Source organism: Syngnathus typhle, linkage group LG7 (assembly GCF_033458585.1).
Source record: "Syngnathus typhle isolate RoL2023-S1 ecotype Sweden linkage group LG7, RoL_Styp_1.0, whole genome shotgun sequence".
In the NCBI taxonomy this organism is placed as follows: domain Eukaryota; kingdom Metazoa; phylum Chordata; class Actinopteri; order Syngnathiformes; family Syngnathidae; genus Syngnathus; species Syngnathus typhle.
Window position 1 is genome coordinate 10,223,498 of NC_083744.1, and position 210,811 is coordinate 10,434,308.

Genomic DNA, 210,811 nt, shown 5'->3' on the forward strand with positions numbered 1-210,811 from the left:
TTCACATACGCAAGTCCTGGGCTACCTTGCCTCACACTTTAAGAATTGAGCAACATGGGGAAATTATGAAAACATTTAAAACAACGTCACCAACAACTCTATAGCACCATAGCAACGACGTGCACACAAACTCCTGACATCATTTTGTGGCGCAATAAGTTATTTCAAACAGTCATGTTGCAATTTGCCTTAGAAACTATTTTATGGGTGTTTTCAAATAATTATATTACATATCTACTGTAAAATCATGCTTATGTTTAGTTGAGGTTTAAAAAGATACGTTTTATAATTACAAAAGTTGGACTGTGTTATTCCCAATTTGATTTATATCATTGTTTATCACAACCACTGGTGCATGAAAAATAATTCACAGAGAAGGTCATGTGTGCTGGTAATTGTGTGATGTAAAATTTCATCATTTTCACACTTAGAAATTATTGGACCCCATGCCGCATGACATGACACAAGTGATGGCCTCACAAGAGTAACGTGTTGTCTGGATGAGGCAAGGTTAACCCCCTGTAATGACCGCAGAGGCTTTTGCACTTCCTCTCTTTTTATCACGGCCTTTGACTCAAACCGAAAATGGAACTGATTCACACTTTTCTCGGGAATTGTATTGTGCATAATGTTTTGCTGTGATGATTGATTGCAGCAACATAAAGTACAAAAAACAAAATAGCCATTGTCACCTCCAGTTGTAGTCAGCAGCATGCATGTTAATGCTCTGCTCACACTTCATGCCGAAAGGCACAATCTGCTTATGAGTGTTAGCTTTTTTGATACACCTCGTTTTAGAGCAAATGAGCTGAAATACCGGAAACTCATGTGATAAAGTAACAAATAGGATTTCAACCTCAAGTGAACTAAATGAGGCATGTTTGCAGTTCTCTGAAGAATACCACACATGTAAACAAATTACTTATTTGATTGCCTCTTCAGTGACATTTTATAGCAATTCTAAAGTTGCATTTATCATGCACATAAAGAAAAATCCTTTAATGTTTTAATGAGTCGAAGGGAAGAGATGAGTAGAAAGGAAGGCCAGCTGATTCTCCATCAAAAAGAACTTGTCTGTTCATTTCAGCTACAGGAATTGGGTTCTGTCATATAAAACTGTTAACAGAAGTTGGCTCTTTTTTTTAAAACAATCGTAATTTGTTGCAAGTTGGTAATTGAGAAAAGACACATGAAGGTCCAGCACAGAAGTATGCGCTTAATGAATGGCAACGTTTACACGGTCTGATTGGCTTCCTCTCGTTTGGCCGTCTCCTGATTGGTCAGTTACTTCCGTGTTGTCATTCTCCGGTAGCCCCGCCCCGCCTACGAACCCACGAGCAGTTGTTGGGTCTCTCTCGCAGTCGCACTCCCACACACGTCATTCTGAAAGCAGGCAGGCAAGACGATCTAAGACGATTTTTTGTCGGATTTGTCGAGGGAGATTTTTTCCCCCCTTTTCTCTTTTTTTAGGTGTGGAGTTCAAAAAGATAGGGAGCGCTTCAGCACCGCAACGCTCGTTGGAGGAAAGTTGAAAGCTCTGCGTTGCCTGCAGAAAGGTGAGTCGGGAATTGCATCTCCCCGACTTGCAAGTTGGAAATGGACAACCTTCCTCGCATTTCTTCCTAATTCGATCATTAATGCCCTCTGTCGTGTGGCGTTGTGAAATTTGTTGAGTGGCTTGTCTGACAAATGATGTGCGGTGGAACCAGTTTATCCAGCTCCGCTGGGAGTTTCAAGGTGGTTTGACTTCAGGTGAAGCCCCACGGACGAGTGCTGCTTTCTGAAAAAAAGATTAACGGAGACATCATGGCTGGAGTGAGTAGTGCGCACATCAAAACCCTGGAGGATCTGACTTTGGACTCGGGCTATGGAGCCGGGGACTCATGCAAATCCCTCAGCCTGTCCTCCTCCAAATCGAACTCCCAGGCCTTCATGACAACCCCTCATAGGGGCAACTGGTGGTACTATTCGGGCTCCATGAATAGCAGAAACAACAGCTGGGACACAGTCAACACAGTCCTTCCTGAGGACCCGGAGGACATATTCTCCAAATGTCCCCGCTTGCCTGATCTGGAGGAGTTCCCTTGGACAGAAGACGAGGTGTCTCAGATACTGCGCAAAGTGTCTGAGAGTGGCACTACGAAGGCTGGCCACGCACCTGTGTTCACTTCGGAGGCTGTACGGCGGTTGTCCGTCCTGCTCCGAAAGGCTCTCATCCGCATCTCGAGGGAGGCCCAGCGGCTGAGCGTCATGCACTGCCGCTGCACACGCTTCGAGGTGCAGAGCGCCATGAGACTGGTGCTCAGTTGGGCTCTGGCCGACTACTGCGTCTCGGCCACCGTCAAAGCCATCTCCATGTACAGCATGAGTGCCGGCGAGATGCTGAGAAAGGGAAAGTCGGCCCGCTGCGGCCTGTCCTTCTCCGTGGGTCGCTTCTTCCGCTGGATGGTGGACACTCGCATATCTGTTCGTATCCACGAGTATGCCGCGATATGCCTGACCGCCTGCATGGAAGCTCTGGTGGAAGAGATTGCTGCCCGGGTGCTCATGTCCGAACGGGGTCACCTTGGGCCAGATTCGGGGTCACCGTGTGCCGCGGTGAGCGCAGAGACCTTGGAGGGGGTGGTGAACAACGAAGCGGAGCTGTGGGGACTTCTCCAGCACTATGAGCACCTGATCTGTGGGAAGAATGCAAGCGGTAAGTTCCTTCAAGTGAATGAATGGAAGCCTTCAGTGTGTGTTGCTGTGTGATGACTTCCAACATCCACCTAATGTTTTCCTCTCACACCGTTTCCCTTCAGTTGTGCTCACCACTTTCCACTCGTTCACCTTCCAATGCGTGTGGAAACACTTAAATTAGGTCTTTGCTCTGGATACAATAGCAGCCCTTTGTGTGAGACATTTGATGGATTGTTTCTAATTTGACCCGACAGAATAGGAAAATAACAGTGCTAGAACAAAGGAAGTATTTTTCTTTCATAGGAAGTCCCGTGAGAAGAAACGGCAGGTCTTTGTGCCTTGCCTGTAGGGTCAATTTGACTGTATTGTAGTTGTTTTTGCGCTTCTCCCTTCAGTTCTGATGTCACACACCCTTGCTGCGCGGGTATGAGTTTTCTCTGTTCACACTCCCTCTCATCCCGCACAGCAAACAGTTTTTTTTTGGTTTTATTTTAGCAGGGTTGCTAATTTCACTCCCCCGAGTCAAATTATGCTTCAATTGAAATATTCAGTTTCAAAGTCACTGTCATTTTAATATATTGTTTATTAAATCTACAGGTGCTTTAAAGAAATATTCCAATGATCTTAACTCATAAAGAAGTTAGGATTCCTATAATGACTATATTAAAGTACTCCTTTGATAACAAAGAACTTTTCACGGAAATGGGGACGTGCAATGTTTCAATCAAGTTGACTTTCATTCTAAACTGTCATTCGAGTGTAAAATGAATACGTACATACCTGCTGGCATTGAATGTCTGGATTATTTAAAGACAAATATATCGTTGACAGTGAATGTGCAAAATATAATGTGTGATAGAGGGAGACAGAGTGATGACCTCAAAATGGGTCTTTTCACATTTGAGCAAACCAGCTGATTTTACAATGTACCATACCAATGTTCTCTTACTATTGATGTATGTTGTTTAACATATTGTATCAAACGACAATATAATCGGAGCAGCCAGACAGATGTATCACAACATTGTATGACATCTCGTACAATCTGCTAGGACATGACGTTACATACTCTGCTGTTCCTGTATAACTTTCTCAGGCTGGTTTTTGTTTTATTTATTTTTTATTAATCACTAGCCTATGACTTTGGTCCCATATTTGGTCCCTACTAGTTAGACCTACTATGCAATTTGACTTAGTTCTCTTTTCTTGATGCTTTGGGTAACCTGATGATGAGTCAGTTCAGTCTTTCTTTGTGGCCTACTACTAGGTCAGTGGGGCAGCATTTTTTTTTTTTTTTTCGATTTCAATACAATGGCCTTTTGTTGTGTCCTGCTTAGCCCAACGCAGTTAAACAAATGCTGGGGAAGCTAGACACGGGCTTAGTGGATGCATACAGGACACAGGGGGAGGGACATTTTCCTAGAGCAAGCTCTTTCTGTAGGCCTGCAATTAGAAGATGCTATCTGTAAAGAGCATCTTTTAGTGTAAGTATGCATGCTATCCATGTGAGAGTAGGAAGTAGCTTAACTCTCATTGCCCAATCGATTGTCTATAAACTATATTCTGCTGCCACTCAGTCATGCCCCACAAACTTCTACACATGCATATTTGTTTCATCAGTGTTTAGTGCGGTAAGTAATTATTATTTAATCACCGGCTAAGTTAAACAGTAGCCTCGTTATTCAGCATTTAGGCAGATGTATTTTGGTTGGGTTTGGATGAACCTATTTTGGTAGGTTCAGTGATGTGTGCACGTACATGTGTGTGTGTGCGTGTGTCTGTGTCCACATATGTTATAACAACAGACCATTATTCTGACCACCCCAGCTTTTTATAGGTCCACGACTGGGTTCTTCAAGCCACATTCCCTTCTACCACCTTACCACCTGACACCCCACACCCTTCCAGTCAGACGTCAGCCAGCCCCTTTCTTCTCCTGCTCTTGCTGATGTTCCCACAACAGTCATGACTTAAAAAAGCAAATACCTCCTTTTTGGCCTTCAACATGATAATTCATGAATGGGAGGGGATAGGCTGCTGATCACTGGGAAGGCCACATTCAGAAAAAAAATCCTCCTCCCTTGCTCTTGATTTCTCTTCATTTCGCCAACTGGTTCTCAGGCACAAGCTCACATCTGGAAGTCCTTAAGAAAGCAATGACTTGCAAGGGCTCCAATAACAATTCTGAAAACTTCCTTCTTGCTTCTCGTGTACTTGGTTCTGTCTTCTTCTTTTGTATTCATTGCGTTCACATCCACAAATATTTCATCTTTAACTGTTTATTTCTTCTTGTCTACAGGGAGTGCATTAGAGGAACTTGTTTGGGATGTGCCAGGATCGTATTCATTGCTCATGCATGCGCTGGTTGTACACACGTCGACCCTGAACTTGTTTAGTCTGCCTTTTATCAGCATTCAAATGGCTCCACAGCACAGTTTGAACTCATTGTGCAGCACCATTGTAGTGAAGAATCCATTTGACATTCAGTTCTCCCCAAATGCATAAACAAGCTCTTTCTGCCTTAGCATTTCCTCAGAGCACTATGGGGCATTTTGCGATGGAACTAGCTTCACCAATGGACAGTAGAAAGGGGAATCATTGATCTTTGTGATTGTACAAACATCTAGTAAACTCCTTATTGGCTGTAAACAGTCTTCCGTTTGCATATTTTGTACTGTCGCCTACAGTTGATAGTATTACCATGTCCATGTCATGAGTTTTCATCAGCAAAAAGGACAGAATATCATAAATGTTAGATCCCGCTACAGCTGGAGCAAAAATTCACTTACTCTCTTGATTTATACATGTGTTTACTCTTTGGAATGGAATTATAAATACTGTCAGTACTGTTGCAAAACACAACGAGTGCGGCTGGTTAGGTCTCCACTTTAGTTTTAGCCAGCTTACACGGAGAAGTATTTTCACCAGTGTCACGTCACTCAGAAACAAGCATGATTATGCAAAGGTTTGCATTTCAAATCTAATCAACTAGCAAATTTTATGACAATAGACAATATTGAAGGCAAAGAAGCACTCATTTTTGCAGATTTAGGCTTCTACACTTGCCTTGTTTACACTCATTTACTCTGCACACAACAGACTAGTTGTATATCAAATTAAAAGGTGATTTCAACTGGCAACTGCAACTGCACTGCCACTGCCCCCCGCCATGAGCCAGTTCTCCACCTGTGGGAGGCTCCGATGTGTGTGTGCGTTTGGTCTCACTGTTTTTGAGGCAGAACCTAACTGAAAGGGAGAACTGTATTAATAGCATGCGACATTGACCCAGATAAATAAACTTTGATTTGGTTCGGTAATGACAAAAAATATTTCTACTTCAGATTTTTAAACATAGTCAAAAGGCATGGAATTGGGAGCACAGGATAGCTTTGTGTATGTTGCGCTATTCTCCAAAGTATGTATTTAGCCCAGAAGGCGGCGTGGGAACCGTGTGGAGAAACAGGCAGGGAGAACATCCCAGCACTGTGGTTGCACAGATGGGGAAACCAGCACTCTGAAAATACACTGCCCTACTCTGCACATCTGGAATAAGGATCATATGCAGTTTTGGAAAACTTGCCATGGCTTTTATATCACGCTGACATAAATGTTGTATGATGCATGCGTATCCAACGTGTTTCAAATTTGACAGAACAACAATCTAGTTTTTGGATTGAACGCACACGTTGCGAGGCATGTAGCTTTAAGTGAATAATAAGAGGTTGATCGTCCTAAATTACAGAAGTTTATGAGTCTGTGTATGGTCAGGCTCTTGTGTTGGATATGTTTCTAAGTAACATAGCCACCAGCAGACTGATGGTGCATGTCATTGTTAGCTCTGGCCTCCAGTCTGGGCCCAGCTGTAACAACACACACTCATTGGATTGCTCTTTTGCACATATTGTGCTCATATGTGGGTCTTTGTGTGGCTTCAGACTATTCTTGGAAGACAGAGAAAGCCTTCACAGATAGAACACCACACTATAGCAGAACGGATGACAATAACGTGGATTCAGGAATGGTCACTTAGCTCATCACGAGAGTAGTTATTTTATCTCGCAAAGTCATTCTAAATCTTTACTGTGATGTTTTGCTGTGATCTCGAGGAAATGTCCGTCTTGTTTTGGATGACGTTACGCTCCTTCCAAACACATTTCAGCGAAATGAGTCATGGTTCGCAACATAGTTTACAGTAAATCACTACCAGGCCGGAAGAATAAAGCTGACACTGACAGATACAGAAAAGCGATGCACTCAAATAGAGGAACAGAAATAGTGGGATCAGTCTCAGAAGCGTCCTTAGATATACATCTTGATTAAGCCCTTCATGACAAATTCTTGGATGACAGTTAGCTGAGTTTTATTCTGTGCAGCCCACATTGGTTTTGGGCTTCCTTTTTCTTGTTTAAATTGGAAACTGCGCAGCCAGGGTGCATTACCACAGCATCCTGGCTATGGCTCGTGAGGCAATCCGTCCAGCCCTGTGGAATGAATTTTCTGCCTGGCTAGATAATAGGGAAACAGGGTTAACTTAGAAGCAGGCGGTTAGAGGGTGACCGGGAGACTGCAACGCTTCATGCACCTGTGTTGTCATCTGGATTGCTCATAATAACTGCAAACGAGACTCGGTCACAGGAAACCATTAAGTGTCAGAGGTTAGCGGTTGTGGCGTTCACAGTGGGCAAAAGGTTTTGCAGTGCTTAAAAAAAAAAATGCTGCATCCTTTCTATGATTTCACGCATTTAGCCTGTGACGACATTTCTATCCTTCATGCTTAACTTATAAAATTTCACAATGCTGGGTAGAGCAGCTGCAGCATGTCAAATATTCTATAATTACATTTTGAACATGACATTTTTAAAGTCACAGTATTACCATCTGTGTTACACCACAGTATAACAAAACATGCACTTTTCATCCACTCCTTTTTGGAGGGCATCTCTACAAAGTTCAGGCCAAATCAGTAATCACAGTAACGTAAAAACTGTCCAATGAGTACTTCTTTGGATCATAGTAACCTCAGTTGGCACATCTTGACACCTTATTTCTTAATGCATGCATCAATAAATATAGCTGGCAATGTTGAAAAAGGTCAAATGTGTAATATGCCAGGGTTACGTATTCACTTAAAAGTCTGGGCACAATGTGTAAGGAACCAATCCAGTGGGAGAAATACAGAAATTTTACCTCTCATCCAGTCATGAATGTTATCTTAGAACCTGTCAGAGTGACAGCAACACCCAGTCATTTTCCTCAGAGATGGCTTCTTCTGCTTAGAGGGGTGTGGTTCATCTGTCTACTTCCATTTAGTTTCGTTTTTTAATGGCAACAATAACCACATTCACTTTTTTAAACATCCATTTCAAATTTAAAAAACTAGCAATGCAGTATTGTCTTATACCACCAGAAAACAAAAGCCAACGTCAGTCATCGTGGTTTCATTGGCCTTAGCCTGCAAGCTTCTGTGGATCTGCAAACCGGAAGTCGGTTATAGTCAATGCAGATCCCGTTAACTATATAAACAGATCATTTGATCGGACGAAAGGGAAGTGGAGGGGTTGGGTGGGGGGTGGCACAGAGTTTATAGTTTAAGTGGAAACACATTTGTCTGACCCAGAATTGGATGTAATAACCCCTGTGCTCTCTCGTGAAATCTGTTGGAGTCATACTGGCTTTGCTATAAGAAGCTGTGGCGACAGGATACATTTCAAGGAGAGATGCAGCAGTGACTCCATATTATTCTATCCAGGTTGGATTTATGCATCTTTGTGTGTGCTGTGGTCACTCGCATGAGTTGCATCCAATACTATAAAGGGCCCACATTTCTGGACTTTCATCAGCCAAGTGGGAGAAGTGATTTCTTTACCAATTACCTTATTTTCTTTTTAAAGATGTTTGCAATAGAGAGCTTTTGTGGTGCTGTCGGTCAGAGACTTCTTTGTTCAGTGGAACCAGGGAGTCAGTGTGCTAAGGCCGAACAACTCAGATGTGTTGCACTGCTAAAGTAAACACACTCCTCTGTAGCAGCACTGTTCCACACATGGCCCACTCCTTTTCCCATTACATGAACTAACATTCATTAGCATATTCCCATATACACACAGGGGTAAGCATACGCTGAAAATGATATCATTCGATTGTATTATTTGGTTTTCAGATATGAATCTTTTTTTCCCTACTATTAAAATAGACATATTAGACAAGATATGTTAAAGGAAACCATGGAAGCGTTCAAAGTGGAGTAAACCAAATGTTTCGCTGTGGAAGGCAAATTTGGAAATGGCTGATGAAAAGTACAACATCTTTTCTTTTTTTTTTTATTCTAGGGAAGTAGAGCTGGTTAGAGATGATCCATTTGGTATACCTGCTGAGTAATGTGTGGAATGATTGCAAGTTGTAGTAATAGCTTGTTTACATGAAGATTAAAGGCCATTTTCTCCGTATCTGAAAATGCTTGCAAATTGATTTTCCACAAGATTTGGGAAAGAGATTCTGGGAAAGGAAAACACAAACAAGTAGGCAGATGAGTCCCACACTTGTTGGTAGATATGACAATAGGCAAAGTGTAGGTAAGTTAAGGTACATTTGTATGTACACAATTTCTCATGTATTTCAGTCATCACTACCTTTGGCATTTCTAGTGTGTGATTTTTTTTTCTTGCAGCTACTGTATTATTTGTCTTTATTATGAATGTGGTCTGTCTTCGTGACAAGGTCCAAATAATGGTCCAAGATAAAAGACCAAAATAAAAATGTCCATCTTGAGTTTAATGAAGTGTGGCATGATTGTTTTTGTTAAACAGCTTTTATGGTACTATATTATAGTACATGTATACAGTATAATTTACAATTTGGTATTTGCAGTGGCATACATTGTTGTTGTTCATAATCGTTATTCTAAGAAGTACTTATATTGCCTCGTGTCCCAATGCATAGATCTAGTTTTAAAACTAAACACACATTTTGACCTTAGAGCTGGATCATCCTGTACAATTTCTCATGCCAGATAAGGCTCAAGGGGACATATAAGGACATTGCAGCTCTCATTTTTCTAAGCATTTTCCCCCACAGCATTCCAACCTTGTAATGCAACCTTGTGGATCAAACAGATGCAATGTCACTTAAGGAACTCGCCGTGCCACGATGAGATCTTTACTAAAATATTTCGTTATTTACAATATTGTTGTCTCTTCTTGCTCACCGTTACTATTTCAATCACATACACAGTGAAATCTATTTGTTTTGAAAATGCAAGTATCTGTAACAGCATGCCTAAGTGGTTTGTTTTTAATTCTATTTGTTACATGAGTTCTAATCTTGACTAGCCAATTCCCGTTCTAGTTCTGAGTATTAATACTCCTCTCTGACTAGCGACTCACATGAGAATGCAGTAACCTGGTCCTACCCGTATTGCAATTGTTCTCGTGTTGTGCTTTTCCCAAATTGGTTTCCCATAATTGTGTTCATGCGCCATACTGCAAACCAGTAACACTTCTTGGAAACGTCACCTGTTGGGCCAAAGTCACAGTGTAATTAAAAGAGCCACAGCATCGCACACAACACAATTAAACCAAAACCATGTACGGTACAGTAAAACGTTCCTGAATTTCGTTGTGGTTAGTGGAGGGAAGCAGCACATTTCAAGCACCTGCATGTGGAGACCATATGTGGCCACAGAAAAACAGACGTGACAGCCTCAGCCAAAAGCCCACGTCATTTTGCTGATGTGCTCTGCTCTGCACATCCACCTCTTGTGGTCAACATTCTGAAACCAAAATAAACGCATGATTACCAAATGATGATCGTATTTTAGAGAAAGTTAGCAACACACATGTTAAGATGGGTGGTGGAACTAATAATTACAGTATAATGTGATTTTAGGGGGGAATTTCTTTAAAGTGAATTGAATTTCATTGTCTGGTCTTTGTGTGCTGCGCATAACTGTTTTTATTATTTTCCATTGAAAACATAAAAGCTTATAGTCCTCTTCTTGTCTTCTGTGTCACTGTAATGTGTGACCACAAGTTTGAAATGGTGTGTTTTAACCAGCTCTTTGTGTTGTTATTGAGTATTTTCAGATGTGGGTGGCCACATTTAATATCTCTCTGGCAAAATCTACACATTGAGATGAGATGGGTGGAAGGACATGCTTGAAATAGTGCAGTACTGGCGGTTCGGTGTGTGATGGAATTTCCCACAGTTGAAAGGATGCCTTGTTTATGGGTGTCCAAAGAAAGAGTCATTTTTCTTTTTGGCTTTCTTGTCAGACAGATACATTCATTGTGAAGATGGACCTTTTTTTCCTGGCCGTCTTCGAATTCAAATTTTTGCCTAGGAACTTTTCTATCCCGTATGACAGAAGTAATAATAATAATAATAATTCATTATATTTGTATAGCGCTTTTCAAGAACCCAAAGACGCTTACAGGGAACAATGCAAGAAGTACTTGGATTATTGGTGTTTTAAATTTAAAATTTAATGCAATCTCTAAGTTACATTTAGCAAAGCTTACATCTGACCAAGCGCCACAAAAGGAAAGGATATATTATAATCACAACTCTTTAGAGAAGCAATATTTAAAGCAACAGACCACAAACACATTTTACCGACTATGCAACCGTTGTGTTCTTTTGGGTCACACGTGCATAGTCAATGAAGACCAGCAATTTTCAAAGCAAAAGGAAAGATGCGGTTCCATACAAACACATTTAATTACCCTGCATAACTTAGAGAATGCACAATTTCATAGTCAATGAAAAACATCTTCAGTGGATTCTTCACCAAAACAGTATCTACTGGATGTATTTTTTTTTCCTATTGTGGAAACACTTTACACAGGAAGAATCTGTTCATTATTTAAAAGATTTTTCTGTTATTTTCCTTAGATAATATTTTGCATCTTGCGTCACAAATACTCTCCATTACACATTGACATCAGTTAGGAAAAGCGGGATCAAATTTATTTAGACAGTTCTGTCCTTTCCTATGTTTGATAGGAAGCACCTTTTCATCTCTTGGCCTGATGACATAATCCAATAAATGCGTAAAAGTTAAGAGATTTGACTTTGGGAAGAGGGACCAAGTCAGTGGCTGCAGTGTTGTCTACCGTTATCTCGGAGGACTTTGTGCTGATAGTGTGTCCGACAGAAAAGTGCAGAGGAAGTAAGCGAGACAGCAGTTCAAGTAAGTATAGCTAAAGCCGCCCCTCAATGCTTGTACAGCCTTTTCCACTCCCAAGATAGTGGTCAGCAGCATGTTCACGTGAGGCATCCATTAAAATCGGGTTTTTTTCCCACCTAGTTGCTTCTAGATGTATGTGTAATCTTTTTTTTATTGAGCATGTGTGATCATTATATTCCAGGTGTTGGACATGACGTGACGTGTACATTCCACATAGTGACACCTGTTCACTGTAAATGACTGACCGTGATCTGCTGTTAATGAGGTGTTGTATCAGGACTACCTTTGTATTGACTCGTTCAGAAGGTGCGAAGAACGTACAAGCTTGACAACTTTCTGCTATTACGCAACCCGAAAAACAATTCCATGCTTTGTTCACCATGAGTCGTCAGCTTTTGGGAAGTTCCCCATTGGTTTAATCACAGCTTTCAGATGTTCAGCGCAGCTAAGTTAGTGTTGGCAGGGTAAAGAGGGCAGATGTGTCAGGAGTGTACTGTGGTCAGAAGGGAGGGGAGAGGTCACTCTGGAGGCCATGAATACTAACACCCACCCAACGTATTAACAAAGACCTCAGACAAGCTGGATGTGTGCTGGCCTGTACTCTATTCACTGGTTTCATACAAACATTATCAGTTTGATCTGCTTTCAATTGAAATCTGCTACGATATAGTAGTGTGCAAACTGGATCCATTGTGCTGATGCCAACAGAGAGAGCAAGACCAGCCCATACTTGAAAACTTGAGCAGGTATCTTCCTTGTATCTCTATGTCGTTGTGATAACGTTGAAGCTGTCCTGATGTCTGAATAGACTTAGATAGCACTGCGGGTATCCCCCAAACAATACAATGAGATAGAGACACACTAGCAGGCAAAGGAATTTACCTCGTCAATATACTATCAGCATTTTAACAGGCCTTTTTCCAGGATGTAGGTGGACACGCTCTGTTCCTCAGCCTCAATACACTTTCTGTTGTTAGTGACAAAGAGAATTGGGGAAGCCACTATTCCTGATTATCACAATGCCTGAATTGAAAGTTTGCATCCCCACTCCCTTGCTAAAAGGAACTGACTATAATAGAGACTGTTTCACTTGTCTTGACCTTGTGAAAACATCCCTCAGCACCATCACTCTGCTCCCTGTCCGCCCTCCTCCTGTTATTTCCTTCTACAATGTGCTGCTGTTTTTTTCTTTGGTCAGAGCATGTCTTGAAATGTCATCATTTCCCGCTGAGGGAACACTAGGGCAAGGTTTAACCATGTGCTCTGTCTCCACAATACTAACGGATGATCCAACAATCAATTGATAACCCAGATCAAGATATAAATCATCCGTTGTCTCTTCCTGAAGGCCATAGCAGATACCAATGTTGCTCCTTTTAGAAGCAGATACTGTATTATCTACTCCAGCACTCAATTAATACCTATAAGTGGTTATCATGTGACGTAACAAACAGGCAGCCAAGAATCCTAAAAAGGCAGAGTAAAGTTGTGAACCTGCCTTGAGGTTCTTGGCTCTAGTAGATTTCTGCTCTTGAAGCCTATAATTACACCAACTGGTGATGGGAGCTAAAAGAGAGGTCAGCGATTTGCTGGCTCGTGCAACTAGGTCACGTCTATTCATGCACAGACGTGCATTCCCTCCATTTTTTTGTGTGTTTATGTTGTTTGGGAAATTGCTCTTTCAGTCTTAATATCAAATCAATTGCAGGAGTCTTTTTTCCAAGCTGTTGTTCCCATTCTTCTGTTTTCTCTCGAGTTGATCTTGCTAGACTCTGCCAGGCCTCCAGTGGCCAAGGCTCAGCCATAGACTTCCGGCACAGGGCTGCTGCTGGAAGGCTCTTACGCAGCTGGGGAAGGCATCATTATCCACAAGCACAGCCTGTTTTTAGATATACACTGTAATCTCTGGGTGCTTGTTGTAAGGACAGCTGCAGGGTCTATTGGAGCAATGACGGAGAACTTTAACAGGTAAGGCTCCTCATGATCACTCAGTGCTTTTTCTGGAAATCGCTAGACTGTAAAGGCTAAAGGGGCAAATGGGAGAGAAGGGAAGCTACAAAATGGGATAACTTGGAATGCAATTGAATGAAATTTCCAATGGAGCATCCCCTAGAGTTACATTGCTTCATCTTGGAAAGTTGACAAGAGCCAGAATAAAAAGAAGTAAATACATAAATAAATCATAAAAATAAATAATGAACAAATTCTGCCCCACTGTGTTAGGGTGTGGTGATGACTACAACACATGCTCAGCCGTCATCATCACGCCCGGACAGGGGCAAAGAGTGGAAGAATGAAAACACACTTGTCACTCGATGTGTTGTTTGTACAGGAATCATGTGACCGTGTGCAAGAATAGTCCTTCTCCCCGATCTGCTACACGTACACACACAAAAACGCAGCACTCCTTGAATGGGCATCTTCTGGGTTGCGTGCTTCCTCTGGGTAGGGTAGAGCTTTGTGTGTTCAAGTCAAGTCACTAGGCCTCTTTTACTAACAATGCATATGGTGGTTAGTGCAGTCATGTTTACAGTACTGTTCAAAGATCTGTAAACGTTTCCATGTTCCCTCATTCTGAGTTCAATTAAGTGATGTGTGGCCATGATCGATCAGCACTTCCCTCTCTAGCTTTAATTATTTCTGCACAGGGTGGGCTTGACAATACACAATGCGGCCTCTCTACGATGCATGTCCGTGTGCCAGGGCATGTATTTCTTTGTTTTTGAAAGAGCTTTACTCTCAGCAGCAATTATTTAACCACCGTGGCTTTGGCGAGCACTGTGGGAAATACTGGTCCAAGCAAATTGACTGGGTCTTTCCCCATATTCAGGAAGAAATGCATTAACACAAAAATATACAGAGTTCTCCTCTTTTGAAGGCCAAATGGTTTGGCATTCTGAGCAATTCTTGAAGAGCTAAACAATTCTGGCTTTGGAGTTAAAATAAACATGAAAAGAGAGAGAAAACACACATGGAGATAGGTTGCAGTGAAGGTGTCATCTGCCCTCCTTGACTGTTGCCAAGATACTTTCTCGCTTCTAAAACTATGACTATTGATTCATAATTGCTATAGCTACCGCATTGTAAACATGCATTTAGGCAGTCAGTACTTTCAACAAGCAGAGTACATCCGACGGAATGTTTTTGAGAGCCATCTCCTACATGCCAAGTCAGCACGGAAGGCCATCAGGGTCCTCAAGATACATTTTTGCTGGCGGGCACTTCTCTCCTTTGTGCCTTTGTTGTTTCAGCGCTGTCTTCCTTCTCTTTCATTGTGCTTCACAAGCAAGTCCAGACATTCTCATTTCCACAGGAAGCTCAATGGAGATATATGTAGTAATAATTTTACTAGTCTGGCTCCAGCTGAACACTTAAATGTTTTTGCAACCGCTAATAGCCCATTTGTGTGTTTGTATTATTCATAGTACAAATGATGGATAAACAAGTTAACCAGGAGTTTTTTTCCTTAGATGTTGAATGATGAATCAATTAAAGGACAGCTTTCCCTCTATCCGTTTAATTTGTTTTCTCTCTCATTCATTTCAGTGTCGCAGGGAAGCTGGGGCCTACTGCCTGGAAGGGGGGTTAATACATGGACAGACTCACAGTCAATAACGGGGCTGACAGACATTTTCCAACACCACTGCAACTTTGCTGTGCTGTTTTAGTACGGATGTTCTGTGAGGCAATTGGGCTTTGTTAACATTTTAGTGCGTGTGATAAGTTTAAGTAATCAACACATGCCTCCATTCTCTCAGTATAGGCTCCCATAAATGTTTTTTTGCTGTGTTCAATGTGACGCTTTTAGGGGCAACATGGGACAAATCTGCTTAGAGCACAGTCCTTTTTAGCAGGCTCCTTTTGTTGCTTGGAAACACCCCCCTTCTGGTTGTGTGTGTGTGTTGTATGGATAGGGTATGTGAGAGGGTCAGGGGGTGAGCTCTAAACCAACCCCCCTGGGTGTCAGATGGGTGTTGCAGTCTGTTGAATGAGGGGCAGTATACTTATTACATACATACTACCCCTCCTATACACAAGCATGTCACTCACTGGCTACTCTCTCCCTGACAAACACACACTGATGAGAGTTGTACATTGCTGTCAGTAGCCAGCCACACTGACACGTCCACATGATTTGTGCATTGGATGACACCTTAGTGACCAGTGCATAAGTAGGGTACCTTTTTGTGCCTGAGTATGGGTGGTCCGTTTATTTATAACCACTTTTGTGGCTTTTTACACATTTCACCAGTGGCGTTGATTTCCACATCAATTGTCCTGGGTACCCTGCCCACCCTCTCCAGCTAACTAATGACTTATGTGCTTCTTCCCCTTATATTCTGTGCTTTCTTTATTTCACAGTGCACAATGATTTTATTAACAATGGCATTAGGATGGTAAGTTTGGCCCCATTTGTTATAGCAGCCCAAAAAATAAACACCACTTTTCTACTAGGTACAATTCTGAAGTAGAAGTGATTCCAAATGTTATTTTGGGCAAACAGCAGGCAAAAAAAGAAAATAGGTATTTGAAAAAGGTGAGTCCGAATCCTTACACAGGACCCTTTGGCCCCCACTAACCCCAGTAGTAGTTTCTTTTCCTAATTTGACTCAGTGGGTTCTACGTCATGATTTCGCTTTCTACAGTGCCCAACATGGAATGTTAATCAGCAGAAAGCTGCTTTACATTTGTAACAACGATTTTGGAAGTTTGAAACATCAAAATCTAAAAGTCTCTGCATCAAAAATGGCTCATTGCTTTTTGGGAACTATTAGCTGAAGACCTGAGTTGGCTATACCTGACTGTAAGGGAGAAAGGATTGATTGTGATAGATTTTTGTGAACTGGTTTGCCCGAGTACAGAAATAAACAGCACGAACAGCACCTGCCTTACCACTGCTGAATTTCAAGGAAGCGAGAACAAGAAATAGATGAAAATAGAATCTGATTCAATGAGGGTGCCGTGTTTATGTGTTGATGATCAGGCTGAGAAAGAGTGGATCACTGACAGAATGGGAACAATTTGTTCAAACTCAATTATGCTCTTTGTGCCTACCCCACGGTCTATAAAGAGATGAATAAAGCTTGTTGTTGAAAGATAGGCATACAATGCATACAACTCTTGTGGCCAGAAATGTTTATTCTTTAAGTCGTCTTAAAAAAAAGACACACGTACGGTAATTTAATTTTCTTGTCAATTATTTTCTTTTTTAATGATATTTGTATTTGTCAAGCTCAGCTCTTGGCAGCATTGTAGATAGACGATACCATGTAACCATTGGATTATGAGAGTGGGTTTGAATTTGAACATGTATGCACTTTTGCAACTGCAGTGTGGTTGTAATAGCCACCATCCGTTGGCACAAGAGGAAACCATCCTTCATAACGATGGTGTATTTTTATCCACATTTCTCAGACAATAAACTAGCGAAACCTATAAAACTCTTTAACCCAATGATGGTGCTATGCTGTTTCTTGGTGCTCCATGTGAAGTGGCATCACACATGGAAACAGGGAGTCTTGAATAAGACCAGATAGCCACAGGCACCACAGTTGGCCTGGAATGTAAACTGTATAAAACATGATTAGAGAGAAAAAAGAAGGGGACAGAGAAGTCTGGAAGAAAGAAGTACAAAGTAGGAGCTTGAGGAAGGGATTTGGAAGTCATGTTTAGGATTAGGGTTAGGGTTGCTGAGGAGCTTATATGATATTTTTCAGGACTGTGGGAAAACCAAAGCCAGGCATGGCAAATCCAATCTCATCCTGCATGTGCGCATGTGAGCATTTTCAAAACATGCATTTCTTTCACGATAATCAAATTAAGGAACCCCTTATTTTTCAACTTGCTGTTAATTTATAGCAGTCAGTGATCCACAATGTGAGTAGGTGTCCCAACATTTGGACAAGCCTCCTTCTTCACAGCTGATAAGGTTACTTGTGTTTTGAACTCCAGCTGTGCACAGCCTCTGACCCCATGACCCATGTCACCAGAGGTGTCTGGGTGCATTGTGCAGACCCTAAATCATCATTATCATCATTGTAAGACATTTGCATGGGTGCTTGTACATGACAAGAAGGTGCTTGGCATCCCAATCCAAATTGTACGGTAATTCAATACATGACTGCTTTTCTGTATCCAGAAAGAGAGCTTTGGTTGTGTGGATGTGCTTACTTTTAAAACGGATGATTATTTTTAGCCCAAACACTAATAGACCACGTAGGCTCCCTAAATGCCCCTCTGTCCCATTTGAAGTCTGTTTAGATAAGGATCATAAGGACCCACCAGGCCAAGCAAACATTTTTTTTTTCAACCCTACATGATGAATCCTTGTATTTACAACCGATGAAGCCAAACGAACAGTCCTACTTCACAGTTCCCACATTGAACATACCTCCATTTGTTTACACTTGAAATGTGCCTCCAGTAAACGGTTTATGAGAGGACACACTGATAACACAGTGGTATGGATATAACTGGAAGTGTGTAAAACAGGTGGGTGGAGCCTTTACCGATGGGAAAACTCAAGCGTGTGTGTTTGTGTGTGTATTTTCTCATGCGAAGCACCAAGGATGTCAGGTGATGGTGGGTTCAAAGTAAATCAACTAACAGCCTTTGTAAACATTGTACCACTGAGGGATTTTCCATTCGTGAACATCATCCTCCTTTCGCACAGGAGCAAGCTTAAAGCCTCCTTGTGCTAAATAACTGCTCCATTGGCGCTAGGGGAAGTGACTTTGAAGCCTCCTTTTCCTGGCTCTCTGATCCACCCTGTAGTGAATGAAGAGGCTGTTTGGGTTTGAAAGACAGTTGTGTGTTTGTATACAAACGGACAAAAATATGCACGCGACATTCTTTGGACAAAGCTAACCTTATCTTTTTTTATGATTAATATTCACACAGTCCTTGCACTAGACAAAACAATTTAGCACACACAAGAATGTACAGTACTTTCTTCAGAGCTGAGCTGAACATACATGAAATCAAACAGCCAAGGTCTGAATGAAAGAAAATAAAATTCACTTTGAAATTTTAGCTGTTAATTTGACAGAACTCCTCAACTTGTGTTGCTTTACACCATTTGGAGTTCAAAGTTTGTCTTGGCAAAACATTTGGCTGAATCAAAACATTGTGTTTCGGTCGTAGTCTGTAAAGTTTGTTCGAGCTGTGAGTGACAGCTTGGCTGAAATACAATGTTTTTCGGAGATACGTAGTTCGATGGCTGGAGAATACCACAAACTTGTGGTCTGTTTGAGCTTTGATTTGTAGCCATGATTCATTCCCACATGGCATTTTGAGGTTGAACCTCAATAATTAAACAATAATAACCGCAGAAGGTTTCCCCTGCATCACCAGTTTCACTGTGTTGTGTGCTATCGTTTCTGTTTGTTGATACTCATAAAGAGAGTCTCTGCTTGAGTCGTAAACTCCTGTCAGGTCAAGATGACTCTGCTTTAGTGGTAAAACAAGGGTGGGACTGTGGAAACTTTTGAGAATGTGATGGTAGGCCCCCACGCTAGTACTTTATTTTAGTATCCGGGATCTATTACAATACAGTGTAAAATCTCAATCAAAAAACTTTAGAACCTTGAATATTCTTTGCATTTGCAAGATTAATTAATTAACTTGTCATTGTCTGCTCATGAACATCTTTGCATACTCATGCAGACATCCAAGATCACATTTTACTTCCACCCATTTAAATGAGAGACAATCGCCAATAATTATTTCTGTCTTAATGCTAAGTCATCTTGATCGATAAATACACAACATAAACATAAATAAAGGGAAGTAGTGTCTGTGTTGCATCAGCATTAATCTAATTGAATTAGTCTGGAACTAAAAGCACAGACAATTAAAAAAGCATTTTAGAAAGGTAGAGGCTATAGAAAGGTGTGCTTGTTGTTTAACTCCAAAAAATAAAACATTTCAGTAACAAACAAGAAGTATAAACATTCACAGTATTTGGAGTTTTGTCCACAGAAGTTTTTTTTGTATGGCCTTGACTGTAGTAAGAGCACTCTATGAGAGACAGGCTTTGCCTTTGTTTTGGAATGGGGAGTCAGCACATATACGTACGTGCTGGATTGTGCATGGAAAGTGTGAGAAAGAGGCACACATGCACACGCACACACACACACACACACACACACACACACACACAGAGCTGAAGTAACACGTCTGTGGGAGACCTCATTCCAATAGTCAGCATTACTCCCACAGGATTAAATTCAGACTTTACACCATCTGCTGTATCAGATCGGCAACATTTTGTTTTTTATCCATCCTTTGCGATTGGCTGGGAAGTCTAAATTTGCCAATCTGTTAACAAGGTCATTGATTGGCTACACAAAATGAGATATAATAGCCGCAGTGTTTGCCAGGTTTGCATTTACCTGTGGTGGGCTGACAAATGAAGTTTGGTCGCTGCTTATAGATTTTAATGCCATCTGTCAATATGTAACAGTTGTGCCTGATTAAGCAATTTTTGTACCGTTTTAAATCACTTCATAGGGAAAGCTGCCATTAGTATAATTTAATACAGATACTTTTTAGGTTGGTAGTGCATACTCCACAAAGTACGTTTTAAAACAATGCATAAGCTTACATTGCGTACAGTTCCTTTGCTGGGTAGAGGATAAGAGCATCTTAAGTGTTTGATATGAGAAGGTAATCCCCTAATAAGACAAACCCTTATTTCAGCATATCCATACAGCCTAGTATTATAATTAATTTGGTCTTGTTCCACTTCCATCAATGCTATTACGTATAAACTCTTGAGAACCAGTCCTTTCCCACCATCGGCTCACAGTATTAAATGTTCAAGGATTTGTAAGTATTACAATTTGATCTGTGTCTAAAGGTCATTGTTGTGATTAATAACATGTTTGAAACCTATATTGTCTTTTAAAAAGAAACTGCAAATCTTACACATTCCTTTGCATATATTAGTTTACTTTGTGCGGATCTTAAAGTTAACAAAACGTTTGAACGAGTGTGCTAAGATGTTGGTCGGTTTGTTTCCTTTAGTGCCTCAGTAAATACCAATAACAGTTGTTCTTTTGGGAAAATGCTAAGATTTGATTGTTTTTCTCAAAAGTATATACATACCCATCATGAATTTCTTTTCTTCTTCTTTTTTTTGCGTAGGTGTTTTGTCACTGCCGGCCCATTTCAGTCCCTACACAGAGAATCATCAAACGTCTGTTGACAGCAGGGAAGATGCCTATGCCCAACTGGAGCTCAGAACGCTGGAACAGTCACTGCTTGCTACCTGTGTGGGCAGCATCTCGGAACTCAGTAAGTCATGTCTACTTAACACACTGATTTTCTTAGAGGTTAAACGTAGGTAGACCTGTTATTGCAAAGAGGTACAAATGTGACCTGCTATTTTATGTGTCTTAAATACTGAAAATTGGGTTGATGGAATAGTGGGGACAGATTGTGCACATACTTGGGAGAATTAATGTTTTGGTCTCGGGTAAAAAAAATGGAAAGGTTGTTGTGAAAGGAAGAGAGCAATCGGGTCATAGAGATCAGCGTTGGTGCGAGTGCAGGTTAGGTTTCCCCACCCAAACAAGGTAACACTTTGCCAATTGTTCCTAAAGCACAAGGCCACGTTCATACACCATCATCGTTAACTGGACATTAAGAAAGTCTACACACGCTTTGCAACACACAGTCTTTCTCCCACTTTCTCAGTGGGCTCTTTGTGCCACACCGCTCTGAGCAGGGCTGGCATGCTTCACACCCTTTCGTGCCCACACACACAAACAGGCACACACACAGGTAATGTGTTCACTGATACTTGTGTACACAACCAACATGCACGGGGGGCTTGCCACTGTAATCGGAGCCTGAGGAGACCATCCAGACACAGGAGTATCTGTATTAGACTGCGCAGTCCTCTTGGATCTTTACAGTGGGTCCAGTCGGCCAGCCGTTAAAAAAGCACACTTAAACAAGACGGACTCTAGATGACAGGATTCCGGATTTAATCCAGACATGAACTGAACCGCTTATGTTTGAATATTATGCCTAAAAAATAAGATATTTTGAAAACACTATATAGTTCTACTAGTGAGTACTACACACACCAATTATGTTCCAAGACGTATAATGAATTTAGAAAAAATAAATCACAGAAGTCAGTTTACAGGGTCTTTAAAGTAAAAAAAAATCTCAGACCAAGTCCAGAATGCACTTTTTGTAATTATGGGGGGGGCTTGATAGATTTTCTAAATCGACTGTTGAACACTTTATATTATTTTATCCCCCAGTAACCCCACAGACGTCTAGAAAGAATCTAAAAAGTAATCTAAGAATGAAATACACCATTCTGTATGCATTTGACCTTTGACAGCTAGTTTAGGCCCCTGGGCACAAAGGAGGCTGTAAAGCTCTCCATCTTGGGTACAATTCTGAAGAAACCTCCTGGGTCAAATGCTGTTAGTGGTTAACACAAAGGAGGCCCTTCAGCTTGAAGTGTGGGCTGTTTAAGAAGGGCTAACCCTATCTAACCCAAACCCTTTAATGTGCCCATAAGAACCCCCAAAACCCCCACCCTGCTCATACTAATCCGGTTAGAAATTAGCCCCGCGGTAATCATACTAAATGAGCGCTATATTATACCAAGATCAAATTGGCCTATTTTATTCACCCTTGTTCTCTCCCCCCCAGCAGCCCCCTCCTCATCGCCTTCCTTTGATGGCTGATAGTCTAGCCACTGCTCTTTTCATCTGATATGCATGCAAAAGCTCTCCAGGATAACAGCATCTCAAGCCCCGAAATTAAGACTTTTGCAGTTGTAGTTGCTTGTATAAAGTTACACCCGAGTGGATAAGTTGCTTTTTATTGCCGAGACTGCCAACTCGATGCGCACTTCAAGTATGAGCTCATTAAAACACTGTTTACCATTTCAGTTGTTTTGAGCGATACTATTTCACGTTCATTTTGTCAGTGATCCAGAAGTAATTTACAGTAATTACAGTATAAAGGGAATGCAGTGGTTCTATACTATCATGTCGGAGTGGATAAGCACTTTGTTGGTGCTGCTTATCTGTCACAGTATTGATAAAAGATAAGCGACAATTTATCCTTGCCGCCTGGCTGTGCTTACCGCTAATGACGCCACTAAAGACAGATACCGCTAAAGGCAAAGTGTGGTGAGAGAGTAATAAGGGCAAGAATGTTAAATGTACATAAGTGGTTAAGGAAAAGGGGAATGCCCGTTAGATTGGAAACCCACAAGGTTTACTCATATATCAAGTATCTGCTCCTGCCATGTCTGTTCGTATAGATGCTGAACAATTACACTGGAGACAGTAAATGCAAATCATGTCAACATGCCGATTTTGTCTTTTCCAGGTGACTTGGTATCTCGTGCAATGCACCACATGCAGCGTCTGAGCTCAGTGCGTCCGGGGCTCAGTCCAGCTCGCCATTCACGCCCACAGCAGTGTGTGTCCTGGTCGCCTGACGCCCTCCACACCATCTACTACTTCCTGCGCTGCCCGCAAATGGAGTCCATGGAGAATCCTAATTTAGATCCCCCGCGTATGGCACTAAGCAAAGAGAGGTGAACACTTTAGTTTGTTAACAAAGTTAGCTCGCAGATAAAATGGATTTCAGACTCTTTTGTTATATTAAGGGCCTCGAATTATGATGGGTTTATTTTGGCTCACATGAATTATTTTAACACAGTTAACCTCTGCCAAAAGAAACCATATTCAAACACATGAAGTGTCATTTAGCTGAAGAATATTCGGTATCACTCCTTTATCAACCCTTGTGTGAAGTTTACATTTTAACAAGTCTTCTCAGGGTCAATAACAGGTAAGAAAGAGCATCCAGTGTTAATGTTGATGTTATAGGTCATCTTATAGGTCAAATTAGGCCAAAAATTTAGTTTGATATAGTTGCGATGATTGTTGTTTGCAGCATTATTGCGTTAATCCTGAGAGGTTATTTTTTTGTGCTATTGTTTTGTAGTTGTAATTTAAACTAGGAAAGTGTGGCTATGTAACATGTCAATCAGTTAAAGTAACTGTACTACTCATAATTGAGAGTGCATCATACAATTATTTACACATGTAGGCATCCAGTACAGCTGTGTGACACACTTCCAAAGTAACTAAAACCATCTCCCACGTGTAAACACTGCCAAACTGCGTCCTATTTTGACATTTGGGAGTGATGTATTTTACTGAGGATGTGCCAAATATGGGATCATCCATCTTAAGTTTTTGTGTTTAAATCAGCTATCACGCTGCTCAGAAAACCAGCTGGCTCCCAGACGTGCAAATACTGATGAGCAAACGCAGTTAGAGAGCTGAGGCACCTCATTTCTGCATCAAGGAAAACAGTCACAAATAAACTCTCTTGCTTCTCCTAACAAGTCTTGAAGCATTTTTAACGTTAGGCGATGTATCATTGCTATACTATTACACTCCGTCTATGATGTTCTTCTAAGAGTAATCATACACCAGATCAGTGTGTAAACTTGACCATTTACAGCCCACGATGGGCCCTGCATGGAGAACTTGGTTCAAACGTAGACTTGAGTGCACTCGGGTTATTTAAGCCAGTACCGCCTGGTGAGTCAAGCATCTGAAGTTTTCCAACATAGCTGAGGAAAATTCATTGCCGAGTGTCAATTTATAGCTTAGCAGGTTGTAGTGAAGAAGGCGCCAAGACTCAGAGCTAATATTTCTGTGTAAACAAGTGGGTGAAAGTTAGTCTATCCTGCTGTTCTCAGTATGTAGCCTGAGCACATTGGGTCAGTCAAGCTCACCTTCAGGGCTATCTGGTTTCACTCTTAACAGGCATCCAGACTTTAATGTTGCAACTACTTTGGATGAAGCTGGGTTTTGCGTTTCAGTCTGTGGGGCACAACCTAGACCTGAGGTCAGATTTGACTTGCAAAATACTAAAGGTTGAGGCAGAGATAGAGATGATTACCGGGACAGGTTTCATGGTTTGGCTTTGCATCCGTCATCAATAAGGGACAACATTAGCAAACTCGGATGCCCTGTGGCCATCAGGAAGACAGACAGTTGTGCGCAAGTGTGCAAATGGCCAACATGTGTTGAGAGGATTCCATTAAAAGTGCTTTGACGTTGATTATGGGGTGCTCTGCAACTTTTCCCCAGAAAACATGGCTTTCTTATCACTCTACACCAGCGACACTATAAGCAAAATGACCACCCACCCCTGTTTCTTAATATAGAAATACCACACCTGCCTTCGAGTCATTTCCCCAGCACTCAGACCATCCCTGCAGGCTCCCAACACCCCCTTCAACCATCCATCTCATACTTATCCTACTCCTGCCACTTGTCTGGTCGTTAACATTACAGCCTGGACGAGCTTTAAATAGCTAAATGAAAGACATTTAAGCCACTAAATGCACCATGTAGGGAAAGTGTATTATCCTCTCCTTTACTTAACAGAAATGGCCTTTAGCAACAGATTGTCACGAAAGACATGCCGTCATTGTTTTGAGAATTGTGACTGCATAAAAACACTTTACATTGCATATTATAAGTAGACAATATAAATGAGAATAAAATCACTGAAACTACCCAATGGTAGTAATGACATTACTTTGGAATAGTTCTGTGTTTGCTATGGCATCTACACAGCAGTGACGCATGATGTAATAAAGTTCCCATGCTTTTTATCTCTACCTTTATTCATTATATGCATTGGGACTCTTCGCGTCTCCCCTAAAGAATGTTGAAGTTGTTAAGAATAACATCCCAGCAGGGGTAATGTAGTTTAGGGAGTCATGATAACATTGTTCAAACAATGATTACATTCTCTGTGACTGCTTAGGTGAACAAAAGCAAATACGAATGACCCTCCTTGTGATGGCCATTGTTTAAATAGACACTAGAAGAGGAAAAGGGAATACAGAGCAGAAGGAACTGATAAAAGATAACAGGACAAGACATGGTCAGTACCTAACGCTATTAGAGCAAGAAGTGTGATGGGAAATGGGGAGAGAAACAGGGCAGCGGTGATAAAGCCAATCAAAATGGTTTGAATGGGTGCATTCCATAGCGCATGTCTAGTGTGTATTCTTCTACTTCTTTGTGATCAAAGCTATTTTCTTCAGCTTTATATCCTTTTTGTCTCTCAGATCTATTCTTATCTATTCTTTGAGTTATTTTTTTGTTGCAGTTGATTCTATTTTCTTTAACCTTGGTGTCTGGTACAGTCATGTGTTTGAATCATCTTAAAAGTTGCATGATAAATGCATGACTATGAGTGTCTGTGTGGGAGGAAACACAAGCTGTAAAAGGCGTGTCAAGGTTCAGGAAAGAGCTGCCAGACACACATACGTCATGTTTGAAGACGCTTTATGAGTTTCTTCGAAATATATCTGAATCATAATAAGTGAGCAAACCCTTCTCCAGCACTGTCTCTGATGAAAACCAGTTTGTGAGCAAAGTTGTCAGTAATAACATTGCGTCACACTTCAAAAGCACTGATGGGTCATTGTTTATCTGTTTTGCTTTACAGGCCTTTCCTATTTCTGCCGCCTCTGATGGAGTGGATCAGAGTGGCCATAGTTCATGCTGAACATCGTAGAAGTCTGCTGGTGGACTCTGATGATGTCAGACAGACTGCCAGGTTGCTTCTTCCTGGACTGGACTGTGAACCCAGACAGCTTAAGTACGTGTCAACTTGTGCCCGGTCATATTATGTCACACAACAATATTGCTACCAATGTTGTACTTCCTACTAATGCACTACTTTTTAACATTGAAACAAATAAACCCAAAATAGTATCCTTACAATAAGCATGTACCGTTTTTTTCCGTGTATAGTGCGCAAAATTTACCTAATTTATTGTCCTAAAATCTGGGGTGCGTATTATACATGGGTACAAAGAAAAAAAAAATTTTTTTTTTTTTTTTTTTTTTTTTTTTGCGCAGATGCGCAGAACGGATGCGCAAGACACGTCAGCTATATAAAGAGCGAGAGTTGAGTTCTCCACCCATTAGTTTCAATTCACAGTTTAATTAGCAGTTTCAATCAGCAAATAACAAAATGCATATTACAGGTAATATTTTATTTCACAACACTTTGCCTTGTTCCTTTCGTCTCTGCTGTTCACTTCAAACACGCTCCATACGAACGCAATGCTCTTGTATCAGACGCTCGCTCGATCACCTGCTAGTTTGCTGTCTGTCACAATGTACCCTACACAAATCCGAAACATTTGTTGCGGCTCCAAGTCACGACGAGGGGCAAGTTTTGGTTTCCAAGGGTGTTTTTATTCCTCTTCAACGTCTCTCCCATACAGAGCCGCCTCTTTCCCGTGTGCGCACGGAGCGCGGTGGTGCGTTTATGGGCAGTCGGAAAAATCAACGCCAACAAAAAAAATTACATCCAGCCTAGTTAAGACCATACCAAAGACTATAAAAATGGGACCCATTGCCTCCCTGCGTGTGTGACGATCATTGGGACTTAAAAAAAAAAAAAAAAAAAAAAAAAAAAGTTTTTTTTAAAAAAAATCATAAAAATTGGGTGCGTATTATACATGGGTACAAGCTTTTTTCCAGCATCAGCATGGCATTTTTAGGGGTGCGTACTATACATGGGGGCGCACTATACACGGAAAAAAACGGTATGTTAAAATCTTACACAATATTGCCTCAAGTCAAACAAAAAATGTCTCGCATCTCTAATTTAGTGCAGTACATCCAAGTATGTGACTAACTACGTTATATTCTGCATTACTGCCCGCCTGCTCAGCTGACTTTTTTTTTTTTTTGTCTTCTCGCCAGGCCCGAGTGCTGCTTCAGCTCCTTCAAACGTTTGGATTCAAAGGCAGCCACAGACAAGTTCCACCTCGACCTGGGCTTCCGGATGCTCAACTGCGGTCGCACGGATCTTATCGGTCAAGCCATTGAGCTGCTGGGGCCTGATGGAGTCAACAGCATGGATGACCAGGTTCTGAGCAGCCTTCTTTTCTTGTTCTTTTGAGAGAGAGCAGCAACATACGTACAGCGATGTGTCAAGAGACGTTTGTCATTATCTGTTTGGTTCTTTTCTTGTCCCCTCTCTCTACCTCTCAGGGAATGACCCCTCTGATGTATGCCTGTGCCGCCGGAGATGAGGCCCTTGTTCAGATGCTGATTGATGCTGGCGCCAACCTTGATGTGGCGGTAAACAGAGTTCTTACAGAATTCCTGAACCTTATGTAGCGTTTGGATACAGAACACAACACATTCAAACTGTTAAACTCCACACAAAACTAAGAGCTGAGTAGAGGCTAGGTCCCGGTTAATTGCAGGCCACATCAACAGCCAGTCACTTTCAAATGATCATCCTACACCATTTTCAGTCTTTGATCAACCTACTGCGAATGTTTTCGGATTGTGGGGGGAAACTGGAATACACAGTCAAGCACGGGCAGAAGGAACAAAATCTTAACAGACAGGCACAAGGCGAGATTTACGGCAGACGTGCTAACCACACGCTCTACCATGTCATAGAAAACAAATCACATCGTTATAAAATAACAGCAATGGCAACACTAACCCAGCACTTCATTCTTAACGACTTGGCATAGACAGCCAGAATGTTATGTGGTCCTCATAACTTGTCTTCTATTTTCATGATCTTAGTGTGTAACTCTTGATTTGACAGGTTCCGCCGTGCTCCCCAAAGCACCCATCTGTGCATCCCGACAGCCGTCATTGGGCAGCGCTCACCTTTGCCGTGCTGCACGGGCACATCTCGGTAGTGCAGGTAAGAAAAAAAAACACTGGCATTCTCATGGCCTGGTCATCCTGAGTTTGATCAATAGCCTTTCAAAAGTGCATTGACAAATCTGAGTTCTGCAGTCAGTCCATAAATGTCAGACATCGTTTAATAGAAAAAAAAATATGGTGTTTTGTTTGCAGCTACTGCTGGATGCTGGTGCAAGTGTGGAGGGAGCAGCAGTTCGTAATGGACAGGAGAACACGGCGGACACACCACTGCAGCTGGCTTCAGCAGCAGGTGGCCACAAACACACATACACTGCAAAAGCCAAAACTGTCATTAGACTCCTCGCTGTTTCAAATTGGTAGTCATCAACGCAACCGTGTTTATATGGGTGACCAAACGAGTGCCAATGTGCTCTCATAAACAACTCACCATTTGATCATCAAAGCAAGGACGAGCACACTATTGAGTTGTGAATGTAAAACTGGACAAAGAAAATGAAAGGCTAAATGGAGGCTTAGCGAGGCAGATGAGTGCTGCCTGCGGCTGTTTGCAAGCTTGGGGGCAACATTCCTCGTAGAAGCACACAAGGACTGCAGGAGAGGACAGGCACTCTCTGCATAACCACACTGACAGCGTGTGAAGAGGCCAATATGACTGTATTTGCTGCTATAAAAACCACAACACGGTGACTACTATGACCAGAATGAATTTGAATACAGTTCCAAAATATTGCGTTTACAAATTATGTTCAGTGGTCATGCCGTTTTGGCCTAGTTGGTGTAACAGGGTTCCCACAGATGCTTGCAATTCTTAAAATGTTGCCTTGCCATGTTTTTCAATTCGCTACCAACTGAACCTGAGTGATCATGTAACAGAATTTTCTAAATCTCATAATACAATCTCTTTAATTTTGATGAAGCATATGGTCCTGTATACAGTATATAGTCAGAGGATTCCACTACTTTACTAGTTTCAACAACAAACAATATATTTACACGTTTGTTTTGTTCACTGCGCATAGCTGCTAGGTCAGGATATTAACTTGCAACGACTTTGTGTCCAGGCAACTATGAGATGGTGACCTTGCTGCTGGCGCGAGGTGCTGACCCATTGTCAAAGGCCCATGATGGAAACGCTCTGACGTCTTCCCTCCACGAAGACATGAACTGCTTCAGTCACGCTGCAGCGCATGGCCACAGGTAATCATTCTCCCTCTGGAATGGCAACAAGGCTTGAGAATTGATTACTAACAAAAAATAATTAAATAGCTAAACACCTATAACACACCATCAAAAAATGTTCGGGTCTTGTCTTGTAAATCCTTTAATTTCGACTTCAATGGTCAGTGGAGTGGAAGGACTCGATTTAAAAAAATAATAATAACAAATTGGATGCATTGTAAGAGACTACTTTTTAATCATATTCCAAATTAGAGGTGCAACAATTAATTGATAAGTAATTGATTGTCAAATTCATTAATTATTTTTGATAGAATCCAACTTATCTCATGGCTACTTTTGATTTGTAGAATGAACAGCCTTCTGCTTTTACTATCCATTTGCCTGTGAGCACCAGCTGGTCGCATAAATCTCTGCACCTGCTCTCTCAGAGAACGTGTGAACACAATATAGACTCAACACGTCACATTCCACAATGAGCGAGACAAGTGGGAGGCCGCAGGGTCACAGACGCGGATGGATGCGCTGCGACATGAGCGCCTATAAATCTCTCCGCGCTTTGTCCCGGGCGTTCTCGCCTCTCTCCTCCTTGTAACTCTAACGCCGGCTTCCTTTCCTTTGTCACGTCAGGAACGTGCTGAGAAAGCTCTTGACTCAGCCTCAGAAGGTTCAAGAGGACGTCCTGTCTCTGGAGGAGATACTGGCTGAGGGAGTGGAGGGGGAAGAAGCGGTAATCTGCCCTTTCCTCCCTCTTTCCACCCTCCCCAACTCTTCCTCTGGCCCCGGGGCAGTACCGGAGGGAGGCTTAGCCAGACTTTGCAAGGCTCGGATGAAGGCGTTGCAGGAGGCCAGCTACTACAGCGCCGAACATGGATACCTAGATGTCACTATGGAGCTGCGAGCACTGGGTAGTTAACACATGCCCACTGTACTGTGTGTGTGTGTGTGTGTATTACCTCTGCATTTGTCACAACTATAGTTCCCTATCATAATTTCCCATAAATCCCTATAGAATAGAAAATGTCCATATTAAAAAAAATCCTGGAATTTTGCAAGCCTTAATGCCAGCCCGTCTTGTGGCTCTTACTAGGCGTTCAGTGGAAGCTTCATGTGTGGCTCGAGTCCCTGCGGTGCGCCCAGCAGCAGTCCAGGGTGGGTGTCACGTTGTCCCTCCTCAGGGAGTTCACTTCCATCAGAGAGGAAGATTACTGTGAGGAGCTGCTCACTGTGGGCCTGCCCCTCATGTTCAACATCCTGCGCATGACCAAGGTAGGTCGCAATCTTACCCCCCCCCCCCCCACACACACACACACACAAAAAACACAAGCACACCATCATCTGTTAATGTTTCTTTACAGAGTGATGCCATCACCCAGCAGTTGTCACATATTTTTAGCCACTGTTTTGGCCCAGCTCCTCTTCCAGCTATCCCCGAGATGAAGGCAACACTTTCGCCACAGTTGGGTATGAGCTTGGCTGTTCTTCTTTTATAAAGTGATTGTGAAGTGTATTTTGACTGCTCAGCTTTCTTCACTTGAAATGAAGGGCTTGACCCGAAGATGTGGTTTCACTCAGTTTGATTCATCAGATGAAAAACTAGTCGTCCGTGGGTTATTTTGCCTTTCCCTGTGCGTCGTCACTGGCAGTGTCTCTGATCTTAGTATCGCTTTAGTCCTTGGTGTGCGGACATTTTGATGAGGAATGGTCTGTCACTGATTATCTTGCAAACGGACAGCAGGGACAAGGGAGATGTGCGTGTTCCAGTTCCTACACATTTCATTTCTGTGGCTCCCCGTGAGAGTGATTGGACAGGGTTCAATATTTTATCACAATGGTTACAATTATATAATTTAGACTCCATCGAACATGAAACATGTTTTACAGTTAATGCAAACTATCTAAATGCGTCACGTGTCTATTCAACAAAACGAAGAAGCATTGCCACAACTGGAAAGGAAGCCAGGCCTTCATTTGGAAAAAAATCTAATTTAAGATTTTACAAATGCAACTATTTTGAGGCATGCAGCTTAGGCAGTCAAGAGAAAAACCCTAAAGTAACACAGAAAAGCAGGAGAACCAAATGCACACAAAAGCAGCAATACAAAAAGATGGATTTTCTCAGGCTGTGTCTGCAGTCTGTCTCGAAATATTACACACGACTCTCTGATCTGATCAAATTGATGTTGTTCTATTTCGATTTGAGTTCTTTGATGCAGGTTGTCACCACTTTGTTCAAAAAGTTGCAATGTTTCCCTCCAGATCCTCACTTCCTGAATAACCGGGAGATGTCAGATGTAACTTTCTTGGTGGAAGGCAAACCCTTCTACGGCCACAGAGTCCTGCTCATCACAGCCTCTGACAAGTAAGTGCATTTGTGTCTGCACACTCCTTAGTCAATTTTTTTTTGCCTGCAGATGTTTTAAAAAGATGATTTTCTCTCTCATCTAGATTCAAATCTCTGCTGGCGTCCTCTGGTTCCGATGCCAACAAGAAGATTGAGATCAGTGATGTCAGATATAATGTTTTCCAGGTAAGTTCAAATCTAAAAAGACCTACAAAAACATTGTCTATCAAATTAATGGAGCACGACCCATCTAACATAATGAATTTCTTCGACATGTATGCAGATGATGATGTCATACCTGTACTGTGGAGGAACAGAGTCACTTAAAACAAAGATGCCTAATTTGTTGGAGGTGAGAATTATTTTAGAATCCTAAAACTTCAGCTTAATTAACATCAGGCCTTGTCCTTTAAAGGTCTCAGTCTCTGACCTTTTTGGGTCAACTTGATTGAAAAGTTTATGTGCCTTGTTTCTTTCAGCTGTTGTCAGCCGCTTGTGCGTTCCAGCTGGGGGCGCTGCAAAGAGATTGCGAGCGCATCTGTTCTCAGCACATCAACCCGGATAACGCAGTTAACATCTACAAGACTGCCAAGGTAATGCACGCACACGCTTGCTGTATTATGTTTTATGTAAGACATAAACACATGATTGTTTCCTGATGTCTTGTCTCAGGCTCACGGCTCAGTAGAGCTGAGCTTGTTCTGCGAAGGCTACTTCCTGCAGCAGATGCCTGCGCTGATGGAGCGAGAGACTTTCAGATGTCTTCTTCTGGGATGCCGGCAAGACAGCGGATCACCCCTGGAGGAGCTCGAGGGCACTCTGGCCCGTCGGTTACGCTCGCTGCATGTCACGTCCAGGGTGTGATGACACCAGGACAACATGCAACATAGACATTGTTTACCCTTGGCAACACACGTGTGACACAGAATATCTGCAGTGACTGATTAAGTATGCTAAGCACACCACCTGGGTGTATTTGTGGTGTACAGAATGTTTGTAAAAGGGCTCAGGAAGCTTCTGGTCAAAAAGAAACTGACGGGAGAAACGCAAGTAGAATTGTTAGCCACTGCTGCCCTCTAGTGTGGAAAACAGTGAAAAAACCCAACTGCCTTGGAGCCAGTGGCTCTCCCACTGAAGCACTCGAGGCCATGCTGGATTTGTGGCCTTGCTCATTTTAACTACCCAATCATGCTAAATGTCTTAAGGTTAGTAACGTGCGCTTTTGTTTTCAGTCCCCATACTAAATCACCACATAAGCCACTTTCTGGTTTCTATTTAATGATAAAAAACGTTGAGAGTATTTAACAGGGTCTTTCCTTTTATTCATTTTTTTAAATGAAAATGATGCTTGTATATTGTTTTTACTGTTTGAGGTACACTCTTAACAGTCACTTGAGCTAATGCTGAGGCTGAATACTTTGTAGCAACAGAATCATAATACGAGATTTGAAAAATGTTGGTTGACTATATTAATAAATATACATTTCGTCTACACTATCTCAGTGTTTCTTAACCAGTGTGCCGCGGCACACAATATTTAGTATTTATTCTTATTCAATTATTCGACTCTCCATATATATATATATGTATATATATATATATATATATATACACACATACATACACACACACGCACACACACACACACACACACTACCGTTCAAAGGTTTGGGGTCACAAAATTGTTTGGGTCTTTTTTTTTTTTTTCTTTGAATAAAAGCTGAGATTTGAATAAAAAATATTATTATAATACAATATTATGAATTAAATATTATAAATTTGTAACACTGCACTATCTGTCTATTTGGAATTCTGTAAAAGTTGTACTGAATTTTAATGTTGCCACGATGAGTCGAGGAAAGATCAACAGTTAACTCACTACACACTGGATCAGGGGTCACCAACATGGAGCCTGTGGGCTCCTCAGAAAATAGTTCACCACTCATAGGGTGTCGGAGTTCGCTAGGAATTTAGGAGAAACTATTGGGAAAAAAAATTGCTAAGATTGATTGAAAAACGTTGCATATCATCTGTTTCCTGTCTTTTTAAATCATTGTTGACATGATCTTCACATTAACACGTAATTGAAGGTCATTTGAATTTGCTATTTCATAAGTGCGTATCAAATTGGCAGCCCACAGAAACCAGTATGCAAGAAGGGGATTTTCCTGTTTCAACGAGATTGGTGACCCCTGCCTAAATCTACACATGCTGGAGACTCAACACAAGCACATACAGTACTCACGGAAGAAAAAGAAAGACACTATAACGCAGTGCTTCTCAAATAGGGGGGGCGCGGTGCTATTCCTGGGGGGGCGCGTGTCACCCTGGGGAACAGGCTTTTTTTTTGGCAGTACTAGAATAAAGTGTAATTGCGCGTTTACTACAGCAGGGGGCAGTGGCGCTCAACAGAAAATAATTGCGAAGCACTGGGTTAAATAAAGGTTAACCTAAAAAAAAAAAAAAAAAAAAAAAAAAAAAAAAGTGAACCCTGAACTTTGAACCCGCGGTGACCCCGCGGTGACCCCGTGGTGACCCCGTGGTGACCCCGTGGTGACCCCTGGGTGACCTTTGAACCCTGAACTTTTAACTCTAGTTAAAAATCGAAAATGTGCACATGACCCCGTGAACTTTGACCCGACCTTTGACCCCTGGGTGAACTTTGAACCGTAAACTTTGACCTTTGACCCCTAGCTAATTACGTTGTTTTTTTTTTTTTAAACCGGCATAGCAGAACGATCCATGGTCTTCAGATGCCGCGCTGTCGCCATCTCCTGGTCAGTTAGTGAAATGCTTTTGCTGATGTTTTTTTTTCTCTCAATTAAAACAAATCAATTAGCCAGTTGGTTTTCTTTATTTAATATCTATTATCAGACAAAACCAAATTGTGAATCAGTCACCTAGGCTATAGCAGAACAAACAATCCATGGTCTTCAGATGCCACGCTGTCGCCATCTCCTGGTCAGCTAGTGAAATGCATTTGCTGTTTTTTTTCCCTCTCAATTAAAACAAATCAATCAGCCAGTTGGCTTTCTTTATTTAATATCTGATATCAGACAAAACCAAATTGTGAATCAGTCACCTAGGCTATAGCAGAACAAACAATCCATGGTCTTCAGATGCCACGCTGTCGCCATCTCCTGGTCAGCTAGTGAAATGCTTTTGCTGTTTTTTTCCCCTCTCAATTAAAACAAATCAATCAGCCAGTTGGTTTTCTATATTTAATATCTGATATCAGACAAAACCAAATTGTGAATCAGTCACCTAGGCTATAGCAGAACAAACAATCCATGGTCTTCAGATGCCACGCTGTCGCCATCTCCTGGTCAGCTAGTGAAATGCTTTTGCTGTTTTTTTTTCCTCTCAATTAAAACAAATCAATCAGCCAGTTGGTTTTCTTTATTTAATCTCTGATATCAGACAAAACCAAATTGTGAATCAGTCACCTATAACGGAATGATTTTATTATTTCCAGCACTGATGATGCTCATCGTAGTTATGTTATATGGAGATTACTCCTGCTCTGGCTCTCTGAAGCACTGACTGTCCTCTGAGCTGCTTGCTTTTCATTTGTAGAAAACAAAGGAGAGTTGACATGAGGGTATTGCTTTCTATTGGTATGTAATGATATCCTCTCCCTGTGCTTTCGGAACCCCCACATAAAACAGCTCAGACGTCCAAGTTCTCCATGGAGTGGCACAGACTGAGAGGCATTGCTCAAAAACGTTGTGCGCAAGATAAACAAAAGAGGAACATAGATCAATTGGATGGGAGGGGAGATTAAAAAAAAAAAAAAAAAAGTCGGAACTATAGGCAAAGCTAAAAAGGAAGGAAGGGTCGGCCAACGGAAACAGTAGTTTTGTGGCGACTGATTAGCGTGAAACATTTACACCAAAAGCCATGCAAAGAAAAGCTCATGTTTGACATGCACACAGCAATACAAGCAAATGTATAGAGCAGGAATCCCCAGCATGGTTAAGGAGACAATCAACCCCATTTTGGAACGATCTATTTACAAAGAGAAGACCTGTGGATCAATGTCATCCTTCTCAGGCCCAGCCTACACAAACAATAATATAGAAACTGACAAATATCAATAAAAGAGCATTCCCTCTCTCCAAAAAGAGGCTAAGTCTACATTCTTAAATCACTGGTATGTTTTTTTTTGTTTTTGTTTGTTTGCTTTCACAAGTTCTTTTTCCCCTGGTCATTGAAGAAGATTCATCATTGGACTAAAACGAAATCTTGTTTTTCGTCAAGTGATGCCCCATTTACAAACACACAAGAGGGCAATAATAAATAACATTCAACTGACCTAACAGCTTTGCTCATATAAATAGTTATAATAAATTAGGAAATGACACCGTGAGATGAATAAATAAGGGCCACAAGTACAAAAATAAGCACGTATCACATAATGTTTGTTCTTTTTTTCCTACTGCTGGTAAGTATACGTGAGAGAAAGAGAGGTCTGAATGGAGAAATAAAGACAAAGTGCTGTAGAGAACATGAAAGACAAAATGATCATGAGACCAAAATTACAGATGATTTCTATTGGCTACCAAAACATCGCGTCACAACAAAACAACTCTTTGTACATCAGAAATGACTGCAATCTGTACAACAGGATAAATCATTCATTTTCAGATAATCACCCACCCGTCCAAATTTTGATGACCCGCCGCCCCACCTACAGCTTCTCTCTGAAAAGTTCATTTGCAGCAGTATTGGTATTCGGGTCAAGTGGGAACTTTACACATAGTTCATCTCAAAGAAAGCACAAAACTAAAATACAATCCGGCGACCGTCCATGTCGGCTCTTCTTCGCCTCCTCCTCATCTTCTCCTTGGTAATACATCCCAGAGTTTAGTGTGCATACTGGAAATGTGCTGGTATGCATGTTGAGTCTCTTAGCAAAATGCTTGTTTTCTGAGGCAGGCGTGGAAGGAGCGGGGTATCAGAAACACCAAAGGAACAGTCATCTACTTCTACTGTCAGAGCACGCAGGGTTGGGAAAGATGATGGTAGTAGAAGTCTGCATGAAGGATCTGTTTCCGTGGTAACGCAAACCTCTCAAAAGCAGTCCTCCATGCGCACGTCCATCTCTCGGGGTGGGACGGTTCAGGAAGGGTTAGGGACGGGGACGGGACTTAATAGGTTTTCTGGATAAGTCCTGGGGTGAGAGACAAGTGAGGTTAGCGCACACACGTTAGCAGCATGAAGAAAGGAGGTGGAAAGGAGGGATGAGAAGATGATGATGGTGCTCCCTATCTAGTTCAGATCTAGCGACTCCTCTTGTAGCGTCAACTTGACGAGCGGACATTTGGCGGCATTGTTTTCCTGTTCTTGCCTGCGTGCTTGCGCGGGCGAGGGGCAGCGCTTTGATGGCACCTGGCCGTTCTTCTCGTCTGGAAAGAGGTGTCGGATTACGGCGGACACGTTACTCGAGGTGCAGACGAGGCACCAGGGAAGGAAAGGAAACAGGGCGGAGGAGTTCAGAGTACAGTGGGCCACAAATGCTGTACGACTGATATCGTTAAGTGTGGTTAATTGATGTGAATAAAGGTCATGGTTACAACGTCTGCCCAAATCAGGTCCACGAAAGGGGAAATAAATAACATATACGGTTGGAAAAAAAAAGAGTCACATGGATGCTGTATTCTTAGATCATTTGCACAATTCATTTATATTAACTGTATATTTGATGAACAAATTGAATGAATGGGCCACCAAAGCTCATAAAGCAACGGCAAACAAAAGAACAGTAAATTTAGCTCAGCAAAATGTTGCTTTTTACACGACCCTGCTTGTATTATGAGTCAAGTGTGTTGAGCACGATACAAATGAAACACCTGCAGGATCCTCTGACTGAGCATCAAGTGGTCTGCTGGATAAAGATCGAGGTAAGCAAAGCTGCAGTAAAAAGACGTTTTATTTGCTGACTTTTTCATACTGATTGTGTGCCATGATTTCCGCCTAGCAACAACATTTCTCTGTAAAGGTGTACAACGCCACAATGAAAACCAATCAGATTAATTGTGTGGTTTAGTTGAATTTTTGTAGTATCAAAGTTAAGATGTTATTTGAGTTGTTAAGATTTATTCTACATTGATACTACTGGTATTTTTGCCGTTTGTAAGTTTTCTATGTAAAGAAATAGTGAAATTATTAGAAGAAAGAGAAGTGTGTTGCCAGCACAAAATTGACCTAACAAAAAAAAAAACAACAACCATGATTTCAGTCTGCATGTAATGAATCTAACAGTTTGTCAACTATCCCCTTACTTAGCTGGGAAGAATTTACGATTGTTACACCTGAACCTCTACTTTTTAAAAACAGCAGTAATGGACAAAGGAAACGCACTTTAATTTAACTGTCACACTCTTCCACACGTGTCCCCACCTAGCCTTTGTCCTCGTCCACTGGCTTCCAGGTGATCTTTGGAGATTAAAGACATAATCGCAAGGATTGACAAGTCCTTCTGTTTGAAAAAATGACACGCAAAACCACTTCTTTGTGCTCTTCCTATTAACGGCCCTTATCTCATTTTAAAGGCCCTGCGGTGGGGACGCTCAAAAAGTGTTTTTCAAAAGGATGACTTTAATTCGAGTCTGAGTTGTTGCTCTGTGCATATTGACCTCATTAAGATGTGAAGTCATTTCGATAAATCTTGAACTAAACTGTAAAAGGTGCAGTCATGCCCTTTCTTTTTTGCAATAGGCACGCCATAATGCTCACATGTTTCCATTGCCCACTAATTGCGGAACATGATCTTGACTCCCATTTGTACCAAGGCCCTAGTTTATTAATTAGAGACACATTTTAAAATATCACAGCTAATCCTTACAACTCCCAGTGACTCCAGAGCCAAGCGAATGTCATATTGTGGCCGTGCGCTTGTATGTATCCCTTTTATGGCAAAATAGTAGCCATTAATTGAAGAATTCGACAACACATGGGTGATTGCTCATGCAACTTGTAATTAACATTGCTCATTTTGCGCCTTGAATAAAACCAATGAAATTCCGAAAATTCACTTCTAATGCAAAATATGTGCCTTGTCTCCATAAAGGTTTGTTGAAAATGGATAATTGGCTAGGGTGTTTCCCTAGTTTACCAACAGGCAGCGCCATTGCCACAAAGATGTCAAGTGAGACAAGCCCAAGTATTCAAAAGAGAAGATGAGAGCAGATCGTTTCCGTAGTGAGAAAACATGACGAATCATATTCAGCAAGTCAGAATCAACTATTTCACTAACGAAACAGACAAGAATGAATCCCCATGTGAAGCAGAAAGCGCTCCCCAATCATCTACTTGGGAGTCAAGCATGTTTGCCCAGGTCTGGTGTCGCTGTGGTGTTGCCATGGTGACAAAACCTCCATAAGAATGCAAATGGTATTTCCATACCTTCCCTCTAATTTTCATCACCGGACAATGTTTTGACCCTCGGAGAATGCTGTGAAGCCAAGCGTGCAAAGAAGAGCCTACGAAGCGCTTGGTGAGGCAGAGAGTGAAAGTGATGCTGATAGGGGAGGTGTAAAGGGGGGGGGGGGGGATCTTACTCACCAGACAGCTGCTGGACTCCAGGCTGGTCATGTGTGCTTAACAATTGGCTCTGAATGGTCTCCACGACCCGCTTGAAGCGCCGACTGGGTCCTATAACACAGAGACACAAACCAAAGGAAGAACAGATACTTGGCTTTGGGGAAAACACCCTTATGCTGGAGCGTATCTCAGCTGACTTTGAGCGAGACATGCTGGTCCCCAGCCAATTGCACGGCCAGTCTTTTTTCCTTGTCTGGCAGTTGGCAACCAGCCGTTTATGATTTGCATTATGGTCATCTTTAGGACAGGAGCTATGAAGGTTTGAATTTGTGATGTTGGAAACGTTGTTTTCTCATACATAATTTCATTACAGATCCGTGCTTCACAAAGTGGCTTTCTCGATATCAATAACAGTATCAGTAGATATCAATACTCAGATCGGCACTCCTTTTCACTCTTAAAAGAAAAAAAATGTGATACAGTGACACTTTCCAGCCTACACTGGTAGAGTAAGAACCATGTCAGCCATGTGGACTGGGAAATATTTGAAGGTTAACGTGGATGACAACACAAGTTGCCCTAAAGCTGACCAGCATGGAGCGGAGCTCTAGAAAGTTAGTGCTTGCTGGAGGGCCTGCATCTGCAACACCACACGACATGTACCAGCATGTCAAATAAAAAAGAAAAAACAGAAATAAAAAAAAAAAGTTCAGGCAACTTTATTTCGCAGGCTGCATTTTGATGAAATGTGTGGCAAGACCTATTACAAAAACATTCAGTAATACCATGATGTTATTCTCTTAAAGTTAAAGATGAGTGATCCCTACGCCATGTTCAAGAAAAAAATATGTTTTGGATTTCTGAACATTAGATGCGTTTATTCCTTTCCTTATGACACCCTAATTGACGGTAAAGCATGATTACAAAATGGTTGCCTGTCACACTGCTTTAATGCAAAATACAAGTTGGGCTAATCATGCCAATTTTCTTGACAGCGTCTCTTCTTGACAAACCACGCAGCCAAAGTAAAGCCTAATACTACGACCGCTCCTAGAGAAGGTGGCGTCTGTGCAAAGTCGGAAAAAGTCTATTCGGACTGGATTGAAATTGACTGAATTGTGGTGTGTGATAGAAAGAAAAATTGTCAGGTCCCAATTTTGCAACACAGAGAAAATCCACACAGTGATGGGGAGAACCCGTAAAATTCCACATATCCGTGGACAAATGCTAAACACCAAATAATTGTGCTTCCTTTAAAATTTCAATCAGGATATGTCTGCTGTTTTGTGTATCATCAATATGGTATGTCAAATACAAATTATTATTGGTAATTTTCTTTATAAATATGCTGGGGAATGTCACATAGTGGATGATTGTATTTTTGTGTTTGTGCCGTAAATTATCTCAGTAATATACTTTTGGTTATTTTATGCTATTTACTTGTTGGGATTCAGCAAATAGCAAAGGTAGTGGTTTGTATATTGGCATGCGGGCAGGTCCGTGATAGAATGATATTTCCAGAGACTGATAGGATGGATGATGACATGCAGGCGTATCCTTACCTGAGAGCAGGGTGAAGGTGACGGAGTAGATGCCATTCTCCTTTGTGGCAGCCGTACTCTCCGTGTAGGTGATGTCCACCTGGAATTTGACCTGCTTCTGAAAGACTGTGGGGCCGGCCGTGGACTTGTATTCTGCTCGGAAACTAGTCTGTGATATGACACTGTGGCTCAGGCTGGGGATCTGGAAGCAAAGATGAAAAGAAAAAAAAATAGAAGTGAGCGATGAAATTAAACATCAATGTTGAATTTTTCTTCCACATGGTAAAAAAAGATAACTGTCAATGAAACACTCTCCATAAAATATGAGCCACAGTCAGAGTCGAAGGAGATTAATACCTTGGGGCGTAACCTTGCATGCGAGGGACTTCAGCTAATGTAGTCGTCTGTCACCCAACAACATTGCACTCTCCCTTCCAAAATAAATTTGTGCGCCCTATGAACAGGTGAGTTGTAAAATTGGCACCTTCCATCCTAGTGCTGTGGATGTCTTGACATCTCATTAATGTGAGTGTGCTTCAAGGTATAATTCCACTGATTCAGGTGCCAATCTCCTGTCGGGAATACCTACCGGCTAGCAAAAAGCCTGCGAGACATAAAACCTACCTTGAGGGGATGGGGAAACATATTTGACATTGACCTCAAAAGGTAAGCCAATCTTACTTGCATTTAATGGCAACTTTGTTCGAATTTAACTGAGGTGAGCAAAGGTTCTGTTCAATCACACAGGCTGAATGCTAAACGAGATTGTGTGGCACTTACGTGCAAGACGCTACGTATTCTATTCATACACACCACAGCAACATAAATATGGAGTCAATATATAAAACTGAGAGTATGTGTTGGAGAGGTGGATCGCAAATGCCGTCTGTAGTTTTTGTATTGACCTCCGTTGAGTCTGCAGTCAGGTGGGAAATAGGGGCGATGAACAAAAGCAGTTGACTGAATTGCTACATAAATCTGAAACATGTTAGTAGACCATGGGCCCGCCACATACTCATGAGACACATACTATCTAGCCTGCTATTAAAAAGCCAGCAAATAGTCACCACTGCCACACTCACTAAGGCCCACGAGTCTGAAGAAGGCACATAAAGAAGAGAATTAAAGCTCTTTTTTCTTTTTAGTGCACAGCACTTGTTCTTTTCTTCCACAATGCCGTGAACAAAAGAGTCGGAACAAGAAAGAAAATGGAGAACATTTACTTTGAGAGAAGTGGACGTTGGTTGAGGTATGCAGACAAATTTGATCAAGAAGGAGACTAAGGGCTGCAGTAAAGTGGAACACTGCAGTGTACAAAACCAAGACTACAGAGTACAGTTTATTTTTTTCTTCATTTTATCGGAGTCATCTAAAGTGCCTCACAATGGACTTTTAAACTGTGAGCATATTTCATAAAAAATATGATGTCTATATGATTTTAAAAAAATGGCACAATAAAGAGTGGTTAGAAAACAGTGTTAAGGTTGATGATTCATATTCAGCCTTCCTGTGTGATCTTTGTATGTTTTCCCCGTACTTGCATAATCCAACTGTATTCCCAAAACAAGCATTCAGTGAAGACTATAAAGACTCCCGAGGTGTGAATGTTAGTGATGGTTTGTCTCTAACTAAGGTTTGGCCAGTGAGAAAGTGTCAGTGAGTAAAGCTGTGTTGGGGGCCTGACTCTGAATTGTGCGGACAAGCGAGCTCAATAATAAATGTGGTTGACGATACCGAGAGAAATGCTTGAACGATGTCAGCCTTGATGGAGCTGAGAGGCTTGTCCCTGATGACAATGAAGATCTGCTCCTCTTTTTCCAGGTTGATGAAGTTCCCAAACCAGGATTTTTTGGCAAGTCTATGGAGAAAAAACAACACGAGAAATGTCATAATTTCTTAAAAGGTTTAAATAATACAGCACACATTTTTTAAACGCCCATTTGAGATACAAAAGGGGGTCATACTTTCAAAGTTGACAGTGTGTGTTTAGTGTGCTTTAGGATTTTCTCAATTTTGAGTCAAGCGCCACTTTTAAAAAATTCCCACAATTAGGCTGAGAATGGTAGAGTCAGTATTCTGAGCCTTCTAAAGTTAGCTCCCCTGAGTTGTACACTGTCGTGCCTGGCGTGCATATTCATAGAGCCATTGTGGTTTTTGCACATTCAAATAATTTGACGCACAGTGACATCAGCACCGGGGTCTGACACAGAAATAATTGCTTTTGACAAAGACAATTGTGGCCAGTCTCACGTGCACATTCAGGTTGTGGCTTCTTACAAGCAGGCCAGGTAAGAGCTTTTTAAAAAGTCAGCCACAGTAAAAGGCACATAGGCCCTCGATTATTTAGGAAGTGCCACAACCAAATCTTGTTAAGTGATCAAATCAATTACTGATGCTTACATACTGCAGCAATACTAGAGACAATGGTATGAGAAATTGCAGGATGGCTATTTTAATAATAAGACCCATATAGTATGCAACTGGTGTTTGACTGCAATCTACTTAGAAGATCTTCAGCGGGAAGCTCTCCAATCAACCCTCATGTTTCTCTGCCAGGTGGAGATGAACAGCCAGCCAACCAAACGGGCACACAGCGTTTGCCAAAACTTAAGTAATCACCCTTCAGGAGGCTGAGAAGCATCACACAGGCAGCCAGGCATTACTCATAACCAGACACCTCAAGCTAAAGACAAGGTCAGTGCAAGAAGTTCAGCAGGAAAAAAATCTTAATCATAATAATTTTAAATTGCCATGTGCAGTCCTGTCTGAGAAGGTAGCTTTGAGGTATGGCCGGGTTATACATCATTATGATTGTAAAGGTGTAACATTTACTCACTCTGGGGAAGACTCTGGAGTGAGGCTGGACATCTCTTCTTGTGTGGGAACTGTGGACAAATGAGAGTGTTTAAGGTGGAATGAATACAAAAATAAAACTAAATTGTCAAAGTGGATTCAAACCCTGGAGTTTCCTGCGGTGGAAGCGTGGCGAGCCCAGTAAACTGTTCTTGATGGAATTGAGGCGCGTCCTCCATGGCATGCCACCAATGGAGGGGCTTGGTGGTGGGGTCGGGGTGGGTGTCCCGGCGGGGCTGTCCTTGGGCGTGTGCACCGGGGTGCCCTTTGGAGTGGGTAGGGGACTACCTCGAGGGGAAGGATGGGGTGTAACCTGTATGAGGGGGATACATTGAGATGAGTGGTCAGAGTATGACGAAGGCGTGGGTGTTACAGGGTGAAAGTGGTGCAGCCTGATGGGGGAGCCAGGCACCACTGGGATGAAGGGCACAGAGAGTTGGGGGTTGGCAGCGAAATGAGAGCGACGGACGTGGGGGCTGCCCTGGACTGAAGCAGTGGGGCTTGGGGGGATTGGGGAAAGCGGGGAGGTGGGTGTTGGGGGCACGGAGGCAGATGGAAGGTGTGACGGGATATGGCAGGAAGCCGAGGAATCCGACAAGGATGCCGCATCTAATGAAGCTTCGGGGAGCGGGTTGGATCGTGTCGCGTGAAGAGGCTTCGGCGCAAGTTTCGGCTTGGTCGGGAGCGTCTGAGTCTTGTTAAGGGATGCCGGCAGTGCCTCGGTGCTCGGGGCCAGCGAATTGGGTGTTGACAAACGAGGACCCGTATGATTTGGAAGTGGCTCAGGGGATGGACTGGGGCTGTTGTTTGGGGATTGAGCTAAATCTGGGGATTGATGTGGAGTCCCAAACTTTCTAACAGGCTTTTTGATTAGGACATACAGGTGAAGGAATACAAACAACAGAATCAAGTAAATACAACCACCAAGCAGTCAGATGCCATGCGCAAGAATGGAAAGGAAAAGGAGAAAAGACCATGCAGTTAGAAAACAAAGCAAAGGTATATGGGAATAAAACCATGAAAAGAGCAAGCAAAGACATGTAAAAAAACAGACACTTAAATGATTAAAGAAAAACAACTGTGCGATGTCACAAAAGAATAACCAGTAGACTCTGACAGACATGGAAAAAACATGAGCTAGGAAGACAGATCTCAATAACGGCCACGACTACACTTGATCTATTATTGAGTTTTAACCTTGAAAGTGCAGCCATATTGGGGAAAAATATTAAATTATATGGACAGAATAGCTCAGATTTATCTGGCCTTTGAAATCAATTTCCCTTTTAGATGAGCTGTGGCTTCAGCAGCTTGTTTGAGGATCTTGGATAACCCTGAGTCTTCTCAAGGTTAGTCAGCTGGATACATTTGCTCCTAGCCTATATCCCACTCAAAATAGAAAAGTAGGATTTTGAAAATAATTCCTTGAGCTGGATTTCCACATGCTAAGGCTGCCAAAAACAAAGTAAACTATTATAAGCCGAGAAGACGGGGCGAGGAGATCCTTTTGTCTGAGAGAAAACGTTGATCAACCTTTCTCCTTATGTGTTTTCGCTAGCACACAATAAATGAAAAATGAGGCATAAATTAGGCAAAATTAAGCATAAATTGACAACACAATTGTGTTTGGGAAAATAATAGATCATATTCAAGGGACAGTATAACATTTGAGCAGTTGTATTGGTTTGTTAAAGGTCAGGAGGTGCTGCTGTGGAGCCCTAATGACCATCCATTATTTTCTCCTGCTGACTTAGACATCAAGAAGAGATCAGCAGTAGTTAGATGGTCATCCCACAGGGGAACCAACTACATAGAAACCTGAACATCGGTCAAGAGGTGCAATGTCACATACCTGCGTGTAGTTGTAAGGGTATAGAAGGTCTTGACTTACCCGTGGGCTGCTGAGCGGGCTGGTGGTGAGGCCTGAAGAGGCTCCACTAATAGACCGTGACCTGTGGACCAAACACGCAAAGGAAAAAGTCACTTGTGGGCTGAACATGTGAAGCTGTTAGAAAAAGGCCTAGGTCACAAGCTTGGAGGTCAAATGTTGGATCGGCTAGCACTAGAGCATCTGGCACCATCACGCCAAGCACACAGTGAGCGACTACGAAGAGGAGGAGGAGTAGGAACACTACAGCGCACAGTGCATGACCTCATTTGTTAGCAGACAATATTTAGCAGTGACTCGCAGCAATGTCAAACGTGTTGATTTGACTGCACACTCACCTGGAAATCTCTCAGCGTGTTCCTAAATATTAGCATTTAAATTAGCCTTTTTTGTTGTTGGTGTTATTCAGTCTACGCTTTGCTAATAAATAAAACATGGTGACTTTTAAGTCTGTTTGCACCGCATCAGTAGCCGATATCTTGAGGAGGGAAATAAAGTGGGGCATTTGGTGTCATGCCATTCATTTTCCATTTCCATGCAGATGTCGTCAATAAAATTGTGAGGCGAGGCGAGCCCCAAATTGAACAATCACAGGATGATCTGTCTCCATCACGCACACCACACATACACACGAGACAACGCGCACAAAGTGCCTGTCAACGCCAGCTGCTGACTGTCACAACACTGCTTGTTTTTGTCATTGATTTTACAACCGCTCGCTCTTCTTTTCCCACTCAAGCGCTAATGAATTTGCGAACATGTGGACCACGCCTCTCAAAAACAAAAGGAAATGATAAAATGTGAGTTTTCCCCTAAGATCTAAGAAGACTGGTGTAGTAATGGAGAATGATGCTGCTCCCATATGTTGGATCAATCTTGTTGTTAAATGCTTACTTACATGGTAAGAAATAAAAACAAAAGAAAACAAAATGTGCAATAGGCAGACACTGCCATAAAAAAGTGTGAGTTGGAGTTTATGTGAACCGGGAAGGTTTTAAATCATGTGTGAAGAAATAGTATCTTCCTCCTTAGACATAAAAATAAAAAAGAGTAACGGCTACAGCGGAAAGATCGCACTCCCACTCACAAGTTATTTTTATAAATATCTCCGTGGTGATTGCCCACCATAATGGTGAGTGAGAACAAATGAGCTTGTTTGAGAGAGCAGCTGACCAGACAGTTGAATTGAAAGCCCGCGGTTCATGGAGACATGCTCACATTGCCAATTGCACCTCATGACAACACAGATACACTCGGTTTCCTCGGCCTATTACGAGCATATTGTTGGACATACTCTGCATCTGTTAGTGTTGGACCAGCAGGTCTATAGAGCTAATAATACAGATGGCAATGCTGCTGCACAGTAAGGCACCCTCTCTCCACAAAATGACAATGACTAACTGTTGTTGGCTGTTTAGTGTACACATAAGCACACAAAACTAAATTATTCTGTAATCATACATTGGAATATTTACATGGAAGCAAGTCTGCTGTTCAAGTTTCTAAGAAATTTGCTTCGAAAACACATTTAAAGCGAACTATAAATGAAAAAAGTTTGAATCAGAGTTCAAATTTAAATTTGATTACAATAGGAAATTCTTCAGGATTAAGCTTTCACTGAGTAAATCTACCTTTTCCAAGGCCATATTGATCAAATTCAAAACCTCCCATTCATTCATGGGCTCCATTTTATATTGAGAAAAAAACTTCCTGTATAGCAGTGCCAATTAACGTGGTCACTCAATACAGTAATGGACTGCTGAAGAAGGAATGGCTTAGTTTTTGAAGAAAGAAAGACTCTTCAGAAGACCCACGCCGATTTAAGTAAGCTCACTCTTTCATCAAACCCACCAATACACAGCTCTTCCTATTCCCAACTAATAGTTTGCAACAAAGGCCAATGTCCCGGAGTGTGTGACCACAGGCTTTGTCTGAGCTCCATCCAAAACACTCAGCAGGTTCCAATGAGAGATTGTGTGAGATGAAATAATACAGACAGATCTGAGAACTGAATAGACTGAAATAAAATGAAACTGATACAACTTATGGTGCCAGGAGTAACTACACCAAAGCCCAAACACAATCAGACTGCACTTCTTCCTCTTCTTTTGACTCTATTTCAGAAGTGTCTCCTCTCTGTGAAGTAGATAGCCATATCAATCAGCGCACTATTTAAAGTCGTTTCCTTTCCCGGGGCTAGCCAAACTCCCTGAAGAAGCACTAAATTAATATCCACAGCTCAGCTCCTCAAGTTTGAAGATGCAATAAGACCCCTGCAGCTTTCCCCGACAAGATCTGTCATAAAGATTCTTTCTTTGAGTACCTTAAACACTTAAGAGTCCATGATTAGCATCAAAGTTAAGACTTAAAATTGCTCCACTGACCTAACTCATTTAAACCCCATCAAGCAATGGGAGCCGGTCAGTGAAAAAAAAAAAAAGCTATGACTCATTATTGCACTTTTTCATGTTTCATTTCCATATCATTAACCAGCTTTCATTTCTTCTTTCATTGCACGCTGTGAGGATTTTAAATGAACACTCTCCCCTGTGTTTCACCCTGATGTAAATTCATCCTGCCAATACAAGTCATTCTGTCCAGTACACCTTGAATGCTCCCTCTACGTTTTATCAATCTACTGAGGTTGGCTGAGGAATAAAAAGGCTGGAACATTTCAAAATTTAGTTTGCCTGGTTAACAACACATTTTTTTTTACCACTGCTATCTGCTGGAAAGCTATGAAACAAGAGACAGGAGGGAGAGAAATATACAGAGAGACACTTGCTTTGGAGATAGAGAAGCTGCAGCGCGTAAAACCAGCAACCAAATCAGAACCGTGGACAGAGAAAATCAAGCTGCATTTGTACATTAGTGAAGCGATGCCACACCAACATGGCGAAACTGGGACTCAGGATGAGCGATGCACAAGGGAAGCAAAGAGAGTGAGTGAGTGAGTGAGTGAGTGAGTGAGTGAGTGAGTGAGTGAGTGAGTGAGTGAGTGAGTGAGTGAGTGAGTGAGTGAGTGAGTGAGTGAGTGAGTGAGTGAGTGAGTGAGTGAGTGAGTGAGTGAGTGAGTGAGTGAGACTGGGGATATAAAAATCTAGTGAGGAGCCCACTGTTGACATTTATACTAAGCAAAATACAAAGGAAAAAAAAAAATAAAGTAGATGGAGGAAAGATGCAGTTGAGCTTCTTTGGGTGAATAATATAGAGTTAACATAAACATTTCCTATGAACCCCTAAACAATTTGAATTGGACTTAAGCTCGTAGCTCATTGCAAATCTTAATTCGTCCTTTTACCAAGGCGTGTTGCACATGATGTATGATTTTAACTTTGTGGGAACAGCTTAAGGGAGGCTATTTTGTTCTGGCTTGCTTGTGTCCCAGTGCAAAAAAACAAATTCAACCAAGGGATGCTGGTATGTATTTGGGAGAACAGAGACAATTAAAAAAAAAAAAAAAAGTGGTAGAAAGTCTGCCTCCCTGTAGATGTCAATTTTGCCTCCCAATCCTTTTGACAATGACACGTAACTGTACGTGACATGACCACTAACGTAACACTTGACCTGGTATAGAATGTCGTGGATTATCAGCATAAAGGTAAACTGTTTTCCTTTACTATATCTGATGTAAAGGCAGAAGAAATACAGCAGAGGAAGACAATGGCAAAACTTGCAAAACCTTAAAATAAAGACTTGAATGGCCTGAAGGGATGATGGAGTGGATCAGAGGGGATGAGACAAGAAGATGAATCTTAACACAGAATTCAAAGATGGGCATCTTAAAAGGTGGGAGCTGCCGAAATGGCTCTAATCCTTCCAAAGTGTCTTGTGGATGGAAGTTTAAAGAGGTGTGGGATGAATTCTTGATGTGCACTTGTTGCCAAACTGCCCGAGTGAGGAGTTATTAATAGATCTGACATTGGGATGAGTTCACAAATCTCTATAGAGCGGCTCTATTATATGACTGGCTGGCTCTGCATTCAAGTCGGTTCCCCTGTAAAGCAGCACTCTGTCATTAGGCTGATCACGCTAACTCACAGTCCATCTTCTGGGCTGTCAAAAAAACGTCACTGGCATCGAGCAGAAATGTGTGGTGTGATGATATATTGCTGGCTGAAATAAGATGTACAAATATATTTTAAATCAGCCGCCTTTGCCTTGTGGGGTTATGGCTCAAACTCCGCTTTCCAAAGTAGAAGGAACCCTCAGCATCTCAAGAGAAAGTGGGGCACAGCACGGGAGGAACTGATTATTAATGCATTCAAAAGAGACTAATTAAGTTCATACCAAAAGAGGGGGAAAGGTTGGAGATGGATACGGAAGCTCTGCCTCGCACATCTTCAAAAGGAAAATGAACTTTAACTTTCAAATTCACTATTTTTTGGCCCTAAATTGTCAGAACCTTTTTAATTTAAGATTCTTTCAATAAATTAAATACAACACACCCACACACATTCAAATAAATCCACCTATTAAAGAGCCCACTTCTGCATCGTTCTCCGTCCATAGACATCTACCTTAGGTTAGGGAGCAAAAGCAAAAAGCAAGGGAGAGAGTGAATACCTTTCTTCTTTGCTGCATTTTTTCCTGGCGCCGGGAATATCCAAGCTTTTACTGTATACTGACTTACTACAGACAGACAGGAGACAGAGCGAGCAGACTGTTAAACTAATGGTGAGGTGTTTGCTAAACTTGCTCTGCCCAGAGAGCTTTAGCCCAACACAAACACAAAGACACACATCAGGATGCACCCAAATAAGATTTTTGTCAAAAACACAAAAAAGACTGCCAGGACATCATTTGGCAGGTGCAACCAGGAGAGTGTTGACAAGAAACAAGTCAAAAAAAAAAATGAACAGAGCTCTTTGAAGAAAAACAAAGAAACAATGAAGACCTCTGCGACGTTAAACATCACCTCAGATACCTTTTCAAATCCTAACACCTCGGTCCTAGTGATACAATTGCAATGGTTTGCTCGTAAGTGACACTATTTGGATACGATTCATGGCTGTGTAAAATGAAAGAAATGCATGCAATCGCACATCTTCACACCAGAATCAGTCATCTGGATGAAAGGGTATAAAAAGATCCCTGGCAACATGACTGCAGCGCGAACGTACTGATTGGATGTCCCTGGTGAATGCAATTTTGATGTCAGTCGAATACACACGCGTGACAACTACTCAGACAACAAATAAACATGTAATTGTTAATGGCAGCCCGTTGAGACGAATTAAGATGAGTGAGAAAGCCAGGTCAGGGATGTAAGCGCGCCTCCTCATGCACATGTGCTGCCAGGTGAAAGGAGTTGGAGGTGGTTTATACTCTGAGGTGACGATAAAGCGCTCAGTGTCCTTCTGGATTGTCTCTAGGGTCAGTGAGGATCACTGATTTGTTGTATTGATTATTGACTGTATTTATTTTAAGTGCTGCTAGAGAAAAATGTTTTTGAATTGAATTATATTGTATGGAATCAAATTGAATTTATCTTGTGTCACATGAAATGCATACCGTTGTCCATGCTGTGTCATGTCGATGGCCCGCCTGGCTGGCACTGGTGAGCCTCCGTCCGTGACACTGAGGACTTCCATGGACTTCCTCTCTGGTCTCCGTTTGCCGTGTCGATTCAACATGGGAGAGTCGACCCGTTTCTTTGGAGGATCTGTGTGACAAACGCGAGGCCCTTGTAGTTCTCAATGTTGAAGTGATATTTAGTGCTAATTGCATTAACCCTCACTCATGGTGACAAGTATTGCTTTCCTCCCAGACCTTGAAGTAATGACCGCTGTACCACATTCAATAAGGAGGCTGTATTCATCAAAATGTCACAATCTTACAACAAAGAGCTTCGATGTCCATAATGAGCTCAAATGTACACTTTTTCATTTTCTCCTCCGGGCTCACATTTCCATTATGTGCCATTGTGCATGCAATTTACTAATTAGAATAATATTCATATCATGTATAAATATTTATATCATATATATGAGATTAGATGAGGGCTTTAACAATGGAATATTTTTTTATCTAATATTCGGGCGATTATTCCACTGAATAATCGGATACAATTTTATTTTGCATTAAAGTGTATTACAAAACAAGTGTTCTCCCGGTTACTAATCAAATGTTGTTGTATTGGTATTGTTGAATGGATAGAAACAAAACAACTAAGCAGAGCAATATCACAGGTGAGGGACTCACCAATCCTTTTGAAACTGATTCAGATATCGGTTTGCTTATTGTTTTTTTATATTCTATGTACTGTAAGCAAATGGACAGAGCAGTGTTGCTGAACCTGCCGAGAGAGCACGTTGCAAGTGTAATAGACAGATGATCAAATTATGTGTATGTTCCTGGACATACATTTACTATACCTTATATAATGGACATCTGTTTACACTATGTGCATATGTTAGTGGTGCAACATTCACATTTCAGACTACCAGTTAAAAGAGGATTCAGATTGACACAGACATTGAAATTGTAAAGAAGATTTGACTGCAGCCCCCAAAATAACAGCGACATGTATTGACGCAGGAAACGTGATGTGTGTTGGTTTCTTTTTCTTGATGAGATCTGTGCCAGTAAGTTTTCCAAAGGGAAAAAAACCCTGCCCTATTTAAAAGTTTTTCTCTTGCACCAATGTGTATCCAGGCCATGTCTGCTGGTAAGGAATAAATAAACAAAACAATATCTATTGTTGAGCCAATTCACCACTGTTGGAAACCGATCCAATTTCTTCAGAAGGAGGATGACAAGTGTGTCAGACTGTACACCAGGAGAATTCAAAAGTTGTGGGCGAAGCAATAATCTTCTTCTAATGACAAGTAACGGATGGAAAGTAACCTAAATTTATTGTCATGGAATGAAATTGTTGAAACGATTATTTTCTCTGGCTATGCTATTATTTATTGACTGCTCAGTTGCATTACTTGTCATCACTTTTTGTCTTTTGTTCAGGTCTCACCGATTTCATTGCGAGGGGGAAGATTCTGGTCCTCTTGACTGGGGTACCTCTCTTTACGGTCGAACAACAGGAAGTAGATCATCTTTTCTTGGTTGTCACTGATAAAAGTGTCGATAAAAAAGGCAGTTTCATATTACTAGATGTTGACGGACATTAAATCCACAATACAACTGAAGCCCCTGTGGTATATGCAATATATACTTATATATGTAGAATATATATTTTTATCTCTCCTGTCAAAATGTGTTGATTTCTAAAATAAAAGTTGATTGGTAACAAATCATCATATAATGTTGTGCACATATATAACAGGACAGAGTTGGCTTGCAAGTGTATGAAAGTGTTCAAATATTGTCTAAGTATCTTTTTCAGTCATTCAGAACATCAGATACCTTTTTCGCCTCTGGCCCATGTTTTTTGAAATGTAAAGCAGTAAGAGTTTGGCCTTTTATAATAAAGGCAGACTGCAGAGCAGCAGGAGGCAAAGAGAAGAGGACATGCACTTTCAGCTCAAATGAAGCAAAGGCAAAGAATGCAGACAGCACATTTTCCCCTTGTCCTGCATTATTACTGTGTTTGCCTGGGAAGGTGGACATTAGGAAAACGTTGATTGTAATGTTCCTTTTGTATTCATTGTGTCATGGTCTGTATTTTTTGATGGGTCAAGACTTTTAAAGCAATCATTTTTGATTAATTTAATCAGAGGAGAAAAATTGCATTATGAAAAAACAATGAGCATTATATTTGTGCACTCCAGACAAAACTGAAGTTTTCTCAGCGCCCTCATTTCACTGCTGTTTGGTATACCTGTGTACCGAGAGAGAGAGGGAGGCATATCCCATAGTATGAAAGCCGTGTCATGCAGACTAATGAAGTGATGGATTGAAGCATGACACTGTGCAACAAAGACTTCAATCCGTTATCACGTGAATTCAGCAAGCACCTTCTATTATGAGCGATGCAAACTTGTTTTGCTGAAAGATGACAATAAGGCAAATAGACTGAGCTATTCTGAGGACAATGGGATTGATGTGATGACATCGTATTATGACCTCTGTTGCAGCAGTGATATTTACTCAGCATAAAGTGCTTGAGACAAAAAGCGCTATTTATGCTTGAAAATAGCAAGGAAGGAAGTGTTAAGTGTGGTAAGAGCAGTGACCCTAGCTGTTGGTGTTGATACATATATTTAAAAAAAAATCATATCCCATCACCCTATCCTTGTCAATTTCTTGCCGCCCTTTAATTCCCCTTCCGCTGTATTAACGTTTAAAAGTGCACTCACTCATCCGAGAGGAGGTCTTTCAGCAGTTTATTCTTGTCCCTGAAGCAACCCAGAGAGTGCATGCTGTCCAGGACGTCAGGGTCGATGTCATCTGCAGATGGGAGGCTGCGTATGGTCACCTTCCGCGGCACCGGCTGCTCTGGCTCGGGCTCGTTCTTGCCCCCTCTGAGAAGGCACAATGAGATGAACTGGAGCATCTCTAAAACTTGGTCAAATATTGGACATATTGGCTGGGGAGCAAATTGGGGTCTAGTGTCTTGCTCAAGGACACTTTGACATGTTTAGAGGATTAAACCCACAACCTTCAAGCTGGGAGACAAACACGCTACCACTGAGCCATAACGTCACGAGTCGCTCTGTGATTGCATGAAATTTCTCTGACAGAGACAATAACTCACAAGCCATCTATCCCTTCGGTCTTCTATAGTACTCATCCCGTCTACCATAATTCATCTTTGCTTGCCCAACAAGAGCAAGGCAATTTGATTAAAAACTCTGGCAGTGTTTCTTTTATCAACAAAAGAGATGGCACCTTACTCTGCTGCAAACACTGCAAATTTGTTTCAAGCGGGCCCAACCAGGTGTTGTAAAACTTAAAGTGAGGGAACACCTGCCCCTTCTGCACTCTAAGCAGCTGCTTCCCCTCCCCCGCTGCTTGCATTTTCTCTGTATCCTTTTTCAAGCACCACCAACTTAGCCCCACAACCCCAAGAGGGGAGTCATGGCTTGCTCCAATGTAGTCTGCTGTACATGCCTTATGTCACATAATTGCTACTCCCGGGGCAACAACCTCAGTAGTGGAGTAGTGGGGAGTAAAAATGAGAGGATACTTACATGTACCATGTATGCTTCTGGATCTTTTCTAACTGTAAAGCAGAAAAAAAGAGACAGACGGCAAATGAGAATCTAATGTGCAATGACTTTCTTTTCAAGTAACCTTCCAACTGAATTTGTTTTCTTCACATCCAAACAAAATCAAGAGGGCGACTATTGGGTAAACCATGAAAGAAAATCAAATTAAGGTCAATGCTGTATGACCTCAATAGGCTCTGCGTACTAACAGAAATGTGACTGGTTTGTATAAAGGATGATTGAAATGTGCAAGGTAAAAATGAGGCTCTCAAATATTAATAGTGCCAATGGAAGAATGAAAAACAAAAGGGGAATGAGAGAGAAGAGGACGTGCCGGCTGGCTAGCACGCTGAAGAGAAAGAGAGAGAGAAAGATGATAACTCTGAGCTATAAACAGAATATTATCTCCTTCATACACACTGCTGACCTGGACAAGCCCCGCAGGTGTCAAGGGATCGTCCAGTCCTCATTCCCTTTGCAACTCACACACATTCTTTCTCATCGCAATTTTAATATGCTTCCAAGCCAATACTATCAATGAGGTCTTTTATTCAGGCCGACGTCCAGAACCAGCGAGAAAGTGGCAGTTAGAGGGCAACAAAAGCAGATGTCTTCCCAGATGACCGTGCTGGCCACTGGATCAATGTATCTGCTGGGACTTCCATTTGCTGCTGAGGAACCACACATAGCAGCTCTAATTATTGCCATTCATTCACAGGCATTCTCTCGACCGTGTGCCTCCATCAGTTTCTTGATGATTCCACCATCCCAGAGGCGCAACCTCTGCTTTGCCTCCATGTAATATTGCTATAAAGGCGGAGCTGAGATACCGGTGGCTCGACTCTGCTTCCACAGAGGTCACCACATTGGTTAACGTACTGACAGACACCGTGACAGTCGGATACAAGCAAGAAACGTGACCTACTCTTTCCCACTTTTATTGAAAGGCTTCAGGCTAAGAAGCAATATCACATACGGGCTGAAGGAGACGTGGTTGGAAGTGCAATTTCTCATCCTTCAGTCAGTGGATGTGACAGCACCAATTTCAGACACTTTTAATGGACGAATGTTACTGTGCTACACCACTGGCCGTGCAAAGTGTGCATCCTTGTATGTTTACTTGGCATGGTGTATTGTCAGCTGCCTTTAAGAGTGTGTGCAGCTATTACACAAACTACTCTTCAATCATGATATTTTCAAAGTCACCAGGAAAACAATTTCATACTGTGAACAATGGCAATGTTAATCTGTTATTCCCAGAAAAGAAAGCCTCCATCCATTTTCCCTACCACTTATCTTGGTTGGAGTCTAAAATCTGTCCCAGCTGATTTAAGGTGAGTGGCAACACTGGACTGATCAGCAACCCATGACAGGGTGATCACTACTAGGCTATTTAACACGGGCAAGATAAACTACATGAAAGAAAGGCACCAAAAAACAACATGACCAATGACACCAGAAAACAAACCATTTTGGGAAAGCAAGAAGATTTTTCATTCACGAGACAAGGATTGTGGATTACAATATTCTGGCATGTCTTAAACATGATTCCCTAACTTTGACCCTCCAAGTCTGTGAATTGCTGGGGTTCTGCTACTTTATATATTGCGTAATTATAACTTCAAATGCCTGTGAGTAATTTGAGGAAAAAACATTATCTGCACGTACACGTAAAGGCATGAGCGACTGGATCCCACACTAAGTAGGTCAAAATGATCAGAATTAGTTTGGTGCCAATTTGCCTAATATACATCTTCTGAAATATATTAGGTATTACACTTTGAGCCTTTTTTTTTTTTTTTTTAATTTGCAACAATGTCCGAGTAAGTGGCCAATGGAGCAGGCCATGTCATATTCATGTTCCGAGGTTGTCCGCATGCCCTGGAAACTACACAATAACTAAAGGTGTCATCACAATCAGCTTGTTCCATGCCAACTTTTACCACATGCCAGATTTGCCACACAATTTAGTGTGGGCACCAGAATCACGAGGTGGTCATGGGCGGGATGAAAGAAGCATCGTGCCAAGTGTGTAGTTGTCCATTCTGTTGGTGTCTTACATTAAACATGACATTTATGCGAGCTTGTTCGCTACTCAGTGCAGTTGGTTCAAAGTCAGGTACCAGCTGCTCGGCTGCTGTTCAGAGGCAACACACGGGTGGGCGCTTTGCAGCCTTGGTAGGTGAAGCGAGCTATGCGCCAGTTGGTGGCTTGTGGTTTGCTACGTTTAATGCTTGTGTATGGAATAAATGTATTGAATTGATGATCTCAGAAGTGCATCAGTTGTAAAAGAAAGTTCCCAAGTTTAGGTGCCTTGTCATTTTTTAAATATACGTATAAACATGCCATTGGCTGACAGATAAACAGCCAAGAACAAAGGAGCTCAAGCAGCACAGCCTCTCTTCACTTGACTGACCGTTAGTCTTTTGGAGGCATCCACTTCTATCATGCCCCGCAGGAGGTTTTGACAGTCTGGAGGGATAAAGTGGGGCATGTGAAACACTCCTAACTTCACTTTCTCCAGCAGATTCCTCAGGTTGTCATCATCAAATGGCAGTGCTCCCTGAAAATAGAAAGGGAAGAGAGCAAGAGAAAGAAATTATGTGCAGAAGAATATATTATCCCTTGTTTTATTGCCATATTTAATGGGCACCAGAAAAAAAACATCACCATCCAAAGGGTTAGCTCTGAGGAATAAAAACATAATTCCAATTCTGAGCAAATTCTCTCTCTCTCTCTCTCGCTCTCTCTCTCTCTCTCTCTCTCTCTCGCTCTCTCTCTCTCTCTCAAATTCTCTATTGGGAGCAATCTGCTCTCAGCAATGATGCAAAAATAAAAAATAATCAGCAGTAACATAAAAACAAGGGCATTTCTAATAATTACCCCACTTTGGCATTTACCTTGTTCATTTAGCATTATCGGGGTCATTTATCAGAGTGGGCTGACATCTCACAGATGTGGCTGTGTGATGAATAGCAAACTCTGCAGGCTGATGAGATGGGGGTGAAAAGGTGAGGCAGATATGTAGAGCGGCAGAGTAACACAATAAGGGGGTGCTTGCCTTAGCCATCTGAGCTGGCTCTAACGACAGGAGAGTGCCACATACATCCACACAATCTTGCAACGTGCAGCCACAAGAGATGAAAGGATGAGAGCAAGTGATGGCCAAAACTTGCTTTATTCAGACAATATTTGATTCTATATACTTAATTCAATGCAGGGGGGAGACACACGTATTCACAAATGGATAGAAAGACACTAAAGTTGACGCCAGCGGCCAGAGTTACTCTGTCTGCAATGGTATTCCTTTCAAACTGTCCTCTTGCAGTTTGCCTGTATTGATCATTCATGCAAAAGGAATGTGCAGGAACTAAAGCACAGCTGTTGATGAAACAAATGTGCAGGGCTGCATGTCTGGGAAACCACATACATAATCAAGCTGGACAAAAAGGCATTATAATGGATTCTGCAGTGTGTGGTGTGGATGGCAAAATAGCTTGAGGATACACACCCTCATGACATTAACTCTGGCTCATGCAACTGCATTCAAGGCGCACGCCCTTCTTGTCCAACTGAAGTCAACTTCAAGAGTACCAGAACTGTTGGACCATAGCGACCAAAACTTTGCAACCAAACAGCATCAGCTAGCAAAGAACAAATTGACACTCACCACCAGCAGGGCAAAAAGAATCACCCCGCAGCTCCAGACGTCCGCTTTCCTCCCATCATACTTCTCCCCCTGAGGATGAGATTGTTAATGTTAGTAAAATACGACAGAGGCCTGAGGAAAAACCCTTGCAAAAGAGCACAAGATATACAGCAAAAAGCAGCAAAACAATATTGGGAGAGAGATGCTTCACATTTGAAGCTCTGCGTTTTTACTATGGCAATCCGTTGCTCTGCATGATGCACAACTCCTAAAAGTCTGCATCGACCTAAGTATTTCGCCAGCATCGGGTTGTTGATCCATTAACATCACCAAAGAGCAAGCCATTTCCAAGGCTGAATATTGGTGCCGACAGATACTTGACTGAACAAGAATCGTTCTCAATGAATTGGTGTCAAACGCTGTAGCAATGTTAGTGTTGAGTGATATTTTCTGATATAAAGTAATATCCCAAGCAAAAATAAAGTGTACATTATTAATATGGGGTACAATATTACATTATGTTCGCTATGATCCGGGCAGAGACCAACTTTTAACATTGTCGACAAATATGCACGATATACAGAAATGACATACATTACATTATTACATAAAGGTTCTGTTACCCCCGATAGGTTGTTTCTGAAAACAACTTCATCACAGTTATGTGCACACTTGTGCAACTGCATTTTTTCAATTCGTAAAGGTTAAACTTAAAGGTTTACAGGTTGGGTCACAAATGGTGGATGGAGTTTTGAAATGATTTATCTTGATTTCATTTTATAGTATCACACAAACCCGGCGTTTGATCAGGTGGTATGTAAAATTCTTATAACATATCCACTATAAGTTCAACTTAGTAAAAAGCAGAAAATGGGTAATAGGATCCCCAGTGAGGAGCTTGTTGACTCACCCTGATGACTTCTGGACATGCGTAGTGTGGAGAGCTGTTGGGATGACAGAAACACAAAGAATGAATATACAAACAGAAAGTCAGAGGAAAATATGTGACATTTTATTTTATTTGAGAGATGTTGTTTTACTTTCATGGTTAAATATGATGAGTTAATAGTGAACTGTGCACTGTTAAGTTTGTAAATGCCACATTTTGTTACAGCTCTTTATTAGATCATTCGATTGTACATGTGTGCTTGGCTGGTGAATAACTAATATTATTTTTATCAAACAGCTTACAAAGAGACAAAGCAAAAGCTAAATCAGCTTCACTTCCTCAAGTCTTATTCTACAGAAATAATGAAAGTAGTGTGTATAAACATGGCTTCCATTAGCTGGCCTGTTTGTGTGTTTACTCAGGTATAGCAGGCTTGGCCTCCCTGCTTTCCTCTGGCTGTCAGAATATTGGCTCATTACGACACCGCCATTGTCACGTCAATGGGGTGGTTTACATGTGAGCCTATGTAAATAGAGCCTTCCTGATGGCAACTGCATTATGCAGACAAGTACCACTTCTACCACAAGTTCCACATGCCATAATTTTACATTTGAGGCTTTTCCCACAAATAAATTCTCTCACATTATTTATATCTATATATATATTTGTATTTAAGAAGATGACAAACTTGACATTATTAGTGTCAATGTAATTTATTTTAAATCATCAGGCAATATTGCTTTGCAATGTGTAAAAGTGCACAGTATAATACTGTTCTGTTTTCATTTTTTGTTCATGAAATATAAAACAAAACCGTACAGAATGCATACTGCTTAACATTTTATTTCTTAAACATTAACATTTCCTTTTTTTTCTTTTAAATTGAGAATTTCAAATGCTTATTTGTGTGCATCCAATTCAGTGTATATTCCAAAGATTACTGACATAATTGTCCAGTGCAATCAATTATTTCCAATCATAGTATGCCAATCATAGTATGATCTTTCAAAGATGTCCGTGAAACGTGTTCGGTAAAGACATAAACATTAATAGACCTAAGCAGTACCAGTGAAATTCTCCTGACAAATTGTAGAAAACTGTTTCTAGAGCACTTGCAATTTGAGTTTAACCTTACATGTCATTTATAGAAAGAAAAAACAATGAATATTCGGTAGCTGGTGAAGTTCAGTAATTCAAAGTTGATGTTCCTTCCAAATGTGTGCAGCTTTTCAAAGCCTAAATCTTAATCTTCCATGTATGTTTGGACGCAACCAAACGGCAAGCACTGATGAAGTCAGACAGCCGGAACACATCCATATACTGTATGTATGCACTTGTCATTACTTCTGCTCATCTGCTGTCTGTGTGTATTAAAGTATGTACAAATCTACATGGGGTCAGCATCATCTACAGTCATTTCCATTACCAGTGGCAAATGTAATGCATTTGTGCCAGCCTAACATGAGGCCAGATAAATGTGTTGAAATAAAACGTGCACTTGAAGATGAGAAAGTCAGGGGTAAATGGGGAATCAATAAAATGGTCTAGAATGCATGGAACATCCGCGGACGGACTGATGGTGTTCAAAGACGTGGCATGTCAGCATTCCCCCTTGCACGGAACACTTTTTAAATCCTGTGAAAATGTGTGGCTTTTCGATTAGATATCAGATCCTATCTGGCGGGGAATTCCGTTGCTTTAGTGTGACTTAAAGAAGTTGTAAGCGTTCTGTGCCCTTTCTAGGAAAAGGACACGCTTCTGACGCATATCTATGAGTCATAAGACATTAAGCCCCCATAGAACTACAATGCAATGTGAATGCCTGCGTGAAGGCCTGTCATGATAAAACCTATTTAAGGATGATTAATTTTCCCAGAAACCACCAGAATAGTAATGTTTTGTGGTGATGATACGAGAAGAAAAATAGTTTAAGGACATTTACTATTCAATTCTCTAAAATACTAAACACTTCCATTGAAATGTAGGACAATAAAATCTTAAGACAAAAAAATAAAAATGATTCAGGCTTACAACATATGTGTACAACCACATACCATCTGTCGTGGGAGAGTTAAATGAGATGCCTTATTCATTTCCTTTAGTGCTACATTATTGCACCTCATTAATAAATGAGACAGAGTTGCACGCACCTATGAACCGACAGGACACATGCAAACCAAACTGAAAGTCCAACCAAACTGTTTAAATGGTTTTTCAATGCCATTGGTGAGGTATGTAAATCAACACGTGTGAATTTGTTTTGTATTGTTGTCCTTCTGCAGAACTAACGTGTGCTTCAGCTTGAGGACACAAACCGTGGGCCAATCATTCTCCTTTGGGATTTTCTGGTAAAGAGCAGAATTCGTGATACCTTCAATCACAACCAGTCATTTAGGTCTGGAAATAGCAACGCAGCAGCATGTTGACAACTGGTCAATTTTTTTCTCCAAAAAGCTATTATTTACACCAGATGTAGCAAGACACACCCCTTCCAAAAAGTAAATCTTTCGTCTCATCAGTCAATATATTAATCTCCTGAATGGCCTGCATCTTTTTGACATTGATTTTTTTTTTGGCCAACTCCATTTTATCAGACACGTTATGTTTCCCGGTAAGTGGTTTCTCAATTGAACAGGTTAAGAGGAAATCCGGTTTGGTTGCGGCTGGTTAAATGAACTCAAAACTGTGATTGATTAGCCAGAGTTAAGTCATGATTTAACAAGGAGGAAAATCATTTTCTCACAGCGTCAGGTAAATTTGAACAAGACTTTCAGAAGGAGGCAAATATTCTTTCAAAGCAAACTATATCCAGTATATGCACTGTCATCAGGAGAGAGCCAGCCCCAGTTTACACATTATTTATAAGCATAGGTTAGGATGAACAAACCAAACATTGTCAGTACCCTGCGCATGTTTTCGTGTCGCGTGCGTTTGAGAGTATCTTGTTGCAGTTGGCGGTATAATCTGGGCAGAATTAGGGCTGAGTTTGGGACAGATGCCACGGGCTTGCATGCTTGGTGTCACGTGGTGTCACCGCTGAGGGAATGTTATTCCTCATCAGGCAATTATAGTTTACATGTACTGCAAACATAATATTATGTGTACGCTGTAATGTCAAATGCACTTGAGGTCATTCGATTTCAAATTCGATCAAAGGTCACAACAGACGGCTGTTCTCAGCATCTACAGTGAGTGGGAGTTACTTGCAAGTAACTGCTTTAAATTGGACATAAATGAGCAAAAAGAAATACTACATCCAGTCTGTGTTTGTGTTATCGACATGTCGTTGCAGCTTCTTCATGTACCAAAGATGAAAGTAAGCCTGTGTTATGGTTTTATTTTTGGAGCATCCTGCACAATCGTCATTCCACTTTGGGGTTCAATAAAACTTGTGTGCACTCCTTCCGTTTTGAAAGTGACTTTTCCACTTCATTGCAGTCATTGTGGGATTGATGGGCCCAGCATGGTCGTGACTAGCGCATCATAAAACCTGCAACTGATGTGAGGAGACAGTAATGTGTGGCCATGGCCCTGGCCCTGCCCGCAGCCATGGCACACTCTGTGAGACAGACCGTCTGTCCATTCTCAAGAGCTCAACCAACCACGACAGAGGCTCTGAGAACACGCCACCGAGCACAATATACCGGCAACTACACGCATCTGTGCCAACTATTTTGTGCCTGTCCAACACTCTTTCATATTCATTTAGAAGCAAGCATAAGAATACATTTTTAAGTACTCACCCGCAGCTGGTTTCCAAAAGACTGTCTCCAACCTGAAGAGAGGCCATGCCGAAATCTGCTATCCTGATGTTATTCTTTTCATCTAGCAACAGGTTCTCCGGCTTCAAATCCCTGTGGCTGAAACAGGACAGAGAGGAGCATGTCGAGGTTAATGAGACATGAACACAATTCATACATGTTCAGCAAATTAAGTGAAGGTGAAGGGACAAATTTGGTCGATCAAACACCGAGGGTCACGTTCATTCTTGCAACTCAGCACCTTTACCATTTAGCGCGCGGACCCCCCCGCGTGCAGCATCACCTTTCCTCCTTTCACTGTCATGCAGAAACCAGAGACTCCCACCTCCACACTGAAATGCTACATGGTGTGACAGCCCCCTACTGCGCCCTTTTCTTCTTCCATTTCCCTTGCCTCTCCTCCACTAATCCCATTCCTCTCATCTCGCAGACAGCCACCAGCAAACTTGCAGCGTAAAGCACACAGAGGGGAACCCACCACAGACGTGCAGTTCATTAGCTGCCATTCATTATCACTAAACTCAGCAAGGGGTACCTATTACCTTTCTTTAAAGAGACCAGCAGGAAAAAAAAAGTGACTGTGCCAATGGAGTATTACATTGCTGTGTTGGAATGGACAGCTGTTGAAAGAGTACATTTATATAATAGGACTTATACTGTAAAGGGGCAGCAAACCTGACCCTATTAGCAGAGGTAGAAGTAAAGGCTGCAAAGAAACTAACATACACATGAAAGTCTTTTGTCTAAAGAATAATGACGAGAATTTAAGAAGCAATGTTGCCATCCAGTTGGTGCTAAGAGGCTTTCAATCACCATTAGGTCATACCGACCTTGAGCATGACACAGGACAACATAGTGACCTAAAAGCAAGCGCACTCAGGTCTTGTAGCGTACACCATCTTTCAAAAAGTTCAATGAGAACAAATCTTTTCCTTATCCAAGACCATTTGACTACACGTAAGAAATGTATTTGTTTTATTTTTGGAGGACTAGAATAAAAACACACACGCAAACCATATTCTTGAATTTTTTGTGGTAGGCGTTTGCGTCTACGAAGGGAGTGCTTTTATTTCCCTGTGGCCTAAGTTCTCGCTCCCTCAATTTATTGAGCGCAGTGATAAATCTGTTTCATTGAACTGAAGTGTTGGCGAAACTCAATAAATGTTAATTAGGCGCATCTAGGACACTGTTGCAAAGGGCAGAATTTAGGAACTCTATAAATTCCAGAGTAGACATGTTTTTTTAATCTTCGCAGAAGTCAAGATTTTCAGCAAGCCAACCAACATATTTTCTTGTCTTTCTTTTATCTGTCAACATGATACAGCTATTATGCAGCCATGGAGAATCCATGTAATTTGGTGCATAGAGAAGTTTCATTTCTATACACGTGGATGCGTGTCTATGACCTATGTTAGGCCTCCTTGAAAAACTAACCAACTCAGACAGCAGAACCATTTCCCCAAATAACCAACCGACCTTCACATTTGTTTCGCAATGAGAGGAAGATTTACTGGAATTTATCAGAATGTCACAAAGTAGACTTTCACCACTTGAAACTAATGATATAAGAGGGAGAGCATCTGTACACATTTGCCTTTGGACATTGCAACATCACAATAGACATTTAACCTTATTTGGCATCAGCAGCTGCGCAGCTTGTTTCCTATCCTGAGGGATTAGCTGTCAGGTGGGTTAGCATCACACTGGCACTCAATAGTCGCTTTCATACTGCATTCCGTTTAAATTGCCTCATCAAGCGCTTTAGTAGCTTGTCCCTCTCAAAATTAACTCGGCAATATTTATGTGTGTGTATTCACACAGTCATGGCTTCCCACATTAAGATAATCGAAGTGTGGTGATGTCAAAGCCACACTGGATTGCAAAATGCTTATATTATCACTTCTGTATCGAAAACATGTTAGACAAATTGAGAGCAATGGGACAACTCCGGCCTGCTGCATTCTTCACCTCACTGTTTCATTTGCATTATCAAGAGTCATGTAAAATTTGTAACATCAATTTGCCGTTTTTGTTCTTAAATTGGTTATTTACATAAACAAAATACAAATAATTTGAGTTAAATGGCATATGTTTTAATTATTTTCTGTAATGATCATAAAAGTCAACTGGTTTATTCCAAATAACAGAATTAAAACTATAAGTACATTAAATACAATCGGCAAGTTAAATCGAATAAAATGAATTAAAACAACAAAATATTATTTTATAAAAAGAATCGACATAATTTCAAACAAATGTTCCTTTATTTTTTTTATTCACTCATTTTTGAATGAGCTTCCCCATCTGCTGCCTGTTTTAAAAAGGCCCGTGGCCAACCAAGCCTGATCTAATTGGACTGGATTTTGAGTAACATATTTTCGATTGTTTTCCCTCTTCCTATTTATCATAAAACGTCTGTTTTTCTGTTTGACTCTAGTTTGTAATAGAGTTGATGGTTTAATTGCCCAAAAGGGTGGCCTAAGTTCTTTGGTGTTTAACAGTATATCAAATAGCTCATGAATTTCTAAGTACTCTCTGACCATTAGTTCAAGATGGAAAACAAGCACACTAAATTAATATTTAGAAGACCTATAAACATTATTTCAATCAGCGTGTGCTCACGGAATAAACATAAGCAAAACAAAGTAACCTCAAGAGGTGAATCCAAACAAGCAGCAAGGCACAAATGAAATCATTTAGTGGAAGTTTCGGAGAACAGATTGCATCACAAGGGATGCAGAATTATTGGCTGGAGGGTTTTGCGATAATATGATGAAGTGGCTCCAGATATGGGACATTAGTGTCAGAAGTGCACCTTTGTCCTATAATCTCCCCTATGCAGCAGGCCTTACACAAATATGCTTTCAAAGCTTCGTGTAAAACTCTGTAGGATTCAATAACAGAGTTATTCAGTGAGTTGTACCAGTTCCAGAGCTATCTCCAAGCTGTCTGAGCAAGGTTAACACCCCAGTGGATCTGTTAGACATAGTTCTTGCTATCTAACATGATCATGTGCATGCACACACCATGCTGATTTATCTTGATTTGTGGCCTCGTAGTCATAGAGTTTGTTCAATCAAAATTCCGGCCATATTTCTGATTGTCTTACAGTTTTCAAAATGTTTGTTCCTCATCCAAATGAAAGACGTTGGTGTCTTTGTCGCTACCATCCCATTTGCATCTTTTTGGTGGTTGTAATAAAGCTGTTTTTTCATGCATAATCAGAACGCTTGAAGCAAACACTAAAAGCCGGAACCATGTCGGTACCATTATTATACTCAAGTGACACTTTTAACATCATTGTGTCCTGAAATGCATCCATTTAGCCTACAGCACACATTTGCGTCATCTCCCCGAATACTTCTTTAATTTTCCTCTCAAAGAGTTGTGTTTTCTTTTGAACTAATTAGATCTGTGCTTTCTAAAAAGGCTGTGGGCTCATCTTCAATCAGATGCCAAGCACCAGCCTTGAATTTCATTCGCAGCAATAATGCAGGTATGCAGGATTTCTCATAACATACTGTAGATAGTAGCAAAATATCAACTGCATTTTTGCCACAAAGAGTCAGAAATTTTTTGAAAAAATGAAAAAATAATTACAATGTCAAGAGGCAAGTCATTCATCTCACTTGAGTGGAATAACATTAATCACTATTCATGAATAAAGTTGCAGAAGAAAAGAACAATGCTTGAAAAGACATCAGAGAAAGAAGTTAAACGAAGATAATTGGATATTTTACTTAAAACACATGCAATTTCATTACATTTGGAAAACTGTTGCTGTAGATGCAGAGTGACTTAAAATTAAAAGCACTCATGCATGTGTCAAGTGTGGGGGTAACACCTAATTCACACCGCCTCCTGAATGGATGCGTTGCGGTCGCACACATGCACTGTAATGCACATCGACTGCGGTCCGGTTGCGTTGTGTGTGTCCGGAAATCTGCGCCCACAAGATTACGGGGGGGTTCACTCTGAAGAGTTGAATTCGCGTCAAAACCATATATAGAGACACATTTGTAAATGATAGCCACATTTTTCCTTTCCGCTGCTGTCCTTATAAAACGTAAGTTATGCGTCGGTGTGGTTTTGGAGCTTCACAACGAATCTCTCGTCGTCCTAGGTCTCAAATAACCCTTAGGTCCCTCTTTTTTTATTTGATTGGATTTGAGTGTCTTATGCTGTATTCAGACCCACTGAAAGTGAATGTGAGGGAATGGCAGCCATTGAATTTCTAGACAGCACCTCGAAGAGGGCTCCAAAAGGACGAGTAGTAGATCTGAGAGACACAGATACACGATTGGTGGGTGCTCTGATATGATTTTAGTGCAACAGGTGAAGACATACATGTAAGTATATTAGTCACGCAAGGAGTACAAATTAATCCCACCACCCTTGGATCTTGGATTTTGGGTCACAGCCATTCTCCTCCACTCACACCCACACAGCCAATTAGTATTTACTAACTCACACATAAGGTGTGACACACCAGTCCCATTACTAAGACGAAATGCAACGAAACCCTGATCATGTTGTGGATCGCGTAGAGTCTGTCACTGATTGCTGCTCTTTTTCTCTGAACGCTTCGGGGCTCAGAGTCATGAAAATGCATAGCATGGTCCAGGAAAACTCTGCATGACCAACATGTGACAGTGTGGGAGGACAAAGTGATTGGGGGGCATTAAAAATGTATGGTGTCGATTCACTTGACCTCTGACTTCCTCACAGAACTAAGAGAAAAAAAACAATATAGTTTTTCTGCTCATATAGGACTACAATCATTGTGTTCTGGGGTTGTTACAGAATATTGGTCAGACTGAGTAACCGTAAGAGCCAGTTTGTACAAAAAGGCTCTTGATGGGGAAGAAAGAAAAGTCCTATGAGTCCTATTAACAGTTAATTATTGTTTATGCTCATGTCAGCAGATTTTTTTTAAATAAAACATGACAACAACACTGAAGGCATAATTTTGTGTAATTTAATGTTAATATGTGTGAATATGTCCTTTTATTCTGCCAGATTATAGTTTTGACCATTTTCTTTTCTTTAGACATTTTCATTTCCTAACAAGTGCCATAGTTACCCAGCAGCACTTAAATAAAACAATGTAATTTACTGCTTTGCTCAATAAATTCATATTTAACACAATTAACGTTAGCATGTCGGTGTGGCAGACAGCAACTCTTTGGGAGACCACTTCAAAAAATCAGTTGCTGAGCTCAACTGAATTTATAAAGGATCCAATTGATTCTATTCAATGCATTCACTCCAAAGATTTGTTTCTATGAATTAGTCATCCATGACCGTGAATGAAACAGCAAAATGTAAGCCAAAAAGAAAAGGAAAATGCAAAATGTTTGCGGTGGAAAACAATTTTCTGTTTGTTGTGTGCTGGAGTGAAAATAATGAAGAAAATAATTCTCATTGAAATGTTCTTGGTGATTTCAATCCCAGCATCAGTAGAGCATTGTCTGTCGAGGCCTTGTCGGTGGCAGTAATTGTTACAATTTGCACAATCAGAACGCACAAACAGTAGCATACAGGTACGTATGTTACAAGTAATACAATAATTTTTCTTACTTTGGGAGCAGACAATTTTGTGTCTTTTGATTTCTGATGGATATCATCGTTTAGCAGGTTCTAATAAACTGAACATTGTTGAGAACTTATAATAATAATAATCATAATAATCCTAATAATAGATATTGTCATTATTATTAAATAATGACAATAATAATAATCATCATAAATCATCTTAAATTCATTCAATTTCTCTTCTATGCAAATGCTGCTGTAGATCCATCTGTGGCAATAGATATCTGGAAATACGATGTGGGTGGCAAGCACAAGGCCAAGTCAGGTGTGCAGATGCAGGCTCCGCAGCATGTGTTTAGTCCCACTCCCTCCCACCATTCACATCATTGAGTCACACAGGAATAGCAGCAGTTCTAATGGTCTGCAGAAATCTCCTGTGCAGTCAAGAAGAAACAGAGGAAATGATCGTGGAAATGCTTTTTTATTGAGGGGTTGCTGGGATCTCATTAGTTGGGATGGAGAGCGAGGTGACGGGGTGAGCTCTTTGCGTCTGCCCGTGTGTTTGCCTCTAATTGAAGATGGAAGGTAGAAAGAGGGAGAATCCGCTTCACCATGACTTACAAGGCATTCTTTTCCAAGAATGTCAAGAAGTGGATTTGAGCAGCCAGTGGAAAAACAAAAGACAATAGCAAATAAATCTGCTGTGGAATCTCACCGCAAAAGCTCCGTGATAATCTTCATGTGTGCATGCACTAGAAGTCAGGTGCTTTACCCTAATTGGATTAATCCGTACTACCTCCCACTAATTATTCATTTCAGACTTTGCTTAAGGCAAGACAGTGGTACAATAGCCTTAAGTCTTAATTCAATTCTTTATTTTGCGAGAAAAATCTACCCTACCCGCACTATAACACAAGTAACAAGTACCATCTAAGTTAAAGTCTTTGTACAGGCTTTTGCTGTATATAAGAGCTCCCGCATAGCTTTAATTATTAAATAGCACCAGGCAGAACGTAATTGCTTTCACGATAAATGAAGTGTGCGATGCATATCCAAGAAGTCATCTGCATGTAATGAAATATAAATTCAACTCTGTATACTCACTTGAAAAACAATGCAATTACGATGTTGCTTTTTAACTAGCCCAGCAACAAACGAAAAAAAACTATCACCTGGTCGACAGCTTCCCCAGACAGTGCAATTCTTCCTCTCTCAGCATGAGGCACACTCAATAAAGGTGCATGACACAGCACATTATGATACTCATGTCACAATCCATACGTACTGATATAATGATATTAAAGTACATTCAATTATGAATTAGCAATTCCCTTTCAATTCTCAAGAATTTTTAACATTTACAATCAAACAACAATACAATAACTATCTAAAACTTGAAAAATGTAAACAAAAATGACTCAGGCTCTGTTGAAATAATGCACTTCAATAAACGTTTACACAACACATACGTACATCTCCGTATTTGTAGTGGCAGAGTAAAATGAGATGTAAAATGAACTCTTTCGGAACGTCTTCTTTCACCTGATTGCACTAGGCTGCAATGGCTGGTTGGAAGTCCCAATTTTTAAGGCAATTTGTACAGCTTATAAAACCGTCACAAATTGTTTGAAAGTGAAGAAATTATTACACACGGATACTTGCAAACGTCCGTTTTATGTTTAATGGAAAAAGCCTAGATTTCACACCAAAGAATATTTGTGGATAAATTAAGGCAAGATAAATGGTAATAACATTTCAGTATTCATACTTCTAGAGCAGTGAGCGAGGTCAGTGACATGAAGAAGAACAAAGCTGTGTGAGTGTTGCTGGTATGTGTAGACAATAGATGTAAATGATATAGTAATTATCATGACAGGCCTACATGAGTATATTTTTGTTCATTCTTTCATGGGTGGGTGGATGGATGGATCTTTAAATTCAGAAAATGTTTCTATTGTTTGCAGTGGATGTACAGTAATTGTTTCCCCCCGTTTATAAACAAAATCATTATTCAGAAACTTCATTTTGAATATAAGTTTACAGTGTTGTTGTACCTCATTGCCAACTACAGCTACAATGGCGTGGGGAGATTTGGATCTCGCTGTACTTGCAATTCGCTGCTACCCATTTAATTTTTTCATGATCATTCTTGGTAAATCCCCCACTATAAGAAATACGGACAAATAGCAGATGAACACTAAAACCTCACAACACCCGATATAGTCAATGGGGCCTACTGGGTAGACTAGTTCTGGGAAAATAAAAATGTCCAAAATCTTCCATGCATGTGCAACAAAAAGGTTCCACTCATTTGCTTCTGGACCAAAACAAACAGAAATTGCATTCACACTCATTAGTAGACACTTACCATATAGAATGACTGTGGCAAAAATCCAGCGCAGACATGATCTGTCTGAAGAATTTTCTGGCTTCTTTAGGCGTTAATCTGCCTTTCTTCACCAAATAGTCAAAAAGTTCACCACCGGACACATGTTCTAGTACAAGGTACCTGAAGAGAATGACAAATAGACGGAATAAGGGAAAGGGCAAACAAGAAACAATGGTAAACAGAAAATGAAGCGCTCATCATCACAGAGGCTAGATGAAGTAATGCATAAGCGGTTTTCATTAATATCCCAAAACAGATCCCAAAGGTCACTTACACTGTTTTTGTATTGTTTTTTTTAATCTGCACCTAAATGTGAAGGGTTATGACAAACTCACTTCCTGTGGGAGGCATCAGAAGGATGACACGTTACACTTTTACACATCAAGGAGTCATAATACGACAGCTGGATTCAGTTCATCACATAAAAGAGACTTAAGGGGAATTCTTTGTGTGGTTATTGTTAACTGAAGAGCTTCAAGGAGTATGAATTATTTGGAGAAGAGGCACAGAGTATTTCCTCCTCATATTTTTTAGCCACTACTCAAGGTGGAGGACTGGGGTTGGTGGCAGTCTGTCATCATGACTGCACGGCCATGCTCCTGTGCTCCAAGGAGACATGAGGAGATGAATCTCTGCTGAGGCCCGCATGAAACAAACCGTGGGCCGATAGCCAGTCATGCCCTGTCCTGCTCTCAACCGGTCTCCCCTCATTTATTTGGTGCTCAACCTCCCTTAATCTTTACGACAGCACAAACGGAATGCTAGACAGCAGGTGAAATACACACCTTCTGTTCACTCCCCATAAACTGTTTAGCGAAAGTAATGGGACACCTACAGGAGAAAAAAATAACATATATGTAACCTCAAGAGGTGAATCCAAACAAGCAGCAAGGCTGCTCTTTTGGGGAAAACTGTACAAGATGTTGGCATGTGTTTGAGGGAATCCAGAAGCACATTTGTGACATTAAATGCATGTAATACATATTTTAAACCACGGAGCAAAATGTAAGAAGGTTTGAATAGTTATACACAATGTAGAGGAGACGGTCAACGCAGCATGACTCGGGCAGTGTTACTTAGTATAACTGACTGTTTTTGTTTTTTCATGATTAATTGTTTTACTTCTTTTCGACTTGTATGGTCAAGAATCTTACAATGATAATTGTTATATGAATAATGATTTTTATTACCAACAGAATATCAGAACTGTTGTCATAAGGTCAAATGTCATATTTAATTATAATTATCATAATCATAATTATCATTAATTAATAATTAATGTGATGTAGGAGAAAAAGTCGCTTCTACCTGGAGCACTGGGACCTTTGTAAATACAGCAAATATGAAGTCATATATCTATTCAGCAGTGACAGCAGAGATTAAAATGAAGACTCTTTAGATGGAGTATTCTAAATCACGTTTACACATCTGCATTTTGTTATCTTTGGCTGAGCACAGCGATGGCTATTATTCGTTTTCGAGGTATGTATATCAACATCATGATGCGATTATTCACTTGTGGCAATGAAGCATTCCTTCATAGAATATTGATGCGACAGCTTAACAATTCAACTTCCATTTACTTCACACCTATCAGCACACTCAGAAAACCACTTGTAGTGGATTTATGCCAACAGCCTCATAAATCTTTCGTTGTTGGACAGCAGGCACCGTTATACTATTTATCTTCAACTTGATAGCTTTCACTAAAGACACTAAGTGCAAACTGACAGCATTAGTATGAGCGCGTTAGTCACTGGACCAAGCTACTTGTGACCCACGATTCGAAATGTGATTCAAATAATCTATTTAGTATATTGCGAATCAGATTTTTTCTTTTTTTTTTTAATATGATCCTTTTAAAATCTTAAAGCTTGTCGTAGAGCGTGCCTTATCCCTTTTGAACTGTAAAACTCAAGAAGAGAGCTAATTGAATTGAGTTGACAAATTGTCCTCCGTGCATCATGAGGCTGCTACAAATGACCGATGGGCTTGTCACTCACCACAGGCAAAGTTAGCAAATTGCTTTATGAATGTGTCTGCATGCGTGTGCGAGTAATACAGCTGCCACTCTCCGTGGTTAATGTATCCCACTGCAAATGGTTCTGCGTCTGATGAGTGTGTCATGTTGTTTACATTAGGGATACTTTCTCTCCTTATTAGCATTCCACAAGCATGAGCAACTAAATTAAATGCCTCATGCCAATACTAATGGAGCGTCGGCCCCTCCAAGGCTGACATTGTCCTCAAATCATTCCAAGCCAATTAAAAATGCTCCTTTGGGCTAACAATATAATGTTTGAGATTTGTGGGGAATAACAACAAACAAAACTTTGCATACAAGAACAGCAACAAACAGATGACCGTAAAGTGCAGTTCTTATTTGCATATTTGCAAGAAATCCAAAGATCATACTTACAAGTATTTTTTATTTTCATAGACGTCATGTAGCTTTAAAACATGCGGGTGTTCTATGAGCTTCAGAATGGCTATTTCTCGCTCCACCTGAATGAACGAAAAAGGAAATAGGAGTAGGAGCAGGTGAGGGAAAAGGAGGTAGAGAAAGAAATGTGATTAGTCATGTGGCAATGTACTGTACATAATGTAAAAGTGACATTCTTTAAGTGCAGTTGTACTAATTTGACAATCAAAATTGAAGAAAAAGGTCCGTAAAAATTCCCAACCTATGAATTTTATTTTATTCTTTTTTTGTCTGTGAAGGTGACAGGTGAAGTGTGACAGGCAACAATCTGCAGAAGGGCTCAAAGAGAGGCAGAAAATCTATTCAAGAAGGTAGTGGAGCTCAACTTCAACCACAGAGGTTATATCTGCCAACATAGAACTTTCACAACCCAAATAACATTTTTACATCGAGCAATTTGGTGGGACTCCCAGCACTTAAATTGGCAAAGCAAATTACGACAGTCCACTCTTGGTGTGCTTTTACTATTTTCAGTAGCATTTTCAATGACACTGCACAAAATTACACAGGCAAGAAATGGGATTTATGGTTCATAATAAAACTTCACAACTAAAATAAAATAAAATAAAATTTTAACACTCTACCACACGCAGCATGTAGTCTAACAGAATAGTTTAGATATTATCTCATCAGTAGAAAAAAATACTTCAAGAAAAAATGATTAAGTAGTAATAAATTCATTTATACATAGATAGATTATTCACATTATTTGTAACTCAGAATTTATTTCTATAAATGAACACATTTCAAACAGTGTTCCCAACAGGCAAATAGATTTTCTCTTGGATTGCTGTGTAATAAATTCATAGATGATATAATCTTAACAACACTATTATACGTATTATGTCAAAGCAGTTCAGGGGAATTTTCCAAGTTGTCCGCATTGCTAATTTGTATCTTGAGTTAAAAAAATATTTCAGAATTCTGCTTTACAGAGCAGCTTTCAAAGACCTTAATCACAAGAATGGGAAAAATATCATTCATAAACAGGACCCTCTGATTCCCCCACATTTAACCACACTGCCTCATTTAGGTAAATTATTTTCATGCTTGAGGGGGAGAAAAAGTATTCATTTGGAAATAAACAATGTACGTTAATCTGTTGAGTTTCAAGTTCCTAAACATACTGCTAGTAAGTGAACGGGGGGCAAAATGTCCACATGCATCAACTTCTCTCAACAGATGTTTGTGATAGTGCACAAACGTCCAGCGCAAGCTGACAGCTGACTCCACACAAGGTACTAGTTTTTTTTTTCTTTGCTTCAAGAAATGCTGAGAGGCTTCTATTGTCAGCAGGGAGCCTCCATGGTCGAATTTTATCTAAAGCCCCTGCGCTGCCCCGTCGGGTTTACGGCCATGGGCTCTCCTCGCTGCTCTGTTCCTTCTTCCATCGGTTTTGTGGGCATTTGACAAATGAAGATGGGAAGACCCCTCCATGTCTTGATCGTCTCACTGTCAAAGACACAACCTCATGTGATTTTGACAGCTTTTATATTCCTCTAGTGTCATGTAATGTGACTTGTTTTTAAGAGCACACATGCTAAGTTTGTCTTGATTTCGCAGCATACCCACTTGTTGAATGCAGAGCCCTTTTAAGTGCTCTGTGAATTGGGTTTCACTGGGAGAAACTGTTTTGGTTAATATGGGATAATCTCGACTAATGAGCATTATGAGCAGCAGTGCATCGTGACACTCTCACCTGACACTGCTGTGTGTGGATAAGAACGTGCTGACAGCGCCTCTCTCACTGGCAGCCAGCATCCCTGCAGAGAGACTAATGCTACACGGTATTCAAGGCGAGATGAGCTGTCGAAATGCTACAAAGCCTGCAGCAGGCTTGTTAAGCTATCTCTAGCCACCCACTCTTCATTAATTGAAATACAAAGCATGAGGCTTAAGTTAATGTGGAGACTTAACTGTAAAACCACATGATTATTGCAAGATTAAGCAGTTCATTAACTCATGAAGGTGAATTGTTTGGGGCACAGCATGGTTTTTCCAAGTTTTGGTAGAAATAGAGTTAAGGGCTTTGTCAGTGCAAAGACATGAGGCCAAAACACTTAGCTTTGTCCTTTATGTGTTCTATGAAAACATGCATTCAGGTAGTTGGATACAGGCAGCTTCTTAATTTTTCTCGTTACTCCTGCACTTCCTGCAACTCTATGACCTTTACTATTTGCCAAGTCGCTTTTCAAAAGGAAGAATAGCTATCCATACACTGAGATCTGATCAAATGAATGCAAGAGCCAAAGTGTTTATTTGACAGCATGATCATTTATCTCGTTAAGTGCCTAGTTATTGTTCTTGGCGGGGCATCATTAAATGAACATGTCAGAACAGGAGCCCGTCAGGACGTGCTGACTGCCGACACAATTCGATCCACAAGGAATCCATCAGCTTCATATCCTGCCACATTAAAAGGATCAATAGGCTCCAGCACTGATGAGGATTGCTGTGGTAACTACAACCACGGCAATGGATGCTGCTGCTGTTGTGAGCAGGAAAGCAATCACAGAACGTCTGAATGAAATGGATGTTTAAATTAAGTAGACCAGGCAGCATTTTCCCAGACTTGTTGCAACCTGAAAAGTCACCTTTTTCAAATCTTTCAGGATTATATTACCCAGGTCGGCAGATATTTTTCCATTGTGATGACTCGTATTTGTTTTGGGGTCCTGATGTCTTGTACAGGAGCCTCTGCCATCACTGGCAGACATCTCATTGTTTATATATGACATGAAAAAGAAATTGTCCTGAATGAGGTAACAGAAGACAAGCATCATTCACGCTAATTATATTAATTATAACAGACAACACATTGGATGAATTGATTCTTTGTCAGTCAACATCATAAAGGATGTGATTCATGATGTGAAAAATTGCATGTTAGCTCATGTGTCACACGGTGACCAGTAAGATGATGTCTTCTAAGACCTGGCCGAATGGGAAAAATAAAGTGATGTGTGTACCGGTATTAATAAATCTCACTCAATTCCAAAAATATGAAAGCCTGCTTAGCAATGCCCCATCAGCCCGAGATTGATTCTTTATTTCATGGGCCTGCCTCAGAATGGATGATCAAACAAATAATGGAGAACATCAATATCATGGCACTCAGATCACACACAGGCAGCATTAACGATGCAAAGACATTACATGTGTGTTGTCACCGGAATCCAGAGGCTAGCCCAAACCCTCAGAGGGGAAAATACTGGATCACAAGTTCTGTCATCTCACACTCTCCGCTTATTGCATCGTGTACCCTTTGGTCCACGAGTCTCTCTCATGCACAGAGAGGGAAAACACAGACATTTCTGTCATCGCCCCCGAGGCCGACAACTGAAAGGTCCCTTGATGCTGAAATCTGGGGATCAAAGTCAACCAGGCAGTCATGTGTGTGTCAGATATTAAAACACTAGGGTGGCTAAGCTTGCATGGGAGTCCCAGCGATGCAAATCAAAAGATGTTGATGGAATGTGAGAGGGCTGAAGCATATGCGGTGCAATGGAGAAGGCTAAAAGGGAAATGTCGACAAACACACTACCTGTACCATGGCCTCTTCACACCCAAGCATCAACCTGTTAGCTGTGCCATCCATTTTGCTGCGTGCAGGCTCAGTCGGTAAAAAGGTCCTCAGGATAAAACCCATGCAAAGCATTCCATCTAAGTTTTATATGGGACATATTTTGGAAAGCTGACTTTTTAATTGTATGTGTACAAATAAGTCGGTCAATGGCTGTGCAGCCATGAAGTATGAAATTAAACACCTGCGGTTTCCGGTGTCAATGGGCATGCCGGTCTGCATCATACATACATATTTATATAACATATGATGACCTCAGGTGACACACAATAAGAGAAGGTATAACAGGTAGTAACGGGTAGAACATGAAGATAGATAGGTATGAAGGAGCTTCGGCAACAAACTCTCCTGTTTTTTGTTCAAGGGTCATGTTTCTCCCAATTGAGCTTGTCTTACACCTTAGAATTAGACAAAGCTCCAGCTTCAATTCCAAATACATAACCCACTCAATTTTAAAAGTGTAACTAATCTAGACTATTTAACACGACTGCATCGTTGGCGAAGAGACATGCATTAGGCACTTCTGATCATGATTGTGTCAGTAATCTGTAGCGACGAGGTGGTAAATTCCTTACACGCGGTGGGCTGATCAATGCCGGACACATGTAAATCAATATTGACAGTGTCTCTGCTAGTCCTTATCCTTCATCCATTTAACACCTGCTCAAATCTTGCTCATCCCTCTCCAGTCTTTACTGAACTCCTTCACCTACAAATCTTGTTTTTGCCCTTGTTTTTTTCTGTCAAACATTTAATCTTTTGTTCTACTCTGGTTTGTGATTCTGACAGATGAATCAAGCAGCCTACATTATTTCTCAGTTTCGGACAACCTTAGAGTCTAATGGGAGAGGCCTGGCAGACCAGAGGTCAAAGGTTGTGATCATGAATCTTTTGGAACTCCAGCAGTTTCTTAGGATGGAGTGCAACAGGCAAAGGTTTGTGTGAATGGGCATTCAATGAACATGAGAACAACGCCCCCGCAGGAGTGATTTATCATTAGCAGGCAGGCAGCGTAAGGCTTTGTTACGTTGGTGTGTCACTCATCGGAAATGTCTTTTTTGGCAGGTTTTCAGTCTCCCCCTCCTTTAGCGGAGATACGAATTTACTCAACAGGACTGATAAGGTGACCTTGAATTTGAACAGATGGGAAATGAAGACAGAAAGAAAAATGCTACAAATGGAATAGATACGAATTTACTCCACAATGTATTCATTTTCTAGTTATATAGTTTTAACAAGTGCTGTGATACAGGATTATGCCATGCAATAATGTGTGGAAACATATGAGAAATTTGAAAAGTACTTTCAGTGATGACAATTTACCATCCATCCATCCATTTTCTATACTGCTTGTCCCCACGGGGGTCGCGGCTGTGCTGGAGCCTATCCCAGCAGTAATCGAGCAGTAGGCGGGTGACACCCTGGACTGGTCTCAAGCCAATCGCAGGGTACACAGAGACGAACAACCATCTGCACTTGCACTCACACCTAGGGGCAATTTGGAGTGCTCAATCGGCTTACCAAGCATGTTTTGGGGATGTGGGAGGAAACCGGAGTGCCCGGAGAAAACAATGTTCTGTCTGCCTAAAGTAGTCACTAATGAAGAAAACTTGGTTAAAACAAAAAGCCTCTGCTGCGCAATATTATTATACTGGGGCAGCACACTGGGGCACTGGTGAGCACGTCCGCCTCACAGTTCTGAGGTGGTGTGTTCGATTCCTGGTCTTTGAATCTTGAACCTGAGTTGGCTCAATACTGGTTATGCACTGGACTCAATAATGGCAGCGAAGCTGTGTAAAACTGGTTAACTGAGATAAGCCAATTACTCTGTAACGTAACATAGAGAAAAGTCATTGGGGATTTCCTTCCGCTTCAGCGCCGAATCTACAACGATCACACCCAACATTAACAATAAGATTAGCAATGGGAGGATTCTGCATTCAAAAGTGAATTGTTTTCCTGGACTTGTACCTGTACAACAATCGAATCATCACTTTCACACAGAAGCTCAACTTTTGACACGTACTTCACTATGCTGTATAGTGTTGCGGGCAATGCTTTTCATATGAAGTATGTGATCACAGATACTATAGTTAGAGTTATGTTATAAGGCTCCTCTGGAGGCATTATTATGATTCAACCCATAGCCCTGAATGTTTGATGTGACGTGTGACTGACACGGACTGTCATCTCCTGTATAGTGCCAGTTACAGTGATGGCAAACTCTTGCATTGACTAGACATATCACAACATTTACATTACCAGTAACACGACTTCATTACTCATCAGTTATTGTATTGTTGAATTTCTGGGAACAAGACATGGCAGTGCTGCAAAAACGGTAAAATAGATTGCAAAGCTTTGTGTCAGGTGGATTCCTCACAGTCACAAATGAGAAGTCTTGTTTTGAACCTTTTTTTTTTTTTAAGCTTCTTGACAACCACAAAAGTGACAAATGTGTTTTTAGTGAGTGAGGATGAGACATGGCTTCATCACTTTGAGCCGGAGTATAAAACAGCATTCCTTGAATGGTGTCATCCTAGCATTAGTAGAATTGATTAAATTGGGCAGAACTGCTGCCCGTATATGATAATATAAACCCTAAAATGAAATGATATAACCAATGTTAAAAAAACTTTCATGAAAGTCCACAACTGGCACAAAAGAGAATGTATAAGTATTCAACAGTAAGTGGTGAACATGTAAACAAAACACTTAAGTGGGTCAACAAGTCCAATCAAAAATTAAAGAATAGCAACATAAAAAGGAATTAAAGGGAAAAGAGGCATGAAAAACTTCAAGCCGGTTGGGGGCAGAGCGACTGGATGAAAGGTGTCGTCACACCCTCTGAAACAACAGATAGAGATGTGACGACTATGTGACAACACAGCAATGGTAGCGTTTTAAGAGGAGAAACCCATGCAATCAATTCAGATGTCTGTATGTCTCCCGTTGAGCCCAGTGGGGGTTCCCTTTACATCTTGACTTGTCTTGCTCCAATTCATTTCTGGGCCTTCACTCCATTTCTGTTTTATCTTCGAAATAAGCCAAACAACACTTTATGAGTTTGATGAGATGTCGCCAGAGTCATAAAAACATTCACATTTTCAACCTCGGTCACCAAAATGTTATATAGGTCAAGGGAAATTTTCAATCTCCACAGCTTGTGTCCTGCGGGTAAAATCTATTTCCTCTTTTTTGCAGAGCAGCATCACAATTCAGACAGAGAGAGATTTTTTTTTTCATTCAGGAGCAATTCACCACCAGGTTATGAAGGTAATATATTAAAATATATTATGTTACACACATACCTTTTAGAAAGAAAGTAGAATTCAGCAATATGTAAACCAAAGATGTCACAGTATTTGTGATATCACAATGTTGCAGTATTAAAAATGCTGCGAAATCGTCACAGTCTTGTCTCGGCATAAAAAAATGAGCTGTTGGGCATATAAATTAGTTTTTGGGTCAGCTTTACGAATGGCACACCACTTAGCAGGGCTGCAACAATACTCTCTTTACTTCCTTGTTACAGTATGCAGGCATCTGATTGGTCACATAACCCATGTGATCATGTGACCAATCAGAAGAAATACACCAATAATTAGCTTACTGGTTCACGAATGAAATGTGCAGCTCGAGTGGGGAAGTAATTTGCACAAAAACTGGTTTACATAGTAAAGGGTGTTCTTTACTCACTTGATTTTTAAAAAACCTCATGTTCACGTTATCATGCAATGGGTTCAAATGGTGATAAAACTGAACCGGGATTTCAATCTGTTACGAAGAGGATGCAAACGAGTGGAACAGTCATTATTTGTCAAACTAGGTGAAATTTGGACAATAAAATGCATGGTAGACATGAGTGTGGTATCGCAAGGCAAAATGTAATCTTTAAGTGAAAGAACTACGATATTTCTTATTGTATGACTTGAAGCTGTTTCTGCACTCAATAAACACTCAGCACAATTTCAAAATCATTTTGTGCATCCAACCTGTTATAAATACGGTGAAAAACCTGGCTTGTAGCTTTGCAGCAAACCAAACTGATGGATCAAGGTGAAAGGCTGCAACATATGAAAGCCATTTATTTTACTGCATGTCTGCATTAAAACTGCTGTGTGTGTACGCACACACACGCATGCACACACACTCACACACTCACTAATGCACAACATTCAGTCAGAGAAAGTGTGTGTTGGAAGCATTTCTATATCTACTCCACCTGCGGCACGGCAAAGATGGGAGGGAATGGTCAATCTGTAATCGTTAGGAGGGCAGGTAGAGATGGCAGAAAAAAAGAAAGCTACAGTGGTGTCACTGAAATGTCGGGATAACAAGATTAAAGCAAGTGCGATTCATCTTCGCCTCGGACATTTTGTGCCTTGGCCGCCCACTGCAATATCAGCCGCTACTTCATCATTTGCTTTGCTCTGCATGTTGAGTCCATTAGATATTTTCAATGAGGTGTTTCAAACACAGCCACTGTGCTATCATCTGTAGCAATACTTTGCAATCCAGAGCTACAAACACTGGTAAAATAACACGTGGCCTTCTAAAAGAAGTGAAATACTCTCTTGTGGAAAAGTGTAGAATTAAAACCACTATTGATTGTGTTAATTAACTCTTCACGGGAAAAAGAGTATTGATCCATTCTTTTGTATTTCAGGGTCCGGCTACATGTATTGCAGCAAGATTTCCTTCAGCTCTTACGTATGTATTAGTCGACAGGTGGGAATTCTTCTTCTCTCTTTTACTGTCTTCAATTTTAAAACCATGGAACGTGTCATACATCAGGAGTCTGCAAACAAGGGCCATCACTGCACTAATGTGCACAGTAACCGCAGCCATCAACTTCAGACGTTGCTTTAACAACCCCTCAGTCTGTCCCTCCATCCTAAACTCATTTCCACCTGGACCTCTCTCTCACCTTTTGCTACTTTTCTATCCTGATTCGGGTAGCACAGAGGGACTTTGAAGTTGTTCTGCTTGAGGACCAGAGCGAGTCACTTGAACTAATTAGTTGCTCCTATCCCAACAGCAGCAGCAGCATCAGTCGCTACCAGCTTGCTACCTCAAAGGGTGATGTGAGGAAAATATCAACAGCAAACACACACCGCTGCACTCTAAAGATACTCTGGCCTCCCAGCTCGATGTTAGAGCTTGCGGCTTGAAACAATTTAACCTGCCCTGAAACTAAAGGGTGGTTTTAAGTCACAGAACTACTCCTTGTAATGCTAGAAAGAAGCCTCTGATCTCAATGGTAAAGCTTGTCACACTGTCGTTAGCAGCAATGGGATTCTTCTCTCTTCTTTCTCCACACATTTGCAATTGGTATAACAATCAATATTAGTGGAGGTTTGTGTATTCTGTGCTGCAACAGAATGACAGCTACTCAATATTGAGTTCTTGCAGCTTTCCTATATCACTTTTAAAAATAATAATAAAACTGATCCATACAGTGTATGATGTACGTATACTCCCTGTGAGAGTTTTATCATTTCTTCCGATAACTTTTCTGACGATTACTGTGAACCAACTCACATGCACTCCCCCATGGACCGCCTTGTGTATTGATGAGTATTTTGGCATCCTTGATTGCGGTACCGTCAGCAATGTGGGTAGGCTATGCAAGTGTTGCATTCACAAGATTAAACACTGTAGGAATTTTTGAAATCTTGCGAACCGAAATATCCTCTGCATCTCTTGAATGCAATTCATTTCACGCAGGCTGGATCACAGGTTGGGTTACATGTGGCCTGCTGACTAAGTTAATAGAGCTAGCTGAACTATACCATCAGTTGAGCAATACTTCAATATTTATTTTTTTTGTTAGTAATAATGTGGCGAGATCATGTACTATCAGATCTCATGGGATTAGAACGCCACTGGTTTTACTGTCGTTGTGCAGCACTCGAATATCTAACCTATGATAATGCAGGAGTAACGTCAAAATACAATCAACATTTATGTTTAAAAAACACTTCTTGATTATGAATATTAAACAAAACAAAAACCTGTAAGTAAGGTGATAAATGTTGTGCTTTATGACAAAATGTTTTACGCGGTACACGGAAAACACATGTCGGAACAATCATGAAGTACAAGAATAAGTAAAAGATGATGCCTTCAGCGTAAGAGTAGTGAGTGAGTGAGTGAGTGAGTGAGCGAGCTAAGGGTACATTGTCTAACTGAAGGGATTATTAATCCTGACCTCTTTGCAAACACCACTATCAGCACAGCAACGACATTCTGTTAAGGGAGTGAAGGATTCTGCCGCAGACGAGATGCAAATGAAGGAATTAGTTTACCATATGCAGAATCTGCAACGTAAGCGAGTCTGCACACTCCTTTCAATCTCTTAAGCAAACAATTCCACTGTGGCCTCACCATGTATCCAGTTAAAGACAATTTTCAGGCGTCAGTTTAATGCTGTCCCCTCTATCCTTAAGTATTCCATCAAAACACGGGCCAATTTTGCAACATGACAATTTTGATAGTAAGTGAACTGGATTGCACAATGGGAAACCTAAAAGCAAAAAGGGTTTGCAGGTAAAAACTGGAATATATGTAAAAACATGGACTACATATGCAACAGTTTAACAAGATTAGTCATTCAAGCAGTCTTATATCGAGGTAGCTAAACATTTACATTTTATGTACATTAGTGCGTTTTGGGTCCTCTGCAAATCTTCCCAAGGGAGGGCCATCAACCAGCATTCATTACCATTATATTACTGCCTAATGACAAAAACCATCAACTTTCTGTTCCCTATCAAAACCCAAGACACTCCACAAAACAAATGCTTCTTATGAGTGGGACCACAAAGCACTTTACACACTTCACTCTACAGTAAAATTTTAAAAACAACAGACATCATCACATCATTCTCCACAAAGCCCAATAAATTCCACTAATGACTTCTATAAACAAACCCTAAAGTTCTTATAGGACTATTATCAAGTGTGATAATAACACATAATTGAAAAACACAACCCCCACATGTACTATATAAATTACCTGCTTTTTTTTTTTGCTATTTCTTTCAATCCTGTCTCAAAAACATGCAGTTCCAAAAAGAATGACACTGAGCCTTTTAGGGAGGTTCAGCCTGAGTTGTAACATAATCATTGGCTGTCTGGGGAAAATGTTTTTGCCACACGTTGTTTGAGCCTAGCGCTCCAAGGACTCGCCTGTCGAGTCTGCTCACAAGCAGCAGGTTTGCACATCGTCTCAGTATTGAGAAGGCCATGATTGCATAACCGTCGGGGAGGCATGACGGAGGCGTCTGATCATCCCAAATTTATTCTGCAGAGTGACAAGCGACACACAGCCAGTCATAAAGAACTATCCTCAAAAGACAAGAAGAACAAGGCGTCCTGCAACAGAGGACATAGCCTTCTAATCTCCATATCATCTCTACTTGCTGGCCGTTGACAAACATGGGTACTATATAGAAGCAACTAGGAGCCTTAACTATGGACTTTAAGCTATGACAAGTTTCCCAGGATGTACCAAGAAGGGTAATTCAAAGAAAATCTTAAAATCAATCGTTACGGTAGCTAGAGGAAAAGATAGGACAAGATAGTGGAGAGCTAGTTATATTCTGGTAAAATGAGAAATATGCTTTCCTATACATAGATTGAGAACGGTGATACAGACTCTCTTGGTTGACATTCATGGAGTCAAACACAGAAAACTGCCTATTATGTAATATATAAAGAATAATACAGAATGCATGACTTACCTTCATTAGTACTGACTCGCTGAGTTTCTCACGATTGACTATCTTTATGGCAACTTTCTGGCATGTTACACAGTGAACTCCAAGCTTGACCAATCCTATAAAAAACAAACAAAACACCTAATTTAGTTAAACAGTAAGATATCAACAACATTCAAATATTTTCCTTGTGAAATTGGTTTTATTTCTAAGTCCATTCTCCTCACATAATATAGCATTTCTTTTGGCTGAACTGTTTCCATCCATCCATTTTCTGTACCGCTTAGTCCCCACTGGGGTCGCGGGCGTGCTGGAGCCTATCCCAGCCGTCATCGGGCAGTAGGCGGGGGACACCCTGAACCGGTTGCCAGCCAATCGCAGGGCACACAGAGACAAACAACCATTTGCACTCGCACTCACACCTAGGGACAATTTGTAGTGTTCAATCGGCCTACCAAGCATGTTTTTGGGATGTGGGAGGAAACCGGAGTGTATATATTACATTATATGTACTTATTTATTTCTGTTTTTGTCATGTTATTGGAACAGAGACGTAAATGTTTAACTGATCCAGATGCTATACGTTGCAAACGTATGCGCTTTATACTGCATCTGTGTTTAGTACTGAAGGTTTCTATCTTTGCAACGTGGTTTAAATCCAATCAATTGTGACTGAAGACCCAAGTACCAAATGAAATGCCACTGGGCAAGACAGTGGGCGTCTAGCCAATAAAAATAAAGTACCTGTACTGCTGAAATTTTATCGGACCTGTGTGTGCTGAATTAAATGTGATGTATCATGATGTGTGAACTGCAAAGAGATTGTTTACTGACCACACTGATGTAAAATGGCTTGTGACGTTAAGTCCGTAATGCCGTCCGTTATTGACTGCGTAAGTGTAGTGACACTTTCTTGAATCGCTCTCCTGGGTTTATTTGAATCATAAAAACAGTAAGAGAGTGGGCCATTTGTGTTATTGATTCCTACATTGTGCTAAATAGCTGCAATGCAGTTGTGCTGTGTTAGCTACAACACAAGTAACTGGAGAGTCAATGAACACAGAGCCAGTAAATGAATCTGACGCAAAACCCTTACAGATTAAGATTGTAAAGATCAAGAACCTATCAAGGCACAAAAGTGCAGATGAAGTTGCACAGGGAAGAGGAAGCTAGGGAAGAGATGAGGTTATAAAATGCTGAAGATTCGGGTGAGAGCATAAGGCACTTGATCAAGATGTGGAACAGCAGTCAAAACCATTAGCCCCGTGATTATTATCATATGCTAATGGGAGCCAGAGAAGCTCATGGCTCAGTCATGATAAACGCATTAAAGAGAATATATCGTCCTGAAAACATAAAAAAATGGATTATTGCTTCACAAGTCATCTTCTAAAATTTAATGTTTGTATTGGTGAGAAGTCGGTACAGAAAATCCATTATGATTTCAAAACTACCCTGTTTTTATATTCAATTTAACTGCTTTGCATGAATAAAACATAGACGTAATGGTTATACCATAACATTTTTACAATATAATTCAATACATATAAACGCATGGTCGTTTTGGGCATGGCACACGTATGCCGTTAGAAATCCATGTTCAATAACTCAATGTCCACCATGACATACGTCACAGTTACATGTAGTTGTAATTAGAGTATTTGATTAATCCAAATAACATCAATTGCTCCTGATATCAGTTCATTTGAGACAATGAGGGTCACCTATTCCCATGGGCTTATTGGCTTTGGGAGTAGCAGTTTGAACTGAGTGGTGGGCGAAGGCGGTGCTTGATGGTCTGAATTGAAACTGCAAATGTTGTGGCAACAGATGTGAGAGATCAAGGGGGCTCTGGTTAGGTATTCTTGTAAATGTAATCTCATTTATAGAAAGTATCTATTAGATTTACAATACACTGAGAAAAACACACACACACATGCAGTCAATGCGACGACAATGGCTGTGGTATCAGTAGCGATGCTGATTCTGCTTCTGTCTGTCATGGTGAGCCGAAAGGGTAAGCTATCCATTTACCGCTATCACCCCATGGTCACGAGTTGTGGGTAGTGACCGTAAGAAAAAGATCAGGGACACAAGCAGCTGAAGTGAGTTCCCTCCACAGAGTGTCTGTGTTCTCCCTGAAAGAAAGGGTGTGAAACTCTGTCATACATCATCAGGAGAAGTCAGAAGAACTGTCTCGGGCAACTGACGAGGATGCCCCCCAATGCCTCCCTGGTGACATGTTTGGGAAGAGGTCTACAGGAACACCTCTGGATTTCCCTAGAGGAGCTAGACAAAGGACCAAGGCAGAGGGCAGTCTGGGCTTTTTCTGCTCGGTTTGCCAGCCCCCCCGACCCAAACCAGAATAAGCTTAAGAATATACTTTGTACACACTTTAAGGTCTATTTCAGTTAGTTTCAGTGAAATTAACTTATTTAAGTGTGTCTTTTTTACTAATACAATTAGTACAATTAGAATTAGAATTGGGAATCCATCTAAATTAAAATTTTTGGCCGAAACCAAAAGAGAGGAAACAGAGACCAAAACAAATGACAAATTGTAACACCTTTAAAACCTAAAAAAATATTCATCGGCTGGATCCTTTCTGGCACTTTTCCAACATTGTATAAGTGTAATCTCTCTGGTTCCTTCCCAGCAATGCGCATACTTTTAACTGCCACCACCGCGGGAACATTTTGGGCTCCATTTTCACACCGCCCACCTCCGCACAGTTCAGTAGTCCATTGCCACGTGTGGCTGACCAAGGTGGACCGTGGGCGACCATAGCATCGTGATGCACCGCTACCCAAGGTCTGATCCCAGATCTCCCCCACGCTTTTTTTCCTCTCCTAAGTCTAAACTTGTGTAGAGCTCCCAAGTGCCCCGTGATATCAGAGTCAATGCTTATTCGTAGTGACTGAGACTTGGGTTTACACACTGGTTAGCTAGCCAAGTGTGCTTGCTTGAAAAGTGTTTGATCGCGTCATGACAACATCCCGTTTCTGTGACAAAAGCCTTCGCCGAAAATGGTTTATGCATCTCTAATTAGAATCTTAATTGTCATTTAAACACAAATTTACCAATTAGGTAAGACAGCAGATGAATGCTCAGTTAACCATTGTGTAGTTATTTTGAAAATGTGCCAATATTAAAGAATTTATATTAAAAATTCTAACTATATGAATATAATATCATATCATATCATACTGATATTACGCACAGTAAAACGTCTGTTGCCAGCCGCTAATGTCGCCGTCACCTTTCCAGCTGTGAACGCAGTTATTTGTGCTTACATTTGTTCCTTTGTTGTTGGCTTTTCTTTTTGATTCAAAAAGAAATGCAAGAATCAAACTTGGCATATTTGCACAAGCATGTGAGTGCACCCAGTTTTTGTAAGTAGTTTCTTTGTATTGGTAAAGTGTTGGCATAGCGGTGTCTGAATTCTCACTGGGAAGAAAAAAAACAACAACACTTATTCATGTTGCGCTTGAATGTCTCAGTTTGGTATAAACACAGCCGGGGGCAAACACACTCGCACACAGACAGACACCGTCACGCACTACGCTTCCATAGCTTTATTTACAACCATAGGAAGAATACACAGAGAGGCTGACCTGGGCTTGCAACTGCACTGAATCAGCAAGTGCATCAATCTCTACTCTCCTTCACCCTCCTCTCAAATCAATAGAATCGGAAGCCCTTGGCTTCATGCACATAGACAGAATAATGGCACCAGCCTGGGACTTGTGGGCTGGAGAGGCCACCATCGACTGACCCCTACCTCATCCCAGCGCCAAACTCCTTTCTTTCTGTGTGCCTCTATGATAAATATTGTGTGTATACGGGGGCTTTTTGAGTAAGCTTGGATCCACAGCTCACTGAGAATCACAAATGTCCAACGTATGACTTTATAACAAAGGAACAAGATGCTGTTGAGCCACATTCTGTGACTACATGGCTGGAATTTTGAAAAGTCTTGAAGCTATTTACATGTATTTTTAAACTGTGAGATCTTTATTATGAGCGTTAAAACAACAACAACAGGGGGACATGCAAACATGCATAAACAGTCAGTCAGGAAATAATATTCAAGGATCATTATTGGACAGCTTCATTTTCATCTAAAAGTAACTGCAATGGAGAGAGGAACAGGACGAATGAAGAAGCTCCACTTGAGCACCTCTCTTACTTTGAATCCTGATCTTGGAGAAGCCCTAAGCCAATGCTGGCAGATGGTAGTAGCTTATGCTGGCTTAACTTTCTCTTCCCAAGAGGTGCTGGCTCAGAGAAGCTCAATGCCCTTAGACACAGATCTATGAGCTGCTCTTTACTGCTACACTCTAACCCCAAATACTTGACGTGAGGGCTACAGCTCTGCCCCGGGATCAAAGTTTGAAAGGAAACAAAATGTGCAAACAGGGCTTATTACTTCAGTCAGTCAGATGGAAAGTCCTCAGAGTAGGGCGTGAGAATCCCATGCTTTAGGGCAAAGGACAGGACTTAAGACCGATCAATTACCCACAACAGCCCCGTGGGCCCGTCAGCTAGACTGTACATATTGTACACGACACAAATTAACGATCACACAGTAGGTTACTGCAAAGTATTTCAACGATTCATTATTTGCACAAGGAAAGCATCATCTTTCACCACTTAATCAATCCATCCATTTCTATAATTCCATTCCATTTCAGGACAAGTATCATCCTAGAATTCAATGTTTATTTGGCAGTTACTGACATGATCTTAATTATGCCCTGTTTGGGCTAAATATGATCAAAGAATCGTCTCATCTCTGTTTAAAATCTTTTGATTCCGATTGCGTCAAAAACACACAGTGCAAAGACAGCCTGCTTGGCTGAGATTGTTAGATTGCAAGCAAAAGCTTAAGTCGGATGCTATTGCTGTAATCGTCCTGTCATGGAGTTTCTTCGTGACTTGTGTTTGATTAACTTACTGCTTTGGTTTTCCATTTAATTTGTGGCACCCGTTTTTTTTCCTATCTTGTGTCTCTCGGCTTGTTTCTCATCAGCCGCTTTCCCATTCATTCCACTGTTGTATTATTTTCGATCTCCGATTGAGAAAATTCTTCAAAATTCCAGGAATGTTTCTAAAATGCGGCATTTAACCCCCCCCCCCTCCTCCTTTCCTATGTGCACCCATGCATGATGAGAGCCTACCCTGTTAGTCTCCTTCTAAACCTCTGAAGCCTACCAGCTGAAGCAAAAACATCAAGAGCAACTGCGACCCAGACCAACAAAACAGCCTCAAAAGCAAGTAGAGCAACTTGTCCCTGGAGTGCCGGAGGCACAGTGACGCACGCACGCAGAAGCTCTAAAATAAAACATTTGAAAAATAATGTCTTTATAATTAACTTTCTGCACATAACGTGGGACTCCTGACAAACACTTTGGAAATAAACATTGTCTGCCTTTTTTTGTGGCAATTAAAAGTACACCAACAAATTGAATTCTTGAACTTAGCATAGGAGTGTATGAGCATTTACAAAACAACTCCAAAAAAAAAAAAGAATGCTGGGTAAATTGGGAGTGGGAAATGTGGAAGAGGCACAGTGGCTTCAAGGCACATCTATTTTAATGGATTCGAAAAAGAAGAAAATGATGAACTGTATTGCCAAGGGACTGTGAATGAATGATACACTAATCCTACAAGCTCTTTGATTGGCAGATCTCAGAATCCCTCTAACCCTGTCTACAACTATCTCACTAACACACAAATACATGCGCAAATACGTCCTAAATACTTAGAGTATGCATGAAAGACCCTTGGAGTAAAGAAAATATATATCGGGGTAAAGTAGCTACTGAGGCTGCGCGGAACAAAATGGCATATTTTTGCAAGGTCAAAATATTTTTGCTTGACTTTTTTGCTGGGTGCATACTGTAGTTGCATCAAATGGCCCAACAGGAAAGTCAATACACAAAAAAGGTAAACAACAGTCAACTACTGGGATTGTCCCACGTCATCAAATAGCACATTAAACCAGATTGCCCCCTTATTGTAAGGGCAAGTAATTATAGGAAGGGAAAAAAAGCGACACCAACATTGTTCATTTTCATTGTAATACAAAGTCACAGTCAGTCACAGACTCTCTGCCAGAATCTCTGGTTCATGCCCAAGTTGTTTTGTGTGCATGTGTGTGTGTGCGCACACCTTCAATCCATGCGCATTCTCCCTTCCAGACTTCTGACACGCCTACCTCTCTGCCCACCACGGTTCTGGCTATAAATCATGGTGCACAAAGTTTATAGAGACTAGAGATCCATTTGGAAAATATAGCACAGTTTAAATATGAAAATACCTTTCATAGTAGATGCGTCATCACCAGTGAACAATGGGCACCATTGTATCAGAAAAGAACATGTTTTTGAAAGTCCAGAAAAGCAATTTAACAGGTTGCTGGATTCTGGAGTGTGGAAGAGAGAAAGGTCTCAAAGAACAGGAGAAAGCAGGCAGCATTCCTACAGGGCCACATTTTAGGGTTGCTCCACCAGAATCCGTACCTGGCAAAGAATGTGCACAGCCTGAAAAGCACACAGGTGTGCACCACTTATGCATTGTAAACTACGAATATCTCTTTCATCATATATCACAGTCTTATATTGATGGGCTTTAGTGTGATGCTGTCTTTATATCCTGTGCCAATTACAGAATATACACTGTATAGTCATCAATTTTTTGTCCTGCTTCTGCTCATAAAGGTCGTGGGTGAGATGGAGCCAATCCCAGCTGACTTTGGGGCAACAAGCACGATATACTCTAGACAGGATGCCGCTCAATTATAGATCATGATCAAAATAGAGTATTTATTTAATGGTTCATCTCCAGATTTTAGGTCAAGTGTTTAGAAATACCGCCTGTCTCTTTTGAGGACGCAATCTCGCCCATTAACTTGATCACAGTCAGCGATAGCGCTCCTCTTTGAAATCTCACTGCCTAGATGTCGGCGCAAATTCAAAATATTCCTGTCGGAATTCTGGCCTGAAGAGATGGGAGGCTCAAACCAGAGTCGAGCTGCAGTGACACTGTCAGAGAGATGTACTGTGAAAATCCCAAAAGGGGAAAATCAGAGCAAATAGGGCGACAGATAATGAAGAGATGAGAGAGTAGAAAGGTATCGCATGACCATGTGGCCGGCGCAAGGAGACGGAGACGCACTGGTAATATAAACAAAGATACAGGAGAGACGCAGTCAAAACACAGAGAGAGAAATTCAGGCAGAGGAGGTCGAGGCACTCAGATCTATTTTTGATTCCACTGACTTGGGATCAGCAAAAGGAATGTATAATTACTGTCTCATGAATAATACAAGCCGGCATCTTTTAATTAGCCATTCCAGGCTCACTGCAGAGATGGCAGCTGATGAGACAAACATGCACGTGGACATACTCTTTATTCTATAGTATATGCAGAAAAAGGAGGGACAGCCATTGATACAAGGCTACGAATTGGTGCTGTGTGTGTCAATGTGCATGCTAAATGCGTATTCCTATGTGAATGCGCCTCCAGGGAGAGAGGAGTCTTGGCGATGACTCACTGCCAGAATGAGTGAGCGTAACACCTTGAAACAAAGGACGTCTTCCTCTCCTGTGTAGGCTAACCTCCTCTCAGCTATAAGACATAAGGTGCAGATATATAAGCTGGTAGTGAATGAGAAAGCTTGCAGAGTGCTGGGTAGTACGTTGCGACAATTTCTAGTTAAAAAAACAACAAAACAAGACATCACAAGGCTTTTGGTGTACATCGTGCAAGCTAAATTCACCCCAAGTTACTTTTATAATTAAAAGTGTGGAGAGTTGCTACGCATTCATGATTAAACACGGCACCCTCTGGAAGGTCCAATGAGACAGCTTCCGATTAGTATTGGAAATGATTACAAAATCAGACTCACTGCAAATCAAGAGCAGGCAGGAAGCTTTATCTGAGTTGGAATGACACATCAAGACTTGTTATCTGGCAGCTCATGCCCTCGTATGTTCACAGACATAATTAGTAAGCTAATTTGTGGCTCGCAAACATAGGTTTGAGGAGGGCAGAGTATATTGGATGTAGAGGTGTGCGCTAATCAATGTTAAATTAGTTGATAATTATTTTTGATGATCTTTTTTTTTTTCCATTTTAAATTGGGTAATTGCTCGGAATTTGATCTTTTCAACAATAGATTAAATCAAACCCAATCATTATTTGTCTGCTAGGCTATGTGGAGGTTTGGGTGCCTTTTCTGAAAACTCTGGTGCTATAGAATATAGATGATAGCGAATGACTGTTGCTTGGCTGCAGATTCCGATTATTTTAGTGTATTACAATGGGTGAGATTGACTGAACTAAACCAGGCAGTGATGTTGAATGTAAGAATGGATTCCATGAACCATTTAGGAAAAGCCGCAAGAATGGATTATCAAATCTGAACTTTGCTGAGTTTACGGAGGAAAAAAAGAGCCCCTGTTGGAAATTTGCAATGTAGGTTTATAGTAAATGATGCAGCCTTAAAAAATATTAACTGATGTCTGTTGTCTTCGAGGAAAGCAGAATGATTACACTGGACAACACATTTTTAGTAATTTTAATCAACAATGCAAATAATAATAATATAAATATGCACTGAAATATCTTAATATATTTTGTGATATTTATAAATTAAGGGTTGGATTCAGTAATACCTGGATTTTATTCTGAAATGTTAGAGCAATAAATTGGAATGAATTGTAAAACTATAAAGGCATGTTTGATATGAGTATTATAGCTCTACAATAAGAACCTGGAAATTACAGTACATATTGTTAAATCAATTCCCCTCAACAATGTGCAATATAATTTTTATCAAATTATAATACACTTCTTGTGCAAGACCCCAGTAAATAATAATGTACAGGTGTTCCGCAGTGAAATTAATTGTTCTGTGAAACTAAAATGTTTTGTTCTCCAAAGGCTTAACCGTAAGGAAGTACATGTTCCCTGGCAGATGTCTGAGCCTAATTATATTTGGAGCCAATATTTATCATGATAAAATATTTGTGAAAGAATAACATTTATTATTCATAAACGTAATTACATTGGGGCAACACAGAGTGGTTGGCCGAAAGGCTACCAACTGAATCTGGGATCAGATCTCGATTTCAGCAAATTCTGCGTGCTTTCCTTCCACATTTCAAAAACATGACTACATGCAAACTAATCGAAATCATGCATAGGTGTGAATCTACGAGTGAACCTTTCGTGTGTGCCCTGCGTTCGACTGGATTTGGCCCAACAGAATTCAGTAAGAAACAGACAAGGGCAGATGGAGGTATTTAGGATGGGCGGATGCGCCGGTAATCATCCCAGAAGCCACTGGAGGGGCTGTTGACGTCTCTCTTAGGGAGTGGGTTAATTTGAGCGAGTCTTCTGGTTAAATCAATTCATCAGCAGCAGCTACCTAAATCGGCAAGCCACCACTGCATCTCAGTGAGGCCACAAGAGAATTTCTACTCACCACTTAAAGTTATAGCTCTGTTTCTTTACACTTCTCTCCCTTTTGGGTGGGACCCAGTTTCATTACCTCCACTATTGGCACTCGGTTACTTCACATGATTTAACTCCTTTGCACATTCTTTTCTTGTCTTCAGTGAGGTCTGTTCTCTCTCTATTTGTTGGACATCCCCTTCTTTATCCATATTTCTCGTAGTGGGACTTTGACTAGGATGGCTCTGCAGTTGCATCATGGAATATTACCACAACCTCAGTAAAAATGGCTCTTTTACAAAAAGTAACAATGGGCCTACTGGTCTACACAAACAAGCAAACAGATGTGGACGCTGATCTAACTGGTGCACCCAGGATTACTTACATCTGTCAAGCAGGCAATATAACCACAAAATTCATGATCCGCAATGTGGGAGGAATATGGAAAATAGATTAATTTAGCACGAGCAATGTTATTTTACATACCTCAGATGGATTGTAATGGGGGAGTTTTCTGTTTTAGCTGAACAGCACTGGCAGGTGTAGTGATGCCAGTGTAGAATGTAAAAAGAGAGGTGAGGAGGGGAACTATTCCACTCGTCAATAAAAACATGAAATGCCAGCAACAAAAATTGTCACAACGTATCTATTGAGCAATGCAATTTTGCAACTTCTGAATGATCTGTTTGCTAACTTGGAGCCAGTCACAAAAAATAGTCACGCCATACCAATTGTGCCAAAACTCATTTCAACTATGTATTTCCTTATCTGTAGTTTATTTCAAAGTACTACAGCAAACACCACTGATCTCTTCCAGAACAGTTTTTCAAGGGTTTTAAATGTAATTATATGCCGGTTGGGCACATATATTCAGAGTCAGAGTCAGAGTCAGCTTTATTGTCAATTCCTTCATGCCAAGACACACAAAGAAATCGAAATTACGTTTCCTCCATCCCACGGTGACGAGACACAGTACACGAGTAACATACAAGTAAACAACGGGGGAGAGAGTTCAGGACGCCAAAAGCCTGAAGATCACAAACTTCGCCAGAGGCGAGCAGTGCTTGCATCCCACCACAGAGTCCCGGCACCATTCGTCACGGATGTAGACACGCATTCCACCTCCTCGCGATGTTCCCCTCGTACAATGGCCCGGTCCTCCCGATAGCACACTAGCCGCTCCAGATGCACAGCAGTTACGCACTGTCCGTTTCACAGATCTCAGCAGGCATGTTGATGTCCAGCGATCGAACGTTCGCCCGAAGAAAGGAAGGCACGGCCGGTCGAGCTGGGTTGGCCGCCAGCCTGGCCCGGACGCCCCCGCTCTCGCTTCAGGACGGAGCAGACCGAGCGCCTTTAATGTCCCTGCTTCAAAGTCCAGATCGCCACAAAACTCGCTTCCGCCGATGTCGAGCTGAACCAGCCCGCTGTACTTGTAGCACAACCCGGTGCGACGAGACGAACACACAAAAGTGTCGGACAAAACCACATTAAACGACAAAACAAAACACCGTTCGGGACAGAGAGAGGCCGCTGCGTGTGCACGCGCCGCCATCTATTCCATTCTCACATTACCTAAACAATGGATTTCTTTTCTGTCATCCGATAACACTTCCCATTGCATCAATCTGCAGTCCGAGTTAACAAGTGCACGTGTTTCCTTGTCACACCCTACCGCTGAATGTAAATGGAGTTCTCAAGATAAGTTAGACCCTAGAATATCTGCTTTATCAGAAAAAAGGCTTACGTCATGATTGGAACACAGGGTATAAACACTCACATCACAAAGAGAAAAAAAACATAAGTCTGTGAAACAGCTACAAGGACACTTCAACCAAGGGCCAATTCCACCAAGAGTCAATTTCACTTGGCCTTTTAACTGAACAAAGACCGATGTGTGAGTGAAAGCAAGACATTGGCTGAATGGGAAAAGCAAAAAAGAGTCACCATGTGTAAAAAGGATGTTGTGAGGTTACTCAACACAAGCAAAAGGAGGGTAATAATAGGGAAAGGAGCGATCGAGAGAGTGGAAAGTGAAAAAAGGAGATAACATCATAGTGTCCAAATGTTCACCACGTACAAGACCACTTGAGAGGGCATACACGTAGAGACTAAAGATACACTCTACACCAGGGATGCTAAATATGTCGATCGCAAAGGTAGATCGCATGACATAAAAAAAATAGAAGTCATGCCTCATCTGACAGTCTATGCCAAGGAAGGGAAATGTAGAGTGGCATTTTCAGGCTGTCATCAAAAATATGACATCGACTTCCCGCCAAAAAGCAAGCCAAGAAAGGTGAATGAACTCAAAACCCAGTTGTCCGGACAGCAGTGATTTTTCACACAACATTAACTTTAAAAATACTTGAGAGAGGAATATTAACTTCATCAAAGCTCTGCAGCAGTCAAGAGGTACAGTTACATGGTACTGTGAAGCCATGCCTAAGAGTGATTGTGAGAGTTTCTCACTGCAGTTGAACAAATCTACAGACATGAGTAACACAGCCAGGCGAGATGTGAATATTTATTCGTATGGTGTTTAGTGTTATCAGTGCAAAAGAGAAGCTATTAAAATTGCTTCCCATGAAAGAACATACGCGAGGAAAGGACATATTTCAGTCGTTCACTTTATTGAGAGAACTCAGCTCCCGCAATGGTTGGCCACATGAATGGATTTAATGTCAAGTGTAGGCAAGACGACGCTTTCCCAGAGTTTTTGAATTACCAACGCATAATCCACCAACAAGCGTTATGCGCTAAAATGCTCAACATAAAAAAAATTATGGATGTGGCAACAAAGATCACCTGTTCTACGAATTGCTTTCTATGTTGTCATTCCGCCCTGAAAGGGTACCAGTGATGGCTTCGATATAATAATTTTTATATATAGTTTTGATATATCTTGGAAATTCACATAAACCTGTCATAGGAACCTTTCAAATGCAGCAAGTCTCACTGACATGCTTATCGCATGCTGTGCATCACTGGAATGGGTCCTGGTTAAAGGCAATAAATGAGACTGCCACAATGCCATGATGGATATCTGTAGGGCCATTTCGGGCTTACTACATCACTGAAACTCTCAAACCCTGGTTAATTTTTTGGCGGTCATGGCAAGAGCCGCAGTTGCAGGATGTTTGCTCTGCTTTAAGAAAATCCCCTCCAAAAGTACGTACACCACTTTTGTCCAGGCATAGAGATCAACCTGCATGCATATATGGCAGCGTAGAGGATTGACAGTCTTTCAGTTCCTGATGACGATTTGAGTTCATGTCATGGGCTCTGGTTGGAGTTGGATGACTCAGAGGGTTGGTATAGTGTTGCTCTAGTAACAAGGGAAATCTGTCTGTATAGTCACACTGCGGACACTGCAGGCCACCACACAGCTTTTTTCCATCAAATGTTCATAGCTAGCTAACAAACTAACTAGTTGAGTGGTTAACCCTTCTTTCAGAACTATTGTTGGTGAATCTGAAAACGCAAACAAGATAACATACATAGAAGAGCCACAAAGAGGAGCCAACTTATGACTCTGTCCTCTAAAATTTCAAATGGAAAATACTCATCCCAAAGCTTAAGGCTGGAAACGTGTGTGTGGGGGTGGGTGGGGGTGGGTGGGGGGGGGGGGTAGGGGTCTATGTGTGAAATCCTGTCAAATGCTCACAGCCACCCAACCCACACTCAGACTGGAACTGATGATGCAAATAGCCTTATAACTCAGGCTCAGTGTAACAATTAAGTGCAGCTAATGAGGAAGTAAAAAGGCAGAGCGAGTACCAAGACGCAACCGCCCAGAGATGTCTGAGGAGTTGCAACTTTCTTAATGCATACAGTCTCACAAACGGTACATAAACACACAGCAGTAAAGGCCAAGAGGCGAAAGGGAGGTTACCACTAATCTGCAGGAGCATCATCTATAACCCTTAAAAGTGTAAACGAGCTGAGGGGAGGGAGAAAAACAGGCAAGTAAAGAGAATACCTGTTTGTGCCTCAGTCAGTGAGCCATTTTTTTGCGAGTTTGCCTGTCATCAGGCTTTTGTTTATTTAATTTTTATATTTTGAGAAATCTGCCTGAGAAACCCTCTACATTTGCTTCAGAACATCATATATGATGCTTCTAGACCTACTTGACCTTTTTATTTGCCTCTTCAACCCTTTTCTGAATCCTAGCCCCCATACTGTCTTTCTCCTCGATGTTTGCTCTTTATGCAAGTGCTAGAAAATTTTTAGTTTACTGATTAGACAAAAACGTAAAGAGCAATGACCGATAGAGCTTGACAGCCACAAAGAACAAACACAGAAACAGGGTTAGATCAAAAACCATTGATGGTATTTGACATTGATATTTTCCAGGTATAAAACATTAACAATACACTGAAACACAAATATGGACAAATGTGCACAGATTATACAAAATGGATTCAGAAACTGACTCGGAGCTCCCAGCACTGATAAATGATTAAGTTTTGTTGGTAGGAAAGAGGAGAGGTGATACAGGGGGAGGTTGAAGTGGAGAGGCATGACGATTGATGGACAGAGACATTTGCACAAAGAGAAGATGGAGGTGAGCGGGGACCTGCTACACGGAGGCTGCTCTTGTCGATTAGAGGTAGACGACATTGAGGCAAAAGCACCGATCACTGACCCAACCAACAACCCACTAGTAATGTCTGTGATTTCACATGAAATGCCTCACAGCCGAACCTCTGATTCTGTCAGAGTGAAACGGGGCCAGCTTTGATTATGGCTGCCCTAAAAATGGATTTTGCTTCACACAGTGAATATTTAGGGAAGCACTGGCAGAACGTGGGCTGCTCTACCGAGCAAGAACAAAGGTTTTGGCTGAACACGTCCTTTCAGGAGCTCATTTCAGCTCGAGATTTTTGCATCAAACCTTTAATTAAACTTCTCCAAAGGTGTTATGACTAAAACAGTGCAAAAGCGGGCTTAATCTAGAAAAGGCAGATGGCGTAGTAATACATACTGGTATGAAAATGAAATTTCGGTGTTTGTGCGTGGACTGGATGCATATTTGAGTTTCAAACAAGAAATGTGTACACATGCAGGCTTTCATGTTTCTGTGTTCGTGTTGGGGCATAATCCAAATGAGTCTTGTATCTCTAGAGATTAATCCAACCGTAGCCTCAGACGTCACACTCTAATCCAAACTAGGGGAAGCAAGCAGCGCTGTGAAATGTCCGAGCACAACCACTCGGCGAGGATCTGTTGGTGTGGTTTACACAACCATAGTTCAGGCATGGGAATGATAGGCATGATAATAAAAAAGTAACACGTATTGATTGTGTGATAATAAAGAATGTTGTTGTGTGATTTGAATTGCATCACAAGGATAAACCCGACCACTGGGCTTGACTAATTGGGACGCCTAAATGGACAAGAACAAACAGACACAGAATGTACAAGTGTAATGCTACCAACATTTATTTGAATATCTGATTATCCCCTGCCTCTTAGCCTGTTGCGTGCTTTCCTTGCTTGTCATGAAGCGAGGTCAGCGGCTGTCACTTGTCCACTACATACAATCACACACACACGCGCACAGACACACGCACACATTCAGGAACTGCTGTGAAAACTGTGCGGTGGCAGATCATAATAACAAAAACTGGACTGGTTGCGAGTTGGGCTCAGGTGCATCCGTGTGAAGTACAAACAACACTACAAGTATACAGAACAGTCTTGGGAATGTCATTAGCACTTAACACAACTTATTGTTCAGTATGTGACGCACAATCAATTTAAATGCAAATGAAGAACCATAAAAAGTCCACAGTGTAAACTTTCGCATATGACAGTGGCAGTCTCTGTGTATCTCTGATTATCCTTGAGTATACTCCAGATATTGTTCAAACTAGGAGCCACTGCTATGTTGCGATTGATAGGTTGTTTCCCCAGGACTTACAGAAGTATACAGGCAGCTTTCAATTTAGAACTCATCCCTTTGACTGTATTCAATAGAATTTTAATTTCAATACAGAACAACAAAGAGTGAAATGTTCATCTGTCCTCAGAACATTTTCATTTTAATTGGCAGTTCAAGTGATACTTCCATATCCAATAGTGAAGGTCATGTGCATAGCTTTGCATCTGGATTGGACACAAACACACATCGTAAAAATTGTTAATGATCCTCTTCCATCACCGTTTTACAGCCGTTATAGTTTCCAATGTTTAATTGTCGCACTGACCTTGTCCAACTCATCTGCTTCTCTCAAAATGTGTTAAACATTCTCCCTGGCCTCTTGCAACATCCATCCATCCGTCCATTTTCTGAACCGCTTAGCCTCAAGTGTTGTGGGTGTGCTGGGGCCTATCCCATCTGACTTTGTGAAATAGGCGGGGGACACTCTGAACTAGTTACCAGCCAATCGCAGGGCACACAGAGACTAACAGCCATTCCCACTCACAATAACTACGTGCAGATTTTGAGTGCTCAATCGGCCTACCCTGCATGTTTTGGGGATGCTTCATGGCGTTATATTGATTGCTTTCTTTTTGGTTATGTGACTCTACGCTGACTCATTTGTAAAGTTTCATTCCCTTCTGAATGTTTTTTGTGAGGGGAGGTTTTCTTAGAAATGTTGGCATGTGAGAAGGGCAAAGAAAAAAAAGTCAGTCAGCCTGCAAAACAGCTTCAATAGAGGGTCCCGCAATCATCAAGTTAATATTTTTGAACTTACTATACATTTGTTATGCAAAGGTGCATTGAATATTTTATAATTACAGAGGTCAGAGCTCAAACATTCAGGTCTCTAAAACAATTTAGGTTGATATTATGATCATACACTACTGTTTTAGTCGCAGTCTTTTCACTCCCAAGCTAAATTTAGATTGCCATTTGCCCAATTGTACAGTGTGTGTGTGTGCGCGCGCGTGCGTGCGTGTGTTTGACATGGTCCATTAGTGCTGTGAGAGCTCAGCTAATTGTCAGTAATGGGTTCCTGTGATGGAAGTGGACGGAGTTCTCGGGGATGGGGCCCATGTTTGGTACCTTTCCAAAGAGCACCACATGAAAGGAGATCATTAACACTACTTTTCACTGTCGTATTGTCGGAGTGAGCATGAGTGTCTCTACATAGTCACTTTTACGCGACAAGTATAATTCAGCATTTATTCAGGTTTAAGTTAACTATTCTCGTTGTCCCTTTGTATTGAAAGCAATTGTTGTTTTTTGACAAGTATTGCATACATTACATCAAATGGTGATGCTGATTTAACACAACCCATTCGAATGTGGGATGGGATGTGTGTTAGGCTTTCTTAGGGATGATGGATGGACGGGTTGACGGACGGATGGACGGAGATTGAGAATTTGCACTGCAGATGCTGTACAGATGTGTCTGGTGATTTCAGGCTACATCCTTCCTTCACTAAAATGCTTAGTCTGTCTGGACTTAAGTACTGACTACTCCTGTCACCTTGACTCAGACCTTTATGTTCCAAAAAAAAAAAAGGATAGATAGAAGGATGGAGTCACATTCCGATCAATGAAATCATCTATAGCATACGGTCGAGGGGAATAGTCAGGTATTTAAGTATCTCACAAATCTGATTATTAGTCGAAGCTGCGTTACCATACATTATATGAAAAATATACGGTCCACTGGTTCATCATTTGCAGAAATATGCAGACCATAAAAATAGGCCTAACAAAATTACATCTATCACAGATAAATTCATCCAAGCGCTCAGCTAAAATGCACACCAAATCAAAGCTAATTGGTGTACGTAATTGACCACGGCAATTACTTTGTAACAGGCAGTAATTGCCTTAGTTGTTATTCTTTTTATGTATTTATATAGTTTGCCATTTTAGACAGTTAAAATTATTTATATAAAGTCATGTATTATAAATAGGTCTGAAAACCTGTGGGAGCAAAATTCAGAATAGTACATCTTCAACTGTTGCTATTCTTTGCCTTCAATACAGTACATCCCCAGAGTCTTTTCAGAAAAAGTGACTGGAACTAATGTAAAATACACCAACCAATGCTGTGCATCTCCCCCTTTCTATCCCCTTACATGCTGAATAACTCGTGCTTTGACAAGCTGGAAATTTCCCATTAATTCCGAGCAAATAGGCACAATCCATGAAAGCTGTCCCTCCCAGTAAGCATTCTATTCATCGTGTTGATTTGGGAGTGTTTTCCCTATTCAAATCGATTGAATTGCGGATCCTACAAAGAGTGCTTTCTAATTTGACTTGAGTAAGTGGGTGACAAACAGTCCAGCCAATAATCAATAGTTGAATGGAATGAATGAAATTATGTACATCACACAGACAACCAAAAAGGTCCCTTGTCTTCCCTTAATTTTTAAAGTATGTATGCATATTATATATATATATACAAATAAAAGACAGCATTGAGTCTGTCAATGAATACACGGTAGCCTAAAACATGTAGGGCGATTAAATGTAAGAGCTGTGTATAAAGATAGTTTTTGTTTTTTGAACTGTGCATAAAGATGTTTCCATTATTACCAGACCCTCTGTAATTCAGGGCCATCATGAACATGAATGAGGTAATGTAAATTGCCAAGGTATTTCGAAAAAGGAAAAAGTATCAAGCATAAAAGCCATTTACTATTCAGGCACCAAAGAAAGCATGATGTCGCTACGGGCATGAGAGGTTTGTCACATTTATTTCAACAATGAATTATGCTAAAATTTGGTGATCGTGACAATTATACTTTCCATTCTCTTGCCATGTTTTTGTAGGCTATCAAAATATTGTTGGAAAAATATAATTAGTTCTGATTGAAAGGCACTCTTGACTGTCAAAAATAATGTTGCCTCAGCTCAATTCTCAACTTCATCTTTACTTTATGTTTACTTATCTCAGTTTTCAATTTATAAACTCGTCAAAAACAATGACATTATGTAGGATTGCTGCCCAACTTTAGCACAATAATACAACTGTACAATAAAGCCAACAAGTTACATTTAGCTCCTCCATAGTCTCGTGGACACGGTGAAAGTAAGTATTTATTTGGCACCAAATAGATCCTATCTGATGGGCTTGTGGTTATGTTCTGGCTGCTTCCCAAGACACTGAATGACCATAGTAAATCAAAACCATATGGATGTGGTCCAAAACCCCTCAACTTTGAGCATGACCCCTAGGAATGAATTAGAAAACACCGCCTGTGGGCCTGTTGCACACAACCGTGAACAAAAACGCAAATGAATATCATGAATTTGTTATGTCAAAATAAATAAGCGAGCGCGTGAGTGACGCTGAACAAACTGCGGTGGAAATCGAATCGACCAGCCTCGCTAGGGACTGAACTACACAAGAGTGGTTCACTGGGATGTTACAGGTATCCATCATACATGAGCACATGAGCACATTCATTCAATGGCTCGTTAACTGGCTCCTCTGCATGCCATAATGCAATGCTAAAGCAGTGGCGTAACAACATAAATAGAATCGGAAGTTAACAGGATGAAGTGACGTGCCGTGCTTGAAAATGAAAACTGATACTTGCACAATAACTTCAGGTGGCATGTACACTGATTAGACGGTTGACTTTTCAGACTTGTATTTAGCTTACCATGTATGCAATCATCCACAATAATTGCTGCCTTGTTTCCTTTGGACGTTTGATGGCAGCATAAACATCTTTTCTCCAGTCAATGTGCTTGTGTTTTGATTTTAGCTGGTGCTAGATTGTCTATATAATTATTGAATTGTATAGACAATGTTAACAAATCCATCAACTGATTTAGACCAAAGAAACTAAAAGCACCCAAGTTCTAGAGGGGTTACATCTATTCTTTCACATCCATTGTGGGCCATCAAGATTTCAGTGGTTTTTACAGTACAAAAATGTAAAATAAAACTTCCATAGTGAATTAAAAAAAAAACTGATGAAAATGCAAGCTGTCAAACGTGAACTGAGCTGAATATTGGCTTTTGAACAGCTACTGAACAGAACTTGTTTGCACTGTAGCATCTCATTCCAAGACATTTTGTCATCATTTCACTGTGGCTCTAAAGGCACCACTACAACTACCAACAGTATCACATGCACAAACACAAGGGAGGACTCAGACAAATGACAAACCACTAAGGAAAGAGATTCAGGGTCACCATAGCAGAGACAGTTACTGTTATCCTTATTACATAATGATGGAATGGGGGAAAAACAGTATACATTAGATTTTCTATCTGATGTAAGAAAGAGCTTTGATGTGAACAAGTGGCGGCCCCAAGAGAAAAACAACAGTGAAAATGAAATCTATTGCTAACAGAGTGCTGTTGTTGATGTGCTTAAAATTGCTAGAGCAGATGTGATCCAAATGGTCCCACCTGATGTTTAGCAAACAGTTCATCCATCCAACCTCGTTATTCCCTGTGTAGTCATATCCTATAAGACTGACACGACCAAAACAAATTGCACATTATTTCCCTTCTTCTTTTCTTTTCATTTACTCTTTGTTGCATTAAAAGTGATATATTTTCCCTACCTGCATTAAGCTCTTGAGGCTGCAATTGTGGAAGGAATGGTCACACATTTCAGAGATTTACACACAAGGAATCAGAATCCGCTGCTGTGCTAAACCAAAGCCGGATCAAGTCGTTTAAACTTGACGCTCTGCAAACGCTTCCACGCTGTTTGAGCAAAAGCCAGGTCAGCCAAAGAAAAGGCCAAGGGGATGCAGAGGGTACAATCTAAGGTCAAATCAGAAGACTAAACAAAGAGAGCAGAGCAGCGGATTTGTCTAGACGTGAAGTGAAGAAAGAGAGGAACTCTTGAGAGGCGGCAATTGTAGACATGCACAATGTGTTCCTAAGCATCTTCTGATTTGTTTTACGATACTGTAGAAATGCCACAAACATTAAGAAAAACATATAGGTCATTAAATCTACAACATTAAATCTAATGATGTCAATCCAACAACTTGATCAAAAGAAATAGTGTGTTCGGTCTGCGTTGAGTTGTTACAAACCCAAAACTCAAAGACAATCTAGTTTGGAAAATGGTGGCATGCTGAGGCTCAAGTGTGCAATATGATGAAAAGAATATGAGGAATGAAGAGGCTGCACTAATGATGTGCTGAGAGACAGACACACGGCCGGAAGAGAAGAGAAAACAGGCTGGGAGAAATATGGTAGCTTTCTGTCAATTAATAAATGATGTGAAGAAAAATCACAAACAATAAGGGTTGCAACCACCGTGGATTTAATTAATCTCATCTTGTTTTTCTTGTTCTTTAGCTGTCTAATGTTGCTTCAATAAAATTACACAACAGTTGCCTTTGCAGACCGAGGGAAAATAATAAATAGCAACAACCCCCCACCCCTCAAGAAAATTTCCCACCAATTCAAAAATATCTGCAGCACTGCGTGACATGAATATGGTACAACACCCAAACGTCTTGTCACATTTTCATTTTGTTGCTTCTTCTGCTTTTCCATATCAAAAAACAAAATGAAATAGATATGCGATGATATTCAAACACACCCGTCAAATGAATCATTCGATCCTCCGCTTGTGCTAACATTCTCTAAACTACTCAAAAAAATAACAGAAATGAAAAGGAATTTGGATTGCAGAGCTTGTAGGCAACTATTCCAAAAATCAGACCACTTTTCACTAAAACACACAAACAGTATTCCCTAGGCAGAGAGAAAAATAACAAACCTGTGACAATTTCTGAACTTTACACGTGCAGCATGTTCCAGTCAAACGGGCTAAAGCACCTTCTTGTGCACTACCACCACAACATTTGCACTTGGCGAGCTAGCATGGAAGCAGAAACAATCAATCACTATGAGTGCCAATGATGGCATGCCAGAGTGTACATACACTGCAGTGGGTCATCGGAGTGGGCGGAGTCACTGCTGGGTCATAGAGGCTAAGCAGTATTGGGAGAGTGCTGCGTGGGAGCTTAGGGTCCCGTGAGCATCAGTGTCTGGGAGAAAATTTCTCCCATGATGTCGGGCATCACAATGTGAATTTGAATACGTCTACACTTCAACACACACACGCACAATACTGTAAGCTCCTGATGTACAAGTAGCCAACACGTCGTACGCAGTTCACGACGCCAGTGAACAAATAGGATTTCCAAAGCTGTGCAGCAATGGGAATGAAATGACCTGTACCGTACTTGAATATTTATTTTGGGAGTGAGCAATCAAAAGAACATTTTTGAGTTCTTTCATACAGTTTAATTTTTTAATGAGTTGAATCAATACAAAGAGTAAAAACACTACTGGTAATACACAAGTAACTGTACTTCTACTTAAGTACAGGGTGAGTGCTTTTGAAAACTGCTGGTGTTTGTGGGGAATAGCAGAACACAGCAAGGGTTATGTATAAATAAAAGGTCGGCCATCAGACGCCTTGCACTGCAGCATTTGTAGGTTACTTAATGCAGGCACTGTGGAAGACACTGCGCTTCCCTCTCTCCAAGCCCTCAATTCCTCTGCTCTGCTCTTCTGTTGTCATTATCGTGTCCACCAGATAGCAATGATGCAGGCAAAGCAGTGAGGCGGTCTCCCACCTCCCACACCCCACGAGCAGGCAGTGAGACATACAGCAGGGGAGGATGTTGAAGTGAGGAAATTATCATACAGGGCAGAGAGCGCACGGCTGTTCCTGCTGCTGGGAGAGGAAGGATAGGAAATGGAGGGGGCAAGCATGAATAAACGGAGGAGGAGAGGGAGGTGATAGAAGGTGGGGGGGTGGGGGTGGTAGTAGTCATCAGTCACTGTGGGACTGATGTGTTAACCCTGCGAGAGGGATCCTTCAGGCAAACAGTCGTTTCTTCCCAACGAACACGCGCAAACCTCATATTAGACACACAAACCTCACTCTGAACGCTTTATGACTCATGACCCCATTAGAAGAAAGCGCTTTGACAAAGTTAAGTTTGACAAACTCTTATCATGTCGCTGGAGTTATGTGATGACGTCTGCGCTGCTGACGGTGCACAGAGAGGGTAAATGGAGCAATGGATTATGGGTAAGGCTGGTTGAAAGAAGCCTCGAGAATCCAACTCTCTTTGGTAATATTAGCATTTGATAATGTGGGGCAGAGAGGAATATTTCCTTCGCACATCTGCATCACAATCAAAAGGATCCGAGTTGGCTGTGGGGAGTTTGCATATTCTCCGCGCATGCTTGTGTGGGTTTCCTCCAGGTGCTCCGATGTCCTCCCACATTCCGAAACGATAGGCATACCGGGAACATTAGGGGTACAAAATTGGTGGATGGAAAGATGGACGGAAACGTCGAGAGCAATGTTGTTTTGAAGTCCATGAGCATATGCAGCTCTACAGAAATAAAATGGGCCGATTGAATCAGACAGCAGATATGCTGTGCTAGTTATATTTTGTCACGTGTGTCAGGGGTTAATAGGATTAGGACATATCATTTTCATCAAATTGATCTTTAACATTAACCTTTTACATTTTTAAGGGGCTGCACGAGTGTGAAGATAAGAACTTCAAAACACACATTGGGATAGCCATGGGGCTAAATTAATGATCTCAATCCTTGTTAGATTATGAGTAAAATACTAAATCAGTCAGTTTTAAGGAATGGAGGAGTCTCTCTTTGAATGTTCTGAACTGCTGTTTTGATGACAGTTTTGGAGTCATATCACTGCAGCGTCCTCACCAAAACAACAATGAAGGCGATTCTGATTCTGCTGCTCAAAGGAGGCTTGCAAAAGTGCTCATCAAAGGAAAAAAGGTATTTCGAGTTTATCCACAACCCTAATGAAACTGGATAGATTGATGGTGCAATGAAATATTCTGTCACAAACGTGTAGCTGAATCCAAAACAATGCTATTGGTTTTTGGAAAGAGAATGTTTCCCTTTGCGTCACTTTCCCTTCCCGACTTTGTCCTAGTCTTATTTTTGGGTGATTACAGTACAATAAATGCGGCAGGAGAGAAACAGCAGCAACATGTTGCAGTGACCCAAATACAGCAGTGTGGTATGATGATTGGCTAAGAAAAGAATCATAAGATGGTAGTTTGGGGTGGGGGCAGCATATAGCAGCACATCCATAGTTGCTTATCATCAGCAAAAGACATCTATACGTGGTAAAATTAGAGCAGTCGCTCTTTTTTTACATCAGCCTCTCCTCCGCTTTGGGCTCAGCAGCTTTCACGCGTCATTGTTTCTTACCCTACGTTTCCCTTCCTGACATCTCCACATCAGAATTCTGCAGAGAGCATGAAAGAAAGACTGCGGGATAGACAAGTGACTCCTATTCATCCATTCTTAATCAAAGTAGAACCATGCAAGTCTTTTCCTGTAAGATAATATGGCAAATGCCAACACACTCGTGTCCTCATTTACTCCGGCTTGTAAATGCCGCTGTGTCTCATCATGGACTGGAAGTTGCTTCCATCCCCATTAGACACCAAGTTGACTCTTTACTGCATGTGGTGCTATTCAGGCTGCAGATGAGCCGGGTCTTCTGGGGATGGATGCCGATGTGCGTCAGAATTTTCAAAGTGGAAACTGCTCTCTCTCATTCACTGCGTGTCTGGCTGAATATACAGTTCCCAAGTGTATTACGCGCGTAAAAACACGAAGGCCAAGTCTCATAATGCAGTCTGAATGCACTGTTGTGCAAAATCTCAGTGAAGGGTCACCAGATGCAATCTCCTTATACTGTCCATTTATAATTCTCTGAGACGGACATCAATGCAGAGAGACTGTAGATAATCTGCCCGTGTGCCATTCGGTGGCTCGTGTTAATTCGATTGAGATAAATTAATAGACGAACCAAGAAGCAAAGCACCGTGGAAACTCAAAGACATGAGGCTGTTTGAATCCTGTGCAGTTTTTCTTCAAAAGAATTCTAAAAGCCTCAGTTATCTCAAACTGTAGCAATCATAAAGCTTTTAATGACTGTATGAGCAATATTTGAGCAATTTTAACATTGCTGACATACAAGCATAAAAGAGACTTTATAACAAAATTACATGAGAGCCAAAATAGTAAAAAGTGCTGAGATGCATTACAAAGGAGAAAATGTAATTTTTCAGATGTTCAGTAGCTGACGTTTCATGACATTTGCTAATATGAAATGATGTCAGCGGTATAATGGTTGGAATTCTAAACATTCTACACTTTTGAGGCTCATTTTTCCTGAATATCAATTTTGGACCATTTACTTTTCTTTTACTTGGTTTTGGAAATTCCACTGATATTTTACGTGGGCTTAGTTTGCAGTGGCGTTAAATTGCAAAATGTTATAGTAAACTATTTCTAGAAAATGTTGCCTTCCTTGAGGTTAAATCTCAATATTAGCTATACCTCACGCTGTCTAAAAAAACAGACTGAGCACTGATGTTACCAACAAACACGAAGATTTCAACGTCAAACCAGAATTCAAGTACTCTACTGTGATGTGCTATGGTGCCAGGCAAAGTATTATGCAAATCATCTACCCAATAACACTAAAAGAAGGTTTAAGACTTAACTGCACACTACCTGCTGATCACACAGATCCAATGATAGCGTTGCTCGTTAACTAGGGTGGCCGTAAATGGGGAAACTATCAATTTGCGAGCTGGGCTGCACGGTAAACCATACCAAACGCCGCTCTTCACAACACAAGTGCCAATAAAAATGTTATTATGGAGGTTAAGGTTTATAACACTCTATTATTATCAGACATCTTTATGATCAGTGCTCTTTGTTTTGCGTTTCAACGCCTGAGTCACCTCCAGAGGTAACCCCACCAAGGGCGGCTCCTAATCAAGGCAGGCAGGACGGGGACGGGCCCGTTCGTTCCTTCCGATCGTCACACTAAACCCACTCTCCATTGATAGAACTGTCTGTCATCATTGCCTTGCCACGTGCTCCGAGAGCCTTTCAAATCCCGACCAAAGGAATGATGAAAGATTCCCAAGTAGTACAATGTGATCACAAGAACACCTTGTTTTCCGTTTCTCCTCTTTGTTCTCTATGCAGAACCACTTCCACGCGCTGCCTGTCCCGGGGGAACAAAATGAGGCCAAGCTTGAATTCTCTTATGCAACTTAATCAGAGCAGTGATGAAAGTAGCTGCTTATAAAACAAGGGGAAGTTCTCAGCCAAAAATATAAACACATGAAACACCCTCTTCATGACTGAACCCGCCTCCATTTGCCATTCATTCTGACTTGCAGTATTTTTGGTATTGTTGTGACAGGGTAAGCCAGGAAGTGCATACCAATGGAACTTTGGAGTGGGGTCAGATCTACAAGCAGTGCACATATCTACACAGTATTGACTGTCTGGCACACTCACACAGAATTGTAGTCACACATTATAGATCACAAAACAACAGATTTCACACTCGGACATCTGTCTGGTATTTGCAAAGACAATGAGTGTGATGAAAGTGGAAAATAAATGCAGTCTCTGATACATAAAAAAGACACACAATGAAGAAGAGTAGATGAAGCTTCCCATTTTTTTGCACTACAACTAATTGCTTTGTTCTTTTTTCCCTGTAAAAGCTAGTGTGTCCTCCTTTTTTCTGAGTCGCTGTTGTGTATAAATGCCACTTGACGTGAGTTTGAGAGTGGCATGTTGACCTGGAAATTTCTCACCTTTAGAGTACGTGACAGAGAAAACGGAGTCAGAACAGCGACTGTGTATAATAAAATGGAATTCAAGAAACCTTTGTTAGTCTGGTAATGGGGAAAATGCCAGTTCGAATTCAAGAAACCTTTATTAGTCAGTTAATAGTAAAATGCCGGTTTTACAGCAGCAGAGTGGACAGAAACAGCACATTGTATGAACAAGACTATCAAATGGTGGGGAGAATTGTTCAGGTCATGAGATGATGCAGCATGACAATAGCAGCAATAAATTCTATAGAGAGAGATATGAATGAAAACACAAACAAAAAATCTATACTTAGATCAACACAATCTACATACTGTATCAGCACTTTAACTTTGATTTAGTAATGATGAGTGTCGGCACATGGATCAGTACATAATGATAAATAATACATGGCCAAATCTTATGTACAAGATGCTCGCTTTAAATGTTACTTTTTCTTCGCCTGCCATCTCAAGGGTGAAGCTTGTTCACCCGAATATCTATTTAAATCTTCCATCGACAAACTTTTGGTTTAGCACAGTTGGCTGCATTCTACCCCATTAAGTAAGACTTGGCTCAAACCTTCATCAGTAGCTTAAAGGAGAGCCCGAGGTGGACAACACAGTGCTATTTTGCATTTGTGTGGCACTATAGGCACACCGTGAGTGTTATCCTGCCTGAAGCACATTTCCCAGCAGAAGAAGTGAACAAAATTATTTTGGAACACCTAAAGGCCGCAGTAAGGTTTATTTATGAAGGTACTGCATATGTGTGCATGTGCGTGTGGGCGTGCATGTGATTAGCTAACATGAAATAAACTATATTATGAGATGGAAGCAAGGGCAAAAGACAAAGCAAAGTAGAGGAAAAACAGTGGAAGACATAGTGCGCAAACAAGCAAAATAGCAGGAAAAGTAAGAAAATGAGTTGCAAATTGGATTTGAAAGGGCTTTCTAAAACATTTTTTCTTCTTTTGACTGTGTTTTGGAGAAAATAAGAGCCCCTTTTTTTCTCCCTGAACACGACAAGACCAAATCAATAGCTCTCCTAGTGCACACCTATTATTCTTCAAAGGCTTCTACAAGGAAACGAAGAGGGAGGGGACGAGGAGACTGTACGTCTTGTCTGAATCACAGAGGAAGACGTACGGGTTAGACAGGGCTCTAATTGAGACAAAAACCTGATTGAAACAACCGGGTTCCTACATTCAGCATTATATCAACTCCAGTCAACTCTAGTTGAAGTCAGACTTTTTCCGCTAATAATGTGCATGCAAGGCTGCATTGATGGATTTGTCAACCTGTATTTAGTTTGGACTTTCCTCCACTATGAAGAGCTTTGAAGGAGCAGTCTGTTTGATGTGACTTGCATCTCCTGCCTTAAGGCGTCTGTGCTTTTAAAGCTGGTGCACACACAGACACACCTGACAGTCACACACATAAGCAGCAAAAGAGTAGTGCTATCATATCATGTAGATAAAGGAGCACTAAAAGCTTTGCATCTTTGTTCATTTCCTTTCCTTCCGAACGGTCTTCAGGTCCGAAAGCCGGATCACAACCTCAATACAAGCAAAACCCACAGCCACACTTTGTAATGTCAGGAGGTGCTATGACTAAAATACTAAAATAAACCCAAATGTCTACCCCATTACAATGATGGGTTAAAATCAACCCAATTTGGGTTAAACATTGGACTAACCCAGTTGTGTTAATTTTTCCCTACTTCCTGTGTCATTTCAATTTTTAACACAGCAGTTTTAAGGGTGTATGTATAATTTCTTCCTCTCTTAACTCAACAACATGCACTAAAATGGTGTACACTGGATCAAATCTAATCACTGGCCCCACTTGAAATGAGGACTGCCGATTTCCCTGCAAAGTTGTGCTCCCACTTGTCGAGATCAGATGAGAAGAGAGCAGTTATGTAACACCAGCCAAAGAGGAGCTCCACCAATGAAGAGTCTGAGAAGAGACTTCTGCTTAGTAACATGATGTCGCACCCACACGCATGCACGCACACACACGCACAAAATCTCACAAGTAGGACAACGAGGCATGCTAACAGGTGGAAGCAAAAAAAAAAAAAAAAACTTATGACATCGGTGGTTATATTGAGATCACATTTCAGCTATATTCTGCAATATTTTCAGGGTCTGTGACTCCGGTTGTCAAACAAGAGAGGAATCAGCATGTGATCTTCAGAGCTTGTTCTTTACGTCATCAACACCCACCTGCAGCTATACATGCCACTGGTTTCCCAGGGCAACCGACTGGAAATAACAGCGATGAGGTGTCAGGGAGATACCCACCAAAGTCTCCCACTGGGTTAGAGTGGAAATAAAAGATTTTTGTGCAGAGCTTCAGCTGTAAATGCTTACATTCAAATCCTGTATTAGAGGCTATCTTAGCACTAGTCAGATACTGTAAATAACCATTACAGCATAATCATAATGCAGTGTAGTTATTGCTAATGACTATAAATAGTAAATGTTAAAGTAATTCATCTTGTGCAGTGTTAATGAAAACTGAGTATTGTCAGCTGACAAACATTTTCACACAGCTCTAGTATGTTCCCTGATTGGCAGCATCTCGTAAAGTTTCTGATGAATAAATAATACACTGATTATATTATTGGTTAATATGAACCAAGGTTTAATTGTTATCTTTGCGGGGTCTAAAGATCACCCCATGGTCTAATGAGGACTATTTTGGTTTCTACGGACTAGTTTATTGGGAGAGAAGAAGTAACCAGAAAGAAATGTCCCTTCTAACCTTTTAAAAGGTCATATGGGATTGAGGGGTGGACGGCAAGATGGATGGTTGCCACCAGACTATCACGGCCTCTCAACAACAGTAGTCAATGCAGCAACTTCTTGTCAGATGTAAGATGCCAGATGTCCAACAATTATTAAAACAATAATGTCTGACATAAAATAACGTTTTAAGAAGCAATCTATGTGATTTCTTTCCCCCACTGGACATTTTTAAGATAACATTAAGACGTAGGACTCATTTTTAGCATGCATGGTTATGGCACATTCTTTGCAAGGCCTTGCATTTAAACGTCTGTGTTATTTCGCTTCGTTTCCTTTGCATTTCTTTGAATATCTTAAATGATACAGAAACATGAGGTGGAAGTTGTAGAATGCAGATTAGACCAATGGGCCTGGGAGGAACTGTTTTGATCTTCATTGAGCCGTATAACGTGCTGAGTCCTTGACATTTATGTCGAGCACTGATCCCTGTGCCCGATGCACCTACTGAGAGTAAGCACTAAAATGTCTTCTGCTGACCTTTCTTCACCTCTCCATGCTGATGCTCTGCGACCTGTGTGCTTGCCGCTTTCTCAGTTTCATCTCGTCTCACATCTATGAATAGAAAACATTTCAGATCCTGATATGTATCGCCCGAAGACTACCCTCTGTCCCTTCCTCAAAGTATCCTCGTGCTGATCTGGTTTACTTGCAGTTCCTCATCCATAAATGCACAAGAACCCACCCTTGATAACTATCACTCGGACTCTCAGTGGCACATTTAAGAGAGCCAATGCTGAGATTGCTGCTTTTTGCGCTGGTCCTCTATGCTCCTCTGATTTTATGATATTGCCACTAGACAACACCAAGGGGCATCCTGTTAGTGTTCTAAAACTAATTCACTAGTGATAGACGCTTTTTATTTTGTAGGAATGTTGTATATATTATTTAAAAGTCTAAACTTTCGCAGAGATTTTTGGGGGGCAAAGTGTTGCTTATTGATATTAACAGAGTTGCACAAGGTCCTGCTTTAAACATAATTGTAACCTCAACAAATACTTAGCATTCAAATTATTAGAGAGACTATGGGCAATTTAGTGATGCAGTTCTACAAAACTAAAACCATGAGCAACCACAAATGTACTGTTTATCAATGCTTGGAGCCAACAATACCAAACTTGGTAACATCTTTAAACTATTAGAGATGCCCTGTTACTGCGGAGACTTCCACACATATCAAAATACATAAGTGCTACACAAGAAAACCCATTTGTGCACAACATGATTTAACTTTCAATTAAAAGAAAAAAATATCTGGGAAGGAAACCACAAATTAAGGCCAGTTTTTGTTGAAGTTTTCATTTAAAAAGAGGCTCTAGGGTAACAAAGGTTGAACAAATATTACAACAAACAAATATTATGGGAAAAAAAAAGATTAAATAATTAATTTGCAAGAAATTGGACGGTGGCAAACTAAATATAATAAAAACACAATTGACTTCTTGTGAAACTAAATTAGAAAATTGGTCCAGCCATAGAAATGTCCCCGGGTAACTATGTGTGCATGTGTGTGCGTGTGCAGGCATGCATTTGCAGAGTGTTTAATCTCTAGTAGGGCTAATAAGGATCAATGTAAATGCATAGTGATACAGTTCGTCCCAATGACAGCACCTGCCAGCAAGCTGAGAGGATCCCCGACACACCACCCACCCTCCCTAGAGCAACATTCACACTCATCCTGGCAGTACACAGCTTAGTGTGTCTATGTGTGAAGTCTGCTGATACAAGATTACTCATGCAACAGCAAACACCTTACAAAAACTCTATATCAGATTCTCTATAATTCGGGTTCATAAGAAATGGAAAGAAACCGGTGCTGCATGCAAAATAGACCTAGAAAACAATTCTGTTAATATTAGATTTGATCAGTGCAGTGAAAGGTATTAAAAAGCACACAACATGAACAGCAAGCAGATTGTATCAAACAGTGAATATTGTTTTTTGGCTCAACAGGGTGATGAGTTGCGAGATCTCGTTTACTCCAGATTACACACAGCCCTAAAATGTGCTTTTTTTGTTTTATGCAGTGTGCACACGATACCGCATACTTTGCACGTGTTGCTGACCATTCAAGTAGAGAAATTGAAGAGTAATCACGCTACCATCAGCTTGTGAACATCAGTGTGGGGCTATAACTTGGGTATGAAACATTTCATAATAAACTAGGCAGGATTTAGCCAATCTATGTGGGTGCCTTGATTTAGACTCAGTGAAAACAGAAAGTCCAATTGGACTGGCTTTATGAAGTGGGATTGGAATTCTTCTCACCTCTCATCAAATGGGCTTCTGCTGATAAAATAATATGAGCTGTATTTCCCCAAACTGAATACAGAAGTAAATTTTCAGCTAATGTTGTGTGCGGCAACGCCACTTGGCTAAACTTCTTGCTACGGAGACAGAAATGGAAATTTAAATATAAACTTCGGGCTGTGAGAAAGCATATTTCACTTAAGTCTAAAACTGTTCATTTAAGTGTTGACAAATGACTGACATGCCTCAACGTTTAGACTAAATAGACCGACTGAGTTTAATTGCATTTTTCTAATTGAACACTTGGACAGCCTGACCTTGATGACTGGCACCCTTCACATATGTTAGTGAAGGTTAATATGAGGAATTGGATTAACTTTAATTGAGGTACACATTTTACGTGCTAATTTTATTTTCTATTGCTTATCCTGATTGAGGGCCTCAGGGGAAGACAGAACATATCCCAGCGGACCTAAACCAAAAGGAAGACTATTCCCCAGATTGATCGCCTGCTGCAAAAAACTATGTGAACCGCTACTACCATAATTTAGAGTGTTCAAGTAAGTCAAGGTTCATTCCGAAGAAATTCTATACAAAATAAAAATCCAACAAAAATGGGACATTATCAATGCCGAGACATATTCTGCAAGTGTTATAACAGTGTGACTTCATGGTAAAAGACTGCCAGCAGTCCAGACCTGTCTCCCATTGAAAATGTTCCGCATTATGATGTGCAAAACGTCAATGGAGACCCCGGGCAGTTGAGCAATTTAATTGTAAATCGAGCAAAAATGGAAAACTATTTCGCCTACAGCATGACGACAATTAGTGTCTTCAGTTCCCAAATGCTTAAAATCCCCCTGTCCTTGTTTTGGGGTAATGTGTTGCAGTCATCAGATTAAAAATGAGTAAATACTTGCAAAATCGAAAAAGTATCAGATGGTACCTGAAATATCGTGTCTTTTGCAGATCACTGCATTCTGTTTTTAATTAACATTTTATTCAATGTCCAACTTTGTCGGAATTGGGTTTTCCAATTCATTACATTGCATGCAGTGGAACGAGAACTCAATTTGAATCGTTGTTCTATGTAGTGTCTGATTGAAGAATGCTATAAATACGTGTGAACTTTAACATGTCACTTGGTAAATGTGACTCTCTGCACATCTATTAAGCCAAGTGGCACTTCAGCTTAAATGCCCTCAGAATAACGTCCCCTAAATAATGTATAAAGCCGTACAATATGCCCCAATTACTCACAATTAATAATACATTGACTCCCCTCCCTGGAAATCCCTACCCTACCTGACTCTTACTTCTTTCTGCAGTTTCTGCCTGTTAACAGGGATGGGCTACACCATCTGGTACGGAAAAGAAGCCGCCGGCTAAAAGGGTGGAAGAGAGGAAAGACGCTGGAGTTCACTGAAAGTTTCAGTGGACCACTAAACTACTACACTAAACTTTATATTTTTAAAAAAAGAACCACATTTAGGAAAAATATGTCACAGCGACCTTTTCGTGATATAAGACAATGGCAGACAAAGTTCAGTCTCCTTTTTACAAATGAGCCCACGAGGGGGAATATTTCAGGCATGTAGCTATTTGGTAAGAAGGTCAGCTATCAGGTTTGATCAGCTTTACCCCCCCCCCCCCACACACACACACACAGACAGACAGACCCACATCGCTGCGAGCAATTCGGTGTGCTATAACTACAGTGTGTTCCCTCGCCATCGATATCTGTGTCCCTCCCTCTGTGTCGCTGGTTATGTGTGTCTCAGCACCATATGGAGCCCAGGCAGCTGTCACGTTAACACCTTGTAGTCCCCCAGGAGGAGTAGTGTGTGATCTGGGGTCAGTGAAGTAAAGTGTAGATGTGTTTGCTTTCATGTCAGGGCTTGTTTGGGGTCAGTCACTGAAATATGGACAGGGACAACCTGAGTACTGGTTTGAGGTTACACAGTGGTTTAAGAATGTATCATCATCATGTGTCACTAGAAAGCAGCTACCGATGTAATTTGTGTTTTCCCATTTTATTTTTTTTAGTGGAAATCATCCATTTCTTTCCTCCAACCCGTATTGGTGTATTGGCCCCCATACTAATACTTTAGCTTACTTATACTTAACAGGCTTCACTGATAAAATTATTAAAAAAGTCAAACTTTGATTAATCAAGGTGATAGGACAGTAATTATGGTGATTAGGCTTATCAACAGGAATATGCCAAATGAACCATTCATCTCTGGGCTCTACGGGGGATGATTTAACATCGCAAATCTTTAGTGCAAGCAGGTGCAAGAAGAATGAGCTAAGACAGATTTAAGAGGGATTTATCATTACAACTGTCGATGTGGTTCTTGGGATCGAGGAGACCTGTTGAAGGAGGAGATGGAAAGAATAGATGCGTCAAGTGGGGACCAGTGGCGAAGGAGAGCTCAGCAGTGGCCGCAGAATAGTGCTTCTGTCAAAGATGGAGTGTGATTAACAGCAACTGAAAACCGCTCATTTCGTCACTCACTCCCTCATACTAACTCACGCATGCGCGCACACACAGAAAGAGAAAGCAGTCTATAGGGACTGAAACATCGTATTCTTTGATATGAAAGGTCTTGGCATTTCGCAACAGTTGTCCTGATGTCCTCAATTCAGAGGCTTCTTGTCTCAGAGATTGTTTTCCCGTGGAAAACAAGGATTAAAAAAAAAAAAAAAATGCAATCGCCTTCATTATACTGCGATTGACTATGCAACTGAGATAGGATCTCATCATATGACCTGCAACCCTATTGAGGTTGTTACAGAAAATGGATAGTTGGATAGATCCTCAATGTGTGTATCAAGTACCATCTACCCTTTAACAAAACAAAACAGAAGACCATTTGTATGTGCATGGAAGCGTGCATGTGAAGGTGTGTGTGTGTGTGTGCAGGGCTAACTGGACAGTCAGAAATGCCAGGGTCTGCCCTGTCGAGCGTAACCTTGACAGCTGTGAAGAAGATACAAGTGGACAACTGATAATGCAAATGCCGAGAGCTTGCTGGCCTTTGGAACATTGGGCCTTGCTGTCTGTTACAACTCACTTCAACAGAGGGGTGTGCACAGGGGAGACTGCCACACACAAACTCCTGTAGACAGCTCCCCTCTGTCTCAGATACTTTTTCTAACCTGCAGCAACTCACAAACTATTTTGTTGTGTGGCTTCCTCTCAGTTGTGGCTTCCTGTTTCTTTCTGTTGCTCCATCCATCTACACTAATGGATCACAGAAGACAAATGACAGCCCTTCGGCCCGTGCGTGTGCGTGCATGCGTGCGTAGTTACGGAATATACAAAGCAAGAGTGTGTTCACGTGTGTGACTTGTGGTTTCAGCAGCCAGTCAAGGCGAGGTTGTCCAATTGACAACCACCCCTCTGGGCTCTGCGGGTGTGTGTACAGATGTGCAGTGTGAACAGCTTTTAATGTGACAAGGGGTACTGATGGAAGATGTTGCCTATAGTTTCTTCTCTGTACTTTCTTAGCCAGTTAAATATGGATACGGATGACTTAATGGTTGGTATTTATCAATACAGTTAGTCATAGGCTTGCAATATATGCATTGACAATAACAATTATTGATCAAATACTATGCTTCATGTGCAACAGCTGGATGGGTTTTGTTGTTGAGTACCGAGGCGGTTGAGTTCTAGGGTTCTACTGTGGTGTTATTGTAAAGAAAATAGACCTTCCCTTTACACTAAGCAAACTTAACAACCACATAGCTATGCCTTAAAATGACACGTTTTTCTCTTATTCTATGTGTAGTTTGAGCTCAAATGTCAATTGGCAGTGGGATTAACAACTTCAACAGCAGAAAAACGCATGGAAACATTCAGTATGTTTTTCAGGAGATGCAGGGGGGAAACGGGCAGGAAAATTCTGAAAAAACTGGGAAGCGAAAAAAATCTAAATCATGGCAAACAGTCAAGGAAGGAAAATAGACAGGCAGTCATTCTGGATAGGCCTATGGAGAACTCCAGATGTAACACAATTTCCCTGCAGAAGACAGTTTTAGTGTGACAGTGAGATTACTATCACTGCCACGCCTACACATCCAGACACACACGACCAGACACACACACTTAAATGTGTCATCACACATCAGGAGTCACATCTCTAGGGAACTTTATCGCAGGTGTGCACACATTACACAAACGGAAAATTGTGCGGGAAATCACTCAAGCTTACGTTCCACCTGTTAAGCATTTCCCGATGCTGTGTAAATGCAACGTTGTATCAGTATCAAGGGAGACAAAGGAAATTTTCTGTGATAAGGCCACAGTGACAAAAGAAACCAAAAATTACCTTTGCCAGAGTGGCATTATTGCCACTACCACTGACTCTCTGATATTTAATCAAATAACTGACCAGAAACTACTAAAATGGGTTCATAAAACAAACCCCCACCAATCCCCTCCTACACTCAGGAGTGAGCTAAGACACAGAGATAGAGCCTGACATTTTCCTCTGAATGAAAAAGCAAGAGGCAGCAGAAAGGGGGAAAACGGGGATTAATCAGAGATGGACCAATAGAATTAGAGGTCTGAGGGGAGAGAAAATGGATCAATACGCAGGGTCTAATAAAGGGAGGATTTATTGGCACACTGCCATAATGTGAAACGTTGTCAATACAACTCTGAACTGTCTTTAAGAGGGAAAGCAACAGCGAATGGAAGCAGTCAAGCTACATTCAGCACCAAGGAGAGCTCCAGTTGTTCGCTTCCCCAACCATCAGCAGCAGGAGGGCTTCTTAACCTTTCACCCTCTTTCAGACAGAATATAACCCGGGTCAAGATCACATAACATTGCAGACAAACAGAAGCGTCATTCTCTAACATGCTTTTTGTTGTTGTTGATGCAACTGATTCATTCACTATATAAATGTATGAATGTTTGAAGGAATATCTGAATACATGTGAAGGAAACCTAGGTTTGAAATGTTTAAACATTTTGTGCAAACCAGAAACTTCTAGACGATAAGATGACATGCCAATGGCGTGCCAAACAAATCCTCCAGCGAGCAACGTTTTTCTTGAAAAGTCTGCTTGAAAATGAATTTTTGCCGATCTCAATCTAAGCCTGCGCGCAAGCCCTGTACAGGAATCTGAAATCTGATTGGTTAAAACCAAAAACTGCCATAACCCCTGTGTCACGGGCCAGTATTTTTGGCATTGACAGCCTTGATAGCGTTGAGGCCGGCAGAGGGCCTTGAAGGCCCTGACGGCATGCCCTCAAACTGTACGTATACATCTATACATGAATTGTGTATAAAAATGAAAATGATAAACCACTCCAATTTACAGGACTGTGAACACCTCACCCTTGTGCCTGACAAATCTGCAGGATATCCTGTCTTTCTCTCCCTTTTAAAATTCTTCCTCCCCCTTGCCCTGCTATGTGTGCCCCGGCTCTTGCCCGCCTGCCTCGCCCATCACACTCTGTCAGCTCATTAAACTTGACTTATCGCATGGTGCAAAGCGGAAATTAAATCCTGGGCCCTGAATGTTCCTCCTTCCCCTCTAGCCCCGTTTTCTTGTTCTTCACCCCGAACACTGCCCCACAGCACCTACGTTACCGTACGAGTGGAAATAAATTAGGCTAAAGCTTTTAACTAAAGAGAGGGGTAAAAGTTAATGCATGCGTCACAAGACTAATCAGGGTATTTTCAAGCAAGCAAATCCATGCTGCACAAGGAATCATGGTAGATTAAGGGACTGCATTTGCAAGTATTAACTGGAAATGATTGCATAAACTCTACTAATTCAACTTCACTGGGAGAGGAGTGGAGGTCTCCTAAAACTAACCAAAATATTACTAAAATATCGCAGACACACACATGCACACAAGCAATACAACCGCATACATTTTATTAGTGCACACGTACAAAATGACAAAGATGTAAGACCGACTTGCTTCTGTGTCCTCCCGCTCATTCATATCTGACAAGCTTAAGCAGCAGTTAAGCATTTAGCTTTGTCTGGTTCTGGCTCTCTTCTCTGCAGTGACGCATACTGCAGAATGGTAATGGCTCGTCAGCAGCCAATAGGATTAACAATGTGTTGCATTGTGGGTATTCTCACGCTTGGGAGGTAAAGTTCACTCTGGAGGTAAGACCTTGGTATTTAGTTTTTATTCAGCGTTAATGAATGGGTAATGGACAAATGACTAAGGATAGTAAGTACAAGTAGAGGAGACAATGTGACGTCAATTACTTGATGATTTGTTGTTGTTCTGTATACATAAACACAGTAGAATTTATGTCTTCTTTTAAGTGAAGACTGCTGCTTTGACCACAATTGTAGCACATCTTCCTCATAGTTGAGTGGAGAAGAGTTTGGTTCCGGCTCCGGCCTTCCTGTGTGGAGTTTGCATGTTCTCCCCAAGCCTGTGTGGGTTCGGGTGACCTGTTCAGGGTGTACCTGGCCTACCGCCCAAAGACTGCTGGGATATTCTCAAGCACGCACGCCACTCCGGTGAGGATAAGAGGTTCAGATAATGGATGGATGGATGAATGGTTTCAATGAAGATGTGATTATTTTTCCCTGTAAACACTGAATGCAATTATACAGTCCTACTTTTGCATTCTGCGCAGAGACAACAACAAAGGATGTTTTTGTCAATAAGGACAAGTCGGTGTTGAGTATGTTCATCGTGTTTCTTCCCAAAATTGCCTTGCCTGTTAGTGACCCCAAAATCATGTTACTACATTGCAGAAATCGGTTCAGACAGGAGGAGTGTTGTTTGGACAAAGTCAGAAAAAAAGAGAAAGAAAAGACAACCCTCTTTTGCACAGTGTTCCTGCACAACAGCCACAGCAGAGGCTAAACCTACACTAACATAAAAAATTGAACTGAATATCGCTTGAACTGCTTTCTGACTACCTTCGGAAATCTGTCTGTGTTGATATTTATGCAACTAGTAGCAAGCAGTAGTTATTCCTTCAATGAACAAGTTTAAAAAATTTGACAAGGGCTGCCTTCTTCACACCGCCTCTAGTGTCCTTAAAACTAACAACAATAAAAGCAACAACAGATTCACATCCTGGCTGCCTTAAATACAGAAGTCCATAAAGAAAAATTGGTCCTCTCTAGGGAGGAAAGAAAAATACAGACAGCATGTAGGCGTGATTTAATGGGAGTATGTGGGCAAGTGCCAGCACGAAAATAGAAAGAAAAAAATCAAAAATATATCTGAATGGATTACAATCCAGAGGAGCGGGAGGTAGAGAGCAATAGATGAGTGTGACTGTACCCACAAATATTTCACGTTTTGAAAAGACATCAGCACATATGCTTCTAGAACATGAAGACTCCGACTATTCGTTGTGGTAGTCCCTGTGTCACCCCCCCCCCCCCCCCCTCCTCAATCCTCAAACCACTGTAGCAGCAATTCTCATCTCCCCTCATTTCCCCTCCATCCAATCCAGCAGACCCCATTTTGAAAGTCGGATGGCTTCAAAGCTCAGTAATCTTTCTGGGGAAACAGCAGTGAGTGAGGGGGGAGGGGGAAAAACCCCGAGTATGAAGTAAAGCCCCTCTTTTCTGTCAAAATAAAAAATAAAAGCTTTTCACTCTTCCTGGTTAGCACAGCTCTCATATTTACTTAGTGGGGGTGCGTCATCCTGCAGTAGAGGAGACTTTGCAATTCCACCCATGATATTACCATTATTTGCATTACTTATCGCGTGTAATTGAGAACGATAACAATCCTAATGCACGCTGTTTACAGAGACAATGGAAGCAGCAAAATGCTGTCTGGGGGAGTTGCATGGATGTTGTGCAACTATGCCGTGACTTCCGTAAGCAAGACAGCTTTATTTTTATAGCACATTTTATATTGAAGGCGACTCAATGTGATTGGCATAGTTACAAAACAATTAAAGGGAAACACATTTCAGACATTGAAAATAAAGAATATTTTAAGAGAAAAGTAGCGAAAATCTAAATGGATTTACTCAAATGTTTTCAAAAATATACAAAAAACACCTCACAAACATGGAGGCCACGTTCAACTGAAAATGAAATGAATAGAGCGTGACTTTGGCCTAGTTTAAAAAGAAATTGGGGTTGGGGGACTAATTAAAAACGATGTATAATAATTCAAATTTAACTGTTAGTGGTGTTACACTGCCGCCTGCCAGCCACCTTTGCTATCATTTAATACCTTTCCAATGCTAAGGGAGCATTTTTAAAACTTTGTACAAAAGCCTACTGTTCCATCTAGCTGAGGCCCAGTTGAATAAAAGAATTTTAAGCCCATGAAACAAGATCATAGCGATTATGAAATAATTAAGTAGAAAAAAAAATCTACCCTGAGTAGCCCCACACAGGCAACCACAAGAGAGGTATTATGGAGTAGAGGTGTAGCTTAAAAGATTACATATAAAAAGCCCTTGAAATGAGTTTCCTTTATAGTGAGTGTAGGACAAAAAGGTGGAACGCAAATAGTCAAGAAGCACAGCAAATGCTCATGCCCAGGGGGAATTTCTGCACATATTACAAAGTGAGAAGCTGCTTAAAAAGTGGACCATGTTGGTGTGGCCAGGAGAGAATTTTTTTTAAGAACACAACAGGTAGTTAAACAGATAGGAGGTGAAGAGGGATTTTATTTTGTTATTTTTGATCTACTGTATATTTTCTTACGATTGGAGGGGATCAAGTACTGATGTCAACTAATACATATTTCAACCATATCGCCCAGCCTTAATAACAGATGGATCATGTACTAACGCCCCCAAGAAATGTGATCAGACCTAGCTGCTTCAGACAAAGATTACTATCTACTATCGGATCTCCATTTTATAGCAAGGAATCTTAAAACCAGCTATAAAATTTATATCCCACTGCGTTTTATGAGAGAGAGAAATGCTACCTGATGTATTCCTATAAAAAATGACTTTAAGGACAAACGAGTTTCCCACCCGTTCGTTTCTCGGTTTCTGCCAGTGCTATCCACACACACTTAAACATTACGGACGCGAGAATATATACACAAACTCAATAAAGTCAGCAGCATAAAGAACTGCCATTGACTTGTTACCTTGGCAATAACCGAGGAGTCAACAAGATGTACTGGGTGACTGGTCTGGTTCACACACCATGAATGTACAAGGTAATTCGGGATATAGTAAAAGCCATTATTGTTGTTATGGTTGTAGAAATAAATAATTTAGTGCACTCACAACCACATCTGTATACCCTCTTCCATCCAATACATGAGCTGCGTCGTAGAACACCATTTATTGTGGTTGTTACTAGTTATGGCGAAAGATTTATGTCAAAATTGAGGAATATGGCCTTTCAACACGTGAATATCTGAGAGTTGTGTGTGTATGTGTGTGAGTGTATAATCTCTTCAAACGGCGCAATATTTGTGTCAAAAATGAATGCGTGTGTTTGCTGATCCACAAACGCATATTTGACAATTCAAACGCAGAATTGAATATTTACAAATGATGAATGCATGCCCAACAATAATAAAAAAAAAAAACTAAAAATGTCAAATATATTCTCTCTCCTTATATATAGTTTGTGGTAGTGGTAAACTGCATATTATTTTATCGTGAGTTGTATGTAGCGAGTTGAGGCTGCAACTAATTTACATTTTAAGATTTTAATTTGGCTAAAAGAAATCATCTATAAATGTTAACTTGCCTCTCTGATAAAAAAAATAGAAAATATTTGTTCACCAGTGTTTCAAAGTAATTATCAATGATTTGATAATTGACTAGCTGGAGACTAATCAATTCACCCCTATAGTGAATAGAAAATTAATGAAACTCCTTAACTTCAACTGCTGTAAGTCTAATTCTGTATGACCTTGAAATTTCCTTCCCATAATACTCCAAATCCTGCTCCTTGTCTTTTCCGCTGTGCCTTTTATCCTTGCCCGTTCTGTCCTCTCTTTTTTTACTCCTCCTCTGTATAAACCACTATGGATTAAGGTGTTGTAATGTGCTGTGCTGGAGGCGTCATTTTGAACACACACTTGGACAAATCCCACCTCAGTGGAATCATGACGAGGGCTGAGAAACCTAAATCCTCTGCTTTGAGTTTTCACACACAAACACAAACACACATACACATTACAAACAAGCCACAAAAGGAAAAACAACATGTAAAAAATGGGAGATGAATGAGTTGAGCATCCAGCAGTGAAGAAAACGAAATGGCCTATGGAGACGCACATATTGAGGGTGTAAATTTGTCCCTGGTCGTTACTATGTAGGCACAGCTTTGTTGAATTATATACATTAAGGACACCAATAAACAGAACAAGATAGTTGTGATTCAATTAATTAAAGTATTAATTAATCAAATTATTAATTAAAACAGATCCCCCATCTAGTAACACAGATATGTCTATAAACAAACACCATGCACAGTTTAGAGTGCATTCACGTCAGAACTGCAATAAGTGATTATGATAACAAAAATAGAACAAAGTATTGTTTGGAGGAAAACATTGTCTTCCCACAAACTACAATATACAGTATGAGCTGTTCTTACAGGGCTGCATTTGGCCTGAGCCTCTTCGCTGCACACTTTGCATACGCAAGCAGGTGGTCTTCTGCACACATCAATTGCTGCTGTTTAATTAAATTGAATGGGGAAAAACTGCGCTTCACTGTTTATCTCTTATCTCTCAAAACCTCCCAAAATACACTCACCTGTGCCTATCCTGAATATAAAATGATAGGATACAGACACAAACCCTGCAAACAGGTATTTTGCACATGCACACACACTCACACTCACAGACACACGCACTCACATACACACATGCATACATACGATGCCCTGCAGACCTGTCATTCTAAGGTAATTACCTGGCCTCACTAACTGTCAGGGTTACAGCAGCTATAGACCCAGGGGCTTCGGAGTTGTTACCCTATATTTGCAAACACACACACACACATCAATGCAGCATGTGTCCAGGAAGGCACAATAAATATGAATGTTGGTCAGGTCCACTGACTCTACCCATTTTTAATTTCTTTCTCTCCTCCCGGGGGGGAATCCTAATGCAGCTGCACACAGCTAATAAAGAAAGGAGCAAGAAGGACAAACCAATTGAAGTGCATCCACCGCTCCCATTGACCTCCATGTTCTACCTCGGACCTTGATCTCAAATCCAGAGTAGGTGTTCATAGAAGAACACTAGTATAACGCCATTAATTCATACAGTGAGCTAACATTTTAGTTACTAGATGATAAAAGGCTAAATTCCTCACAATAGCATAAATACATTGACACCAACATATCAGCTGCTAAAGGTTTATTTGAATTATTTGTGGTAAGTACTAAATACTGGATGCAAACCTTTAAATGGACAAGGTTATATTTTTAACTCACAGATGTGATGGGGCTGTTAAGCATGTCCTAAACCAGTCAGCACTTCCCATTATATACTGGATAAATGGGGACAAGCCAAGGGGAGGAGGTGCGGACTGTGACCTTGATAGTGTGCGTGCGTGCGTGTGTGCGTGCAAGCGTGCTTGCATGCGTGCGTGTGAGCGTGCATGCGTGAGACAATTACAACTGTTGGATGACAATGGCCCACTTCCAAAATGAGAATAAAGAAGGGGGGGGGGGCTTGCTTTTAACGTGGTTGAATGCAATGCCTTCCAGATTGCTGGTCAACTTCCAAAAAAATTGCTTCAATTAGGAAACCTTTTTTTTTTTCCTACTAGGAGTAATGAAAGTAAAAGTAATCAGTTACAAACTACTGTCACGATAAATCACTTTTAAATTGCACAGGCAATATTTTATGAAAGAATTTCATGTTTGTCCACTAAGCCATTTTGCACTCAGCTTTTTTGCCATCATTCTTTGCTGTGTTCTTTTCAGTTAGTACAAAAAATATGCTCACAGTTCTGTTTTTCTCCTATACTCCTTGAGCGGAAGTCCGACTAGATGTGCTGAGAAATCAAGTTATTGCAGTTCAAATTCCTGCTACTTTCTCCTCAGTCGTCTAAATCACAGAATGGCCTAAACATCTGTAAGACAGGCAAAGCCTAACCAAGCGGGTAATGCTAAGAGTAATCAGGAAAGGAGAAAAAGGAATGAAGAAACCTTGGAGACTTTTGCATCAGTAATGTTCAGATGTGGATGAATGAGAAAACACATGAGAACTAATTAAGGTTTCACTTTCACACTTGGTCACCAATACGCACAATCATAAAAGTCCCTGTGCAGCTTTCACAGGGATATTAACATGTAAATTGCACATGAAGTCTGTGCTGCACTCACGGGTCCAGAAGGTCTCGTCTGCAATATTCTGCTGATGCTGCCTATATGAAAGCTGAGGGATGTGAATTTGTCAGCACAGCTCAAAATCAAACAGCAACGGCGTTGAAATAAGTCAACATTACATCAGACAGGTAAAAACAAATATTTGCTTCAAGTCAACTATTCTGCAGCATAAAGATTTTTGGAAAAAGCATACACAGAGCTCCTATTTCCTTACACAGACTTGCTGTTACCAAGCAGTTAGAAGGTAATGGGGGAGCACTCATCCGATTTGGTCCTCACAGAGCTGCGAGCCAATCTGAAAGAGGTGCAAAACATTGACACTCTAATTAGAGGAAATTAGAAAGTCAGGCTTTCGTCTTCCAGCGCACGCTCAATACAAACTGGAGTGTCAAATACTACATCTGATTGAATACAGTGGAATCCCCAAAACCAAACACCACAAGTCTTTCAACTATCTCTTCAAAAATTTTACTTCATCATGTATCATGTAAGACACGCAGGAAAATCCTGTGTGGAGGTGAAAGATTTTCACTTAGCAGTCAATAAAGCTTTTGGAATTCTGGTAGTTTGGGTGAGAATAAATGAATTCATTTCAGTAATGCCATTTCCTCTGAAATAATTAGCAATTTGGAAGAAAAGTGACGGAGGACATGTTCAACGTTCAAAGCCACGCTTGACATGAGAGCTTGCATTGAAGGGAACGGGAGATGAAGTGCACTACTGATGCAAAAAAAAAAAAAAAGGACCCTTTTGGAATGATAAGCCACTTCTTGTATTAAGGTGCAAATAGGTTCTCCAACTGGCGCTTTTTTATGCCTGTATTATCTATGAGCCCTGCTCAAAATTGCATGAGGTCCATCTAAGAGTAAAGCACCTTTCTCTCAACCACCTGTACACAGTAACCCTCTCGCTGCATCCCTCAGTAAATCCATCTTAAATCCAATCTATATTCACAAGAGAAATGCCAAAGGAAATGAGAAGGACTGAACAAATATGTAAATATTCGGCTCTGCAGGTCAGTGGCCATCTTGTTGTCCTTTCATGCTCTTTACAAGTTGACATATATTTCTTAGCACTGACTCACAGTGACCCCCGGTGACCTTTTCACACACACGTCTTCACACACAATGCATTTGCCCCAACATGACAGACTATCATCAATGACACTTAATTGGTTTACATTTCTTTCAAGTTGGAGACACGGCTGTATTCAGTGATGCAAACACAATCCTCTCTTGTTCTTGGCCAGCTCAGGCTTAAAAAGAAAAAAAACATTTACATGTTTCTTATCTTTAAAGGGAAAGAAATTAATTTCCTCCGGAGTGTGATTGACAGTCTTGTCTTTTCTTTTTTTCTGACATGGGGAAAATGGTCTTGAAAATAAAGTCAAATTAGAATCTTAGTTCCTATTCTTTCTCTTCCTCTCATTGCATTCTATACACACCTTTGGGGTATCGAGTACCATACGATAAAGAATCTGGACATTCAGAAAACACAACAGCTCCTCTGTGACTCACGTGACATCATTCTGACCCTGTCAGTATCAAACATTCCGAATGGGTCAAGTGCTGTGTGGCACATCAAGCAGGATGATAGGTGGATTGTGGCAATCAATGGCTTTTGACAGCAGAATAATAATGACTGTTGAATAAACCATATGACATTACATTAGCATGCAGTTTGGTGCAAAGAGGTGTCTCGTTAAAAAAGGATAGGCTGCTTTTACACTAAAGTGGGTGTTTTTGCCTCAGCAAATGCATAAATGAACATTGTGAGCACAATATATTCAATAAAACATGAAGTTCATCAAACATTTCTAATACGTAGATAGCAGGACGGACACCGAGTGATGAGTACCCATCTTGATCCGGTATTTCATGCCCGTTCCTCTCCTCATTTCAAATCGTTCAGAAGGTTCTATGTTTTCTTGCACTGTTCTAGCCTCTGGTCGCAAGTAAGATGCGTATAAATTAGAAGAGAGAGAAGGTCTTTTATAATGATCAAAGAAAGGCTCAGCCTCCTAAAGGTACCTGCTGAGCTGTTTCTGAAAGCACAGTCATTTCCCTCTTGAAGGCTTGTTTAGTGTAACATGCTGCCAGTAATGTACATGTGCTCCCAAGAATATAACATGTCCCTGTGATGTTATGCTATTTTCACCAATTCTCTGTAAAAGCCATTTAAAATCCCTTTTCTAGGTAATAACATTAAATGGCAGTCCAACAAAAGACAGCCCTAGAGGACTAGATATCTCATAGATTTTCAATAACCATCTATTTATTGATCTATCTATCCATCTATTGTTTTTTCTGATGGGAGGACCATCCTTATTTCATGGAAAGATTTCTTCCATGCATGTGTTTACTGATTGCCTTTGGCAAGAAACACAAAACGTTGGGCTAATAGAAACGTAAATGCTAAAAGTACGATAGCAAAGAAACATCAGGCAAATTTCGTCCCTCTATGGTTCACAAATGTGTGCTGCGCAAGTATTTTTTTTTTGGGGGGGGGGCGTTTTTCTGTTTCGTTTTGAATCCAAGCTTTATGACACTCCACATCTCATGATCGATATGGGAGGCAGTGATAAAGCTGGATGGGGCATGGCAGGTTAGGGAGCTACCAAGGGGACACGGCATAGCCCTTTCATGTGTGTTATGATTGCCTTTAAGGAAATGGCGCTTGCCGCCCTACAACAATGCTCAAAGAATGAGTGAGTGGAACAATGAAAGGAGAGGCTGCAGGGCCCATTAAGTTAAGAGACTTGTATTTTCTTACAGGAGGTCAACTGTGGTACTAAAAGGGATTTGTTACCTGCTACCTGATTATGCCTTGCCAGCATTCAACAAGTACTGCGGCCCCCTGAGAGACACGGGGAACAGACGTGCCGTTTAGTGGATGATGCACAGGTTGAGAGCCCTTTTCATTCCCTATTATCACTTTGGTTATCCCTCCATTGAGGCATGAACACATCAGGACGCTCGACTGAATGTGAAGAACTAATTAAGCGAGGGAGTTGTCAAGGTATGAACGAAGCCTGAGAAAAATAATCAGAAACGTGTTCGGGGTTTGTCGTAGAGTTTACAGACGCAATTGTAAGATGCGCTTCACAGGAGCAGTGATGGGGAGTGACATGCACTATATTGGACAATGAAGCATAATGAAGGTGTAGTGGAATCTCCAATATCAGCTGGAGCAGAAAACATGGCTATGGCGCCGACAAAATGATTGGCTTGCAAAACCGAATAATGGGAGCATTGCACGCTTGAAGGAAGAGACTAAAAATTCATTCAGAGATACGGTGAAATCATCATAACGTTAGACAAACAGATTTGAGAAGTGCACCGGCTGCTCTTGTTTATTGCACTTGTATGTGTACCAGATTGAGCTTTTGGATACAGAAATTCCACTGACTGAGTACACAAAGAAAGTTGCTCAAATCACTTTAAGTGGTCAGGTCAGTCTCTACTTCATTTAAAAACTGTGCACTGACTATAAAAGAGGATAAAGTGAAGAAGTAATTTCAGAGGGTTTCGTAAGGATTGACTTGCGGCTAAAAGTGCAACGGGGCCCGAAGGAAACGTGTGTCCTTGTTCATGAACGTGTGTGGGTGCGTGAGTGCGAAAATAGCCTTCTTCCAGTCTGTCTTCATTGTCGCCGTTCCCACAGGCATGAAAGGACAGAGGAAATAGTGTGGTAGCAAAACGACTATCAGGTGGAAATTCATCTACTTTCCAGTGCTTATCACAGTCAGAGCCAAGACTCGGAATCATTTATTGTGAGGCGGATATGCAAGAGCAATAAATAAAGTGTAAACTATTTTTTGACAGCAACATGTAAACCCAAGCATTAGTTTGGAGGCCAAATTTATGATACAGCTCACACACTGAATCTTCAACTGCACCTTTTGTACAACAAATACATGTGCGCTCCTCTGGTCATCACTGTGATTCCCATGCATTGACTTGAGTGCAGGGATTCACTGGAAAGCAATCTAAAATCACCAACACCCAACTGTCAACTATGATAGGCTCACCTATTCCAATTGTGAGCGAGATCAGTGGGAAAAAAAAGTTCCTCATCTGACATATATTGGACACAACGGTGGACTGCGGAGAGCTTATAATACTTAGCCCATTCAACAACAAAACATACACACGAGCAGCGTGTATGAAAATTAATCAGTCTTCCAAAGAATACAGCTTCAACTGATTTCTAAATACCCTAGAGCGTAATTGTGAATGTTACAGAAAGTTGACTTAATACTTAATCAAACAGCAAACTCTTATCCATATGACCTTTACAAGGCTTAATCACAACAGACATGTATAATCCCAATCAGGACCGCGGAGAAATAGTTACCAATATTTATGGCATCTGATCACAGGATGTAAAATGAGCAAAATGCCGCAGCTAGGCATCGTAGAAAGTATTTAAAGATGATAACAGCAAGATCGATACACTGAGCAGCGGGGACGTGACCAAACTGAAATATGCAATAAATTCACTTCAGACATTCTTGTTGACATGATTAGCAACGATAGCTCCATGTATTGTAAATGACGCCTGTGTCTAAAGATGTGGGATTATGTACGACAACGCAGAGTGCCCCAATCGGCTTTTTGTTCTTTGTCTGCTATGAGTCAAGCCTGTGTGACGGTTAAGACAAGGGGAGCCTTTGTGAGCAAATATGCGTGCGCGTGCGAGGCCATTGTGTGGCATAAACAACAGGCTGGGGTAACCTGGATTAATGCATCATTTGGACAGGAGGGCACAGTTGGGAAGGAGACCAGATCAACACATGCAGGACAAAGAAGGGGGAGAGGCAGCGAAATATAAACAAATTATGTAGCGCAGACCCCCAAGGTGGAAAATGAATGTGAAAAGCAAAAATTCATGCAGGAGATAGAAATGAGCAGATTGAGAGAGAAACTAGGAAATGTTGAAAAAAAACATTGGCCAGTCTTGTTGCCTCCAAAAAATAAACACAAAGGATTGGGCAAATAAATATATTTAGAGATAAGTAATTTGTTGTTTCACTTTCCCAGACGAAGCTGGGAAAAAGACTAACCACAGCAAATACACAGCCGCTTCCAGTACACACAAACACACGTGCACACACATGCATGCATCCATAAAACTTCCGCTATTGCAGCATTTCTTCAGGGTCAATGGAGCCATTATCATTTAAATCTTGCTGTGGCAGCCAGATGTAAAATGTCACATTAATACATTGGGGTGGGGAAAATGTCTGAATATTAAATCCATTGCGATTCAGACGTGGGCGGCTCGGTGACGCACTGCCTCGCACGTCCGCCTCACAGTTAGGAGGGTGTGGGTTCAATTCCACCTCCAGCCCTCCCTGTGTGAAGTTTGCATGTTCTCCCCGTGTCCGCGTGGGTTTTCTCCAGGCGCTCCGGATTCCTCCCACATCCCAAAAACATGCTTGGTAGGCCGATTGAGCACTCCAGATTGCGCCTAGGAGTGAGTGCGCTCATTCCCATTAGTTTGATGAAATGTAATGCAAAAAGATGCATCTATGAAAAATACACTTTTTAAAAGTTGCAAGTGATAAATATGAAAAAAATGTGTGTTGCAAAAAAGTGCATCATTATCAATCATCGTTTTATAACAGAGACCTCTTGACAAGTTCACCATCCCTCGACCAGCTCCCGCATTAATGAAAGCACAAGTACACGATCGAGTACACAATTGAATAAAAGGCACACAGACGCACAAACACAAGCACACACACGTTTCTTTCCTATCTTAAAGCTTCAATCAGCAGAGGCCGATGAGATCAAACTGACCTCCTGTCTATCCTGCTGCTGCTCTCTGCTTGTCACTCTCTCACACAGACACACACACACACAGTGCATCACAAATCATCTGCCCTGCCAATCACCCATAGCAACACCACACCCTCACCATCCAATCTATTTTTTGGTGACTCCTTTTTATACTTTGATGGCTGTGTCGCTCCCATCAGATTATCTTCCATTGACATCATATCTCATTCTCTAATACAATCATGAGGTCCAGTGGCACATGGGAAGAAGTAGATGCAGAAGGAGATGAGAAACAAATGTTGCAGTTCATGAGAAAGTGTGATTTACCGTAAGAAACAGGGACTATTGGTGACTAAAATTGTAACCATATCAATTTCAATTTAAAACAGAGAGGATGAAATCAAAATACGGTCTTCATTCTCGACCAGATCATTGTTCTTACTGACCTTTGAGCATTTTTTAATCATGCTAAACCTGTACAAAGGAAACTTGATATTTGAGCCCTCGTGGTAGCACTGAGTGTTATTATGGCCTTATGATAAAAATTTCCGTTTATTTTCACAGTAATCTGATTTTTTATTCTATTCACTGGTATTGCTGTAGGTACACGCCCATCCCTAAAGAAAATGTTAACAAAATCAAATCCTACATGTTTGACCTGCAGTTAAAATTATTCAGTTATTTTTCCTACCACACCTCTCTTCTTTTTTTTTTTTTTAATACTGAACAAAGCAAATGATCTCACGCTGGTTGATTGTCTGACCTACATTGACGAGGGAAACTTGCAGTGAGTGAAATAAATCTTTCCTGACAACAGTCCTGGATTTTCTTTTTCCTGACACCCCCCACTCCCAAAAAAACCCATCCCAAAACAGGTAAAAAACCAAAATAAACTTTCCCATAGCTAGGCCCTCCTACTGATGTATAGTCTGTGTGTCTATTTCATAAGAGCAAGAGAGATTTCTGTCTTTTACGCTTTGCAAACTTTTCAGCTCCAAAGCAATTCATTCCAGCACAGTGAACTCCTCTAGTGCCGTTTCCTCCTCACTTCTGCTTTAGCTCACTTCACATTTCAATCAAATGTTAACTTCTACTGTGTCACGGATGGACAGACACTTCATTTAGCCTGTACTACTATCAAATCCTAAAGTAGATTTTAAATGCCTTGTTTTGACAGGAATCAACTCACTAAGAATCACAGCAATTGTTCAGCACATGCACACACTGGACCTGATACCTGGTGCCTGCCACCCCAAGCAGATTCAGAAACAAATGCTGCAAAAGATTCAAAGAGTGTATCTGTCAACGGACATGACTCAGCAATAGCAAGAAGAGCACAAGGTTGTTGGTCTCACAATAAATCTTCATGGTTGTTGCTCACTGACAGCATTGTCTCAATGCACACATAGTTGTCGTGTGTGAATTATTGACCTCAAGCCATGACCTGAGCTGAGCCATCTTAAGCAACACCCTGATCTTTAATGTCTGGGTCCACACCGTGAAAACTTGCCTGCGTGTGGTTTTAAACTCAGCAGATTGTACAATACAGTAAATGCATCATGACAAGTACTCTACATTCATACTGCGCATTGGCATAGGCTACACGCCGTGTGCGCATTTACACAGACGTGGCAATCCCCAGGTGTGCTCGCTCGCACAAGTGCTTGAACGTGAGCATGCAAGAGTAGTGTCAGTTTGAGGAGCACACAGGGGCCACTCAGGAAGACGAGCCTGAGGCGAACGCTTGAGAACCGGCCTGAAGCGGTGATCAGTCCTGATACGGAGCAGCGTTCAGTCTTAAGAAGCCCAGGGTAGTGCACATACACACAGAGGCATTCACACTCACTCTCTCTCTCTCATTCACACACACACACACACACACACACAGACACGCACACACACGCACACACACACACACACACAGGTCTGGCATATGTGACGGGGTGCATGCAGATCAAAGTTGAAAGTGTACCTAGCTGAGTCCAATTGATGTTTCAAACATAGTAATTCCATTCCCCCAAAAGGGTGGGCTGTTAATGGTGGATTACTGTTAACCTTTCAATTCGTCCTTTCTCTACTTAATGAAATTTGTTGAAATTCGACAAGGATACCAAAGAATTTAACACAAGTTCTACTTGTAGTTTTCTAGTCTTGTTAGTCATGATAATTAAAAGAGGGTAAGAAGGAATCCACGACCATGTTGCCTGGCAAATAAAAAAGATTCAACCTTCTCAGAGTATTGGATTGATTTGTCGGCAAAAACATTTCCCCTCTTCTCTGCGTAGGCTTTAGAAATTCATGCAGCAAAGTTTGATTCGGATTGCACCAGCAAGTTAAGCCCCTATCCCACTGAGCGGCGAACAATTGTGTTTTCAAAGGCCGCGAATGTTCCATTCACGTCAAGGTTCGTTCAAGGTCGCAGATGTATCCAAAATGTATGCCGGACCTTCGACGACAGATTTTGCGATTTTTCCTTGTCAAAAGGACGTTTTGAACATGTTCAAAATTCCCTTGCAACATAAGAACAGGGGAACGTCTGGCGACCGCTTGCCGAGTTTCTGCGACCTTGAATGCACCTAGACGAGAACGCAACATTCGCTGCCTTTGAAAGTTGTTCAGTGTGGTATAAGGGCTTTAGAATGGCAAACTTAACCATTTTTGCTCCAAAACAGAAGCATGCCCCAACCACAAATGGTATCATTGAGAGCAAGCGAGAGAGCAAGCGAGACAGAGGCGAGAGAGAAAAAGGTGAAGCAGCACTGCCTGTCTAGAAAGGTAGATTGTGCCATGGTTCCGATTCTTGCCAGCCATGGGGGCTCTGTCACGTCAGGAGTTCACGAATCTCATAGGAACTGTAATAAAAATATAAATAAAAAAAAATGCAGGCTACACTATTTGTCACACTTTTGTTCCTGAGTGTGCACGTGTAAAGCGGAGTGCACTTCTGTTCGAGCATGCCACCCCCTACTTCAAATGCGCCTCTTCTGCTTGACTGCCTCAGATTCCTAGTCAAGTCGTGAGAGCCCATGACACCGACCGCCCCCATCCCCACACTGGTGGTAATACATTTTAGGTATGCATGTTGTGTATACATAAATAAGAAATGAACTCAAAGCAGACACTCACGGCCGACAAGCGTCATCCCAAGTGTAACAGTGAGGGGCAAAAGCTGCTGAATGCTTGTTTCCCAGGAGAACGCTCACAGACAAGCTATAGTAGGAACTAACCTTAGTGTAACCTTTGCTGCAACAATGTCTTTACAGGTTCCCTGCTGCTCAGCCCTTTGTTCTAGACCACACTTGATATGACTTCAGTCTTAACACTTCATCACGCATCCTGGACTAGTCTAACTTGTTTAACTAGTTTATATTCAAGCACTACTATGAACATCAAGAAAATGCTTTAGTATCCATCATTTGATGCCTGTATGTTATAAATTCTGTGTTGATATTTGGAAGGCCATGAGTCAGTCAGAACTGATAGTGTGCTTGTGCGATCGATGACTAGGACGAGTCTACAAATAAAAACTGATATCAAAAGACAAAATAACTCAAACCCAGTAATCCTGAGTGTCTTCCTGCACCTCAGAATGGAAATGAAAAACATTTTCAAATTCAACAAAATGCTACGTTTTCAATACAGACCTTAAAATGCATAATAAACTCATTGACGTGACCAAAAACTCAATCACATCCTACGTAAGAAAAAAGTCTATTAGAAATCAACAGTGTGCTTACACAACCAATTGTTTCTCATTAAAAACATTGCTCTGCAATCAATATGCCCTATGCACAGTTACAATACACCAACAAAACACAAGTCGGTGGTAGAGATTCTAAGGCAAATAATACACTCGACTATATTGCTTTTCTATTTTCAAATTACCCAAAGTGCTTTAAGACATTTCGTCATTCACTGACTGATGATGGTGTATGCTGGAAAGGAAATTGAAATGGAACTCAAACACTGACTGCACAGCTTTGAGGATGTCTAAGTATCTATTAAGGCTGTAACCATGCACCAAAGTTGCGATTCGATTTGTACATCAATTTCTGACCCACTGTTCAATACGCATTTTTTATATATAAATAAATCAATATAATGAATATATTTTTAAGTATAAAGTAATGGAATTGTTACAAATAGATACCATATGACTTTTTATTTACTTATTTATGACGTATGTATTTTATTAATGTTGGATACATTTGTAAGAGTAGTCTGCTCATGTTTTCTTCCGTGCCCCACTGAATCTGATTACAGAATGGTCTCATCGAAGGTGCATGAACATGTTAGACTTGACTCAGAGAAGTTTTTTAAGCAATCCAATGAAAAGAAAAAGTTATTGAGTAAACGGCATCAGAATGCAAAATATAAAATATGTGATGTATAACACGTGACTTAAAATATTTATTTTAGATCGACATATTACTAAAACTTATTTGATCATTGCAGTCACTCAGTGGTTGGCCTGTGCTAACAGTATAATTAGTTGCCTTTATTGTCTTACGTTTCAACTTTATGGGAGAAGGAGTGGAAGATATGAAGCCGTTGTTCGCCTCACTACCTGTTAAGAGTCCGACGAGCAGGAAGAGGCTAAAAAAAAGTAACTCATAGAATCACGGTCAATATAAGTGAAATGACCAGTGATAAGTTAACTATTTCCCATAACAACCGAGAGGCACATTTTGTTGTGGTTAATACCAGTATGAAGACCGAACACTGTGAAAAATATTTCGCCCCTGCAATAGCCCCCTACCATAAGGAGACTCTTAAATTCAGCTTGTCAAGAGATACTCAATCACATACACACGCATACACGACCATGTTAGGGCGCTGGGACAAGTCAAAGTGACCACACAAGGGGATGGGAGGGTCACCATGCCAACAAGACTGACTGATGTCACTGTGTGTGCCTACGTGCGTAGATGCTTATCTGACAATTCATTAGTCCTCCCTGGCACCATACCGCTGCCCTCCCACTTCTTGACGATCCGTCTGTCTTCAAATTTTAGCAGGACAACCACATGTTCTATTTTTAAAACCCCTGTTGTCAACATGGGATTCTACCTCCATTCTGTAAATTCAATAGTCTTGTTAGTAATCAATATTGATATCATTTGCATAGAGTATGACAACAGTTTGCACATGTATCAAGAGAAGATTTTGTCATTTAGCTTACATAACAACTCAAAGAGCAGCCATCTGCTTCACCCTGGGCCTGGGGTCAGTAGTGAGCCCTAAAACACCGCATTGTTGGTGCGTGCGTGCGTGTAAGGGCACCGCATGTGTGCAACCACATCTGTATTTCTAATCTTCTAGCATTTTTCTGCAAGTTGGTAATCTCTCTAGTCTAGTCTGAGCCATGGGGAGATTTAATCCCAGCAGCTAACCTGAATCATGAATCATGACGTTATCTATCCAGCTATTCTTTTCCCGTTGGTACTCACACTGACTGCCCTTACCCTAACAAGGGTTAGCTTTGTTTTAGTTTGGATGGGAGGTACGTCTAAAATTTTGCGCCTGACGTGCACATTTACAGTTATCAGCCGAGACACATTACTTCTTTAGAAAAATACTCGTGATGTGATTTAGAAAAATACTTTTGATGTGACCAGGAGAAGAAGAAGTTTGTGTGGGGTTAGTTTTAAAAAGCGCTGTCATTTGTATCCTGGACTGAAAATAATCGCACCTTACATTGTTAAGTGTTCCTTTTGGAAAGTTTACCACACAGAAAATATATATGTGTACATGCAGTGAAATCTCTACCTACGAACGCCTTTACTTGACTTGATGAATATTTCGCGATACAAACCGGAACCTCAAGGTTTGTTTTTGCTTCCAAATTTGACATCCGAACCTATGAGTGACTCTCAGAGTGTGTTACGTGTCGTTGTGATGTGCGTGTGCGTGTCTCTACCCTTCGCTCGGCGTGCGTTAGCATATTGACAAGTTCATCTGTAGTTCATCCGGAGTTTTGTAACTTGTACTTTGCAGCCCGCAGCCAATCACCTCATGAGGAAAGCATGTTGAGAAGCTTCAAAACAATGACTTCAATATGACATTTGAAGAAAAAACACTTGGTGGAACATGGTGGGTTTTAGAGAGACACAGCAGAGACATTTAAAAAAAGACCACCAAAACGGCAACCGCCAAAAAGCAGTTCACGTGGCCCACACTGGGCAACACGCGCCCGTACGAGTGTGACAGTCAGAAGGCTAAATGCATGACCCGAAAAATAATTGAATTTCAGCCATTCTCAGTAGTGGGAGACACCTGGTTGCCCCATCTGCTCTCTCATTTGAAACTCTGCTATGTGCTACCTGGTTGCAAATATTTCACAGATGCACAGGTTCCGATATTAAGCCTTTCTGAATGGTGGCCCATGAGCCAGCTTGTATTGGCTCTGTCAGAAGTGGTCTCTAACAAATTCATGATATAAGTCATTATTTAATATTTAGCATCATTTTACTGGATGATGACATTCAAGGCTATGACTGCATAGCACTAAATTCAAATTATTATTATTGCTGCAAAGGATAAATCAATCGACCATAATAAAATATTTTCTTGCTGACAATACAAATATAATTTCTTTCGGTTTTGAAACGTCAGCGGTTCCTTAACAAATCCAATACTTTGGAATGTCATACCTGACAATTGTAAACACCTGTCCAGCCAAATGTATCACTATAAGTGAAAGGAAGAGAAAGAAAGATCTTTTTGAGCACCTCATGCAATAATGTTCCGACATCATGTCCAAGGAGGACCAAGTTATTAATGAGACACTGGTTGCCTGAGAAATGAAGGGTGAAGAAACGCGACAAGAACGGGGTAAGGCAATTGAAGAACGGGTACTTCATTTTATTAATTTCAAGCAATTAGTGAGGATATAGTGAAGAGCAAAGCCAGAGAGGGAGGCATGCTCAGTGGTGATCTTATTAGAAAGAGACAGCAGGAATACAGAGACGGGAGAGAAGACAATTAGAAGGGTGACACTGGAAGCTGTGTGGAGAAAAGTAAAAGGCATGGCAGGGCATGCGGGGGGGGGGGGGGGGGGGAAACTGGCGAAAAGGGGAGAAGTTGAGCAGAAAATAAGTCTCTTTGATAACGAATGACTTTAATAAAAACTCATTATGAGGTGCCACTCACCTAAGAAGGCTCACCAAAGGACAGAATTTTAGATAGGGATTCAGCTCATATCAAGGCAAGCTTGGGAAATTTGAGGAAGCCCCTTTAAAGCAGAGAGCCAGGTGATTCATAGATACAAATGAGCATTTGATAAGACATTTGTAACTATTGAGGCAATTTAAAAGTTATTTAAAAGTGTTAATACTGCAATTACTAAAGTTGCTTAGCTTTTAATTAACCTCATTTTCATTACAGGCTGAATGAATGAAGTGCCAGTCATGGATTTTATCTAACATCAAATATTAAAGATGTTATGTGAAACTTGAGGCTGGTTGGGTCATCTTCTTGTAAATACATCAGGTTCAAGTAAAAGTATCCAGATATGTAGGCTTGGGGAGTAACAAAATAAATGTACCAGGATACCAAAAAAAAAAGATTACATGGATGTGATGCATCACACAATAAATTGTTTAACAGTCTTAAAAAAACAAGTTAACCAGTCACGTGTACAGACCAAAAAATTGGGCATTCATTTTCAATACATGTCCAATGCATGTTTGTTTAAGCATGATACTTACCGGTGAGTTCACCAACATACAGTAGGTTCTTCTTAATACTGCTCATTGATGTTATTTCTTTTTTGGACAAGGTGCTGCAAAATGAAAACAAAAAAGCCAAAGAAAAAACAAAACCCAGACCAAACACATTGACGCTAACTGACTACAGGTCTTATTGCATGGCATCACGCATCACGGCGGTCTGTATTTTTGAAACTATAACGCCAAAGAAGAAGCAAAACACACATGATTACCATTATAATGTTCCCTGCATATTTTGTTGGAATATAAAATGTTATCACTCCAGGGACATTTGACCTGAGACATTCCACACGGAGCCAGTCACGAATCCTGGCAATGATAAAGGCTATCAAATTACTTTTAAATGTTGGTTTGTCCTTGTATGAGCTTCTGAATCAATCCAGGTGGAGTGAGTCAGCTAGTTTTACCTTCCAACACTCTCCTCATCTCATCAGTGATAAGGTTACACATGTCTTGGGGGGCTAATGTTTTAAGGTTACACATGTCTTGGGGGGCTAGTGTTTTAAGGAAGAAAACCTGAAGAAGGTCAGAGCCCACCTACTCCTATCTTAATCACTGTCATTTGCTCAACAGGCACCTCCAGACTGACCCTATTACCTCTTGTGCATAGAGCTTAATCACATGGAAGTGAACAGTATACACAGTCAAAAAAGGAAAAAGGTTGCTATGGGCAGTATGTGCTTCACTCGCAATCACTGAAGGCTTAAGAGGTCAATCTGGTAATCAATCAATCAATCAATCAATCAATAAATCAATCAATCAATCAGTCAAACTGTAGTACATACACACACATTCGGGATAGAAATGATCCCATAACACACACTCACATACATATTAGTTGAAAATAATAACGTAGTCACCAAAAAAAGAGGCTGAGGGTGGGCACAAAACATCCGGGTGAAGAAACACCATCTCAAGGAGCCATTTGCACCAGGACAAGATCGTAGGCAACCGCCACAGGCCCCCAGCAAGAGTCTGCACATCCACAGTTCGGGCACATAAGGGCTATTTCTTAGGGAACGCTGACATTTGAAGTATTGTTAAAAAAGATGTATCAATCACTAACCAATGTCCATCTATCCATCCATTATCTGAACCACTTTTCCTCACGAGGGTCACGGGGACGCTGGTGCCTACTCCAGCTGACTTCGGACAGTAGGAAGGGGACACCCTGAACTGGTTTCCGGCCAATCACAGGCCACACATTAGACAAACAACCAATCACACTCACACCCAGGGGCAATTTGGAGTGCTCAATCGGCCTACTAAGCATGTTTTTGGGATGTAGGAGGAAACCGGAGTTCCCGGAGAAAACCCACGCGGGCCCTGGGAGAACATGCGAACTCTACACAGGACAACTGGAGATGGAATTTAATCAAATCATGACGAAATGGAAACCCATATTTGCTCCTTACACTACAGTCTACATTCAACTCAATTACACCAACAACAACAAAAAACTATCTTCGAGCTATTTTCTAATGACAATCATTCATGTTGTTTACATTGCATCACCACTTAATGCAGAACTGCCTCTATATACGTATGTCCAGGCAGAGGTTGTGCCACATGGGCACTCCATCATTCTCACCCTGTTGTGTGACGGATTACACGAGAGAAGAACAAAAAGAGGACTGTGTCAAGCATGGAGTCTGTCTGGACCACAAGGGGCCTGGCACTCGTCCTGGGGGCAGGCTAATGAATCACTTCCAAGGATGGACACATCCCTCAGACTCCAGGAGGGAGCCACTATGAGCTCATCTTTCTTCTTGCCTTCATACATGTGACTTCTACGTGACACAGATACTGTTGTATAATTGCCAATGAAGAGCACTTCAGTAAAGAGAGCTTGAAAGGGTAGCCGCGCATGAGGTGGGGACATTTTCCTGAAGCCGAACAAAATGAGAGGGACATTAAGTACCTCTCTTGGACAAATGGAAGCGTTAAGTACATCAGAAATTATGCTGTGTTCTTTCATCTCTCAGTGGAGGGATTTGACATATGATCATAAAAATGCTATGGAAAAGGAGGAGAGGGTTGCGGTGTATCCTTTGCATCAATCCGTTTGCATCAATGCCTGGTTAACATTGTCTTAAGGGCAACAGTAGTGGTAACAGTAAATAACAGGGGTGTAAAGAAAACCAATTTGAATCCGTTTTGATTGAAGCAAACTGAATCAGATTTTTACATTTTAAAATGTATCGTCCTTCAGTCGTATTGCACCCCATGTCTGGAGAAACCTTTTACTTTATGAGCAATCCACACCTGGTATATACAATGCTGATCATTTACTGTTTCTTTGAATTTAATCAACTTGAATAGGTCGGGCTTTGGATATCTGGTTACATATTAAGAAACATCACAAAGGCTACAGCTATCCCATTGTGATTCGGATTTCAGTTCCACTGAATCAAACTGTATTGAATTGTTCAACTTGAATATGTAGCATGTACTTGAATTATGTCTTATCCTATGTATCGAATCATGTTTTATTGGAGAGATGTATACTCCTGTTGAAAACGAATTAGACCTTCATAAGCCTTTACTGTGTAACCGGTCTGTGTGCATTTCCATGTGTGACTCAGTATCGGATTATCAAGAACAGATTCAGAATAATCCAACACAATTCTACTTGAATCACAATATAGATCATATTGCAAGACAATCCAAAATACAGGACCACATAAAACTGTTTTGTCTGAATTCATTCCAAGTAGAAAGCTTTAGAATTAGTATATCAGCACATACGTCTTATTTTTACGACTGTGACTTATAACAAGAAGTATGATGACACATTCTATTCAATTTGGTATTCCCAAGCCGTTACAAGCACAGGGCTATTAAAAGACAACACAGCATCTTCCTCTTCCATTAGTCTGCCTTCACATTAAATTAACCCATTTGTACGCATGCTTGCACATAGTTATGTGTGAGATTTGTAATATTTATTCAAAAAAAACGTTTTGTTTTCAAGTCAAGTCAAGTCAAGTCAAGTCAAGTTTATTTGTATAGCCCTAAATCACAAGCAGTCTCAAAGGGCTTCACATAGACAGAAATTGACAATTATTCTCAAAGCATCCCCTGATCTTAAGCTCCCAAAAGGGCAAGCCTCTTTACCCCAGCAGGAAAGATAGAACAGAGGGATAAGGGAATGAACACCACATGTTTGATTTGTTATTAGAAAGCCTCCCCCCAAGATAAATCTTAAATGTATACTGTGTACAGGCTAGGCTTTTTAGATTCAAGTTTGCTTAATATGTGTAAGTGAGTAAGAGATACCTGTCCCATGATTGACAGGTGCATTCTGCAAGAAGCATATTTTCTTGCTTGGATTTAATTCTTTCGGCGTTGTATGAATCCAGTACTGAATTGCTTCCGGTGAGATCTAATCACCTCCGCATGAAATGAGACCTACCTGAGCAGAACAGTAATGTAAGGTCTGGAGGGTGCAGGGAAATATCCATTAGGCATGAAACGAGGAAATGAGGGAACAGGAGGAGCAAAGGTCGAGAAGAAAGAGGGTGATAAGACATGAAGGGGAAAAAAAAGCGCCAAGGATAGCAAGATACAGAGAGAGCGAAAAATAAGATAACGTTAGCAGCAGTGCTGGACTGTGGCTGAGATTTGAAAGTAGGATGCAAGGGACGTTGCATGACTGTGTATACTTTACATTCACTAATTGTGCTAACTCGAAATGTTTTTTCCTTGAGTGAGCGCACAAAAGAAAAATCCAACAGACACCATAATTGGCGACATGGTGGATGATTGGTTAGTACATCTGTCTCACACAGCAGAAGGCATCGGCTCAAATCCGGTCTTTGGCCTTCCTATGTAGAGTTAACGAGTTTTCCAAAAACATACAGAAGACGGGTTATGCTAAGGAAAAATAGCAATCGTCATTATAAACACAAGCCACTTAATGAATAATGCCCTGCCACGCGTTGACCTGCACGTTTTCAGTTTTGTTTAAACAGTCACAAACCAATGTAAATATCCACTGCTGGCTGTACATCTTTGCTTCTACTTAACAAACTGTAACACACCAAAGTAGGAGTAAAGACAGCAACAAAGCAGGCTAACAAAAAAAAAAAACTCAAGGACAGTCACAGCCATGACCATGTTGCTATGGCAACAGACATCAAAATAGATGTTGCCACTAGAAAAGACAAATATAGATTTACATACAAGTCCCTATCTACGCTATCAACAGAGTCAATATGAGTATACTTGCGTGAAACTGAGGACATGGTCCAAAAAGCAACATAAGCGTGTCCACTTTAAGGACAAATGCACAAACTGAACAAAATGTAGTTTCCCCACTCTTCCATGAGGGCTTTTTATAGTGTATGTTTTTGGATTCATTGATCAGGTCAGGTAACCCGGTGACAATCTCTGTTGTAGCTCAGGTTTTCGAGACGGTCAGTGACTTTTGTACATTCTTCCACACAAGGCGCATCTTTCAGTGCTTTTATGCACCTTGCTCTGCGCACTGGGGGATGCTGGAATAGATAAGGGCCTTATCTAAATTGTCCCCACAAAGTCAGAAGCATAAAATGGTCTGCAATAAATAACTGAGAATCAGGGGGAACTGTGTGGGCGACCCCTGGTTGATTAATTAATTAAGAGGTGAGTGTCCTTAACCCTCAGGCGTCATATTTGTGCAGCCCTTCCTGCTGTGGCTGCATTTTCTCTATCACGACGTCACATCCTTGCTCTGGGTAAATGGATAACTGGGATTCCTCTCCTACAATACAGCTGCACGGCACATTTTGCTCTGTGTGAATGCAGGGAGTTCTCATTGTACAAGGCGTAGTGAATGTGAGAGACAGAGAGAGAGAAGGAAAGAGAGGGAGAGACACCCATGCTGCGTCCTGGATTTGAATGATAATAGAGGCGCTGACCCTGAGAGGTGCTTTACTGCGCTGTTGTTTTTTTTCTCGTCACACTCAGAAACCGCCTCCTCTTTTGAGGCTGCACTGAGTCCACTCTGCCTATCTCATGTGCTAAAAACTCCTGTGATTTATGCCTCTCTGGCACTGTTATGGATCATCAGACTGATGTGGAGGAGGAAGCTGCAGCGCAGACACAGACACACAAGTACATCACTAGCATTGTCATGAATAAGCAGCTTTAGGCCTAGAGTAAAAAAGCAGCCATCAGGGATGAAGATGCAGCAATGCCCCTTTTTTTCCATTGTGTTGCTTGGTCACTCAGTCAGATCTATTGGTAACAGTGATTTCAAACCACATAAAGAATGTAAGGAAAATAGATCAGATTGGAATTACAGTGATAGTGCACTCAAAAGGTAAAAGAGGGGCACATAAATCAAGTCAAGTTTATGTGTATTGCTCTCAAGTCTCAAAGGGCCTCACAAACCTACAGTTAATTTACAACACGGCCAGAAATAAAATCCCCAAAAACAGTAAGGGAAAAAAATTCACTGATTTGTAAGTTATTACAGTAGGCTCAGTTCATTACAGGATTTGACCGGCCGGGCAAAAAAGATTACTTTATAACCTGTTTATTCATTACAAATGTTGTATTATTATGCAATGCAGAAAACAAAATATTATATACCAGAGAATCAAATTAAATTGTGACTGTAAGATCGAACATCAAATCGGGTCAAGATTTTAGAGAATCAAGGCCCCCCTCTGAGTGCACGCCCCTCATAGATAGGTCAGACAGGACGTGCCATCCAAACATTGCTCTCTGATGACAATATGCCTTGACAGTTCTGAGTCAAATGGGAATATTCTGATTCCGCGTTCAACTTTTCTATCGTGCCAAAATGCCGTCATTTACATTTGCCCCAGACACACATTATTGGAGCCAGCCCATCTGGGACCCTATGTGAGATTAAGCAGGTAAATGAGATGGATGGAAAGACAATCAATTGATGAAGTGGTCATGAATTTTCCACATAGTTGATTTAGAAAAAAAAAAGGTCAAATGACCACGTTTTAAATCTGGAATACAATCAAATTAAAATATAATACATCAGTACGAAAATCCATACTCTTTTGAGCTCATCCAGCAAATGAACCAACTCCAAGTTTTATGCTGATCTTTCGGAGTTACGCATAATAGTAATGCGATGAGTATCGATCAAAATAAGAATAATCTTCCAATTACCATATTGCTTTGATTAATGGTCTATAGAGAGGCCCTATGGTGGATTATGGAGCACTAGTGTGAGATGTGCAAGGGTGGTGCAATGAGGAAAACTATACCAAAGTCAAGGTCAATGGCCTACCTATCTATTTGTTAATGGATGAAGTAGAGCAGGACAGGCAGCACTGAGGGGGATGAGGACGGCGCTCCCCCCAATCACAGGACATCCTGCCAAGGCGAGCTGAGCCGACAGCCACTAAAGCCGAGGCTCCCCACATGTGCTAATCTCTCAGATTTAAAATGGGAACACAGAATGCAGCGCAGAGCAAAGAGCAGGACAAGCCTGTCTGATCCATGGCCATATGTGACGACACGCTAAAGCATGCAGCCTGCACAAGCATGTGTGAACCATGCAACGAAGCAGAACAAATGGAGGGGGGGGGGGGGGGGCACTCAGTATGAATGAGTTAAACTAACACGTGTGGAAAAAGGCTGCATATTTTACTGCCACTATTCAGATGTAGACATGATGCTGATTTCTGATTGCAGCCGCTTGCAGAGGTTGAGAGCGAGAGAAAACAGAAGCGTGAGTAGGTGGAAGAAGAGAGAGAGAGCGATCCCTTCCGTTTTTCATGAAGGCAGATTGGGAACCAGCAAGAAGCGGAGAAACCATGACAACCAGACAACCAACATTGGCAGCCGACCCAGCGTTCACGCACTTTTAGCGAGGCAGGCAGCTAAGCAAGGGTTAAATTTGAACTGACACAAAAGACGTGGTGGTAGCTGACTTGTAATGACTGTCCAAACAAGACAAAACACAGTGAGTAGCAATGACAAGGATCAGTAGGACATAAAAATAAACATTTGATCGTCACAATTTGGAGCAGCAGGGGGGGAAGAAGTGGTGTACACACTCTCCACTGCACTGGAGGACAATTACCGTGAAATCCCAAATGGCATGAGAACATAAAACAACCTATGGCAAGCAGAGAACTTCACTAATCTAGGGAGAAAAAAGTCTCTTGCTGTGATGGCTGCTGTAATGTCCTGTGTCGTTTCCATTGTTAGATATTCCCAATACATCTCCAACCTGTATCATCCCCCTTTCATTGGGGAGCTTGTGATAAAAGACAGACATTTCTAGCTCATTTTACGGGTGCTCAATCACCTTTGTATTGCATTCAACCACCCCTAAAATGTTGAATATTTTTTTACTGTGCTCTTTTGAAACAAACTAGAAATGTGTATTATCATACAATATTGAACTGAAATGTAATATTTCAGCCACAAAAATACACCACTCGCCTTGCCTCAAAATTGATTTGTACCGCCCAGTTCCTCCCCTCCCACCTCTCTCCGACACAGAGCAATACGCTGCTTTCCAGTGATATACAGTCGTGGTGTAAGTACCTTGCTTGGTTCTGCCAGTGAATCCCAACACACTAATTTCATTAAAATTCCTCATTCTTTGTTGCATTTTATGTTGTTAGGTAGGAGTTAGTAGATGCTTTATTTAGAGGGGAAATGTTTCAGATGGTCAGTGTCAGTGTGGCTGCCTGCGTTTGAGTTGGAATGAGACAATATAGACATTGTGTCAGGTGCTTGCATTTATTTTGAAGTCATTATGGACAAGCAAGCTTTACATCGTAGCCCCTGGTAGGACAAAGAGAGGGGGGTTTCATTTTAATACATTACATTATGGGAATGTTGTAGCGCAAGAGAGAGGCAAATCTAAAAAAAATAACACTTTCAGCAATGCTTAACTGATTCACTGACCTCCCATCGAAAGATCGAGCCCTTTCACCTTCTTGAGGTCAGGAATAGAAAAATGAAAAAAGAAACTGGAGAATGGAGCATAATGAATAAAATGATCAATACTTCGCTTGACTCAATAATTTTCTATGCACTCACAAACATCAAGACCTCTTCATGTGTTTCTGTTCAGGGTCCCCCGTTTTCTTTGACTACCATTACTACTTTTCACCTTTATCCTTCACTATACTCCCCACTGTTTCGCCACCTCTTTCCTCATCGTTAGTCTCTGAAAATCATTGGCTACATACATTCCTCCCAATCGATGCAATTCTACCAAGGTCTTGTTTGATTTACCGAATGGTTGAATCCCTGTATGAATGTTGACTCGCCGAGGGAAGCCAATGGAGACAGGAGCCGTGCCCTATGATGGAAGTTGTCATCAGAAAGTAATTCTCGTCAAAGACAGAACATACACATGCAGTCGCATCTCACCAATTAGGTTACATTTCAAGTCAGGGGTAGCATGGTTTTGGCTTGAGAATCAAACAGCTGGGCCCAGACAGTCTTGGCTTCATGTGACCCAGCTTGGTTCCACAGCGCTAACATACTGTATGGGTGGCTGGCTTTCAGCTAGGAGTAACACAAAGTAGCCACTGGGTCAAGCCTTTAAAACAAAACCACCAAACACTAATTTAAATTTATTTGCCTCATTTGCCGGACTAACAAAAGAGTCTCACGAAAAATTGTGAGTCATTTAGCGAACACCCTGGGTGGGGGTCACCACTTGTGTTAGCGCCCAGCATGGCTTTTAACGGCATCAGCAACAGGCAACGGGGGTGTTTTTTCATGCTTTAGCCGAGGGGTTTATTTTTTATTGACACCATCGAGTGAACATTCCCTCCTCACTTGTCATCATCAGGGAGGAATATCATGTAGTGTGAAACACTCATGGATTGCTTCTACCAGACAGGAAATCTTTGAAATTGATCTCAATGAACCACTCCAACTCACCAGCAATTAATCAAAACCAAATTAACGGTTTTTCATTATCATGGAATGTCCAACCCATCATCGGTCTGTGTACATGAGGGTCGAGAAAACATTTTGTTTGTTCTTGCGTAGTCATGCACTGTGAAGTCCTGATATAAACCACAACAGGACCAGTGCTGACACAAAGACAAATGAAACTGCTAGATTCCCGTATAAATGCAGCGAACACAGAAAGAGAACGTCTTAGCAGATATACAAACTGAGATACGGACCAATACAACATTGCAGGATGCATTTTGTTGGGTGCATATGTCAATATGAAGGCCTAGCTCATGGTTTGTTTCACTTGCTAAATGTCCAGCGAAGAATCAAGGAGACTACATAACCCTGAGCTCACAGCTTGTCAATAGCTAAATCTTGCAAGAACAAGGATTTACACCGGATTAAGAGGCCTTTTTAGCCAAACAATGGGCAGCATTTATTCCATTAATCAAATACTGACAAAGAAAGAGAGAAAGAGGGAAAGAACGAACTCACGAATCAACGGGCAAACAAACAAACAAACAAACAAAAATTTGGGTTGCGGTTTCTGAAGTATAAACAAACAAAACAATGATTCAGCTCCCGGTATTCGGAGGACAAAACAAATCCAGAATTGTGAACCTTCTATAGCAAAGTTTCATAAATTGCAAGAAATAGACTATTTCACACAGAACGTGTATTTTCTGCAAGGGTGACATCTTAAGCACCAAGAGCAAAAACAGTTCACTTTCTTCTTGAATGGGAATAGCCACAGTCCAGACAGAAGCAGGACTGCAATGCTCACCTCGCGGATACACTGGTCTGACTAAGTCCCAACCCTCGAGTACAATAACTGTTTAAGACGGGCTCTGTGGCTCCAACCCTAATGAGCAGTCGCTCATGCAGACACAACCTATTAAAGAACGCTGTTCTGGCCCATGCGGGTACACAGAAAGCAAGCTAACCCAAGGAAATACAGAAAAAAAAAATAAACAGCACTAAAGACAGACAGAAACTGCTTGCGTAGAGCCAGCAAATGTCATCTCCATCTGTTGTCACTACACCATAAAAACATGATTATGTATCACTTTACAGAACAGAAGTCTGCGCAATGAGTCTGCATTTGGCAACACGCGAGGGCTACGTCGCTAAGCTTAGAGCGGGCCTGCCCAATGGGCCACGTGATTGTGTGAGCGACTGGAGACTTTGGCTGCGTAGGGGATTAAATCAGGAAGCCGAACCAGAACCACTTTGGTGGCTGTGTGTGTCCGTGTGTGTGCGTTTGTGTCAGGACTAATCACTTAATGAACGGGGAAGAGCACCACTGCTCAGCTCAACCAGAGGACATATTCCTCTCCTCTAATAATACTACCCGAGCACCACAGCTTTAGCCCACTGGAAGGTGCCTGCTGTCACTCCTGACTGCGTGAGGCATGCACAGTTGCAGGCCGGCCCTGGCTGAAAGACCTGGCTGAGAGAGCTAACATATTTCATCAACAGGATATTAAGCATGCAGGTCATCAATCTAAATAGGTCTAGCATGGATTACCCGCACTGAGGCTGGATATGGATAGATATGTAATTGTTTTTCAAACAGAACACACAAGCCTTTTACTTGAGCGCAGGTAAATGTCACATTAAAATGAATGATCTAATAATTGTCTCAATGACACTAAATTTCACAAATGAAATGTCAACACAGGACAGCTAAGGATGCAATTCTGACACTTGAGCTTATCTATGCTTACATGGGTCTGACAAATGAGCCTTGCCAGAAATTGGGACAAAAGCAGCTCATAAATGCATCATGAGGCATGGATGATGCGGGTGACACCATATCATTTGCAGTCTGTACCCGGTAGACCATTGCGCCAGCAGCGTTCCACCAGCAAAAGCCTCTCCAGAGAGCAAACTGTACTGGGTCTTTCTGCAAGTGACGATTGTACAGGAGGAGCAGCGGAGAGGAAGCAGCGCACAGGCACTTGTGGCGATATATTCATAATTCATCTTTTGTGGAAAACACCATGCAACATTTATTTCCATTATAGGTTTGTGCAGATGTGGCAGATATTACATAGTGAGTTTATTAACCACAAGCCAACAACAACATAGGCTACACTTGTGCAACACTTGAGCTTTAGTGCGGTTCAGTTCCCTTCATACGGCGTTTCAATCCTTTGCGAAGCCGATCTGAATGGCCCTACTTCACAGTCTTGTGCTTTACATCTCAACATCCTTTGTAGACTTTGCATATTTTCATGCTTGCGTGGGTTTTCCCGGGGTCCTCCGGCTTCCTCCTACACTGCAGAAATATAGATTGGTCATTTGAAGATTGTAATTTACCCACAGGTGTAAATGGTTCTGGTTTGGCTATATGTGCAGGCAACCAGTCCAGTGTTTACTCTGCCTCAGTTCACAGGGATAGACTCCAGCTCACCTATGACCCGAAATGGGGACAAGCAGAATAGAAAATGGACGGACGGGTGGACGGACGGGTGGACGGACGGGTGGAAGGACGGGTGGAAGGACGGGTGGAAGGACGGGTGGACGGATGGACGGACGGATGGAAAAAATGAATCGAGATTATGACAGAGGGATGATTTAAACGAGTTTATTTGTTCAGGTGTACCATCAGCAAACCACAACATTGCATCTTATTCATTTTCTGTTTAATTACTGGGCTATCTTCAGGTTGTAGTGTGTCAGCAAATTACATTACGACTGTCTGGCCATTCATTCTGCCTTCAAATCCATTTTTGCAACTCTGATCAGGATTTACTTGACTGGAACATTATTGTGGCTAACTGAACAAAATTGCCAAACATTCCATCTTTAATAGGATTACATTTCTCAAGTTTTGAATCAGGGGTATTAAATTAACAATATGTTTGCTGTTTAGTGGTGTAACACTGGCTAGCTTGCTTGATGATGCAGTTCTACAGTACTGGAAAGAAAATCCACAGCAACCAGCATCTTGAGATCTATATAATATTTTGCAAAAGAAAACATTACTGTCGGCTCGTGGACTTCTTGACTCAGCTTGACTCTTTGCATGTGCACCTGATGCTGTTGCTGCTCGTGCATAAGTTTCTGTAGAAGCTGTAGATATTCCAAATAACAAAGTGCGGGGTAAAGGTTAAATATGGAACATACCTGGACTGGGAGGAAATCCCCATAAGATAATCGGGAAATGGACAGAAAGAAGAAAACACTGGCCAAGAAAATGCAATTTACACGCACACACGGCTGCGCAGCATGACCAGCTGGTAACACAAGTAACGCCTATTTGCTGCGTTTTAAACAACAGATGGGAGAAAATTCTCTCAGCAGAAACACAGTCTTTTTAGCGGCTTACAAGTACTGCATGTGAGCTTTCCTCTTCTTTTGCATGCATGGCTCCACCGGCAACACATGCCTCACTTCACAGAATCCACACAAATATCCCCTCAAATCAAATTTGATGGAGTTAAGTCCTGTTTCCATTATGAATTACCTCAAGCAACAACAAACTGCAGTGTCATTGGAGTCAATAGTGAGCTATGTGCCGGTTTTTCAGGGAAAACACTAACATGCCCAAGGCGACATGAAGACAGATTCATGTTGCTCTTATTTCCCAGCACCTGTCAGGGTGGTACCCACGGCACCATGTTGGAGGAAACCCACGTCATGCAACCACGGCCTAGAGGAGAACCGCCTGACTGATTGCTTCCCTTGCCTTGCCTGCCATGGGACTAAGAATAGATCGTTGCATCGGGCAAATCGGGATTAACAGGGCTGCAACCTGAGCACGCACAAACACGCACGCACACGCGCGGGAATAACGCCCCCAAAACTTTATTCTAACAGTCGGCCCGGGATGCACACGCGTAAGTGACAGTCCAAACCAATGCAAAGCAGCATCACCTAAATCCTCAACACCCCTCCCGACTCCCTTGTCCCACACTGCGTGAACAATGATTATGTCAGCGGATCAGTGGGACACAGCAGAGCACAAGGAGACGCGAGAGGGGGGTTCGAACTAAACGCTTAAATGAGATGCACACGATCTGCGCAAGATCGAATCAAATGAATGAAGCAGTTGCAAAAGGATGCACGGAGCAAGTGTCAAACCTGCCCACTAACCTGTCTGTCCTTTGCCCAACGTCTTCTCCAATCGGTACGGTCCCACGTAATTGGCATGCGGGGCTCCGCTGTTGTCTTTACCGGACGATGACATGACGAATGCAGCTGGAGATCAGTTACTTTCTAAAACGAAGAGCAGGCGATGAAAAGCACTCCTCCTCGGAGGTCCGAGCCGCTTTGACGTCTTGCTTTTAAAACTCCACCAACGTCACCTCCTCTTCTTGTGGCTCACCTGCTTGTGTTGTCCTCCCGTCTCCGCAGCCCACAACCTCGCTCGGTGTTTGAGGAGGCGAGGTTGTTCCTTTTCTTTCTGCACAGCTCTCCAATCACCGAAGACGTGCGTCCAAGTCCCTTCAAAGCATTGTAGGAACGAGCTGCGCTGCCTCAGCGCGACTGTGGGAGGTGCTGCGGAGGCGTGTGAGATGGTTGGCGGTCCTCTTAGCCAATCACGGAGGAGCACTGTGTCTAGCGCCGCAGCAGATTTGTGTCGCTGGACCAGCAGCTCTTAACCTGTTGGCAAACAACATATAGGTTGACATATAATATGAAAACAAGTTTCACAAATCTGAAATACGAATGTCCTAATTTTTCATGCATGCATCCATCCTTTTTACAATAGGGTCGCAGGTGACCCGAACTCAATCCCAGCAGGCTTTTGGCAGGAGGAGGTTGTACACATTGATTCACACTTAAGAAATTTTAGAGCACAACAAGGAAAAACAACTAAACAGAGCTAGAAGGTAAAACCAAAAAAAGTGTCAATAATTTGCTGCAAATTGGTGCACCCTAGAAGCAGACACAGCCCAGCATCTTCCTGCTGGCCTAATTATTTTGGACTTTAGGAGCTTTGCTGAAACTTTGGCGGGATATCCACTTCAAATGAACTATTTCATTAATGTTTCAACCGAATAATAGTAATCCAATTCCGTTTGTATTGATTTTTCCTTGTTTTACATGATAGTTTCTTCATGGAGAAAAATGGAGGGGCTACAACCTGAGAATACATGCCACAGGAAAAACAGCAGTAATCTCTGAAACCAAGACCGCTTTTAACCTAATGCAATTTCTCTACCAGTATAATGTGGTAAATTCTACAGAAAATGAAAATGATTTGTGTTATTTCAAAACTGAGATATGCAGGTGGAGGCACAACAAGAGGAAGCTTTCTCTTGAAGTGGATGTTGTTGAAATAAATCTTTGTGCCACAATTCATTCATTAGAAATCTCTGTCTCCACCAACTGTCTAGACTGAAGAGCCCTGACCTCCCAGCAGCCGTGATTATTACATTTTGGACTTGCTGTTAATGCCCTATACATTCATTGGACGAAAATAAGTTATAAAATGACGACAATTACAGTGAATTTATATAAACCTTAAGCAATATATTGGTTAAAGTATGCCTATCATTTATATCCGATCAATATATACAAACCTTAGCCAATATATTGGTTAAAGTATCAATTTGTAGTATTTGCTTTGTTTCTAATAAGAGATAGTATTGTAATGGACAAAATCCAGAAAATGCAGATGTGTTTCTCTGTAAAATGCACATGTTGTAAGTGTCAAAAGTGTTCATAAATATTTATACTGTCTGCAAAGAGTTTCTTGTCTCTGTCATTGTCCACTCCTTGTGCTCTGCTTTTTTAGATCAGCTCTTTAAACACACACACATACAGACGCTCACTCAACACAAACTTTCAAGTGATTGTGTGAGTGCAGCGCGGGGTAGGGGGGGGTTGGATTTCCAATTCGTTTCACACCCCACTGGTCTGAGACCTGTGACTGTGGCTCTGGCCTCTGTCTATTCCTCGCACCCTGAGAGAGCACAGATGTCAAGGGACGCATGCAAGGGACACACATACAAGCTGGCGCTTTCAACAACTAATGTGCAATTTGACCTCCAAATCTTCTTAAACAGAGGACAAAGTTAAAGGGGTGTCTGAAATAGCAAGTAGCAAATATTGGAGGATTAACACAAAGTCGTGTCCCTCAAAACTAAGGACGTTCCAAGAAGAATAAACAGCTTTCATCGTTCCAGAAATATTAATTCGTTGCAATTCACAAAATGTTTTTGATAGTGGAAGCAATAGTAGAAGTTCCAATCCTATTCGAGTAGATTTTATTACAATTTCTTTGTGCGAATTTGGCACTGACACTAGTTGACACGCCTCTAGAACATCGCATGGACATCGGGGAGAGGACCTCCTCTTGCCCACCGGGGCGAACCCCAATGTGCAGGTGACAAGCAAAGGGCAATAAGAACGTATAAGCTTGGCGCCTCACACCATAGGTGACTTACATCTGGGCAAGGGAAAACGTAAGCCAGTGTATTTTTAACGGCAGAAATCATTAATAAGACATAGGTTATCTTTTTTCAATTCTGCAGGAAAATAGTTGTATGTCTCCTTCAGAGTAAGCAAGGAAATGCAATTGCAATACTTGACAAGTACACTTCCTTGTTTGTAGCCTTTCATTAATGGAGTTCATAAGCATATGCCCTAGTTGAGTGCCTTTGAGGTCCTCGATGCGAGTGTGTGTCATTTCCCCTGCTGCCCTTCATCCCACCGTGAGCCAGTCTGTTTGGGGAGGGGCGACCCAAAGTGCCATACAGGTGACTGCTTGATATCAGGTGGACCAGGCATGTGAATCCAGTGCCAGGTGCAGGCAGGTGGGCACCTTCTCAATAATGCATCACGCCTGGCAATGGTGCTGGCAGGAGTGCCACTTTGAAGTGCTCGAAGAACATCTGTAGCCTGAGTTTTTAATCACCTCGTCTGTACCACCTCGCTTCCCTACCGACGCCCCTCTATCCCACCCCTTTGCAAGAAATCAATGAAAAGTGCTGCTTGGATGTGTATGGAGTTCAATGAAGATGCGTTACGTTTTCAAGCTGATTCAATGAACAGGGCAAACAATTTATTACTCCTTCTGGATGTTCCAGAGAATACTTTTATTTGATCCATTTATTCATTTACTAACAGTCTAACAACAATTCCCCATAATTGCAGGTCAGGCAGTAATGCTGATCGTATTTTCCTTAATAACCAAAAACAGTGCGATAACAAGCCCTTCCATTATGCATTGTTCTTACGTGACATATGATTTGGAGTTTATTCTTTAATCTGTAGAGCTCCAGCAAGGATGAGATAGATTTGAGATTTAGAAACCCCCGCAATAGCATTATTTTATTTAATGTGACAAAAGAAGGTAGACAAGTTTGTGCGGTTTTGTGGCAAAAGGTACAGGGCTCAAATGTAGTGGAGCAATTGTATCACATAAAAATAATTCGTTTTTAAAAACAAATATGCAGCTAATGCACTGGTAAGAATTAAAATGCTAAATTATCAGCCCCCCCACCCCCCCACCCCCCGTGAAATTGTCTTCACGTTAGAAAAATAGAGATGTTTCTAGCAATTTTTATTACCATTCATCTTTTTAAAACTTTCAACAGTTCTTACTAGTCTCTGATTTCTCAAAATTAGTTATTCATCAGTTTATCGTGTAGCCTATACTGTAAATGATATGCAACGTTCATACATTTACTTGACAGGTGACAGTCATATTGGCCCATCACAGGAAACTGACTACGATGCAAGCCTCAACAAAAATGAGTTTGACACCTCTGCCTTAAAGCAAGAAAGAAACGCATGATGAAACAAAATAAAACAAGCTCAAAAACCAAAAACAAGCTCGCCACAAGATGAAACAAAATATGACCTGAAAGTAGATGCCATCAACAATACCAAATGGGCGGGCACATATTGAAAGAAACCAAGCAACACCACATGGAGAATTTACACTGCGCATGCTGATTTAGTCTCAATTTACTCTACTTTGTTGAGGCTTTTTGTCTCCCCTGTGACCCAGTTACAAAGCCTATCATGGAATTAATTGGAAGCAGACAAATCTCATCTCCAACTGCAGTGAGTTTTTCATTGGTGTTAATGAATGACAATTGTAATTAATATTCATGATGAAAATATATAAATTCATAATAATTATTATTTCACATCATTATTATTTCATATCACTTGGCTGGACACGGAGAATTCAACGTCTCATCACACTGTCCCCTGTATGATTATGTGTGGAATAATCTGACCAGGTAAACAATTTGTATGTATCCCTTTACACAAAACATCCCCACAATAGCACCCCCCCACACACACACACACACACACACACTCAAAAACTCAAATGTCTTGTATTAGAATATTGTGTAAGTCTATCCAGGAAGAACAGATGCGCTGGAACTCTCAGCCCTTCAGGGTTGTACAAAATGCAGTTAGTGGTTTGGCCAGCATGGTGTGCTTGATTAATTTCTGTCAACCACATCCAGTGAAGGCTATCAGTGTTCACCTGAAAAAAATTACAAAACTGGAGGGGAGAGGAGTGACTGAAAAATGAATGAAGCTGCGGTTTGACCTCTGCCACTAAAATGTGACCTCCATAGAGTACTTCACAGAAGAAAGCAAAAGGGTGGTGAAATATTGATGAGAGGAAGTATCCTTCCTTGATAGGATTTCAGGTGACACTGTTTCTCAAGACATGTATTGTCGCTTACAGCAGACACAAAAGGGTTGTGTGTGTTTGCAAGGGCTAAAAGAGGGGCACACTCCAGGCAACAATCAGAACTTGGCATGATGCTCTCACCATCATCAGACAGTAAGTCGAACTGGTCTGCAGTGGATCTCATGGGCGTATTTTCACGTTCAGAATTATGGACATCTACAAGTAAAACATGGTAGATATTGATTGGTTAGGTTCTTCCTAAACTATTGTGGAACTGAAACGTACGCAAAAGAGGTTCTTGCACACATGCATAAAGCTTCATATTATCCCTGCACCTGAGGACGCTCGTCTGAGAATGAAGAAGACTTTGGAGCATAGTACAATTGATCCGCCGGCATCTGCATGCAAATGAGTTTGAAATTCAATATGGAAATGCACTGTACCGCAAAGCACACAAATTATAAGACACTTTAGCACAACATTGCCGCCTGCTGGTCCACATCCTTACTCAACATACACTTTGGACACAATCATCTTTTTAAAGAATAAAATCTGGAGACATGGTCATTGCGTGATTTTACCCAGTTGTTGCAAAGCAAGCATTCTGTCGACTAACGTGGGCTCTTGCAGCATCACTGGCATGATGAAATCTCTCCATGCTCTCATCTGACCCACTTTGCATCTGTTTTACACAGCCCTCAAGTTGTGCACATCCTGTCGCTTCACAGCCAAATATGTAAAATAGACATCTCTATCCTCTCGTGAGTCATAAGACGGAAAATTGGATCCATTTGGCGCAAAGCAAAATTTCAACAACCCCCGTAAATTATCCGTTTTTAATTTAAATACATGTAGAATGGGTCTGCATAATGGTTACAAACCACTTTTGATTCTGCTGGATGTAAAAGATCACATGCATAATACTTTGCATAAATGTAATGTTAAACACTGCAGAGTTGGTTATTATTGGGGATGAACTAATGATGTCACTGGGCAATTAGGATGGCAACGCTAATTGCTTGCTTTACTAATCACTGATAAAACACTTGTGGTACATTGGATTAAAACAACTACATTTACTGTAGCTGTAATTAATGTCGTCGGTCACTAATTATGCATGCACAACCCCTGCTTTCTTTCTGGTGCCATTATCAGTTGGCCTGTTGTGAAGAAAAACATCCATTCATTCAGATTTGGTCTGGAGGTTCTTTCCTAGCTGGCTTTCACTTTTGGGTAAAGTGGATTTCTTAATATTGTGTTAACATATGGCCACTAAACATACACTGAGCTCGATGAAAAGGTCAATACAGCCACAAAAATAAACATGTCATTAGAATCTTATTAAAGGCAGACTTTCAGACACTGTTGGATCTCATTAAATTTGTGTCTGGTAACTGTATATCATGTAGGCCATGTTGTAGTCCATAAAACCTTCGTATCTCATAAATTACACTCTCTGTCAGAAATGTGATGAATTGTGTTGTCCTTTATGACCTTTAAACTGGTACTGTATGTTTGTGTTTCACCATAGATCGAGATTGTATTGCTGTTGTGGAATATCTTACACCTAATAGTTGGAGAAATTAGTGAAGTGTGTACTCTCATCTTGAATAGCAGGCTTGGATAAGAACAAATCCATTAGAAGAGGCATGTTATACACTGTGGAAAGGTTATGTGATCAATATCCCATGATTGCCTGTCATCCTCTTATTGGTCTCACAGAGCTGACTGAGCCCGGCACGTGAGAAGTAAAAACATTCAGATGATTCCCATTGGTTGTTGGTGGCTTTAATAGCCAGCAGGTTGGGTTCGAGTTCAAGTGGGCCTGCAACGATTCTAAATCCCAATTATTTATCAGGTAAGCACAGGTCCCTTTTTATCATATGAACAATAGATTTTGTAGGACTGCCATTATTCTTAGGAGGTGGATATAAGAACAAGCACTGAAGCAAACGGATTTATAGATGGATGGATGAATGGATGGATGGATGGATGGATGGATGGATGGATGGACGGACGGACGGACGGACGGATGAAGGCGGAGGAGGAGCCTGGAGGGTGAGGTGCCACAGCCGAGATGGATGGAGAATAGAAAAAAGGCGACAGACGTGGGCCAAGCAGGGGCGGCTCAAGCTGTCGGGGAGCAAATGACAGCGGCAGATGCATTACCTGCCGGCCTTAACATTACGTCTCCATCCCCGCTGAGACCCCCCCCCCTCTCTCTCTCTCTCTCTCTCTCTCTCTCACTTGCTGTCGCATGCACATTTATACTTTTACTCCATCTCAGTTGATTGAAACCAGCAGTTGGCACGGCCCATAATAACTCACGATCAGCTCTCATGCCTTAATCAATGCACACTTATGTTTACACACTGATGCACATAAATGGTGGTGGGAAGTAGCGAAGTTCAAATACTTCATCACTCAGTATTTCATTATATAATGACTTGTGACATTTACTCCCTCCCTCTCAAAATTTGCTTTATTTTAAAGTCTTTGATTTGACAAAAGAAGATCATTGCTTTTTTTCAACCTACTTGGATGCCAAACCAAAGTAAAAAGTCAGATAGAGAGAGGTGAAGTCGTGGTGGAGATCTTGATTAATTGGAAAAGGATTAGCAATAGCAGCAATACGGAGGAACATGAACCAGGGAGCATTAATGAACATGACGCAAAAAAAAAATCAGAGTAGCAAGATAATCCCCATCCATGGTCTTATTTAGGAGATTTTTTCTTTTTTACGTGGTGCTGGATCCAAAAAGGATTTATGGTAAATGCTTTGAGGCCTGTGTCAGCTTAGAAATCATCTACCTCTGGTGTTAAAAATTCAGTCAAATCTGAAAACTCACATGCAAGTGTTGTGTTTTCCTGTTGATATTATTAGCTGATTCTGCTTTCAGTCTGTTTTCATAACAGAATACTCAAATCAACTGTAGTCCTTGAAAAATGTGCAACGTACCAAGATTTGGTTTATCAACTCTGTATAAGGTGAATGTTTGTATCTCCTTTCCTTTCGGTTTGTTTCTCCCCCTCTGAAAATGTCAGACTGGCAAAGCGCTGTATGAGTTACTCAGGAGAGCAATAAAAGCTGATTGGAGTTAAAACAGTTGGTCAGGCCTGCCCGCCCCGGCATCTGTTGGACTAAACAGTGAGCCAATCTGTCATCTGAAAGCGAGAATGGGAGATGAGGAGAAAGGCCGCATGGGGGGTCAAACAGCCAAGAGCTGGACAGACATAGTGAGGAGGCTGAGGAATCAGAAATCAATCAAATTCCAAAGAAAAAAAACATGTAAAGAAACATACAAAACAGTGCTGATGTCTGAAGGGATGGACACACCTGACCTTTAGATGAATCATTCTCCCCTTCATCCTCATGTGTCACTGCCTCCCAGCAATAGGGGGAAAGGGGCAGTTCTCTTACCTCCTCCTCCTCCCCTTTCGGTTTTCCGCACTACCTCATCCCTCTCCTCTGGTCACCCACTGCTGAACCCACCCACCGCCTGCACCTTCTATCCTCCCAGAGGGAATCATTTTCACTCTAACAACTTCAATTAACCTTACCCCTTCATGCGCGTGGACACACACACACGCACACACACACACACTCACATGGATATACCACACGCATTTATATCAATCACAGGTGTTAAGCTCTCTGGACACACTGTTTCTGCTGCATTATGTAAAGGAATGTAAGGCCAACCACTTTTTATGCACTAGACACCCAAACGTTTTTTGCGAAAATAAGCAAAGATACTATAGATTACCGTTTTGGCTATTAACCACTCTGCTATTTTTCCTTTGGTGGACAATTCTAAAACTCCCCCAAGAATTCTTGAGCAAAAGCTGATGAAGATTATTTATTGGGTGGAAATGTTGAAAAAAAAAGGAAAATACCCAAAAGTCAATTATATGGTGCCAAACTTGAGGGAATCATAATTCAGGGGTGGGGGGGTGGCGGGGTGTGGGGGGGGGGGGGGGGGGGGGTCACACAGAACATAATAGTGATGGTAGAATTTTTCTGTAACCATGATCAGGACCTAGAACAAGATTGTATTGTAATGTATATGTCATTACTAAAGTTTTTTTCAAAGTATTTAAAGAAAATATAATCAACTAATAAAGTGTCTCACAGTAGAACCACTGAATGAATACATTTTGTTTGAATCGAAATCTTGCATTTTCAGCACGTTTGTGAAAAGTCGTGATGACGCAATGTATAGTTGAAAACAGAATAGTGAGCACATTTTATCTTGTCTATCAACTTTGACTTCTTGCACCAGCGGGGTCTGCCCAATAGAGGTTGAGGCACTGCCCCGATGTATTCTCCGAGGTGATTATTATACACTACACATGTAACTCCACCAGTGACAATTAAGATCACAGGACTGGATATGTTTCATCATTCAGCTGCTCTGATGTACGTCATTGCTGTTCATATTTTTCAAACATAATTTCACAGATGTGCATACAATCTGTCCAATCGGGGCTTTCATTAGCACTTGATTATGAACTGCAGGGAGCCTGGGCTTTATCTAAGCAGTGATAATAAGAAAGGGATTGGCACTGCAGGCAAAACAAGGTACAATGAATTTGCCCTACTTGCCTAACACATGCAAATATATGTACAGTCACACACCCTTTCTTTCATCCTGCATTAAAACACATCCAATTTGTGTAAAAGTGTCACTTTTGTTGCTGTACACAGCAGAGTTCTCCATGGGCTTAACGGTGTGTAATTGCTGTTGATTGCTATATTATTACTCCGCTTAATCTGGCTGTGGGTGGCTAATAAAAGAAGCTCCAGCAGGGATGTTATCAATTGCAAGCAGAGTGTTAGGACCCAGAAAAGAAGTCAGAGGGAGTGAGGAAGGTGGAAGAGATGGGACGGAAGGTGAGATAAGGAGACGTACAAGAGGAGTGAGACAAATTCATCAAGAAACCGCCAACAGTATGCATCGTGAGTTGAGCGTCATATGATTGATGGCTCTGTGTTCATTGGCTCCATTTCTAAACAGAAGAGGCAGGTGCGCGGAGGCGATTAGATTGCTCTGCGGCATACAGCAACCTGCAAGGGGTGTATACTATCACCTTCGAGCAGACACACCGTGTTCCCAATGCTCTGTGCAATAGCAAACTATTGACCCTGTGGAGCGAACGGAGGCACTAATGTGACAAACTAGCATTTGTTTCTCCACAAGGCAGATAGGAACACAACTAACTGATCACATTCCAAATGGAGGCAGATGCAAATTAGGACATGTAGCAAGGGGAAAGTTCACACACACTGCAGGTAAATGCAACCCAGATCGGATTTCTAACTGTCCTTGGAAAACTGTAATTTGCCATCACTGGTGAGATATTGCTAAAACAGGCTTGAGTGCTACTCATAGGGTCCGTAGAGGTCACCATGTTAGCGACCCCTGTTCTGTATTTTCCATATGTGTTCATGCAAGTGTGAATGGTTGTTTTTCCATATTACTGACGTCAGCTCACTATAATATTTTTTCATTAATCTATACTATTGATCAGTCCCCACATAGGACTATTTTTTTATATATATATATATATATACGTTATTGAGCAAACTAATTGGCGGCACGGTGGACCACTGCTAAACATTTTGGCCTCGCAGTTCAGAGGTGCAGTGATCGATTGCGGCTCTGACCTTCCTGTGTGTTCCAAATTACCCGTGGGTGTGGTTTGACTGGTGATTTGTTCAGGCAGGGTGAACCACACCTTCCGCCCAAATAGTGCTGTGACAGGTGACCTCGATCCTTCCATCCATTTTCTATATCGCTTGTGCCCATGGGGGTTCCGGGTGTGCTGGAGCCTATCCCAGCAGTCATCGGGGTGTAGGGGGGACACCTTGAACCGGTTGCCAGCCAATTGTAGGGCACAAAGAGACGAGCAACCATTCGCACCCACACCTAAGGGCAATTTGTAGTGCTCAATCGGCCTACCAAGTGTGTTTTTGGGATGTGGGAGGACACCGGACAAAACCCACGCGGGCATGGGGAGAACATGCAAAGTCCAGACAGGGAGGAATCGAACCCAAACCCTCCTAACTGTGAGGCAGACGTGCTAACCAGTGCTCGCTTTGAATTATGTGTTATTCATAGTGGAGGAGAAGAAAACTTGGAAAACAAATGAATAATAATAACTTTGAGAACGTTTTAGACAGATTCTTCTCTCGGATGAATTAAAGCGCCATTGTCTTAATTAATCGTGCTGTACGTTTCAAGATTCATATTCTCTTTATGGTAGCACCATCTGCTGGAAAACTGCGTTTAATGGACCACTGGTTCATATGCTCACATCTCGCTCCCGTATTTATCTCGAGAGTTCCTCCGGATAAAAAAGAAAAGATTAATTTCTGAGGGGAGAAAAATACGGACTGATGAAAAACAAAAAGGATAAAAGAACTCCAACATACCATGACTACTCTGACTTGTATTCTCACAGCTCGCTGTCTCAGAGGCTTAATGAGTGATAAAACAGTACCATATACTCATCAATTTGGCTCCAACTTTCTGATTGCGTTTAACAGATCCGATTTACAGATTGGAGCCTTGTCATGTACCATTTTTTTCAACGTCCACCAAAGATTGGGAGTTTAAGATCAGGGGATGCTTTGAGAATAATTGTCCATTTTTGTCTATGTGAAGCCCTTTGAGACTGCTTGTGATTTAGGGCTATACAAATAAACTTGACTTGACTTGATTTTCAATTGGATTCTGATATGGAATCTTTGAAGGCCATAATATCTACGTATATCATATGTCTTTCTTTGAATGTTTACAAGATTTCGCCTTATGCTAGATGAATTATCAACTTGAAAAAATATTTAATGATTCCTAAATGTTCTGATGGAAAAAGAAAAGTACTCAAAATGTCAAAGTAAACTCGTGCATTCATTGAAGATGTACTTTTAGACACAACTGACTGGATTTTGCAACATTGACGATTTATCTTTGATAAGAAGTTTGATAATGCTTTGGCATCACTCGTGTTCGAGCCACGATCCATGTTAGTTAACTTGGCTCTCCATTGCGGAAGTTGAATAATCATGATTATTAAACCTGCAAGTTTTATTACATACCAGTAGTTCAAAAGTGACTCATCGTGGGTTGGGTCACCCCATTGTGAACTAATTATCAAAAAGAATGAATGACGGTGTTGTAGCTAGTTGTAATAACGCAGCAAATGCTCGTTGCATCAGCTTTTCGTAGAAACCAGACAAGTGTTGCGCAAGATATTCTTTTGTTGTCATTACTAAAAGCTGACAGTTGGGGGCGCAAAAGCTCACTGATCAATTTTATGATGCAATTGAACCACAAAAAAATGTAAGTAGACACGTTCTCGAATACAATAATATTTTGTAGCATTATTAAACTTAACCTGAATAATTTGCTAAATGTATACATTATGAAATTATTGCTATGCCTATGATAACTGTAGGTTGTATTTATTTTGTAATAACCAGAAAAGGTAATGGTTGGATGGAAATGATCAGATTTGTTAACATGAAGACCAATTTAACTTTAACACATGAGGCAATGAAGCCTCGTCTTTGGGTAAAATACGATGACAAAAGAAAGGTTGCTAAATAGCGGAGAGAAATCGCACGTGTGATGTACACAACTTGTGAATACCCCTCATGCAACGTTCAACTGGTTAGTATCCATAATTTCAGTTCTGGTACTGATGCTTGATCGCTGCGGCGGGACAGGTTGAGATTCTGCTTTCTTCTGCATCCTGCCTGGGACGTGACATCCAGCACGCAGTCGGCCCGGTGGCCACGCCCTCATCTGATAGTTTTCATTCGTGTTTCGGAATACGTATTACGACGAAGGGGAGGAGGGAGCGAAGAGGAGGCGTTATTACTGTTTAAATAACAAGCGAAGCCTTCCACCCAGCGGCACCTCTTCTGCGGGAAAACTGCGACAGCAACCAGCGACAAGCATTCCAGCCTTTACATCGAAGCTTAAACGGTAAGATGAACTAAAATCTCTCGAAGGTAAAAGTGAAGAGGATTTCCGGGTATATAAAATTTATTTGACTGGAAAGGGGCGTGACAAACTTGCCTGCATCATTTCGAGAATAAGCTTCAAATCAGTGGCCAAATAGGCGAGACATCCCATGCGTATTTATTTACAAAAAAAAAAAAAGATTTTAGTGATTTCAGCCAATCACATTCCAAATGTGACATTTGCTCAGCTAGATTTCCTACTTGTTGCTGTCAGCGTAAAAATCCCGATCACTGTCGACGTTTACATTAGATGCGCTGATAGTCGAGAGGGTTTTAATAACTTCCATCACCAATAGATCGAGGGTCTTTGCGTGCGTGTCGCAGTGTCACGTAAGTGTGAAATGGAGGCGCCCTTCCTCCTCTCCACTGGTAGTGGTCTCCATCCTGCTTGACCAACAACGCCTGACGCAGAATAGAAATCTGTATAATCGATTCTGACGCTAAAACATGATATGATGAATTCATAGTTTGTTCCAAGAATCTAGCATCAAACTGAGTTTTGAGCACTTTAGTAATCCACACGATGATTTTTATAGTCTGACGCAGGGCATTTCTACTCACAAGACAACTGTCATAATATTGTCATAACGTTTTTCTCTCCTAAACGCATATGTGGTATAAGCATAGCCCAAGTGTATACAAAAATCGCACGTAATGAATGCAGAATGGAAATGATGTCTGTCCTGTTAGTGACATTCCACTGCTGTGTGTCTATTTGTGCTTCTAATGTTGACTCTCTTCCTGCCTGTTGACCAGTCATAGGAAAGAATGCCAAAAACCCAGGGTTTTTCGATAACAGACCGCCGTGGTCTATGTAACAATATCCGTCTGTTGTCTGGAAGTGTGTTTTCATAAAATGACTTGTATTGTCATCCACATTCAAACATATGTTAAAAATCTCTCATGGGATAGATTGCCTTATACATTTTAACTACAAAGTACTACAATAAAAGCTACCCTAAAAGAATAGTCTAGTGTGAACCTGTACAGAAAGTGACAGAAGGTCTTTTTTGGGGTAACAAAGCTCACTTTTCCAACACTAAAGGTCTTGCATCACACCTACCACAGTACATCCTGCTGAAAAGCGTGACCTCTCCACATTAGTGTGTGACCTCCACATCACATTGACATGCAAAGGCTTGTAAGTAGTGAACTCTCAAGGAACCATAAATAGTATTGTGTGTGTATTGGGGGATGGGCTGTGCTGCATGTACACATGATGCCCCGCCCCCAGCCCTGAGAAACTACGGGCGTCTCGCTAGGGACGTTTTGAAGCAGACCGCACTTGTCCAGGCACTGGTTGCTATGGTGATCTGGGGAAGTGAGACTATGGGAATCAATGAGTTCACTCAGCAAACAAATCAAGGCAGAATTGATCAGAGCAAGTGACAAGTGTTCCAGAGATATTCATAACAATGTCTTAGCACTCATCCAGAGTGCTTTTCCAGTATTTTGCTTTTTGCTTCTCCTCTTGCGAAATGAGTCTTTCATTACAATACAAATAATTTAAACTCCCTTACTCATGTTTCAGCACCGAGTTGCACATCCATTGTGTCCATTTGGCTGATCCAGTCTCATTTTTCTTTCCACAGATGGCCACCAAAGACAAACTGATCACCCATGTGCTGAAGGAGGAGCCAGGGAGCAGCAGGAACAAGGTGACGGTGGTGGGCGTTGGCATGGTGGGCATGGCCACTGCCATGAGTGTTCTGCTCAAGGTAAGAGACAAGAAAAAAAACTCTAACATTGGCCATACAATGCAGCTGTCATAATTCATATTGTATGATAATAATGGTATCAAATATAGTGTATGTTTGCACTAGTGTATAGAAAATGTAAGGAAGAGAAGTTGCTAGAATTTTTATTACCTTTGCTTTTTTTAAGAACATGCCTACCTTTTATTCTATACACTTGACAATTGGCCTTTCGGAATAATGGAGGCACTGTAAAAAAAAAAAATTGGATTGATATCCTGCTGCACAATTGATGGCCTCACACATGAAAGTGTTCATTTTGTATTTGCTTGATCAGGATCTGTGTGATGAGCTGGCACTGGTGGATGTGATGGAGGACAAACTGAAGGGTGAAGTAATGGACCTGCAACATGGCTCCTTCTTTGTGAAGACACACAAGATTGTGGGAGACAAAGGTGAGAAAGAAATTGACGACCATCCCAACTATCTGGTAATCTACAATCAGGCTCGCATGTTTGAATTCTCCAGACTACAGCGTGACAGCTGGCTCCAGGGTGGTGGTGGTGACCGCTGGTGCACGCCAGCAGGAGGGAGAGAGTCGCCTCAATCTGGTGCAGCGCAATGTCAACATCTTCAAGTTTATCATCCCCAACATTGTCAAGTACAGCCCCAACTGCATCCTGATGGTTGTCTCTAACCCAGGTAAGCAAGGAGTCCGACTATTTTTTTTTCTTTCACTTTTTTGTGTTACTATACTGTTAATTTAGTGTAGAATTGTCCATCTTTCCCTACACAGTGGACATCTTGACTTACGTTGCTTGGAAGCTTAGCGGTTTTCCACATCATCGCGTCATCGGCTCCGGAACCAACCTGGACACTGCCCGTTTCCGCCACCTCATGGGAGAGAAACTGAACCTCCACCCTTCGAGCTGCCATGGCTGGATCATTGGAGAGCACGGGGACTCCAGTGGTATGTGTCATCACTATAAATAAAATGGGAGCTGATATGCAGGCACAGTGCAAATATAGCATCATATTGGTTGCCACTCATTGAATTTGCCTTATCTGAGCTATTCGACTTCTCTTAGTGCCCGTGTGGAGTGGCGTGAACGTGGCTGGCGTCAGTCTTCAGGGCATCAACCCTAAGATGGGCACTGAAGGAGATAGCGAAGACTGGAAGGCGGTGCACAAAATGGTGGTTGATGGGTGAGTACATTTGCCACAAATCTGCAAAGCAAACCCATCATGTACTTGCATGCCCGCTGTTCCTCTGTGAGATAGCAGTAAAGTTTTATTGGCACAAAGTCCACAATTGAATTCAGCCGAGCTGACCATCCTGAGTGAGGAATTTCATCCTGGCGTTAGATGGTTATACAGCATAGCACTACAGTATGTGCTTAGACCAGGCTTGGGCAAACATTTCTACTTCATATGTTTTTTTTTTTTAAAAAGGGAGAAGGGGCAGGTCATTCAAATATAAAGTAAAATAAATATTTGTGACTTGCTTTGTAAATGATTGATGGGCTGGATTAAAGAACAGAATTATGTCACTACTGTTAATACATAGTCACAGATCTTCATGTACGCATCACAAATCTGCTCCTCAATTTCGTTCGGAGAGAAATTTCAACCGCAGTTGAAACAACATGCTGTGGATACATTAAAATGAAACATGACAAATAACATACTAAGCATAAAATAAAACTGTATAAACCATAAAATGAATAGGGAGTCTAATAATAGCATCAGGCATTTTCATTTTTTTATTTGGAGTCTGGGGGCGTTGTCTAACGTGCAGCGAGAGGTTATTCCATAGTAGAGACGGACAACAGAAAAAGTTTTATCCCCTCTGAACTTCTGCTTAGACTTTAGTATCTCTAGGAGCAGCTGCCAACGGTCAGATTGCGGCAATAGGACACAATCATAATAAATAAACATGACTTTTCTGCCGAGCAGTGTTCTTATTGCAGGACAATAGGCTTCCTGTTTGAGATTTGGGGCGATAATACCTTATGTTAGCAATACGGCTCTTATGAAAAAAGGCATTTCGAAATGTATGTAATTGTGCCATATCCGGTGTTCGTGTGTGTGTGTGTTCTCTGCAGAGCTTATGAGGTGATCCGACTGAAGGGTTACACTTCATGGGCCATCGGGATGTCTGTGGCTGACCTGGTGGCGAGCATCACCAAGAACATGCACAAAGTTCATCCCGTGTCCACACTCATCAAGGTAAGGGCACTTTATTGCGCAACTCAATCGAACAAACCAAACTCAAACAAAGAAGAGCTGTTCATTAACCACTTTACTGTGCCATTAATTTAAAAAAAAAAAGTGTGGCTAAAGCTCTTATGTTGTTTCTTATAAGATTGTGCCAAGTGAGTGATGATATAATTACAGCTAATGCATGTAACGTTCGGCAGGGGATGTACGGCGTGAAAGAGGAGGTTTTCCTTAGCATCCCCTGCGTTCTGGGCAACAAGGGTCTGTCAGACATCATCAACATGAGCCTGAAGCCCGAGGAGCAGCAGCATCTGGTGAAGAGCGCCGAGACACTGTGGGCTGTCCAAAAGGAGCTCACTCTGTGAAGAGCGTAGCGCCCCACGGTACGGTTCTTCAACCCCAAACTAAACAAACTAGCCCTAGTGCATCCATTCTGTGTTGTGTCCCTCTGTGGTAAAAGGCCTCCATTAAGACCTAGGAAGTTGCAAAAAAGTGGAAGCTACTTTCACATATTAACATGCATTAAGTGTATTGTTCTTTTTGCTGTCCGCTCCTTTCACAATACGTATAACAAGAATCACAACTATTTAGCTTTAGAGATCACACTGTGTTGAGAGCTGGGAATTTGTGTCTAAAATACTACGTATTGTTACTGTGCACTGTTCGGGCTTATTCTATACACTCCTTGTATGCTTTGTGTATAGTCTGTCAACACTGTAAAAGCTGTATGTCTGTTTTTTGTCCATTTTGTCCCCTTGTCTTCCTTTTTCTTGAGTCTGATGGAGACATTCCATTCTCAGCGGGGGCAGATTTCCTGTCCAACTGATGTAATAGTAATCTAAGGCCTTCTTCACACACAAAGTGCCCTGACAAGTCGGATAAGAGACATTGGAAATTCAATCCACTCCTGTTTGGGGATGCTACTGAATAGAAATCATCAATATAGACAAAAATATGTTGTTTGCACACCATAATGCCCTCAAAGAGATTATTTATTTTTTCTCCTAATTTCAAAAGGACATTAACAAAGTGTAATGGTGTTATTTTCTGAATAGTCGTTACTGCAGATGATACATTTATTGTTTCCAGTGCTATTTATCATGAAGATGATCAACTGTATCTGGAGATATTTTTACATCCTGTAGCATCAAATAAAGCCAGGATACAGAAACAAGAACTTACCTGTCTGCCTTTTCATTTCATTTATAACATGACTATAGAGTAATTTATAAAAAGCAGTGTTAAGATTTACCGCTTGTTTTCACAGTATGACTTTCATAGGTCACGCTTATCTATATAGTATGGGCAATAAATCATATTTAAGTCCTCAAGTTACAAGGCTAATCTTAATGTTTTTGATAAGAGGTAAAAAAATAGCTCTAGTCTTGTCTATATGTGCCCCGCAAGACTAATGAGGCCAAGCGTGATAGAAGAGCGATGCCAAACTAAGGTTGTTGTGACAAAACTGAAGCCATGTGCTTTTTTTTTCCCCCTTGGATTGTTCCAAAATATCCGGAAAGCCCACTGGAAAAAATCTGATGTGAATGTGTCCACGACCCTTATCTCAGCCTTTTTCATGCCCTCAATAGTCTCAAAACAACTGTCTATGAGGTTGAGGAACAATGAAATGTTTTGATGCCCATCCTGGTCAAATAATTGGAAACACGAATAGAGTTGTGGATTGGTGCATTGTCCTGGTGGAAATGTGACCCGACTCAATTTGAAGAGCACTGGTCTTTCCCACAAAATCTTATTGATTTGCCATCAAATCGGGTCTTTAATTTGAATGGATTTACATAAATTTACAGATACAAAAGATGATCTATGGTTTAAATGGAAACAAAAAATAACAGCAGATACGCTATGATACATTTCAAAGTGCATTTAGTAGTGGGCTAAGTTAAACAAGAGGTGTCTTAACTTAACATTTGATTAGTAATAATCTTTTGTACCCTACAAAAAAGGTTTATACAGTGAACTAATTTCTTACCAGAAGCAACAGAGGACACCAAAAAATGTGGATACCTATTCTTTGTAAAAATGTCCTCGAGAGAGACTGTACAGAGTAGAAGAGCTACTGTACATAATTAGTTGCTAATGCAGCCAAACAGTCAAATTGGAGGGCTAACCTGAGCAGCTGACACGTACAATGAAAATGGAAAGAGGAGAGGCAAAACAAGACAATACAAACAATACAGATTCATGGAGTAAAGCATATCCATAATAGAGGGGGGGGGGGAGGCCTTCTGAATGTGGCCTAGGCTGCATGCAGCACTATATCAAGGGTCTTCTTAATCACTTTGGGTGTTCATATCAGAGCTTAACCTTTTCGTGACAAGGGGTGTCTCAACAGCTAGCACCCGATATTTTGTGCTTACTCAACAAACAAGGCTGCCTGGCTAAAAACAGACATGGGTGTGAGTGTTGGGAAAATCTCTCAAGCATTTGGTTTAATCCAAGTCACGGACAAATCTTAGGAGTGTTTAAACAACCCAGTGGTCCATTAAAGATGGGACACAACACAGAGGGACAAGAAAGAGAACCAGAGGGCCCAAAGACATGTCTGTTTTCTGCTCGTGTCCCTCAGTAGAGGTCGCTGAGGCCGGCGGTCTTGCGGGCTTTCTGCATGAGGGCGCGGAGTTGGAACTGCTTTCTGGACAGAAGGCGTACGTGCTGGCAGAAAAGAAGGGATGAATCAATACTGATACACATACATTATGTAGTATGTGTTTGTATCTAAAAGTTGTGTTGAAATGGCCACCTTGAGAAAAACCTCCAGGTCTATGACGCCCCTACGGAGGGCCTCTCCCAGGTAGAAGATGGTGTCCTCGATGGCATTTTCTTCAGCGTACAGGTTCAGGATCTGTTTGTACAGGGGGGCCGTTGGCACAATGATGTCATCGATGTCATTGTTCTCCGACTGGTTCTCCATCTTCTCCAGGGCCTCGGTCAGCTCCTCATCCTTGCGGTTCAGCAACTCAATGTTCCTGTCGACGTCAGCCTGACCCAAAAGATGACAGTCCAGTGAAGCCCAAGATGTAAACCTTTTCACAATGTCACAAACTGACTTTTCCAAAGGCACCTCTAGCAAACAAAACCTTCCATGACCAAGGCAGAGTGACTGCGTAAACAGGATAAACTGTTTTAACGCTAATTTGGGCATTCTTCTGCATAATACCAATGTGTCCAGTGTCAGCCAAAAAGAGGATGTAACACGAGATACATTGCTCCCAACACACTCCGTAATTTGAATTTTGAAAATAGATGAGGTAGAAATTCAGATAGTTCCACTGAAAGAAATAAACCCATTACCACTTCCTGGTCCAATCTGGAGATCATGTCCTCCAGTTTCTGATGGCCCTTTTTGAGATCTTCTTCTGTTCGCTTGAGGGCATCCAACTCGGCCTGAGCCCTGTCCATTTCCTCCTTCATCCTCCAGCGAAGCTTGTCGCTAACAGCTGAGATCAGCGACGCACGGATCGTGTCTTCGCCTATGGTGCCGTCTCTGTTGGAGCCTAAACAAAGTGACACTCGTTTTAAGCCTGTCATGATTAATACAGATGTGTTCTTTAGCCTCCTTTTTCAATATGGGGTTCCACTTTTGGGAAACATTGGGCTTAAAAGTCAACATACTGCTTGATATCAGTGCACCTCACTAGAGCTCATTTGAAACGATTAAAGGGGAAGTCAACACAAACTTCCTTTACAATAATATGTTATATGTTCCCCCAATAGTCTGAATGTGGCATTCTGATTAATATTGCGTTGGTAGAATTTGATTTAAGCCGCAAAATTGAGCCGTTTTTATCTATTTCAGCGGGCAACCATTTTGCCTCTTGCTGTCAACTGAAAATTAAAGCACAGTTTTTGTTTTTTTTAAAGTGACAAAAACTGATTTATGAAAGCACCTAGAAATGTGCATTCGGTACGTCTTCTTCAAGTCACCACTACAGCATGTACAGGTCAGTTTTGACTCAGCACTACAAATGTCAGAGATGATCCCCCACCCCACTACTAAAAATAGGAGTCCACCAAAAGTCCTCCAAATGGCAGACAGTCTACTGGTGTTTCAATACGGCTTCCAACCAGCTGATCACAGGTTCGTCTTTGTGTGCCGTTACTTTTACCTCCCCAAATATAGCACTAATAACCAGAGAGGACTCTCTTTCTTCCATACTGTAGGTCCTGTTGGCCTTTACTGCTCCCAACTCTAGTTACATCAGATGACCTTTCGCTTGTTGGTTCAGCATGCCACCAAAGTCAGGCCCAGGGTGAAAGGGTTTCAGTAAGAAGGTCACATGAAAGATGGGGAGGCTTCATTTGATCTGATCAGCTTCACTATAAATCATTTAAGCGGTACTTTTTTTTCCTTTACTGTACAGTGAACCATCAACTACTCAGTTTGCTACTCACAAAATCTCAGTTCCCCCCCCTCTCCTTTTCATGTGAAACCTATTCCTAAATTATCTTACGCCACCACTGGACAAACTATTGTGCGATGTCAGCAACTTTGTAACATATGTGGCAAAGTAAAAAATAAAGTACCTGCTCTGCGTTCAAGTAGAGCAAAAGTATTGTCACAATCAGAAACTTGCTATGTTGTATTTTACAAAATTATAGAAGTTGAATCGAGTGTCATTGCACAGAGTGTGTCATGATGAGAGCTGTTAGACGTAATACACACCCACTGTGGACACGGGAGTCTGAGCGGGGTAGTGAGTGGGACCGGAAGTAGCCGGGTAAGAGTTGCCCCCTGGGTACTGGTAACCTGGGTAACCTCTGCAAAATAAGATTCAATAATCATACTCAGACTCAACATACAAGACCGAACTAGTGAAGCAATTGAACAGCTCTTGCTACTGAGCATGCTTGTCACGCAAAACTAATGTTTGCACATGATTGTGAAACACCTTACCCTGCGTTAGGACTTGGGCCATAAGGTGAAACTGCGGGCATGCCAGGTACGTAGGAAGCTGAGAAAGAGGACACACAATCACATCAGTGGCATTCAGACTGAAAAGCCCAAGAACTTTGTGTTCCTGGCAGAAGGAGTACCTGGTCATAAGAACTTGTAGAACAGTAGGAGAGGTAGTCACACAAATAACTCATTCATGTCGATATTAAGCATCAATTAGTTGAATTAATTATGTTTTGTTTTAGATATGCCAATAGTACCAATCAGGGTACATTCCCCGCAGGGTCTGTCTGGACTCACATCAGAATATCCGAATGGCGGGAAACAGTGTTTCACCCTACTTTGTAAATTTTAAAAATCAATGGATAATCCTTCAAATAATCACAATCTTGATCAAAATAATTGTGATTATTATGATTTTTTTTTCGATAATCGTCTAGCCTTAATGGTCTCAAAGCCCATATTATCTGGGTGCCTGCGTTTTTAAAAATATTTCCTCATGGGGATTAGGCGCCACCTGGTGTTAGACTGGGTAATATAGTCATTTAACCACACGCGGAAAGAAAGATAATAGTAACCTGTACCACTTACAATTAGGAGGTCCAGCAGCTTGGAAAGCCTGGTAAGGCGCTTGTGTGGTGGGGCGAGAAAACACTGGTGGCTCTTCTCCAAACACCACAATCATCACCTGAATGAGACCAAACAGGTCTGACTGGGGCTGGAAAACAAAGAGGAAAAGGTGAAAGATTCTCACAGTAAAAAATAATTGCTATTTGGCAGAATTTAATAACAAGCACCCATGAAATAATATCAAGATACAATAACTTTGCTTACATGCTTCCACTCGTGTAGATAAGGTAGGTAGATTTTTCCATTGGCATCAATATGTTTACCAGTTTTGATCATCATGGTGCTGGTTGGTTTAACAAAACAAATTGGTGGGTTGAAGGGATATGTGTCCAGCATCCAAAGACACACTGGGATGTTGTAGACGTTGCCTACACGGAAACACACACATTACAGAAAGCGGGACTATATCTCATCTCTAGCCACATCTCCCTACAATGACAAGCATAAAGCCATTTATTTCATTTGTTCATGTGCAGTGCACCAGCATGAAACTGTATGTTTAAGTGACCTGGAGCATGTGAATCAAAATACTTAACAGAATAATGAATCAATATTTTTACAGTGACATCCAAAGACAAAAATAAGAACACTGTATGTACCTCTATAGCTTACGGGGACTGTTCCTGTTAAACTCATCAGGTCCCTTGTAGATCCATCGTTGAACACTGAAAAGCAAGTTGAGCCAGTGAGGAGATGCTAACTAGTTTCACATATCACTGTATATTCAGTCACCCAAGAATGACGTATCGTGGAATCTCTAATACAATTTAGACTTTGGACTGAGAGCAGATTTTGCTTGACCTATGACTATAGGAATGAATAAGAATATTGGCTTACCATAGCCATCCATTACGGGCTTCAAGTCTTTGTAACGAGAGATGACGTTGGTGATATCACGAACAGTCAGGTCCCTGTATTTATATTGCTGGAATATGATAAACAGGAAATGAGTGATGACATTTTTTCCCTATAGTTTAAAAACAACCTAAAACAAAATGAAAGGTTTGACGTGTTAGTCCTTTTTTTATTGCAACAGGAAATCTGCAGTATTGGTGGGGAGCACAAAAATGTAACATATCTAAGTGCCTTTAGTAAACAATGTAGGGCTGTGACAACGCACTGGTTTCAGCCATTGGTTTTTGTATGATCACGCCACACAGGTATGTTTTGAACGCTTCTCTGAAAAAAACGATTCTGCCGAGTGTTCCGCCAAAATGCCCTACCCGTGAGAAACGTCCTACCGGTGGCTAATTTGACAGCTGAAGTACAATATTCTGTGCTTTCAGTTGGCTTTATTAAGATGAATACAGGTAGAACCTTCTAAAGATCCCTTGAGAAAATACTACAAGCAGGTAGGACGATCCTGACAATTGAAATAACCTAAGATTAAACTTCTGAATACATATGAGCAGGTAGGGCGTTCTGACAGTTGAATTTACTCATTCATAATATAGAATGTAGAAAGATACGTATAAGCGGGTAGGACGTTCTGAGGACGGTTAAGAAGGAATTCCAGAGCACCGGTAACCAAGTAAACAACAGGCAGAAGGGGGTGGCACAACAAATATGGCTTTTAAGACACACATAGTCGTTTGCAGCGCTTTTCTCAACTCTAAATGATTCTCTTGCACGTCCCTAAACAGCGCCCACGGCTTCGCACAAAAACTCAGTCACAGGACATTCCATTGTTTTGACAGCACGACATTTTTGCCCGCTATTCGAAGCTTTTAATATGTCACAATTTCCTTTATTCTTAACATACTTTACAAAATGGTTTATTCCTTTGTTCAAGATCTTTCTGGTGGGGTAAAGTTGTTGTCACGTCCCTACACCATCATAGTTCCTTACTACTTGGTTTGGACGGAGCAAGCCGAATTGCGGGTTAATATGTTAAACATTCCTTCAAGGTGTGAAATTGTTAACCTAAAAAAAAAAAAAAGTTAGTGCATCAGAAAATACAGGTTTCGGTTAATCAATAACAAATATTGACGACACTGATCGAGTTAGGGAGTACAATAAACAGCTTGAACAATACAATGTTTAAACTAACACGCCATTTAACAAACCAGGAAATGGCCACTCTACTGTACTGTTATGTTACGTTGATGTTAACTAACATGCGAACAAGTTACGATACTCAGCAAGAGAAAGGTTTACCTTCAGCATTTTCTTCAGGGCTCCTTCGTTGACAACCGCCATTTTTTCCCTGTTAAGGTGTTTTTTTATGATAACCGAATAAATAAGTCAGTAGCTCGCAGAATCTGAATCTCGCTAGCGAGAATCCAGTAAATGCTATGCTAATATTAGCAAAGCCCCGGGACGGACTAAACACAAAAAATCCGGCTATTTGAAATAAAACGTCCAATTGAACAGAGTGGATGTTTATCTTGTTAACTCAGATCGAAGCAGTACACGCAAGACTAATGGTACACTAACTGCTCGAAACAAACAACATTATATGTTCGTTTGAGACTAACAACACAACGTATTTCCGGTACTATGCCCGACATTTTCCGGAGAAATGATGACGTCTTATTTGTAAAAACTTTATTAGCAACACCATTTCATGCAGCATTAACCAGCAGATAGAGCACAGAAATAATTGAAACGGGAATTTAGTTTGTTCTCGTCTTAATACTTTAGTGACATTTCGCCGAAAGAAAGGGCTTATACCATATTCCAAAAACATGGATGGGAAGCCGCCTAACCATTTTAAATAGTCTGTGCGTGTGAATGGCTGTTTGTCTCTGTGTGCCCTGCGATTGGCTGCCGACCAGTTCAGGGTGTCCCCCGCCTATTGCTCAATGATGGATGAATGAATGAATGGATGAATGAATGAATGAATGAATGAATGAATGAATGAATGAATGAATGAATGAATGAATGGACGGACGGACGGACGGACGGATGGATGGATGGACGGACGGATGGACGGACGGCTGGATAATAATAAGTATGTAGTATATGTTAAATAAATACGTATATACACATACATGCATGATTTATAAAATATACTATATACACACACACACACATAGGCTTAATGTACAATATGATAGTAAACAGTATATATGAGGCAATGCATCTTAAATCTTACACACAATTACATTGCAAGTCATTTATATACATGTAATGATAAAATGCTAGTTCTTGACTGACAAAAGAGTGAAATGAATCAAACAACAACCAATTATGTTCATGTTATACTGTGCCCGAGATATTTTTCACAAGAAACTTAAAGCAAGTTAATGTCGAAATCTTTTAACAGCTGGTTTCATTTCCTTGAAGGACAGGTTGGCCATCTTCTGTTGATAAAGACAAATACAAACTGCCGTCTGTCCGGGAAAGCACCTGTGATTGTTTGTGGAACTGCAGCGAACCTATATTGAGGACAGGTAATGAATGACAAAGTATATGAATACAATATCTCAGACTTGATTAGATATGACCCAGTTATAACTTAGCTGATATGTTAGACACAGAAGAATGTTTTCTCTTTTCCTGATTTTTCTTATTCATTGCAAACTTAAATCAAAACACATTACTGCACATGGAATTATTCCTTGTTTTTGTCACTGTAACAGTGTCGATCAATACTAAGGATGATTACATTTTTGGCGTTATTTTCTTGGACACAGCACTTGAATTTGACTTTGGCATGCGCAAGGGAACACATTGTAATGTTATGGTTGGTTAGTGCACAAATTCTGTGCGAAAAGTTGCCTATCTGTTTTTTTCTTTCTGCATGTTACGCATTTTTTGCCAAAACACATGATTATATTTACTCACAGGATGTTTGTGCAGGGTGACGATGAGGCTGCATACAGATAGGAGGGAGGTCTCCAAACATGGCAACCATCACCTGCAGGAGGCTCACCAGGTCACACTTCCCCTGAGAGAGTGCCACAAAAAAGTCAGCTTATCGTACTGCAAACCTCTCACGTGTGCTGCTCACCTGCTTCCACTCCTGCAAGTACGGCAACAAGACATCACCATTGCTGGAGACGTAGTTTCCCCGCAGGATCATCATCTCCCTCGTGGGCCTGACGTAGCAGATGGGGGCTGACTTAGGGTAGGACTCCTCGAGCCACACACATATGGGGATGTTATAACTTGTGTCTGACAGAATGCCAGGAACAGTTAGAATATGTATCAATGATCGTATAATGCTTTATTGCACCCGATATAAAATGTGAAGTTATTACCTTCAAAAAGGATGGGGATAGTTCCTGTTAGACTCATCAAGACCTTGGTGGTTCCATCACTGTAAACTATAAAGAAGGAACATGAGTGTTTTAAAGCCCACGATTATTTAAAGGAAAATAAATCTTTTTTTGCACGTAAGCTCCTTACTGTATTTATCCACCACTGGAACAAGGCCTTTGAAATGGATCAATGCAACATGTATTTCATCAGCCACATGTTTACAAAAATAGGTCTGTGCAACAGAAACAAGCATACACTCAAAAGAGAATAATAGGAATAGGAATATTTTTCTCACCATACACATACAATATGATGTTCCCTTACCTTTGGCAGCATTTTCTTTATGGTGTTTTTGCAGGTTGTCATGATTGTGTGTGTATCTAAAAACAAAAAATATGTCTTGCCTTGTCTGTAGCTCACCAACACTCACAGAGCTTGGATTTTTCTTTCCGTGTGTTTAAGGGCAAGAACACAACTTTATGGACCCCCTCAGAGCCAATAAGAGAACAGCATACTGATAGTACAAACACGTGACTTATCGTAACCATAATATAATAATTAGGTTATATGGCCCAAAAAAACACTGTTCTCTGTTCCGTGACCCATTAAATGAACGTGTTTGTTACATAGAAGGTAATATCTTTCAATAAATAAAGAGTATGTTTTACTACGGTTGTCTGCTATCGTACGTGAGTTTTAAGTCTTGATCAAAGTAATTCTTGTGTTTTTAACCAACTTACTAACAACTGTAGGTAAAGTCCCAATTTTACACAAACTTAAAATGACAAAAAAGTTGAACTGTGGATATTACATATAAGTTGTTAAGTTGTTGAAGAAAAAACAATAATTCATCTGTAATTTGCTATTGTGTTTAATTGTTTGTTGTTCTTTAATTTGCTATTGTTTTTAGTTATTTACAGTTGTGTTTAGTTAAATGTTGTGTTTATTAAATGGTTGTTGTGTTTATTTTTTGTCATGTTTTTTTAATTTGCTGTTGTAGTTTTTGATTTGCTTTTAGTTATTTTCTCTTGTGTTCTGCATTTCAGGGCCTCTGTACGACAATGTTATTTAGTACAACAATAATGTAACTGCAAACTTATCATTTTGATGTGAGTTGATATTCCATCTCTCGCCTGTAGGAGGTAGCAAATTGAAGACAACAGAAAGACACACAAAAATGACAAGACTATCATAACATAACATAACATAACATGTTTATCATAACATCTTTATTCCTGCCCTGCAACACATTTGACATTTTTAAAGAGTACATCTTAAATAGCTAAAGAGCCAACACTTTTTATAACTTCCAAACACACTTTCATTCAATAGTGTTCAAGGGAGAGAGAAGCCCTTGATACAATTATAAGTAGAGAAGTCCTAACCTCTACAGGTCTGTACAAGTCATTTTGTACATGTATTCTCGGGGTTACTGGCTAAGTATCCATGCGGCAACGATATGAGACATTCTAAGACGATGAGAATTTATGCATAGATTTGTGGAGTTGTGGCATTATTATGGATTTGCTATACAGTATAAAGTTGGACAGGGCAACAACAAGCATTTCGGACGAGACAAAGGTTCCATCAAAATGTTTCAGAACAACAGTTTGAACCAAATTAATTTTAAACAGACTTTTAGCTGAAAACTTTCAGATGACACATTCACAGTTCATAACCCTTCATTCGAGCAAAAATGAATGGTTAATAATTACTTAGCTTTCGCACTGTAGCACGGTTGTTCCTGCTATTTGTGACTTGTCCTTTGTAGCGGGAAAAAAACCTGACCTCACCTCCAATGTAAATTGAAAGCAGTTTTATGTTTACTCTGGATATGAGTGGGATTCATAAACCAATAGACAATAAATGTAACTAACTAAACTAACTAAATGTAATCAAGCAAGAGTGAGGCAATTTGGCTTTTATTGGCTATACACTACCAAAAAATTCATTCTTTTAGACACACTTCAAAATGTTGCAGTTTTACCTTCAGGATCTGTACAGCGCATGCCATAACCCAATGCTTTTTCGGTAGTTGCACACAAAGTAAACAGACCAAACTTCTCCTGTGCATATGGAATAAGCTACAAAGTAGAAACAGGTAAGCGCAGTCTTCTGAATAAAGTAGCAAATGAATGCAGCAGTCGAAGACGCAAGCGAGTTAACACTTGAGAAACACAGCGACGCACCTCATGATCCAGCATTCGTTACACATATTAGTCACTCACATTCATGTACAACACACATTTTGAGGTTTTTGAGGGTAGTGGAGTGTGTGGGAAGTTTCAGCATTCTAATGTGGGTGTTACACATCGCAAAGGGTTACACTTAAAAAAAAAACAACAACTCTGTATTGGGGTTAAGAAGCAGATTAAAAAGCATGTTAAAAGCGCATGAAACGATAATAGAAAGTTGTTTTCAAAAGAAAACTGTATCTCCACCTAAAACCTGTAACCGTGCAAGCATAGCATGTTGCTCTTATGATATAGGCAAATGTCTCCAGCTGTAGCACTGTGCAAAAGCACTGTACCCTCCCTTGCTTCCAGTGCAATGTGGATTTAACAGATATAAATCCTACTATACCCACACCAATATACTGTACAGTAACCATTGCTGTTAATAAGCTATGATTATTATTATCATCATCGTCACCATCACTATTATTCCACATAAACAATTTTACCAAAGAATGTAAGGCAGCTGCATTCAGAACCAAAATGTATTCCTCTCTCCAAAAAAAGGCAATTCAGTACGTATCTTGACACTTGTGATACAGTTCAAGATTTATATTGGAGTGGAATGTTTTGATTTGTTTTGATTCAGTGTGATTACAATTCATTGTGGTACGGCTGAGGTTGAGATGATGCAATGAGTTTCTTGTCATATTACAATAGGAATAAACTTGTCAGTAGGTAAGTGTAAAAGCCGTCTTTCCTTCCAAGACAAATCTCTCCAATCAAAGATGATTCGATACGTATATCTATATACAGTATTTTGAAGTGGAACAATTCAATTCGGCCTGATTCGATGCACTCATCTTTTAAATCAAAACCAATTCATTTTTTTTAATAACCCCTCAAAACTATTTTTTTTAATAACCCCTAGAATATATACAGGAGGGGTAGTATCACATCAATACAATAAGTGTCAACATGATTGTATTTTTGTACGGACGTACGTTTTCTTTTTTTCATTACTGTAAATCTATGGGCAAGTCATGAAAAATGTTGAGCTCTTTTAACTCACTCAGTTGAGCTCAATATTTTTTTTTTTAATGATCCACCCGCTAAATATGTTCCAGTTCAAAACCAAAATGCACATCTTTTACAACAAGGCTAACTGTTAAAACAACAGCAACACATTCTACAAATTCCCAAGTCAGCCTTCACCTTTAAAGGGAGGTAGTTGGATTTTTATTTTTATTTTTTTAAGTGGGTTACACGAGTGGTTATAGAGCAAACAAATGTCCAATGCCTACCCAAGACCAGTGCAGTGGATTGAGTATTTCAGGGTGAGCTGCAAGAGGGTTGGGGATTCAAGGCTCTCCCTATAGGACCAGTGTAGAGACTGAAAACAATAAGTTAGTTACCCAGCAAGACCACGTTGGAGTTGATTATAGTGATTCGTGGTTTTGCTCACCTGTCGACATGAAGCGCGCAAAAAAAAAAAAAAAAAAAAAAAAAAAAAAAGGGGAGAGGGCTGGCCAAGCTTGCTCAGGTAGCCACGCAGGCAATAGTCAGTCCAAATCCTTCTTTCCATAAAAACGGCTCTGGTTCAGGTTCTTCTCAAGAGACAAAAAAATTGCAACCATTTATTTAACTTTCATCATTCAGTTTTTTCATTCTATTTTCAAGTCCATCCTGCGACGTCTTGTGCTGTAGGATTTCTTTCCAAGCTGTGAAGGAGACCTGAGGGAAAAAGATGGCACGATGCAAAAGTATGAATTTATTACACTCTAAATGGAAATACTAGCGCAGTTGCGTCAACACTCTACAGGAGGTCCTAGTTTGTAGCCTGATGTATTTGTATTATAGACTTTAGGTGCACAAACAGGTACACAACTTAAGTCAAATTAAAGAGACATCAAACTGCGGCTGTGGCTCAGGAGGTAGTGCGTGATATCCAATAATCAGCTGTTGGAATCCCGCTCTGTCCGAGTTATTGTGTCCTTGTGGATAATACGTAGTTTACCCACACCAGAATGTGAACGCGCAAGTACTTGAATAACTATTGCGGGCGCTTTGCTCGTGTGACAGAAAAGCATCTTATAAATTGGATGCAATCACATTATTATTTTTTATAAAGAAACCTGGTGTGAATTGCAAAAATACAATAACACAGTTGCCCTACTGTCAGGTAATTTAATCCAAAAAACAGTTATATTCTCTTAAAGTACATAATGTAAAATTACCACCCCACCCACTGTTATCCCATGGTAGTATACTGTAATTTACAATTCAATACTATACAGTTAAACTGCAGTGGGTGAATTGTAAAATAACAGTAAATTACTAGTGTTGTGCTGCAAGACAGTTGGTGTTTTTTCCTTTTTTTTACAGTGACAAAAAACACTTATTGGCTACGTTCGCAATCATTTGCAAGCATTTGCAAGCATTTGCAAGCATTTATCGCTCAGTGAGGTGTGGGCTTCAAAATTAAAATCAAAAGTAGTCTCACCTTCATCACGATACCACACAGCGACAGCTCATACAGTCCTGACCACTCTCATCTGGCGGATTCAACTTCCTCAGCTTGTGTTGCCTAATTTCCCTGACCAGTGTGTAGAAAGCATCCTCTACTCCCTGTGAATACAAATAGTGAGACGGAAATGAGCTGTTCTTGTTGTATGTTTATGTCAACCTGTTCAAGTTTCCATGATTAATCAACGGGTCAAAATATAGAGCTGTTGAATTCTTTAACTAAGAGAGTTGCACAACAAACACTGCCCCCCCCCCCCCCAAAGGGAGAGCAAAGCCTTCAGGAGAGCACATCGTGGAGACATGTGACAAAGTTACCATGGCAATCACCTCAACTGTTCTTCATCAAGATAGCAATGAAAAAATGGCCCATTTAATTCTTTGTACTGCCTCCATTTGAATGGCAGACTGGCTGCCAGTTCATTGATGAATAGCTTAAATTTGTATGAAGATGCCTATAACGTTTTATCGCTACCTTTGAGTCCTTTCAAATGGGTTTCTGCTCTCCAGTCAAGGTAACTTGGTTATGAGTCACTGACCCCAGCACAACACAGCGATAAAATCTCAACAGATTTAACAGCAGTCAATGCATGACATGAACATATTTTTTGCACAATTAATTTCTAGGCTGAGAAAACGTTTTAGAATCTCCCAAAACAATAAAACAGATAAATGTGGGGGGGGTTTAACGGCATGGCTATTATTTGAGCTCAAGCGTCATCGCATGATGTACCTGTCGTGTCTTAGCGGAGGTTTCAATGTAAGGGATGCCATAGGAGCGTGCGAGTTCCTGGGCTTGCCTTGTGTCCACCGTACGTGCAGGGAGGTCACATTTGTTGCCCACAAGCACCATGGGAACATCATCCGAGTCCTTTACGCGTTTAATCTGTTCTCTGTAGGTCGCACACAAAACAAAATGGAGACGTCATTAAACATGAGCAGTCTTAAGTTGTTTCTCGACTTGCCCCAGCAATGCAATGTTAAATCAAAGTGCCACACCCCTCATCAGAGAATTCGTCGGCTTAGTATACTGTAAACAGCAGCTGTTTCACCACTGTAAAGTCAAACATCCAGAGAGCACTAGGACCTTGAGGAAGATCCAGTTCCCTGGTGGTGCAGGGGACTGCTGAACTACTGAAGCAGGGAGCATGCTGGGGGGTGGGGGGTGGAGATGGACGACAGGCAGGCGGCAAAGAGCATTACCTCATTGCTACAGCAGCCAGCAGTGAAAAGAAACTGACAGAGAGGAGGGTGTCTGATCAATCTATGTACTCCTTCCCCCCCAGTTACAGTGCAGCAGGACACATCCACATGAATCAAAGCTAGACCATCTGCCATCAACACCCCTAATGCTGTTTACCTTGTTATAAGCCCAATGACGTAGGTGTTTGACACACACAACATAAACCTATTTCATATACAATATTCAAATAGTAAGAGCTACAGTCCTGACCAGTGTTGTGTTGCAACAATGGGAGCAGTACTAAAATCATCTGTCAAAAATGATTCACTTTGAATTTTTTTTTTTTTTTTTTTTTGCACTTTGACTAATTGAATGAAGGGAGAGTTATCAAAGATATATATTGCCTTGTTTACTTGGCATGTCGCAAATTCAAAGAAGATACAGGAAACTCCTCTCATCCTTCCTCTCGCTTCCTCTCTTTCATTCTCCAGCCTTGGGAGCCCCATGGCCAGCTTCCCTATGAATCAGGATTGATGTCATTGGCATGGTGCTGTAATCCTACAGTTGGGGCTAAGCATTCTTTAGCCGTGTTAAATGCCTGCCATCTCCTAACCACTGCAGAGAGCTGGCACACACATAGTGGCAACACATGCCGCTCCCTTTGGACTGTCTAGCACAGTGCCCATAGACATGCCGAAATCCAAGGCCACCATTTTCCCACACTTGTCATTTTGCCATACCTGTATTGATGAATGTCTTCAAAGGATTTTGTGTTGTTGATTGCAAACACGCAGAGGAATCCCTCTCCCGTCCTCATGTACTGGTCCCTCATTGCGCTGTATTCCTCCTGACCTGCAGTATCCAGGATGTCCAGCAGGCAGGTCTCTCCGTCAATCACAACCTGTTTCCTGTACGAGTCCTGCAAAGCAAATATAAGAGATACCATTTCATAAAGCAAGGCCTTTTCTGGCCCCTCAAAAGACCTGGTCTCTAAAGTCGCATGAAAGTTTGCAAATGTCCCTAGCATTTTTTGTGACACCTCATAGCGGTAAATCAGTTTTGCTTTTTCTTGTCTTTTTTTGCAACAGGTATTCCAAAATGTGGGCCAGCGTCAGGTGTTTATCGAAAATGATTGAGATACTAAGTGAAGTATTATACGCATCATCAATAAAACCTCTTCCACAGCTGCCACCTAAATTGACATTTTCCCAGATTATTTCCATCTTGCTGCCCTGTGTACTGATTCAAGATGAGGATTTGATGTTGCCCCGGGAATTCGTTGGCTTCCATAAAAAAATCAGCGCCATAACAGTTGGAACGCCACCAGTCGGGTCCAGAGTATTTTTACACTCAAAACTCAAAGCCTATGACATTATCCATTGAAAACCATTGTCGCTGACACGCTGATGTCGTAACACATCTAAGTATTCTTCTATGGCCTGCACTGATCCATGCAGCCGAAAGCAACTAAAGTGAACCATCACAAAAAATGAAATGACGCTTGCAATGTTGTGTCCAGGCGATCTTTGCGTTTCTCGATGTGCGCAAGTTTAAGGGGTAAGCCACAACTCCTGTGTGAATGCACACTTTGTACATGGCAATTTCACACTTTGGCGAGTTCGAGCTGAGATGCACAGGCAAATAAGTCCCAACTCTATACTCTACTGTTACTCCTCTGTTGCGCCAATTAGCCGGGAATGCAGTGCGAAAACAGCTGTGGTAAGGTACAGTGTCTTGTTTTAAGATTGTGATATCAACGGTAGGTCATTTTTTCTTTCTTTTACTCTTGCGTTAGTTAAAAAAAAAAAAAAAGTTCAAATATTATCTTCAAATGGACTAGTTATACGGGTGTTTTATAGAGAGTTTGAGGTTTGCTTTTGAATTCGAACAAATTGTCAGTCGTTCCAGAACAGATTGTGATGTGTATGGTATTTTAAAGCTCTTTTAAAGACAACTTTTTAAATTGATGTGGCGACGTAAAAAGCTCTGTAATTTCCCATTGGACTTAACCAGTCACCGATAATTTCTCTGTCTAATATCATCTCATACAAACACCACAATCAAAGAACCAAGTCCGTATTTAGCCCTCCAATGTGCAGCCACAAAAACATGGGAGTGCCTTCCCTTTGTTTATTAGAGCATAGGAGCCAGGAATGCAAATACACAAAAAGGACATTGTCTGGCCAGAGGCAGGCGTGGTGAGAAAAGAGAACAAAAATGGGAGAGAACGAGGGTGGGGGGAACCAAAACCTTACAAGCAAGCATGGAAATTACTTTTCGAATATGTCTGATACCTATGTAAGGGGGTTGTACTCACGCTAACATTGGATAGTTAATAATTTCAGACACAACCCGCGAGTCTACACAATTTTTATGAATTCATAAGAAAAGTAAATGTTAAAGAACAGCAGGGACATGATAGTGACTTCATATTAAATGGTTTTGCGTGTTCACTTTTTACCCAAGATTCCAATAGGGCTGGAGCGGGAATATATACAATGTAATGGGGAAAAAAAAGAAAGATTGTTGTACCTCTATGGTGGGGTCATATTCATCCACAAAGTGGTTCTGGATGAGTTGGATGGTGAGTGCACTCTTGCCCACGCCTCCAGCGCCCACCACCACCAGCTTGTACTCTGTCATCTTTCCCGATGCGGCTCACACACACATACACACACATACACACGCACACCCACACACACACACACTGCTGCTGCAGCTGTAGAGAAGAAAAGCAAGCAGAGACAGGCTGCCATTTAGAAAACTGACAAACCCAAAGCACATGAGCATTCAAAATGTTTAAACACACTTTTAGATATGCTCTATGATCAGGGACAGAAAGAAAGCAGATGTTACTATTAGAATTCAATGATGAGAGCGAGAATAGAGAGGGGCTGTGTTAGGATCCTCACAGGGGAATGTAAAAAATGTGCTGAAGGTACTCAGCGTTCGGCTCTCCCGCTCACTCTGAGAGGACAGAAAAAGAAACGTGACATAGGGAGATGTCTAGGCTACACGTTCCCGAGGGGCAGCTTTGCCAAAACCTGGGATCATGTCTGAGTGTTTGTTGTCATTTACTACACAGCATGTTCTGACTTTTACCTCTAGTTTCTAATTTGGGAAATTTTAAATGGGGACAGTGAAGGGCTAACTCATTTATGAAGCTGCCAAAAAAAAAACATTTGTCTAGTGTTGAAAAAAAAATGATGTCAAGTACCTCCAAGCACAGATAATTTTAAAGAAGTTTGTACAAATTTACAACCTGACTTTGGTGTATTTACTGTATTTCTACTGTGATAATCAAAATATGCTCTCCCATTGGGCTGACTTTTTCTAATTTAACAATGTGGCCAGACAAGACAAATTTCTTGCTGTTGGGATGAAATTAAAGGATAAACAAAGCAGTCACAGGGGCGTAGCTGTCACATGCAATGCAAACGTGGACCGTAATTTCCGGACTATAAAATGCACCTACATATAAACCACATCAGCTAAAATTAGGGGAAAATCCTGCTTTGTTCATACAATATAAGACGCACCAAACTATAAGTTCTATGTGCTTTAAATGAAATGTCCTCATTTCCAATTCTTGTATTACTAAAACACGAACCTACTAAGTCTGTACCCTGCAAATGACCTGAAAACAGACCAGTGGCAGGCATGATGGTACATGATGAGTCAGCGCCACGGTGACGCTTCCATGGAGGTTTAGCAAGATTACATCAGATGCAAGTTGGGGCTAGTAATCCATGGCCAACCGCACACTTTCATTCTGCCAGAGGCTCCTAGCAACCCTATGGTTACAATCACAATTTCACATACTGAGCATAATGATGATAATATGTGACAAGGCAATATCGTCATGGGATAATGTCTCACTAAAATTTACAAGAGGAAAATCACTGTGAATCTCGCCAACATTTAGGGTGCAGCTTCCTTCTTTTTTTTTTAATGACAGCCTCAGATCCCATCTTGATAAGCAGTTCGATAAAAAAGTAAAGCCCCCTTAGAAAATTGTTATTGTATTGCATAGTATCCCTTCTATAATGTTTAAGATTATCAAGCAAATACAAAGATCAGAAAAAGACAACTCAATCACTGATAAATTGTAGTATTGAAATAATTACCGTAATTTTCGGACTATAAGTCGCACCGGAGTATAAGTCGCACCAGCCATAAAATGCCCCAAAAAGTGAAAAAAAAACCCATATATATGTATATAAGTCGCTCCTGAATATAAGTCGCCCCCCCCCACCCAAACTATTAAAAAAAACGCGACTTATAGTCCGAAAATTACGGTAATTAGAAAGTAATTAATAAAGAATGCAACTTTTCAAAGCTATCTGACCCAGTGCTTTGCTGGATTTTCATCTACATTATTGGCTATATTATTATTATTATTATTAATACGTTTTAATCAGAATTTTGAATGTTATCCCATTTATGAATATGACGTTAACCCAACGTCAAGCCCATAATTATCATGTCGCTAATTATTGAGCAACCCTAAGAATACGTATGGAGCAGCTCTGGTAGCTAAAGTGCCTCAGGTTGGACAATGAGTATTTGATTTCACAACAAATGAATAATTGCATGATTTTACATGTGTATAAAACAAAAATACATTCATAATCTTAATGTTACTATGTTACACAGCTGGAGGGAACATCAAGTTGATTTCCAATAATTTACAAAGCGAGGGCCCGTGTATAATTCCATACATGCCGTGTTGAATATATCTACCTTCTTATAAAATATAATACTATATGTATGTGCCTTTGAGTGGTGTGTCTTTAATAACCTCTTTGTCAAGCACGCTAAGATTAGCCATCCCTTGCTCAGTGATGTTAATGATTGACTGAAAGGCAGACTCCATAACTAAGGACATAGCCATTAGCTGCAGCAATAGATCCTGACATGACTAAACTGTTGCTGAGCCTTGCAGGAACAGGTGGCTCTGAGCATTGGAACCAATGTCAGCGAAGGCCTCCTTCATGGAACACGCTGGAATAACAGCAATCCGTCTGACCCTCTAAGCCTCAAGCTTTTGGCTATTTTCATGACAAAACTGTCATACAGTTAAACGTAAATGTTATTTCAATGGTAAATAAAACACGATCGTATGGGATTGCATTGTCAAAGGAATCCAACGTGTCATTTTGAAAGTCTAGAGTCAAGAATTGAGATCAGAGAAAACATGCACCAGAAGGGTGGGAAAGGAAGGCAACATGTCAGAAATCAAGGCATTGTAGATTGCATGCCAAATATGCTGGAGGCACCGTTACGGCATGGGACCGTCTGGCTGCCAACGGAACTGGATCGTCACTAATGTTTATTGATGAGGCGTCTGCTGATAGAAGCAGGAGTTGTGTGGAGAAATGTAACTGCTGGAACGCCTGTAGGCTCAGGTAAACATACCTTAAGATGTGTACACTACTGTAGCTTTGTTTTCATTTAAAAACAGTCACAAAGATTTGCTATCTTTTATCTAAGACTAAAACTACGTCGAAACTACGGAACTGCGGCAAGGTGGCACAATATGCACGAACAGTGAGATCACAAACAGAATTGACACAAATGGTTATGCATACGTACCACACAGGATCGAAAGTGCACACCTGCCTAATGGATGTAACTGACAGTTGAAATTGAAAATTCAACAGTGCCGTGAATGCTGCTGGCACATTGGAGGCAGGAAACCAGACAGCCTTGCCATTGCCTCTCAAACTAGGCCATGTGAGCCGCTGATAAATAATCCACACATGAAGATGAATAGAAAACTTCATCATGCTTAAAGATGCTATTGCTTTCTTCAAGTCACTTGTCAGTATTGGGCTTACACTGAGCTGCTGCTTGGGCTTATGTATCAATAGATTGATGATGGGCACATCAAAATCTTTGCGTGGCTCGGCCGGAGGAAGGATAACTAGTATGTCTGTGGTTGGAGGTTTTCGTATAACTTGCCACCTCCAGCCTGGGAAATTAACAGTTGGTTTGGAAACCCTAGACCCCTGCCTGAGCCGAGAGGATAATCTTACATGACAGTTTAAGGTGGGCGCAAATGAAGGGAACTGATGGGCAGTCTTGGACGTGAATTCAGGATTATTGCAAAACAAAAAAGACACCGCAATAGAAAAAAAAAAACGTGTTTCCCAACTTTTAAACCAACTTTCTGCTCAGCTTTTTCTAGGACATCCGTAAATATAGACAGTACAGTATTTCAGCACTAGTCAAGACAACTTGTGTGAAAAGTATAGTGCAATCTTTCCTAGTATAATTTCTACTGTCAATTTAAGTGCTTAATTGGTTAAAGAATCCATACCGGCAGAGCCACAAGTCTACTGCCGAGATAATTGATATTTAGTGGAGCGTTGATGGTAAGGAGACCCTCCCAAGGGAGGTATCACAATCCAATACAAGGCTCCAGGACAGCTCGCTACACCCACCCACTACAATGACATCATCCTCCTAAACGGCATCCAAACAAGTGTTGACTGGCAGATGAGCCAGTCAACTATCTCAATTCTGCTTTCTGAGGCTCTAAAACAAGTTTGACCATTCCAGAAGGACTAGGTATTCCATTGTAGCCTAATGTACATTTTTAGAAAATGCTCATGTAAAGTATGCCTAACAATGCTGAATTATTCATTCTTCAGCCAAGTGGAAGACTGACCAAAAACGCAGAGCACAGTAAAGGAAAAACCCTCCATTTTGCATTTTCAAACAAGTGCCATCTCAACAGTTTCTCTCCTAAAGATTTTGTGTGCAGGTGACCTTTTCCCGGCGAGGGTCATTCTCTGGGCAGCTGGAGCAGAGTGAGACCATGCAGGCAGCAGCAGAGATGAAAAGGCCAGCTGACCTCCACAAAGCACAATTGGCTATAGGAGCCAAGTGGCTTATCATCAGACACAGAATGCTGTTAAATTCACTGCTTGGTAATTCTTGCAAGCAAGGGACTGGGTCACCATTAGAGAAACACAGAAGGTCCCTAAAATAATTAAAATCTGTCTAAGCTGATTTAAATGTATTGCATCGACGAATAGGAGAAAGGAAGGGAGGAAGGGATTGTGCTAGTAGTAAAAGAAGAAGAAGCAGTAAGTAGTATGAGGTAGCAAAGGGTAGAAGTCAGGTTTCCTTGTCATTTTAGGGCTTTGCAATTAATTTAAATAAAATGACAATAACGGTTATTACACTCCACAATTACAAAGTTGGCATGATATTAAAAAAAAAACTATTAATACTGTAATATGCATTAACAGCCAATGAACTATGTTTATTTATACAAGGGAATCATATTTGAATTTAAATATTGAATCATTTATAAACTACTTTTTTTTTTTTTTAAACGACCAATTTTATCAATGTTGCTTGGTCCAAAAGAAACTTAGATAATTATTGCGTTCCAAAGAAATGTGTTTGTTTTAATATTTTTTACGTTTAAACATTTTCTTGTTTTGCACCAAAAAATAACTGATCGTTTCAACAACTGTGAATTAAATTATTACCAAAATAATCATGAATAATATATATATTTTAATGCAAGCATTAGCCCAAATTTGTACTCTGGTGAATTACTGCAGGGACATTTTATAACAACACTCAACACAACCAGTTAAGTCAAATAGCAAAATAGTTGTTTGTGGCAAGTCTACTCTATAGTGCACTCTATTTCGCCATAAACCTGCAACTGTCTGGCAAACAGTTCAGGGTGCAGTCTGCTCCAGCACCTCCCTGCGACCCTGACCAGGATAAAGCGATGTTGAAAATGGATGGATGGATGGATGGATGGATGGATGGATGGATGGATGGATGGATGGATGGATGGATGGATGGATGGATGGATGGATGGATGGATGGATGGATGGATGGATGGATGGATGGATGGATGGATGGATGGATGGATGGGGTTGGATAGATAGATAGATAGATAGATAGATAGATAGATAGATAGATAGATAGATAGATAGATAGATAGATAGATAGATAGATAGATAGATAGATAGATAGATAGATAGATAGATAGATAGATAGATAGATAGATAGATAGATAGATAGATAGATAGACCAAACAGCGATCAGAACGATGCAGTGCACTGCAAATCACTGCAAACGGTAACGAAAATAATCATTGTTATGAATACCAAAGTGACAGTGTCAATCAAATCAAATCTCGGCATTATGTACATCAGGGCGGATGTTTATGATGCAGCACTTGCTGTATATAAAACTTCCGCAGTGATACATTTGCAGTTTTCCCACGGTGGAGCAGGGTGTCTCCCTTCTGGTGGCCCCTGTTAGCGACGACAGTAGTCTCGTTTATTTGTATTTCTTTCACAATGCAGTCAGTTAAGCTGTGCAGGCATTTGAATGACTCCGTGTTCTGTTTTATGGGCAACAGAGACATCCAGTCACCCCCTCCCAAGTTAAATACTGCTCAGGGGTCGTTGTTCGGAATGATAATGGCACATGTATTATTTATTAGGAACACACACGTCTCTCGAACTAAATTCACGCGTGTAAATGGAAAAGCGTCCTGGTTGTCAATTAAACCCTCACCATTGCTAGCTAACGTGTAACTGTGGGCACCAAGACACAACACGGCGTGCAAAGGCGCACAAGATCGTAATTAACATCTTTCGGAGACTGGAACGTGTTTGCTTCATACTTACAACAAGCGGGCTGCAATTAGCGATTTTTCCTATGCCGGAGGAGAGAGGTTAAAAAAGGGGAAAAATAAAATAAGATGCTCACACTCAAGTTCCTTCTTCAACTGAATATCTCCAAACAGTTTTCGCACCGTTTCCGGTCGTCTTCAAATCATCGAATTTTTATTATTTGCCACGAACGCTTCACTTTTCCTAAATAGCACCGATCGACTTGGAGGCACTCATTGGTTAGACCGAAATGTGTCCTCATCGAACAATGTGGCTCCAGTGTGAGAGCAGGGGAGAGGATGAGGAGTGGGCAATGGGGAGTGCGTGTAGCCCACGCCCAGCGCAGACCCACGCAGAACCGCCCCGATGTGCACGCGCCGTGCCCGTCTGTCGCGCCCTCGTGGCGCGTTCACGCACAAATAACAGAAGAAAAAAAATACGTTGTTCTGAGCATATTGTCGATTACATTTCAGAGAAGAATTTATTGTCTTTGCATCCAAGTAAGCTCCTTGTCGGTTTCATGCGGCGAAGAGGCTTTGTGTATGATGATTACCCCCCCCCCCCACACACACACACACACACACACACATACACACACGTACACACAAAAACTTTGAATGAGTATAAATACGACAGTAATATTTTAAGGTTATTTTGCGGAGCCACACCTTTTTGGAGCGGGCATAAACTAGAAAAACTACATTTCCCAAGAAGCCTTTGCCGTCCGTATCCAGGAAGATGAGAATGGTTGCCAAGCAAACATTTGACCGCACCGATGGCCATCATTGGGTGAATAACATGGCTGAATTAACTTTCCCGCAAGACGAAGGTCAAAGTAAAGCCTGGCGCTTTTTTGAAATACCATATTATTAATAGAGCAGAATGGATCGCACATTTAGAATACGGGAAGTTCGGCCTGGTTCTGGTCGGGTCCAGGTGACTGCGATGGATGAATCAGGCCCCTTCAACCCAGCTCCTGCCATGAAACTCTGTGAGGAGGGTGAAGTGGAACTATATCTGTCTCAGGAGAAGCTGGTAAGGTTGTAAAATGTGCTATAAAAATAAAGTTGTATTGTATTGTATTGTATTGTATTGTATTGTATTGTATTGTATTGTATTGTATTGTATTGTATTGTATTATATTGTACCTAATAACCTAGCTACCTATCTCCCTTCCTACCTACCTACCTACCTACCTACCTATATACGTGTATTAGTGCTATGCACAAATTACTCGTATTTATTCACTGGGGCATGGCATATCGATTCATAATATATAATTTGGTTCACTGTTGGCACCGCGCGTCATCTATCAACTTGTGCAGAAAATGTCTGTCACCGGCTTTTATATTTTAATGACGTACACATTTATGTTGTCTTGATCAAAGTGAATGTCCTTTATAATAGATGGAAATCCTTGATATCAGCAATACATTTTGGGTAACTGTGCTGAGTTGAGCCTGTCCTTCACAGGAATTACTGTGTGGAACAAAAAATCTGACTCAGGTGACCTCACTGGAAATCTGCGTGGACACTCGAGAAAACAGCCTTGGTAACTTTGGTGAGCGACATACCACATCAATGCATATGTAGTAGTGAATGTGGTGTCATTCTTGGAGAAGAAATACATTTGCAGTATTTATGTATGTTATTTTTATAAGAATACTCATCCTTGTGATAGATATTTGTACGTAATGTCAATATTTCAATGTAAAGGTCACAGTCATATGTATAGGAATATGAAAGGTATTATTGCCATTTTAGGAAATGAATTGTTTCAGTCGTATCGAAAAGTGGTTATCTGTCCTTCTGGAATTTAATTTAGGGGCTTCAAACGGTCATATTTTTCCTCTTTTAAACAGCTGATATCATTTTCTAGGCTCTTACTTGCCTCGGCTGCTGCGGCTCAAAATGAACAACAGTGTGCTCATGTCTGTAAGGTGAGTAAAACTGACCTTAACTTGGTCCTTATGTTGTCTACTTCGTTTGGCGTTCGCGTATTTGTTGACATCAGCTTCCACAGTGAACGTGCGTTTAAGTCATCCATCGATTTCTCTACCACTTGTGCTCAATACATATAGTGTAGTTAAATGACGTAAAGAAGTAAATATAAAATAGTGACACTAATGTTTCTCTTCAGAGTGTACAAAATGTCATAAAACATGAAAAATGAGAAGTGTGTTCAAGCAAAAAGGGTTCTTAGTTATTCAATTGGCAAAGAATTCCACCTACAAGGCAACTATTAGTTTTTATTTAAATTTTCACACAATGTCTGACTCCCAATTTCATTGCAATTGTTTATTTTTTCAAATCCCAATGGCGTCCTCTGGAAGTATATAAGTATGTAATATACCTTTGTCCTCTTTTATTTGCCATATAGAGACCTGGGAACCACCCTGTCCCACCTGCAGGTTCTATGGATGTCATGTTGCCATCTACAAGGCTTGGATGGCATTTCGATTATTTCCTCTCTCAGGGTATCATTCATAAGTCATAGTTTCTTGTCAAGTACTTGTTTAGTTCAAATATATACAAGCTGTTGTGTTGTTTTTTGCGGGGCATTTTATCTTCTCTTTTCAGGAATTGTACCTGGCCTTTAACAAAGTGTCCGACTTGAGTCAGGTTGGCATGCTGGAGAATCTACAGGTGTTAGATTTGGAAGGAAATGATGTGAATGACCTTGTCCAGGTTCAATATCTCAGGTTATGTGGCAAACTACACACACTCACCTTGGAGGGAAACCCGGTGTGCCTGCAGCCAAACCCCACCACCACACAAGTAGGTCAATATGTGTTTTTATACAGACGCTCAGAGATTCTCGAATGTGGTACACATAATTCTAGTACGCTGGATCCTTCTAGTGCTATGCAAAATAATCACTGACATAAAATAAATACAACCAAACAATATTAGAATGAAGTCTTTTGCTATGCATACAGCCTGTTTATAGAGGCACGGTTGTTAAATATAGCGTTCACTGTATTATAATTGGATGTGAATTTAAAAAAAAAAAAAGTAAGATTTAAGCAATAATCCTCAATATTAAAAAAATATTACGTATTTAATATTATGTATTTAAATGTACGTATGTAAGTGCCCCAGTGTAACGCACCCATGTGGTAAGACGGACGTCTGGTTTCTCAAAATCTTCCCCAAGACGTGTGGGTGGCCATTAAGGTGGCCAGTGAGCGGCTAATGTTGGCCATGGCCACCATTGACCACAATGGTTTGCGGCTTCTGCTGATTTACAACAGTTTGGAAAGTTGGGATGCACTGTAAGAGAGTTTACGGTTGCCAGCAGAGAATTAGTCATTAGGAAACTAGAGCAATGAAGGGAGAGGCTGAGCTGAATATGTATTAGGCTTGCGCTTTGTAGCAGCTGTGGGTTTGACTTGGCAACTTGAGTTTGCCAAACTCTCTTTCAAACACACAAACACAAACAACCGCTCACTTCCTCTCTCAGAAGTCTCACACTCTCTCATTGCTTTCTTTTCCCCTTATTACTTATTTGTTCTCTTCTGCACGACGGAAGATGAGAAATGTTCGGTTCAAACTTGATGAGATTTGATCTAGCCTTGTTGAAACTGTGCCATCTCTAAAATTGCAATCACAGTAGTTTATTTGGCCTATTTTGCTCACCCCACCAGATCGAGTACAATTATTACCATGCGGTGAGGGAGTTGGTTCCACATCTGCGTTACCTTGACAACGCAAAAGTGGAGGATGGCAGGTTGGGCTCAAGCAGCAACTTGTGGGAAGACTGGGCTATTCTCCGGAACTACCTAAGGGACCCCACCCCGACATTGAATGGAGACCGTATGTTTTTCTCGTGGTCTCACCTGTTGTTCCGAGATGTTTTAATGACACACTCAATTTCTTTGTAGAAGCCGAAGGAAACGGTGCATATAGCGGGTCCAGCTCAGCCAAGCGCCCTGCCTCCAGCCTCCGGCCTCGGTCATCAGCAAGCACACCTATATCCAGACCTCTATCAGCAAGTTCATCTGGGTTTCTATCCAGTCCGGTGTCCACACCCGGTTCTGTGGATTCAGATTTAGCTGAAGTTGAAGAAGACAGCAGTGTCCTGACGCATGGTTACATATTCTGATATTTCTCATGAATGCTAACTTACTGTAGACTTTTTAGGAAATAGTATTTTCTTGTTATGGATGTATTTGATTCTGGGTCCCTTTTTAGTATTGGTTCACAATGACAAACTCTTAACAAAAAAATCCCAAAAAAGCAGGACTTAGGCCACATCTTTATATCCTGTATGCAGGAGCTGGTAAAATTCTGTTCTGTGGAAACCCTGTCAAGGCAATACGAGCAAGACGTGAAAAGTTGAGGGTAAGTGGCATGAAATAAAGATTTATTTCACTCTGTTGTGAAAGTACATTTTGCTCTGGGATCCAACTGAACCACAACTACAATATTTTGGTTGTTACTTTTGAAGGGAGACAGTTTTATGTATACATTTGATTAACTTTTATTATGTTACATTTGTGCTTATGCGTAGCCGTTTTAGATTAATACATTGATTTCGTGTATATGTTTGTGTTTCCTCACAGACAGCACCCTGTACGTCTACTTTTACCCCCCTTAACCTGCCCATTTATGTGCCAGAGCACATGCTTACCCCTCACGACCCTGATGGGAAAGAGAGTGGTGGTGACGTGCTTGCTGAACTGAGAACTTGGAGGGAGAAACACTGCAGGTAATGTACTCAGATTATTCTTTTTTGAACGAAAAACAACAACACGCTTAAAAGTCTGACTGTTAATTAATGTGAAATGGATATAAATACTAAGGGTGGGACTCGATAAAAAATAATCAAACTATAGGCCTTGTAAGAGGGGTTGCCAAGTAATAATACATTTTTGTCAAAACTATATCACGTTATTTCAAGGAGATCTGCAGTGCCGACATTTTTGATGACATGAGAAATACTTCCTGAAGAATGTATTTGTGATGGGCGCTTAAGAACAATAGCATTTTTTTTCAATTTGTCCTTCCATTATCTGAACCGCTCATCCTCCCAAGGGTCGCGGGTGCACTGGAGCCTATCCCAGCAGTCTTTGGGCAGTAGGCTGAACTTGCCAGTCAACAATCACAGCTCACCAGTTTTCTGAAGCTGAGCCGTGATTGGTTGTGACCTGGCAACTGTAATGTCGTTTTCAGTCGACAGGAGATTCATAAAAATGAGAATTTTACTGCTTAACTCATATCCCACAAAAGAAATATTAATCAAAATGTTGTGTTTAGACTAGTGGGGGCACATACAACATATTATTGTAAAGAAAATTTCGGGGTTTCTCTTTAAGTGACTTCTCCATATACGTGACTCACACATCCAGGTATCTTGAAGAAATTGAAAGAGATAGACAACCACAAGTACTGGTTGTTCGACACGGCAACGATGATGAAGAGGCTGATGATGAAGAGAAAGGATTTGATGTTATGAGCGACAGTTGTGATGAAGAACATTGTGAGGATATTCTAGACACAAGTCCATCTAATTCATCTTCCAAATCTATATGTCCAGGTAAAAACGCACACTGAACACGCTTTAAACAAAATTATAATTTTAATAATAAAAATCTTAAACCGGACGGAGGTGGAGGCTGAACTTAATGTGATGTCAAGTTGTAAAAGGTGACTTAGTGAGAGCTGCTAATTCTGCCCATTTTTTTGCATGTCATTTTCAGATGAGTTTGAATCCATGTCGACTGATGTGGATCCCTTTTTCTGTGACAACACACTTTCACCCTGTCCTCCACTAAGTTCCAAATCAGCCTCTTGTCGGAAGAAGCCCATAGGAATCCGTGCACATCGGATTCGAATCAACCCGGCCAATTCAGAACACAATCTTCATTCCTGCAGCGAAGGATGCAAAGCTTTAAAAGCCACAAGTACTGCACAGACTGACCTGCCATTTAACCAAAAGTTGACAAGAATGAATAAGCTTTGTCCGTCATTGCCTTTAAACATTAGCCGTCCATATAAATTAAGTAGCCTGGGAGGACAAAGCAAGGATTCCTGGTGAGAAATTATTGCATTCCATTGTAAAAAATGTTTCTCAAGTCTTTTTTCCCCACCAAATTCTTAGTAGTGCAAGAGTAACTCTCATGAATGGCAATGGAAAGGAAAACTTTGGCTTTTATTGTTTGATTGATTGATTGATTGATTGAATTCATTATTCATCCATCTATTCATTCATTTATTCATTCATGCCTTTATTTACACTCACTCACTCACTCACTCACTCACTCACTCACTCACTCACTCACTCACTCACTCACTCACTCACTCACAAATTGTACTTGAATTTAATTAGACTACATCTTCCTGTCTTTCAGTTTGGAGATGGACGTGTACAGCCTGGCAACAAAAGTGAACTGTCAAAGATCCTGGACAGAGCACCAGCTTCAAATGCCTTCTGAGTGAGCACAAATTAAACTGACACCAGAATTACCAGGATTAGAAAGTCTCGACTAGGGCTATATTATTTTTGTGCTTTTATTTTTGGTTTGAATTTTTTAATTTCTGCAAGTACACAACACATTTGTTACAGTTCCATTTCACATTTGACATGACTTGTCAAAAAGGGAAGCAGGTTGAAGCAATTTGCTTATCTAATCGCTTTATTGAAACCGTTCCCGACAATTTTTTAAAATATGCATATACTACGTATATGAGGCCCAACCATACATTTCTAAAAACAGAGACCAATTACTTGACTAATGACTGTCATAGTATTTTACTGACTTATTACTTTTAAATTTCCCAACATGCCCTGTTAATAGGACTATATAACCATAAAACAGGACAAATTCTCTGTAACTTTGATAAAACAGTGGCAAACTATATTACAAATATGAATAAACATTGTGATAACTTTTAGGCTCAGGTTTAAGGTGGAAAAAAAAGTTTTTATGTTTTCTCTGCTGTACATACTGGTTACTCTTGGTGTGATAGCCCTACATGCCACATGAGGGCACTATGTCAAAAGGATGCATTACAGCAGACAAGTCTTGAAGTTATTAGATCTGGAAGTAGCCAGAATATCTTGATGAGTAAATGGCAAATTGGCAATACAAATGTATCACAAGTTAAGCGCATGGGGAACATGTTATCCTTGGTCAATGAAAAGCAGCCATTTAAAACTCACTGTTCTGCTAAGATCTGTAATGTGCCACTGCCTACCTCAGGGTGCTCTAAGAAATGGTTGTCATGTCAGTGTTGAAAATAAGAATATTTTCTCAGGCCCCATCAGTCACAGGCCAATCAGTTGTGTTGCACCAGGGATAAATATAAAGCATGCAGCACACCGAGGACCCAAATTGGTGAAACCTGATCTAGTTGAAGGGGCGGCCATCCTAAAGTTCTGCCAGGCCCACAATGGCCCTTCAGCTTGACCTTACAGGTGGCAAATCTGCAAGGTCATAGGTTTGGGTAATAATTCTGCTTCCAACCCTGGTACGTAGGATTTAAAAGAGGAAAACGTCTTAGACTCAAGCACACCCCAGTTTTTCTTTTTTATTTCACTTCACTTATTTTTTTATCAAGTTCAGCTCACGCAGCCGTCGAAGTGATAATTCGCACAACACACTATAACAAAAGGTAAAAGCAAAAAGGTTTAGCTAAAACAATTGCCGTGTAGTCTCTGCAAAGTGATTGCAGTTCAACGGATCTTAAAGCGCCTACTTTATGTGTCTTTTGTTGCCCTGACGTTTGAAGATACAGTACTGTAGATGAAATTCTGACAGAGTGCCATTTGGGGATTTGTATCTCTTGTACAGCCTCTTCCCCTCTTGAGACAGATTTAAAAACCTCTATGGTCCTTGACTGTAAAAAACAACGATGATCCCATTGGAAGTGCAGCCCACAGAGCTCTGATAAGAGCTCTCAGAATAAACCTCTGACCTGAGTGAAGTCCAGTGGAATCTTGTATGGTTCACGTAAAACTACAAGTCCACGCGGTTGTTGTTGGGAACCAGCATGAACCTTTGCACAGAATTATGGTGGCTTTGCTGCTGACAGTGATGGGTGCACCAAATTTATCCGGTTTTTGAACGGCCTCCATCGAATTGTGGTTTAATGAGTCGAACATCTTTGTGAATTAGTTCGTGGATAGTGGAGACCACGCTAGTGGGGTTATCTGAAGGCACATAGAAATGGGAGTTGTGTCAACTGGCCAAGTGTGCTCAGTCCCCTTGTGGACTTCATTAATGTTCTTTTGATTAGGACAAAATTCCACCCGTGTGAAGTAAGAGCATGTGTCACAAGTTTGCTTTTGGACTGATGTGTGGACAAATTGATGATCCGTGCTGCGCTTGACTTCGGTTACCTGCATGCCCATGGTGACGGGTTCAGGAATATCTTGATGAGGCACTTTTGCCAGCTTGTCATTTGGTCGGCGGACACCATGTTGGACTCCCATCAGAGAGCTATTATGCAGTTGGCATATATCAGGGACTATGGTGATGGGTTGGATAGCAGCTTGAATGTGTTTTTCATGCCTGTGGATTGGGTGCAAAGTCTGCCTACTTGGACATTCCAGTTGAGTTATCTGAAGACCCTTTGAGATTTCTTGATGACTGTGTTTACCATCCTTGCGGACTGGAGGACGGACGTGGTGTGGATTGTGCCTGCATTCCGGGTTGGTTTTCTTCGGATGTGGCCTAGGCTGCAATTGTGTTACATAAGGGACCAAGGGAATTGGTGGTAAAATATCTTGATCACCTTGTATTGCATCACTGAGGATTGGTGGGTAGATATGCTTAACTTCTGAACTACACTGGTGGTCAGTTTTCTGAGTATGTGTCCTTGGTTGACGTGTAGTCTGCTGCTGGATGGGTTGCTTCTTTTTGGATTTGTCAAAGTCCAGGGTGATGGTTTGAAATGGAACTTCCTGAGTGCCACTAGCATTCTTGTAAATTGGTGGGGGGGCTTTCTTTTGATTTACTTTAATATCCAGTTTGGTTATTTGAGGGCCAATAGCCATTGGTAGTGTGGCAGTATTCTTCGTGTGCTTGGGAAACCGATGTATCAATGGGCGGGTCCTTTGTTGAAAGACTCTAGACTGCCGTCCACTACTCCTTAGTTTAGTTGCCCTTGGTGGACCACTGCTTTTTTCTGGGATGTTGTTCCGCAGTTTGGGTTTATCAGGGGCCACAAATATAGGTTTCAAGGGAGCTTGTCTCACAGGTTTGTTGTTAGGCTCACGCTTATGGCGGAAGACACTCTGCTGGCAAGGACGGCAACTGAGCTGTGTTTCCTGAAGGCCAAAGGTGATAGCTTGCAGAAAACTCCGCAACTTTTTTACGGTATTCCCAGAGAGATGTAAGCAAATCTTGTGAGTAGCAGCAGCCTTGGAGACAAAAATACGCAGAATGCAAGAATTAATGTTTCATTTACCTTTTTTGTCGTCGCACAATCGACATAGAACATATTTAAGGTTCTGTAATTTACTTACTACCTAATGTGACACGATAATTTGCTCCTATGCACATTTGTTTTTTATCTGTTTGAACAGTAATTTAATTAGCCATTTACAATTGTGGTTTGCAGTGGTCTTTAACTGTGTGTATGTATAAATGCATTTTATGAAGACTATTCATCTTCCACTTGGTTGGCACTACATTTATGTGTGCATGCAATTTGCGACCTAACTTTTACAACAGTAATTTGACACTTGGAGAAAATCACTGCTTGTTTGTGGGTCTAGCTGCTCCGAATGTTTGTCCACAGCAAGTATAAAGTTGAGATCAGGTATTTGACTTTGTCATTGGAGAACATTCAATTATGTACTGTCAAATTGTTTCGTTTCATTATTTTTTTTCTGTCGCAATAAAACCAATGAAAACGGTGAAGGAAGACTATGTTTTGTCTGCGAGTGAAACATCAACAAAAGTCAAGAATACGCTGGTGAAAGTAGGGACGTGATTATCGACCTAGTCGCGAAACACCTTTCTGAAACAATAAGTGAGTGCAGGAAAGCCAGAAAACATTCATACAGCATCACCTGTTCTGGAATTGAAAACCAACGCCAACTTGTATCAGAATGAAGGAGAGAGAAAACTATGGACAAGAAAAGGAACAACTCGACAGCTGCTGCCGGAATGAACGGGCTCTCCGGGGTTTGACTGCTAGCAGATGTATCGGCTGTAACTCAAGTCTTCTCACATTACCCAAAATGATTGAAAAATTGTGATATTTATAGTACAAATGGATAATATACCACACAAAAAAATTAAAAGGCAAAGAAATTGAATATCTTTCAGTGACCAAATCAGTGTCTTGATCTCAACCCGACAACATGCAACATGCTTGTCACTTACTGAAGGCAATGTAGGAAGACCCACAAACTGTCTAGCAAAGCATTTCCACCAACTCAGAGTTGAATGATGTCCAGGGCTTCTAGACTTCAGGCAGTCAATGACTGCAAAGCATTTTCATCCAATTAGTTTTCAATTACAGTATGTGAAATGTCCAAATACTTGAGAAATTGTACATATTCTGTAGTCTACATTTGGTTGTCTTTTGTATTGTAAAATTCATGGTGTGGAGATTGTAATTGCCTAAATACTTTTGGGCATTGCTTTATCATAACCCTGCTGCTCTTTGCAGGGCTTCTTTTATTTATTTATTATCAATAGAATATAATTTAGTACCACTACTTGGAAATCCCACTTTTGCAGCTGCTCAGTGGACATATCAGCACACAAGAATAGGAATATTAAAAAAATCCTACAATATTTATGTGTATGTTTACAATATCTCTATCCACCTCAGTTTTAGATGTAGAGCACTTTAAATAACACAACGCAAAAAGTGCTCTATATATCTCGGAACATCAAATATCAAGCGATGAGAGTGAGCAGGAATAGAGTGGCAATATATATGGCAACTGTATATTAATAATAAATACCATACAGTATGTGGATGTGAATGGCAGACAAGGGCTGGGCAGTTATGGAAAAACTAGTAATCACGTGATTATTTTGAGGCATATTGAAATCACAATTAATAAAGCAAACTTTCATTGATTTTTAAATGTATTTATTCACCTACTAAAACCCTACTACTTAAAACTACAACATAGCCTCATGCCTATTCCTTTTGTCAGGTACACAATGAACTTTGAAATGTCACAGGAAATGTACGCCTCTTTTGCATTTTCATTCTGCTACATGTACACCTTTGCTGACTTGCTTGTCAGCACACATTTAAATTGAGAATAAGCATCTTCTTTTTATCTCTATGTCATATTTATCTTTATGCTATTTTGTTGTTCTACTTTTCTTTTCACAAGTTTGGGGACTTACTGGGCTAATATGGGACCTCGAGGATCATATTTCTATTTTGCTTGATATCGTGGAAAACTTGAATGCTCGACTTTGACTATAAGTTCAAAGAATAACCACAAATTAAAACAGGAGCAAAGTAAAACAAGAATATACTAAAATAATTGTTCTTAAAAGGAACAATAAATGAAATAAACTGTAGCTGTTGCTGATGTTTATGCTTTGGCCCCTTAGGGGTAGTGGGGTGCCGTGCATGCATGTACGTATACACTTATGATAAGAGTGGAAGAAGAGAGTTACTATCAAGCTCTCTGAATAAAACTCGTTTGACATGGATTGGGAATATGTGCCTTTGAGTATTATTGTTACTTGTGTGTGTGTATGATGTTTGTTCCTACGGCATTTGTGCGCGAATATTTGTTTTTTGAATGACTATCACTCCTGGAGGTCGATGCTAATTTTCTGTTAGCATGTCAATGAGATTTTACACTAACGTTTGCATTAGCACTGGCGATGTTTTAAAAACAAAACATTTATTGTATTTCAATATAGAATGTGTGTAATGCTTGTAAACTTCAATGCGATGTCATTAAACTGTTTAAAGCAGTGGTCCCCAACCTTTTTTGCGCCACGGACCGGTTACATGTCAGAAATATTTCCGCGGACCGGCATTTATATAAATAAATAATACATTTATATAAATAAATAAATAATACATTTATAATAGATATATAAATACGATGAAATAAAATGATACGACTGACATAAAAACAAGTACAAATGACAAAAATAAAACTCACCATTACGTTGAATTAGTGGGAGCACTGAGTTTGTTTCTCAGAAACGAGCCGGTCCCATCTAGACGTAATCGGAGACAATGACACCCGAAGTGATTAAGGTTTGTCTTTTATTGCAGGATGCTTGGTCTCCATGTGTTGAAGCAGTTTTGAATGCTTCATTGCCTGGTTAGTTAGTCTGTCGCCACATATTAGCTTTGCGGGCTCGACTGGGGAAACATGTCACGTGACCGGGACGAGTGTCTTGACCTGAATTAATTGATCATCGATTTTTTTTTTTTCTGTGCGGCTTGGCGGCCCGGGGCCCGGTGGTTGGGGACCACTGGTTTAAAGCATGCTCAGCTACAACGGATTCACATAATGGCAGACTGGACATGAATAAATACAGGAATGATTGTGAATAGTAGAGAAGAAATAGTAGAAATAGACAGCAGCATTGTATGTAGCATGAAAAACTATAAACCATACTTGCATCAAGAAATTGTGTACAGCATAAATTGAGAATGAATTAAACACCAGCAATAATAACTGTAAATACAGTCAGAGCTGAATGGAGATAATAAGCAGAATACGCAAAAATAGTCAAGTGATATTCTATGTGATGAGCATACATGGATGGACAGTAGGCTACTATGCTGTATTTAGCAGATGAGAATAAATCCAGCAAGAATGACTCTCAGTAGCTGAGTGACGGCTACAACATATAGTTGAGAATATGCTGTTGAGAGCAGTTGTGGTTGTGAAATCCATTAAAACAATTTGCTAACCTAACCTTATCCGGTAACATGATTGGAGGTGTCTTCTTTCAGGGGGAAATGGCATTGGAATACATGAAGTCAATATGTGGGTGAACTACCTTTCCTATAAGGTCATGCATCTCAACAAAAGATAGTCTCCCAAGATTATGTTTGATGGCATATGATAGGCATGATATCATTATATTGTAACAATTCTGTGACATCATCAAAGCCATGTGATTTGACGTAATCCTTCTAAATAAAAACATGAGGTGTACTGTGTTTTGTAAGATTACGGGCAATGTATTGTCTTTCAGAGTTGAATATTTTTTAGTCAGGGAGCCGGCAACTGGCTTATCAGGATCCAATTGCAGAGTGCAAAACTTGCTGTTGGCTGTACATCCTTGAGGCACATTCTGCAGTGTTGATTTAGTCTTGTAAACATGTTGTGAACAGGAATGTTTAAAGTACAGTGCGTGAACATGTATTGGCTCATTGCCATTCAGCCATGAAACTTACATAACAGAGCTGAAACTCTTCGTTTGGAAATCTAACCTTTTTATTTCTACTTTTTTTGGAATACAAACATAGAAAGGATAAATGAGGAAAATCAAGAGAAAAGAAGGTAGGTCACCAAAACGATATGTATAAATAACACTTAAAGGCTGTATCATCCATATTAAAGGGTTTGTCGTGTTCAGATTTTACAAAACAGTATACATTTCTCCAGTACTTTCTCCCCTTAAACTGTTATAAAACTTAAATGTCATCTCCATGAAGCAATATGCTTAAAGCAGGTGTAATCCCCAGAATGCAAATTCAGACTAACATGTCAATGCAAGATATCCTATTTATAGCCAACATATTGCCAAAATCTTGATTGTAAGTTTATCAAACAAAGACTCAATGGAATACAATAGTGTAGAGCAGCGGTTCTCAACTGGCTTTGTCCAAGGGACCACTATTATAACCAAGAAGCAACTCAAGGACCACTGCTTCGGCGAAATATTTTACTTTGCACCGAACCTATACAGGCTATTTATTTGCATCTCTGTCTACTTTGGGAATCTCAGCTACATTTGACATAATTTGGATGAGCAAATTAGCTGAAAAATAAATCTTTTAAACAATAAATGAATTTTATTTTTAAAATGTTACAATTGTTTCCCATTTCAGCGGCACGTTGTAGCACTGGTTAGGATGTCCGCCTCACAGTTAAGAGGATGCGGGTTCGATTCCACCTCCGGCCCTCTCTGTGTGGAGTTTGCATGTTCTCCCCGTGCCTGCGTGGGTTTTCTCCGGGCACTCCAGTTTCCTCCCAGTTGCCAAAAAACATGCATGATATGCAGATTGAGCTCTCCAAATTCCCCGTAGGTGTGAGTGCGAGCGCAGATGGTTTCCCATTTCCAGTTTGCATGATCTCCCCGTGCCTGCGTGGGTTTTCTCCGGGCACTCCAGTTTCCCCCCAGTTGCCAAAAACATGCATGATATGCAGATCGAGCTCTCCAAATTCCCCGTAGGTGTGAGTGCGAGCGCAGATGGTTTCCCATTTCCAGTTTTGCGGCCCATCTGCAATGCCGCCACGTACCACTCTTATGAACTTTTGAAGAAGTAATATACACTTCCCTCATTCCAAGACAACTGCTGGAATGTGTTTTCGCCTTAGGAAACCACTTTGTTTTGACTTCAGATGAGTCTTCAGGAACGCTACCTTGGAATACCTGGAAATACGGATAGTACGAGTTGAGACAGGTTTGGGACATGCTGTTTGTAAAGTACTGTCAACGTAAAGTTCTACACGAGGAACATTCGATAGTCAGCAAGATACTTATTTTCTGTTAACACATTCGTAGCTAAGCGGAAAAAAAACGAATTTTACAACTGAAATCATTTAGAAATTAAATATTCCGTTTTTTGGATGTTGCAAGTAAGTTGTCTTATTTGTATTAATATTTCCTGGATGTTGCGAGTATCTTATTTGTATCAGTCCATCCGTCCATCCATCCATTTTCCATACCGCCTGTGCCCACGGGTGTTGCGGGCAGTAGGTGGGGGACACCCTGAACCGGTTGCCAGCCAATTGCAGGGGATAAGGAGACAAATAACCATCTGCACTCGCAGTCACACCTAGAGGCTATTTAGAAATTTAGAGTGCTCAATCAACCTACCATGCATGTTTTTGGGATGTGGGAGGAAACCAGTGCCCGGAGAAAACCCACGCAGGCCCAGGGAGAACATGCAAACTCCACACAGGGAGGACAGG

At 41.0% G+C, this 210,811-nt stretch overlaps 7 protein-coding genes and 1 long non-coding RNA gene across 16 annotated transcripts; 4 read left to right on the forward strand and 4 right to left on the reverse strand.

The window, feature by feature from the left end:
* The first annotated feature begins 1,319 nt into the window (after positions 1-1,319).
* abtb2b (ankyrin repeat and BTB (POZ) domain containing 2b) lies at positions 1,320-33,596 on the forward strand. The gene is made up of 17 exons (XM_061282895.1): positions 1,320-2,698; positions 21,008-21,157; positions 23,225-23,435; positions 26,384-26,536; positions 27,655-27,820; positions 27,946-28,035; positions 28,520-28,621; positions 28,777-28,873; positions 29,646-29,781; positions 30,391-30,668; positions 30,851-31,029; positions 31,119-31,224; positions 32,020-32,122; positions 32,209-32,290; positions 32,388-32,456; positions 32,584-32,697; positions 32,777-33,596. The coding sequence occupies exons 1-17, from the start codon at positions 1,807-1,809 to the stop codon at positions 32,966-32,968; spliced, it is 3,120 nt and encodes a 1,039-aa protein (XP_061138879.1). The 5' UTR covers positions 1,320-1,806; the 3' UTR covers positions 32,969-33,596.
* A 1,889-nt stretch (positions 33,597-35,485) lies between these two features.
* Positions 35,486-155,363, reverse strand: brsk2a (BR serine/threonine kinase 2a). 4 transcript variants are annotated; one of them, XM_061282896.1, is made up of 21 exons: positions 155,200-155,363; positions 154,968-155,090; positions 85,075-85,169; positions 73,681-73,766; positions 71,241-71,381; positions 63,320-63,436; positions 59,598-59,631; positions 58,709-58,777; positions 57,455-57,601; positions 55,021-55,052; positions 54,187-54,351; positions 52,902-52,999; positions 51,446-51,596; positions 50,498-50,563; positions 45,935-45,995; positions 44,149-44,356; positions 44,027-44,075; positions 42,925-43,048; positions 41,212-41,392; positions 39,671-39,760; positions 35,486-37,277 (listed from the first exon to the last, which is right to left on the reverse strand). In XM_061282896.1, exons 2-21 carry the CDS (start codon positions 155,059-155,061, stop codon positions 37,255-37,257), a joined length of 2,031 nt encoding a protein of 676 aa, XP_061138880.1. In that variant the 5' UTR covers positions 155,062-155,090; positions 155,200-155,363; the 3' UTR covers positions 35,486-37,254. The 4 variants fall into 4 exon arrangements, with proteins under 4 accessions (XP_061138880.1, XP_061138881.1, XP_061138883.1 ...); XM_061282897.1 differs by lacking the exon at positions 50,498-50,563; XM_061282899.1 differs by lacking the exon at positions 50,498-50,563 and having other exon boundaries at positions 35,486-37,512.
* Positions 155,364-167,313: 11,950 nt separating this feature from the next.
* ldha (lactate dehydrogenase A4) lies at positions 167,314-172,603 on the forward strand. Of its 2 annotated transcripts, none has more exons than XM_061284331.1 (8): positions 167,314-167,474; positions 169,105-169,230; positions 169,544-169,661; positions 169,735-169,908; positions 169,979-170,176; positions 170,295-170,412; positions 171,312-171,435; positions 171,627-172,603. In XM_061284331.1, the coding sequence occupies exons 2-8, from the start codon at positions 169,105-169,107 to the stop codon at positions 171,789-171,791; spliced, it is 1,023 nt and encodes a 340-aa protein (XP_061140315.1). In that variant the 5' UTR covers positions 167,314-167,474; the 3' UTR covers positions 171,792-172,603. The 2 variants fall into 2 exon arrangements, with proteins under 2 accessions (XP_061140315.1, XP_061140317.1); XM_061284333.1 differs by having other exon boundaries at positions 170,003-170,176.
* A 580-nt stretch (positions 172,604-173,183) lies between these two features.
* Positions 173,184-179,269, reverse strand: tsg101a (tumor susceptibility 101a). Its single transcript, XM_061284330.1, has 10 exons — positions 179,129-179,269; positions 177,809-177,896; positions 177,571-177,636; positions 177,176-177,339; positions 176,933-177,059; positions 176,342-176,399; positions 176,111-176,205; positions 174,739-174,941; positions 174,188-174,427; positions 173,184-174,099 (listed from the first exon to the last, which is right to left on the reverse strand). The coding sequence occupies exons 1-10, from the start codon at positions 179,168-179,170 to the stop codon at positions 174,010-174,012; spliced, it is 1,173 nt and encodes a 390-aa protein (XP_061140314.1). The 5' UTR covers positions 179,171-179,269; the 3' UTR covers positions 173,184-174,009.
* Positions 178,142-182,143, forward strand: LOC133157642 (uncharacterized). Of its 2 annotated transcripts, none has more exons than XR_009715056.1 (3): positions 178,142-178,323; positions 180,260-180,366; positions 180,763-182,143. It is a non-coding gene; the product is annotated as an uncharacterized LOC133157642 (long non-coding RNA). The 2 variants fall into 2 exon arrangements; XR_009715055.1 differs by having other exon boundaries at positions 178,145-178,323; positions 180,776-182,143.
* Positions 179,504-181,640, reverse strand: zgc:123278 (uncharacterized protein LOC641569 homolog). Of its 2 annotated transcripts, XM_061284335.1 has the most exons (6): positions 181,502-181,640; positions 181,325-181,409; positions 181,177-181,242; positions 180,927-181,090; positions 180,761-180,863; positions 179,504-180,351 (listed from the first exon to the last, which is right to left on the reverse strand). In XM_061284335.1, the coding sequence occupies exons 1-6, from the start codon at positions 181,541-181,543 to the stop codon at positions 180,233-180,235; spliced, it is 579 nt and encodes a 192-aa protein (XP_061140319.1). In that variant the 5' UTR covers positions 181,544-181,640; the 3' UTR covers positions 179,504-180,232. The 2 variants fall into 2 exon arrangements, with proteins under 2 accessions (XP_061140319.1, XP_061140318.1); XM_061284334.1 differs by lacking the exon at positions 181,502-181,640 and having other exon boundaries at positions 181,325-181,481.
* Positions 182,144-182,369: 226 nt separating the features above from the next.
* hrasa (HRas proto-oncogene, GTPase a) lies at positions 182,370-196,070 on the reverse strand. 3 transcript variants are annotated; one of them, XR_009715054.1, is made up of 7 exons: positions 195,809-196,069; positions 189,590-189,776; positions 187,798-187,976; positions 186,608-186,767; positions 185,855-185,979; positions 184,817-185,085; positions 182,370-184,744 (listed from the first exon to the last, which is right to left on the reverse strand). XR_009715054.1 is itself a non-coding variant. In XM_061284337.1 (6 exons), the coding sequence occupies exons 2-5, from the start codon at positions 189,698-189,700 to the stop codon at positions 185,860-185,862; spliced, it is 570 nt and encodes a 189-aa protein (XP_061140321.1). In that variant the 5' UTR covers positions 189,701-189,776; positions 195,727-196,070; the 3' UTR covers positions 182,370-185,085; positions 185,855-185,859. The 3 variants fall into 3 exon arrangements, 2 of the variants coding, with proteins under 2 accessions (XP_061140321.1, XP_061140320.1); XM_061284337.1 differs by having other exon boundaries at positions 182,370-185,085; positions 195,727-196,070; XM_061284336.1 differs by having other exon boundaries at positions 182,370-185,085.
* A 419-nt stretch (positions 196,071-196,489) lies between these two features.
* lrrc56 (leucine rich repeat containing 56) lies at positions 196,490-206,392 on the forward strand. The gene is made up of 12 exons (XM_061284316.1): positions 196,490-196,746; positions 197,185-197,272; positions 197,591-197,651; positions 198,092-198,188; positions 198,292-198,489; positions 199,359-199,527; positions 199,596-199,802; positions 199,988-200,055; positions 200,277-200,422; positions 201,063-201,250; positions 201,414-201,747; positions 202,065-206,392. Exons 1-12 carry the CDS (start codon positions 196,594-196,596, stop codon positions 202,150-202,152), a joined length of 1,797 nt encoding a protein of 598 aa, XP_061140300.1. The 5' UTR covers positions 196,490-196,593; the 3' UTR covers positions 202,153-206,392.
* The last annotated feature ends 4,419 nt before the right edge of the window (positions 206,393-210,811 follow it).

Bases quoted from the DNA above. Each gene is read 5' to 3' on its own strand.
- abtb2b (XM_061282895.1), top strand. From the start codon at position 1,807: ATGGCTGGAGTGAGTAGTGCGCACATCAAAACCCTGGAGGATCTGACT. The intron at 31,030-31,118 runs GTAGGTCGCAAT...GTTTCTTTACAG, and splicing joins ACATCCTGCGCATGACCAAG to AGTGATGCCATCACCCAGCA. The intron at 32,123-32,208 runs GTAAGTGCATTT...TCTCTCATCTAG, and splicing joins CTCATCACAGCCTCTGACAA to ATTCAAATCTCTGCTGGCGT.
- brsk2a (XM_061282899.1), bottom strand. From the start codon at position 155,061: ATGTCATCGTCCGGTAAAGACAACAGCGGAGCCCCGCATGCCAATTAC. The intron at 45,996-51,445 runs GTATGCATTTCA...TTTGGTCCACAG, and splicing joins ATGACACAGCATGGACAACG to GTCACGGTCTATTAGTGGAG. The intron at 44,076-44,148 runs GTTTGAATCCAC...ATTTGTCCACAG, and splicing joins CCACCGCAGGAAACTCCAGG to TTCCCACACAAGAAGAGATG.
- ldha (XM_061284331.1), top strand. From the start codon at position 169,105: ATGGCCACCAAAGACAAACTGATCACCCATGTGCTGAAGGAGGAGCCA. The intron at 170,177-170,294 runs GTATGTGTCATC...GACTTCTCTTAG, and splicing joins AGAGCACGGGGACTCCAGTG to TGCCCGTGTGGAGTGGCGTG. The intron at 171,436-171,626 runs GTAAGGGCACTT...AACGTTCGGCAG, and splicing joins CCGTGTCCACACTCATCAAG to GGGATGTACGGCGTGAAAGA.
- tsg101a (XM_061284330.1), bottom strand. From the start codon at position 179,170: ATGGCGGTTGTCAACGAAGGAGCCCTGAAGAAAATGCTGAAG. The intron at 177,637-177,808 runs GTAAGCCAATAT...CTTGCTTTTCAG, and splicing joins GCCCGTAATGGATGGCTATG to TGTTCAACGATGGATCTACA. The intron at 176,206-176,341 runs GTAAGGTGTTTC...CTTATTTTGCAG, and splicing joins GGCCCAAGTCCTAACGCAGG to AGGTTACCCAGGTTACCAGT.
- zgc:123278 (XM_061284334.1), bottom strand. From the start codon at position 181,481: ATGTGTATGGTGAGAAAAATATTCCTATTCCTATTATTCTCTTTTGAG. The intron at 181,091-181,176 runs GTAATAACTTCA...GCATTCTGTCAG, and splicing joins TATCCCCATCCTTTTTGAAG to ACACAAGTTATAACATCCCC. The intron at 180,352-180,760 runs GTGAGTAAATAT...TCCTCAATATAG, and splicing joins TCACCCTGCACAAACATCCT to GTTCGCTGCAGTTCCACAAA.
- hrasa (XM_061284337.1), bottom strand. From the start codon at position 189,700: ATGACAGAGTACAAGCTGGTGGTGGTGGGCGCTGGAGGCGTGGGCAAG. The intron at 186,768-187,797 runs GTATGGCAAAAT...TGCGACCTACAG, and splicing joins GAAGACATTCATCAATACAG to AGAACAGATTAAACGCGTAA. The intron at 185,980-186,607 runs GTACATCATGCG...TTGTATTCACAG, and splicing joins CCTCCGCTAAGACACGACAG to GGAGTAGAGGATGCTTTCTA.
- lrrc56 (XM_061284316.1), top strand. From the start codon at position 196,594: ATGGATCGCACATTTAGAATACGGGAAGTTCGGCCTGGTTCTGGTCGG. The intron at 198,189-198,291 runs GTATCATTCATA...TTCTCTTTTCAG, and splicing joins CGATTATTTCCTCTCTCAGG to GAATTGTACCTGGCCTTTAA. The intron at 199,528-199,595 runs GTATGTTTTTCT...ATTTCTTTGTAG, and splicing joins CCCGACATTGAATGGAGACC to AAGCCGAAGGAAACGGTGCA.